The 288,358-nt window shown below is 42.9% G+C and overlaps 7 protein-coding genes across 19 annotated transcripts; 4 read left to right on the top strand and 3 right to left on the bottom strand.

Annotated features, from left to right (window-relative positions):
- Nucleotides 1-19,500: 19,500 nt before the first annotated feature.
- On the bottom strand, nt 19,501-58,499 carry RNASET2 (ribonuclease T2). Its single transcript, XM_048505267.1, has 8 exons — nt 58,181-58,499; nt 54,356-54,455; nt 52,877-52,943; nt 36,383-36,438; nt 26,268-26,381; nt 22,988-23,033; nt 22,707-22,781; nt 19,501-20,092 (listed from the first exon to the last, which is right to left on the bottom strand). Exons 1-8 carry the CDS (start codon nt 58,251-58,253, stop codon nt 19,904-19,906), a joined length of 720 nt encoding a protein of 239 aa, XP_048361224.1. The 5' UTR covers nt 58,254-58,499; the 3' UTR covers nt 19,501-19,903.
- Nucleotides 58,500-72,390: 13,891 nt separating this feature from the next.
- On the top strand, nt 72,391-99,722 carry CEP43 (centrosomal protein 43). 4 transcript variants are annotated; one of them, XM_048487483.1, is made up of 13 exons: nt 72,391-72,599; nt 73,853-73,906; nt 75,108-75,162; nt 77,120-77,208; nt 78,169-78,306; nt 79,165-79,248; nt 86,729-86,785; nt 93,557-93,774; nt 94,853-94,962; nt 95,931-95,993; nt 96,267-96,300; nt 97,160-97,253; nt 98,819-99,722. In XM_048487483.1, the coding sequence occupies exons 1-13, from the start codon at nt 72,513-72,515 to the stop codon at nt 98,891-98,893; spliced, it is 1,158 nt and encodes a 385-aa protein (XP_048343440.1). In that variant the 5' UTR covers nt 72,391-72,512; the 3' UTR covers nt 98,894-99,722. The 4 variants fall into 4 exon arrangements, with proteins under 4 accessions (XP_048343440.1, XP_048343433.1, XP_048343447.1 ...); XM_048487476.1 differs by having other exon boundaries at nt 94,853-94,974; XM_048487490.1 differs by lacking the exon at nt 86,729-86,785 and having other exon boundaries at nt 94,853-94,974.
- A 14,858-nt stretch (nt 99,723-114,580) lies between these two features.
- CCR6 (C-C motif chemokine receptor 6) lies at nt 114,581-118,450 on the top strand. The gene is made up of 2 exons (XM_048505252.1): nt 114,581-114,586; nt 115,705-118,450. The coding sequence occupies exons 1-2, from the start codon at nt 114,581-114,583 to the stop codon at nt 116,761-116,763; spliced, it is 1,065 nt and encodes a 354-aa protein (XP_048361209.1). The 3' UTR covers nt 116,764-118,450.
- A 3,876-nt stretch (nt 118,451-122,326) lies between these two features.
- On the top strand, nt 122,327-156,644 carry LOC125427884. 3 transcript variants are annotated; one of them, XM_048487449.1, is made up of 8 exons: nt 122,327-122,635; nt 125,461-125,592; nt 128,244-128,506; nt 133,590-133,805; nt 136,245-136,454; nt 146,547-146,750; nt 149,527-149,729; nt 155,155-156,644. In XM_048487449.1, exons 3-8 carry the CDS (start codon nt 128,260-128,262, stop codon nt 156,403-156,405), a joined length of 2,331 nt encoding a protein of 776 aa, XP_048343406.1. In that variant the 5' UTR covers nt 122,327-122,635; nt 125,461-125,592; nt 128,244-128,259; the 3' UTR covers nt 156,406-156,644. The 3 variants fall into 3 exon arrangements, with proteins under 3 accessions (XP_048343406.1, XP_048343414.1, XP_048343422.1); XM_048487457.1 differs by lacking the exons at nt 122,327-122,635; nt 136,245-136,454 and adding an exon at nt 122,648-122,841 and having other exon boundaries at nt 146,631-146,750; XM_048487465.1 differs by lacking the exons at nt 122,327-122,635; nt 125,461-125,592; nt 128,244-128,506; nt 133,590-133,805; nt 136,245-136,454 and adding exons at nt 140,505-140,602; nt 144,259-144,421.
- Nucleotides 156,645-166,602: 9,958 nt separating this feature from the next.
- On the top strand, nt 166,603-194,510 carry LOC125427863 (centromere protein J-like). 3 transcript variants are annotated; one of them, XM_048487424.1, is made up of 17 exons: nt 166,603-166,713; nt 168,200-168,770; nt 169,599-169,695; nt 170,092-170,337; nt 172,731-172,854; nt 173,325-173,424; nt 175,164-176,505; nt 178,169-178,295; nt 178,919-179,069; nt 180,169-180,384; nt 181,038-181,130; nt 181,471-181,608; nt 182,536-182,637; nt 187,373-187,513; nt 188,209-188,293; nt 190,262-190,382; nt 192,259-194,510. In XM_048487424.1, the coding sequence occupies exons 2-17, from the start codon at nt 168,342-168,344 to the stop codon at nt 192,446-192,448; spliced, it is 3,702 nt and encodes a 1,233-aa protein (XP_048343381.1). In that variant the 5' UTR covers nt 166,603-166,713; nt 168,200-168,341; the 3' UTR covers nt 192,449-194,510. The 3 variants fall into 3 exon arrangements, with proteins under 3 accessions (XP_048343381.1, XP_048343396.1, XP_048343389.1); XM_048487439.1 differs by having other exon boundaries at nt 188,209-188,265; nt 192,259-192,367; XM_048487432.1 differs by lacking the exon at nt 166,603-166,713 and adding an exon at nt 166,923-166,954.
- A 4,228-nt stretch (nt 194,511-198,738) lies between these two features.
- TTLL2 (tubulin tyrosine ligase like 2) lies at nt 198,739-205,900 on the bottom strand. 3 transcript variants are annotated; one of them, XM_048487374.1, is made up of 4 exons: nt 205,763-205,900; nt 202,994-203,120; nt 201,494-201,537; nt 198,739-200,437 (listed from the first exon to the last, which is right to left on the bottom strand). In XM_048487374.1, exons 2-4 carry the CDS (start codon nt 203,062-203,064, stop codon nt 198,804-198,806), a joined length of 1,749 nt encoding a protein of 582 aa, XP_048343331.1. In that variant the 5' UTR covers nt 203,065-203,120; nt 205,763-205,900; the 3' UTR covers nt 198,739-198,803. The 3 variants fall into 3 exon arrangements, with proteins under 3 accessions (XP_048343331.1, XP_048343325.1, XP_048343338.1); XM_048487368.1 differs by having other exon boundaries at nt 202,994-203,138; nt 205,763-205,874; XM_048487381.1 differs by lacking the exon at nt 202,994-203,120 and having other exon boundaries at nt 205,763-205,880.
- A 1-nt stretch (nt 205,901) lies between these two features.
- On the bottom strand, nt 205,902-256,543 carry UNC93A (unc-93 homolog A). Of its 4 annotated transcripts, none has more exons than XM_048487412.1 (9): nt 240,735-240,812; nt 240,448-240,645; nt 239,280-239,461; nt 234,405-234,634; nt 230,905-231,033; nt 228,714-228,925; nt 226,214-226,349; nt 222,960-223,091; nt 205,902-206,008 (listed from the first exon to the last, which is right to left on the bottom strand). In XM_048487412.1, exons 2-9 carry the CDS (start codon nt 240,532-240,534, stop codon nt 205,989-205,991), a joined length of 1,128 nt encoding a protein of 375 aa, XP_048343369.1. In that variant the 5' UTR covers nt 240,535-240,645; nt 240,735-240,812; the 3' UTR covers nt 205,902-205,988. The 4 variants fall into 4 exon arrangements, with proteins under 4 accessions (XP_048343369.1, XP_048343362.1, XP_048343356.1 ...); XM_048487405.1 differs by lacking the exons at nt 205,902-206,008; nt 240,735-240,812 and adding exons at nt 210,160-211,258; nt 256,493-256,543; XM_048487399.1 differs by lacking the exons at nt 205,902-206,008; nt 240,735-240,812 and adding exons at nt 210,160-211,258; nt 252,225-252,328.
- Between the last annotated feature and the right edge of the window lie 31,815 nt (nt 256,544-288,358).

Here is a 288,358-nt window from a genome sequence, read left to right as displayed (position 1 = left end):
GTATAGTTGTTAAGAGCAGTAGATTCTAATCTGGTGAACCAGGTTTGATTCCCCACTCCTCCACATGCAGCCAGATGGGTAACTTTGGACCAGTCACAGTTCTTTCAGAACTCTCTCAGCCTCACCTACCTTACAAGGTGTATGTTGTAGAGAGGGGAAGGGATTGTGATAAGCCACTCTGAGACTCCTGAAGGTTGAAAAAAAATCAGGGTACAAAAACCAACACTACTTTTTCTATAGGAAACCATATTTTTATGCACAGAAGACAGAAGTATTCAAATTAAATTAGATTTTCTAAAGAACTGAAGATAAAAGTGAAAGAGTATTTTTAACCAGTATACCACATAGGTTCTGCTTCCTCCTTACTGTTTGAAATTTGGGAGGAAGCATCTCTTGGGTGAAATGTGTAGTCCCTGAGAATTCCATTCAAATTAAATGCAGGGAGGAAATAGTTTCAGTTTGAAACATGTGCCTTTTTTGCTTCTAAGATTGCTCTATTATTTGAAATCTTGGAGGAAGCCTCCCTTTGGAGAGGGGGTATAATCCATGAAAAATGTAAAGAAGTGGGGAATTAAACCTGGTTGCCCAGATTAGGGTCCACAACTCTTAACCACTATACCACACAGGCTCTTACCTCACAGAATACCACTTGCTAATAGTTAATACTTATACCAGTATGATTGTAACTTACAGTTGAATTGCATGTGGATAATAATGCATTCCAAGCCTATGCATGTTTATTCAGAAATACGTCCCTCTCAGTTCAGTGGGACTGACTTCCTAATAGGTGTGTTTACAATCACAGCCCTAAGTTCATGTGTTAAAAATATGAATACATACAGAAAGCGAAATTAAAATAATCATTATCCTCCTTTTCTGTTAAACTGCATGCTTATTGAACATAAGAGCAGTGAGGAAAAGGGGTAAAAAACAACTTTTCTTTAAATCCACATAGATCTATCATTATTTCAGTTATCCAATAGAAGTTCAAATACTATAATATTGTATTGCAGGCATTCTGAGACAGAATTTTGTAATTACCAATACTGACTATGACTTATAGGTAGGGATGCCAGCTTCCAGGTGAGGCCTGGGGATCCCCTGCAATCACAGCTGATCTCCAAATTACAGAGATCAGTTCCCCTAGATGATTTGGAGGGTGGGCGCAGTTTGCGGCATTGTACCCCACTGAAGTCCCTGTCCTCCCAGGCTCCATCCTCAAATTTCCAAGTGTTTCTTAACCTGGATCTGCAAACCATACTCCCCTATACCCCACAAGGGCCACAGAAGACCTGACAATCTTACTTATAGGTCACCAGACCAGATGTGTGATTTCAAAAGATAAGAAAACATCCCATTATGCAGATTACTGAATAGTCATTTTATGATGCTACTAAATACACTGCACTTTTGACAGAGAGATAACACCCATTAATAGTCTTCAATCACATCTGGTCAAACCACTGGCATAAAAGAACTATCTCGGTTTCATGTTTGATGCAATCCATTCACTTAAGCAGAAATTAACATTGTATAGTCTGAATATTTACTGTAGAAGCTCAAATGAATGTATTTCTAAAGAATATGCCTGAAATTCTGCAAAGTTCTCAGGACACATCTGCAACATACACCATTGGATACTCCAGCACTTAACTACAGAAGTGGGGGGGGGGGGGAAGGATCAACCATCTTGCTATATCAATCATTACCAGCTTTCTGTGGTCCCATTTGTATACTATAGCAGAGGGAGTGCAAGAAAAGATTGGGGGGGGGGGGGGACAAGTACATTTCTCTGGGGAACAGTCCCATGCTAAGCATGAAAACCCAGCTTTGAGCAACACACAACTATTGATTCTATTGGGTAAGGATGGAAAGCCAACTTTATGGCATGCAGAAATGGTGTTGGCACTGGTTCCTGCTGTCTGCTGTGCAGACTGCTGGGGGACTATTTCAACCTAAACCTTCCTGCAGGTGTGGATGGTTAGGTCCAGAAACATATCCAATTCCTCAAATTTTAGCCATTTTCATGTACCTAAATAGTGCCAAATTAGAGCTCTCACCCCTTCATACTTTCCCATTTTTGAACATTGTCAACAAGTGAGTTCTTTTTACATAACAGCGCCAAAGGATGGGGACTTCCCAAAGCAAGCACATCAATGAAACATGCAAGGACCTTGGAAGCGCGGCAGGATGCTTTGGGCTGCTCACCTCTGTTTCCATCGGCTCCACTTCCACTTCTATCTTTTTCCATAGCTCCAGTAAATGGGCAATAGGCATTTTGAAATACTTTTTCCTCTTCCAGAGACTGCTTCGAAGCAAGCGGGAGCTCTCAAGAAAGTGTGCGAAGGAAACAGCAGCACAAGAGCTCGACACGCGCCGACAAGTCCGAAGACTCAGGGTTTGAGGGACTTAGAGAATGGCTCCCCTGGACGACCACCCGCCGCCCAGTGACAGAGCGCGAGCTCTCGCTTCTGCCCGCCGCTGCTTCATACACGTTTAGCGGACCGGAGGGAGGCAGAAAGGTGCGTTTTACGAAAAACTGACTTTGGTAGAGGAAAGCATTTTAAGTCGGTTGCCTTTCCTTTCTCTCCCACCCCCACCCCCTTCTTTTAAATAAAAAGCCCCCTTCACTGACAATAGGTGAAAGTTGAGTCTGAGGAGACAGCAGCGGCGGAGGCTGCTATAGCAACTGCATCCAGTCTGGGCTGCAGGGAAGCGTCTTCGAGTCCCTCCCTCCGCTCCAAGGGCTGCTTCAGCTTCAGACCAGGACTGAAAGCAGCCGAGCGGCGGCTCGGAAAGGCGCCCAGGAAGAAAGAGTCCCTAGTGTAAAGGAAGAAAGCAAACGCTTTAGTGCAGAAGCGTTCAGATAAAGCGGCAAACAGAGACAAACCTAAATAAACACAAGCAGCTGTGCTGCCTTCACGCCAAACATGTTTGTGGATGCATCCTTTTAAGAGGCGGTTGCTTGCATAGTATTCCCGTAGCTTACATCCGAACTCGGAAGGTAAACAGGGTTGGCCCTGGTTACTGTATTTGAATAAAAGACTACTAAGGAAGTTCAGAGTCTCTAGGCAGAGGAAAGTAATGGCAAAGCACCTCTGAAGGTTTCTTGTCTTGAAAACTCTATAGGATTGCTTCTAATTTGGCTGTCTGATGGCAGATTTCACCACCCCATCCTGCATCTATACTGGACTTTTTTTTAAGCTGCCACGTTTTACCTTCTTGTGTTTTGGCAAATGTTTCCCTTCATGTGCTTTTCAAAGCCTTTCCAGGATATTGAAATCCCTAGCATTTCCCTGTAATGCTACAAACTCTTGTTCTAGGGTACCAAAGTATCCCAGGCTCATTTAGCTAAGCAGAGAGTAGCCTGTATGCTGACAGTGGCTGTGTTTGTTTTCCACAGAGATGTCGGGCAAGAAGACATTCTAGCACTGAAAAGTGCCTGAAGATTCAAAGGACAGGTCTGCACACTCACATAGACATCTGAGTCAGGCATGTTTACTCCACTGGTGGAAAGCACCTTCAAGTCATAGCCAGTTTAGGTGACCCTGTAGGGTTTTCAAAGCAAAAGACTTTCAGAGGTAGCTGGTTGTTGTAGGTTTTCCAGGCTGTGTGGCCGTGGTCTGGTAGATCTTGTTCCTAATGTTTCGCCTGCACCTGTGGCTGGCATCTTCAGAGGTGTATCACAGAGGGAAGTCTGTGTCAGAATCCCAAAAACTAAAACAAACTCATGTATAAGAATAGTAGTTTATTGAGTATTGAGGATCTTCTGTGGTCATGCCAGAACTGAGGTTTGCCCGCGCAAACCCCAGTAGTTAAAGTAGCTTGCACTCCCCCATCCTGGGAAAGCGCGCCCAAAAGGAACTGTGAAAGATAACAGTAGAGATGGCCAGGCACTGACCTTAAACAGCACCTGGTACAGTATAACATCATACAGAAGACAGTTGAAAGTCAGTTAGAAATGCAATTAACCCATTCCACCACCCCCAGCATACAGAAAGCAGCAATAGCAAAATCCCCATAATAACAGGTCTCCTGACAGTCTGTTACAAACTGTGTCCAGTGAGAAGGGAATGTTTAGTGGAGTATATATTGTCCATGTCTCAGGGTGGGGAACCAATCAGTAAGTGTTTGGGTGGAATTTGCTATGCAAAGGTGTGGTTGACTGCATGGACGTAGGTAAGGGGGGGGGGGTTTCTCGGGTTTGAAACCCCCCCCCCCCATTCATGTCCGAAGCTCTGCCTCTCCGCTTGTGGGTTTTTAAAACATTTTAGTCCTTTTTCGGTTTTGGCCTGCAGGGGGCGCATTGTTTGGGCTAGCAGCATCAAACTTTCAGGGATTGTTTGGGGGACTCTCCTGATGATACTACCCAGGTTTGGTGAGGTTTGGTTCAGGGGGTCCAAATTTATGGACTCCCAAAGGGGGTGCCCCCATCCTCCATTGTTTCCAATGGGAGCTAATAGAAGATGGGGGCTACACCTTTGAGGGTCCATACCTTTGGACCCCCTGAACCAAACTTCACCAAACCTGGGATGTATTATCAGGAGAGTCTCTTACTGATACCACCCAGGTTTTGTGAAGTTTGGTCCAGGGGGTCCAAAGCTATGGACTCCCAAAAGGAGTGCCCCATCCTCCATTGTTTTCAATAGGAGCTAATAGGAGATGGGGGCTACACCTTTGAGGGTCCATAACTTTGGACCCCCTGAACCAAACTTCACCAAACATGGGTGGTATCATTAGGAGAGACTCCTAAAGATACCCTGAAAGTTTGGTGCTTCTAGCTTAACAACTGCACCCCTGACAGCAGGCATGGTCTAATGGTCAAATTTCCCCAGCTTCTGCTTTTAAATCCACCCCCTTCGGCAGGGATTTAAAGGGAGAATCTGAGGTCCTCAGTTTAGAAGAAGAAGAATAGTTTGGATTTATATCCCCCCTTTCTCTCCTGTAGGAGACTCAAAGGGGCTTAAAATCTCCTTGCCCTTGCTCCCTCACAACAAACACCCTGTGAGTTGGGTGGGGCTCAGAGAGCTCCGAAAAGCTGTGACTAGCCCAAGGTCACCCAGCTGGCGTGTGTGGGAGTGCACAGGCTAATCTGAATTCCCTAGATAAGCCTCTACAGCTCAAGTGGCAGAGCAGGGAATCAAACCCGGTTTTTCCAGATTAGAATGCACCTGCACTTAACCACTACGCCACATTGAAAGTGATGCTGTTTCAGGGTGGGGGATAATCCACCCCAAAACAGCATCACTTTCAATGTTGTTTAACTAGGGACCCCAGATTCTCCCTTTAAGGTGGATTTAAAAGGAGAATTTGGGCTCTCTAGTTTAAACACCATTGAAAGTGATGCTGTTTGGGGGTGAATTCCGGCATCACAGCGGCTGCCCGGGGGGTGGGGGTGGGGGGCAAAACTCAGATTTTGCACCGGGCTCCATTTTCCCTCTATGCCCCTGCCCAGAGGGGAGGGGCAGGAGAGTCTGCCATCCCCGACCTCGGAGTGCTGCTTTTATAAGCACTAGGCCAGGGGCGGAGCTTGGGGAGGCGTGGCCCTGCCCTAGGGACGGGTGGGGTGTGGCCCCCCCGAACCCCACCCCCATACAAAAATCTATACCTACGTTCCTGGTTGACTGCATTGTAATGTCGGTGGAAGTTTTCAGTCCAGGGAGTGATTCACATTTGCATTCCCTGCAGTAGCAACCGTCTTAGTGAATGCAAACCCTGTGTCTGGGTGGAGTCCATTGTCCATGAACCTAGCATGCCCTTGGCTTTTGATTCTGGTGTTTTTAATTACTGGTAGCCAAGTTTTGTTAATTCTCAGAGTCTCTTCCTTCTTGTTTTCTTGGTGTTTATGGATTTCAGTGGCCTCCCTACGTAGTCTGACATAGTAACCTTCCTAGTTGTCCAGAATTTCAGTGTTTTCAAATAGAATGTTATGTCCAGTTTTGTTTAGAACATGTTCTGCTACTGAAGATTTTTCAGGATGGTTAAGCAGACAGTGTATTTCGTGCTCATCAATATGAGTCTGGATGCCGTGTTTTGAAATGTAGCTGCAGGATATTCCCTCTCCACAGCTGCAGGATATTCCCTCTCCACAGCTGCAGCTGCGTTCCAATGTAGACCTCTCCATAGCTGCAGGGTATGCAATAGACTCCTGTAGATGTGAGAGGGTCTCTCTTGTCCTTTGCTGAGCGGAGCATCTGCTCTATTTTTCTGGTAGATTTGAAGATGGTTTGTAGGTTATGTTTTTTCATTAGTTTCCCTATTTGATCTGTGATTCCCTTGAGGTATGGTAGAAATATTTTTCCTGTGGGGGCTGTTTCTTCTCAGTCCTCTGGGTTTCTCTTGGTCTTAAAGCTGTTCTGATTTCTGTTAGGGAGTAGTCATTAGCCTGCAGAGCCCAGTCTTGATGACTGATTTCATCAGGGAGAAGGTGAGGTTCACAAATTTGTTTTGCATCATCTGTCAAAGTTTTCATTATACCCCTTTTTTGTTGTGGGTGATGGTTGGAGTTTTTATGTAGATACCGGTCTGTGTGTGTAGGTTTTCTGTATACTATGTGACCCAATTGATGGTGGCGTTTGCAAAAGACCAAGTCATCTAAAAAAGGCAGTTTTCCTTCTTTTTCAGTTTCCATTGTAAAGTTTTCAGTTTCTACTTTCAGAGGTAATTTGCCAATGCCTGCCTCTGTGTTTTCAGGATGCTGGTTTTCCTTGGTGGTCTCTCATCCATCTACTAACCAGAGAGCCAACCTTGTTTAACTTCCAAGATCTGACAACCTTGTTTAACTTCCAAGATCTGACAACCTTGTTTAATTTCCAAGATCTCTGGCCCATTCAGGACAGGATGTCTGTTTCATTATCTGTACTATATGAAGTCATTATAAAAACTACTTCCAGGACTGTTCCTTGTTCAGAAACAAAAGTAGCTCACCAGATTTGATTAGAAGCATCTGACAAAATAAAATCTAGATAATAATTGCTTGACTTCTAAGCCTTCTTCTTTCACACAGGAGGCACTTGAACGTGTGTGGTATTTCCATAAATTCCCCTTCGCATTGTAAACCCTCTCATTGATCACATTGCTCCTAAGCAGTGGTGGGAATTCAGCAGGTTCACACCACTTCAGCAGAACCAGTTGTTAAAATGGTGCTTGTAAGCAACCAGTTGTTAAATTATTTGAATCTCACCAGCAGAACCGGTTGTTAAATCATTTGAATTCCACCACTGCTCCTAAGGGTCAATTGACCAACACCCCCTCAGCTTAATTTTCCAGAGCAACTTCAGGCTGCCATGTGGGAGAGGGGCAAGAAAGTTCTGGTTCCATGAGCATAATTGTACTCAAGCTCCAACTCAGTGATTGAACATTTTTGATCTGTCTCCTGAGAGATCATCACTGCAAAACACTTCTGAGCATCTGCTATAATTTTTTTTAATGAACACAACAAAGATGATTACTAACATCTAAATTACTTATTAGGTGAAATGAAAACAATGTTTGCTGAGCTCATGGTAAAATGCTTTCCTCTGTGCCTCATAAACACTTGATATTTAGCACTGTATCTACACTTAAAGCTGTTCAGAGACGAGCATGAGGCCAGTGCAAGGCCATTAATTTTTACACTGTTCAGATATTCTACTGGAATAACAACACCATGATGGATTACCTGTAGTAGCCAAAAGTGCTAGTGCAATAATTGTTTTGTTCAATGATTATTTTTCTTATATGCCTAATGGAAATGTATCAATTTAAAAGCTGGACATATTTTATAGAAACAAAAGAATCTTCTCTGCAGCAGCTGGCTCAGAATCATAGTAAAGTGGATGGGGAAATCCAATTTCAAATGAACAGTTAACCAGGAAGGAAGAAAATAAGAACATAAGCAGAGCCTGCTGGATCAGACCAGTGGTCCATCTAGCCTAGCATCCTGTTTCACAGCAGCCAAGCAGTTGCCCTTAAGAGCCACATAAACAGGGGAAAGAGGACAAGATATTTCCCTAATGCTGCTTTGTCCCACTGATATTCCGAGGCTCCCTTTACTCACCATGCTATTAGCGATCAATGGATCTCTAATCTGTGCATTGGTCTAACCCCATTTAAGCTATGCTGTTTGGTCAACTCTACATCCATTGGCAATTAATTTCATAGTTTAATAACTCATTTTAAAAAGCAGTATTTATTTTTGTCTGTCCTGTATCTATTTCCAAATGATTTCATTGGGTACCCCAAGTTCTACAACTGTGAAAGAGAGAAATTCTCATCCACTTTTGTCCATTTGATGCATAATATTACAAACCTCAATCCTATCCCTACTCAAGCCGTCTTTTTTCAAGAATGAAAAGCCCCAGACTCTCCCACCTTCCCTCATAAGAAAAACTGTTCCAACCCCCTTGACCATTCTGATTGCCCTCTTTAGTACCCTTTCCAGCTGCACAGTAGCCTTTGTGAGATATAGCAACCAGAACTGTACATAGTATTTCAAATGCAGACATACTACAAGGGCTTTGAAATGTTGTTTGTTGTAGATTTGGTCCCTTTCCTAATAATCCTTATCACATAGTTTGCCTTGTTCCACCACTGTGTAGCCATCAAGATATCTACAGTAAGCCCTATTGTTCTTACAATCTATGCTTGTAATGTACAAATTAAATTGTAATGTTCAAATTAAATATGTATTTCTTAAAGTGGAATCCTGGGGCAGGGGCAAAACCCCTCAAGAAGTGTCATGCCCCAAGTGTTTCTATAAATGCCCCTTATTCCAGCATAAAGGGCATTTATACTGGTGCAGAAGCACTCAGGTTGGTATTGGGGGGGCACAAAGCAGTGTGACATCTGGGCATCAATGCAGACCCTAGTGCTTCTGCAGTGCAAGAGCTGGCATCAGCACTGAAGGGGGTGTACCTGAGGGCAGAGCTGGCTTTAGTTGGTTTTCCTTTTGGCTCAGGAATGCCCTCATTTGCCAGTTCAGACTTACGCTTTAGGTCACCTAGCCCCACGGTAAATCAGAGACAAGATTCCACCCCAACTGTGGGACAGTTTGATGATGGGAAACTTTGTTGATAGTTCAAAGAGCTTTACATCCAACTTCTTACCACAGCCTCAATAGAGCATGTATGTAGAATTCTAAAATCTTCAGAGCATTCTGGAATCTAGAAGGATCTTTGGCTGATTCCGCATGGGCCAAAAACAGCAGTGTGAAAACGGTGTGAAAATGGTGTAAAAGGGTGTAAAATGGTGTAAAATGGTTTATACTGTTTTCACACTGTTTTCACACCACTGTTTTTGGCCCATGCGGAATCAGCCTTTGAGTCTCTGCAGCCAAACCATTTTAACCAGGTCCCCTTTCTAGCAAGGTATCAGGGAAACTTTCATCCCTGGAACTTCATGAGTATCCAGAGAAAATGGATTACAGAAAATCCCAACATCTCTATGTAGGTCTCTTGGGACTCATTTCCTAGTTCTGAATCCCCCGCCCCCCACACCCACTCCCAGTACTGCTCTGTGAATATATTATCATTCTGGATGTCCATGAGGTTCCAAAGAAGCTCCACATGGAAATAATTGATCTGATCTGTGATGCCATACTCAAGAGTAAATATTCTGAAGTTGGCATTAACAAATTTTACCAATTTTGGAGTCCAAATTACCCCAGTTACGGCTTTTGCCACTGAAATTTTGTCTGTTTGCTCAACGTATGTGTGAATATCTCTTCTCTGTAATGAATGTTAATAAATCAAAAGTTTTAAAGGAGCTTCAGATGGCAATAATTGATTTGCAGTATGATGCTGTGTTCAAAAATAAACATTCTGAAGTTGGAATCGGCAAATTTTATCAGTTTTGGAGTTCAAATTACTGTCAAGAGAATGACTATGTAGTATATCCAGAGAGACTCCATCTTGAATATTGAAAGGCCTAATAAAAATCTTTCCCCCCCTTTTCTCAGCATTTCACGTAGCTCAAACTGCAAGTGTTGGGTGTTTGGAGACTGGCGTGTCCAAGAGCATCAGTCCAATTAGCTGGTCTGAGATCATCCTCATTGTTTTCTTCCAGATGCAACTGGTATTTTAATTGGAGATGTTTCGGTTTTGGAGGGCAGGAGGAAAGGTAAGTTTGTTTCCAGAAGGTTCAAACCAACACAAAACCTGATTGGTTTACTGATGGTCATCTGAAGTGGATAGCCAGAGGTATAAATTAGTTACTCAGTGTTACCAATTATTTCTTTGTTGTCTTTTCTTTGTCTCTGTTGATTCTCAGCCTCTAATTTTGCTTAATGAACTTTTCACATTTACTGAGGACTTTGAATGGACGTCAGGCAGGGAGATCAGCTGGCTGGGCGGGAACAATACACTTGGTCTGCCCCCGATTGGTGTTTTTATGTAATCTGCTGTGGGAATGGAAGACATTGATCTGTGTTTTTAATGGTTTAAAATAAGATTTTGCTGTCAGAGGCTAAGGTAAATATTGCATGGGGACACCAGAGCAGATCCTGTGCAGCTTCAGGAGCCATGCAGAATTCCTGGCTGCACAGGGATTCTTTCCATGCTCACACCAGGATATTTTGATTGTGTAAAAATGGCCCAAGACTTCAAAGAAGGACCACCTGCTCTGAGACTGTGCCTTAGTTTACAGAGTTGCAGGGGAATGTGTGTATTCATGCCATGTTCAGAGACTGATGCTGATGCTGGTCTAGCCATACTAGATTGGGGAGGAGACAGAGAAACATCTGGGGACAGAGTAGCAGAGACAGTAGGGCTAAAGTGATGGCCAGTGCCAAAATGTGCAGGCTGGCATCTGTGCAGTAGCTAGACCAGACACTTCGCCTTAGGAGCCACATTACATGTGCAATAGATTTCAATCTGAAATACATTTAAACAAAAATAACACCGGAACCACCAATGAGGAGAAAGGAAGGAAGGAAGGAAGGAAGGAAGGAAGGAAGGAAGGAAGGAAGGAAGGAAGGAAGGAAGGAAGGAAGGAAGGAAGGAAGGAAGGAAGGAAGGAAGGAAGGAAGGAAGGAAGGAAGGAAGGAAGGAAGGAAGGAAGGAAGGAAGGAAGGAAGGAAGGAAGGAAGAAAGAAAGAAAGAAAGAAAGAAAGAAAGAAAGAAAGAAAGAAAGAAAGAAAGAAAGAAAGAAAGAAAGAAAGAAAGAAAGAAAGAAAGAAAGAAAGAAAGAAAGAAAGAAAGAAAGAAGCTTTCCATTGTCTGGCAACTAGTCAAGAAAGAAATGGCTGGGTAACCAAACACAATATTAGATTTTGAAATATATGGGATACAAACAGATTACAGCCTGGTTATTATACAAGCACACTTAATATGCACTCCACTTACAAATCAATCACTCTCATATTTCAGTAATGAACCATAATAGCTTTTCATCACATTAAAGAAAATATGATGGTTAGTTGTGTCAAATCTTTTTATATAATATTTATATAAAAGGATTATACTATTCTATTAATCATGCAGAGGCATGCAGACTATAAAGGTACCAAGCAGCAGAATACCTCAGTGTGCTTTTTCTTGTCCTCAGTTTTAGAGGTGGAACATTTAACATAAACTCTGAATACAAATTGCAGTTGCAAGCAGGAAGTAAAATTGTCAAAATTAATAAATATATAAGATATTTGATAGTTAAACATATTATTTCCAGACTTCAGTCGACAATAATGGTAATGTTAGCACAAAAAACAGAATACAGTCTGAATCACAGGACACCATGCTACAGTTTAGTCAACAAATACAAAAGGGACAGCTGTCTTCTCTCCCAACCCCCACTGAAAAAGAGAGAAAAAGAGAGAGAGAAGTAATAATATCCCTGCAGATGGGTACAGTCATTTAAAGTGAATAAGAACATAGCAACCTGACTGTATATTGCCCATAATTTTGAATCCATGCTGATATCAAATAGCTTGTAGAACTGAATATTCAAAAGCAAAAGGCTGCATTACTTCTTTCCTTTTTGTAATATTATGAAGCCATTTTCTAGCTAATTATTATGAGCTACATGGCTGTAACTGACAGCAGGTTGGATCAAAATTATAGTGAAAATGAGGCCATTCTTTAAGATCATCCACTTGAGCCACTGAATTAGATCTAGGGCAGCAGTTCAGGGTTTGCCCAAGGGTTTTCAGAACCCTAACCCCACCCACTGTCCCACGCCTGCTTCACAGCAAGCCTAGTCATCTTATCTCTATTTGGGTAACTAAGGGCCTCTGTGGACAAGAAGCCATCACTGACCTGTGAGCTAAGTCGGCAGCACAGCCAGTGGCCATCTGCTCTTTTTTTCTCCCTCCTTGGAGGCAGGAGACAGCAGGCTGTGCACAGGAAAAGGTCACAACCAGATTTTCTGGAATTGAATTGAAAACTATAATTGGGTACTATTGTCTATGGATGCAAATGGTCTCCCTCCCTCATCTGTTATACTAAATCCTTAGTATTGGAAAACAGTTAAAACCAGTGCTGTTTCATACCTGAAGTACCCCTTGGTGCCATTTAACCAAGAATAGGTTGTTGTGGGCTTTCCGGATTGTGTGGCCATGGTCTGGTACAGGGGTCGGCAACCTTTACCACCCAAAGAGCCATTTGGACCCATTTTCCACAGCTCCGAAGATCTACTGAGCTGGAGAGGCAGCTCCGCGTGGAGCCGCCTCCAGTTCAGCCCTTCCACTCACCTTTCCTTCCAGCGCTGCTCTGTAGCGCCTGCCTGGTGCTGCCGCCTCTCGCGCTGCAGGAAGCAGCGGCGCTGGGCAAGGAAACCCCCTCTGCCTGACGGAGCAGGCAGCTGCCTGCTCTGTGGGGCAGAGGGGGGATGGCGGCTGTGGAGATGGGGGAGGAGGATGGCAGCTGCTCTGGAGGGACGCACCCACGCTACCCTCTGACCTCCAGGGGTCGGAGGGCAGTGTGGGCGTGTCCCTCCAGCCCTCCAGCACTGGAAGAAGAGGAGAGTGGAGGGGACATGAAAAGTAGCGCCCTCATGCATGGAGCTGCCTCTGGTTCGGCCCCTCCACTCACCTTTCCTTCCAGCGCTGCTCTGGAGGGCTGGAGGGACATGCCCATGCTACCCTTCGACCTCCAGGCCATGTGGAGCTGCAGTATAAGGCTGAAAGAGCCGCATGCGACTCCAGAACCGTGGGTTGCCTACCCCTGGTCTGGTAGATCTTGTTCCTAATAAGATCTGCCAACCACAGATGCAAGCGAAATATTAGTAACAAGATCTACCAAACCATGGCCATACAGCCTGGAAAGCCCAAAATAACCAGTTGAGTCCGGCCGTAAAAGCTTCGACAATACATTAACCAAGAATAGTTCTTAGGGCAGAGCTATTACAATTAAATTGGTGGTGGTTGTTGTTTTAAAATAAGGACTTTATGGTTATATAGGGCTATATAGTACAGCTAATCTGGTTAGTGCTTGATCTGGAAACTAGGTGACTGTAGGTAGTGTAGGTAGTGTCAACTCCAGGAGCTCCCATCCTTTGAGAGAGGATAACTTTGATTCTATACTTCACTTGTACAAACTGAGAGATGTCAAATTTAATATTAGCAAGACAGACACAAGAAGGACTTACCCTCTGTCTTCACAAAGGGCATGCCAATCTCTTGAAGTACTCAAGATTGAGAAATGCTGGTCTAGGACACTGTAACATACTGCAAAGGTAGGGACTTGAGGAATCTCTGGGATTACAGCTCATCTCCAGACTACAGAGATCAATTGCCCTGGAGAAAATGGATGCTTTGGAGGGTTGACTCCAGGGCATTATATCCTACTGAGGTCCTTTTCCTCTCCATGCTCTTTTCCCCAAATCTCCAGGAGTTCCCCAACCTGTATCTGGCATCTCTACCCCCATCCCCTGCTGGTGGCCAGGGAGGACTTGGCAACTCTATATAAAGGGTCCCTCACTATATCACCACTCCAGGGATGACTGCAGGAACTAACCAAGCTGAGTGTATGTTTGGTTCTGAAACATGCCAAGACTGACTGAAGCATGAGGTGAGATAAGGCCACCATACAGAGAAATGTTTGAAAGGACAAGGGGCTACTTTGTAAAATACATAACAGGAGAAACAATAACACTTCAAATTGAGAAAAGGGATTTGGTTTTATACATATGACCCAAACGTCTCGTGATTCTAGGGTGGAGAAAGCCAGGGTCCTTGCCCCAGGCACTACTTTACTGGGAGTGCCCTAGCCACACTTTTCCCCTGGGCTCTCCTTTTACTCTCAGCCACCACCACGCTTGCACACAAGGCAACTGGGTGCATGAGCATTGCAGCTTTCTGCTCCTGTTAACAAGGTATTAATTCAGCAAAAAACTACTGCCTGCATAGTGACAAGTTCACTGTGTCACACAGTTCCTTGCCTATTTAAGGAGATTAAATTTTAAAAAAATATTTACTAGTGATTATTCAGTTCTCTCATCCCATTCTAACCACTCTTATTTTCTGTTATTTTTCTAATGGACATTTTCTAACTGATTTTTTCATGGAGTTTTTTTAAAGAAGCCTGCTCTTCAGATAGTAATAGTAATAATATAGTAATACCATGTACTATATAGCCCTGTTTCTGACCATAAAGTCCTTATTTTAAAAACAACATCCACCAATTTTAATTATTTTATTTTCATCCCTCCATTCACATTCCAGAAGTATTAATCCCCATTGCTGGGTGAAGTCTCCAACCTCTGCTAGGGTTTCACAGTTTTAGTTTTCAAGGTAAAACTGGTGGCTTCAAGGGACCCAACACAATTTTTGAAAAACAAAACCATGAAGTCAAGAATACTCATCTTTCCCTGTTCCTATTCACTGCCACTTTCATCCTGACTGACTTCTCCAGTACCATATCCTCCTTCAGTTACAGCAGTGGTGACTGCCCATAGGGACATAGGGACTGCCCATAGGGTCTCATGGCCCTGAGCGCACACCTTTCAGTCATGTGGGGAGCATGATGGGCACTAGCCAGGTCCCCGTGCCTGGCCTCTCCTGCAGTGCAGCAACCCGACTGGCGCCCAGCAGCTCCCCCCAAGCCAGGGAGCTGCTTGCCAATGCCCAAGGTTGGGCCCAGCCACATGGCCGGAAGACCTCTCCCCCACTAGCGGATTATGCCAGCACCTGAGGCCAGGCCCAGCCCAATGACCGGGAGGCCTCTCCCCCACTGGATATCTGCCATGGTGCCCTGCCCCCTGCCGGCTGACTTCTGCCATCCCCAAGGCCTGGGGAGGACAGGAGGTGGCCTACAGGGAGGTGGGGGGACTCAGACGTGCGCCATAGCAGCAGGCCGGCCCAGGACCCAGCCTGTTGCTGTGGTGCCTGTTCAAGCCACCCTCAATCCCTGCCCCCAAGTGTGGCGGGGCATGGGGTAGGGGCACCTGGAGCAGGTGTTGTCCCTGGGAGCCATATCCCCCCAATACACCTCTGAGTTACAGAAACAGTTTCTTGGAACATTCAAGGCTCTCATAGCCTTTGAAGGAGCCAAAAAGGCCAGCTACATCCAGTATAAAAAAATCACAGAAAACCCTGCCTAGCATACTAGTAAAGTTATATTTCTTTGTATGTATCTCTCTTCATGAATACTCCTCTCAGTAAAGAATCTCTATTAAAAACTCAAAGCTTATATCCAATCAAGTCTGAATATTTCAGAAATCAGTTGGTCTATAAACTATTATTTTAATAGTTTATAATCTTGCTGGGAAGTCACTATTCAGATGCATTTGTGCACTTATATTGGCTAACTCTTGAATTATTTAATCTCTATTGAAATCACTTACATTAATTACACCATACTATTATCATGATCTAGAAGATTAAACTGAAGATGCAACTTAGAAGTACAAACAGGATGAATTAAATGAAGAAACATCCAGTCACTGTTCCCTCTTCTGTAGGGTTGTCAACAGGCCTGGAGAAAAATGTCCTATGTCTTTTTTCCCTAGTAAGTTGGCAGCCCCACCATCAAGGTTCTGCTGTTAGTCCCGTGCAAATTCTAAGGTTGCCAGGTCTAGGGCTGGCCAAGGTTTATGTGCCTGGATGGGCTACACAGAAAAAAAAATTCTACAAGGTGTGACTTTTTTTTTTACCACCTAAGGAATGCATGGGTGAAAAGTGCTCTGAAAAATTTGTTGGTTCCATTTGGAGTGGTATGAATCAGCGATGATGTGCCATGTTAACTTGCCTGGCCTTATATTATGAAGATATAATATTCACACATTAATTTGTAAGCCTGAGAAAGGCCAGAGAGACTCAACGATCAACGAGACTCAAACTATGGGACAGATGCTTCCTGGCTGAGGGATTAACGTTTTCTAGAGATATTGTGGCCCTGTGTTCAATTAAATAAAGCCTGAAATTATAATACAAAGAGAACAGAACAAAACTAGTTCTGTTTTCATGAATTCATATATGATTCAGTACTCAAACTGGAGTTAGTGTAGCGGGTGGAGCATTGGTTGTATATGGTCTCTCCATGGGATTTCTGCCACCACATTCTGGAGCAGTTGCAATTTCTGAAGTAGTCTCAAGAGTAGCCTTGTGTAGAGTGAGTTACAGTAGCCCCATCTAGAGGTGACCGCTGCATGGATCACTGTGGCTAGATTGGTACAAAGGTCAGCTGCTGAATGTGACAAAGATTTTAAAAAGTCATCTTGGCAGGATGTGTGACCTAGGCTTTCCAAGAAAGCTCGTGCAGAAGAGTGGGGGGAAAACTTCTAAACTCTTGATAAAGTTGGCTCCAGCTCAACCACATCAACCCACCCCCCTGGTCCAACCACAAGATTACCATCTTCAGACAGTTCTGCTTTATCCACTTCACCACAGCCTCCAAACACATTACCAGCTTCTCCGGGATGATATCCATTTATCAGCATTTGGGTGTCATCTGCATACCACTGACATCCCTGCTCTAAACTCCTGACTAGCTGGCCAAGAGGGCACACATAGATATTAAATAGCATTGAGGAGAGAATTGCCCCTTGTTGGACTCCACATACTATAGGGTAATGTGGTGAGATCTTCTCCCCAAGTGCCACCCTTTCTCCCTGGCATTAAATGAGATCAGCCCCTGAAGGACTGTCCCATGTAATCCAGTGCTGGCAAGGTGGTAGGTTAACAAAATCCAGTCAACCATTTTGAATGCTGCTGAGAGACTGAACAACAACTGTGCTGACCCACCCTGATCTAGCTGTCTATGATGATCTACAGTAGATGCTGCATCATTTATCTACACCAGGCCCTCCACTCAAGTTTGATCAATTAAAAAAAGATTCCAATTAGCAAAATATCCCACTTAAAAAAAGCTTAATACACAAATACTTATAAAATTGCATATGGCTGCAAACATCTTAGAAGTAGTATTTCTCCTTCCTTCATCTACTAAGACAGTGTCAGCCTACAATACAATACAAAGCAACATACCAAAGTAATTTTGTTCACAATCACTGTTTTATTCACATCATACAATTAATGGATTCTAGTTCAATTTAAATGACCACATCCCCGTGAGTTGGTGGCACTACAAACAAATGGCTCTAGAAAGTCTTGTCATTACATAAATTGGACATGTGCAGACATACACATTCTCCCTCTTTCATTACCATGTTAAGAACAGTTGGTTTTTATACCCTGCTTTTCTCTATCTTTAAGGATCTCAAATCATCTTACAATCACCTTCCTTTCCCCTCCCCTCAAAAGGCACGTTGTGAGGTAGATAGAGCAGAGAGAATTCTGAGACAACTGTGACTTACCCAAGGTCACCCACCAGGTTTCACGTGGAGAAATGGGGAAACAAACCTGGTTCTCCAGATTATAGTCCACCAGTCTTAACCACTACATTACTAGCCACTACAACATTATAAACATTTTTCATAATGTTAACTGGCTTTTCTGTCCAAACTGGTACCATGTCAGCAGATTAATTTCATTAGCAAAAACCAACATAGTACAAGGGACATGGATATGAAAGATTTGCCAAGGTCAAACCACAGTACACAACTTTGTCTGCTTTTTATTTTTGAAACTGCTGATTTGATAATGACTTTTCCAATAATAATACTTTTTGGTGAAATAGTCTAGGTTGGAATAATACTACATGATCAACAACTGAAGACCAGAAGCTTGAGGATTTATACTGGTTTAAACAGGAGTGGGCAATGTGGAAATTGAAAGGATGAATGAACATTTACTCTAAGTTGCTTAGATCCAATGGGTCAAATGCAATATACTAGGACTTCACTAGAAGAAAAGTTTGGATGTAACTAATTTTGATTGGACTGAAAATTAAATTTCCTGGAAGAAACCTTAAGAGTATATGATTATGTTTCAGACTTTAAGAATATATTATTATGTTTCAGACACATTTGATAATGCATTTTCAGTTCACTTTCAATGTACTTTGATGATCATTTGCAAATGGATCTTGCTGTTTCACACAGTAAAGTTCAGTTGTAAAAGTACATTGAAAGGGTCTTATCCAGTAGTGGGATTCAAATAATTTAACAACCAGTTCCGGTGGTGGGATTCAAATAATTTAACAACTGGTTGTATACAAGCTCTATTTTAACAACTGGTTCTGCCGAATCCCACCACTGGCAGTGTGTGTGAATGCTCCCTCAAACTACATGACTGGTGGAATTCGGCTGGGGGTAAGGGGGCTCTCCCTATTAACTTGGAAACAGGTTACATTGAAATCACTTGTAACTAACTTATTTTAAAACTGCTTACCGTATATACTCGTGTAAAAGTTAAATCACCTAATTTTACCACAAAAAACTGGGAAAACTTATTGACTCGTGTATAAGTTGAGGGTGGGAAATGCAGCAGCTACTGGTAAATTTCAAAAATAAAAATAGATACCAATAAAATTACATTAATTGAGGCATCAGTAGGTTAAATGTTTTTGAATATTTATTTCAAAGAAACAGTAAACTAGTTCTGTAAGCCCTGATTCTCCCTTTAAATCAACTCAAAAGGGGGAGGGGGTTATTTAAAGGGAGAATCTGGGGAAAATTTGAGGGTGCCTGTCAGGGGAGGAATGTTTATGTTAGCAGTACCAACATTTCAGAGTATCTTCAGAAGATCCTCCTGATGATACCAGCCAGGTTTGGTGAAGTTTGGTTCAGGGGGTCCAAAGTTATGGAACCTCAAAAGGGTAGCCCCATCTACTATTAGCTTCCATTGGAAACAATGGGGTATGGGAGCACCCATTTGGGGATCCATAACTTTGGATCCCCTGAGCCAAACATCACCAAACCTGGCTGGTATCAGCAAGAGATTATCCTGATGATACCACTCAGGTTTAGTGAAGTTTGGTTCAAGGGCTCCAAAGTTATGGACCCTCAAAATGTAGCCCCATCTCCTATTAGCTCCCATTGGAAACAATGGGGGATGGGGCACCCCCTTTGGGGGCCCATAACTTTGGACCCACTGAACCAAACTTTACCAAACCTGGCTGGTATCATCAGGAGTGTCACCTGATGATACCGTGAAATTTTGGTGCCGCTAGCCTAAAAACTGCGCCCCCTGGCAGCCAACAAAGTAAAAACCCTAAAATATTTTTAAAAATACACCTCACTCGCGTATAAGTCGAGGGAGGCTTTTTCAGCACAAATATGTGCTGAAAAATTTGACTTATATGCAAGTATGTACGGTAATTGAAAAGGAAGTTTTAAAGTTCTTGTTTGAAGTAAATATACAATGGCACCTCAACAGCCCAAAATGTAGTCACACCACAAACATCAATCCTCTGCTACTTGCAGTACTAATATTGTAAATTACTAATATTTTAAATCATGCATACAGACCCAAATCAATCCACTTACACATTTCAAACAAACAATGCCTTTGTAGAATAGAAGGATTAATCCTGACACCACTTTAAAATGCCAACAGTATGTGGGAAGATGCTTCTAATTCCTTGTTGTTTCACTTGTAAGGCTGAACATGTGAAGGGTAATTTATCAAGGTATCATTGCAGATAGACAGATCTTCCGTTCTAGAGAGCATATTTTCATGTGCAGAATAGGAATCAACGTTTGACTCAGTACAGTTTCTCAAGGTAAAATCCTTAGTGAAGCAGAATTTGATCTGGCCAATCGTCTGTACTTCTTCATCCTGAAGAGAAAAAAGAAAAAAAAATGAAGCAAAGCTGGCTCTTCAATTTCAAGAGTCCACTATGAGGGGAATATCAGGGCAATTTTCAAGATGATGCATACCAGTTAATTAGCTGTGAGGATTCAAATACACTGCACCAAGCTTGTAAGTTTATGCACTTAAATGCCCACAATTGATTAAATGATACCCCTCTTCTATTGCTTCTACTTAGACAGAAACAAATTGTTGATCGCACGGAGGATGAAATCAAATTAATCTTCATGTAGTAAATCATTTTTCCAGACTCTTTAAAGTAGAGGACTATCATCTTTGCTGTCATCTCAATGAGGACTATCATCTTGTTAGGTGTAAAAGAAATGGTGTAATAAAATGAATTCATAACCACTGTAAGGCTATAATTGACAAATTACTTCCTCTAAGATGATGCTACTAAACTTCTTAGATTTTTCTGTGACAGGAATAATTTGGTAGGGCCGGGATATTAACATTTGCTACAGTGCCTATTTTAGCATGTTTCATGAAGTTGAATCACAGCTGTTAATGTAGCGGTATCCCATGAACTTTGCACTAATGAAGAAAGTAGACTCCAGGACCTGATTTAATATGTAAATCTGACTCAAAGCCCTAAGATGGCAGGGTCACTTTCAACTTGGTAGCAACCTCCTCAATTATGATAATCTCTGATCAACTGCGAGAAACTCGTTAGCAAACTTATTATGAAAATAGGGAGGCTAAGTGTAGAGTCACAAAGACATCCTGTCTCTGACGACTGTTTAAAAAATAATGATTATTATCATCATCATCATCAAACCTTCATTGGAATAAGTTGGAATAAGTTACATAACATGCATAAGAAGCAGAATGTAAAAGACTGCATTAGATACAATGGTCTTGAAATAATATAAATCTTTTTGAAAGTTCATGAGACAATGTCTGAATTGAGACGTATGATTGTCCTTCATTTTATAACTGGGGCTAAAACCTTAGCTACATCTAAAATGACATCTGTGTTCCAATCAGACATCAGTAACTGGAAGAGTTTGACTTTTCTTAAGTTCTTCTTAGCAGCAGTAATATGTCTTATTAGTCTATTCCTTAGTTCATCATAAAGGTGACAGTCCATACAAATGTGCATCACTGAGTCAGAAATTCTGTCTTCGCAGGTACAATGTCTTTCTGAATAAGAGATTTATTGGAATCTACCAGACAAGACAGATGAGGGAAATGCACTAGTTCTAGCTTGCATGATAGCTTCATGAAGACAAGGTGTATCTAAAGATACTTGGAATTAGGTCTGTAACTCACAGAGATACCAAGGAACTACGGGGGAACAGATTTTGGTACAGCTGGAAACAATAGTTGTTCCTCATGTTGTTTTAGTTTTTGTTTAATTATCCTTGGGCAGTAAGTGCAATCTGAGACAGCCAAGGAATCAAGATCTATTCCTATGCATTCAATTTTGTGGCAGATCTTGGACCAGCTGCAAAGGTTGATATCTTCTGGCATGTATATTATTAGGCTGGGGTGGTGGCTTGAAAATGCATTTTCAACCGATATTTGATCTTAGTGATCCAAGCTCTTGTATCAGTTAGCCATTTTATCAACAAGCTTGTATCAACTAGCCATTGTCCAGTTTCCGCACAGACTGTCATATAGATAACACACTTAGGCAAGCCAACTAGTTGGCATAGAAACTGGGTTTGGATTCGCTCCACTTCATCAGAAAAGGCATGGATCCAGATTGAAATTGTGTAAAGTAGTTGTGGGATTATTTTAGAACTAAAATCATCACTGGAATCAGTTGGTTACTTTGATGAAAGTAGAAATTCAAGATAGCCAAATATGTGCATTTAACTAGGTTGATTGAGAGTGTTCTAGGGGTCATCCAAATAATGAATAGATATAAGTATTCAGCTAAGAAGAAATATACTTTTTCATCCCATAGGCATAATTCCCACTCCAGAATAGAGTCAAAAGAACCAAGGATATCTCAGTTGGTGCAGCTATTTATGCTGTTCATCTTTGATATTTGAATTTAATATTCAAAATGAGGCCCCGACAAAGGAATGAATGGTAAATAATTATTACAGATCAGATGATTGAAAAAACAAATAAGAACAGGAACACCCTTTTTCTTTCCAATCAATGATAACTCAATACGTTAATTATTATGAGGGTTTGAGCTCTTTCAAAGCATACATGAGAAGTTATTTCCCAGCTTGCTATTATAAAAAACAAACAAAAGCAAAAACATTTTTGTTCTTTCAAATCAGTGATACTCAGTTTATAACAGTTTTGAGCTCATTCAAAGCTTTCATGAGAGGTGATTTAATTTCCCAAGCCTATTATAGAAAACCAAGAATTAACAGATAGTATTATACAGAAAGAGAGAAAATATCATATAACTAGAAGAAAAATAAGACTTGGTTTTTATACTCTGCTTTTTTCTACCTTAAGGAGTTTCAAAGAAGCTTACAATCGCCTTTCTTTCCTCTCCCCACAAAATATTCAAAATATTACAATTATTTTTCTTCTTAAGTTCTAATGTTAAAATATCCTCCCCCAGAGCAGCAGAGACAAACTAGAGAATCAGTAATAATGAAAGACAGTATACCTGTTCTGGAGAAAGGCACTGGATTTTTGGTGTTACGTTATAAACACTTATAAGAGCTTCTTTGACGGCTCCCAGCTGAAGATTTAAAAATAACACTGTTGAAAGACTCAAAACATCACTTCAAAAATGAAATGGTTTCAGGATCAACAGAGAGTCATTATAAAGAAGAAATTATGGAAAGGGACAAGATGTACTCACAGGTCTCATTTTACTTTGCAGTTGTAACATCAACATATTATAGTTTTGCTACAATTATGGCATAACACAAGGCCTTTTCTTACCTGGTAGTAGGTGCTGCCTGGCTTTATTCCCAGTTTCAAGAGATAACTGCAGAGGAGAAAAATAATGATTGATTCACTTCTTTACACTAGCATTTAATATGTTACAGGCACTTGTGGTCATACCAATTAAAGCATATGTACAAGTTACCAAAACTGTGGGAAATCTCCCAGCTCATTACATCTTCCTGGCAGACATGAGAGATGAGGGATGAGATATGTGCTTAAACTATCCAGCAATTACAACTCATGCTCCAATTAAGTTCCATTTTTCTTCAGGACACTGCTGCACAACCATCAGGCTGAATGGTTAACAATGAGCAGCCTATGGATGCTCTTTGCAGTGTGGCAACCTGTTAATATCAAACCAGTTACTGAGGAGAAGCTCATCCATGTCTATCACACCCATTGTGCAGAGTCATAAAGGCCATACTGGGTGTGTAGGGCACACTCACATTTCTGGGGAAGTTGGAAGCTTGAATAGCACTCTCATAATGGAGTGTGCATCACACAATACTCAGAACCCACTACAGTAATTCTGTGATTAAAAAGAAGGCTTTTCAGGGAAGAGTCACCATGCAAGGGTTTTCTTGAAAGTAGAACATAGGCCTGAGCACCAATAACAACACTGGTAAATTTCAGGCTTGGATTTTTTTAACCCGAAAATTTTCAGTAAAGCTGAATAAAGCTGATAGCCAGCTCAGGACTTCAAGCAGGATCTGGCTGGCAGGAGAAGGGTCAGACAGCTAGCTCACTGCCACATGAAAAGAATCACGAGGGGAAAGGTCAGCCAGATCCTGCAAGCAGCAGGATCTGTCCCCTGCCAGTGGATGGGTCAGGGGAAGGGTCAGCAGGGGAAGGGTCAGCAAGCTAGCTCAGTGCTGCATGCCAGATCTATCCCCTACTGTTGATTGTCAAGCCCTGCAGGCCTTGAAAAGCATTTGGCAGGGGAAAAATCAGCCAGCTAGCTCAGCACCACATGGAGAATCTGCCCCGCACTGATGCTGTCCAAGCCCTGTAGGGCTTGAAAAGTGCCAGTGGCGGATAGATCCTGCAGGGTTTCAAAAACATCATCAGGGGAAGCATTGGTCATGGGAAGGGTCGGTCAGCTAGCTCATCGCCACATAGAGGACCTGGCAGACCTTCCCCCTCCACCCCAATGCTTTTCAAGGCCCGCAGAGCTTGGAAAATATTGGCAGGGAACAGGTTCTGCATGTATGGTTGAGCTAGCTGGCCGACCCTTCCTCTGTTGACCCTTCCCCCAGTGATGTTATTTAAGCTGCACTGAGATTGAAAAACACTGACAGAAATAGAGCCTGTTGCATGCAGAAGTCAGCAACCCCTTCCCATGCCTCAGGGCTTGAAAAGCACCAGTGGGAAATGTTATTTAGGTTTTCCAGTCCCAGGTGTATTTGGCATTTTGAATATACCTTGGTTTTTCATCAGTAAAAGACCCCCCCCCCCATAAAAAAAAAATCCGATATGGCTTTTTTCTGGGTTTTTTTGTGACTTGGGTTTACCAAATCACCAAGACAAGTAGAAAGTCAGAAGGTTCTTGGGCAGCCTATCTAGTATACCCCAAACACAGCACATTACAGCACATGTCCCTCCATAACTTTAAATGCTACATTTTCTTCTTCCTATGGGTTTATTCTTGAGTTGTTGACAACATTCAGATGCTTAAGGAACCAATTCTAATTAATCTTAAGGAACCAAATCTAATCAATCTGGTCTGGCTGCAGTGGCGTAACTAGGCAAACTGGAGCCCTGGGCAAAACCTGAGTTTGATGCCCCCCCACGAGCGTGCCCAATGCAACGCACACACCCCCAGTAGCTTCGCCCAGTGGCGTATCTAGGCAACCTGGAGTTTGGCGCCCCCCATGGGCAGCCACCCTCCCCCACTGTGACCAAGCAATGATTTTTTACACCAGGTTGTTTCAAAGTCATCATCCCATTATAGAACATCCCCCAACTCACACATCTGAGCACAGCAATAAGCCATGCCACACAGCAAAAATAATTTTTTGAAAACATTTTCAAAATGCTTTCAAAATGTTTTATTACTGCTATGAAAACATTTTATGGTGTTGTATCCAGTACCCCCAATTGGGGGAAACAGCATCACTTTCAATGTTTCAAAGGAGAATCTGGGCTCCCTAGTTTAAACAAGTGATGCTGGAATCCACCCCCAAACAGCATCACTTTCAATGGTGTTTAAACTAGGGAGCCCAGATTCTCCTTTTAAATCCACCTTAAAGGGAGAATCTGGGGCTCCCAGTTTAAACTTCCTTGGAAGTAATGCTATTTTGGGGTTGATTCTCCCCCACCCTGAAACAGCATCACTTGCAATGTTTAAACTGGGGACCTCAGATTCTCCCTTTAAATCCATGCCAAAGGAGCTGGATTTAAAAGGAAAATCTGGGGAAATTTGGGAGGTGCCTGCTGGCAGGGGTGCAATTGTTAAGCTAGCAGCACCAAACTTTCAGGGTATCTTTAGGAGACTCTCCTAATGATACCACCCAGGTTTGGTGAAGTTTGGTTCAGGGGGTCCAAAGTTATGGACCCTCAATGGTGTAGCCCCCATCTTCTGTTAGCTCCCATTGGAAACAATAGATGATGGGGCACCCCCTTTGGGAGTCCATAGCTTTGGACCCCCTGGACCAAACTTCACAAAATCTGGGTGGTATCAGTAAAAGATTCTCTTGATGATACATCCCAGGTTTGGTGAAGTTTGGTTCAGGGGGTCCAAAGTTATCAACCCTCAAAGGTGTAGCCTCATCTCCTGTTAGCTCCCATTGGAAACAATGGAGGATGGGGCACCCCCTTTGGGAGTCCATAACTTTGGACTCCCTGAACCAAACCTCACCAAACCTGGGTGATAGCATTAGGAGAGTCTCCCAAAACATCCCTGAAATTTTGGTGCTGCTAGCCTAAAAACTGCGCCCTCTGCAGGCCAAAAATGGAAAAACACTGAAAATACAAAAAATCCCACAAACAAACCTGCGCCCCCCACAGGGCTGCGCCCAGGGCAACTGCCCACTTTGCCCAATGGGAGGAACGCCTCTGTCTGGCTGGCACTGAACATTGAAGACTTGATACTGTAGATCTCCGTATAAACTTGTCTTCATTGTCAAAATAGCAATTCAAAAGAAATTAAAGGACAAGCATTTTATTCTCTCTGCTATGAACAAACTCAAGACAAGAATAAGGGAGGGAGCACAGTCAGAACTGAAAGATGAAGAAATTCTTAGCTGACAGTATTAAAAGAAATGCATTTAAACACCTGTTGAGGTCAAGTTTTTCATACAGTTCCAGTGCTTTACTAAAGTACTTCTTTTGGGAATTAAGAGATTCCAGCGTGGCTGCACAAGTACCATGTTTGTCCCACTCATGCTTCCTGCGGGAGAGAAACAAAGAGACCAGTTATGTGCAGCTACAAGAAAATTGTTAAACAAAAGTCTCATTCAAATTTCAGGACAAAAAACACCTGAAGCTACTTAAAAGTTAACACACACACAATGTTTCTGCCCTACAGAATTATTCTTCACTACAGAATATCCAGTAATTTAAAATGTTCAGGAACTGTGCCCATTTCCACAAGTGCATTTCCTAAAAAGGAAAGGGGAAAAAAAGGTTTTGAATAAACCATTTGAGATGGTAAACTGTGGAAAAGGAAATCCACAGTGAGAGGAGCAAGTTACAGAGGAAATGTAGCAATAGAACAAATTTTGGGGTACAGAGGAACCTCGGTTTTCATTGCCTTCAGTTTTCATTGGTTTCGGTTTTCATCGATTTTTTTCAGTGAAAAATTTGTCTCGGTTTTCATTGATTTGCCTCGGTTTTCATCGATTTGCAGTAAGGTGCAGGGGTTTGTGGAGAAAAATCACCCGGACAAAGCTGTTGCAGGCTGTGTCTGCAACTTATTTAATGACAATGTCTTGCCTCACTTCAGACAAATCTTAAAGAGGCATCGGAAAACAGACCTCTCTGGACAGCTTTCTGGTGCAACATTGGTCCACTGGCTCTGAAGCTGGTCCTCGTGTTATTGTTTGTTACTGTTTTCAGCATTAAACACTATGTTTATTCGCCCAAAAATGAGTTTTTGGTATGTTTTTTAGAGTGCCTAGAACAGATTAATTGGATTTACATTGATTCCTATGGAAAAGTTTGCCCCGGTTTTCATCGGTTTCAGTTTTCATCGATTCTTTTCAGACGGATTACCAACGAAAACCGAGGTTCCACTGTACTGTGTTAGGAAACAGAATACTGCTAGCGTGGTGCAGTGGTTGGAGTGTCAGACTACAATTTGGGAAGCCCATCTCAAATGCCCATTATGCCACTGAAACTTTCTGGGTGATCTTGGGTCAGTCACTCTCTTAGCCTAACCTATCTCACAGGAAGATTCTGAGTATAAAATAGAGGAGAAAAACATACCCCACCTTTATTCCCAACAGGACCCAAAATGGTTTACAAATTCAATAAATGAGCATCATAAACTGTCAAAACCAAGAAATATCTATCATGACACAATGACCCTTTTCAGACTATTATTGTTGATCTAATTCCGAACAAACCGATACAGCTGATTTCAGTCCATTAATGAGCCATCCTTAAAGCGTTCTGAAGCAATCTGGCCATTTCAAACGGTGCTGCACTTTTTCCACTGCCCTTTTTGTGGCACATTCTTTTTCGATATTTCTAAAGTTAGTATGGTAGTGCTTCAGCATCATAGCAATCCAATGCATCCAAATGTTTGTGACATAACACTGAATTGCTATAACACCAGCATTTTGGTGCTATAGCCCTAATCCTAGAACATTTTTTTAAAGTTAAAAAAGACTGCACTGTGAAAAAAGGTGGGGGGGAAGTGACCCTGTCAGAAGTGTACCAGTTTTAAAGAGCATACTGCAATGATTCAGAAGCTGAAGGAAGAACTGAAAACAAGAAAAAGACAATTTCCTTAAGAATGGCTGAGTTCAGGATGCCAATGAGACACAAGTGGCTTTGGAAAAGTTTTTTAAAAACCTGTTGACCGTCATAAGGCAAAATTGTTGTGTCTAAAATGACACAAACAAATCTGTTAGTAATCAGCAGCTCAAGTGGATCGTAAAGGCAGTTTCAAGGGGGCCAAAGACTGAGACTTTGGGAAAGTCTAAAATCCAATTACCTATAGCCAGAGGAGTATCTAGGCAAACTGGAGCCCAGGGACAAAACCTGAGTTTGGCGCCCCCCCAATATGGGTGACCACCCTCCACCACCACAACCAAACAATGATTTTTTGCACCAGCTCACAAAATACCTCCCACCCCCAGCAAAACATACATGGCTCTCTCCCCACCAACTCTTTCCTAATTTTGTCCTCACACCAACCCTATGAGGTAGGTTGTTAGCCTGAAAAACAGATCCAAGCCAGTGCAAGTGGGTATTAAGCATGTACATCTCTCACAAATCACCACCAGAAAAACATTTACCAAACAAATGTCAGCATCATCTCTCACAAGACACCTCCAGTGGAATCCACCCCCAATCAGCATCACTTTCAATGATGTTTAAACTAGAGAGCCCAGATTCTCCTTTTAAATCCACCTTAAAGGGAGAATCTGGGGTACCCAGTTAAAACAACATTGAAAGTGATGTTGTTTTGGGATGGATTCTCCCCCACCCTGAAACAGAATCACTTTCAATGTTTCAACTGGGGACATCAGATTCTCTCTTTAAGTACCGTATATACTCATGTATAAATCGAATTTTTCAGCACATTTTTAATGCTGAAAAAGCTCCCCTCGACTTATAAGCGGGTCATTAAACTTTTTTGTATGTTTTTACTTTGCCGGTCAGCAGGGGGCGCAGTTTTTATGCTAGAGGCACCAAACTTTCAGGGTACCCTCAGAAGACTCTCCTGATGATACCAGCCAAGTTTGGTAAAGTTTGGTTCAGGGGGTCCAAAGGAGGGGGTCCAAAGGAGGTGCCCACATTCCCCATTGTTTTCAATGGGAGCTATTAGTAGATGGGGCTACCCTTTTGAGGGTCCATAACTTTGGACCCTCTGAACCAAAATTCACCAAACCTGGCTGGTCTCATCAGGAGAGTCTCTTTATGATACCAGCCAGGTTTGGTGAAGTTTGGGTCAGGGAATCCAAAGTTATTCCCCCAAAGGGGATGCCCCATCCCCCATTGTTTACAATGGGAAAGCTAATAGTAGATTTCTTTTCATTTCTGATAATATCCCTCTTAAAATTCCTTAAGTTGGGTTACATTTGGACATACAGATGATGATGAGGAATCCAGTTTTGAAGCGATTTTAACTCTTGTAAAATTTTAGCTTGGTTGCTTGGTTGAGCTAAGGTTTTTGTACTTTTAAAGTTATTGTTGATACCATATTGTTCTTGTTGACCCTCTTTTCCACTTACAGAGCCAGTTTACTGTTTTTCTTTGAAATAAATATTCAAAAACATTTAACCTACTGATGCCTCAATTGATGCTGCATTTCCCACCCTCGACTTATAAGGGAAAATCAATAAGTTTTCCCAGTTTTTTATGATAAAATTAGGTGCCTCGACTTATATGCGGGTCGATTTATACACGAGTATATACAGTATATGCTGAGGGGGGGTGGATTTAAAAGGAGAAGCTGGGGAAATTTGGAGGGTGCCTGCTGTCAGGGGTGCAATTGTTAGGCTAGCAGCACCAAACTTTCAGGGTATCTTTAGGAGACTCTCCTGATGATACCACCCAAGTTTGGTGAAGTTTGGTTCTGGGGGTCCAAAGTTATGGACCCTCAATGGTGTAGCCCTCATCTCCTACTATCTCCAATTGGAAACAATGGGGGATGGGGGCACCCCTTTTGGGAGTCCATAACTTTGGACCCCCTAAACCAAACCACCCCAAACCTGGGTGGTATCATCAGGAGAGTGTCCAGAAAAATCCCTGAAATTTTGGTGCTGCTAGCCTGAATTTTTGTTTCCCCATGTTCCCATTGCAGATACACCACTGCCTATAGTTGATTAGATATAAAAATCTCCAGTCACCTTTGTTAATTATGTTTTTATCCTACCATTTCTCCAAGAAGCTTCAGGCAGCATACACAGTCCCCTCCCTACTGCTATCTTCTTGATAGCCCTATCTAGTAAACCAATATCTCACTCTTTGTTCTGAAGAGACTGGAGAGCCACTCAAAGTTCTCAAATTCAACCTCACAACCACCCACTGATCAAGCTTCACAGCAGAGCAGAGATCTACACTTGTATCCCTGCACAGTCATAGCCTGGCATCATGACCATTAACAGCACACTTGTACTGTTGTATACAGTCAGTACAGGATAATAATCTCATAGGCTATACAATAGAGCTATGCTTGTCTGGAATACTATTTAAGGCAGGAAAGAAAAAAGTAAGCATAAAATCAAGGGAATGTCTGCAGGCAGAGATTTACACTTCATCAAGTTAGTGGTGTTTAATCCCCCTCCAATATCCCACCTTGGGCTGCCAGGAGGCATTATAAAGCATTGTTTATTTAATGTCTCATCCATTAATTGTATTGACTCACTTTAGGTAATTGAGTAAGAGTGAGAACAGTGGACTATAAACAAACAAACAAACAAACAAATAAATAATAGTGCTTTTTCAATGTTTTGATTTTCATCTATTGCAGGCTCATGACAGCACTCCTGACAGATGGCCATCCAACCTCTCTTTAAAAACCTCTCAAGGAGACTCCACCACACTCCGAGCTAGTGCATTCCACTGTCGAACAGCCCTTACTGTCAGAAAGTTTTTTCTGATGTTTAGGTGGAATCTCTTTTCTTTTACCTTGAACCCCATTACTCCTGGTCCTAGACTCTGGAGCAGCAGAAAACAAGCTTGCTCCCTCACCAACGTGACATCCCTTCAATTATCTAAACATGGCTATCATGTCACCTCTTGACCTTCTCTTCACCAAACTAAACATAGCCAACTCCTTAAGTCTCTCCTCATAGGGAATGGATTTCAGACCTTTTACCATTTTGGTTGCCCTCCTCTGGACTCGTTCCAGCTTGTCAATATCAATATCTTGAATTGCAGTGCCCAGAACTGTACACAATATTCCTGGTGAGGTCTAACCAATGCAGAATAGAGAGGTACAATTACATCCCTTGATCTAGACCAGGGGTAGGGAACCTGCGGCTCTCCAGATGTTCAGGAACTACAATTCCCATCAGCCCCTACCAGCATGGCCAATTGGCCATGCTGACAGAGGCTGATGGGAATTGTAGTTCCTGAACCCCCCCCCCCCCCCACCCCCCCCCCCCCCCCCCCCTCCTCGCCCACCCCCCCCCCCCCCCCCCCCGCCCCCCCCCCGCCCCCCCCCCCCCCCCCCCCCCCCCGCACCCCCCCCCCCCCCCGCCCCCCTCCCGCCCCCCACCCCCCACTCCCGCCCCCCCCCACCACCCCCCCCCCCCACCCCCCCCCCCGTCCCCCCCCCCCCCCCCCCCCACCCCCCCCCCCCCCCACCCCCCCCCCCCCCCACCCCCCCCCCCCCACACCCCCCCCCCCCCCCACCCCCCCCCCCCCCCACCCCCCCCCCCCCCCACCCCCCCCCCCCCCCACCCCCCCCCCCCCCCACCCCCCCCCCCCCCCACCCCCCCCCCCCCCCACCCCCCCCCCCCCCCACCCCCCCCCCCCCCCACCCCCCCCCCCCCCCACCCCCCCCCCCCCCCACCCCCCCCCCCCCCCACCCCCCCCCCCCCCCACCCCCCCCCCCCCCCACCCCCCCCCCCCCCCACCCCCCCCCCCCCCCACCCCCCCCCCCCCCCACCCCCCCCCCCCCCCACCCCCCCCCCCCCCCACCCCCCCCCCCCCCCACCCCCCCCCCCCCCCACCCCCCCCCCCCCCCACCCCCCCCCCCCCCCACCCCCCCCCCCCCCCACCCCCCCCCCCCCCCACCCCCCCCCCCCCCCACCCCCCCCCCCCCCCACCCCCCCCCCCCCCCACCCCCCCCCCCCCCCACCCCCCCCCCCCCCCACCCCCCCCCCCCCCCACCCCCCCCCCCCCCCACCCCCCCCCCCCCCCACCCCCCCCCCCCCCCACCCCCCCCCCCCCCCACCCCCCCCCCCCCCCACCCCCCCCCCCCCCCACCCCCCCCCCCCCCCACCCCCCCCCCCCCCCACCCCCCCCCCCCCCCACCCCCCCCCCCCCCCACCCCCCCCCCCCCCCACCCCCCCCCCCCCCCACCCCCCCCCCCCCCCACCCCCCCCCCCCCCCACCCCCCCCCCCCCCCACCCCCCCCCCCCCCCACCCCCCCCCCCCCCCACCCCCCCCCCCCCCCACCCCCCCCCCCCCCCACCCCCCCCCCCCCCCACCCCCCCCCCCCCCCACCCCCCCCCCCCCCCACCCCCCCCCCCCCCCACCCCCCCCCCCCCCCACCCCCCCCCCCCCCCACCCCCCCCCCCCCCCACCCCCCCCCCCCCCCACCCCCCCCCCCCCCCACCCCCCCCCCCCCCCACCCCCCCCCCCCCCCACCCCCCCCCCCCCCCACCCCCCCCCCCCCCCACCCCCCCCCCCCCCCACCCCCCCCCCCCCCCACCCCCCCCCCCCCCCACCCCCCCCCCCCCCCACCCCCCCCCCCCCCCACCCCCCCCCCCCCCCACCCCCCCCCCCCCCCACCCCCCCCCCCCCCCACCCCCCCCCCCCCCCACCCCCCCCCCCCCCCACCCCCCCCCCCCCCCACCCCCCCCCCCCCCCACCCCCCCCCCCCCCCACCCCCCCCCCCCCCCACCCCCCCCCCCCCCCACCCCCCCCCCCCCCCACCCCCCCCCCCCCCCACCCCCCCCCCCCCCCACCCCCCCCCCCCCCCACCCCCCCCCCCCCCCACCCCCCCCCCCCCCCACCCCCCCCCCCCCCCACCCCCCCCCCCCCCCACCCCCCCCCCCCCCCACCCCCCCCCCCCCCCACCCCCCCCCCCCCCCACCCCCCCCCCCCCCCACCCCCCCCCCCCCCCACCCCCCCCCCCCCCCACCCCCCCCCCCCCCCACCCCCCCCCCCCCCCACCCCCCCCCCCCCCCACCCCCCCCCCCCCCCACCCCCCCCCCCCCCCACCCCCCCCCCCCCCCACCCCCCCCCCCCCCCACCCCCCCCCCCCCCCACCCCCCCCCCCCCCCACCCCCCCCCCCCCCCACCCCCCCCCCCCCCCACCCCCCCCCCCCCCCACCCCCCCCCCCCCCCACCCCCCCCCCCCCCCACCCCCCCCCCCCCCCACCCCCCCCCCCCCCCACCCCCCCCCCCCCCCACCCCCCCCCCCCCCCACCCCCCCCCCCCCCCACCCCCCCCCCCCCCCACCCCCCCCCCCCCCCACCCCCCCCCCCCCCCACCCCCCCCCCCCCCCACCCCCCCCCCCCCCCACCCCCCCCCCCCCCCACCCCCCCCCCCCCCCACCCCCCCCCCCCCCCACCCCCCCCCCCCCCCACCCCCCCCCCCCCCCACCCCCCCCCCCCCCCACCCCCCCCCCCCCCCACCCCCCCCCCCCCCCACCCCCCCCCCCCCCCACCCCCCCCCCCCCCCACCCCCCCCCCCCCCCACCCCCCCCCCCCCCCACCCCCCCCCCCCCCCACCCCCCCCCCCCCCCACCCCCCCCCCCCCCCACCCCCCCCCCCCCCCACCCCCCCCCCCCCCCACCCCCCCCCCCCCCCACCCCCCCCCCCCCCCACCCCCCCCCCCCCCCACCCCCCCCCCCCCCCACCCCCCCCCCCCCCCACCCCCCCCCCCCCCCACCCCCCCCCCCCCCCACCCCCCCCCCCCCCCACCCCCCCCCCCCCCCACCCCCCCCCCCCCCCACCCCCCCCCCCCCCCACCCCCCCCCCCCCCCACCCCCCCCCCCCCCCACCCCCCCCCCCCCCCACCCCCCCCCCCCCCCACCCCCCCCCCCCCCCACCCCCCCCCCCCCCCACCCCCCCCCCCCCCCACCCCCCCCCCCCCCCACCCCCCCCCCCCCCCACCCCCCCCCCCCCCCACCCCCCCCCCCCCCCACCCCCCCCCCCCCCCACCCCCCCCCCCCCCCACCCCCCCCCCCCCCCACCCCCCCCCCCCCCCACCCCCCCCCCCCCCCACCCCCCCCCCCCCCCACCCCCCCCCCCCCCCACCCCCCCCCCCCCCCACCCCCCCCCCCCCCCACCCCCCCCCCCCCCCACCCCCCCCCCCCCCCACCCCCCCCCCCCCCCACCCCCCCCCCCCCCCACCCCCCCCCCCCCCCACCCCCCCCCCCCCCCACCCCCCCCCCCCCCCACCCCCCCCCCCCCCCACCCCCCCCCCCCCCCACCCCCCCCCCCCCCCACCCCCCCCCCCCCCCACCCCCCCCCCCCCCCACCCCCCCCCCCCCCCACCCCCCCCCCCCCCCACCCCCCCCCCCCCCCACCCCCCCCCCCCCCCACCCCCCCCCCCCCCCACCCCCCCCCCCCCCCACCCCCCCCCCCCCCCACCCCCCCCCCCCCCCACCCCCCCCCCCCCCCACCCCCCCCCCCCCCCACCCCCCCCCCCCCCCACCCCCCCCCCCCCCCACCCCCCCCCCCCCCCACCCCCCCCCCCCCCCACCCCCCCCCCCCCCCACCCCCCCCCCCCCCCACCCCCCCCCCCCCCCACCCCCCCCCCCCCCCACCCCCCCCCCCCCCCACCCCCCCCCCCCCCCACCCCCCCCCCCCCCCACCCCCCCCCCCCCCCACCCCCCCCCCCCCCCACCCCCCCCCCCCCCCACCCCCCCCCCCCCCCACCCCCCCCCCCCCCCACCCCCCCCCCCCCCCACCCCCCCCCCCCCCCACCCCCCCCCCCCCCCACCCCCCCCCCCCCCCACCCCCCCCCCCCCCCACCCCCCCCCCCCCCCACCCCCCCCCCCCCCCACCCCCCCCCCCCCCCACCCCCCCCCCCCCCCACCCCCCCCCCCCCCCACCCCCCCCCCCCCCCACCCCCCCCCCCCCCCACCCCCCCCCCCCCCCACCCCCCCCCCCCCCCACCCCCCCCCCCCCCCACCCCCCCCCCCCCCCACCCCCCCCCCCCCCCACCCCCCCCCCCCCCCACCCCCCCCCCCCCCCACCCCCCCCCCCCCCCACCCCCCCCCCCCCCCACCCCCCCCCCCCCCCACCCCCCCCCCCCCCCACCCCCCCCCCCCCCCACCCCCCCCCCCCCCCACCCCCCCCCCCCCCCACCCCCCCCCCCCCCCACCCCCCCCCCCCCCCACCCCCCCCCCCCCCCACCCCCCCCCCCCCCCACCCCCCCCCCCCCCCACCCCCCCCCCCCCCCACCCCCCCCCCCCCCCACCCCCCCCCCCCCCCACCCCCCCCCCCCCCCACCCCCCCCCCCCCCCACCCCCCCCCCCCCCCACCCCCCCCCCCCCCCACCCCCCCCCCCCCCCACCCCCCCCCCCCCCCACCCCCCCCCCCCCCCACCCCCCCCCCCCCCCACCCCCCCCCCCCCCCACCCCCCCCCCCCCCCACCCCCCCCCCCCCCCACCCCCCCCCCCCCCCACCCCCCCCCCCCCCCACCCCCCCCCCCCCCCACCCCCCCCCCCCCCCACCCCCCCCCCCCCCCACCCCCCCCCCCCCCCACCCCCCCCCCCCCCCACCCCCCCCCCCCCCCACCCCCCCCCCCCCCCACCCCCCCCCCCCCCCACCCCCCCCCCCCCCCACCCCCCCCCCCCCCCACCCCCCCCCCCCCCCACCCCCCCCCCCCCCCACCCCCCCCCCCCCCCACCCCCCCCCCCCCCCACCCCCCCCCCCCCCCACCCCCCCCCCCCCCCACCCCCCCCCCCCCCCACCCCCCCCCCCCCCCACCCCCCCCCCCCCCCACCCCCCCCCCCCCCCACCCCCCCCCCCCCCCACCCCCCCCCCCCCCCACCCCCCCCCCCCCCCACCCCCCCCCCCCCCCACCCCCCCCCCCCCCCACCCCCCCCCCCCCCCACCCCCCCCCCCCCCCACCCCCCCCCCCCCCCACCCCCCCCCCCCCCCACCCCCCCCCCCCCCCACCCCCCCCCCCCCCCACCCCCCCCCCCCCCCACCCCCCCCCCCCCCCACCCCCCCCCCCCCCCACCCCCCCCCCCCCCCACCCCCCCCCCCCCCCACCCCCCCCCCCCCCCACCCCCCCCCCCCCCCACCCCCCCCCCCCCCCACCCCCCCCCCCCCCCACCCCCCCCCCCCCCCACCCCCCCCCCCCCCCACCCCCCCCCCCCCCCACCCCCCCCCCCCCCCACCCCCCCCCCCCCCCACCCCCCCCCCCCCCCACCCCCCCCCCCCCCCACCCCCCCCATCTGGAGAGCCGCAGGTTCCCTACCCCTGTTCTAGCATATCCTAACTTAGGATGGAAACTGGCCAAGCCACCCTACACAATTCCTTCAAATTCTGTGATTCTACAATATTCTTTTAATATTTAAAGCCTTACCAGAGGCCATGGATTGTCCAATACATGGGAGGACTGTCACAATCATTCTCACTCATCTAGAGAAAAAAAGGCCAACAGTATCACAAAAAGTCATAAGTAACACAAATGGTCAACATGCAAAGTCCCTTTCAGACTTTTTAGCCACAAGAATTTCAAGCAACCTCCATTTTTTAGTCTTCAATGGGGCAACCACAATTCAAGTAGGCAGGTAACTCGTGCTTTCCATTTAATACACTGAAATGACATTAAGATAACACCCCGAATGATAGAAACCCGGGAACGTCAGCAGCAATTTAATTTTTTTTCTTTGCAGAGTCTAAAGCTCTTGCTTTTCCCCTCACTGGTTCCTGTCATGCACCAAAAAGCCACCAAGAAGGCCTCCATCTAGTATCTTCAAAATAATACTGTAATTACATTTGCATTGCCTGTGGGTGTCCTACAAGGACAGATCAGATTCTAAAGGGTCACAAACCCAACTTCTAATCATAATGGCCCCTTAAGTGGAAAGGGCTTTGCATTAGAGGTAGCAAGACGTTTGTATATTGATTAACAACTTTGATCTAGGGGCCCTCTTAATAGGGGCATGAAGTGGCCTGGGAAAGTCAGAGTTGCTCATTAAAAAACCAGTAACAGACAAAAACTTCTGGTATTCTGTTGTTATTTATTTATAGTCTGCCTTTTCCACTGAGACTCAAGGCAAATTACACAATGTTAGTCAATGTAATCAATAAGATGTGGCATCTAATAACCAATGCAACTGAAGTAGTATTACAGAAATTTTAAACAAAACTAAAAGCAATATACATGATGTTACACATTGCAGAAAATTGTATTACAAAACTGCCACTGGATATTATTGTCTGTGGATGCAAAGTGGCCTCTTTCTCCCACAAAAACCTTTGCTTTGGAAATCTGAATGAAATTCAGACTATTTTGGGACAGAAGCCTCCTGGTATCATCCATTCTGAGTTTCTTAGGCCACAAACCAGCATTTTTTCTGGCATTTTTGCCCTGAGATGATCTGGAAGTTAAAGTGATTGCAAGTGATGCTGACTAATTGCTCTAGTAGTCCTTCCAAAAAGGGAATGCCAAATCCATCTTCTTCCCATGGTGTGAACAGCCCCTGAACCAAAAGGCTCATTTTTTATATTGGCCATATAAGGTCACAGTCTCAAAGACTGTGGGCCAAAGACTCAATGGCCCACTGGTATACCCTGCTCAGATCTCATTTTAGAAACATTATGTTGAAGTACTATGTGGCTCTATTAAGATTAGTGCCAGGAAAAAGAAACAAGGTAAACTGAAGAAAAAAAATCAAATACAAATGCAGAGTGCATCATGGGTAAACTAAGAAGGGCATTCCAAGCTCTACACTTGCTCACATCTCCCCATGGGGAGAACAGTTTTCCTCACCGAGTCACTGTTATGTTTTGTGAGTAGGCTTACATATACCGAAGTGGTTGCTAGTGCGACCCTGCCTTTTTTTTCTGTGAAGAACAGTTCTCCTGACAGCTGAACATTGGTGGCTTTTCAAATAACATTAAAAAAATGTGTAGCTTGATCCTCTCTTTAAAAACAGAGCCAAAAATAGTGAAAGATGTGATGGCCAAATGGGCACAAAACGTAAGGCACTCTATAAAACTTGAGGAGTGATCTAAATTGTGAAAGATTATAAATTTACTTTGAGTATGGATTTAAAGGAAAATTTCCAAAAATTATTCCACAGATGGTATATATCTCTAGTTGCTCTTTCTAAGATTTCTAAGGATTGTTCACCCATATGCTGGAAATGTAAAGGTAAACAAGGTACATTTTATCACATATGGTGGCAGTGTAAGATAGTGAACCAATACTGGAGAGCTGTATGCAAGAAGGTGCAAAAGATACTTAAGATTAGGGTGACCATCCGTCCCAATTTTGCGTAGAGTGTCCCGCGTCCCGCTGGGCTTATGCCATTGTCCCGATTACGGACAATGGCCCGCAGCAGCACACTGCCTTTTGCGGCGGCGCTCCCCAGTCAGGAAACAGGGAAGCGCCCCAGAAGACACTGCGGCAGCCGCAGTGCCTTCTGGGGCGCTTTCATCCGGATCGGGGAGCGCCCAAAACAAACTGCCTTTTGCTCCTGCTTGTTCGTCTTTGGCAAGGCTATTCTAGGCGGTTTCGTCAGCCATTTGTCAGCCTCTGTCACAGGCACGCACGCGCGCACGGCCGCTTCCCCGTCCCGGGCCGGAAAGGTGACCATCTGGTCACCTTACTTAAGATGAGATTTGAAATGAGACTAGAAGTCTATTTATTAGGAATAACAGAGGTACAAATGTTTCTGTATTTGATCACAACAGCAAGAATTGTTTGGGCCAGAAATTGAACATAAGAAAGAGCCTGCTGGATCAGACCAGAGTCCATCTAGTCCAGCACTCTGCTACTCACAGTGGCCCACCAGATACCTTTGGGAGCTCATATGTAGAATGTTAAAGCAATGGCTTGCTGCTGCTGCTGCTCCCGAGCACCTGGTCTGCTAAGGCATTTGCAATCTCAGATCAAGGAGGATCAAGATTGGTAGCCATAGATCAACTTCTCCTCCATAAATCTATCCAAGCCCCTTTTAAAGCTATCCAGGTTAGTGGCCATCACCACCTCCTGTGGCAGCATATTCCAAACACAAGTCCTGTGTTGCGTGAAGTAGTGTTTCCTTTTATTAGTCCTAATTCTTCCCCCCAGCATTTTCAATGGTTTTAGTATTGTGAGAAAGAGAGAAAAAATTATCTGTTAACATTTTCTAACCCATGCATAATTTAATAGACTTCAATCATATCCCCCCTCAGACGTCTTCTCCCCAAACTAAACAGTCCCAAACGCTGCAGCCTCTCCTCATAAGGAAGGTGCTCCAATCCTTCAATCATCCTTGTTGCCCTTCTCTGCACTTTTTCTATCTCTTCGATATCCTTTTTGAGATGTGGCGACCAGAACTGAACATAGTACTCCAAGGGCATGACAATCTTTCTTTCCTCCATTCCTCTGTTCTGCAGTTAACCATTTTCCAGGTTTATTTGCAAACTGAAATCTTTCTATCTCAAAAATTTTCACGATTATTTGTTCAGACCACTGCAGATCCAGTTGTTTTCTAAGCCTTGTTAACACTTGTTCTGTTTTTTAATTATTTAGATACTTTACCAACTCTTTTTCTCTCTTTAAGATCTCTTCTGTAATCGGTTTTACTTACATTTCTTTATTCTTCATATATTTTCCTTGCTGTAGGAAACTCCCCCCCTCCCATATATAGGCGTTATTAGCATTCCAGACAACATTTAGATCTTGTAATGAGTTGAACTTTTTCAAAAAATTCTTTAATACTTTCTTTACATTTATCTCTAATTTTCTCATTCTGCCGAAGCCAATTCTTTAGTCTCCAACTTGGCTGCTTCCTTCCAGTTTTTATTTCCCACTGAATGGGGATATGATCAGATATTAGCCTTGGCATTATCCTAATATCCTTGGGCCGTTTCCCAAGCTTGCGTTCCTTCGAGGGGCACTGCTTTAACGCCTCGGCAAGAATTCTGCCGGGGCGTGGGGGCGGAGGCCGCTCGCGACGCTAGATAAAAGTGCAGGCGCGGCGCCTCAGGGGAGGCTGGAGAAGGACAGGCAGCTCCAAGCGATGGGAGCCGCCTCTTCGCTCCTTCAGGGTCGAACTTCAGGCTCACCTTGTCCCCGTCGTCCGACGCCTTCTGAAGTCCTCGGCCATACGCTGCCCTCCCACCTCCAGGGGTCGGAGGACAGTGAGGGAGGCTTCAGAGGCCACAGCAGGCTGGACCGACGGGGACAAGGTCGAGATGCGGGAATCGGGGAGGGAAACATGCGTGTTCCCGGCGGTCGCAGGTTTGCCACCGGCTGGGCCGCAGGGAACACGCTGTTGCGGCAAAAACACCCCTTTAAAGGGTTGTTTTGTAGGGCGGCCTGACGCCGCCATGGGGGAGGGGGAGCGCAGTCAGGTCGGCGCTGCTGCGTTGCAGCAGCGCCGCCTGTGCGAATGGCTCCCTGGGGACGGCGTTTTTCCCGTCCCCAGGGCGCCATAAAAAGGCCGTGCGGAAAAGGCCTTGGTTTGTAAACATAGCCTCCCTGATGCCCATATCATATCTAATCTTAAAAGGCCATTATGTCTATTTGAGAAAAAGGTATATTCCTTAGCTGTTCCAACCCTTTCCCTCCACACATCTTTTATTTCTAATCGCAGGATCATTTACTCAAAAGCCTTAGGAGATTTGTTTGTCTTTTTTGTATTTTTCCTCTTTCCAATCTAATACAGGATTTACTGCCCCACTAAAGTCCCTCAAAAAATCCAATTGTCATATGTGTATTCTAATAGTAAATTTGTCAGCTTATCATAAAATTCTGATTTCTTAGTGTTGGGTGCATATATGCCTACTACCAACACTTTGGCTCCTTGTAGTTTTATTTCTACTCCTAAATACCTTGCAGACTCATCCTAAAATATCAGTTCAGATCTTAATTCTTGTAGCTACACCTCTCTTTTTCTTTGACATTGCAGCATGCATACATTTTCCCAACTGTCACATTTAAGACATTTTTCATCCTTTTTTCTAACATGGATTTCTTGAATACTTGTGATATCATTACACATCTGTTTTAAATAATGAAATACTTTCCTTCTCTTGTTGGCTAAATTTAACTCATTAACGTTGCACGTAAATTTTTTATAATTTATTTTTACACGACACATGTTAAATAAAAAGTTAAATAAAAATTAATAACAAAAATATGAAATGTATTACTTTTTAGCATCACTATGCAGTCACCATCATTAAGTTCTTATTGCTCCTCATGAGGAAATCTTGAGCTTTATGTACTGAGTCTCTATTATATTTCCTGGACTTGTAAGCGAACAGCAGTCTTTCTAGTTGCACCCATCTAAAGGTTATATCATTTTTTCAATACTTCTACCAAGAAATCATATTTCTTTAGTTTCTTCAGAATGTAAGCAGATATTATATCCTCCTCTACTTTCAATATTTTTGGATAAGTGTTTTTTAAGCATCTCATCTCTCATCATTTTCTTGGTGAAGCATCTGAGCATCTTTGTTTCTATAGCATACTTCAAATTAACTCTATATATTCTGTCTATTTCTTGTTCTGTGTCCTCCGTGTTTTGCCTCAGAAGTTCTGCCAGTGTTGGTACCATTCTTTTCCTTAAGTCTTCTGAGTCTTGTTCTTTAAGTTCCTTGAGTTTTAAGATAGTCTCCTTTTGTCTCAGTTCCACTACAGCCATTTATCTAAACTATTCAGTATATGCTTCTGGTTGGTTTCGTAACTTTCTTCTAGTTTTTCAACTTTTTCTGTAACTTCCTTTAAACCATCATTTATCCATTTTATGGCTATCTCTAATTTTTTTAATTTGGCCCAGTTCTTTTTGAACTTCCTGAAGCTTACTATCCAGCTTATTAAACCTCTCTGTATCCTGGAAGTTGACCATCAAATCTATTAGCTGTTCCAGTTTCTGATTAGGTTCATTCATCATTTTTTCTGGTGTCTTCACTTCATTCACACTCGTCGTTTTTGCAATGTCCCCCCCCCCCCGGAATTAGCCATTTATACATCATTTCTCAAAGTTTGTTTACTTTTGCTCCCCTTCTCATTCACTTCTTGCTTCTTTTGATGTGTGACACCCCACAGTTTGTTTATCTTTCTTCACCTTCCTCATCTTTTACTTCCTGCTTCCTCTATTCTAGAAGTTTTAGCTCATCAAACTCCATCACTCTTTCCTCCAGAGCCAGCCCCCCTCTGCCTCTCTATCTGGTCTTCATGTCCTTCATCTTTTATTCTTAAAGGTGGCTTGTCTCTTTATATCTTTAAGAACTTATTTTGTTAAGTTTCTATATCCTTATTTCAGAGAGTCCTTAATTTCAAAAGTCTTAAAGTTCTCTTTTTCTGCTCCCAAGGGGATTTACCTCTGTACTGCTTCATCATCATCATCATCATCAACCTTTTATTGGCATAAGTTTAAAATACAACAGGGAGGTTGAGGAGAATCAAGTTAAAATAAGTAGGTTCGAACATTTCCAGCGGTTAAAACAATAAATAAATAAATAAACTAAAATCTGTGACGAATCTGCTGTGCCAGCGCCAGAAATTTGGCAACGTCTAGGGATCTCTGAGGAGACTGATCACAAAGCAGAAAGAAGGATTTAACCTTGTCTGGTGAGTTGGCATAGTTCTCAGTGTATGGGTCTATATATTGTCTTCTAGATGAAGTATATAGTTCGCAATCTAGGAGGATGTGCTCGATTGTTTCGATGGCTTTTTGTGAGCAGGGACACGTTCTTTGTTGGTATGGGATCTGGAGAAATCTGCCGCTCAGGACTGCTGAAGGTAGGGCATTTAGTCGGGCTAGCATTAGGGTACGTCGGAGATATGGTGAAGATATATTGTAAAAGTACCTTGGTAGCCCTTTACTGAAGGGAAGAGGGTGGGAGCCCTCCGGTAAAATGCCCTTCATGTATTGAGTAGAAAGCAATTGATTTTCAATGTCAAGTAGCCTTAGCGACAGAAGTTTGACTATTTGCGCTTCGTCCATGTTCATGAAGAAGTCTAAAGCGAAGCCTAACAAATTAATTTTTTCCTTGATCAGAAGACTCCAAGTGGAGAGGTAGGAATCCGAAAGCATTCGCTTTGTTAGGCTGTCCTGTTCTGATCGGAAATGGAGGCGCAGCCAGTATCGAAGCGAGGAGAGCCATATACGTGTTTCGAGAAGATTTAGACCTAATTCCGAACATAAAGAGAGATGACACGCTGTTCGAAATTCCAAGTAGTTTGCGAAAGAAGCTAGATTGTATAGACTCAAGAGGCTTTAGATTATGATTTAGCCAGATTGGAGCGCCATACAAGGTTTTTGGGATCAGTTTGCCTTCAAAGGCTCTCACTGCTGCTGGGACGCATTGACCCCCTTGGGAGTAGAAGAACCGCCTAATTGCTGCCGCGCACTGATTGGTGGAGAGGGAGATGTGCTTGTACTGCTCGGTCCAATTCAGGTTATATTGGAAACGGATTCCCAAGTAGTTGAAACTTTTGACTTGGTCAATTCTGTTCCCACTGATAGACCATGCTGCTGGTTTCCACGCTTTTGAGAATGTCATGATTTTAGTCTTCTCATAGTTTATTTTAAGTTGATTACGTTCGCAGTAGTCTGCGAAGGCGTGGAGTAGACGCTTCAGGCCTATCTTGGTACGCGAGAGTAATACCGTGTCATCGGCATATAGAAGGGTGGTCAAGGGAGCGTTGCCAAGGATGGGAGGGTGAGCTCGAGCGGTTGGAAGGGAATTTGGAAGGTCCTGTAGAAACAGGTTGAAGAGTAGAGGGGCAAGGACACAGCCTTGCTTGACACCCTTATTAGAAATTATTTCGGGGGTGCATGGGCCGGTAGGATTGTAACGTATGCTGCAAGTGGTGGCAGTATAAAGTCTTTGGATGAGGAGAAGTAAGCGCTTCTCTATCCCCAGAGCACTTAGTTTGTTCCAGAGGAGTTGCCTGGGGATTGAGTCAAAGGCACTCCTCAGGTCGAGGAACGCAGCATATAGTCCAGAGTTCTTGGTTTTTCCATATTTCTCGGCGAGGTGCCTCAGTACCGCGACAGTGGTCGTGACGCGGAGTGGCCCTTGATGAAACCGATTTGCTCAGGACCAAGAACAGGAATGGCCCATTCCAGAAGTTTCTCGCTGGAGGTGATTCATGCATGCAGTTTCCCCTGGGATAGAAAGGAGGCTGATTGGCCTGTAATTGGAAGGTGTATCATAATTTCCTTTCTTAAAAATTGGAACAACAGTGGCCTTGGTCCAATCTTTGGGTAATTGGCCGCTATTATCAATTGATGAGAAAAGTTTCGCCAATATAGGAGCCCAGTTTCCGGCATAGTTGGTAAAGATTTCAGGGAATAGGCCATCTGGACCAGGGGCCTTTCCATGTTTGAGTTTTCTAATAAGGCGGAATACCTCGGTGGAAGTGACTCGAGGCCATCTGGGCAGGTCTTCAAGAGCAAGTGGCTCCACATCGGGTTGATTGGAATCTGGGTCAGAGAAGATTTTATTGTAGTGCTCCCACCATGTTGAAGGGGTGATAGAGGAGGCCGAGGTGTATGCGGTAGAGTTGCGAGAGCTGCCCTTGGAAACGAGGTTCCAAAATTGTTTGGTGTTCTTGGCATTGATTGTAGCAATCAGATCAGCCCAGTTTTTTTGCACCAATTGCCTCTTCTTTATAATCAGGGCTTTCTGGAACTGGGTTTTGAATTGTTGGTATTCGTCATACGATCTGGCAGTCGCATTTTCTAGGAAAGTGTGATGAAGGGCTCTGAGGTGTGCTTTCATTTGATAGCACTCTTCATCAAACCACCTGGATATTTTCTGTCCTGCAGCTGAGTATGGCACTTTGTTGGGAAGAGTGGCCTTTATCCAAGATGATAGGGATTCATACACCAACAGAGATCCTTCTAAGGAGGGGGTGTCAGACATTTTTTTGAGGGACTCTGACAGTAATCCTTCGAACCCTGCATTATCCAGAGCAAGTTTGCACCTAGAAGACCATTTGGTGCAAGGAGCCAGGATGGAAGGCATTGGCTTTGGTTGAGGATTTGCATAAGTTGTCATTGGGGGGGTAAAAGTCATGATTAGTTCCAGAGGTAAATGGTCACTTTCCGTTCTGTTTATCACCTGAAAGGAGGATATGGAATCAAGGAGATTGGGTGAGGCGATCATGTAGTCAATCACGCTCCTTCCTTTACGTGAGATATGCGTGAAGCTGCCTGGGTAATCCTGCTGAAATTTCTCATTGAGGATTATTTTATTTGTTGCTGAGCAGAAATTAATGAGTTCATGGCCGCTTTTGTTTGTTATGGGGTCTTGAGATACCCTCGGCAAAATGGGTGTTGTTTTGGGCGACAATGTCAGAGGCAGCTGAGAAGTGGGATCTGTTTGGCCAGTTCTGGCATTAAAGTCTCCGACTATAAGCAAATCCAGCTCTGGGTGTTGGCGCTCTAATTCCTCCAGATAGGATGAGACTCTTTCCCATTGAGCTGGGAGTGTTTTATGATCAACATTTGGCGGAACGTAGATATTAACTACTATTAGTTTGAATTGTGCCACTGTAAGTAGAACAGCTTGGGCCAGGGGCGGACATGTTGTTAGAGAGGTACACTTAAGGTCAGGATGGTTAGAGTAAAGGCAGCAGAGTCCAGCTTTCAAACGGCCCTTTTTTGAGGAGCGCATTCCCGGTAACACGTATGATTTGAAGCCGTTGTAAAGAATTGTTTCAGAGGACCATGTTTCTTGCAAAAAGATGATATCATAAGTGGTTAAAAAGTCTTTGAGGTCCTCGTCCCTGGAATTCTTTTGCCAGCCAGCAATATTCCATGAGAGGCAACGGAGAATCTGGGGTTCTGGTGTTCTGGATAGTCAGTCGAGGGGTGTGATTTTCTGTAGGTTATCTCCGATGTCATGGAAGATACACCCGTTTCCATCGGCAGGAGGGTTTTTGCAGGGCCTCGCCATTGATGGTTGATACTCCATTGGGGCTGCTTGTGTAGAAGGAGAGGGTATATATTGGAGCTCGGCAAGTTCTTGTGCCCACGATTTTCCTGCTTTTTTCCCAGCCTGGGCATTATTTAGAACTCGGCTTGACCATCTGTCTACTTCCAGCTCAAGGAAGGATGCTGCACATGCATCTTAGCCATCAAAGTCTGGGCTTGAAGGTTTCTTGTTTTTATCTGCTGGTAATGAGGTATCTAGTAAGAGGAGAGGATCAGAACCGTTGGCCGGGTCTCTTTGGAGATGGCACGGCTTTGCTGTAATCATACTGCTCCTTGAGGGGCTCAGGCATGTCAGATCTCGTCTGTTGAGGATGCCATTTTGCTCCTGCTGCTGCTCATGTTCCTGTTCCAGCCCTATCCCGTGAGAGTTTTGTGTATAGATCACATTTTCTTGCATTTCCTTCCTTACCCTGGGGCTGGGGGGCTTCATTGGGATCTTATAAGTGTCTGGGACCTTAACAAAATCCAAGGTGGTTTCATTCTTGGGTCTTAATTGGGTGTCTGAGCTCTTGTAGATTAGGGGTTGGACGATGGTATTTTTAAAAACCCGAGATAAAATCAAGCCTTTGGTTACCAGCCGAGCTCTGCTGCGGAGTAGCTTTGCAGGAATTCTAGATGAGTTGAAGGTTAGCAGGGCTCTTAGTTGATGGTTTTCATAGTCCATCATTTCTACTGAGCGTAGGTTGACACGGTATAAACTTTCTTTTAATAGTATACTGAGGTGGTGCTTGGCCAAGGAGGGTTCGCTCCAGTCAGGGACTATGCCTCTGTGTTTACCAATGGTTAAACATATTTTGTTGGGTAGGAGTGTTAGGTTACAAGTGTTCTTAATCTCTCTACTTTTTTGCTGAAAATTGGAGCTTGTGCCTTTAACAGGAGTGGTCTTTGAGACACTGAGCTGTAGCTCTCTTTGTGCTGTTGATTGAGCCTCTGTGCGTTCCTGGTTTTTGGAATCCATTACTGCATTCATTTTGCCATTTAGCAGCTTAAGCTCATTGTATATATATTCGACTGTCCCCACTAAGAGAGATAGTAGGCTGATTAATTCTTGTCGGTCTTCAGATACAGTGAGGTTACTGTCTGCACTCTCAGCTGTATTTATTTGTACATTCGGGACATTTGCTGTTTTGCTGGAAAGCATTTTTGTTTCAGTTCCTTCTGATAAACTTCTAAGGGAGCTCTCGTCTGCCGGCACTGACTCATTATCAGTTAGAGCCGTGTAGCGGTTTGCTACAGGAATTTGGAAGAAGTCCCGGATTTTTGGTTGTTTAGCAGTGGGGGGGAGTTTTCTTCCAGCTCTCTAGTCCGTTTTTTACTACCCATAGTGTAGTCAGAGCCTGAGAAAAACTCCCACAGAGGTTTAAGCTATTCTTCACAGAAGGAGTGGAAAATTATTGGAGGTTATGGGTAGTTAGTAAGAGGAAAATAGACAAGCCTTATCGGAGCAGATTTTCAGGCTGCCGTTCCTGGAGCACCGGAACCGGAAATCCCTCTGTACTGCTTTAGGAATATTTTCCTTAACTCTTACACTTAAAGCAAACAGTGGAGCTCAATGCCCCCCTCTCTTTTCTTTCCTTTGTTAGAGTAGGGAAAATTCTGCCAAAGTCTTACCTCATTCTTGAGAATCAAGAGAGCAATCCAGCCTCACCATATTTGAAGTTCTTCTCCTAGCAGAGTCAGTACTATTGAAGCTTTCCATTCCTCTGTTGTTACAAGTTGTTGTCTGTCCTTTCCTCAGCTGTCCTCCACTCACTTCGGTAGCAATTTCTTACGTCAAATAGTATACAGACTAGCCTCCAGCAGCAGTAGACTTGTTTAGCTCCACTCCCATTTAATCCTGGGAAGGTTAGCATAGTTTAGTCATTGCTAAACCATTTACTAACAGCAGAGTTTCTCTCCACGATGGAGAGACCTGCAGCTTCTTTGTCACCTGATCCAGAAGTCCAGTCACTGTTTTTTAGTTTGTTTTGCATTGATGCATGTGGTTTTATTACTGTTTTTCATATATTGATTTACAATTTTAATTCTTATATAATGTTATAAGCTACTTTGTAGGTCTACTGAGATAGAGAGTTGTGATATGTCTTGAGTTACATCTAGAAGAACCCCCCCCCCACCCTCAGGGAAGGATATTTTTTTCTGAGGGAATGGGGTATCAACTGCTTTAAATTTCCTGTATGGAGACAACCACTTGCCCAACTCCAAAGAGGGAACAAGATGGATAGCTAGTTGGATGACCCGAGTTGGGTCATAAAAGTTTGAAATGTGTACCTAGGATGCAGTATCTATGAAGGATTTCATTCACAAATTCACCCTGCTGTGACAATTTCAAGTAGGTAGTCATGTTGGTCTCCAGTAGTAGGACTAAACTGAAATTCTGCCAAGATTCCTAGGGTATACATTTTGAGAGTCAAAATGCCTTAGTCAGATACGAACCTAATGAAGTATCTAATGAAGGTACCTTTGATTCTCAAAACCTTATACCCTGGAAATCTTGAAGCCAGAATCTGGAACAAGAGAAGCGACAGAATGAAATCAGTCTTGGTCAGTCTCTGCTTTCATGTTCCAGTGGAAATTTATCCAGTCAAAGGAAAGGATGTCAAGGTAACACCAGTGACTATAAAGCTTAGATTAGCTTTAGACGTTTTATTTTCCTTTTTAAATTCTGCAATATCTTGTACTTCTGTGATATATTTGTGCTCTAGTAGCTAAAGTTTTATGTTGTAGAAAATAAAAGTTACATGCTTAGCTTACATTCAAGTACAGGTGAATAGCTGCACCTCAGGAGTACATAAAGGGAAAATGCCTATACTGATCAACAGAACACTACAGTTATGCCTGCTATCACAATGTATCTGACTGTGTTGTTCTCTGACAGGTCAATGCCTATGTGAAGTCTGAGATTCATGTTCAGGCATGTATGATATGTTTCTATTATCCTGCAATATTATCTGCCAAAGCCCTATATACCCCGTTTTAGTGTTCAAACATTTCTATGCTGCAGGTAGAAATTCAAGGTCAACCTTTTTGAAGACCTTGAAAAAAATCACACATTTTTGGCATCATAATCTTTATCAATAGTTCTTGTTTCACTACAAAAGTATACTTTCTGGAAAACTCTGCTAATTTCCACAAACAAGGCATACTTTTACTCATACAATAACCTTTTTGGCTCAGGCAAATGATATACTGTGAAACCTCGGTTTTCATTGCCTTTGGTTTTCATTGGTTTCGGTTTTCATCGATTTTTTCAGTGATAAATTTATCTCGGTTTTCATCGATTTGCCTCGGTTTTCATCGATTTGCAGTAAGGTGCAGGGGTTTGTGGAGAAAAATCACCCGGACAAAGCTGTTGCAGGCTGTGTCTGCAACTTGTTTAATGACAATGTCTTGCCCCATTTCAAACAAATCTTAAAGAGGCGTCAGAAACAGACCTCTTTGGACAGCTTTCTGGTGCAACATTGGTCCACTGGCTCTGAAGCTGGTCCTCGTGTTATTGTTTGTTACTGTTTTCAGCATTAAACACTATGTTTATTCACTAAAAATGTGTTTTTTGGGGTTTTTTTGAGTGCCTAGAATGGATTGACTGGATTTACATTGATTCCTATGGAAAAGTTTGCCTCAGTTTTCATCGGTTTCGGTTTTCATCGATTCTTTTTGGACGGATTACCAACGAAAACCGAGGTTCCACTGTACTGTAGTAACACAATATATCAAGCTTTGTTATAAATAGCTTTGTTTACAACAAGCTTTGTTTATAAAAAGTTTATAACAAACTTTGTTATAAATAGAGGAAAAATATGGCATTCATTAAAAAGAAACTTGTATTTCGAGTACAAGTTCAACAGGGAAATGTAAAGGGCCACAAGTGTTTTTGTCCAAAAGTTGCTGGCGTATTTGCTAAAGATTCCTGTTACACTTGATCTATTACAGATGTTTTATTCATTTATTGTCTGTCTCTTGTATCCTGTGCATTGACTTAACTGAAATCTTGTGCATTGACATTTAAATGAAATAGTTAAACCAGGGACACATTTAATTATGTTTCTGTATAAATGCACCTGCACCTGTATAAATGCACCTGTTGAGTTTTGGCTGGCTCCCTCCCAACATTCCTCTTCCATCAAGCCCTTTATGCTTAGCAAATAAAACTTAGTGCAAACACATTTAAGAGAAAGCAGAGGTTAAATAACCCAATCACACTTTTGGGGAACCTCTGCATTTCACACAATAATTAAATACACCAGCAACCAAAAAACAACAACAAATCTTGTGACAATACTGGAAAACAGACAGATGTGTGTATATTTATGCATATCCCTTTCTTACAGAACATGTGCTGCTAGATAGCACTCTTCTAGGATGGCTGACATCCCCAGGAATCACCTTAACTTCCATGAAGTCAGAAAGAATACTAGAAAGCCGTGAAGAGGCTGGCCACCAGCATCTCTTAGCCGTTCCAGCACCAAAAGATGAGACAGAATTCATGCTCTATTTGAAATCATTTTTTGAAAAAAATTCTATTGTAAACTGTCTTGGAGACCAATTACACAAAAGGAGAATTATACATACTATATAAAATGTGCATTACCCATATCTGATTACTCTTCCCCTGCTTCTTCCTACCAAGAAATCCAAACACTATTTTCTATATAGCAATATTACACATTGCTAGTTCTAAGAAAATCCCATTAATGTAATCATCTTCAAAGAGCAAACACAGGCCCCCTTCTGCACATGCAGAAAAATGCACTTTCAACCCACTTCTAATGCATTATTCAACTGTGCAGAATAGCAAAATCCACTTGGAAGCAATTGTAAAAGTGGATTGAAAGTGCATTATTTTGCATGTGCGGAAGGAGCCACAGAGACAAAAAAGTGATCAATTGGCTTGTCATGCCACCAGATTTAATTTGTACTAAGGAATACTACCCTGGATGAGCAGGGGAAAAATCAAATAGTTATGTTATATACATAAGAATTAACATGTCAAGGAGCAGATTCTAGCCTAGCCTTCTTCTAGCATAACCATTTTTCTATAGGAGAGCTACAAAATTAAAGACTGACATGCCATGACTAGCAACAGACAAATCTACAAACAGATGAAGTTTAAGACTTTGTGGTCTTGATAGTCCACAGCTTCCTCATAGCTAAAGTTACATCTAAGTATTTGCTTAGAAAGTGACAACCCCATAACTACCACAACTAGCAAATAGCACAACTGTGGATTAACAGCAAATTAGTTGGTAAACCTGTTTCTTCAAATTTCTGATAGACTTACGGGAACGAATGTTTCTCTATTTAAACAAAAAATATGTCACCCCCCCCCCCCCCCCAAGGGATCAGAAAGACTGGTCCAGCCTTTCTCACATGCTTGAGCTCTACATTTATGCATTATTTACATAGCAGAAACCTTCCATAATGCAAGCCCCTACCTACAGTCTGAATAATTTTGCAGTCTTGATATTTGCAAGCCCCAGCCTGCAGTCTAAATAGTTTTGCAGCCTTAAACTTTGACAAATTGATTGTTGTGGGTTTTTCGGGCTGTTTGGGCATGGTCCAGTAGGTCTTGTTCCATACGTTTCGCCTGCATCTGTGGCTGGCATCTTCAGAGGTGTATCACAGAGAGAAGTCTGTTTCACACTGTTACACACTGTAACAGATTTCTCTCTGTGATACACCTCTGAAGATGCCAGCCCACAGATGCAGGCGAAACATTAGGAACAAGATCTACTGGACCACGGCCACGCAGCCCGGAAAACCCACAACAACCAGTTGAATCCAGCTGTAAAATCCTTCGACAATACTTTGATAAATTGCTTCAGCAAGTGTAAATTGCCCAACAAGAATATGATCTGCAGCTGACAACTTTTCACTTATTTCTTTACATAAATAAAACAGACAGCTAACATTAAGTATTTTACATACAGCTCCAATAGCACCTTATAGACAGTTCTCAACCTTCCTAATGCCGTGACCCTTTAATACAGTTCCTCATGTTGTGGTGACCCCCAACCCTAACATTATTTTCGTTGCTACTTCATAATTTTAATTTTGCTACTGTTTTCTGATGGTCTTAGGTGCCTCCTATGAAAGAGTCGTTCAACCCCCAAAGGGGTCCCGACCCACAGGTTGAGAACTGCTGTTATAGACCAACAAGATTATTTAGAGGATGTTGTCAAGAGACAAAGTTCCCTTGGTCAGATCTAAGGTGCTCTGGACTTCAGGTGCTGCTAGACTGGAATCTAGATGTTCAACTGCAGACCAACATGACTACCTTCTGAAACTACTTTTATGCAACATTTCAGCCACAATGCATTTTAAATAGTTCATTTTTGTATTTCCCTCATTTTAATACCAAAAAAGCTTTGATGAAAAATTAAATGTTGGCAGGAGCCAACATCATGAGTCAATTTCCAAATTATTTAAAAAGCAGGGACTACCAACACATTTACCACTGGCATCTGGATCTTTTTAGTCCAACAAGAGATGAGTGAGGGCTCCCTTTGGATCTCTTGACTTGAAACACCCAGAAATCACTGGTGCTTCTGGGCATTTCTGACACACAGCCCATCCTTGTGAAAAGGAAAGGGTTGCCAGTGACCATGAATTGTGGCTACTCAGGTGCAAATCCAAATGGAAACTGCAGTTTAGGTTTTCCACAACCATATCCAAAATTCTAGTCAAGACGTCATTCTGATAATGCATAGATTACATAAGGTTAAATGTACAAGAAACTTGGCTGACTGCTAATGTAGTGTTGTGGCTACAGTAAGCATCAATAACACTCTCTGCTATTAATTCAGGGTGGAAAGTTACCCACACAAGATTGTGAAGGTAAGTCAGCTTCATTAATAGTTACTTTAACTTTTATTCCAACAATATCCCTTTAAAAGAAAGAGCCTTACCTTACATACAGTCACTGGCCAGTGATAAACAAAATACAATTTCTTCCAGTCATGGGAATAAGGTCTACTGAAACAGCAAAATAAAGATGTTATCTAATTACAATCAAAAGAGCTTTTGAGTAATGACACACAGTAAATAATAAAATAGGAGCTATACTTTTATGGAAATGGAAGTGGGCAGGATTACAATTCTCATGGCCAGCTCATGTTCAATTTGCTGCTGCTGTTTCTACTATTACCCCCTTTTTTAAGACACCCCCTCCCCGGATTCTCACAGCCTCCAGCACACCTCCCCGTCACTTACCAGCTCAGAGGGGGAGGGAGACAACGGGGACAAAGGTAGTTTGCACAGCAGTATTCAAACCTTTTTTTCTACTGAGAGTGATTTCTCTGGGCAGTCACTGGCTTGTATCTTAAGCTTCTTTTTCATATTACTACTACTACTACTACTACTACTACTACATTTGATAACCCGCTCACCCCCAAAGGGCTCTGAGCGGTGGTTCCTTAATTGTAGGAGCTAGGAACATTGACACGCTTTCTCAAAGTGATCTAGCATCATTCATTTCACAAAAGCTATTTCCCATTAAACTCTTAGGAATCACTCTATAAATCCTTACAACTGTTTTATCTAGAACCTAGATAACTGGTTATGGGTCATGTCCTGATCCAAAAACCCAAAATGTGTTTCTTTTCACTCCTGAGGAGAATCATCCAATCAGACAGATTACAGCTCACACAGCTGTTTCCAAGCTCTGCCTCTTAACTTCTCCATTCACTGTCAGTTCTCAGCTGTCTGAATTCTAACTACCATTTTTAGAATTCAATTCACACGAGGTTCTAGGGCAGGGAAAACTCTTCAGAATGCAGCTGTCCATTACAGCTGGCTTCAAAGTGAAAAGAGCCAGGAGTCAGGCAATCTGTGCCCACATTAGTCATGACACAATGTGGACGTTCCCACATGTTCTGGGGGCTTTCTACTGGCCATGTAGGGTAAAATCCACAAATAGATGCCGTTCAAGACTTTTTGAACTGTCTTACAGTCCACAGCTTCTACATAGTAAAGCTGCACCGAAGAATTTATTTATGATATTTATAGTCCATCTTTCTCATTGAGATTCAAAGCAGATTACATAATGAAAATCAGTGCAATCAATAGACAGATATCTGATAAATGAAGTAATAGGATCAGGACTACAGAAATATGAACGTGCTATTATTAGACATGATATGTTAATAATGCCAAAAGGTGGAATTGCATAGATAAATAACAATGCAATAAGAGCAAGATAACATTTTCATTGAATAAATGGAAAGGATGAGTACTTGAAACAAAAGCATAGAAATTAGCCCATTCCTGTCTACTTTTCCTCACAGAAAATTCAATTTAGTTTATAGTTTACCATACTACAGTTTATAGTTTACCATACTATAAAATTAGATGCCACAAACTTGGTAAATTCTGAACAGGTCACTTACCTATGAATGAACTTTCTTGGAGCAGACCCATAACAAATACTAAGCCAAAAGCACCAAACGATTAAGCAGGACTGAGTCACAGGCTTCATTTTCACACTATCTACAAAGGAAAACACCCCAAACTGTTAAACTAAGACTACAACTTGGAAACTGATAAATGAACAAATCAACTTTTAAAAAGCAGTAGGCAAAGTGGGGTGGGCGGGAATCTCAAGGTTGAGCATTAACAATTATCCTGTGATAACTCTTAAAAATGGTGTATAGGTTTCCAGTAAAAAAGTTTCAGTTTTAATAGATCTCTAAAAAGGTGGCATATATATATGCTAGTATTAGGTTGATGTAGATTCCCCCTCTATAGAGCATTTTGATTAATAGCCACTGAGGGTGAGATGGGGAAGTATATTCCTCATAGGTATCACCATACTTTAATCCAAGAGATTATAGTCACAAATAAAAGTCACAAGAGATTATAGTCACAAAGTCACAAGAGAATATAGTCACAAATAAAAAAGTCACAAGAGATTATAGTCACAAATAAAAGTCACATCTTTGCAACCTTTCAGAGTGGAACCCCAGAAAAAAAGGTCCCAACTCTTCTAGAGTTCAGTGTATTTAAATCCACAGAATTCAGCAGGCTACAGGTAGCTTAACTTTGTGCTAAATCACAGCCAGTAAATTCAGCTCTAGAATAAAGTTTTGCTTAGCTAACATAAGATTTTACAAAATTCAGACAACTAATGAAAACAGTATCTTTGAAAGGGGGGGGGATTAAAGCAGTATCCCTCAAAGCTCTGCATTTATCTCTCCATAATACCCTGTCCAATAGAGTAGCACATTAAACAGAAACAATCACCACTTCAAAGGAAGATAAATTCCATGCAGGGTTGACTGTTTACAACTCCTTTAAGAAACATCACTGGGTTAAGTCAAAGTACAATCAGCAGAGATCTGCAAATGGAGAAAACTTTCCTTACACTCCATGTCTGAAATACTGTGTTCCCAAAATTTTTATCCTTGACAACAGTGAGTACTGGCGAACAGGCAATGATATGCCTTATGCCTGTGGAAAACAACCATTGGCTCTAATTCTTTTTGGTTACAGTACCATAAAACTATCCAATCAGAGTTTCTCTTTCAGCTTCCTAGAATATCTAAACAGATCCCTACTACCACTTTCAGTTGCTGATGCTCACTGCTGCAATACTGAATTGGTCTTGTACTAACCCTGTATCACAGATGAAGTGCCCACCTGCAGAGGAATACCACCAGGGGGTATCACAGAGTACCACCCCATCTCTGCCCTAAGCTGCTTTTACAGTAAACTGGAAACCTGTGAACCTTTCCTACATCCTCATATAGCTCTCCCCCTCTGCTTGCACGCAAGTTCCTGTTCTTTAACCAAGCAGACAGATAACAGCTATGGAGATCAAGGAGGAACTTATATGCTTCCCAGACTCTATAAGAATATGCTTTGGGAGGAGGAAAAGAGGGCTGTACTGTACTTTTTGGGAGCCTTGGCACTGAATGAGTCTGAACCCTTTATGTTTCACTATGTGCAAAGCTGCTGCTTGGTCCTGCTCCTCTGGCATTTTAGAGAATAACATTTTTTCCCAGCATCAACTTCCATGAAGCAGACCTCACTTCAATGCACGAAGCACACATTTTAAGACTAATGCAGGGACATAAGTATAGATTTTTTTGTGGGGGGGTTCGGGGGTGGGGCCACACACCCCCACCCCTAGTGCATGGCCACCCCTCCCCAAGCCCCGCCTCCGGCTCTCCAAGGCTGAGGACAGCAGACTCCCCCGCCCTGACCTCCCCTGCCCCCCATCAGCTGGGCTCCCAGCCAGCAGCTGGCAGTTCCTTCTGCCCTCCCCTCTGGGCAGAGGCATAGAGGAAAAATGGAGCCCAGTGCAAAATCTGAGATTTGCCCCCCCCCCACCCCCCGGTAGCCGCTATGATGCTGGAATCCACCCCCAAACAGCATCACTTTCAATGGTGTTTAAAGTAGAGAGCCCAAATTCTCCTTTTAAATCCACCTTAAAGGGAGAATCTGGGGTCCCCAGTTAAACAACATTGAAAGTGATGCTGTTTTGGGGTGGATTATCCCCCACCCTGAAACAGCATCACTTTCAATGTAGCATAGGTGCATTCTAATCTGGAGGAACCGGGTTTGATTCCCTGCTCTGCCACTTGAGCTGTGGAGGCTTATCTGGGAAATTCAGATTAGCCTGTGCACTCCCACACAGGCCAGCTGGGTGACCTTGAGCTAGTCACAGCTGTTCGGAGCTCTCTCAGCCCCACCCACCTCACAGGGTGTTTGTTGTGAGGGGGGAAGGTCAAGGAGATTGTAAGCTCCTTTGAGTCTCCTACAGGAGAGAAAGGGAGGATATAAATCCAAACTATTCTTCTAAACTGAAGACCTCAGATTCTCCCTTTAAATCCATGCCGAAGGGGGTGGATTTAAAAGGAGAATCTGAGGAAATTTGGGGGGGTGCCTGCTGTCAGGGGTGCAATTGTTAAGCTAGCAGCACCAAACTTTTAGGGTATCTTTAGGAGACTCTCCTAATTATACCACCCACGTTTGGTGAAGTTTGGTTCAGGGGGTCCAAAGTTAGGGACCCTCAAAGGTGTAGCCCCCATCTCCTATTACCTTCCATTGGAAACAATGGGGGATGGGACACCTCCTTTGGAAGTCCATAGCTTTGGACCCCCTGTACCAAACTTCACAAAACCTGGGTGATATCAGTAAGAGACTCTCCTGATGATACCTCCTAGGTTTGGTGAAATTTAATTCAGGGTGTCCAGAGTTATGAGCCCTCAAAGGTGTAGCCCCCATCTTCTATTAGCTCCCATTGGAAACAATGGAGAATGGGTCACCCCCTTTGGGAGTCCATAGCTTTGGACCCCCTGGACCAAACTTCACAAAACCTGGGTGGTATCAATAAGAGACTCTCCTGACAATACCTCCCAGGTTTGGTGAAGTTTGGTTCAGGGGGGCCAAAGTTATGGATCCTCAAAATGTAGCCCCCATCTTCTATTAGCTCCCATTGGAAACAATGGAGGATGGGGGCACCCCCTTTGGGAGTCCATAACTTTGGACCCCCTGAACCAAACCTCACCAAACCTGGGTAGTATCATCAGGAGAGTCTCCCAAACAATCCCTGAAAGTTTGGTGCTGCTAGCCTAAACAATGTGCCTCCTGCAGGCCAAAAAACACTAAAAATGTTTTAAAAACCCACAAACGGGTGGGCAGAGCTTCAGACATGAATGGGGGGGTCTGAACCCGAGAACCCACCCCCCCTTACTTACGTCCTTGGACTAATGAATTTATATTTAACAGCAAACACTAAAAACACATATGCTTGTTACAAGACAGGTCAGTTTGGGATAGGACAATCAGATGAAACAGTAACTGTCCAAAGATTTGGGACTTTAAAAAATACTGCTTTCATTCTAACCAAATAATTGGTGGGGGGAGGTCTATTGAAACAGACTAGGCTAAGATACATTTGAAGAAATCTAGATCTAGATAAGACAGAATCATTGGAGTATAAAAATAAATATAACTGGGGAGAAACTGAAAGTCAGATAGACACACTGAGCAAGGATGAAAAGCCCAAGACACGAAAAAAGGAAAAAGAACTGGAAACGTGAAGAGGGCAGACAGCCTAGGCTAGGAACACCAAAAATCTGAGGCACAGGAAGAAACCAAAGGAGAGCTGGGAGGCCCACACGTAATACCGATCTGAGGCACTAAGGAAAGGAGTTTGAAGAGAACAAGTTTTCTCGAAAGTAAACCTTGCAGAGTTCATTACGACTTACTGCTATGCAGGATTTCAGGAAAGACTGAAGCCTCATCCACGCGGAAGCGAATACCCCCCTCCTCTCTCGGCATCAGCCTAGAGCAGCACGGTCTTTTTAACTTATTTCCACACGGAAGTAAAACGCAGTATTCATACAATCTACACCCAAATTAGACGGAAGCGTCCCCGAGGTGTAGGCAGCGCAGCTTCCTTTCAAGTGAACATACATCTCCTCTCTCATGCCGGATATAGCTCTAAGCCCAGTGCTTGAAAGTTTCATTATCAGCTAGATTTGCTACCGACTAAATAAGGTTGGAGGAATAAAGCATCTCCCTCCCCTTTCACCCCGCACAACTCAACCCCACGGCTTGTTGTGCTGATATTTTTGTTTAATTTTACCTTACCTGCGACAAAAGAAACGAAAAACCGGAATTCTCGTAGAAGCGACACTCTCCACAGCCAACGAGTACTTCCTCCCTGAGCGTTAAATCCCGCCCACACGTGGTTCAGTTGAGCTTATTCGCTATTGCTTCAGTTGTTTGCTCAATAGGGAGAAAACCCTCCTACAGTCCTGTACAAGTGCTGATCTATCTTGCATGGGGCATAGATTTTTAAATTAGCTTGATGTTTCCAATTACCTTTGTCACGCCAAAAGAGGGTATCGCCACAATACACAATTAACCGTAATTGAGGAAACTTGCAGAGAGTGGATTCTATGGCGTTATAACCTGCTGAGGTGTCTGTACTCTCCAAACCACCCCAGGCTCCCCCACCAAAACCTCCAGGTATTTTCCGAGGAGGGGTGTGTGGCATCCCTAAGCACAGCCTTGAGCATTTAAAATGTTCAGTGGCAGTCTTACTTCCACTAAAGACAATTACCGGTAACTGGAATCCTGGGGCAACACAATTTTATTTCAGCAAAAATTTATGCTGGAATAAAATTTTATTCAACAAATTTATCAAATTTATTTATCAAATTTATATTCCACCGTATCCCCACAGGGGTTAATCTTTAATTGTTAGTCTTTAAATTGCTTTAAGACTACAGTTTATTTTCACTGTACTCATACCGGTATGGAATTATTGCTACAAAATGAATTTCACAGAAATTCATAGGACTTGCTTTTGCATAGGATTTAGGATTAAATGTTTAGGGTTACATTGTTACCAGCGTCAGGCTAAAATTAGCATAGGATTTGCAGTCTGCTAATGTGTAAGGAATTGCATACCACAGAAAAATTCCGCATGAACAACCGTTCTTTGGCAAGCAGAAGCACTACAATTTTACTTTTGCTACAAATGCTGAATAGGGAGAGCCAATACCGCAGTTGGGAGACAAAATGGGCCAAAATTATTAAAATAATGTGACCTCTTAGACCTACTTAAAAGTGAGAATGTACTTACTTCCTGTTGATCAAAATCATGAAGCAGATCTCAAAATGGAGAGAGAAGAAAGAACAATGACTAATGTAGAAAATGTTGTAATACTGGATAACTGCAACTAACTTCACTGACTGAGCCAATGTATACTGAGTTAGTGCCATAGAAATAAGATTCCCAGATGTCACAAATGATTGTGCATTGAAACAGTAGATCACAGAGCCAACTAGAGGGGTGGTTGGAAACAGTGACCACAATGCCTAGCCCTAGAGTCTAGACAGAAGGAAGATAAAAAAGGAGAAATATCCCCAGGGATGCTGCAAACTATGTAAAGCCACACTGACTGAGGCCCAGTTACAATCCATACCTCAAGTTAGGAAACCAGTGTGGTAGTCTGTGAATGGACACTATTTTAAACAACCAAATGAAGATTAAAACCGCTTTGACTGAATTAAAGCACAGTACCAACTACTGAAGCACACTGTGGTGACTGAATGCTCCTTTGCAACATTCATTCTTTGTAGGACACAAACTCCGTCTGAAAGCAATATATTTGAGATACTTGATTTGTTTGTTCCAGGTTCAAAATGAAGCCCTGTATTTCCCAGTCAATAAACAATCAGTGTGTTCATTAAGATTTTTCTACTTTAAAATAATCTGGCCACTCTATCACTCTAGGTAAAGAAAACATTATTCAAGAGCTTCAGAGAACACTAGCATACCCATAGAAAGTAATCCTATACAAGCATAGAAGTCAATCTACCTAAGTAGACTTTAACAACAGTCCAGATAAGTGAGCTCCATAGCAGCTGGGGATGATACGGTGTGGTGAAGGCTTCCACTGAAACCAATTCTCCTTGCTTAGGCACAGAAGGGAAAGAGAAGACAGGCACTTTATCTTTACCCATCATTTTTTCTTTTCCATGACTAACAGCAGCAGAAGGGAAAGTCAGTTTCAACTGGCCAAACATTAGAAAAACCTTGTGGGAACAAACCCCTTCCCATTTCCCCTTCCTCAATACACCAGACCCTAGTACAGCAATGGCGAACCTTTTCAAGACCGAGTGCCCAAATTGCAACCCAAAAACCCACTTATTTATCGCAAAGTGCCGATACGGTAATTTAACCTGAATACTGAGGTTTTTGTTTAGAAAAAACGGTTGGCTCCAAGGTGTGCGTTACTCAGGAGTAAGCTTGGTGGTAGTAGATGGCTTTGCTTTGAAACAACCGTACAACTCTTCCAACGGGTGAATCACGACCCTAGGAGGGTTTACTCAGAAGCAAGCCCAATTTCCAGCAACCGAGCTTACTCCCAGGTAAAGAATCGTGCTTTAGTTTAACAACGCTTAACAGGGTTACCTACACTGCTTCCCCAAAACTAGGTCTCAGGTTTAATGCTAATAATCGAGCCCAGCGACGCAGGCCAGCCTAGATGTGTGTGTGGACACTCTGTTTGCGCGTGCCCACAGAGAGGGTTCTGAGTGCCACCTCTGGCACCCGTGCCATAGGTTCACCATCACTGCCCTAGTATGACATGCTCTGACAGACTATTGACAGCATTGTTTCCAGGTGCTTCTCCCTACTTCTCTGAGGATTCCTGTTCCCTGTTTCTTTTTTGGATGTAGAAACCTTGTGCCTAATCTGACAGCTAAAGGCTTCTGAAGTGGCAATGATAGCAGAAAACAATGCATAGCTTTCTGGTCCCACTGCACTATCTGAGTTATTTAGGGAAATGTTGATACTAGTGACTCCTAAAACTGAGCCACAGATAGAAATTTGGCTTTTAGGTGCGATTTTTTTCCACAAATTTTTGCTTGTAAAATCTCTAAGATGTGCTGCAAATTGGATGTCAGTTCAACAAATTTTCATGTGATATGGTATCTGCTGTGCCATCTGGCCCTATTTGTGTGTATTGTTTTAATGTGTTTTCTCCAAGAGATGTTGACAGGATCCTGAGTACTGTGAGGACTATTACCTAGAATTTGAACCCTTCTCCATCATGATCAATACAAGGAGTTACATGCAAACGTCATTAGGGTGGATTGTAAATTCCACACTAGTCTAGGGAATTTTCCCTAAAACATTAAAGATAGCTATTAGATCTCTGTTGAAACAATTAAGTACTATCCGACCAAAGGGTGGTTTCTATCTACTTTTTGGGGATAACGCTATTAAATGAGCAACTTCAGAGACTGACAGCTTCAGTCATCTGGTTAACACATTTGCCCTTGAACTTTTCTGTCTGTTTTTAGTATAGAGATGACTTTGGTAACTGGTGGAAATCTCCAGTTGCAACTGGACAGGAGAAGTGCCTCATTATTGGTTCTTTTGCAGCTCTTGGTTGCCTTTGGTATGGGTGATCACTTATTACTTCTAGGCATTTAAAAGCTGGTGCTGGAAGTAACAAATAAGCCTCTGCAAGCTGCTATCACTGTCCCAGGCCACTGCCTGACTGCTCTGGTCAGCTGGCTATTAAAATAAAAAGAATCTTGGCACGACAGAGATGCTGGTCAGGAAGTCATCTGCATTGGAAATGATTATGTTCCCTGTGCTGAATGGATTTCAGTTTTCCATGAAGACATATCAGCTGTAAATTCCAAACTTTTAAGGTAGGGCTTTAGGACCAGTACAGTATATTAAGCCTTTGGGGGCAGGAGGTGTAAATTGATATTATTTGTTTGCTGGTTGTTTTATATTTCTACATTCGGTGAGTTTCTATGGGTTTATTTCAGTTACCCACCTTGGATACCAGTTGCCTGGGAGAAAGGTAGGCATATCATTTTTTTCCTTTTTACCCCCCCCCCCCATACATTAATAAGCTAATGTGAATATTGTAGCTTTCAAAGTACAATAAAGCATAGCTTTTTAGTGCCACCTGCTGTATAACTACAGAAACTACACATCCCAAACAGTCCTATTAAAAATAATGGTCTTAAGGACTGGGCCATTTTTTTTGCATATTTATAGCCCAATCGTATATAATGTTTAAATTTTTATTTCCTCCAAAAAAACAGAAAAAAGAAAGGAAAAAAACTTAAGAAGATTATACATAAGGTAAAGACAAAAATATAACAGTGGTGGCAGCTAGGCTAGGCCGGCAGCTAGGCCGGTTTCAAGTCCGGATGCGAAAGGAGGAGGGTTAGGCGATGGGCCAGCACCCCATTCCTGGGAGAAACGCCATCAAAAGCACTTTGAAACCTTACTTGCTACGGAAACAACAAGCAAACTTCATTGAAATCACCAAATTAGGCATGAATGGGCCAGCTCATCTCTTATGACGGTGCTGGATGAAAGTTGAAAGGAAGTCCAGTGCCTGATGCAGAGCTCGATCCTAAGTGTCAAAATGTCTACAAGAATCAGAATGTGCAATGTATGGACATTGTATTAGTGTGGGAGACTAGTGCAACTGCTCAATGAGTTTGACAACTACCGAATAGATATCCTCGGCATCAGTGAAATGCACTGGACAGGTGGAAACTGATTGGTCAGCAAAGAAAAGACCATCTAATATTCTGGGCATGATGAACACATATGTGGTCCTGACTAGTACTGAGCAAAGAAGCAGCAAGGGCACTGACTGGTTGAAATTCCATCAACAAACGTATCATCACAGCGTGGGTTCAATCCTGACACATAAAGACCTCTGTTATCCAAGTGTATGCACCGAATGAAGATGCCAGTGATGCAGAAAAAGATGCATTCTATGATCAACTGCAGGACACCATCAATGATACTCCCAGTCACAATATAAAGCTGCTCATTGGTGACCTAAATACACAAATTTGGAAACAGCATACAGGGTTTGGAACATGTGATTGGCCCCCATGGAACAGCAGTTAAAACAAATGACAATAGAGAGCACCTACTTCCGTGAACTTTTTTGACAGGTAGGCAGAAGCATGGAGTCCCCCCCCCCCACTTAGGATGGTAAAAGCTTTTTTTAATTGATCAAAGGCTCTCTGGCAAACTTCATTCCAGACTAGTTTGGTCCCCAATCTGCCGCTCCCTTGTCCCTTCCCCTTGGTTTTTAGCAGATTCATTAGGAAAAGAGAAATTTTCGCAAACCTTGCTATAAAATCTCAGTAGAAGTTCGCAAAGCCAGAAATTATTGTAATTGTTTACGGGTTCTAGGGGCCTCCCAAGGCACTACGTCTTGCACTTTGTTGGGGTCCATTTCCAACCTCTCAGCTGATACTTGGTACCCCAAGAAATCTAATTTGTCTTGATGGAATTAACATTTTGATAGTTTAACATACAGCTGATAGCCCATAAATCATTTGAGTACCTCCCGTACCAATTTTATGTGGTCATCCATATTATCTATATATATATCAATACATTGTCCAAGTAAACCACCACCACCACCCTCACTTTTCCCCAAGGAATGTGAGTTAGTTTAGAGCCAAGGCGCCCCAAGGTCAGCGATAGACAGAGATAAATCCACCTGGCATCCTACCCCCACAGGCCAATGGAAATAACCGAAATTGATAATAAAACTGCAAAGATTGTCATGCCCTTATATAAAGCAGTGGTGCGACCGCACTTGGAGTACTGTGTTCAGTTCTGGTCGCCACATCTCAAAAAGGATATCGAAGAGATAGAAAAAGTGCAGAGAAGGGCAACGAGGATGATTGAGGGATTGGAGCCCCTTCCTTATGAAGAGAGGCTGCATTGTTTGGGACTCTTTAGTTTGGAGAGGAGACGCCTGAGGGGGGATATGATTGAAGTCTATAAAATTAAAATAACCTTCTTGCTTAAAAGTCTGTGCTGTCCAATTGGCCCCCATTTTCACCCAAATCTTCAACAAATCACTAGAGATGTGCTATGTTCCTTCCTGCTTCAAACACTCCACTATCGTCCCAGTGCCGAAGAAGCCTTCCATCAAGGAACTGAACGACTACAGACCAGTTGCTCTAACATCTGTAGTTATGAAAACTTTTGAAAGGCTAGTGATGTACCATTTGAAAACCATCACGGATCCACTGTTGGACCCCTTGCAATTTGCATACCGAGCAAACAGATCGACAGACGATGCTGTTAATATGGCTTTGCACTATATCCTACAGCATCTTGAATCGCCAAAGACCTATGCAAGGGTCCTCTTTGTTGACTTTAGTTCAACATTCAATACTATCAGACCGGACATTCTTCTAACCAAACTAAATCAGCTAGCAGTACCTGAGCATATTTGTAAGTGGATCACAAGCTTCCTAACAGATAGGAAACAGCAGGTGAAGCTAGGAAAAATTACATCAGACACCTGTAAAATGAGCACAGGGGCCCCCCAAGGCTGTGTACTTTCACCACTTCTCTTCTCTCTGTATACCAATGACTGCATCTCAAACGATCCATCTGTTAAAATACTGAAATTTGCAGATGATACAACAGTGATTGGTCTCATTCGAGACAACGATGAAACCGCATACAGACGGGAGGTTGAACAACTAGCCTCGTGGTGCCACTGGAACAATCTAGAACTGAACACACTTAAAACCGTAGAAATGGTAGTAGATTTCAGGAGAAACGCTCCCATCCTACCTCCTCTCACAATACTAGACAACACAGTATCAATAGTAGAGACCTTTAAATTTCTAGGCTCCATCATATCTCATGACCTAAAATGGTCACCTGATATCAAAAATGTCATCAAAAAAGCACAACAAAGAATGTTCTTTCTGCGCCAACTCAGGAAGCTCAAACTGCCCAAGGAGCTGCTGATACAGTTCTACAGAGGAATCATTGAGTCTGTCATCTGCACCTCTATAACTGTGTGGTTTGGTTCTGCAACCCAACAAGATCGACACAGACTTCAGAGAATAATCAGAACTGCAGAAAAAAACAATTGCTGCTAACCTGCCTTCCATTGAGGACCTGTATACTGCACGGGTCAAAAAAAGGGCTGTGAAAATATTTACTGACCCCTCGCATCCTGGACATAAACTGTTTTAACTCTTACCCTCTAAACGTCGCTACAGAGCACTGCACACCAAGACAACTAGACATAAGAACAGTTTTTTCCCGAATGCCATCACTCTGTTAAACAAATAATTCCCTCGATAATGTTAAACTATTTATTATATACTTATTATATAATTACTGCACTACTTTTTTCATCATTCCTATTACCCATCTCCTCCCACTTATGACTGTATGACTATAGCCTGTGCTGACATTTTATTTTACATTTTATTTTATTTTATTTTATGATTTTACATTTTATGTTTCCATTACTACTGATTGTTTCCTGATTGCTTACTAGACCTATATGACAATCATTAAGTGCTGTACCTTATGATTCTTGACAAATGTATTTTTCTTTTATGTACACTGAGAGCATATGCACCGGAGACAAATTCCTTGTGTGTCCAATCACACTTGGCCAATAAAGATTCTATTCTATTCTATTCTATTCTATTCTATTCTATTCTATTCTATTCTATTCTATTCTATTATGCATGGGGTAGAAAATGTTGACAGAGAGAAAATTTTCTCTCTTTCTCACAATACTAGAACCAGGGGGCATTCATTGAAAATGCTGGGGGGAAGAATAAGGACTAATATTTATAGAGGAGAAGTTGATCTATGGCTACCAATCTTGATCCTCCTTGATCTGAGATTGCAAATGCCTTAGCAGACCAGGTGCTCTGGAGCAGCAGCAGCAGCAGACCATTGCTTTCACATCCTGCAAGTGAGCTCCCAAAGGCACCTGGTGGGCCACTGCAAGTAGCAGAGTGCTGACTAGATGGACTCTGGTCTGATCCAGCAGGCTAGTTCTTATGTTCTAAAAGGAAACACTTCTTCACGCAACGCGTGATTGGTGTTTGGAATATGCTGCCACAGGAGGTGGTGATGGCCACTAACCTGGATAGCTTTAAAAAGGGCTTGGACAGATTTATGGAGGAGAAGTCAATCTATGGTTACCAATCTTGATCCTCCTTGATCTGAGATTGCAAATGCCTTAGCAGACCAGGTACTCAGGAGCAACAGCTGCAGAAGGCCATTGCTTTCACATCCTGCATGTGAGATCCCAAAGGCATCTGGTGGGTCACTGCGAGTAGCAGAGAGCTGGACTAGATGGACTCTAGTCTGATCCAGCTGGCTTGTTCTTATGTTCTTATGTACTTATAACCCATGAGACTAAAGTGTCAGGGGACAGACCAGTAATCTAAACGGCGTGCAAAGCCAAAAAGCAAAGATCAAGGAAAGAATGTCCCAGAATGGCAGTGATAACATTTAGCAGACTTTTCACATATATCTTGTAGCAAGTTGGTTACATATATCTTGTAGCAGTTACACTGAGTTAGGTATGAATCTCAATCACTAGATACAATCCCCCCTCAATCACTAGATACAATCTCAATCACTAGATACATTCCCTTCTAAGGACAGCAGATTCTTCTTTGCTCATGAGTACAATTGTACAGTCTCCTTGTGAAGAGTTGAGCAGTGGAAGCCTCCTTGGTGGTTGATGTAAGTTTTCTTGGCAATGTTGTCTGTCCTGATCAGGACGTGTTTTTGCTTCAGTTGCTGTTGGAAGACTCAAAGGGCCAGCGTCACTGCCTGTCAGGATCTGTTCACCCCAGCAATAACCAAACTCTTGGGTTCAGAAATCGGTTTATTGATAGGATATTATGAACAGCATACAAGCAAGCTTTGCTGAAACTTAGTTCTACTCTAACATCTCTTGGTTAATATCTCTTTCACAAACCTCTCCCCAAACCCCACCCTCAGGATCCCAGCAGGATGAAATCACCAGAAGCATTCTCAGGCAGTATGGAGTCTCCAAGGCCAAACCAGCAATAAGGCCAGATGCTGGCTGGTTAAAAGGTTGAGAAAGTTACTGTGCGCCCAAAGTAAAATCCACTGGCAAAACTAAACAGCAAAGGGATTCCCATGTTGCCATCTGCTTCCAGCCTGCCCCATAGTTTCATGGCAAGAGCCAGGAAAGAGATGGAATCTTAACAAGTCCTAACAAGGTCCTGACACCACCTTCAGCTCCTATCTCTGGATGGGAAAGGAGGATTCTGTGATTGACCACAAGCCCTGGGCAGGTATGCCATCAACCATTGTCCCTGATACAGACAGGTTGCCATCTGTGAAGATCTGGACATTATTCTGCATCCAACAGTGCTTCCCTTGAAGTACTTTTTTTTTACTTTGACCATCACGTGAGACTGCACTTGACCAGTGAATGACATGGATGGAGAGATTCTGCTTCCTTGGGATGTCCTCTTCAAGAGGTCTGAGCAGCTGTTGATGATTCCTGGCATGGAATCTGCCCCATTTGATAGCATCCATTGTTGAGACCAAGTGATCCATAATGATGATAGTGTGATTAGCTGAGAGTATCTACTGTGGATGACCATGGACGACATGTCCTTGATCAAGAATTCTTGGCCTTCTGTGGGGTGATGAAGAATTTGTTGACTGTAGTGGCTATTATCACCCCTAGATGTTCCAGTCTCTGTGTAGGGATGAGTGAGCTTTTTGTTATGCTTACTAATGATTCATATTTCTGTAAAAAGAAGAAGGCTTTGGATTTATACCCCACTTTCTCTACTTTAAGGAGATTCAAAGGGGCTTACAAACTCCTTTCCCTTCCTCTCCCCACAACAGACACCTTGTGAGGTAGGTGAGGCTGAGAGCTCCGAAGAACTGTGATGAGTCCAAGGTCATTCAACTGGAATGAAGAGTGGGGAAACAAATCTTGTTCACCAGATACGATTCTCTGCCGCTTATGTGGAGGCGTGCGGAACCAAACCCGGTTTTCCAGATTAGAATCCACCTGCTCTTAACCATAACACCATGCTGGATGTTTTCTTTAAGCAGGCAAGTATCTTCCTGGTGTGGATCTCAGCTTGTTGAAGAGAACTGGGCCTGATCAACAGTTTGTCCAGGTAGGGGTGCAGGTGAATGTAGTCCCATCTGAGCTTCACAATGTTTACCAGAAGTTTGGAAGAGTCTGGGAGCAGATGTGAACCCGAAAGGAAAGGCTTTGAACTGTAGGTGTGTGCCATTCACGCAGAATTGAAAGTATTTCCTGTATCCCTGGAAAATGAAAATGTGTAGGTATGCCCAGTAGTGGGATCCAAAAATTTTAGTAACAGGTTCCCATGGTGATGGGATTCAAACTGTGGCGTAGTGCCAATGGGGCTGGGCGGGGCACGACGGGGGCGTGGCTGGGCATTCCTGGGTGGGGCATTCCTGGGCGGGGCTGTGGCAAGGACGCAGCCACTGCGCCAGTCCTTGGGCGGAAACAAATGCACACAGGCGCAGGCTGCCACGCACGCCGGTGCACCTCCTGCTAGACTGCTTCAAGTTCTGCGCGCTACTGCTGAGAGGAGGGGCATAACTAAGGCAAAAATCACGTGGCAAAATCTCCAATTAGTAACCCCCTCTCGGCGCACACAAATAATTATTAATCTACTCTCGGGAACCTGTGAGAACCTGCTGGATACCTCTGGGTATGCCTCTGTTTCAATTTGTTCAGTCTTGGCAATTTAACCATAGCAGCCAGACAGCGATTTAGGACCTTTTCTGCATCACTAGATTTGGATTACAATATAAGTAGCTAGGTATCATCTGCATACTGATGACAGCTAATCTCAAAACTATGAATATATTAGGCCTAGCATGTGTATAAAGTGCCATCAAGTTGCAAGTGACTTATGGCAACCTAGGCACGAATTTCAAGGCATGAAGAAGAGTTTGGATTTATATCCCCCCCTTCTCTCTTGTAAGGAGACTCAAAGGGGACAATCTCCTTACTCCCCACCCACAACAAACACCATGTGAGGTGGGTGGGGCTGAGAGAGCTCCAAAGAACTGTGACTAACCCAAGATCACCCAGAGGGCATGTGTTGGAGTGCACAAGCTAATCTGGTTCACAAGATAAGCCACCACAGCTCAAGTGGCAAAGTGGGGAAATAAAACCCAGCAGGGATGGAGCGAGTAGCGACGTAGCCACCAGGGGACCGGGGTGTGTGTGTGTGCATGTTGCACCGGGCGCACGCCTGCAGGGGATACCAAAAATCAAAAATGTATTTTAAAAATATTTTACTGTTTTTATTTTGTCGGCCGGCAGGGGGCACAGTTTTTAAGCCAACGGCACCAAAATTTCAGGTTATCATCAGGTGACACTCCTGATGATATCAGCCAAGTTTGGTGAAGTTTGGTTCAGGGGGTCCAAAGTTATGCACCCCCAAATGGGGTGCCCCATCCCCCATTGTTTCCAATGGGAGCTAGTAGTAGATGGGGCTTCTCTTTGCGGGTCCATAACTTTGGACTCGCTGAACCAAACTTCACTAAACCTGGGTGGCATAATCAGGATGTCTTGCTGATGCCAGCCAAGTTTGGTGAATTTTGGTTTAGGGGGTCCAAGGTTATGGACCCCCAAAGGGAGTGCCCCATCCCCCATTGTTTCCTGAACCAAACTTCACTAATCCTGGGTGGTATCATCAGGATAGTCTCCTGAAAGTACCCTGAAATTTTGGTACTGCTAACTTAAACATTGCTCCCCTAACAGGCACTCTCAAATTGTCCCCAGATTCTGGTCCCTTCTGAGTGGATTTAAAGAGAGAATCTGGGCTCCCTAGATTAAAAAACATTGAAAGTCTTGTCGAAGGCTTTCACAGATGGATTCAACTGGTTGTTGTGGGTTTTCTGGCCATGTGGCCATGGTTTGGTAGATCTTGTTCCTAATGTTTTGCCTGCATCTGTGGCTGGCTGTGAGGTGTATCACAGAGAGAAGTCTGTAATAAGAGAAGTCTGGACACAGTGTATAACAGACTTCTCTCTGTTATACTCCTCTGAAGTTGCCAGCCACAGATGCAGGTGAAACATTAGGAACAAGATCCACCAGACCACAGTCACGCAGCCTGGAAAACACACAACAACCAACATTGAAAGTGATGCTGGTTTTTTTGGGGGGGGGTTCTACCCTGAAACAGCATCATTTTCAATGTTGTTTAGAAGAAGAAGAGTTTGGATTTATATCCCCCTTTCTCTCCTGCAGGAGACTCAAAGGGGCTTACGATCTCCTTGCCCTTTCCCCCTCACAACAAACACCCTATGAGGTAGGTGGGGCTGAGAGAGCTCCGAGAAGCTGTGACTAGCCCAAGGTCACCCAGCTGGCGTGTGTGGGAGTATACTGGCTAATCTGAATTCCCCAGATAAGCCTCCACAGCTCAGGCGGAAGAGCTGGGAATCAAACCCGGTTCCTCCAGATTAGATACACGAGCTCTTAACCTCCTACGCAACTGCTGCTCTTTAAGGTGGATTTAAAAGAATCTGGGCTCTCTAGTCTAAACAACATTAAAAGTGATGCTGTTTCAGGGCAGATTCCCCCACCCACCCCCCACCCCCAAACTGCATCACTTTCAATATTGTTTCAACTAGGGAACCCAGATTTGTGAGCTGGGGCATGTGTTCAGATTTGTGAGTTGGGGCATGTTCTATAATGTGATTGTGACTCTGAGATGACATGGTGCAAAAATTGCTCTTTCATCGTAGTAGGGGAGGGCAGCCTTTGGTTGTGGGGAGGCTGTCCATAGGGGGGCGCAAAACTCAGATTTTGCACCGGGTTCCATTTTCCCTAGCTATGCCTCTGGGAGCAGGGGGGAAAGCGCCCGGTGCACTGGTGCGTCCTCCGCCCCTGTCACGCCAACATCCGCCCCATCCCACCCTGGAATGCCCCTGCCACACCCTTACCACGCCTCCACGGGGGCGCATGACCGCTGCGTTGCTCCCTTGTTTCCTTGGAGCTACGCCTCTGAAATCTGGTTCTCTAGATTAGAGTGCACTAAAGAGGTGGTTTGCCTAAGGGCTTTCCATAAAGATTAAAGAGCATGACAGGTAGGATTGCATTCTGTGACACATCATGGGATAAATCCCATACTGGTGATAACTGGTCTCCAACAGCAATATTTTGGGTTCAGTCTTGTGAGGAATGATTTGAACCACTGCAATGCATAACTCCAGATGCCTGCTTCTGCCTCTAGGTATAACAACATGATGCCTGTGTCAAAGGCAGCAGATAAATCCAGTAGGAACAAGGAGGCCTGACCTTTGTGTGCCTTTACAAACATGGATGTTGTCAGCTAAAGCCATTGGAGCTGTCTATTTCCATCCTATTGCCTGGTTTGAAAGGGGTCTAGCATGATGTCAGCATTGTGTGGTGGTTAAGAGCAGCAGTCTCTTAGTCTGGCGGACTGGGTTTGATTCCCTGCTCCTCCACATGAGTGGCAGACTCTAATCTGGAGAACCGGGTTTGATCCCCCACTCCTCCACCTGAGTAGCTGAGGCTTATCTGGTGAACCAGATGTGTTTCCGCACTCCTACATTCCTGCTGGGTGACAATGGGCTAGCTAGACACAGTTCTCTCAGAACTCTCTCAGGCTCACCTACCTCACAAGGTGAGGGAAGGGAAAGATGATCATAAGACTCCTTAAAAGTAGGGGAAAGCAGGGTATAAAAAGCAAGTCTTTTCCTAGAAAAGAAAAAAACAGGCATTGGGACAATATAAAAAGAAAACAGCAATTGTAAAAACACAAAATATCACAATTTAGATTTTCATTTTTGTATGACCACACACTTATGCTCGTCCTCTCGCTGAAAAATGGTCGGAAACAGCAATCTGTCATTCCAGACAGGCCTGTTCAGTACTAAGAAAACGGCTAAGCTGCTGAAGTACACATCGCTTCCTTCCAAACCTCCCGCCTCTTGTTGGTGCCAGCCAATCGCGGAGCCCGATCGTTATTCGTCCGTTAGCATCCGCACATTCCGCCTGCCTCCAAGCGCGGGCCCTGGGGCGGCTTGTGTGGCCTTTGTTTCCAAGTTGGGGGTGAGTTGAGTAGTAAGACTCATGAGCTTTCGCTTTCCCAGGGAAAGGTCTTCCCCTGTTTCGTAGCGGCGAATCTGCAAGGCGCGACTCGTCGCCAGCTCAGTTTAGGCGGTTGTCAGGGAGAAATAAGATGGCGGCTGGGACAGAGGAAGACACTGAATTGCGGGACCTGCTCGTACAAACGCTGGAATCCAGCGGAGTGCTAAATAAAATCAAGGTGCGGAGGGGGCCAGGGGAGGAATTTGTGTCTATGAAGAAGCGGAGGTGGGTTCGCCAAGGCTGGGGCTGTGCGCTCAACTGACCGCGGGAGGGGCGCGTGGCTGTGGTGGAACGGCCCGAGGGGGAGAACCAGGAGACCCTTAACAGTCCTCCCAACTGTCATTCCTGGGTCGCGCGTGCGTGGAACTCTGTGGGACGGGGAGGTGGTGGGGCTACCTCAATATTAGAGCTGTTCTCGGCTCGCTGCTTCACAAAACTGTATTTCACTTTAATTGTCTGAAAGCGCTGAACTGGCCATTTTGCAATCATCAAGGAGTATAAATTCTATCCTCTGAAGCATCCCCAGTCGGTTCCATCTTACAGAGTTTACAAAAGTGGTGTCAGTTGGGCATTTTCGGAACTTGTTTGGTCAGCTGTGAAAATACTATGAATAATTAATGAAATCTTTTTTGGAAAAGACTATCATCTGAGTAACCTAGAAGGTTACTGAACCATTTTTGCCATAGGTTGGGTTGAACACCAAGAAAATGTACTTAACTACTTAACATAATTAAGTGATTCCATATAGTTCATTACACTGCAGCTGAATTGTTAGGAATTTTCTGATCCCTAACCATGTTCTGAGAATTGCCCACAGTGGTGTGGTATATAGATTATTTGATGGACATACTAATTTTGCATTTCCAGTTTTCTGTAAGAATTCTGCCTGTTTATCTGTTTTATAATTTGGCAGAATAAGATTCTCAATACAGACTTGAGATGACTCCCTGTTTAGTATAGCTGTGCAAATGCAATAACTTACCCCAGAAAGAGCAAATCAGTAAAAGAGGAAAATATCTGTATATAATTAGCTTTGATATCAGAGACATACAGGAAGGCTACCTGGAAGAGGCTCTTCCAGTGGAGGATGGACCCATTCAGACTGGCAGCTGCAATTCTGCAGGACTGGGCAGGAATGGTACAATGTGGCCAGGCAGCTGCTGTGAGACTCATCCGGCAGTAGCAGCCACCTTACCTGCCTGGCCAGCAGCAATGCCATAGCCAAACTGTTTTCCCATGAGCTGCTTATGCTTGGCCAGGCTGGCATTCACCTTGTTGGCTTTCTGGGAGGGGAGGGGAAGTCTGAACAAGCTAGGCCATTGGCTCACCAGGACTCTTCCCAGTGCCCATAATGGTCAGTCTATTCCAGCTTGGTATTTGTGCTGCTGTAGAATAGCATACCCTTGTGTAAATTCTGTGTCTCCATTACAGGCAGAATTGCGAGCAGCCGTATTTTTAGCATTAGAAGAGCAAGAAAAAGTAGAGGTAAGAGACTCAAATAATTACATTTTCATAATTATTTTATTTCATGTATTTTGACATTGCTTTTCTACCACATACAGCCTTCAGAGCAACTTACAAAATCCAGTAAATGTCTACAAATTGCTCAAAAACACAGAAATTGGTTTCAGAGTCTCCCCCCTTCTTCAAGGCCTTCTTTCTACAGCTAAGAAATTTTTTTTTTTCAAAAAATTGAGCTGGACCCAGGCATGATGGAGCTGCTTCTTGTCTTCATCTGATAATACAATATAAATTACACTTCTACCTTGGACTTGATACAGGTTTATGTTAGAACAGAAGTTCAAGACCTTATTCGTTTGACCATTCTGTGGTCTGACCAACTGTTGAAGTCTTCCCAAAGTAGGTGAGATATTTTGAGGTGTTTACTATCATCCCAAGTCTGGGGCTACTAAAATAAATTGAAAGGGAGATAACACTTTGGGGTTTTTTTCTGGATATGAGAGGGTTCTGAAGGAAGCAAAATGCAGAAAGAACAGTGTTAATTGTTATTATCTCAAAGTAGGAAGGGCATTCATCAACACTAAATGACAGGTAAAAATGATACAACTTATTTGATTTCTACCGTTGCTTGCTATCTAAGGAGTTGAGTTAAGCTTAGTGATAGATGATCTGTTTTGTTTACAGAAGGTCCCAGATGCAGCCCCCAACATTTTCTATTAAAAATTGATTGAGTAATACTGGATGTAGAAGATCTGAGACCCTGGAGAGCTGCTGCCAGTCAGAGGAGACAGTACTAATTTTGACTGACAGATGGTCTATCTTAGTATAAGTCAATTTCATGTGTTTCAGCAGCGGTGTACAGTAAGATAGAAAATAAAAGTATTGAAATTTCCTGTTAATCTTGCTACATTTTGGTAGTGTTTGTTGTAGGAGTGGCTTAAGGACAAATATATTTACATTAACAGCTATTGATATTAAGATGATAATCTATAGAGGGATTAGATGTGAGCAACATTCTCTGTAAGGGGCATGGACAAGGGTTCATTGTATTGGCGCTGATCAGATAAAGGACCGTCTGGCAGGGGGAGCTTTCCACTCAGTTCCACTCAGTGTCTGTGACAATTCATACAGTAATGTGGAACGATTAGAGGGACTATTGGACATGAGACAATTTTATTGCTTTCCAACAAAGGGAGATCTTAAAATTGTTTTTATCTTTTGGCAGAACAAAACTCCTCTGGTAAATGAAAGTTTGAAAAAGTTTTTAAGCACAAAAGATGGTAAGCTCTTTCATGGTCTTTGAAGATACATTTTCCAAATACTTGTGATAGCATGGTTATAGAAGTGTAACTGACTGATAACTTGGGAGAACTAATAAATTAAGAACTGAACTTGGACCTGGGAAATAGAGAACAAGTCTCACTTCTTCCAAAAATTTACTATGGGGAGTTCTTGAGAAAAAGTATGATTTGCCTATATGTAAAATAAAAATGGTAGTAATATACTTCACAGGATTATTGTAAGAAAGAGAGTAAGATTACAGGTTTGCCCTTATTCTGATTTTGTGTGACCTTGGCTGCATTCTAATAAACTTCCTTAGGAATAAGTTCAGTCAAATAAAATGAGATTTGTTTCTGAGTATACTATAGGACAGTGATGGCGAACCTTTTAGAGATCGAGTGCCAGGGATGGAGCAAGGGGAAACTGCGTCTGGGGCACGCATGCGCCCTGTGCCCCTGCCATGCCTCCGTCCGCCCCTGACCTGGAAGGCCCCGGAATGCCCTGAAACAGCCCTGCCATGCCCCCAGAACGTTCTCACCACGCCCCTGCAGGGGTGCGTGCCCAGTGCATTGCACACCCCTCATCCCCTTGGTGCTATGCCACTGCCGAGTGCCCAAACTGGGATGACGGCGCGTGTGCCCACAAAGAGGGCTCTGAGTTCCACCTCTGGCACGCATGACATAGGTTCGCTATCACTGCTTTAGGATCACTTCCCTAAACAGTCATCATCTAAAATGTTTTGAAGCTAGGTAGTTTACTTCCTCATTCCACATTAGACGATATAAAGGTCATTCTTGTTTTTCTTTACTCCTCTCTGCCTCTTCTACTTAAATTCCAGTTTTCTTCCCATTTTCCTGCCTTCAATTGTGATGTTGATACCCTTGGTGTCCCCATCTACAGAGACAATAATTTTGTATTTATGAATCAGATTCTTCACATGCCACTCTTTCAATGTTCTGCTCCCTTCACTGTCTGAACTCATTTTGCCTGACTCTTACAGGCTTTGATGTGGAGGATCATTTTGTTAGGTACTGTTTGCCAAGGAGTAAGGATACTTAATATTTCTGTAGTACTTTAATGTTCAGAATGCCTCATGTACTAAATCTTCTTGAAATACTTGTAACAGTCTCCATAATTGATTATTATTCCCACGTTACTGTTCAGTTGGGGGCGAAGGCTGAGGGAAGGGGGAAGGTTTTGCTGAAACCACTGGCTGTTAAAGATGCATGGGGTTAACACCTATCTGTAAAAGAGTCCAGTAGCATCTTAGAGACCAAGATTTTTAGGGTATAAGCTTTCAAGAGGCCAGAGTTCCCTTTGTAAGATATTTAGAAGAAGAAGAGTTTGGATTTATATCTCCCCTTTCTCTCCTGTAGGAGACTCAAAGGGGCTTACAATCTCCTTGCCCTTCCCCCCTCACAACAAACACCCTGTGAGGTGGGTGGGACTGAGAGAGCTCAGAAGAACTGTGACTAGCCCAAGATCACCCAGCTGGCTTGTGTGGGAGTGCACAGGCTAATCTGAATTCCCCAGATGAGCCTCCACATCTCAAGCAGCAGAGCTGGGAATCAAACCCGGTTCCTCCAGTTTAGAGGACACCTGCTCTTAACCACTCTTAACCACTAGAGGACACTGCTGCTCCTATTTATTTATTTATCTATAGATTTTCTATAGATAAATCTATATCTATAAATCTATTTATCTTAATTTATTTATTTATCTTAATCTATTTATCTTAATTTTCAATTAAGTTCATGAACGAGTCTTAAAATATTTTTTTTTCATATAAAAGAAACAAAATCCCTTGTGGGACCCAAAAGTTAAAGGCTTTTGTGTACACTCATAGTATAAATTGATCTTTTCATCAAAATTTGTCTAATTAGCTATATTTTGCTATCCACATTTGTATATAACATGCAATATAGGGATGTTTAACACTGTATTTCTTTTTTTCAGGCCGATTAGTGGCTGGTCTTGTCACGGAATTCCTTCAGTTTTTCAATCTTGATTTTACCTTGGCTGTCTTTCAGCCTGAATCAAGCACAGTACGTCTATGTCATTTTATTTTGAACATTATAATCAAATGTTGTATCACTTTAATAGAGCCTGTAGCAACTGAATAATTTGCTTTGGGTTTAGGGTATCTGTTTATATGTTTAGTCTAATTCTGGAGTACGTTTGCATTTATCTTCTACGGTGTTTTATTTAGATATATATTTACATAGATATAGTACATTTGCATGCACATCCACAGTGTACCATATACATACATGTGCACGCACATGTATGCACAAATTCAGTAGTGAAAACACTTTGTAACTGATACAGTTGTTAGTGTATTGTGTTGAGGACAGAGGCTTCTGTGGGACGTGTACAACTTGATCCAACAAGGGAAGGGAGAGCTTGAAAGTTTGTGAACAAAATTTAATCAAAATGGAAGTCCTCGATTGCTAAGGCTTGAGAACTTCTAGAATAGTGCTTATAATGAGTTCAAAAATAATTTAGTAGAAATTGACAAGGACTCAATCATAAAATACGAAGGCTGAAAGTAACTAATTTGAAGAAATATGTCACATAATTTAACGCATATGTGGTAGGGAACAGAAGTCTGTATATTTCCTGGCAATATCAGGAATGTCATGTCTGCTCTTTTGTCACATTGTTTTGCAATGTAACAGTCTCCATAAATGACTGATGGGGTGACATCACATTACATTTACTAGGCAGACTACGTTTATGGGGTGGTTTGCTAATACCTTCCCTAGCCATTTACGCTCACTGCCATCTAGCAGAGGCAACCTTGAGCCGGCTGCTTGAAACTGACTTCTGCCAGAATCAAACTCAGGCTATGAGCAGAGCTTTGACTGCAGTATTGCTGTTTACCATTCTATGCCAAGAGGCTTTAACAATTTGTTACTAAGCCTTTACAAAGAAATAAATGAAAGTCTGTGATGCAATGACGACTTGGAATGCTGCTGCTTTTTCTATTTCTTCTTTTTTTGTAGATAAATGGGCTTGAAGCTCGAGAAAATTTAGCTCGAGATTTGGGAATTATAGAAGCTGAAGGTATGGTAGATGGACCATTGCTATTGGAAGTAGTCAGAAGATGTCAGCAGAAGAAAGGAGTTTCTAATAGTGGAGAAGTAAGGAATATAAACTGCACCACCAATATATCTATATTTAAATATTAGTTATATTTAAATCTGCAGATTAGGGCCTTGTAGAGAGAAGAACTATATCAACAAACCTAGAATAACCCCAGATCTGCAGGAAAATCTGAAAAGCTAAAAAAAAAGGTGGGGGTACTTACTCAAAACAGATTAACACTGCCTGCTCAAGGGCACAGTGCCCCTCTGTTGGCCTGGTACAAATGGAAGACAGAAAGGGTGAGAGAGCTGCCTCTATATGGACCAGATAGGCAGAGGTAGTGGCACTTCAGGTACATGGAGAAGGAGATGGGAGAGTGGGAGTCATTGTCCTTTCCCCTCCCTGTAGAGCAACATGGAGAGAAGTGGGTAGGCAGGCGGGAAGCAGAGTGCTGGGGAGGAGGACAGATAGGCAGATAGAGTGGTTGGGGACAGACAGTGGGTACATGGGAGGACAAGTAAGTTTTGTCTGTCCGATGAATTTCTTCATGAGTTTCTATGAAGCTGCTGCCTATGTGTTTGTGGAAGCAGTAGCCCTAGCTGCCATTGCTGAGTAAGCCATGCCAACAGTAGCAGTAGCACTGCAGGGAAGCAAGTGGGGGGGGGGACGGGGGGGACTAGGATTCCATGGTTCCTTTGCTTGTATTATTTAATTTAGGATTTTACTCTGTATCTTAATGCAAGTACTTTGAATAGACTTTGCAATGCCAAATACATTATTAAGTAATATTGATAAAGCATTGGCTAAATACTGCATTTGAAGAGAAAGATCTAGTCTTAATTGTTTCATGTTCTAATGAAACAGATCAATTTTTGTTGTCTGATTTTTTTTCTTTTCCTGAAACTTTGACTTAGGTAATTCCCATAATATCTGGCCTTGTACACTCTCCTCCAAAATCATCAGATGGAAGGCTTAACCTACCCCCATTACCAAGTAAGGTGAGTCACAACTATTAAAAAAATTAAACATAATGTAATTAGTGACAAAACTAGATTTTCCAGTTTGTAACTCTCAGAATCTTTCCCTTGCTTGACTGACAGATCATTGGTATTGTGACGATGTAGGAAAAAATATACTTTAGTGACTTATAATAGCAGCAGTCACAAAGCAATACAGTAGAGGTCAGAACTGTGCACTTTGTCCAAGTTCTTGTTGAAATTTAGTGTGATTAGGTTGATTTGTTTAATGCAACTTGAACCTTTGTTTCAGTAGCCTTGCACACAGTAAATTTGAGTTTGGAAAATGGGTTGCTGTTTTAAAACCATTTCAGATTACTTATTCTAGGTAATTTACGTTGTGTCAATTTTATCAACAAAAGCATTTGTTCCACTGGTGATCTTGAGCTGTGTAATCGGGAGGATTTCACAGAATAGCCATAGTTCCTCTTTAAAAGTAAGTTATTTGTGGATAGGGTAATGAAACAAAATCATGATTAGAAGTTTCTGGTGAGCTGGATTGAATAAGACATTACAGTTTTAGAATAGTTCCAAGATACAAGCATTAATGTTTAATGATAAAGTAATTGTGCCACTTTTTAACTGTGACCCTTGTAAATATTAGGTGTGATTCAAGAGTGGTAATTTTAACTGGTGTGTGCGTTATTGTGAATTTTGAACTATTAGAGGGTGAAGCACTTTTTAAAAAATTACAGATCAAAGGCTGCAGTCTGGAAGACTTTCTTCATCCGTTATTACAGAATTTCTTATTGAAAGTTACCCCGAACTTCTTTTTTCTTATTAGAAGTTACCCTGAAGCTTTTTCAACTCCTGTGTTCAAAAAAGTAGACTGGTGTCTTGTTATGTGGGCTGTTTAAAAGCTATACCTGTTTACTTTGGGTATTCTTGTGACTCATCAAGTCAAAGCCATAGTTTGGAAGTGCTGCTGGACTCGGGTCTCCTGTTGGGTAATTAGGTGGCAGAAGTAAACAGAAGCTGCTTCAGCTGGTGAGCTAGCTGTGGCCCTTCCTGAGCAGGAAAAACTTACCACTCTGATGTAAGCTCTGGTAACATGGAAATTAGCTTGCTACTGCAGTGCACTGTATATGGGACTTCCTTTGAAAACTATTCAGAAACTGCAGCAGGTACAGGAATAGATTATAGGGACTGGAACAGATTATAGGGAGAATATCAGTCTAGTCTTGTTCCATCTACACTGGCTTCCAGTTTGCTTCTGGACAAGTTGTTTGACGCTGCTGCTGGTTGGTTGAGAGCGAGTCGGCTGAAGTTAAATCCTACAAAGACGGAATTCCTGTGGCTGGGTCAAGGGGAGTGTCCAGTGTCCTTTGGATTGTCCACGCTGCATGGTGAGCTTTACAGTTAGCCTCAGCCACCAAAAGCCTAGGGGTGATTCTGGTTCCAGCATTATCACTGGTGGCCCAGGTCACCCGAACGGCTCAGACAGCTCTTTACCATCTGTGGCAGGCCCTGTATCTCTCCCATCCTGATCTGTGATTCATGTAACGGTCACCTCCAGGTTAGACTATTGTAACTCGCTCTACGCGGGCTTGCCTTTAGCCATGATCCAGAATCTGAAACCCGTACAGAATGCGGCAGCCAGGCTTCTTACAGGAACATCTAGCAGGGACTGGATTACGCCGGTCCTATACCATCTGCACTGGCTGCTGATCAAGTATGTTTAAAGTATTGGTCTTGACCTTCAAAGCCATTCATGGCTCTGGACCTGCATACCCGAGGGACCGCCTCTCCCTATATCGCCCCGTTAGGCCCCTCCATTCTTCGGAGTAGGACCTATTGGTGATCCCTGGCCCTAAAGCAATCAGGCTGGCCTCCACAAGGGCCAGGGCTTTTACAGCCCTGCCCCCCACCTGATGGAACAGGCTTCCAAGGGAGATCAGGGCCCTGCGGGACCTATAGTGTTTCCGCAGGGCCTGTAAGATGGACCTGTTCCGCCAGGCATTTGGCCATCCTGGTTAAGAACATCGCTCCTGTTCCATCTGGCCTCCCGTGGGCCCAAAGGTGGGGAGGGATATGACGCATCTACTGCTATATGGTTCCTGGTTTTATTGAGTGATTTAATTTTATACTGTGTTTTAAAGTTGTATTTTAAATTATGGTTGTTTACCGCCCTGAGCCCCTTGGGGAAGTGCAGTCTATAAGCCCAATAAATAAACAAAAAAATAAATAAAATTCAAGATGCTTGTATTGAGCTTTGAAGTCCTATATGATTTGGGACCAGCATACCTAAAGGACCTCCTATTCCTGTATGAACCTGCTCTCTGGTCATTTTTGGAGTCCTTGTTTTGAGTTCCTTTCTCAGGCAGCAATTCACCTACTTTTGGGCCTTCTTGGTTGCAGAACCAAAATTTTCTAACAACCTTCCCAGGGAGATGTGCCTGTTGTAGTTCTTCCAACAGTAGGTGAAGAATTTTTAGTTACGTTTTGGTGTTCAGGTGTTGTTGGTTCTTCTTCATGGTTGTGTTGTATGTGTTTGTATCTATATGTTTTATTGAATTGTTTATTTAAACAGTCACAAGCACACACACACTTTATTTAAAGTGCTGTTTTAACATTTTGATGTTGGCTATTTTGGAAACCCTGTTTGGGTGGAAAGGCAGTACAGAAACATTTTAAATAAATAAATTCAGCAGCGTATCAAGCCTCTGACGAGCGGTGTTCTGTTTTGTGCATTTGCAGTTTTTGGCATGTTGGCAGTTACATGGTCAGTGAGCTCTATGTTGTAGGAGGTGATACTTGGAGATTTTCAGGCTTGATCCTGTCTTAAGCATCAGATTACAGTCATGTTTGGCTATGAGAAAGGCAATTTCTTCAGCAGCCAGTGTGATTTTGAATATGTAGATCAAGAATGTATTTCAACTCAAGCTTCTCCTCTTTAACTATGTGTGTGTGTGAGGGTGCATTTCTTTACTAATTATTTGTGATAGGTATTTATATGTACGTGTTGGTGGTTTTGTGTCTTTTGTTTCTTTATTTGCTGACTTGTGAGAGTAAGGCATATGTTGGCTTGGATCCCATAATAAATCACCACTAGCAGAAGGCATTTCCGTTGGAATGGGGCTTCCTTAGCTACTGAAGCCTGAGTTGCTCCTCCTAGAAGAGAAGAGTTTGGATTTATATCTTACTTTTCTCAACCATAAGGTGTCTCAAAGCAGCTTACAAACTCCTTTCTCTTCCTCTACCCACAACAGACACTTTGTGAGGTAGGTGGAGCAGAGAGAGTTCTGAGAGAACTATGATTAGCCCAAGATCACCCAGCAGGCTTCATGTGGAAAAGTGGGGAATCAAACCCAATTCTTCAGACAACAGTCCACCTGCTCTTAACCACTATACTGTTATGGCTCTGCCTGGTCTAGCTGGGGGCCCCTGGGAGGAAGACTCAGATGGAAAGGAGGGGACAGTTTTGGTTCTAGCTTCCCAGGCATTGCCTGTAAACACAGAGCCTGAGCAGTCAGTCGTTCCTGCAGAACCAGGTCCAGAGGCTCAGGCAGAGCATTCAGGCTGGGATCCACAGCCAGGTCCAAGCTCTGAGATTCCCCAGCCAGAGTTCAGTTCTGAGACTCTTCAGCCTCTTGATACTAAACCAGAGGGGACCCTGCCAGCTCGGTCAGCCCCCGCCCCCCCCCCCCAATCTCCAAAGCCCCAGGAGCAATGCAGGAGGAGACTGTGTGCTAGTTTACAGCAAAGGAGAGACTGCAGCAGGTTAGCAGCTATGGGGCGAACTGAATTGGATGCAAAGCTTTTGCAGGAGCCAAACTAAAGTATCCCAGATCCAAGAGGTTATCGCACTAGTGAATGGGAGGTTGGCTACAACAGAGAAATGTTTATCCAAATTCTGACTAACAGGGCTAGATTCCAAAGAGCTTGGGTTTGTGCTAGTTCTGTGCTAGTACCTGTGCTGTTCTGTGCTAGTACCTGAAGTGAGAGTAGTGGAAACAAAGGGGGATTGGTTATAACAAGCTGGAGGTCTGTGTAACCCAGCATTCTGTCCCAGCTGTAGTCAGCCAGATGCCTGCTGCTTGGATCTGCCAGGCAAGAAATCTTCGTACCCAGAGCACAGGGAGCCTAAAAAGGAATGTTGTAAAGATAGCATGCTAGCAATTGGTCTACATTGTAGAATCTATATTTTATAACATTGAAACAAAGCTACCATGAATTGGAAGGTATGCCTGGAAGCATTACCAGGGAGTGGGGAAGAGGCAAAGAAGAAAATCAAGAATCTGTTTTATATTTGCAGAAGAGATAGACAGCAGAGCACCTTTGTTTTAGTAGGAATACAGTATTTATGGGACAGGGAGAAGAGAAATTAAATGTAGGAACAGCACTTCTGAGAAGATTTGTACCTGTTGTTTCACCAAAGAGTTTGATCCCTGTGTGTATAAGATGTAACCGCATCCTGCTGCATGGAACAGAAATCCCTTCTTTCCTGGAAGTAAGTTCTATTATACGTGTTGCCAAGTAGAGTGTTTTTTTTATCATTCACATGCATATTTGGGGATTGTGGCTGATCCCAGCCCCCTTTCAGATCCATATTGTGTACCCATTCTTAAACATGCTTAGTTTGTACATTACATTTTAGTTTGTGCGTTACTTTTTTAATGTGTACAAGTTAGAAATGAATGACATCGTCCACAATCTTTTTTAATAAGGCTCTCATGATTTCAATCATAGCAATTGCCTATTAGATCTGAATTTCGGTTATTGGAATTGACGGTGTGTCATTCCACTACCTGAAGCACCATTACACAGAAAACGATGTGGAGAGGGGAACATCTGTGTGAGTTGGTCTTGTGATTCCTGAGCAGTCTTATGTGATCAAGATGAATGTGAAGATCTTGGTAATACGTACTATCAATAAGTTGTGAGATTGAGGGCAAGGATTACAAAATAAGGCTTAATTTTGTACAAGACCTAGGTATTTTAAGTACCTTATAACATATTTTCAAAATGAAATAAGCTCTTTGTTGTGGAATTGAATGCAAGGTGGCAGTACATTTGTTAATTTCAAAAGTCAAATTAAAGGGCTTCCCAATCCCTGCTTTGATGTTTTCATTTGAGGGTCCTGAATATTTTTGGCTAGTAATACAAAAGTAATTTCTACTACTCTGATACTCATTTGAGAATACAAGAATGATGAAACTTCCCAAAGTGCTGGTAATAATTTACCGAAGATAAAATGACAGTAGTTTTATGACCAAATTGTCATAGATACATTGAAAGAAGGTTTGATTTACAGAACAAAAGCTATATAGTCTCATCATTTGGTTGACAGAAGATAGTGTACTGTTGCAAAAAATGAAATGTTTGAACATTTAAAAAGTCCTTTAAAAGTCTTTAGATGAAAAATGGAGGAATAGTTAATGATATGACTCAGTTTTGTAAGAAACTGGAATATGATTTTGACACGAGCTTTTTTTTGCAAAACAAGAGAGTTTACTGTAACTAAAATCATCCATTATTAACATTCTAAAGTTTTTACAAGAACTATTTACCAATATTTGTTGTGACACATCATATCGCCTTTTTAAATTAGAATGATTAGGAGAAAGGTTGCCTTACATTTCAAGATCCACTCATCAACTGTGGTACCTCCAATAATGCACAAATATTAATCTAGCAGCTGTTGACCTGTGGGAAATTACATTATGCTTACCATTTGGAATTACAGCAGTATAGGTTAACATTATAACTTCATCGTAGGTTAACATTATCACTTCAGCTGAACAAGGGAAGTCTGTACCAAAACCTTTTTTCAAATAATCTGCAACAGAGACCCAATATATTTTTACTCTACCACCTGTGTAAGTAATCTGCATTAGTTGATCTACAGTGCCAATATATAGTGCACATTGCTTTAGTTTTTAGATAATTTATCTAATGTCACTGGTATAACATTTTTTCAGATTTTCTCTGAATCCAAGGGAAAAAGAAAAAGTTAAACCAAACATAAAAATATCCCCTTTGCTTTAGAGACTTTCATAACCTAGATCTGGCTCATGGTTTCTCACAGTGAATGAGGGGATTGTTTTGTTGAAATATTCTGCTTAACTGTGATCTGGCATAAGTTTTTTGTCTGGGTATTTTGGATCTAAATATCTGTGAACCAAATATCTGTGAGTTAACATGTGAAGAGGATTCCCTAAGTAAGTCTAGAAACTATATTACTAATTTCAAATCCTCCTGTACAAAATACACAGTGGTGGAATTCAAACAATTTAACAACCGGTTCTGGTGGTGGGATTCAAATAATTTAACAACTGGTTGTTTACGAGCACCATTTTAACAACCAGCTGAATCCCACCACTGAAAATACAGTTGAGAAATATTGAAATGTCTTATTAGGAAAGCAAGGTAAAATAGGGCAACAAACATGTTTACCTTGAACCATGATTATCAGTTGCCCCTTGTAACAATGGGGTTTAATTCCATGGTTGCTCAGCTGTGTAATTCTGACATGCCTGCTCATTTTTGAATTTGTACTGCCTTATGCAATTCAAAGCTATATCAACGAAATTCGTTATGTTAACGGAATAGCTATAGCTTTGCTGACTTCGGAATTTTCTCGTAGATACTTTTTTTAAGGTAACATTTCCCTTGGTAAGGGTCCAAAGAGATTTACAAAATATCTACTTTAAATACATAATAATTAAGAATCAAACAAAACAAAATCAAACTATTCACTGGCACTGAATCAAACTATTCACAGGTACTGAATCCAGTGGTGAGAGGTTCTTGCCCTTTGTCTCATTCCTCTGGCCACTGCCAGACTCTAATACTGCTTGAAAACAAAAAGAAGACAAAAATACTGCTGGAATGTTTAGCAGTTGGTAAGATGTCCCCTCAATAGTTCCCCTCCTTGTACTAATAAATCGTAATAACATTTTAAGATCAATGTGTCCACAGTGTCCACATCCTCCAGGGTTGTCACTGTTAATATAGCTTTACAATGATACCATCCTGGATAAATTCACAAATGTACCTGAGTAAAATTATTCAGATTGGAGACTACAGTATATGCAAGGTGTGTTGGAGACTATATGAAGATGGCCTTGCCACTGTCAAATATGAATACTGCATGTTAGAGAAACTAATATGCTGCAAGGTTGATTCAGTTGTAAAGTATAATACAATAGAACAGAAAAATCCTTTGACTCTGCAAGATAATTTTATAGATCAGATTTCCTGTGAAATTTTGTTCACCTGTCTCCCTATTTCTCATCTCTTTATGGATGCTCTTTGATTGAGCCAGTGATTTGATTGAGCCAGTTCCTTTAATTTAAGAAGACATTGTAACTTCTTCCATTGGTCAAGCAGAGAGTAAAAACTTCAACAATATGTCTACGCTGACTCCTTATATGATTTGTTTAAGAGTCTGCATTCATGCAATCCAAACCACGTATAATTTGTTTTCATTTTTGTGCCATTATTTTATTCTTGTGTTCAGATACCAAGGTATAAAGGACATCGTAAAAAGAAACAATGCTTGGACACGACTGAGCAGGTAAACTGCATGAGGAGAAGAAACTGGCAGATGCTTCTAGTTATACTTTTAAGAAAGAGCAGCTTGCACTAAAAATCAATGCAACTGACTCAATGCAATTCATTAAACCAATTACATACATGTATAGACTTAACATGGATTCCAAGGCACAAAATGTACAATTCTATGTAGATTACTAACCCCCGCAAAACCCCATCCTTATTAAATTAAATTTACAAATATTTATCAAGTGTGTTTCACTGTTTGCCTACTGTGTTCTATCCTGGATTTTGTGATAGAGCAATCAAACCGACTTTGCATTTCGATGCTTTGAATGAGAATGTAACTTCTTCAGGTTTTCATGACTAAATGAATAAGCTCAAATACTGTGAAAAAAAAGAGGAAATGAAACCTATACCAAACCAAAAAGCAGAGAAACAAAAAAATGTTGAGGAAGAATCAGAAAACCTTGCTAAAGTACAAGATATGAAAAGGACCAACTATCTGAAACAAATATACAGAACAATGTAGTTAAAATAAATGTAATGTAATTGATGTATATAAATCTCACACACTGTGATTGTGTGTAAAATAACCAAATACACAAACTTTGAACAGACACATTGTAACAACAAAGTCTTAATCAGTGATCAAATGTATGTTTGTAATAGTGTTGTAACATCAGACGGGGACTTGATTTTTCTTCAGGGACTTGAGGAGGGCATTACATTTCTTCTTCCCCCACTATTTTCTCTTTCCCTTCCCTGAAAGTCCCTAAAATGTCTTCCTCCTTCACCTCCCACCCACCAGTCAACCTACCTTTATCTGTCCCTCAGTTTTCAACTTTCCTTTCCTCCCCTCCCCTGGCAACCTCTGCCAGGTAAAACTATAGCTGAGTTGTGAGGTGATGGCTGTCAGACCAAATACAGTTGAGTAGTGGCAAACCTGCAAGGACTTCTGGGGGACACCTGACTTTCCCCTGAATCCATTAACACCACAGTTCAGTTGAGTTTATTTGTAATCACTTAACCAGCAGAGAATGTCCTCTTTTCCTTCCATTGATATATCCTCACTTTACTTGCTTCCTTTTTTCTTTGTCACCCACCCGCCAATCTTCCTTTTGTATGCTCCATTTTCAATTGTATGTATTTACATACTTCATTTCTACTCTGCCTTTCTCCGTACTGGAAACCTAAAGCAGCTTACATCAGTCTCCTGTCCTCCATTCCTCACAACAATATTGTGTGGGAGATTACGCTGAGATTGTGTAACTGACCCAAGGTTACCCAGTGAACTTCCAGTGCCAAGTAGGGATTTGAACCTGGGTCTCCCAGATCCTAGTCTGAAACTCTAACTGTGATATCACACTGGCGTTCATGAGGTGTCTACTGTTGAACTGTAGCAAGCAACTGGTCTGAGTGAATCATGTAAGTCAGGTGGATGCAAGTCACCCAATAGATGCTGGTCCTGGTTTAACAGAATTCTCCCTTAAAGGCCAAAGGAACCATTGAAAAGGCCTGTTCCCCACACCTGCCTTTTACTGACAGAAATCAAGGCTTGGGCTGGCAATATTGTTGTGGTTGCCTAGCAACAGCCAGTATGGGCATTTCTAAAAGCTATAGGTTCTGCTTCTTTTGGTTTGAGGTTTAGATCTCAGATTTTTCTGCAAACCTGAGGCATTTTTGACGTTTGTGGAAAGCCCTGTCTTGTCTGTTTATGACTTCAATCTCTGAATTTAAGTACCGGTATCTACAGATCTGTCTAGGTTGAGAATTAGATATATTGATTTTAAACTTCCGCTTAATCTGCAGTGATTTTTCAGAATATAGCACCTCTGTTGAAATATCTGCGCGACAGTTCAAAAATTAACATACAAAAATTATGAAAGACTCACTAAAGCCATGGCCATATACTGTTCCTTAAGAATCTTAGTTTCAGGGTATGTGTAGGTATGAGAGACTACTGCTATATGAGTTACCTTTATAATTTTCCCTCAGTCTTTTGTTTCTGTAAATAGATCAGCTTAGTTTATTCCAGTAACAGGCTACTTTGTGTCATTACCACTTTTTATTGGAGGATCATTTACTCATGGCACTAGAAAGAGCCCAAGGACTTTTCTCACCATGAAAACAGAGGTCTTAAACAGTTGGTAATTGGGACCAATTATCAGCATTTGAAGGTGACCAGTAGTCTTGGACTTTTTTAGCCCTTACAGTCAGGGAGAGAAGAACAAAACAACTGTGCAGCATCAAGCAGTACTATCCAGCCATGGCTAGCTGCTACTCAGGCAGCTTGCAAAGAGCTGGTGTTTGACATCAGCATTTTACATGGTATGTTCTAGTTAGGCTCATTGTCCACATGTGTTTCTGCACTGGAAGGGTAGGCAGGGTTCAGTAGGTGTTTTACTTTCATAAAACTGATAGCAGCATACATCTCTTTGAATAATAATAAAACCCCCTGGCAGTTGTAATAAATTTATTGTTTATTTTTGCTGTCCTAAAATATGAAAGCCCTATCTGGCTGATGCATATTCTCTTGGGTTCTGTTCCATTTTCAGCCTCCTGACATTTATTTGTGACTTAACAAAATCAATTGTATTTGACTTGATAGGACCTGTTAGTTTTGAATTGGTTAAATTTAATTTCAATTTCAGTTGATGATTGCTGCTGCTTTAGACAAGTGCTTGGCTATGTATGTGACAAGTTCAAGTTAAACCCACATGACTGTGCAAAATGCAGTTCGTGAGAATCTACTTCAGTGGCTGTAAGTGCCTTCTTAGGAAGGTGGTAAGATTATGAATCAATGGTAATTGGTCTCTTGTTCTTTATTTTTAATATTATAAGCCTGTTGTGCAGCGATTGTTAAACAAAACACTTTAAATGCTTTTAATTTTAATAAATTAATAACTAATTGAAAAATGAGTCAGAAAGAACCTGTTTGCTAAGAAAAAAAATGTTCCCTATATTGGGTACCAATTTTTAAAGTATTATATATGTAATAACAGGATGTAGAAAAATTGCAGGTAGCAAATTTCATTTTAGAAGAAGTATTCCATTCTGTATACAAGGTTAGGAAGATATGACTTTTCTGAGATGTTGCTGCAATCTTATATGGTTGTACCATCTATAAACAGTAAATACTTTTTTCCTTCAAAACTATTGTTTGGTTCATCCACATATAGGAATATTCTCTGGCAGCAAATTCCACATTTTAATCTCTCACTGAATACAGGACTATTTCCAGTTGTCTGTCCTGATTCTACTGCCCATCAGCTTCATTGGATGCCTTCAAGTTCTAGTATTTTTTGAGAGGGAGAAAAGGTTCTCTTTGGTGACTCTTTCAACTCTCTACACAATTTTATAAACCTCTGTCATGCTCCCTTTAGTCATCTCTTTTCTAAACTGAAAATTCCCAGTCCCTTTAACCTTTCTTCGTAGGGAAGGTGCTGCAAGCTCCTAATCATGTTGTTTTCTTCTGTACTTTTGTAATTCAGTGCTTTTTTCAACTCTGAGATACAGTGACTAGAACTACACATAGCATTCCAGATGAGGCTACCCCATAGATCTATAAAGGGACATTATATCATTGGCTGTTTGATTTTCAATTTCTTTCCTAATAATCTCCAACATAGAGTTTGCTCTTTTCATTGCTGCAGCTCACTTAGTTGACACTTTCACTGAACTATTTATTATGACCCAAGATCTTTCTTCTCCTCAGTATTGAAAATTTTGGACCCCATTAGTCTGTACAAAGTTGAATGTGTTTTTTTGATGTGCATCATCTTATAGTCTATATATATATATAAAGCTAACAGTGTTTTTGTTAATGGTAGTATAACTCAGTAACTGCTGGGCCAATTCCTCTGAAAATTCCCAGCCACTATAGTCAGCCAGGTGAGAGTGTTTTTAGATGTTCACATACCTGAAATTTCACACCTGGCCCAGGTAAAATGCCTTTTTCCTGGCGCTCCATGGTGAAGGACATTCAGCTGCCTGTGTGTAACTGTCACCCTTAGAATGTTCATGCAGCTTAGAATGTTCACTCAGATGGCCAGATATGAGCAGTGAAAACAGTACATAGGCAGTAACTCGAGTGGAAATGAAACACATACACATGAGGGAGAGGGAAGGGAGGGGGAGGGAGGGAGGGGTGGCATGCAAGGAAAGAGGGGGAGAGGAAAGGGACGGAGGGAGGCATGCAAGGGAAGAGAAGTGAGGGAGGGAAGACAGTGAGGAGCGACATGCAAGGGACGGGAGGGAGGGGCCCTAGATTCCCTGAATACTGCGGTTACAGTTAAGAAAACCAGGCACGCATTACTCAGGAGTAAGCTCGGTACAGCAACCGTGACATACTTTGAATGGCTGTCGCGCCCCTCAGAGGGTTTCCTCAGAAGCGACACCCATTGCCACCAACCAAACTTACTCCCAGGTAAAGGATCATGACCAGCCAGCCTAGATGTGTGGGAGGGATGCCTTTACATCCCCCCACCCCCAGGAATGCAGGCACACACATCACTGACATCACACAGTATCAGGCTGCGTGTTTGCATGAGCACGTACTGCTGGCCTCTGCAATTGATTTGGTGCTACTGTTCCTTTCCCATTTCACCACAATAAGCCACAGCAACACGTGGCCGGGCCCCGCTAGTTATTGAAATTGAACTACATTTGCTACATTGTTGCCACTCATCCAATTTGTGGAGATCCTCCTGGAGCTCCTCACAGTAATTTTTGATTTTCACCATTCTGAATAATTTTGTGCATCTGCAAACTTGACCACTACACTACACATATTTACTTCCAAATCATATATGAACAAATTAATAGTGGTCCCAATGCTGATCCTTTTGGGCCCCTACTGCTTATTTCTCTCCATTGTGAGAACACCTATTCTTTGCTTGATGTCATTTAATCATTGAAATGTATTCCGGCATAATTGATTAGCTGACTAACAGCACAATCGGAGGTGTGGGACTGTGCTTCAGTCATCTTGAGGTTAGCAGAGGAAAAAGTCAGTCCATGGACCTGGAACGGTGGCACAACAGTGCAAGTGTTGAGGGGACAGGGCAGGTGTTCTGACAGACAGTATGGCTACCATCTGGCAGTGGGGTGGAGGAATGGGAGAAAAGAGAGCCATTGAAGCCAGCCCAGGGGCAGGGAGGGACGAGAATAAACTGATGAGCTTCCAGTTGACAACTGCCCCTGAAAGGGATAAAGAGAAGTCTGGTGTTCAGTTCAAAACTCAAGGGGGGAAGGATACCCCAGACCAGGGGTCTGCAACCCACAGCTCCGGAGCCACATGCGGCTCTTTCAGCCTTATACTGCGGCTCTGCATGGCCTGGAGGTCGGAGGGTAGTGTGGGTGTGACCCTCCAGCCCTTCACAGCAGCACTGGAAGGAAAGGTGAGTGGAGGGGCCAAACTGGCACAGAGCCGCCTCTCCAGCTTGGTAGATCTTTGGGGTAGTGGAAAACGGGTCCAAATGGCTCTTTGGGTAGTAAAGGTTTCCGACCCCTGCCCCAGACAGAGGTGTTGAGATCCTCATGATAGCTACCGCCGCTGGAGGGACCTACTCCATTGCACAACAATCAGCAGGCCCAGAAACGAACTGCGTTGTACTCTTGGGGAAAGGGTCTGCCAGGCACTCATAGTGAGCCCCACTCTCCACCTCTGATATGTTGCAATACCTTACTCCCAGTGGTGTGGGTGAAATCATGCCAGGGCAACACAGAGTGTTCCAGGATTCACAAGTGATGGGGTTCCCTGACAAAGGGAGGGAGCAACAGAGCTTTTTGAGTTTTGAACTCCTGCTTCTCATAAGATCACTCCAGTTCATCATTCTATCTGCATAAGTCACTGGGTGCCAGCCTGACACACTAATCATAAACACTGCAAAGTCACCAGCCACCTGGGATGGTCCCAGGAGTTGCACATCTGATTAGATGGGGATTCCATCAACCATGTATTTGTGTGAACCCTTGACATGAGGGAGGAAATTGTGCAAAGTGGGTCCCTGGACAATTGGGCTGTGTAGTAGAGGTGAGGGCTTATGCCACATCAGTACTATGCTGTTTCTGTGTCATCCCAGTTGAATGGGGCCATGGGCTTGAGGCAGTTCTGATCTCAGGGCAGATTGTGGAATGTAGGCCAAGAATATTTTTCATCTGTCTGGTGAGAAAGATAAGATAAGTATTTTTGGATTCTAACTTAGTAAGCATCATTTGTCTTCGTATCCAGAAGTCTAGATATTAGTATAATTTTTATGGGATTGTTTTTAATAGTTGAAATTGAACCTCTGGAGTAAAATATGGTGGATTGATAGTTGGAAGAAAATTGTTTGGAACACAGTGTGATGTGTCTGGAAAGCATTTACAGAGGTTCTGTGTAGTCTGCTGGACACAATTCAGTCTAATGTTTTTGACTTATAAAGTCCCTTTGGACCCATCTGCTTCTGAATTGTTCAATATCCTGTACTCTGTACATTAAACCAGGTGCTCATGTAGTGGAAAGATGATTCATAGTCTACCAAGTAAATGTATTCACGTTTGAAATGTAAAATTGATTTTGGGACAAGTGTGAGTAATATAACCTTGAGTTGAGAAATATAAATGAGAAGCTTTTTGAAAAGTATCCAAGTTGCTTTCTTCACAAGATTCTGGAATTTTAACAAACTGTTTGGAAATACATAATGATTGTTCATTTTGGTTCTATACTTTTCAATGGATTACAGCTCAAGGGACCTGCTTAAGAGAAACCCTCTATGACATGCTTAAGGGAATATGTGTTTTCTTTAAGGTTACTGAAAACACTCAAAGTGATACAAGCATCTCATCTGGAGAAGCAAAGAGTAAAGGCATTATTCACTTCTTACCCAATGAAGCAAAACTAGTTTCTCAACTGAACAGAGACCTAGATACCAAAGAAAAGAATAGTCTAGCAGAAGAGGAAGATGATGTGGAAGATGATCCCTTCTTTGATGATCCCATACCAAAACCAGAACAAACATATGGCTGGTAAGTTAAATGTATGTTTTTTTTAATGTTTAGGCAGTGGATTTGTCAGGAATTATGCTGTTATTTCATAGCTTAGAATAAAAGATTGGTATTGGAGTCTCCTATATTGCATAGACAATATAGATGAATACATTGAAGGAATTCATTAGTAATTCAACAATTATCTTCCATTAATATGTTCCTCCACTTACATAGGTCAATGAAAATCAAGATTAAGACTTAGTTTTCTACTTAGAAGAAATGTTTTAGTTCAGAAGTATCTATTCCCATGTCTATACATGAAGATGAATTTGATCATCATGAAGTCTTAATGACTTCAAAGTGTTTGCACAGCTCCAGTAGCTAGCTAGTAAGCTCTATTCATGCAGCAGTTCATGTGCCCTCTTTTTCTAAACCCAGCCTTGTGTGCTTCAGAAGCTGATTCCAGCTCCAAGTGAGAAACTTCTGTGGGGAGTGAGAAGCTCCAGCGCACATGTGCAAGTCCTTATTCCCAGGGACTCGAGAGGGTACTTTGTGTGTGTGAGAGAGAAAAAATGTGTGCGTGCATGTGTAATATTCAGCTTTAAAGAAATGGAAAGTTGGAAACCCACATGGGTTTTGAGAGCATTTTTGTTGATAGAGAGCATTTTAAACTGGTTAAAGTTATATATTCCCTAGACCTTGTCCTCCCTCAAATTTGCTTGTTCAGTTGAGGGGAAAAAGTGAATTCAAAATTATACATTGGTTAATACAGTTTCATATTTGCATCTGAATTTCATCCTCTTGGCTGCTTCTCCCACTTACTGGATTTATAAAATCCTCTGATATTAATAGTGATGCTATGGAAGATGCCAAGGATATGCTTGTAACTAAAGGCAAGCAGAAATCATGGGGGAGGTAAGAATCCCGTGCAGAGCTTCAACCAACATAGCTGGAAGTAGGAGTTGTCATTTATTCTTCACTGGATGTTATTAGCACCTTTTTGTTGACTTAGTGTGCCAGCTGTGTAGCCTGCTTGCTGTTTTGTGAGATATTCTTATTAGTGAAAGAGAAATGGTTAGAACATTATTGCTTCATTACTCTTTTGTTTTAACTAAAGGAAAAATGACTCTAGCAAAGAAGGAAATACTGCATCCCTTTCTGATGCACCACCCATGGACGGTGGTCTTAATTCTTTGATTGGAGCCTCTCTGTTAAAGGAGCCTGACAGTAAGTATAACAGTAAGTTTAAAACTTTTGAATTTGAAGAGAAATGCAGGATTAAGAAATTGTACTGTCATGAATTAAATATCATAAACCTTACATTAGAACATCAAGCTTTATGTTCATGATCTAGAATCTAACATGTTGACTGTGTAGTAGGAGTGGGGGATTTTCAGTTCCTGTTATGAAAGAAATGTGATAAACCTGTTAAATGGGACAGGGAGTCTTGTGATTATGGATAATGTCAGGCTCTCAGAGTACAGGGGTTGTAGCTGACAGTGGGGATGGCTACTTGGAATAGACCATAGGTAGGGAACCTGCGGCTCTCCAGATGTTCAGGAACTACAATTCCCATCAGCCCCTACCAGCATGGCCAATTGGCCATGCTGGTAGGGGCTGATGGGAATTGTAGTTCCTGAACATCTGGAGAGCCGCAGGTTCCCTACCCCTGGAATAGACTGTCAAATGGACTCTGACTCTATGGGGCTTGTAATAACTAGTTTGTTTTGTTGTGTTAGTAATTGTATGTTTAATACTGACTTTATGGAATTCGCCTTACCTGCTTTAAGGACTGGTTAATAAAGTGGGATATAAAGAAATATAATTTGCATTAATTTCAGAAACTTTTGTGAAGACTAATTTTATTTAGTTTCTGTCCTGCCTTTCCCCATATAATGGATTCAAAATGGATTACAAATTGAATTTTAAAATGTCTGTCTGTTAAAGTAAAATAGAAGCCAAGTTTTGTTTGCATATTTTTAAATGTCAGGGCTGCTAATTTTGTTCAGTAAAGCAACTATGTAGTCTAATACTACCGTATATAAAGTAACTTAGCATGACTGCTCAAAATATAATATTAACTAAAAAGCCTGATTTTTAGTTTAGGATGTATAACTTATTTATTTCCACATCTAGTTAAGTATTCAGTAGGGTGTGCAAGAAGCATACTTTTTATCTTTATTTCTGATTTACAGATGCAAACTCAGTTTTGAAAGATGTAAAGATGGTGAATTCTAAACTTGGATCACTCGAACTAGGCAAGTAGCTCTTCAGAAGGACAGCATGCTGAGCTTTTCATTTTGGATTGACGTATGATTCCCAAGTGTTGTGTAACTGTTTGGGATAAAAGGTTTTAATTCAGTGCAAAGTTGAAACATGGCTCACAAGTTCTATAAGGTCCCTGAACATTTGATGCAGCTGTTTGTTCCATGCTACAAGCTCCTCTGTCACAAAAACATGTGAGCTCAGGTTGGTTTAATCCCTAGCCTTATGCTTGAATTTTAATAAAATGATCCTTTATTTACTAACAGGTGCTGAAGATGAATATGCTGATGACTTCAACAGGTAAGAGAGAACAATACGTGAATTCGTGAAATGTTGTATTTCCAAGTAATTTATCAGCCTTACATTAAGCTAGAATAACGTCTACTGTGTCTGAAGTGCTCTGATTTCCATACAGAAATATCAAATGGCTTTTTAAAGAACTCTTGAAAGATTTACCTGTTCATTTATGAATTTCTTGACATTCTGTGCTTCAGATAATTGTTATATACACAACTTGATAACACTTGTCAATTAAAATTTACTATTGCAGTTCTAGGCTGAAGTTCAATACAGCTTTTTATTTACTTTGAAATCATTAGTTACTGTTGCTTAAATGTTTACTTCAGCAATTCTCAATAAATTTACTATGGAGGCATACTTTGTAATCAGTGATGCTTCCAAGGTCGAGGATTTATTTATTTTTATTTATTTATTTTTCGAACTTATATACCGCCCAACCCCCCAAGGGATGCCATCTCATGCCCCGAATGTGATGCCATTGCACAAACTTTGTTTTATGTGGATCTTTTTAACTGGTTCAGTCAACAAGTAATTTAAATGTTGAGGCACATTAATTGTTAGTTGTTTCAGTATTTGTTAGTTGTTTCGAATTAATTTTTTAAAATGGGACTCGCTGTTTTTAAGGGAATTTTAAAGGGATTCAATGATTCCATTTTATAATTGTCGGAGCCTCTATGATGTGTAAACTATTTATTGGTATCTAGTCTTTGCTCCTTTTGTTTGCCTGTAATTATGATGGAATTTTATGTTGTACACCACCCAGAGCCCCTTGGGGATAGGGCGGTATAGAAAACTAAATAATAAATAAATAAATAAAATAATTGTTAATTGTTTCCATTATTTTATCTTGCCCTCTTAGTGCCAGCCAACGATCGGAGAAAAGTGAAGCTAGTATTGGTGAAGAAATAGAAGATATTTCTGTGGAATTAGACGAGTTCAATACTAGTGATAAAGTATGAATTTACTTTATGCAGGGGTGGACATTCCATTGTATCCATATACAGAACAATATAACCATTTGTTTCTACAATTCTGTTTGTTTGGTTCTCTTATATGCATCTTGCAAGAATATAATTATTGTGAGAAACTATATTGATCAAAACTGATTTTTTACCATCTTTCTGTAATTCTTTTTACAAAATGTCCTGCTAAATATAGTAAACCTTGTGCTTGCTATGTCTTCAAGACCTGCCAAATTCCTGCCAATAAACATCAGATCTTGAAAGAAGTGAAAATGATGGGCAGCCCCATCCAAGACTCGGGCACCCAGGCGCAAGTAACTTCCCAGCTGCACAGGAAGGCTAGTGAAGCAGAAAAGTTTCCCCTCCACTGAGACGGGCCCATTGGGCTGCATAGGCTTATTCCACTGTTTTTGGTGGTGTAAATCAGAGGCCCTGTCTGCCAGCATATGCAGCGAAAGGCCAGGGGAGGGGGTTGACTAACGTTGGCTCTTCCCCCAGCTGCCCCCCCCCCGCTACACCAACTGTGACTAGAATGCTGGGACAGTGTCCAACACCACATCCGAGCATTTAGGGGTGTGGGGGCCTGCGGCGGCCACACTGACAATATCACTCCTCCGCTGGGATCAGTGTTCCTTAGAGGGCAAATGTGTTAGTGCAGCCACGTGGCACTCCAACAGGCAGATTTGGGGGGCCCTTCTGGATGGGGCTCTAAAGCTGTTCTATAATTTCTAAGCCTTCAATAGTAACAAATTAATTAAAACAGCAACTCTCATGTTGCAAATAGGCATATAGTTTTCTTTATGGATATATCTCTGTTTCAGTTTGTTTATTTCCGGGGGAAATACCAATCCATAAGATCCCAACTGTGCAGAGAAAGTAATATGTGAAGTGAGTTCCTTAGTTCCTTCCATCCACTAATGTAAAGTTTGTATGGGGAGTTCAGAGGTTTAGGGAAATCCTTTGCATCACTAAGCACACTTCATGTTTTTTGGTGTGGTAAAGGGCTGTGCATGTGTGGAATACAAACACCAGAGACTCTTATGGTTGAGATTTGCTTCAGTGAAACAAAAAACGAATAGGGTCCTGCTCTGGCGATCAACATTCTTCTAATTTTCCTTGTTTTAGCCTCACTGAAAGTTAATGAATAATATGCTTGATTACAAGGGATTCTTTAAAAGGTTACCTACATCTGTTGAGTAATCTGACACTGATGGTGGTTTAAATAATGTTTTAGTCATGTATTGACCTGTATTGTACCACTCTACTAAGCAAACGTTGGAGTGTTCCTTCAACTTAGATGGTTGTTCTTCCAATGGAAGAGCCATTTAAGTTGAAGGAAGGCTGATTAGGCTGGAGGAACATGTCCTCTGGACTGTGGTAGATATTTTGAACTGTGTTCTCTTCTCTTATTTTGCTGGAAATTTAGGGGAATTGAGATATTTAGAGATAACTAATTGATAAGATTTCTTAAAAGGTGGAGGGAGTATAAAAAACAGTTTAGCTATACAAAATTTCAAAGTCAAATAATTGATAACAATTTCATTTTTGTCTCCTAGCTTGAAGACCTCACGCAAGATTTTACTGTTTCTCAGTTAAGTGGTGATGCAGATTATCTAGAAGATGTTGCTTGATAGAGATATTAATCTGTTGGATTGCGAATTTTTGTAGACGATGTAAGACAATCACTCTACTGTATTATCCCCCTCCCAAATTGTGCCTTGCGTTTCAAAGGAATAAAACAACGAAGCTGGAGATAGGAGAGGGGAGATTTTGAACTTGCAAGAAGTGAACAAATATTTAGTTTTGGAGTGTAGCATTGAAGATTGCTCTCTAGTTCTGTTAAACATTTCATGGAAGGTGATGGATGACCCGTTGCAGGCAGCGGATATACCAAGATAATTTCTTCTGCACAAATTCATAAGAGAAGATATCTGCAAAGCAGAACAGTGACAGATCTGGCATTGGTATAGTAAACATCTGACTTTGGCTGAAGAAATGAAGATAATTCGACTTGCTCATGTGGTGACTTTATTATAATTGTCAGTTTCGATTATAATTTTCTGTATTAGCTGTTGAGGTTAATTCAGCAGCCACTGAATATCAGCCAAGATTTTCAAGACTAGCCAGTTAAGATGCCTGACCTGAAGCATGTTAGACGATCTTGGTATCTGAACTGTGAATGCTCATAGTTTCTAGTAAGCTAGTCCCTTATTGCAACTTGGGTGCTTAGCTTTTGTGCATTAAGATCACTAGGTACTTCTAAAAATTGGAATATGAGCCTTAACTCTAAACCTATTTTTATATATTTAAATATTTGTCACTCTAAGCTAGGTGCCTGTTTGTTAATTTAATGAAATATCTAAATGGCTATTAGCATGGGGTTTTTGAAACACTGCTTAATACAGAATAAAATTGTTCCAGAATCATTGCTTAAAGTTTTGGAACATTCTGGGTTAAGAATTGTTCACTTGAATTATTTGTGTGTGTGTTTAAGCATGGATTTTCTTTAGTCTGCTTTTGGACTACTTTGAATGATGAATCATACTACTTGCATCCATTTAAATCTCTTCCCCACCACCCAATATCTTGGTTAATTTAAGGATGCCATATAAAAGTGTCAGTCCCCTGTACATTTGTATATAAAATCTTCATTTATAGCATGGTGTAGTGGTTAAGAGCAGGTAGACTCTAATCTGGAGAACCAGGTTTGATTCCCCACTCCTCCACCTGAGTGGCAGAGTGACTGCTAGTGCAGTCAGACAATTCCACTGCTGTCTATTACATCGTTAGGCAAAAAGGAATGGGGCTCAGGATCCTGTTTACAGAAACTTTTAGAACTTGGGAGGTTGCTCTACAGAACACAGTGGGCCTATGGACTATGCATAATGTGGAAACACAAAATACATGTGTGGACAAAATCACCAATGGGCAATCCAATAGAAGAATATCATGCCTATTTTCAGGATGTGAAGGTTCCCCCAAGTGGATCTCTGCCTCCAGAGAGTCCAGAAAGGTGACACTGTTTCACTCAATAGTGGGAGATGATCGATTATCCCTGGGGGACTCTATCCAGATCAAATGGGAACACTGCCTACTCTATGTGTTCCCCCTTCCTGCTCTTCCCCAGGGTGCTCAGGACGCTCAAGGAGGCCCATTGGATGCATCCTTATTACCCACATTTGCCCCGTCAGATATTATTGACAGAGATAACAGGGATGGTGGGGCAGCATTATGTTGCCTCCCTCTGGAAAAGGATTTCCTCAGGTGGGGAGATCTGCATCTCAACAGGAGCCATCTTTATCTAACTGCCTGATTGATATAGGGGCAGGGATAACTTTTTCAGGAAGGGTTAAGGAGGCACTTTTGGAAGCCAGAAAGCCTTGTACAACATATGCCTATGCAAGGAAATGGGAAAGGTTCAAAAGCTGGGTCATGCAAAAGAGCACTCCTTGTTCACAGCATATCTCATGGTGGTTTTGGACTGTCTCCTAACATTAGCCCAGGGAGGTTTAGCTGCTCCTCCTTTTATGTTGAGCCACCATTTTGGCTCAACATAAAAGGATAGAGGGAGAATCTCTGTTCAGGCACCCCTTGCATAAATGTATCCTCAAGAGATTGAGTAACTTGTTTCTTTTGTTGCCTAAAATGGTACCACAATGGTCCCTATCTTTAGTTCTTTCAAAGTTATTAGGCCCATCAATCAAGCCCACAGCAAGTTGTCCTCTGGGTATGCTCACCATGAAGGCGGCATTCCTGGTTGCCATAACCTCCATGAGATGTGTTAGTGAACTAGCTGATCTTAGGGTTGATCTGCCCTTCTAGAAAGTCTTTAATGGGAAGATAGTGTTACACTCCTGTCTCAAGTTCCTCCCGAAGGTTGTTTCTAAATTGATGCAGGAGGTAGCCCTATCTGCCTTTTTACAATGTCTATCCTACAGGGTTGAGTGGGCACTGTACTCCTTGGATGTGAGGAGAGCTCTGTTGTACACCTTAGACAGGACATAACCTTTTTTAGGCAGACCAAATATCTTTTTATTTATTGGGCCTGAAGAAGGGTAAGACTGCTTTAGCACAGTCAATAGTGAGATGGGTACAGCTTGCTACAGGTTGGCTGGAAAAAGTCTCCTCTGGATGTGAAAGCACATTCCATAAGAGTTCAAGGGTCATCAGCTGCATTCCATCAACAAGTCCCACTGACCAAAATCTGCAAGGCAGAAACATGGTCAACAGAAGACACCTTTATGTAACACTATCCCTGGACAGTTGCCCAGGTAGTTGGGGAAGGACAACAAGGTGGGGAGAGCTGTCCTATATGCAGTTTTCCAGTGAAAACTTCCAACTCATCATCTAATAAGTGAGCTTGCTCCAATCCCAATGTGGAGCTGCACTAGACAACTGATGTAACTGCTGTTCATTAAGGTCTTCTGTGCAGACACATTCTCTCCCTCATGCCCCACTGTGAGCTTTCTCTGTGTTCAAATGCTGAGGTCTCAGGGCTGCAAACAGGAACTGCGGGTGGAGGGGGCACCCCCATCTGGTACATGTGACTTTGAGCAGGAAAACGTCTGTATTTTCAGACCAAATGGGAGGGATGCCCTTTCCTTAGCTATTGAGCTAGGAAGATCTGCCGATTGGCAGGCCTGCGCACAGGCATAGCACAGAAGACCTCAATGGACAGCAATTACAGGTAAGTGCAGAAGTTTTTTTTGCTTCTTTGTTAATTTTCCAAATAATAGTTACAAATCTTTTATCTCCACCTTCATATTCCTTGTTTGGTTTAGGACAACATTTGACTTACAACACAACTTCCACAGTTTATGCAGTACTATTATTTGCCCAAACTAGATGAAGAGAAGCCCGCCTCTTCTAAACAAATCATCTGTCCCTGGATATGAATATACCATTTTGTCTTAATGAGTATTGGGGGGGGGGAAAGTTCTTTCTATAATACTTTCAGAGTTGTCGAACAGCAGGTGACCTATTTTCTCCATGTTATTTTCTCATAAGATATACTATCTGCAAGATGACTAGATTGTGAAAAAACTTACTGAAATCTGATGCTTGGCAGGGTTTCATAACCACATTAACCAAACTATGGAAATGAGTAACGTTATCTAGAGCTGTGTGCAAAGTTGAGTAAGATATGAACTAAGCGTCCTTGTAGTCTCTTCTGCACCAAATTATTTGAAGCAGAAAAGCAGCCCCTGGGGAAAGGGGTAAGCACGCTTTCTCACCACAATCTCTTCCTCCTGCAAGTGCTCTTTATTCAAACAACCCACTTTTGGAATGTTTACATTAGTCCATGTATTATGTAGTTTTTTTTTCCAAAATGGACATCAAATTATAGCTGATTTAGGCTTTCAAGGCAAAAAGATGTTCAGAGGTGATTTGCCATTGCCTGCCTCCGTGTAGCAACCTTGGACTTCCTTGGATATCTCTTTCAGGTACTAACTATGACCCTGCTTAAGTTTCTGAGATAAAATCAGGCTAGCCTAGGCCAGGGGTCTGCAAACTGTGGCTCTCCAGATATTCATGGACTACAATTCCCATCAGCCCCTGCCACCATGGCCAAGTGGCAGGACTGATGAGAATTGTAGTCCATGAACATCTGGAGAGCCACAGTTTGCAGACCCCTAGCCTAGGCTATCTAGGTCAGGAAACCATATAGTTAGGCCCCTCTAGTTTGAAGCTAAAGTGAGCATAGGGACCAATGTGTAGTTTACTCATCCCCCTCTTCAGTGCTATGCTAAATATTTGTACACCTTGGAAAGAAAATAATGTTGTCTGTAAAGCATAGCTGGCTGAGAAGTTCCCACCTGGGAAAGAGCAGGAAGCCCTGGTCCACTATGCATGAAGTACTTTCTGTGGGGCTCCTAGCACTGCAGTCCCTTCACAGTGGGACCTTCTTGTATTTCCCTGTTTAAACGGGAGGAGGAACCCAACTGTCTGCCATACAGCCGCACTTGTGGCTGCCTGCCTCCACTTAGAAGGCAAGTTAGTACCCTTTAAAGGTAATAGTGATATAGCTTATATCAATATATTAATATTGTTGAGTCTGCTTTTGGTTGCTTGTGCACTGTTAGAAAAGCTGGATGTGAATGCCTGTGCATCTCCCCCACCCCTCTCAAGGATCCACAGCCGGCTTTTCCCAAAAAATGCAAAAGCAGTGTAAAGCAGCTTCAACAATATCAATATACGCAATATTGATATTCTTTTTAAAGGGCTTTAAACAAACAAAACAGGCAACCTTCGTCTTGCCATTTGACTGCAGTGACCTGGAAAGAGGGAAACCATGCAGTGTGAGGGAAACCTTGCTGTTTCCCCACTCTTGCAAACTGTGGAGCACTGAGGATCTCCTGTGACACAACTCTAATGGCATCAGTACAAGAATCTCTGCTCCACAGGAACCATACGCTCAGTGTGGGACAGAACACCAGTGTATTATCAGCCTCTATCAGCAAAGAACTCAGCTTTTTCTGAACCCCTTTCCTGGAAGGATCATTTTTAGCCATAAGACCTGGGTGAAAAAAATAGTCACATAAGTGACAAAGTTGTACTGAGAGAAAGATAAAATTGTTCCTCTCTCACCAGCTGTTTTCATCTCCACTTTATTCTTACAGCAACCTTATGAGGTTGGTGAGGGTGGCAGCATGACTGGCATCAGCTCACTCATAGCTATAAGGTGATTTAAAGCTGGGTCTTCAAGGCCCTAGACTAGAGCAACAACTTAACTGCTACACTGCACTTAGGACTGCCAACCTCCAGATAGTGACTGGAGGTCTCCTGGGATTACAACTGATCTCCAGGTGACAGAGATCAGTTCCCCTGGAGGAAATTGTCATTTTAGAAGGTAGACTCTATGGAATTATTGCATGCTGAGGTCTCTCCCCTCCCCAAACTACATCCTCCTCAGGCTCTACCCCCCAAATCTCCAGGTATTACCAAACCCGTATCTGGCAACCCTATTTGCACTGCCTCCAAAACAAGAGTTTAACGTTGGTGATGAGCAAATAAAATCCCTTTGACAGGTGGCTGTTATTATTATTATATATCAGCTCAGAAGCTTGGGCTGATCACCAAAACAAGAAAACTAGGCCACCTACATAAAAGAGAAATGTTTCTGAATACCTGGGGGGAACTTCCAGCTATGCAAATATGACCTTTCTTCAGCTCTAAAAAGGCTAAAACCTTCCAAAACAGGCAAAGTGGGGACTTTTCCGTGCATCATTCTTTTGTGTTTCCATAGAACTCAGTAGCGTGAGGAGACACAGTAGCAGCAACAACCCCTTGCTCTGCTCCAAATAGAAGCAAGTAACTTGCCGGCTTCCATCCATGTAGTGTACATCCTAAAGAGTCACAGGAACTGTTATAAAGAACTGAGGTGAAGAGCAGAACAAGAACAAACTTCTTATGAATTCCTGCATCCCCAGAGTTACAAGTAAATTTCTTAAGCCTCCCCACCCCCCTTCCGGCAATCTTATGCAGAGTTGTTCCTGTTTAAGCCCATTGAAATCAATAGACCTACTGAAGAAGAAGTTTGCCCTTCTCTCCTGTGAAAAGTCTCAAGTCCGCTTACAAATTCCTTTTCCCTTCCTCTCCCCACAACAGTTCCCTGACACAGAGGTAGGTGAGGCTGAGAGATTTCCAAAGGACAGTGACTACCTCAAGGTCACCCAGCAGGCTTCATGTGTAGGGGCAGAGAAACAAATTCAGTTTACCAGATAAGAGTCTGCCACTCATGTGGAAGAGTGGGGAATCAAACCCTGTTCTCCACATTAGAATCCATCTGTTCATAACGACTACACCATAATGGCTTTCTGCAGTACTGCAGTAACTGCATGCAAGATTATACTGTTTATTTCCCAGATTTGGAATTTAAAGGGTCCAGTCACTATGCACTGACTATTAAAAGCCATGAAACTGGGGAAACTTAAGCCTTGTGGGTAAATGTGCCTATAGGCTGCTACGAGTGGTCCCTGAAGAGTCACCTCAAAATAACCCACAACATTTTGTATCCAGTTCCAACTTGCAGTATAGAGCTATTTTTCTACTGGGCTGCATTTCTGAGGTTTGGGACATAAAGAGCCAGAATGAGTCTTGAGTAAACAAAAGGTTGTACTGGAAGCTTTGCTATTTTTTAAGTTATTGTTTCTTAAAGGAGTAAATCCACAATATTTTGTTGTGAGTTTCCACACTTCTTGTTTTTTCTAGCTATCAGCTGGATGATAAAGTGCCTAGCACTGTTTATTAAGGGGACTCTCCAGTATGTGAAAGTCAGTGGTCTTAACTCTGCTTAGGATGGCACAGCAGATGAGGAGTTAACAAGTGCACTGGCCTCATGGAGACACAAAATGTTGGCACCTGTTAAAGCAGAAGAAAAAGGAACAGGAAGGAAAAGACCAGCTTTCTTGCAAGTTTCCAACTTTTACTATGTGAAATAGGGTTACCAGACCCAGGTAGGACTTGGCGATCTGCCCAAATTACAGCTGATCTCCAGATGACAATGATCAGCTTCCCTAGAGAAACTGACTGCTTGGAGGATGGACTGTATTGTGTTATACCCCACTTAGGTCCCTCCCCTACACAAACCCCAACCTCCCCATGTTCTAACCCAAAATCTCCAGGAGTTTCCCAACCCAGAACTGGCAACCCTGATATTATCAAATATTGAAATGGGTGGCTCATGCAAATCACAAAAGCCGCAAGATTAGGTTACGCACAGACAAGATAGAAGTTTCTATATATTCCATGGACTCCCTAGGTATGCAAAAAAACCAACAACCATGGCTTTGTTGTTTGTTAAAAAAAATTGCAGTCAAGTCACAGCTGACTTATGGTGACCCTGTATGTTTTCAAAGGCAGTGGACGTACAGAAGTGGTTTGTGATTGCCTCCCTCTGCATCATCAGAGCGCTCCACAGCTCCACCCTTTTGAAGACATCTAGGGCATGGAGCGACATTGCCGGCGCACCACCTGTGGCGCAGAGTAACATTGACGGGTGGCACCAGGAGTGGAAACAGCAACTCTGTGGTGGTGAGAGCACTGGGACTTGCAGCTCTGTTCTCTGCTCTGTGACTATTGGAGGTCTGGAACTGATGGCAGCAGTTCCTGTGCAGTGATTGAGTGCCCCTCCTTGTGATATTGCCATCAGAGCTGACACCCCCCTTTAGGATATCTCCATCTCAGACATTACTCCCTAAGCTACTACCATCCTAGATATTGCAGTTTGAGATTCTTGGTTGCTGGACACTTCAGTTTGAGACTCTTGGCTGCAGCCTCACATTGGTGAGAGCACTGGTGGACTGGCCTTGGAAGATCCTTCCCTCAGGTGAATCCTGCTATTTAAATTGTAATCCTTGGGGGCTCCGATACCCCCACATTACTATCTAAACTGATTCATCTCTGACTCTTAACCTGCACTGCAGAGTTAGAATAGTTAGGAGGGTAGGTTAGCTGCATATAAGATCTGTGGATCTGCTGTTTTGCACTTGATGTAATTTAGTTGAGTGGGTAGTTGATTTATATAATTGGTATTGTAGGTTAGATTATTAGCCTAATCTTTAGTTAGTTGTATGAGTTTGTATTAGTGGCTAGGTTGGGTAGATTATTATTATAGCTGTGGGTTTAGCTTCCAGGATTAGGTGTGTAGTTGTTTTAGTGGTTGGGTTGGGCAATTTACTAACTGTTAAGTTGGAGTTGTCCTGGGTTTTGTGATGGGAGGGGACTGTGAGGGCATAGGGGCAGAATTTTCAGGGCAGGGGATCCCAGTTCTGATGGGACGAGGTAGGTATGACGGTAGGCGGAGGTGATATGAGAGAAGATGGGCGAGAGGTAGTCATGCTCGCCCACTTTCTGACCTCTGAAATATCTCGAGGAATGAGGGCTGTGGGGTTCAGGCATTCCCTGCTTCATCCTTGGTATTAATCAATGCCAGGTCCATTAATAATAAGACCATGACGCTCTGGGATTATCTTGGAACTCAGCACATGGACCTGGCTTGTAGCACTGAAACCTGGGTGTGTGATGGCGAGATGGTTGCCTTGGGTGAAATCTCGTCCCCAGGTTTTGGGTGTATCCACCAATCTCAAACCCAGGGCTGGGGTGTGTGGCAATGTTCATCCAAGATTCGATCCCTTTCAGGTCTGTTCCCATCCCAAGGATCACCAGTATAGAGTGTGCTGGCCTAGAGTGGATGGCCTTGGAGAGGCTGGCGGTCTTCCTGGTGTACTGGTCACCTAGCGCACCGAGAGATGGCCTGTCGCAGCTGCTGGAGACTGTGGCTGACTGGGTGCTACAGTTTCCCAGACTTATTGTCTTGGGGGATTTCAACGCCCATGTCGATACCACCTCATGTTCAGCGGCTGTGGATCTAGTGTCATCCATGGCGACACCAGGCCTCTCCTTGATAAATTCTGGCCCCTCTCATGAGGCTGGTCACACTCTGGATTTGATATTTGAGTCCAGAGTTGATATGGTCATATCCGACCATTATATGCCCTGAAGGTTTGGGTGAACTTGCTGCGCCAACCCTATCTAGGCGATGGACTGATTTATGCCTGCCCATGGAGACTTATGGATCCTATTGGATTCCTGAATGCTCTGCGGGATCCTGAACCGGCTGGCACCTTCAATGAGCAGGTGGAGGACTGGAACTCCAGGGTCTCTGATGCCATCAAGGTGATTGCCCCCCCCCCCCCGACATCTTCTGCACCCCCGCCCTAGGCTGGCTCCTTGGTACACCGAGGAGCTACGCCAAATGAAGCGGGGGCTCATCTAGACGAGTGTGGAGGAGATCTTGTGACGAAGCTGCACGACTATCTTATAGGATATTTATGAAAGCCTATGAGATGGCAATGAAGATGGCAAAGAGGGATTACTTTTCATCCTCTCTCGCGTCTGCTAGCTTCCACCCAGCACAATTGTTTTGTATTATTCAGTCTCTTTCCTCATTAACTGAGGGTTCTCAAAACTCTCAGTTGGCTCTTAGCTGTGAGGCATTTATGAGCTTCTTTGTAGATAAAATCACATCACTCCACCATGACCTTCCTGCCACTTTTGCTACAATTAGCGAACTGAAGGTTCCACTGCTGTCTTCAGGTCCTTATTTGGACCAGTTTTCCCTGCTCGCTGAGGCTGATGTTGACAGGGCCCTAGCTGCTGTTAGACCTACTACCTGTCCTCTAGATCCATGCCCCTCCCAGTTAATCAAATGATGCCAGGAGGGGTTGCAATCCCACCTGCTGAATATCATCAACTGCTCCCTTGAGCAAGGAGTTTTTCCTGGTGTGTTGAAGGAGGCAACCCATCTTGAAAAGACCATCTTTAGATCCTAGTGATCTGGCCAATTACTGCCCCGTTTTCAAATATTTCGCTTCTGGGGAAGGTAATTGAGAGAGTGGTGTTGGAGCAGCTTCAGGGCTTCCTGGAGGACACATCGGCACTCGATCCTTTCCAGTCTGGCTTCCATGCTGGGCATGGGATGGAGACCGTCCTTGTCGCCATCACAGACATGTTCCGCATGTGGTTTGACTGGGGCGGATCAGCGCTCCTGGTATTGTTAGATCTTACCACAGCATTTGTTGTGGTCAATCATGACCGTTTGACACACCACCTGGCTGTTTCTGGGGTGGGGGCATTGTTCTTCAGTGGATTGCCTCGTTTTTCTGGGAACAGAGTCAGCAAGTGTGGTGTGGGGATCAAGCTTCCCAGAAGTGCCCACTTCATTGTGGTGTGCCTCAGGGGACATTGCTTTCCCCGCTGTTGTTTAACATCTATATGTGACCCCTTGCTCAGCTAGTGCGGAGTTTTGGGCTGATCTGTCATCAATATGCTGATAACACTCAGCTCATTCTGTTGATGGGGGAGGGGGGGGGTTGACGAATGCATTCAGCCTGCATTCAGGTTGCAGGGTGGACCCGCCCCTTTAAGAGTTAAGCCCTGGCCAGCCCTGATTGGCCAGAGGAAAATATGCAAAGGCTATAAATACTGTCAGCGCTAATGCTGAGAGGTTCTTGAACTTTGGTTCTTCTTTTTGGAGTCTTCGGACTTTGTGGCTCTGACTGAGCTTGAGTGCCCTAGGGTACCTTTTGGTGACAGAGTGAGGAGAATCGGACTAGTTCTCTCACTGCTGTGGTGTAGGAATAGCTGAGGAGGCTATTCAATCACCTACAACCCTGAGTTTGGAGGCGTGTGTCCGCCCTCAGGTATGGTGTTTTGTTTTGTTTTATTTTTGAGGGAAACCTCTGTAACAGTCAATAAGTCTGTCCTCCAGCATAGTGAACAACAGTCTTGGGAGGCCCAGCTCCTGTGGCAAAGAAGCCAAGTTTTGGGAGTGTGGGAGAGGGAGGCTGTTATGCCTGAATCCCACTGGGCGTAGGCTGAGTGTTTTGATTTTTGTGAGGAGAAACAGCGGATTGAAATCTTTTTATTTTTAAGAGAGAGTGTAAAACCTCAACAGTAACATCTTTCGAGAAACATTTTTAAAGTAAAATCTGGAGTGAAGGGACACCTGTGAGTGTCCATTGTGTATGAAGTAAAGTGCCTGAAACCGTTACGCTTAAAACAAAACTACTCTGCAACCGCTAAGCTTTAAGAACCAAACTTCCTCAGAAACCGTTAAGCTTAAGCGAACTTTCTCAGTAACCATCAAGCGTAAAACCTCTCTAGTTTATCTGAGAAGCCTCTGTGTTAAAGCCAGCAAATAAAAGTTTTAAGTTTTGTGTTCATCTTATACAAACCTCTCTAGTCTTTATTATTATTTTTGTCTGTGTGTCTCTGTGTTCCCCAGTCAAGGTGGTGTCTGTTTAGAATCAGTTTTTGTGGGCTTTATTATATTTTGGTGGCAGCAAAAAAAAAGCAGAACATAGAAGCTCCTTCTTCCACAGGCGGCCACTGCCCCTGCAGCTCTACAGTGCTGTTTGGAGACAGTTGCTGGTTGGTTGAAGCAGAGAAGGTTAAAACTTAATCCATCAAAGATGGAGATCCTCTGGCTGGGCCGCAGGGAGGGGATTGGGGATTTTCAGCCACCGGTGTTGGAAGGGGTCTTTTTGGCACCAACCTCTTAGGTTCGCAACCTGGGTGTCCACCTGGATTCATCTCTTTCAGTGGAGACCCAGGTGGCACATATTACCCGGGTTGCCTTTTTCCACCTTCACCAGGCCTGGCAGCTGGCCCCCTACTTTTCCCAGGCCACGGTGATCCATGCAACAGTCACCAAGTTAGACTATTGTAACTCACTCTATGCAGGCATTCCCTTGTGGCTGATCCAGAAATTGAAGCTGCAGCGGCTTGTCTCCTCATGGGTGGCTCTGTTAGAGATCACATCTCCCCTGTGTTGCACTGCCTGCACTGGCTCCTGGTGGAATTCCAGATAGTCTTCAAGGTGTTGCTGTTGACCTTTAAGGCCCTTTGTGACCTGGGGCCCTCATACCTTCGAGACCGTCTTACCCCATATGTCCCGACTCGGCCTCTGTATTCAGAGGCAAACTTACAGGTGGTTTCCCACCCCTCCATGATGTGGCTAGCCTCTACCCAGCCCAGGGCATTTACGTTCCTGGCCCCTGCCTGGTGGAATGCTCTTCTCCCAGCTGTTAAGACCCTGTGGGACCTTGGTGAGTTCTGCAAGGCCTACAAAACTAAGTTGTTCCACAGGGCCTTTGGAGAGGCTGGCCACAGATCATCCACCCTCTATTAATGCCCTCTTGTACCATCTAGCTGTCCCATCTCCAGCAATTTGTTGATCTCTTCCCGGATATCCAGATGCCATCCAAAAATATGGGCGGGCTTCCCAAATTGTGGTGGCAAGTTGAAGTTCTAGAGCAACTGGGAGAATAAAAAACAACAACTCTTTATGTCCTGATGGTGTACACCTGCAAGTTCTTAGGGGATTCAAATGTGAGATGGTTGATTTATTAAGCCAAATATGTAATTTGTCACTAAAATCAGCCACTGTATCAGAAGACTAGAGAGTAGCAAATATGACACTGATTTTTAAAAGGGGATTTAAAGGGGAACCTTTCATCGGGTGAATTATTGCTTTTCTGTCCTTCAAATTACCGTAATTTTGCAGTTATACAACTGTGTTGGATATTTGGCGGTGGGTGAAATTTCACTTCCTGCCTCAGGTACCGTTTTTTTCAGTTACAGCCCTGGGCATGCAGCAGTTCCTAACTTTTTATGTTAATTTGCCTTGGTTTGTGGTAGCAGTGAACTCACACATGGTGAGACTTGAAGAGCCTCACTAACCACATTAGCTAAGTATATGTTACTTTCCAAAGTGAAATACAAGAACAAACACAAGCTGAATTTGCACATTTGTCAAGGCTTCAGAAGATACTGCATGTATTTTCAAGATCTGGAAAATATCTCTGCAGGTTTTAATTTTCATAACTAGAATCCAAGGCATTATACTGAACAAGTAAGTTTAGCTAATTATGACAGGCTTGATAGAAATTAAAATAGTTATATCATTTAATGAAAATATATATTATCTTGTATTTTATGTAATGGATATACTATTATATACCATATGACAAATAATCACATTGAACAGCTGTCACTACTGCTTGCTGTTTCTAAAAACTCCAAATAAATAAATGGATCAAAAAAAGTCAGGGTTTCTAGATCCCAGAGAAGCAGAGCACTTGCAGAGTACTAGAAAATTATGGTAATATTGACAGTGAAATTCTAAGAACTCTTTACTTTGAGTAAGCCTCTCTGTTCAGTGAATAGAGCTGAGTAGGGTTTTTGGTTGGCTTGCTTAGGATGGCACTGTAAACAAAATCTTTGTGGGGGATGTTTACTGAATTGACATTCTTATTAGAATATTTGGACTGGGTACCATAAACGTGTTTGAGAAAAAAAATCTAGGGACCTTCAGCCTAATTTTTGCCCCAGGTATATTGTAGAAACAACAAATGTTATTAGAATGGTTAAACATGTTGCTAATCAGACTTGTTTAAGAATGTTTGATTATGCTTTGACTGCAGCCTTGTCTTGAACTGAATTTAAAAATGTTTCCATTGTGCTTTACAATTTTGCATAAGTAGATAAGGATCTTAAAATCACATAATAGTTTCCTCTTTTTGTAGGGGGTGGGGGCGGGATTCTTTGTTATTCACTAAATAGAAACTATGCTCTAGTCAGGTACTGAGAGAGATGTAGCATCTGAAATTCAAAAAGCACATGGAGCTAGTTGCATGATTTTTTGGGTACTGGCCGCAGATTTCTATAACATAATTGATTGGTTTTTCTTAGGCAGATTCCACATGGGCCAAAAACAGTGGTGTGAAAATGGTGTGAAATGGTTTAAAACTGTGTAAAAGGGTTTACAGTGTTTTCACACCGTTTTCACACCCAGCTATTCCCCATTAACCCTTGAGAATCCTATGAAATGACTTCCGACTGAAGTGACTACTTCTGTTTAATTTGGCAGCTATGCAAAAGTAGCTGTGCAAAATCGCATTCTAGGTAGTATGGGAATCTTCTCTGTATTCCATTAGCATCAGACACAACTAAATATGTTTTATTATATGCAGATTTTTTGGGTTAACTTCAGTTGTTCAAATACCATTGTAAAGTCACTCTAAGAGAGCTGCATTTTGAGCTTACATTTGGACTGTGTGTGTTTAATATTTTAAATCAGTAAACTAAAAATCTAATCATTGTATGTATTGGAAAAAATTAAATTCTTATTTTTATGACCGTCAGTCACAAGCAATTATTCCTGCATGATAAAATGCCCCATATGAATCAAAAAATATATCCAGCCATTTAATACATGCAGATCAGACTTTCCGGGTTGGAGATAAACTTATTCTTGATGCAAGAGGCAGGTATCTGTATTTTATACTGAGTAATCCACACTCATTACATAGAAGTAAATGACATTATGTCTTGATATTCTGAGATGAGACCAATGTATTGTCTAGGTAATCAGTCATAGCAAAACTAAAAAATATATTATTTTTGAAAAGTTTGTGAGGTTTATGATTAATTAGACTTCTATCAATTTATCTCAAAGGCTGCCATTTGTCCTATTTTGCTAACACAGTTCACTTCTATTCCTGGGAGACTCTCTGTAAATTGTCCAAACATTCACTGCCATTGGGATTGTGTACTGTGATCAGAAGGAAGACACAACACCAAAATGAGTCAGGTATGCACTTGAAAGATTAAGCTTACTTACTGGTAGATACTGAATATGCTTACTGCCATGGAGATTTATCACCATCTAAAGACCAGACTACATGATATGGAATATCAATTTCTCCTGAGCACAGCGCAAAGCTCTTGCTCCCTGCTATACCTGGGGATCATTCTCCAGAAAACAAGCCTAGCTGGAACAACTAGTTGATTACAAGAATAGATGGGTCATAACCAGAGCGAGATGCAACTCCTTTCCCTCAGTCTACCTCCAAGGGTGCTTTCTCAATATTCCACACAACAAAAATTCTGCCGGTACTGTCCCTGTACATCGGACTCAATCTTTCATATTTTGCTGTATTGTTCAAAGTATAATAACTTTAGAATTGACTTGTGGGCACTGTTACCAACGTTCAGTGGGCACTGTTACCAACATACGCTATTCTTCGATAAAAGAAAACTGATCAATTCCAATGTAGAAATTTCGGAGGCAGTTGCCATATTTTTAAGGCGTGTTTTACAATGTAACAGTGAGTGATTTTTTAATGTATCTGGAAATGTTTGACATTTTCTGGATTATATGCCTAATAAAGGTTCTGGATTGCATTACTGGTAGATAATGGAAGGAGAAGCAATATTGTTTGCCCAGACATCAATGCAGTAGGTCAAGTAGAGCTGTCCTTAACTACAGGGCCCATTATGTTTCTTCCTCTAGGAACAGAACTAACATACATAAGCCTTTATTGGCATAGTCAGAAAAAAGTTACATGAATCGGGAACAATTGCATGGATACATGATAGATAAAAGGCCCCACGGGAAGCACAACAAATACGTTCTACTGGGAACTGTCAACTATCTCTGCAATTAAATTAGTGATCTCTTCACAAAGACCGGGGTCCGAGTTGTTTAACAATAGAGATAACCTAGTCAGATCAGGCAGCCCAGATTGGAAGAAAAAATGTAGGTTGGTATATTTAGATCTGATGTTATCAAATCTAGTGCAGTGCAAGAGTTGGTGAGTCAGGGTTTCAACTACATTAAGTTTGCAACTGCATAACCTTGCGGATTTATCTAAATTGCTGAACCTACCCTTTAATAGGGCAGAGGGCATAACGTTAAAGCCTTGCAGCAATAGTAAGGGGCTCTCGCTTGCGTTATTGGAGTTCATTAAGGTATGGAGGTAACAGGCCATACGTCTCTGCTCAAATGGAATTAGGAGTTGTGTTGGAGAGCAGGTTCGTTTGGCTGCTAGATGCAAATTTGCAAATTCTAGATCTAAAAGCCAATCTCTCTGAGCCTACTGTACGCTTCTGAATAGGACATTAGGTAGAGTGATTCAATAGGCAGGCCGATGGAAATAATCTTTCTCTCGATTAGAGAAAACCAGGGGTTAGCCTGTGTGTCCTGTAGTGTCAATGAGACAAGGGAGCGTTCGGATGGCAGGTAGTGAAGACAAAATCTAAAGGCTCTAAGCCAAGCTTTATGTTCCAGAGTGTTTTGAACAGAACTCATTCACATACAAATGCCTCCAGTTGTTTTTGTCTGGAGATGTGAAGTCTTTGTTATGGCATCCCCTCATAGATGATGAGGGTTTGTTTAATTTTTTAGTCCTTCCTTAAAACAATAGTCCAATTTTTGTTTGTGTGCAAATTGGCATTTGCCCAACCTGCCGGCATAAGTGCCCTTACACTGGTGGGGAGGGTACAGAAAGGTTGGCTGCAGCACCCAACTCAGAAGCAGGCTTGGGCCTCAGAGCTGTGTTGCCCTAAACCTGGCCACTGGTGCAGCTAGGGGCAGGCCAGGGGTGTTCCTGGTGGGCAAGTTGACCTTAGTCGGCTTCAGCAGGGCTTTCCGCCCAGGAATGCACCTGGTGCAGAAGTCAGACTTTGCCACAATAAAGGCTTTTTAGGTGGCTGGGGTTTTCTTTCTGTTGCTTCTTTCTTTCTGTGCTGCCTGGAAGCCCTCTGGAGGCAGTGTGGAGGCATGACAGCAGCACTGTCCCTGGCCACCAGAGCCCTCTGGATTGGACTATTAGTCTTCTAGTTACCCATAATCAGAATTACAATAGAAATATTCATCCTAGCTGGCCTCAATACAACTTTCTGCATTTGGAAATGTTTCACAGAGGTGGCAAAATTTGTATCCTTCCAATTTTAAACATATAATAAACAAAGACTTGTTGATTCCAATAGAACTGACTCTATAATAATGCCAATGTAAGCGCTGCTCCACAAGTACGGTTTTCCTATATAAACCTGCTAAAATGTGAAATGTTAACTAACTCTATTATCCTTTCAGGAAGAACCTAACACCACATATTATACCTATGACCAAGATTTCTACGAGCACTTTACATCACCATGCAACAAGAACAAAGTCAGAAATTTTGCAAAGCTCTTCTTTCCTTTTGCATACTCGCTGATATGCGTCTTGGGTCTTGTGGGTAATATGTTTGTGGTGATGACATTTTCTTTATATAAGCGATCTGTATCTATGACTGACATATGTCTCTGCAATATCGCTATTGTAGACATACTTTTTGTTCTCACTCTCCCTTTCAGGGCAGTAGAATACGCTCTGGATGACTGGATCTTTGGTGATTTCATATGCAAGCTCACCAGAGGTATATACGCAATTAATTTCAATTGTGGGATGCTACTCTTGGCCTGCATCAGTGTGGACCGATACATTGCCATTGTGCAGGCAACAAAGTTGTTTAAGTTTAGAGCAAGAACTCTAGCATACAGTAGAGTGATCTGTTTGGTCATGTGGGGATCATCAACTTTAATCTCCAGTGCTACTTTCATATTAAGTCAAAGTTACATAATTTCACACGGTGTGTCAAAACATGTTTGTGAGCACAGATCCAGTCCAGAGACGGAAGTAACATTCAAATTGCTTACACTATATCTTCAGCTTTTTTTGGGATTTTTCATCCCACTTCTGGTCATGATTTTTTGCTATACCTTCATTGTTAAAACTTTATTGAAGACTCAGAATTCCAAACGAAACAAGGCCATACATGTTATAGTCTTAATTGTGATTGTTTTTCTGATATGTCAGGTTCCTTATAATGTGGTTCTTATTCTGAATGTATCATCAATGGGTGATCTGGATAAAGACTGTGAAAGTGAAAAGAAAATGGTTTATGCAAAACATTTAACAGAAACTCTAGCCTTTTTCCATTGCTGTATGAACCCTGTACTCTATGCATTTATTGGGGTAAAGTTTAGAAATTACTTTATGAAAATAATAACAGGGTTGTGCTGTATGAGATACAAGCATGGAACCACCCATGGTTCAAGAGGAAGTTCTGATATTGGCCATTCTAGACAAACAAGTGAAATTAATGAATGATTTACTAGAACTACTGTTATGTACAACATGATCAGAGAGTATCATACCACAAATAGAGATTTTGACCATACTCTTATACACCTAGTATGCACTTGCCCATACAAGCTTCTGCCATAATAAATCTGCTAATTGTGAAAATAGCATATCACACTTCAGGCTGTTTCATGCTTTAAAAAAAAGACAAATCCCTGTGTTATTAACAGTAGGACCAGACTCCCAGGTGTGTGTCCTTTCTTTGCACTGACACAGATCCTCTTAATGTTCCCAAAGGGTAAAAGGTCTTTTCCACACACTGCATTTACACCACTTGAAAGGGGGTTTCAGTCCCATCGTTTACCATGAAGTTTGTCTGCACTCCCCTCCTCCAAATGTCGTTTCTTGGCCACCATTATTTTTAAAACTTTTTTTCATGCATGTGCTGCAGCAATGAGTCATAGCATCACTGATTTGTTGAACCACAAAATAGAGTGGGGGAAAGAAAAAGGCAATTAAAATTGAAGAGGAGAGGAGTGAAGCAGTGAGGTGAGGAATGAAAAATGGCAGTGCAGGCACCAAAGGGGAGGTTTGGCAACTGCACAGGGGCATAGAAAATGGCTTGTCGTTTTGGTGGGAAAAAAATATCTCAGTATGATCACACTGTGAGGACAGCCAGCTCTGAAATGTTTCAGCAAAAACATCACTGTAAAAGTATATTTAGAAACAATGGACAAAAAGGTGGCTGGAAATGTTTTCATAATCAAACAGGGTGGGGGGAAGAAATAGTGTGGAACTCCATGGAGAAAATGTTTTGTCCCAGAAACAAATGATTTGTGCAGAAAAGGCCAAAGATTATCATGCTGTACAAATGCAGGTGCCAGTATTTATGCCCTATGATAACTCCACTTCAACTGATTATACCAGGGGTCCTTAATCTTTTTGAACCTGCAGGCATCTTTGGAACACTGACATGCCATAAGTGGGCAAAGCCACAAAATGGCTGCCACAAAAGTCAGATCAGGGCATTCGTGGGGGTGAACATACATTAGTTGGCTTCTACTGATGTTCCAGCCCAGGAACACAGGACCTTTGCATTTATGCCGCACAGGACCTTTGCATTTATGCTGCACAAAAGTGTGGCATAAGCCATTGGCAGTAATGGGACAATTCAGGTGGTGGGAGGGATTTCGAGTTTCCCTCCCTTCTGCATCACACAAAGCCCCTTTGGAGGTGGAACAGCACTGCCTTCACCGCATCACCTCCAGCTGCTGCAGACTCCCCTCTCCTATGAACTGGATTGCATTGCAAAAGATGAAATGCAGAATTAAAAATGCTGAGCTTTTAAAGCAATTTTGCAATTTGCAATAATGTAATTTTGCAATTATAAAGAACATTTTATAATTAAATCTATTTTTTTCTTCATGTAATCTTATGTTCTACAAACATTTATTGCAGAGTTGGGGCAGCAACCAGAAAAATGAAGGCACAAGAGATAATGGACAATTGATAATTACTTAAGGGTGAGGGGAAGGGACTCTGAGTTTTGCTTTATATGCTCATAAACGTTTATCATGAATAGGGGGAAGTCTTACAGAACCTTCTGCTTGAATTAAGCCTGCACATGCGCTGCTTCTGCTGCTGAGATTAAAAGCCCTCATGAACTGATCACCTACATGATTGACTGACAGACTAATTCTAAGTTTTTGTATATATGGAAATGGTTGTTATTTTGTGAACACCAGTTAATAAAAACTATACTAATTTGAGTTTTTGATCTCCTGTGTTTTCAGTACTCCTAGCATTGACTTTGTAAACCTCTTCGGAGAAAAAGCAAGATATCTGGAATACTAAGTAATAGCATTAGCAAGTAAGCACGTGCAATCTCTTCTTGGGAATATATTAAAACAAATGATAGAAAACAACCACTGAAATCTCAGGTTCCTTCTAAATAACCATTGAAATTCTGTCTGTTAAAACATATGCATGTGTGCCCCCTTTTGGAAATGCCACGGTGATGGACTGCACAATAAAATAGAAGTTTAAAAGTGCACGTCAGTCAGTGGAACAAGGTGGTATCACAGCAGAGTGGGGGAAGAACTCCCTAGGAACAGGAAAGAGCCATGACTGGGTAACATGACCTGCATTCTGATAGGTAGAGCGACCACATGACTCAGTATGTCTCTGAGAAGAAAAGTTTTGTGAGCTTTCAGATTTAGACTCCTGTGAGTTAACATCAACTACCTTAACTGTGTATGTTAAATATCTACTCTTAGGGAATTTCAGTCAGGGAGTGAATCTGACTTGAAATATACTGAGGCCCCTTCTGCACATACAGAATAATACACTTTCATTGCACTTGGCAGCTATGCAGAATAGCAAAATCGACTTGCAAACAGTTGTGAAAGTGGATTGAAAGTGCATTATTCTGCATGTGCAGAAGGGGCCTGAGTGTAAGCATGTGCTGAAAGCAGACAATACACGGACAGGAGAACTAGGAGTTTTATTTGTGGTCAAGACTGAAAGTGGAATAGTAATGACGCAAATTTACGCAAATAAATAAACAGGAAGGGAATATATATCCCTAAATCAGTGAAAATGGAAATTATACACTCAGATGATTCCCAGGGTGGCATGTTGGTGCTCTGCTAAAGTTACCGCAGTAAGGAAATTTATGAGAAGAAGGTAGGTAACAGCATCACAACAGTATGTGTATTGTGTGAAAGGGTACCAGCCTGTTAGAGGCCAAAGTTATTGTGAATGCATTAGCCATCTAACATCTAAATTTTATTTATTTATTTATTTATTTATTTATTTATTTATTAGTTTTTTATACCGCCCCATCCCCGAGGGGCTCTGGGTGGTTTACAACATAAGATCTAGCACCCTATTTAATGAGGAGCAAACAATAGGAACAGTTTACATGGCTCCAACAATTTAGATTACTAAAATAAGTAATAAAATCCCATTTAAAACAACAGTCATACAATAAAAGGCGCCCAATAAACCTAATATCAAATGAACAATCTTAAAAAACCTCTCATAACACCTAAGCAACTGAAGAAACTTATAAAGCTTGAATGAAGAACTGTGCCTTAGCAAAATATTGACATTTGTATATATAGTTATCTCTTGCCTGATTACCATCCATTTGAAATATATCCGGATCCCATCTAATTTGTTCGATAAATTTTACTTTTTGTTTGACGGACTTGCCTCAGTACAGTACTCTGATGCCTTGAAAAGGGGAATTTGCCGTAGGAGAAAGTCTCCCTTCACCTGGCAGAGTGGGACAGAATGTTTGGGAATATTTTTTAATTATATATAACATTAAAATAATAACTGTTGAGTATGTTGTTTATTTACATGATCACCACACCAGATCTGCTATCCAATCCGCTTGTGAACAAACAAGGAGTAATTTTGCCATACTTTTACGCAAAAAAATACACTGTATTGGTGCTTAGACATAATACAGTCAGTGGTGTGGTGATTAGAGTGCCTGACTGGAATCTGGGAGACCCAGGTTCAAATTCCCACTCTGCCATGGAAGTTTGGGCCAATCACACACTCTCAATCTAACCTACTTCACAGGGTTCTTATTTATTTATTTATTTATTTATTTATTTATTTATTTATTTATTTATTGTTAAATTTATATACCGCCCTTCCCCAAGGAAGACAAAGATATGAAGATAAACTGGAGATGGATGTAAGTCATTTTAGGTCATCATATGGGAGAAGGCAGAGTATTTATAAATTTTTAAATAAACAATCAATCCAACACATACTCTGGGATAGACTGGCTATTTATTTTACCAGGCAAAAACCTGAACAGCTGCATTGACAAGGTTGCCTGTTCTATAGGACCCTGCTATCTTCAGTGGGATGGAAAGGAAGGAAAATGGAATGACAGTCCTTCGCTTTGTGCTGATCCAGGTATGAGCATGATCAGAAAGGAGGAGCATAGACACCTGGCTCTACTATGTTGATCCAGGTATATACAGCCATGAAGATGCTTCCACACTGCAATGATCAACTTTGCTCCACCAGCCCATGCAGACCCAATGCAATTGGGGAGAAGAATGGGGCTTGGTGGAATACAACTTCACCCTGCCAGACTGCATGGTGTGGTCCATCAGGAGGAACATGACAATTTCCAGGTTCATGGTGTAGAAATGTGGGTCTGGTGCAACCAGGGAGGAGGAATATGCACACACTAGTGCTCAATTTTGCTCTGCTTGGTTGGGCACAGTGTAATTAGCAAGGAAGAGAACAGCAACTCCCAGTTGGTAAGGAGGAGCCCCAGCATGGTGGTACTTGGCTTCATCCAGTGACAGTATGGGAACAGTATGGCTCTTAAGGAATGCAGATGTTCTGCATGCTTATTCTGGTGTGGAGCCACCAAGGACAACACACACAGCAGCACTCAGCTTTGGCCCACCAGCATGAGTACATTATGGTCAGCAAGGAAGAGCAAAAAAAAGTGCCCAGACTTCTCCCTATGATGACCCAGGTGGAAAGCAGCCAGGGAGGGAAAGAAACTGACTGTACTGGGCCATAGGTAGCTAGGGAAGACGGGCATGACATCTGGCCTGAGCACTGAGTGACTGATAAGAAGCATGGTAGTGCCCAGATTTTTCCTGTACTGGCCCAGACACCACGTGAAGGGCACAAGGACATGAACTCCCAGCTTGCTTTTTTACCTGAGTACAGCTGGCAAGGAGAAATAAGTCGGTGATTACTTTGCCCTGTGCCACCTGAGGTGCAGTTGCTTTTTATACCCTGCTTTTCTCAGCTGCAAGGAGTCTCAAAGCAGCTTACAATGACCTTCCCTTCCCCTCCCCAGTATGAAGTAGATAAGGCTGAGAGTTGAGAGAACTTGACTAGCCCAAGGTCACCCAGCAGGCTTCATGTGTGGAAGTGGGAAAAACAAATGTGGTTCTACAGAGTAGAGTCTGCCACTCATGTGCAAGAGTGGGGAATCAAATCCAGTTCACCAGATTAGAGACTGCCACTCTTAATCGCGACACCACGCTGGCTTTCCAATGGACAGCAGTGCCATTTCAGTTTGTTAGTCTGGGCACTGCCCCTCCCCACTGGCTGCTCCAGACAATCAGGCAAAGCAGGGCTCCTCTTAACCACTCTTCCCTCAGCGACAGGCTGTTGCAAGGGCAACCCTTCAGTTCACTGAGATTTCACCCAGTAAATTAATTTGGCCAGTCCACCCCTGCCTTAGCTCGCTACTTTGACTTATGCCGAGTCTTCAAAATTGCTGCTAATCGATCACACGCTGTGAAGCGGTTCCTAATTCCTTTGTGGTTGCTGTTAGAACGATTCTGCTGCTACCAAAGTCCGGTTAGTTGCTGCTGCTGGAGGACTCTGACTCTTCATAAAGGCAGCGGCTTATACCAACCCACCCACTCTCCTCCACCCGCCTCCATCGCATTCCCGCCCTGCCGCCGCGCTCCGAAATGGAGGGGAGGGGGTAGATTTCGGAGCCCGCGCCATTTCTGCTCCAGCGCCTGCAGCTCATTCAGGGAACAGAAAACAGATCAGACAGACCTGGAGGGGCCTTTGCGCCAGGAGACGGCTCCGTCCTCCGCTCCAAATCCGGCCGGGAAAGCCTTCGACAACACATCGCTCCGCCTTTCTTTGCTTGAATTTCGGCGCGGAGGAAGGAGCCGTCTCCTTACGGGGGCGGAGCGGTTGGTGGAATATTAGCCATTAGAACACCGCTGCGATCTCACTGTTGTTGATGCTTGGCAGCACGCTTGGGGAGTTTATTTGTTGAAATTATCTTCTGAAGCTAAGAGGAGGCCCCAAATATAATTTTATTTACTTGTTTATTTACTTATCTATGTGTTCTGCCCCTTTTCCTATGACAACATGCCTGGAGGTGGGTCTTCCAACTGTCACTTCGACCGGGTGAAAACGGCATCCAGGAACCTCATGGCTTTGTAGGGATTTGAACTAGAGCTCTGCATACTCAGATCCAGAGCTCTTCTTTCTGCCTTGCTCTGGGCTCTGCTTTAATCCGCGGAAGAGAGTATGGTTTTCTGCTTATGAACTCATTAGTAATAACTACAGTTTGTTTACAATATGGTATTTCAAAACAAAGAGTTTTCTCTGCAAATGCTTTTTGCTGCTGGGTGTGTGTGTGTTAAGTAATGTCAATTGCCTAACGCCTTTGCCAATTGGAAACTTCTGTTTCACCATATTCTGTGCTAACAGTAGCCTCTTGTTCAGAGTACAGGTTGCGCATCAGAGCAATCAAATCCTGTGGCACATTTGTAGCTGAATAATTATCCCCATCATCATGATCTCAAATGTCCTAACAAATAAGGCTTAGGCTGATGTGAAATTCTGATAATGAAACATACTGCTTTTTATTTAAATGGTACCAAGGTCAAATTAGTGTCATCTTCTTGAGGACCAATATGGTAACTACTAGTTATAAAAGGTACTTCAAATCTAAGGCTAAGTCACATTTTCATCTTCCTATTGCTATTTGTACCCTTGTAACTCTACACAATGGCCAGCACTTGTTTCTCATTCATACTCTTTCCATCAGTTATTTTTGATTTGATTTGATTTGGTATACTTCAGTGGAAAAGAGTATAGCCGTAAAGCCCATTGTGCAAACAAATACAATGGGATCTAGAAAACTGTTGGGGAGGATGCTCATGAGCTTCTTGCTTGCTGGGATGGGCCACTGGCTTGGTAATGAGAGCCTCGCTGCTGACAGTGTCCTTCCTTCTTTCCTTTGTCCTCAATTCCTCTCTGGTAGTGGAGAGATCTGACCACACTCCCCATCTCTTCCCCTGTTTGCTGGCCCCAGGTGCTTTCCCCAGCTAAGGGGGCTTTTAGAAGGGCATGTGAGTGGGGCTGAGGCTTTGTTTATGAGAGCTGCATTTCTTGAAGGTGAGGAGGGAAGGTGTATCAGTGGCAACTGTGTTGTTAAAGCAAAGGACTGTGGGAGGTGTAGTCCAGTTGGCCACTCTTTGCTCAGGAAACAGCACCCTCTGAACTACATCTCCCAGAGTCTTTCGCTTTCAAGAGTTTTGGGGAACACAGCTTGCCTTTTATGTAGTAGGATACTGGTTTCGCAGTTGTAGATGGTAAAAAATATTAGAGAGTGTTGCAGGTTTTAACTTTAAATCTCTCAAATTTGGATTGTGATGAGGTTTCTGTCTTTTCTGAAAAGGCATGGTAAGAATTTTAGAAACGGTGTTTCAATTTTCATTACAGTCTAAGTAGAAGAAGGGATGACATGTATTTTTTTATTTATAATCTCATTTACACATTCTAGTGATTCTTGTTTATTTATTTTCAAAAATAACTAGAGTGATTCTTAAAGTTATTCAAAGACAATTTCGAGTGATCTTAGGCTAAGATACAAGGTTTTCACTAAGACTTGTAGTAAATTCACTTATGTCTTCTCTTCAGTGAGGAGATTGGGTACCTGAACAGAATTATAATTGAAGAGATTGATCATTCCTCTTACAGCCTTATGCTTTACTGGTAAATATATTCCTTTTAAGAGTTTGAAGAAGAGTTTGGATTTATATCCCCCCCTTTCTCTCCTGCAGGAGACTCAAAGGGGCTTACAATCTCCTTGCCCTTCCCCCCTCACAACAAACACCCTGTGAGGTGGGTGGGGCTGAGAGAGCTCAGAAGAGCTGTGACTAGCCCAAGGTCACCCAGCTGGCGTGTGTGGGAGTGTACAGGCTAATCTGAATTCCCCAGATAAGCCTCCACAGCTCAGGCGGCAGAGCTGGGAATCAAACCCGGTTCCTCCAGATTAGATACATGAGCTCTTAATCTCTTACGCCACTGCTTTTTGTTTCCATATGCATATTTTAAACAATATCACCCTACCCAAAAGTGGGATTAACTCCATTAACAGGAGATCTCGTTTTTCTGACTTTGTACTGCCTCTCTATAATTATCACTGAGTGCAGGTAATTGGCGGAGTACTAATCAGTTATTTTTTAAAAGATTGAAAAGTTTTATTTATTATAGTCCAGCAACATGGGCAACCCTTATGTGCTGTATGGTGTCTGGATAACATAAACTACAATCCCTTGCCTGATAATAAAGAACTGTGTTAAGAAACAAGAGGATTGAAAACAGTGGAGCTGAGCTTTGATGGATACTTCCATGCGGTCCAAGCCTATTTCCACCAGTTTGTTCAATTCAGCTTACTCCAAAGTGTGCGTAACACTGCAGACCTTGTCAAGATACAGTGCAGGGTGGGGGAAAACCCTTCAATTAAAGAGACATTTCAAGAAGAAAGATGATCTGATAACCAGAGGCGGCAGTTTTGTGATTTAATGGGTCAGAAAGGCAGAAAGAAGGAAAAGCCTCCTCCAGAAGATGCTCAGTGCAATCCTAAGAACACAGTAAATCCCCACTAAATACATTCAAGTCAGATTTTGGCTAGAACTGCTTAGAATTGCTCTCTTTGAAGACTACTACTACATGGCAATAGATTTTTTGCCTTCAGTGAAACTTCTTATCTTACTCTTGATAAAATGGTTATTTTAAGCAATACAATGCTGTTCTGATCATGAGAAACAAACAAGTCCTTTACACTGCAGTGTAAACAAGTATAAAAATAAATCATAGAGCTTTCTACACTGTAGGGAAGTAATTACTTTCAAAACTCTATATTTTAAAGCTACTTCCTAGTTAATCTTGTGTTATTTCATTCTCTTCCAGGTTAATAAAAATCAATTTATTATTTGGCATAAAAGCTCTATGGCATTATTTCATATATCTGCTTCTTTCCACATAACACTATTGCCCACATAATCAGAGTAAAATAATTTTTCTTCAGGCAAGTTATATTAGGTAAGTGGTTTGAAGTACTGGCACAAGATCTATATCTAACCTTTTGATCATATCTACATGCCATAACCTGAACAGATATAATGAACTGATATAATGATCATTAGAGTATTTGTGAAAAGAGTATTCTGAAAACAATTTTAAAAGCAGCAATGAATTAGATAACTTTAATAATTATATTCACTGTTTTAACAAAGATTGTTCCTGTTCTTTTGATTGTGGTTAATCAATAGGTTGAATTTAGAAGATTGTGCAGTTAGAATGTAGTTGCCACCTGTATCCTTCCAGTCTGCTCAGCAAAGTTGAAAGCTTCCCACCATCCTTCTTCCTATAATTTAAATGACTCTTCTTCTAGTGGAAGAGCATCTTGAGTTGGAAGAGGGCTGTAGCCGATGGCTTCCATCATTCCACTCTGTCATTAAAGTTAAAAGCTGTCCTCCAGTCTGAGGACAGCTTTTAACTTTAATGACAGAGTGGAATGATGGAGGCCATTGGCTTGAATCCTGTCCTACACACACTTAATCAAAATCAAGTCTCTCTGGGGCTTGTTCTGAGTGAATGCAGAGGACTACAGTACAAAAATGTCAACAGCCACCAAACAGATTAATTTGAAAGGATAATTATTTACATGAAAGGAAGACTCCTTTTTTCCTTAAGTTTGCACACAATTTACAATTATATGCAGTAAGAAAAAATCCTTTTGCATATAACTTTTCATTAGGGCAGTCACCTTACATTTGGGGTTATTGTCTTTTGGGGTAAACACAGTTAGAATCATAGAGTTGGAAGAGACTCCAAGGGCCATCAAGTCCAACCCCCTGCAATGCAGGAACACACAATTAAGGCACTCCTGACAGGTGGTCATCCAGCCTTTCTTTAAAAACCTCCCAAGAAGGAGACTCCACCCCACACCAAGGTAGTGCATTCCACTGTCGAACAGCCCTTATTGTCATGAAGTTTTTCCTGACGTTTAGGTGGAATTTCTTTTCCTTCACCTTGAACTCATTACTCTTGGTCCTAGTCTCTGCAGAAAACAAGCTTGTTCCCTCACCAACATGACATCCCTTCAAATATCTAAACATGGCTGTCGTGTCACCTCTTAACCTTCTCTTCACCAAACTAAACATACCCAGCTCCCTAAGACTCTCCTCATAGGGCATGGATTCCAGACCTTTTACCATTTTGGTTGCCCTCCTCTGGATTCATTCCAGCTTGTCAATATCCTTCTTGAATTGCGGTGCCCAGAACTGTGCATAGTATTCCAGGTGAGGTCTAACCAGTGACGTAGGTTTTTATATTTTTATGGGGTGGTTTTGGGGGTGGGGCTCAGGGACATGGCCACACCCACACCTGGGTGTGTGGCCATGCCTCCCCAAGCTCCACCCCCGGCCGGGGAAGGCAGTCTCTTCTGCCCCTCCCTCCGGCTGGGCTCCCAGCCAGCCGCCGTCCCAGCCTCGGAGAGCTGCTTTTATAAGCACTGAGGTGGGGCTTGGGGAGGTATGGCCATGCCCCCAATGGTGGGTGGGGGCATGCCCCACCCCTGAGCCCTGCCCCCCAGCCTCAGTGCTTATAAAAGCAGCTCCCGAGGCTGGGCCGGCTGCCGGCTGGGAGCCCAGCTGGAGGGGGAGCAGGGGCAGAAGAGACTGCCATCCCCGACCGGGAAGCAGGGCCCAGCCAGTGAGTGGGGGGGGGGGCGAGGCCACATCTCCAGGTGGGGGCAGGCAGGGGTGGAACGCTACCCCACCCACAGGTGGAGGGGGGATTTGGACATGTAATGGAGAATTTGAATCCGAGAACCCCCCCTTACCTACGTCCTTGGGTCTAACCAATGCAGAATAGAGAGGTACAATTACATCCCTCGATCTAGACACTATACTCCTATTAATACAGGCCATAATTGCATTGGCTTTCTTGACCACCGCATCAGACTGTTGACTCATGTTCAATTTGTGGTCTACTAAGACTTCCAGATCCCTTTCGCATGTAGTGTTGTCAAGCCAGGTGCCACCCATCCTATATCTGTGCATTTCATTTTTTCTGCCTGAGTATAGTATCTTACATATATCTCTGTTGAAATTCATTTTGTTTGTTTTGGCCCAGCTCTCTAATCTGTCCAGGTCATTTTAAATTCTGACTCTGTCCTCTGGAGTATTAACTACTACTCCTATTTTGATGTCCTCTGCAAACTTGATTACCATGCCCTCTATTTCATTATCCAAGTCACTAATAAAAATATTGTATAGCACTGGGCCCAGGGCAGAACCCTGTGGCACCCCGCTAGTCACTTCTCTCCAAGATGAAGATGAGCTATTGATGAGCACCCTTTGAGTTTGGTCAGTCAACCAATTACAAACCCATCTAATAGTAGCATTGTTTAGTTCAGTTGTTCAGTTTCAATATATTAATGATAATCAAAGACTCTGTATTTCTAAAAGATCCATGAACATTTATCACTTCACAGATTTTTTGGTACTCTGTTCATTCATTCTATTATGAGAAAATAAGAATGATGCCATTAGGAATTGTTCATGTTCTGTATTTTTAGTTATCTACTATTTATGTGACAATTTCAGTTTTGTTTTTGTTGTGTAACTGAGAGATAGATACTTTAATTCTTTTGTTTTAGAAACTAATAGTTACTCCTGTCTTTACAGGTCTCCATTCTTCGTCATGTTTAAACTAAGACGAGTTCGAACTATGCTGCGCATGACAAAACGCAGATTGCAGAGGAGGCTTGGTGTTGATGACATCAGCACAGATGTTTCTTTTTTATATCCCCCTCCAGACGGTGGCTGGGGCTGGGTTGTGGTGCTGGCAGCATTTGTTCATTCTATGTTGATCACTGGCTTCCACAATGCTTTTGGTGTCTACATGTTGACCCTTCTTGAGACTTTTCAGTCTAGCAACTCTCATATTGGTAGGCTATCATCACATTTTAATTAGGATGAGGCTAAGTATGGCTTTCACAGTGTTGTCCTCAGAAGAATTAATAAGAACATAAGAACATAAGAACAAGCCAGCTGGATCAGACCAAAGTCCATCTAGTCCAGCTCTCTGCTACTTGCAGTGGCCCACCAGGTGCCTTTGGGAGCTCACATGTAGGATGTGAACGCAATGGCCTTCTGCGGCTGTTGCTCCCGATCACCTGGTCTGTTAAGGCATTAGCAATCTCAGATCAAAGAAGATCAAGATTGGTAGCCATAAATCGACTTCTCCTCCATCAATCTGTCCAAGCCCCTTTTAAAGCTATCCAGGTTAGTGGCCATCACCACCTCCTGTGGCAGCATATTCCAAACACCAATCACACGTTGCGTGAAGAAGTATTTCCTTTTATTAGTCCTAATTCTTCCCCCCAGCATTTTCAATGAAATGCCCCCTGGTTCTAGTATTGTGAGAAATTGAGAAAAATTTCTCTCTGTCAGCATTTTTCTACCCCCATACATGAATTTTGTAGACTTCCAATCATATCCCCCCTCAGCCCGATCTCCTCTCCAAACTAAGAGGAGTCCCCAAACACTGCAGCCTCTCCCTCCATAGGGAAGGTGCTCCAGTCCCTCAATCATCCTTGTTGCCCTTCTCTGCACTTTTTCTATCTCCTCCAATATCGCTTTTTTTTGAGATCGCGGTGACCAGAACTGGACCACACAATTACTCCAAGTCGCGGTGTTCGCACCACTTGCTTTATATAAGGGGCATGACAATCTTTGCAGTTTTATTATCAATTCCTTTTCTAATGATCCCCAACGCATAGAGTTTGCCTTTTCACAGCTGCCATTGTACATTGAGTTAACATTCCCATGGAACTATCAACTAAGACACCTAAATCCCTTTCCTGGTCTGTGACATGATAGCACTGACCCCTGTAGCGATCGTATGTGAAGTTTGGATTTTTTTGCCCCCTATGTGCATCACTTTACATTTTGTTACATTGAACTGCATTTGCCATTTTCTGCGCCCACTCACCCTAATTTATCAAGGTCCGCTTGGAGCTCTTCGCCAATCCTTTGTGGTTTCCTCCACCCACCCCTACCATAATTTGGTATCATCCTGCCAAACTTGGCCCACCCACACTACCCACCCTACTTCCAGGTCATTTTATGAATGGGTTAAAGAGCACTGGTCCCAGAGCGGATCCTTGGGGACACCACTCCTACATCTCTCCATTGTGAGAACTTCCCATTTACACCCACTCTTTGTTTCCCTGTTTCTCTCAACCAGTTTTTTAATCCATAGGAGGACTTCCCCTCTTATTCCTTCATTGCTGAGTTTTCTCCAACAGTCTCTGGTGAGGAACTTTGTGTCAAAAGCCTTTTGGAAATCCAAGTAGACAATGTCCACCCGGTTCACCCTTGTCCACATGCCTGTTTACACCCCTCAAAGAACTCCTGAAGTATAGTTTGTAAAGACCAGGATTTGCCCCTCTTGCAAAAGCCATGCTGACTCTCTTTCTCAGCAGGTCTTGCTTTTCTACATGTTTTATAATTTTTATCTTTAATGATAGATTCTACTAATTTGCAACCAGGAACAGATGTCAAACTGACTGGCCTGTAATTTCGGGTCCCCTAGATCCTTTCTTAAAGATTGGTGTGACATTGGCCATCTTCAGTCTTCAGGGATGGAGCCTGATTTCAGGGATAGAGGATTGCATATTAAAGGAGTGAAAGGAAGATCAGCAATTTCAGTAGCTTGAGCTCTTTAAGAACTCTTGGGTGAATACGCAATCTGGGCCAGGGGATTTGGTAACATTTAGTTTATCAATGGCTGCTAAGAACTTCTTCCTTGTCTATCACTATCTTAAGCTAGTTCCATGGATTAGCCTCCTAAAAGCTTGGTTCAAGGTGCAGGAGTATGTTCCCTCACCTCCTCTTGGAGTGAAGACAGATGCAAAAAGAATTCATTCAGCTTCTCTGCAATCTCCTGCCATCTTTTAGCACACCCTTTGTTCCTTTATTGTCATCCTAACGGGCCTCACCGCTTCCCTTGCTATGGCTTCCTGCTTTTGATGTACTTGAAGAACTTTGTTTGTTGCTGAATGTCTTGATGATTTCACAGCCATGCGTTCCTCATAATCCTTTTTTGCCTCCCCACTTACAGCTAACTTGCGCTTCTCTTTTGCCACCATTTGTGATTTCCCTCTCATATTCTTCATCCCAATAGCCAAACTGGACTTCCATTTTTCTAAAGAGACATTTTTCTTTTTTTTCTGATGAATTTCCCCAACCTCTCATTACTTGTGTTAACCATGGTGGCTTTCTTTTGGACTGGGTGCTGCCTTTTCCTAACCTGTGGAACACATTTCCGAGCTGAGCTTTTATTACTGTGTTTTAAATAACCTCAAAGCATCCTGGACAGTTTTGACTCTCTTGATTTTCCCTTTCCAGCTTCCTGCGCTATCCCCTCATCTTTGAGAAATTTCCCTTTCTGAAGGCGAATGTCTTAACTTCTACATTAGTAGTTGCCACTTGTTAAGCATGCTGAGATATACTACTGAATCCTGACAACATTGTGGTGGCTGTTCCCTATTGGCTCAACAACACTGACTTCCTGCACCAGGTCCTGCTGGGTCCCACATAGGAATTAGATCTAGGATCACCTCTCCCTGGTTGGTTCACAACAGCCATCTGCTCCTAAACCACAGTCATTTAGCATATCCAGGAATGCACTCTCTCACTTACTATGACCCTGAACATGCATTTTTCCAGTTTATGGGGATAGTTAAAATCACCCATTACCACTACATTTTTGTTTTTGTTGGCCTCTCTAATTTCTTTTTCCATCTCAGAATCCTCTTGTGCACTTTGTGGTCTGGGGGGCGATAATATATTCCCTAATATTAAACTGTCCTTCACACCTGGTGATTGATATCCACGAGTGATTCTGTAGGGGAACCAGCTCCCCTTGCATTGTCTATTTTATGTGATACTATGCTCATAATAGCCTTTGATGTAAAAGGAGCAACTCCACCCCAATGCGCCCTGTCCTGTATCCTTCCTGTAGAGCCTGTAGCCTGAGTATAACAGCATCCCACTTCTGGTTCTCCTCATTCCCACCATGTCTCTGTAATGCCCACTATATCAAAGTCCTCCTTCAAAACTCTGTACTCCTAGCTCTCCCCATTTTTTAGGTCAGAATGCTTCTACTATTAGCATAGAGACACCTGTATACCCTGTCTCTGTATCCTTAACCTGGGATTGATGTGCTTTTACCCTCAAGTCTTTTGTAGACACTATCCCCTTGTCACATGCACATTGCTATGTTCACACCAACTTGTATGTGGTTGATTTAGAAAAACCTCCCTCTCTGTCTGCATCCCCATAGATACTGTATTCCCAAAACCCGGAAGTCACCTCAGCTCCTGTCGGCTTTCCCCAGTGATCCAGTTTAAAAGCTGTGTTCTGCCACCTTTTTTTTTTAATGTTGCTGCGCCAGCAGCCTGGTTCCTCTTTGGATTTAAGATAGAAGCCCGTCCCACAGTTTGTACAGACCTGGCCTTTGTCCCAAAAGGTTCCCCAGTTCCTGACAAATCTGAAACCCTCTGCCTTACACCCTCACCTTTCTCATCCACGCATTGAGACCCTGTATCTCCTCAGCTTGCCTAGTCTCGCCCTCTTGCAACGGGTAGCATTTCTGAGAATGTCACCACCTTGGAGGTCCTGGACTTCAACCTGTTTTCCTAGCAGCCGAGAATTTTAGCTTCCAGAACCTCCTGGGCTACATTTCGCCAATGTCAGTTTGGTGCACAATGTGGACCACAACTGCTGACTCCACCTCCCAGCACTGTCTAAAAGCCTATTTCTAGACGTAAGTGACATCCGCAACCTTTCGCACTCAGGCAGGCGGAAGTCACCATGCGGGTCATCACGCCTCTCACAAACCCAACTCTCTACATTTCTAATGATCCGAATCACCCACTACAAGTGAGCCTCCCCACCTCGGGGTATCCCTCAGTAGCGAGAGGATAGCTGATCCTGCCAGTTAAGGAAGGGATCCCATCTAAGGGGAGCATCTTCCCCACCTCAGACTGGCCCCCTCCTGTCCCCAAGACCTTCATTCTCCATGACATCTGAAGAGATGTCACCTTGGGAGTGGGACCCGGCTGTTAGGTCCCTGAAGCCTCTGTCTGTCACCCTCTCTGCCTCCTTTCAGCTTCTCCAGGTCTGCCACCTTTGGCTTCAAGAGAACGCAGACCACGTTCCTTTCGAGTGCCAGAGGAGCTCATTGCAGCGAGGGCACACTCCACGACTTTCTGTCCTAGTGGCAGATAGTCATACATGTGACACTCAGTGCAAAACACTGGAAAGCCCCCATCCCCCTGCTGGCTTTCTGCCTTCATATCTGATTTGTTAGATATTTAAATATTAAGCTTTTAGTCACTGCCCCCCTGGAGCTATCTGCATGTACTATCTGTCAAATATGTCCTTATTAATTTAAAACAAACAAAAAACAAAAAAAATTAAATTAAAATTGCACGCGCCGTTAGGCGCGCACCGCTGGTTCCAGAGACTGAACTAAAGCCCCACCTCACAGGACAAAAGCCCCACCTCTCAGGACAAAGAGGAACAAGAGATGAACTCTGTTAACCCCTGTTAAGCCCCACCTTCCAGATTCAGCAGCCTTACAAGGAGAAAAAGAGATAACCCCTGTTAAAATACACTGTTTTAAAAGCTGTGGCTTTGAGAAAAGCCCTCCAAAATGAACACCAGCAGGTCACTCTGCTCTTCCTGGCCAAGTCTCTTCTGCTGCTACTCCCTTTCTAAGTCCGTTGGAGTTAATGGGCTTAGAAGGGTATAATGGCTGAAGATTGTTCTATACTACTGAAACTTTATAAAAAGAATTTTACAGCTTAAAATTAATTAAAGCAATTTATGTATATCTGTTTTTTCATAGATATAGTAATTTGCTATAGTGTATTCTATAATAGTTAATTTGATTATATAATATGTGATTCTGGGCTGGAAAATACTTATACAAGTTTGTATTTTATTTTATTTTATTTTTAGCTTGGATTGGATCTGTCAGCTATGCTTTCATTATGATTTTTGGTCCAGTTTCTGGAATACTTCTGCAGAAATACGGAGCCATAAAAGTGGCAATCATTGGAGCTCTGGTTGTCATGTTTGGCCTAATTAGCTCCTCCTATACCTATGATTTACGTGTACTGTTTTTAACTCATGGGATCCTTGTTGGTGTAGGATCAAGCCTGGCTAGCACTCCAGGTAACATAATTTTATTTCTTTACCAGTCAATAGTTCACTAGCCTAAGATGGAGCAAATAAGTTAACCAATGTTCATATTGTCCATTTTTCTGCATGCCAGTTAGTGAAGTACAAAGCCATAATATGCAAATTTTCATTTTATTAGGCTGTTTAGCTCATAGAGGGGATTCACAGTAAAGTGCACCCTTTTATATGTTTGGTGCACGGGCAGATAACAGTAAAATTAAATAACTTTGTAAGACAGACCACTGAATCCTAATGTGATACCATTGAATGATGTTTGGAAAATAGTAGGATGTTGTAGTTTATAAATCCTAGTTTTTAACTTGTTGCAAAACAATTTGGGACTCAAGCATATTCTCTGAATCAGTGGATTCACAGGTGCAAGAATATCACAGTCCTGTAGTAGGAAACTGACTGTTTACATACTAAGGATCTAAAGCCAACCAAAACATTGTTAGATAGCTGGTCTCCTTTTAATTATGTGACAACCATATAATAATTTGTTTCCTGTCACTCTCATCAGCTAAGGTTGGCATGTTCTTATCAGTACAAGAGACTTCTCTACTGGCAGTATATGTATGCCACCTGTTCAAAACCTGCTCAAGGTGGCTTACAACTAAGATACTAAAATAAAACAAATTTATTACAATGGCAAGCCAGTACGCCTGGGCATAAAAAATTAATAAAACACCCAGAATAGTCTAAAATGATATTGGTAGAATAGTTCTTGGGCTTGGAACAGACCATAAAATATCCTTCTTCCTGAATGGTAAGTCCCCTTCACAATAGACCTTGCATAAGGTGACTCTCAAGGGGAAGGAGATAGGCAGATGTTCCAGAGGCAAAGTGCCACCGCTGTCTCTAATTGCCACCCTTAAACCCCAGTAGGCAATGGCACAGAAAGTAGGATTCGGGAGACAGGTTTTAAGTAATGGGCTAGACAGTCAACAGAACATGCTGCTTCTATCTGATTGGTTTGCAACCCAATAAGTAGTCTATATGACACATATAAGGCGGTATATGTGCTGTCTTTTACAATCGGAGCTTGTCACTATGACGTATGCTGTTGCTTTATAGATTTGCTTGTTGTGGCACTGAGTGGGGAAAGGATTGTTGAGAACTGTTTATATCTATTGTTTACTACACTAAAGCCTATAAAATTAAACTACAACTCCCCCTAAAGATGCATCTTAAATACTGCATTCTATTACTCAGGATTGAGAATATTAGGGAAGTAACTGTAACTTTTTCATTGCACAGAACAAACTGCACATGTAAATGCGCACTGAAAAATGGGACAGAGGATCATCCTTTTGCTTCTCTTGAAATATCTTGATTGTGTGTGTATTGTTTAGAATAATCTTTAACAAGTATTTTACTTTTCAGATTATTAGTAAAATAAAAAGTTGGAATGTGTTTAGTTTGCTGGTTTGTATGGCTCTTGGAGTAATTCTGATTTTTGGTGGTGTTGAGATCATAATGTTGACAGTGTGCTCTGATTACAATTGTATCATTATCAAAAAAGGGATTCATAGACTGATAACTTTGCTTTCTACCAGTCTCTTTGTTACAAGCTTCCAACTGGAAGAAAATAACACTGATGTCAAGGCAGGTTCATGAGTAATTTGGACTACTGCTAACAAAAACCATTTAACAAAGATTGATCACTTGTGGGCTTTCAGCCAATTCATAATCCTGTTAAGACAAAGTACTAGGAAAGTAACTTCTTGAGTGGTTCAAAGAGCACTTCTGAACATACGGGATGATTCTTTGAACTTCTTCTGAATGTAGCTATTTGTACTGGAAACCACTGCAAAGTTCTGACTTTTGAAGAGTTATGAAGGATCTTGGTAAGACTTGGCTAAAGACTTTATCTTGGTTAGGGAATCCTTAAATTTTGTTATGCTCTGTTCCCTAGATCCCTACCATTGTGAGGAAGTAAGGTCTTGTGGTTTTAGTGGATTTACTTTGATTTCAGTGTGTTCACACCTAGTTCCCAAGTATTAGTTTTAAATGATGACCCTTAGAATATGCCTCAGATTTGCTTAGTGTCTCTCAGAACCTTTACTGTGAACTTGAAAATGCCTACACGAGTAACCTGTCTTCTTCCACAGAATTGGATTCAGCAATGTATGACTGAAAGCACAAATGTGCTTAGTGCAGTCCCACTTGTGCAACTCAGTACATATACTGCAATATTTGTCAATGACTTTCCTCAAGTAATCACAACTGGAAATTCAAGTTAGGATACACAAAGTTTAACAGCAAAGTGCCAGTCAAATCTTTTTAGTATGTTTAGACTTTCACACAGGTTCCAATGCATGTATTACCTTCTGCTGGATACAAATCAGAATCTTCTTTTTCTATTGATCTTGAAAATAGTACTAGATGGATTTTGAAATGAAACCATTTTCAATTACTGTCTGTTCTTTATAGCACTGATAATGGTAAGCCTTTACTTTACTACAAAGCGCTCATTTGCAACTGGTATAGTGATGGCTGGAGGGGCAACTGGAACTCTTGTGCAGAATATATTGCATCAATACTTAATTCAGGCTCTTGGATGGAGAGTTAGTCTACGTGTGTACAGTGGAATTCTAATAATATGTATCCTTGCTGCATTTTCATACAAGCCTCTTCAAAAACGTATGTAATTTATTGTTTTTGTTATTATTCCCCTTTTGGGCTTGAAGTGATGTACAATAATTATAAAACAATAAAACATTTAAGACAGTTGAATATCTCCTTTACAAAATAGAATTATTTAGCAGCAACTAGTTCCAAATCATCAGAGTTCTGGAGCCTACACATCAGGGGACCATGGCCAGGACAATAATAGCACTGTTAACACAATGATGGCCAAGAACTAACTAAAAGTTGTTAAAAGCTGGAACAAGTCAACTTTTAAGCTAGGTTTTCTCTTGCATTTGTTGTTTTCCTATTGTAGATAAGAAAATCTACAATAGATTTTGTGAAGTTCAAGATGTCCAAATGTGAGAGAAGAGCTTTATGTTCTTGTATAGGAGGAGAGAATTTTGGAAGACTCACATTGTTGTAGAAGAGTAAGGAAAGCTTCACTTGGTCAAAATGTTTACTCTGCATTCATCACTCTTCCCTTATTTGGTCTTTCTATTTTTTAAATATCTTACCAAGACCCCTGTCATATTTCATATTAAGAATCTATAAGTAAGATTGCCTGAGAATTACCAATATAAATATTTGCTTTTTTTCAGGATGGAACTGCATATTACAAAGAACAGAGGGCCACCTCTGCAAAGAGCAGCCCTGTGCTGTTTCCTGTCCTGGGATGTTTTGTGATATCTAGTTCAACTTACACTGTGCCCTAGTGTCATTAAGTGTTTGTCTGCTAGTAACAGCCATGCTGTGAAGCAAGGCAAGAAAATTCATAAGGCATCAGGACTTTAGTTATGTAGAACTGAATTTCACAGTGTGGAATGGGAGGAGCTAATTACTTGGCTGTCATTTTTAGCAACAACCTCATGTTCTTTGTTATTTGAGAATTTCAGGCAGAGGTGTAGCTATAAGGGAGAGGGGGTGTACTTTGCACCCGGCGTGCGCAGGTGGGGGCAGAAAATTGCCCCCACCCCATTCTCACCTTGCTTCACCAGGCCTGGCCCTGCCCCATCAGCCTGGCCCGTTTTCAGTCAGCAGAAAGCTGTTTTCAGCCAGCAGAAGGCTGTTTTCAGTTGACAGAAAAAAGTAAGTGGGGGCTGGGGGCAGGGTTACAGGGGGGTCGGCACCTGGACACCATTTTGCCCTGGGTGCCATTGTCTCCCCCTATGCCCCTGATTTCAGGTGATAATGTGACATCTCAGAAAAGTGTTTTCTCTTGCTTATCAACTTTAAACTGTATTTTGGTGCTCATAATATTTAAGGTCACTCATGGGATTAAATTCTACATACTTAAGCAGCCATTTCTCAGTAAATCAGAATCAACGTGTCCTGGATTTTCTTGAGCACTTTGTTATGCTGGAATTATGTTAAATAGCTGAAATATATTTATAAGTCTGGTTTCTAATTCAGAAGGTGAATTAGAGTAATCACTGGTGTGATTACTTAACTCTCATTTTTGTGTGTGCAAATTTACGATATAAAGTACATAGAAAAATTAAAATATGTTGAAACAGGTGGAGATTCTCGAGAAACTTAGAGGGATTAGGGGGAATCCTGTTGGTAATGGTGCCCAGCTACTCCCGCATTTGATCACTTATTTGCTGGCCCCTCATGCCACTTCTCTTCCTGCCTAGCAAGCTGCTCCCCACTGCTGCTGTGCCTATTGGCTCAGCAGCTATGTGAGGTGGAGCAAACCTCTTGGCTGTCCTCATCTTCTCTCCACTTTATCTTCTTGCAGCATTGCCTTGCTAGTGGTGAAGAACCAGCGGTGGTTCCAGGAGGAATCTCATCCTTCCCCCATCCCTTCACTCTCTAGCCAATCCCTACCCACCTGTTGACATATACCAGCCAGCTGATAGGACTGTTTTGATTGTACAAGTGCAGACAATGCTTCTCTTTGGGGGACAATTTCACCCCTCGACTTTTTTTTAAAAAAAGTTTTCAGATTTTTCTGCAAACCTGAGAATTCTTAACTGTGTTTTCTCTATACAGGGCTTCATTCTATGGATGTAAATATCCATAGATGGGACATGTTAAGAATTATATACATTGATGCTGTAACTAATGGGTGGGATATACATTTACAGAAATAAAACAAATAAATAAACTGTAGATGTGAAATATAGCTGCCACCTCCCATTGCTTTTGGTTAATCTGAAGTGGTTGAATAGGCAACATGACAGCTCCTTATGTCTTGAAATTTCTGAACCTAGGTTGGTGAGAACATGCCAATCACATTAATCCATTCCTCCTCCACAGCCTCGTGGATCCCCACATTTATGTAACATGTTTTGGTATAAGCCTTGGGTAGGCCTCCTACCATCTAATGCCACTTCTCTGCATGAGTTGTGTGCAGGAATATAACTGAGACCACTGACACAGTGCTTAAGTGGATCATGCCAGGGTTCTGAGTTTTGTGCCAGGGTTCTGAGATTTTTTATTCATAGAAGACTCCAAGCGTACAGAGTCTACACTGAACAAGGGGTTTCAAAGATGGACTGGGATTGCACCTGTGATCAGTCTCCTCCTTTGTATGTACCTATCCAGCCTCTTGCTTCCTCATATTGGACAAGACGTGAAACATTCCCCAAAGAGCACTGAGATCAGGAAATAATGACTTACTGGTGGTTCCTACTCTGATTAAGGCTTGGCCTTGATCAGGGCCAGGACTTTTTCAACCCTGGCCCTAGCCTAGAGGAACATTTTGTCTAGTGAGACCAGGGCCCTGCTGGATTTCATGCAATTCCACAGTGTGGGAAAGACAGAGCTGTTCCACCGGGCTTATCATAAGGTTGAGGCAACTGTGGCACCAGCTGGCATCCCCCTCCTCCCTTTCCTTTTTTTGGTTCCCTTTCCCCCTCCTTTTTCTTTCTCGTTCCTTCTTTTTTCTGCCCCCCCACTTATTGGGATGTTGATGTGCTACACCCGAAGGATTGTAATAACTGCCTCTTGAATTTGCTGGAACTGTTGAATTGCTGGAATGTTTGAATGCTGATGTTTCAAAGTTGATTATTTTAATGCTGATAGATTTTTTAATTCATTCTATTTAAATCATGTTGTAAGCTGCCCTGAACCTGAAAGGGGAGGGGTGGCATATTATGACTAATATTTTTTTTTTAAAAAAAAGATATTTGCAGCTGTGTAGGTATGACCATTGTTTCCCTCAAAACTGTGGACTAGGAATCACATAAGTTAGTACTGTTGGAGCTTTTTGTTATCAGAGTTATAATGAGTTAGATCCAGACTAAATGAGCAATTTCCTTTCCATGTATTCCCCCTTCCCACTGCAGACTCCCCTTAAGTCGTTCCCCCAGGAGCAGCACTCTCCCAGACATCACTTGGCTACAGTGGGAGAGGCAGGAAAATTCCAGTTTGCTGATTCAAAATTTAGTCTGGATCTAAATTAGGGATTGCCAAAGTGTGTGGTACCATCTCTTGGGGGTGATAGAATTTTGGGGTGTGGTGGGCAGGCATTTCTGGGTTTGCTGGCTAGGGGAAGGGCTAGTCCTTCCTTCCATGTAGTGACTGGTGAGTTTTAAAGGAAAAACAGCAGCACTCTCTTCGCTGTGAAGTGGGGTTGGGGGGAGCCAAAGCTAAGACCCTCATCACTGCTGCTTTGCAAGACAAAATTCTTTTTGCAGCAGCTATCTCCTTACTGTTCAAACCACGGGCGGGCGGCGGGGGGGGGGGGGCAAGGCAAACAGCCCCTTCATCGTTGCATTGCAAGGCAAGGACTTTTAAAATGGAAAAGCAGCAGCACTCTCCTCACTGTTGTTTTGAATTTGCAGTAGACCTAATACCAGGAAAGAGGTATGTGTGAGGTGGGGGGCACCACGACCATAACCTGGGAGTCAAGGGGACGGAAGCCCAGAAAGTTTGGGAACCACTGATCTAAATTTATATCCCTTATCATGTCTATTGCTTTCTTATATTGAGACCTTATTGATGTTAGCTGTCACATAATGTAAAAATTAGCAGTAATTGTTTACTTTTATTTTTTTAAAGATAGAGCTCATCCTAGTGTTGTTGAGAAGTTTCAGACTTCCCCTTTAAGAGGTTTTATTATGGATTTAAATCTCTGGAAGGATCGTATCTTTGAGGTCTGGGTCTGTTCCCTCGGATTAGCTAAATTTGGATTCTTTATACCTTTTGTGCATATGGTAAGAATGTAGTTGCATGTCTTGATTATCAAAATGAATTCAGTTAGAATTATGGCTTGGTTATCAGTTTATTGTTTTTAGTTTGCTTTAGTAGTGGATGTAATTCTGAACACTTACGTTAAGCATAACAATTAAAAATGTATAAATTTGTCACAGTTTTCAACCAGCAGGTTAAGGTGTTTTCTGCACAGCATAATTACACCGGGATAGATCCGAGATCATACATAATGGGTTGATGTTATCCCGGTTTCTCACTTTGCATAGCTGTCCAGGAATCGAGTTCAAACAGGGATGAAGTACTCCACTTTCTTTTGCACAAGCCCGGTTTAATTGTATTTACAACTGTCGACAGGGTCCCCACTGGGTACTCCCTTCGCTGCTGCCTCCTGGCCATCTGTCTTGACTTCTTCCCCTGTGGCTTGGCTCCCCGCCTCCCCACGGCCTCCACTGATCCAAGCATAGGAGGGAAAGGAGAAGGAGGAAGGTGCTATCCTGCTCCTCTAGTGGGACGACGCCCAGCTCGCTATTCGCTGAGATGGAGAGGAATGGGGGTAGCAGTGGTAGTGGAGGAGGAGGGGGCTGATAGAAGAACTGAAACTACCCAATTCAGCAGAGAAAATGCAGCAGTTATATAAAAAGGAGTTTTAATAAAGTTCTAAATATAAAAACTCAGGCTACAAAAATATATTTACAAAAAAAGGAAGACAAAACAGTCCTGTGCTAAATATCACTGGCAAGCAAGCAAGCTTACACAATTTGTTTTATTGTATTGTTGTTTGTTGTGCACCGCCCTAAACCCTTTGGGGGTAGGGCAGTTCACCAAATCGAATGAATAAATAAAAAAATAAAAAAGCTAATAAGGAAAAAATTCAGCAACACAGCACAGCATACAATCATGCAGCATAAGGACAAGGGGAGACTAGGGAGGCGGGCACAGGGGCGGAGAGAGCAGGTGGTGAGGTGAAAAAAATAAACTGGCCAGCTCCCATGGTGTTTGCATGGCAGTGGGATCAGTGCGGGGTATTTGAAAAGAACCGCCAATCTGGTGATTTTTGAAAATCCCGGGATAAGGGAAATGCCGTGGGACAGCCCTGAATTAGGACCAGGAACCAAGCGAAAATCTTGTGCAAACTGGGATAAATCACTGCCCCATTCCAGGAAATTTGGACTGTGCGAAAAACGCCTAAGGCAATCTCTTGATCTTTTCTTATTTATGGTTAATAACATTTATCATATTGCTATTCAGTGTTTTGACCCAGTTTTCAAATATTTCCAAATGTTTCAAAACTGAATTTATAAGTGAGAGACACAGTTTGTTCAAGTATACCCTTTTATTGACTATTCTTTGTATCAAAGCAGTAATTTATGCAAGGTAAGTGTAGTTCTCACAGCATTTTACCTCTGATTCATATTAAGCTACATATAACTCACTGTTTTTATTTGTCAGGGTTTAAAGTTTCACAGGAAATTTGTGCGGGTCAGGATCGTGAAATAGTATTTTGCTTTACTGAGAAAAATGGAAATAGCAAATAACAATACTAACACTTGATTTTTATTATAAAATAGAATATATTTTCAAATCTCTACTTCTAAATAAATACATTTCCATGAAAAAGTGATAGATTTCATGTGCGTACAAACATCTAAACATTAACTATTAAGTTAAATGTGATATCTAATATTTGACATTAATGTTCCAAATTAAGACTGCATGACTAGATGTCTTTAGAAAATCCTCCACATACAATACACAGGCTTTTCTGTTTACAGCACAATCCTGAGTACTGCTGAGGCAGCTGGTTGCAAGTGCTGATCTGTTTCATGAAGGGAATTCATATAGGTTGGAGATTCAGCAAATGTTCCAGAAGCAGGGTCACATGAATTGCGACTGTTATGCTGTCACTAGCAAATGTATTGTCATGGTCACAATGTGGGGAGCCAACCAATCCCAGGGCAGCAGCAATGGACACCCAGCCCTGAGGGCATATGAGCAGAAGGCTTGGGAGGAATGGGGCCACAAGACCCATGGCACAGGTCCCCACCAAATTAACTGGATTACTGAGGGTCCTGCCTGTGGAGGGAAGAGAAGTGACAATAGTTTGGTCCCAGGAATAGGTGGCAAACAATTGACTACCCCACCCACTTACAGGGTCCTATGTTGTGTGGCAACCACATTTTCAATGTGACATTTCTGAGGGGCATGCCTGTGGAAACGAACTAGGGTGTGATCTTGTGGAGCAAGGGGTCAACCTCCATGTGGGGAACTAGGTCCCCAGAGGTCTGCTGCCCTTCTGTGGCTATTCCCCCCATCAGCCCTGTTGATGAGTGGTGCTCCCGTTGTGAAATATGTATGAACTGCCACTATGGTGTGAGATAATGTATAACTGGGCTGATTGATATAACCTTGTGCTGTGTGATTTGGCATCTGACCTGACTGAATGTGGTCCAGGATTTATATTGCCTGCCATGCCAGAGGGGAAGATCATCTGAGGCCAATGTGTGCTGGGCATTGTATTTGTTGGTCTCTTGTGGTTCCCAGGGCAACAAGGGCATGTTGGCTATTGGGGTGGGTTTGCTTTTTCTGGACTTCATGGGTGCCTACAGGCTGTGGCATGGGACTTGCTGGCATAACTCGACCATTTCTAGGGCATGTTCTTGGGTTGAAATGACTTAAGGAGCTAACTCATGCTATGCCTCTGGGCCCTTCCCTGCCAATACTGAGGGTTGTACTGGTGGTTCTCTGGATGTGGGAGGGCTGCAGAGGTAGCCACATCGGTATGCTGGCACTGAGAGTCTGCATTGGTATATCTCAAGTTGTGCCAGCATAGAGGCCAGTCTGTGTGCTTTTGCTCCTTCCTCTGGATTGCACTGTTAATTTAGCAAATGCCACTTGTGGACACTCAGCATCCTAATTCTATTGGAGCTGCCATATGTATGATCTGTGACTTTTTTTTTTTTACTGCTTCATGGCACATTGACATAAAAAAACCTGAGCCCATGGAAGCCAAAAAATCTGGCACTTGGAGAGATGTCTTTGGAGCCCTTTAAACCTTTACAGTAGCAGAGCGTGAGCTGCTATTATATGGATTGGGATCAGTTATACAAGTTTTTTCAGATTTAATTCTCTTCATCTGAATTTATGCCCATGTTTTAGAATTCTGATTTATCCTATCTTGTTTCCAAAACTGAACTGATGAATAGCTTTATGATCTTTCAAACCATCTCTAGCTGCCCATGCTGTGCTACTGATAAAATACATACTGATTGTATCTTATATTTTATCAAAATTATTTGTGTGTGTCATATTACTAATGTACAGGACTGCATGTACATTCAGTAAGCTGCTAGATAAAGAGAAGATTGATGCAGTCATACATATGATAACATAAAGGGTGCATTTTTGAAGTGTTTTATCAACATGCACATGGTAACAGAATTGCTGCAATCTTTAGCAATCCCGAAAAGGTCTGCTCAGCTGTATTCAGTGGGACTTACTTCCAGAAAAGAGTTCTCAGGATTGCACTATTAATGACCTTGTTAATTTAGTTGTAAATAGCGCACTTAACTGAAATATTAACTTCATACTTGAAAATACAGCCAGTTGTGTGAAAAACAGCAAAGTGTGAAAATAAAAATCACCAAACTTCATTTTACAGATGAAACTTGCAGGTGATTTGGGTATTTCACCACAGGACGCACCCTATATCATGGTAGGGACTGGATTAACCAGCATGATTAGTTGTATTTTATTTGGAAAAATATGCGATATGGAAGGAATCAACCGGCTCTATGTTAATCAAGCATCCATACTGTCTGTTGGTAAGAGTTGGAGCATTCAGAGTACACTTCTATGTCCCAGTCAATGTTTGTTTGTTAAAGCTTTAATATAATTGCAAGGGGCTAGTCAATGCTGCCAAGGCACCTCCTGTGAGTATTGGTTGTGTCAGCACAATTGCAGCCTAATACTATGTATACTATGACTAAAGTAGGATTAATCCAGCATGCTGAAGTAGTTAAAAGCATGTAGAATCTAATCTGGAGAACTGGGTTTTACTCCATTCCACCACATGAGCAGTGGACTCTTATCTGGTGAACTGGATTTGTTTCCCTTCTCCGACATGAAAAACCTGCTGGGTGACCTTGAGCTCATCACAGTTCTCTCAGAACTCTCTCATCCCCACCTATCTCACAAGGTCTCTGTTGTGGGGAGAGGGAAGAAACGGGAATTTCCCTATCCATATGGGGAAATGATATGCACAACAGAGTACTCCACTCACTCCGCAGTCAAGGCTGTTTGCTCAAACTCCTTTTTAAAAAAATACATGAATTCAGAAGGGGAATGTAAAGGAAAAGAGGATATTTCCTCTACTACACAGCTGATCTATGAGATTTCACCTTTAAAAGAAGGAGCTGCCTGCTCTCCATTACATTGGGACTCAGGCCCCTGCCCTTGTAAATTATTGGAATACAAGGAATCTGCCAAATTTAAAAGCCACCACTACAATAAATTTGATCTGCTACAGTACTCGAACAACCACTTTCTATAAAAGGAAGGCATTACAATTATTTTCATCAATAAGTTATTTAGAAGAGTTAGGATTTATACCCTGCCATTCTCTCCAGTAAGGATATTCAATCTTTACAAGCTCCTTTCTTTTCCTCTCCCCACAACAGACACCTTGTGAGGGAGTTGAAGCTGCGAGAGTTCCAAAGACCTGTGACTAACCCGAGGTTACCCCAGCAGGCTTCATGTGTAGGAGTGGGCAAACAAATCCAGTTGACCAGATAAGAGTCTGCCGCTTATGTAGAGGAGTGGGGAATCAAACCTGATTCTGCAAATCAGAGTCCATTGCTCTTAACCACGACACCATGATAACTTTATGGCTTTCTCAAACCTGCTCTCCAACACAACTCTTAATTCCATTTGAGCAGAGACGTACAGCCTACTACCTCCATACTTTAACGAACTCATGCGCAAGGAGAGCCCTTACCATTGCGCGATTTAACGTTACGCCCTCTGCCCTATTAAAGGGTAGGTTCAGCAATTTAGAAAAATCTGCAAGGCTATGCAGTTGCAAACAATGTGGTTGAAACCCTGACTCACCAACTCTTGCACTGCACCAGATTTGATAACATCAGATCTAAATATACCAACTTACATTTTTTCTTCCAATCTGGGCTGCCTGATCTGACTAGGTTATCTCTATTGTTAAACAACTCAGACCCTGGTCTTTGTGAAGAGATCGCCAATTTCATTGCGGAAATAGTTGAGAGTTCTCAGTAGAATGTACTTGTTGTGCGCCCCATGGGGCCTTTTTATCTATCATGTATTCATGCATTTGCTCCTGATTTATGTATTTCTTTCTGACTATGCCAATAAAGGCTTATGTATGTATGCACTTTATGGCTTTCTGAGAAAAGATTACCAACCCCAAATCCTAACCTAGTGGTGAAAAGTGTTGTTAAGACTTATGGTGACCTCATAGGTTTTGCCATTGTGTACCTTTGTGTAGGAACCCTGAACTTCTTGAGCATACCCTGATTAGTTTCTGAGATTTGTTAAGATGGAGTAACCTGTGCCATCTAGGTCATGGCAAATACTAACCAAGTAAAAGGAGTACAGAACAATAAATAAGAATGCATTATTCATGGACTAAACCAGTAATCAGAGGAGCTGGGCAAATACAGAGGCAGAGTTTAGATTTTTAAAGAATTTTTTGAGGAATATTCTAGGACTTTTTATTATAATACATCTACTTATCAAACTGGCTGGAGTTTCATTAGCACTATTGTTTGAGGAACAAATTTATGACTGGGCTAAACACACAGTTCTTATAATACCTTACTAGTTGAACTTTTATGACATACATGCCATTTCCATGGGGCAGTCATATATATGTGTATATATTCTATGTACATTTTAACTGTTTGTTTTGTTTTTCAGGAGTTGTATACTTTATCATTCCTTACTGCAAAACCTTTGCCTCTCTAGTTGCTATTTGCTCTCTTTGGGGTTTTTTTGATGCAGGAAACTATGTTCTCTTACCTGTTCTTACTTTTGATTTGATGGGGCCGGAAAAAATGACTATTGCGTGGGGATTTATGATGGCTGTCAATGCAATCAGTGCTTTTGGTCCACCCTTTGCAGGTAAATTAACCACTGCAGATATGTTATTCTTTTTGCAGCTGTTACAGCATTTTCAACACATGCAGCTGTTTCCTTCCAAGTTACTCAAAAGTTGGCCCCTTTGATTTCAGTCAGATATGGGGCTTCTATGGCTACAAAGGGGCTACATTCTGTAAAATACTAAAATCTCCTTCATTAACTTTGCCCTGCTCAGGCATATTTACGTGTTTCCTTTGGCAAAATTTCTGTGTGATTTTTCTCTCTCTAGTTTGAAGCAAATTGAATAGGGGCCCACAACTACCAGTTTTGACCTTAATTAAGGCATACTATGCATTCTTCAGGATCTATCTGTGCATCTCCACATTGTGACTTCCCTTCTCCAACAGGGGAAAGGGGGGTGAGGAGAACCTATTCCCCACCAACAGCCTCAGCTCTGGTGGGCAAGAGGACAGAATCAGGTCCCTCAAAAGCTGCAGTTCAAGATGCTTTGGAGCTTCCGGCTAAAACACAAAAGAGGAGACATTGGGCTACTGAGAGGTCCCCAGAAGGCCCCAGAAGGTGCAGCCTCAGCAAAACGGCCTCCACCCTCTGTGGAGCAGTGCCACAGATTGGCTTCTAAGTTTCCAGATCATTCATCCCATCAAGCTTCAAGAGAATTTAGCCTAACCTACAGACCACCCTGGAGTCTGAGCTTGACCCCTCCAGATTGTCTCGCTCAGCACCATATGCTCTTGCCACTAATGAGATGCCCTTAATCAACATTGTTGTTCTGGAGTTGAGCGGTATTCAGTCACTAAGGTGCTCTTTGGAATCAGTGCAACAATCTTCTTTGAGGTCGAGACACTGTCCTGACACCAACTTTGTCCATGGGAGGCATGGAGTCGAGGCTATCATTGTACAAAAATGATATTGTGGAAGTACCTTCTGCCCATCTACAGACAACATTGAAACATTAACTTTGGCCTCGGAGTACTCTTTGTTGGCGCCAATGTCTCCTCCAACCGTTTGTGATCTGCCTTCCTTGAGTTCCCAAAGGAAGTCCGACAAGGGCTTTCATGATCATCCTGAATGAGAATGCCACAGGTCTCCACCACCTGTGGTTACTTACCCCTCAACTTCTTACTACAATTCTGAGCTGTAGGAGGACAGATGGTCTGATTATTTCTATCAGTGTCATTGAGTCTGTATGGGACTCACTCAATCCCCTTCAGACTCCGTTCCAGACTGCAGCCATGACTGCATCAGGGGTGTACAGAGCCCCGTGACCTCAAACCTGGACCCCTCAAATGACAACAACCTAACAAAGGGGGTGAGGAGGAGGAGACAGTTGTCACAGTCACTACTGAAGTGGATTGTTCCACCCATGCCTTCTGCCACGAAGAAATGACCGAAACCCCATCATTGCTTGGTCTTTCACACGAATGAGAACAGGCCCAGCTTCTGTGTGGGGACTTGGGCCATATCCAACCCTTAAACATGGAGGGGGGCCAATCAGTCATGCAGCCAGTCAGCACCCTGGTAGACCTTGATGGATGCCCCGTGGCCAAATGGGAGATTGGAGGGCAGGGCTGGGGAGTGGGGAAGGAGGAGGGAGAGGAAATAAGAAGGGGAGAGACCAGACAGAGGGGAAAGGAGTTTGGAAGCAGGAGAATGGAGAGTGAGAGTGAGCCTCAGTGAGTGAGAGAGATGAACAAAGAGGGCAGAGGAGACCAAACAGAGGCATATGGCGAGAAAATGGCACCAGGAGACAGCCCAGAGGGGAGGGCAGAAGAAGCTGCTGGCTGCCAGCTGCGGGCTGGAGCCAGGGGGGGCAAGACTGGGGGGGTGTCCTCAGGTTTCCTTGGTCCTGCTCATATCAATAATGACATGGGCGGGGCCAGGGGCACCCGAAGACAATGAGGCAGCAGGACTTCCTGCTGTCTTGCCGTGTTCCTGGTCATGTTTTTTTGCGCTCCCCACATGACCAGACTAGTGGCGCCCTCTATGGAGCCTTGGGCTCAGAGGCATACAGTCCTAGGGACACGGGGTACCCTCTGTCCCTAGGGCAGTACGCCCCTGAGCCCAAGGCTCCAAAGAGGTAGGAGATCAAGGCAGGGGAAGGCAGAGGCAAAGGGCATGCAAAAGAATGGGTGAAGAGGGACCCAGGGCTAGGGCTAACCCCTTCCTCAGTGGCAGACCTGTGTCTGCTTCAGGCTGTTAGCCAGCCTTGTCAGCATCCCTGCCCTAGTGGGAAGATGCTGATTTACCTTGTGGCTTTGGAGGCTCTCTGGTACGAGCTGCTCCCAGGAGAGTGAGGGCTAGGATGAAAGGGATAGCACTCGTAGAGGGGTAGGAGGGATGGCACAAGCACCCCCTGGAGAGGGGGTGTAGGAGTTGCAGCACCACACTCTGTTTGCTGGGGCTGCTTCATGAAGCTTTGATCCTGCAGAGGAGTATTATTGGTGTTTGGTCAGCACTAGCACAGATTAGAATAGAGTGGTTAGTGGTCACTTCAGATTGCAGTTGTACTGTCCTCCACTTGCAGCTGATTCACTCTGTCCATAATCTATCCCTGATGTGGCTCTATTCTATGACATGGTAGCAGTTATATTAGGACAGATGTGGTGCTTGCCTGTGGCTCGTGTTCAAGATAACATTCTAAGCTCTTTCGGACCAGGTTTTAGAATACCAGAGATTTCCCAGCTATTGTAAATAAAAATTGAAAACTCATTTTAAATTTAAGAACTTTTTTGAGTTTATCATTATAATGTAAGATACCAAGGGACATGTGGAATAAAAGGTAATTTTTTTGTTTCAGGTGGAATGTATGACTTGTTTGGAAATTACAACGTTGGCTTTATAGTAACTGGAATATGCAATATTGCAGCTGCTAGTATTCTTGCTTTTATTCCTTGGCTGACAGATAGAGCGAAACAATCAAAGAAAAACTACCTTAATGCTTCTGTGTGTGAAGTAACAAAGACCATACTTCCTTGGCAATCACCAAGTTCTTCATTAGGGGTAAATAGCATATTTCTAATATGTGGATGTTCCTTGATGCTAATGTTCCTTGATGCCAATTTGATTATTTCTAGTACTCAGTAGAATGCTATAGAATTTAATAATAGTTGTAGTTCAGTGAATAAGTTCCAGCTCCAATTTGGAAAATATAGACCAGTGAATATTCTTTTGATGCAGGGATGTAACTGACTAAAATGGCACCCAGAGCAATAACAGTGTGTCACCCCACCTGCCATTTGGCCAGGTTGTGCAGAGGTGCATTGCTCCACCTGACTGGTGGTGGAGCTTGTGGGCACAGCTTAGGGGTAGAGCCAATAGTATAGAGCTGGAGCCAGTCAGCCTGGCTGCTCAGTTCGAGCTGCTCAGCATGGCATCGGCTTAGATTTAAACGGCAGGCTCGAAGCCTCTGTTTAAAGCTGGGGAGCCAAGCCCAGCATTGAATGGGCCTGCACTGCTCCAAACTCCATGTGGAATTCAGGGTGGGGCAAGCCCGCACTGGCCGCCTTAGCATTCTGTTGATTCCCTGCTTCCAAACTGCACATGGAGTTCAGGGCAGGGGCACAATGGGGGGGGGGCAGTTCAGAAACATGCCCCCATGTGACCTGGCCAGGTGGCTCCTGGGGCTCCAGTCCCCCATACCCCTCATGGTTATGCAACTGTTCTGATGTAATTTTAGTCATACATTTCTTGTAGGAGGGGCTTTTGCTGAGAAGGACCTGTGGATTTTGCTACCTAAAGAACAGAAATGTTTGTGTTTAGTTTAAGTTATTATTTTTGCAGATGGATAACTTCATGTATGTGTTTTTGTGCCCAGAGAAAATAGCTGTGGGAACTTTTAAGGGAAAGATATTATTAAGTTTGAAAAAAAATGGACAGACACCTGGACTTTGGGCCATTTAGCAGATAATGACATCATGTATTACACATTTATTTATTCACATTTATTTATTCAAAATATTTAAATCCCACCTTTTGTATTTAATCCACAGTAGTTTACAAACATGTCCTGAGGGGCAAAGCAACACAATTAAAACCATATAAAATCAACTTATAACAAATTCACTTTGGCGGATTCCGCATGGGCCAAAAACAGCGGTGTGAAAACAGTGTGAAAATGGTGTGAAAACGGTGTAAACCCTTTTACAACATTTTAAACCCTTTTACACCATTTTCACACCTCTGTTTTTGGCCCATGCGGAATCTGCCAGAGCTTCAAAAGAAATAACACCAAATGGATTGCCTACCAGAGAAAGTTATTACATTTATCTTAAAATCTGCCTCTCACAAGAAAGGCTACTGAAAAATAATGCTTTTACAGGCGTTACAGAAGGTTAGACCATTGGTTCCCACTAACATTGATAAACGGTTCCATAACTCAGGCACAGCAAGTGAAAAAATCTGGAGACAGAAATGGAGCATGCCATAAAAGGGTGGAGGCAAGGTTTATCTGAAGCACAGCACTGTGCTGAACAGGATTGTGGCTACATAGTTTATTTGCTATTTTAATATCCATGCAACTTTTAAAATGTGGACATTTTAATTACTGTATACGTTTTTGTTCTGGTCTTTGACTGTAATAAAATAATACTACTACATAGTAAATACTTGGCTACTGCAATTTGGGGCTTTTTCCCCACTGAGAAGGGTCAGTGTCCTCCAGGGCTATAGTTGTTTGAGTTATCCAATCATATGGGGAAAACTGAAAATTTGAAAATTAGACACACCTGAACAGTTTGCAGAATGATTGGCTCCAATGAGTAGGACATGAGCCAAACTGGTTGATGTTTGTGTATACTGAAACAATGATCAGCGTGGCTAGGTGAGTGGAGTCTATGCAGGTGGACAGTTTCTGAACCAGGTGTAGATGAAAGAAATCCTCCTACAACAGCTCCAATTTGTTTTTCTGTCAATAAGGTTGAGTCCAAAGGTGCTCCCTGATGCTATCTAACTTGGTAAGATTAACTTCATGACATATAGAGTTGGTAAATCAGTGCCTTTCTGCACATCTCCTTTCCCAACTAAATTCACCTCCATCTTGTTTAGATTTAGTTTCAGCTTATTTCCCTTCATGGACTTGACCCCAGTTTCAGGCTGCTTCATTACTGAGACACCTGCTTCTGGGGGATGGTGGGGTGGGTGTGATGAACAACATCAGGCTGGGTATGGAGATGGAGCTAAACTTTGACTTCAAAATGGCAGAGCTGAGCTGAGGTCTCCCCCCGCCCCACCAACCCTCTGGGGGAAAGCAAGATTCTTGTCACTGATGTGACAAAGGGTACTGAGTGGCAACAGCAGGAATCAGTGTGGGGATGGAGTGTGCAGATGGCATCCCTCAAAATTCTATCCCACTGCTGTGTCCCTTTTCCCATCCTCATTTAGAAGCAGTCATAGGCCGTTTCTGCACAGCAGCAGGAAACAGCTCTCCAGTGAATTATGCCAGTGGATGCATGAGACCGTTCGCACGGTCTTGTGCAGGCAGTGTTGAGGCTGCTGCGACCCGTAGAGGCAGCTCTGCATGGAGCCATCTGTGGGTCATCCCGTTTGCCTACCGCTCCTCCCTGTGCAGCTCTGGACGGCTGGAGGGACATGCCCACACTTCCCTCCAATCTCTGGGGGTTGGAAGGCAGCGTGGCCATATCCCTCCAGCCCTCCAGAGCTGTGCAGGGAGGAGAGGTAGGTAAACGGGATGACCCACAGATGGCTCCATGCAAAGCCGCCTCTACGGGTTGCAGCAGCCTCACTCCGGTGCACTTTGTACCGCGCAGGTGGGAAGATGCCGCTTTTGAAAAACCTCGCTCAGGGAGCAAATTTTAAAAGTGGTGAATTCGTGTCGTTTGGGGGGCGAGCACAGCACTGTGCAGCAGCACCAGCTGTGTGAACAGCACCCCAGGGACAGTGTTTTTACTGTCCCTAGGACTCTGTTTTCCGCCCTAGGTAGAAACTGCCTCAGTTTCATATATACTCTTAGCAGAAGTTAAATTGTGAACTAAGTTATTTGTTCTTACAAGGTCTGAACACTGCACTTTGGAAGGGCTACAAAGTAATTATTTCAATGATTGTGTTCATTATATATTTTTAACTGCAAACAATGTATATGAAATTTGTACTTTCTACCATCTTTAGTTATTTGTCATTTACGCCTTGTATAATGGCAGCATTAATGCCATGCTGATTCCTTGCAAGAGCCTGCTCTTTGGCATACAATGTACCTGTGAAGATCAGTTTTGTTCCCCTTTCCTCATTTTAAAATTTTATTTATCTATTCTAGACCTAACTTTCTACAAACACAGTTGGGACCCAAGGCAAGTGACATAACAACAGTAATTAATAATAATATTTAAAAACAAGATTAATATGAAGCAATAGACAGATTCCCAGCAAGGGATTTTAGCCAAAAAATGTAGTTTTAATGAAAAATGTATCTTTTAATCCCACAAATCTCTATAACTGGTTCCAGATTATGAAGGGCTTTAATACTAAGTGCATCTAGAAACAGATTGGCAGCCAGTGTAGGGACCTGAAGAATAGGTTTAATATGTCCGCAGTAGCTTCTATGTCCTTGGTAGCATTCATTGTTCTCACAATGATTCACTTGGGTCATGTATGTGCAAGATTATGCACTCCCCTCCCTCCCTCCCCTTCCCTTTCATGCCTCCCTCCCCCACGTATGTGCAAGAGTGAGGGGTGGCATGCAAGGGAGGGGAGGGAGGGGAAGGGGTGCCATGCTAGGGAAGGGGAGGGAGGAGAGGGAGGGAGGGGTGGCATGCAAGGGAGGGGAGGGAAAGGGCCTGGCATCTGGACATGGCCCACCCATCCTAACGGAGTGAGGGGAGGGAGGGGGAGGGGTGGCATGCAAGGGAAGGGGAGGGAGGGGTGGCATGCAAGGGAGGGGTGGGAAAGGGAGGGGCCCCAGCATCTGGACATGGCCCATCCACCCTACTGGAGGGAGGGGAGGGGTGGCATGCAAGGGAGGGGAGGGAGGGGGCCCGGCATCTGGACCTGGTCCACCTACCCAAGGGGAGGGAGGGGAGGGAGTGAGGGGTGCCATGCAAGGGAGGGGAGGGAGGGCCCCCGGCATCTGTACATGGCCCACCCACCATAGTGGAGGAAGGGGTGGCATGCAAGGGAAGGGGAGCGAGGGAGGGGAGGGGAGTGAGTGAGGGATGGCATGCAAGGGAAGGGGAGTGGGGGAGGGGAAGGGAGGGAGGGATGGCATGCAAGGGAGGGCAGGGAGGGGGACCTGGCATCTGGGCCTGGCCCACCCACCCTAGCGGAGGGAGGGTAGGGAGGGGTGGCATGCAAGGGACGGGAGGGAGCAAAGAGACTGCTGCATTTTGCACCAATAGAAATTCCTTGGTTGTTTTCAAGCAGCCTTGCATGTAGGGAGCCTTGGTTTACTGTAGCATGGATCAGTGTGACTGGACCAGGTGCCTGGAGAAAAGGAGAAGCCTTCTGAGTGATTTGACTTAAAGAAAATTAAAGAAAGTTTACTCTAATATGATTTTAAGTTGTGAAATGACATTATTCTTTTTTCAATAAGTACCTAACATGACTCGAATGGCTCAATAGATTTTAATTTAATACAAAACATAAAACATAGGAAATATGGGTGCAGACTCACTAGAACAGGGGTCTGCGACCTACGGCTCCGGAGCCTCATGCGGTTCTTTCAGCCTTATGCTGCGGCTCTGCGCAGCCTGGAGATGACAGAGTAGCGCGGCCGTGTCCATCCAGCCCTCCAGAGCAGCTCTGGAAGGAAAGGTGAGTGGAGGGGCCGAACTGGAGGCAGCTCCATGTTTAAGGGCACCACTTTTCATGTCCCCTCCACTCACCTCTCCTTCCAGCACTGCTCTGGAAGGCTGGAGGGACACGTCCAAGCTGCCCTCTGACCCCTGAAGGTCGGAGGGTAGCATGGGCATGTCCCTCCAGAGCAGCTCCTATCCCTCCTCTGCCCCACGGAGCAGGCGGCTTCCTGCTCCGTCGGGAGGAGGGGTTTTTCCTGCCCGGCGCCGCTGCCTCCCGCAACACCACAGCCGCCATCCCCCCTCTGCCCCACGGTGCAGGTGGCCCCATGGAGCAGGTGGAGGGGCCAAACTGGAGGCAACTCCATGCGGAGCCGCCTCTCCGGCTCAATACATCTTCAGGGCCGTGGAAAACAGGTCCAAATGGCTCTTTGGGTGGTAGAGGTTGTCGACCCCTGCACTAGAAGTTGCCACTAATGATGTCATTAAGTGTTAAATGTTTAGATAACCTAAATTCTTTAGAATCTTTCTTAGACACTGCAGAGGTTTTTCTGTGGGCATTGAATCAGGCTAAAGTAGCATGCATTATGTAAAAGAGATTTCCTAAGATCAGCCTTTAAAAAATTGCAATTTGCATTAGTATCTAATACTATCTTTCCCTTGTAATAATTTTATTTTTACAGAGTATAACTTCCTCATTCATGGAATCACAACATGTTTCTCTTGACGGTTCTAAACATAGTTTATCAGAATATTCAAAAAAACTGAGTGTAAAGTCATTGAAAAGTATACTCAAGTCAGAGGTAACATCTTCTAAAAGTACACCTTTTCCAGAGAATGGAACTTCTACACCCCACAGAAAAGAGGATGGCGTCATTTTTGCAAATGTTGAAAAATATGACAGTAATCTGTTTCAGACAATTGAGAGTACAGCTGATTTGACACCAATGAATGATGAGCCCCAATCAGAAACAGCATCTTTCAAAGCTGTGATTTCAGCATCTTTAAAAGAAACAGAGCCTGATGCTTCTTCGCCTGGCAGAAAAGATGGTGTCATTTTTGTAGATGGTGAAAAATATGATAGTGATCTATTTGAGCAAGCTGAGAGTACAGATGACTTGAGACCAATAGAAGGTGAGTCCAGATCAGAAACAGCATTTTTTAAAGGTGCGACTTCAGCATCTATAAAACAGACAGAACTGATTCCTCACAGAAAAGAAGATGGTGTAGCTTTTTTAGGAGTTGAAGACTATGACAAGGATCAAGAAGAGCAGTTTGAGAGAGCAACTGGTTTGTCACTATCGGAAGATTTCGATCTAGCCACATCAGAAGCTTTATCTTTTAAAAGAGAAACACCAGCATCTATAAAACAGGCAAAGGGCATTCCCCATAGAAAAGAAGATGGCGTAGCTTTCTTAGGTGTTGAAGACTCTGATAGTGATCCCAAAGATCACTTTGAAGATACAACTGATTTGCAGCTATTGGCAGACCTAACCAAACCAGAAACATCATTCTTTAAAAGAGGGACCACACGATCGGTGAAACAGGAAAAAGGCTTGCCCCATAGGAAAGAAGATGGTGTAGCTTTCTTCGACATTGAAGACTCTGATAGTGATCTCCAAGAGCACTTAGAAAGTATGAGTGATTTGCAGCAGTTGGCAGATCTAACCATTCCAGAAACATCATCCTTTAAAAGAGAAACTGTGCCATCTGTGAAAGAGGAAAAAGGCATGCCTCATAGAAAAGAAGATGGTGTAGCTTTCTTAGAAGACTGTGATGGGGATCTACAAGAGTTCCTTGAAAGTGCAACTGATTTGCAGCCAGAACATCTGACCACACCAGAGACAGAATCTTCAGGAAGTGAGACATCTGCATCTGTAAAACATACAGAACACACACATTCTACTCTACACAGAAAAGGGGATGTCATGTGACATTCCTTACCAATGAAGTCTATGATCCTGATCAGCAATAGTGAGTATACGTGCACTGAACTCAGTGGAAGATCTAGCCAAAAGAATCAACTTCCATAAAAAGTGAAACCCCGACATCTGTAAAAAAGGCAAGGCACATTCCCCACTGAACAAAAGATGGCATTTCCATTGCTTGTAATGAAGATGAAAAATGATCAGAACGAATCAGCAGTACTAATAAAAGTTGATTAAGTTATAAATCTGAATTCTTGTCCATAATAACCTTATCCTGTTACCCCATATACTTGCCTAATGGCTAAATGGCAGTCATAAACTTTTTTTCCCCTTCAGAGTTGTACAATATGAGATGGTGAGAATGCATGATTGGATCTCTGCCCTCTCCCTAGAATTAAAACAGCAGTGGCATTGGGAAGCTGAATTTAAACAGAGTAGTAGTGCCGTGGTAGGTCACCCTGGTCCCAGTCTAACTCACAACCTTAAATTTGTTATATTGCATCTGGGGTAAAACATACAGTTACCATGTAGTGTTTGTGTGGATTTTTTGGTTTGTTTGTTTTTTGCTATGTAAAAATTGTAACGAGAGATTAACAGTGCAATATTGATATTGTTACTTCAATGTTGATATTGTTACTCCAGTGTAGCTCCATTAATTTCAGTGGGTGTAGACAGAAGTAACTGAACAGGATCGCAGAACCAAAAATGATGTGTCTCTGGTTTGAGATTCTCTGTGGCTGATTAACTTTTTTAAAAGTGAGTTTTAATTACAAATCTGCTGTCTTACTAGTTGATCTCAATTTGAATTAGGCTTCACTTTTCTAACTCAATACAATTCAATACAATATAATAACCTTTATTAGACATAAATTAAAAGTTATTTACGATCTAACCAGAAACCTTTCATCAGAGGTGGCAGTAAATTAACAAAAGTAAAACAAATTATCAAAAGAAAATTAATGTTAAATCTTCTATAAAATATGATATACTAAAAATGGATAAAAGCCTAATTTTACAACGTTAAAAGTATAAATATGTGTTAGAAGGCCCATGGTTAGATCTCTTTTGAGGAATGTGCAAATACCTGTAAAAGAACTTCACAACTTCTTCAAGAATCTCAGCATCACTACTACTGAGAAAGAAAGACAAGTTAGATGCTACTATGACCCCAGGTTTGTCAGCGGATATACTGCAAAGCAGGGGACTTCTAACTTTTTTGTATTTGGGGCAATTGAATAAAATATGGCTGATTGATTCCAGCTGATTCAGGCAGAGATCACAGACTCTATCCTGGAGCGGTATTGACATAAAGTGACCAAGAGTGACGGCTGATGGAAAAACATTAAACCTTGCCCTAGTTAAGATCCATCTCTGTCTGGGCACAGTCAAAAGATCAAGGTACTTGGCGAAATGTCTATGAAGAAGAAGAAGAAGAAGAAGAAGAAGAAGAAGAGTTTGGATTTATATCCCCCCTTTCTCTCCTGCAGGAGACTCAAAGGGGCTTACAATCTCCTTGCCCTTTCCCCCTCACAACAAACGCCCTGTTTGAGAGCTCCGAAGAGCTGTGACTAGCCCAAGGTCACCCAGCTGGCATGTGTGGGAGTGTACAGGCTAATCTGAATTCCCCAGATAAGCCTCCACAGCTCAGGCGGCAGAGCTGGGAATCAAACCCGGTTCCTCCAGATTAGATACACGAGCTCTTAACCTCCTACGCCACTGCTGCTCAGGGGGGGATGTTATAGTATAATGGGGAGCATGACTTATTGGCTTGTGATAGTAGTAGCTAATATTTCTGATCTAGAAGCCTTGTTTCAGAGTGCAATATATTTCGTTGGATGGCAGCATGTACAGGGCATCGAGGGACAAGCCCAGCAATTGGATTTTTTGTGTTGATTAGTTGCCACATTCAGAAGATAGTAGTTCTGGTAGCACAGAGTATATTAAAGATTTCTCATTGGTATTAAAAGAGCCTGAGCCAAAATTTAAAAGTAATAAGCCACGCTCTGGTTTTTAAGAGGCTCACACTGGCTTCTAAACGGAGCACGGATCCAGAACTTCAACATTTGTTTAACATGATAATAGCAGGTCAAAAGGCTCCAGACACATGGAGGGAGACGAAGATAGTAACAATCCTGAAGCCAGGGAAAAATGCAACTCTAGTAGAATCTTATAGACCAATAAGTTTATTAAATCAAGACTATAAGATATTTGCAAAAATATTATCAAATAGAATTAGAAATATACTTCCAAAAATAATAGAACAAGATCAATATGGGTTTGTAAAAGGAAGAGATATATGTCATCCAATAAGAAACGTATTAAATGTGTTAGAGCATGGTAAGAAACATAAATATGCTATGATAAAATTAGATGTATATAAAGCATTCGATACAGTAAGTCATGAGTTTCTTTTTTTCCAAACACATTAAAGGATTTGGAGAAAGATTTATAGAAGTATTTAAAGCTAGGCAGAAATTCCGCTTAAGGCTAAGAGATAATAGTAAACTAAGGACTATCAGGAATCAGTAAATATCAGAAGAGGATTAAAACAGGGGCTGCTCCGCTGTCTCCGGCCTCTGTCTCAGTAATGGGCATAATGGGAGTTCCTAGCTAATAGGAACAATTAGAAAATAATGGAAGAATAAAAGGATATAAAATAAACATGGGGGAAGGAAGAAAATAATAGGAATAAAACATGTTTGCCTATATGATTTACGTATTATTAATAAACAATCCAATCACAGAGGGAAACTAATGAAAGAATTAAAAAATAATCTTTGGAAGATTTCAAGAAATATTCAGGGTTAACAGTAAAACATGGATAAAACAGAAAATGACTTTAGGAGTGAACATAGAAAAGAAACAGCTTAATAAAGAGATAATATTAAAGAAGAAAATTCAAATATTTAGGAATTATAATTTCTACCAGAAAAAAGATATAGGATGTATAAAATATAATTATGAAAACAGATGGGAAAAAAAAAATACAAAATCAGATAAAAAAGTTGGGAAAAGCCAAAAAAACCTATCTATATAACGGGAAAGTAAAAGAAGCAGGAAGATGTGTTTGTTACCCAAACTCTTCTTTATTTTATATTTGTAGAACATTACCAATGGAAATTAACAACAAAACAATTCCTGAGGAGTGGGATAGAAAAATAAAAGCATGGATACTCTAATAAAAAAAAAATGCTAGATGATGAATCAAAATAGCAGATATGCCAAAATGGCCTTCTAGGATGGGGAAATACCTAAAAAAACTCAGGAATATTTTGAGGTATCTCCAGATAAATAGTTTATTGTGGGATATTAATGTGAAGATAATAACCTCAAAAAATGTGGTTGTAAAGTTTGAAAAACGAAGCTAAATGGAAGTTGAGGTAGGGCAACTATGGAATTTATACTAATAATTATAAAAAACATGGAAACATAGAGTGCTAGGGCTCCAAGAAAAGGAATATGGATATATGGGAAAAATGGAGAAGTAAATGGATGCCTGGCATTCTGGATAGATCCCTCTAGTGGCAAGCGTGGACCGAATAGGAAGGCTGGAAAATCATAAAGAATTTTGAGAAAGAAAAAGGAATACATAAAGTATCTAGATTTAGTTTAAAAGTGAAGTTGAGAAATTATACCATTACAAAACTTAATAGAATTGGGAGGGAGAGAGAAAATTGGCCATGAGCTGTGATAAGATATGGAAAAACTAAGGAAATTATAGGAATAAAAGATGATTGTATAATAACTCAATGGTTAAAACTCCACCTAAATATCACAGCAAGGAAAATTATAGAGAAGGCAGTGGCTACAAGTATATGGTAGAGGATAAAGAATTTATGGTAAGAACTTTAAATCAGAAAATGTGGAGAAAGGAAAATATCTTAGATACTGAAAAAATAATAGAAAGAATCCATGGAGAGAATATGAAGAAGTTAAAGATTGAAAAATATGTGGAACGTAGGTTAAAAAGAAAGATTTTACTTAAATGGCTACAGAACCCCAATACAATCTAGCCTATATGATAAAAGGACATCAAGCCTAAAAAAATGTGTTGCAGGCTGTGGAGAAAGGGGAGCATATTATACTCATATGTGGATAGAATGTAAAATGGTGAAAAAGTTTTGGGAAAACATATTGAAATATGTAGAACAATTAGTAAAAGTAAAAATTGACATAAATAATGAATTATTAATTCGGTGGTGGATGGGCTTACAATGGACATCGATAAAAGAGTGAATAGCCAAGTGCCCTGGAAACTAATGTATAAAATAATTATTAGAGCAGCACACGCAGTGTTGGCGTTGGGCTGGAAAGATAATAAAAAATGGACAGTGTCAAAATGGATGGAATACATATGTGGAACAAACAATACAGTTAGAAAGATCTTTGAGATCAACTTTGACAAAAAATAAAATCTATGGGAAGAAAAGATGGAAGATATTAATGAAATTATGGATAACAGTGTGATGAAACACACATGGGATGGAAAGTTATTTCAGATTCCAACAAAGAACTATGGAATAAGAGAATAAGAAGAATGAATCTCCTGCTGCTTGCATAAAACAATCAATAGAAAAGGGGGGGAGGGGGGAAAATGGAAAAATGTATAGATGAAACGAAGATATTGAATGTAACAAATGTATAAATATTCTATACAATAAAAATCTATTAAAAAAAACGGAGCACGGCATAGGGAACACAATGCAGTACCCCAAAGATCTTATATAGAAAGCTAGCTTGGACTCTTTCAACTGCCTTGTTCCAGTGGCCAAGCCATAGAATCACACCATATAGGAGTGATTGGACCACCTGCATACTAAAAACATTTAGTACAACTGGGATGTATTTGTGGCCCTTTGAATTTTTTTTTTCAAAACTGCTGCTGATTTCAAATAGCTACTTTTTACCACTTTATCTCTATGAGTTACCCATTTGGTGCAATGGTGAAAATTGAGCCCAAGATATTTGAAGTATCTTCAGATGAATGCCTGACTTATTATGAATCACTTATGTCTCTGTTGGCTGATTTTATAACTAAGCAGGCAACTGCTCAAACACTCTCAGCCAAAAAAACCAATTGGGGGGGGGGCTCAATAGAAAGTGCTATATGATCAAAAATCAAATCGGGGGAATCTATGTGAGTAGTAGGGCACGTGGGGAGTCTAAAATCCCTGGTGAATATTTCTCCTTAAGAACCTGGTTGTTGGCTTTGATTAGAGAAAACAGAAGGAAAGACATTGAGTCTGTGTGGGATTCACTCATTCAGGCTGCCAGAAGGTGTGAGACCAGAACTTTCTGGTCAATCATATCCAGTGGTACACGCAACCTAACACACTCAATGTTCAATATTGACCCTCAGTCATGGCTAGTGTACTTCAAGGAGCTATTTAAAGAAGTCAGAAACAACCTCTTGTGTGATCTGAACCCCTCAAAATGTGTAAACAGCTGATCTAGAGTTTCTGATGCAGAAATTAACTCACTTATAAGCCAGCTAAAATCTTACAGATCTTGTTCCCCCCGAGTTCTACAAAGCCTTCTCTGATTGGTAGTCTCCTCTTCTGGCCTCCCTTTTTTCAGCAGTCAATCAGTTGGGCACAGTACCTCAAGCTTGAACCAATGCTATCATTCAGCCAATCTATAAAAGTGGTAACTATTTGCTCCCAGCCAACTACAGACCAGTTAGCCTTCTATCCATAGCTGGAAAATTTTAAGCACATTTTTCTAACTCAGATGTACAATAATCTGAAAATGTGCCATCTTTCCCCTACCTTGAGGTGATGTTTCATTTCAATCTGAAATGGTCACCTGAACTCAGCCACATTTACCACCTTTGCAAAATGCAGTACTTCCGTGATTAAACACTTTTTTTCACCAAAAGAGGTCCCACGTTATACGCATTCCTTCTGCAAAATCGGGAAAATCTTCAAAATCCAAATTACATCCCTAAAGATGCTATAATGAGTATCCTCCCATGGGTTAGGGCGGCCCAAATCAAACATAATATTCTCCATGCTATAGAAGGAATTCAGTCCAAGTTTTTTTTTTTGCAACCTTCTTGGACTACCCAACTGTGTGGCATATGCCAGCCAATGTCTAGAAATGGGTCTAAATCTTATGACTACGAGAGTCTGAATAGCAGCTTTGAAAATTTGGGTGTACCTCCATCATAGAGCAAGGCAAGGAAGGTTAACATGACACATGCTAGCTGATTCATACCGCTCCAAATGGAACCAACACAAATTATAAATTATATTATGACCTTAGGTTTTTCTGTGGAATTTTTTTCCAATTCGGATGAGATCAGTACCTTTCTCATCATTGAGCTATGGGCTTCCTTCACCTGATGGATCCCTTCTGGCCTACTTCAAAAATCTCTAATCCCCATTACTGAGATGCTTTTTTATGCAAGCCCGTCTTGCATAAAATGTACTCCTCTCTGCAGTTCTCTGTAGCAGATTTCTTCAGGTTCCGTTACAAGCAAGAACTTGTCAATATTTTCCCAACCAAGTGGAAACAACTGCTCATATACTCTTGTATTGTTCTTGCTATACAGAATTCAGGAGTCATTACACTGAACCCCATATTAATTCATGTCTTGCCACTTCTGACCAAGGCAAGATACGTCTGCTCCTGAATGATCGCTGTACTAAAAAAACTGCGGAGGTAGCAAAGTTTTTGGAGGATATTTTGTATTCAACAACCGCTCACTCCTGTTGATCACCTGTTAACCCTTTTTTTGTTAGTCCAATAGTTGTTTTATCTATGCCTAATAAAGGAAATAATAATAATAATATGAAAATAAAGGATTCTTAATGCAGATTAAATAAATTGACAAATATACGGTAAGTAAATAAGCACTAGAGTCTTTATTATTTTGTAGCAGGATTGATTAACATTTTGTGCTTGAACATAATATCGTTGTCTGGGATTTTTCACACCTGGAAACCTTAAAAATACATTAAAAATTTTTGTCATAGTTCTCATGTATGTAAGTTATTCATTCCTACATTGGGAATATCCAAGAAAGTATAATACTATACTAGTTTTATGAGTAGTATATTGACAGCAGTGATCAAATAGGAATCCAGAGTAGGTAATTTATAGAATTTTATTTTCAGAATTCAAGTCTGGAATAACAGCATCTTGCAGTCTGGTAATACACATGATGTTCAGAATAATGTACTACTTCTTTTCTGTGGGTAAGGGGAAAAGGATGCTGACTGCCCCCATATCTGCATTTATGCATCCAATTAAATAGTAAGTAGTCTGCAGTTTGGAAGCTGATGTGGATTGGGTGAAAGAAAACCAACTGAAACTGAATTCATCAAAGATGGAGGTTCTTTGGCTGTGGTGGCAGCAGGTGGGGCAGGCCAATTGGCTACCAGCTCTGGATGGAGCACCACTTAACTTCGTACAAACTGATGGAGCACCACTTAACTTTGTACAAACTGGATGGAGCACCACTTAACTTCGTACAAACTGGGTGTGCATCTGGATGCCTCCTTATCGATAGAGGCCCAGGTAACACATTCGCATGGCGAGCATGGCTTTCTATCGCCTGCACCTTGTAAAGCAGCTGGTGCCTTTCTTGTCTCAGGCCGACTTAGCCACAGTAATCCATGCAACAGTCATCCCTCGATTAGATTGTTGCAACTCACTCTATGCAGGGCTTCCCTTGGCCCTGATCTGGAAATTACAGCTGGTCCAAAATGCAGCAGTATGGGTCCTTACGGGGAGCCTCACGGCATGCACATATTCATCCTATGCTACACCAATTGCAATGGCTCCAGGTGGAATACTGGGTCAGGTTCAAGGTGTACAAAGCAAGAAAAGATGATGTGAAGAAAAATAGGATGTCAGATTGAAGTTGAAAAACAGGAAGCTAGCTAGCAAAACACCTAGGCAAGATATGTATGTCCCCTCAAGATAAGATAGCAACAAAAATCTCAAAATTTGCACATTGTTATAAATACGCATTACTTAGTTAATATACCCGGGATATTACATTAGCGGGCCTTAGAACCAATCAGGGAACAATACATCTGTACTGTTAGTACATATTGCAATAAAGACTATACTTTTCAATTGTTATTTGGCATTATTTTTCCAACAAAGGTTTTGGTGTTAACCTTCAAAGCCCTAAACGAACTGGGACCTGCATATCTACAGGACTTACACTTCCGTTCAGTCCCTTGAAGACTGCTCTGGTCAGTAAGTGAAAATCTGTTGGTGATCCCTGGCCCAAGGGAGGTCTGGTTTGCCTTAAAGAGGGCCTTTTGAGCCCTGCCCCCGCCTGGTGGAACACTCTGTCTGGAGAGACCAGGGCCCTGTGGGACGTAAAGCAATTCCACAGGGCCTGAAGGGCAGATGTGTTCCACCAGGTGTATGGTTGAGTCAACTATGATAATACATCAGTGGTCCCACTCTCCCTCCACCTTCCCCCCTCCTTCTCCAACAAAAAACGAGAAGGAGAATACACCTTTTCCCCTCCCCCCTTCCCGCCTCCCCTTTCTCTTCCTTCTCTGGTTTGTCTCAAAACAATCTCCTTTCCCCTTTCCTTCCCTTACTTGCTGATCCTGTGCTGGGAGCCAGATTTTTAGAGGAGTTTTAAGTATATGTTGGAATCTGTATTGTTTTTTACTGAGTTGATGTAACTATGTATATGCATGTATATGTATATAGATGTAATCATTACAGATGTCAAGTCATTAATAAAATGATACAAATAAGTAATTTAGCTCAGGGCAATTTACAATATCAAATTAAAACCTCAAGTTATGCATATACATAGTTACATCAAAACAGCTGCTCCATAGGGTGGACTCTTTGCATTATATCCGTCTGAGGCCTCTCCTGTCCTCCTCAATCACAAAATCTCCAGGAATTTCCCAACCTGAAAGTGGCAACCTGAGCCAAGGCCTCACCCCATCAAGTTCTTCCTCAAAGGCTAAAATGGGGCTGAAAAGGGCGCTACCACCCCTTCCTGCTTTTTACCAACAGAATCCAGCCTGGAATGCTGTGCTTGCTTAACAATAGCTGTTGAGGAAATCTGTTGCTTAAAAGCTACAAGCGTTCCTTTTATCATTTTCGGTTTTAACTTCTTTTTTTTAGATTTAACATTTTTCTCCAAACATGGGGTATATTTCAGGTCTGTTGGAAGATCTGCATTGCCCTCTCACTGCTCCAGTCTCTGGATTTAAGTATCTTCAGATTTGGCCGATATTAGTTTATAGATGATGACGACGATGACGATGAGGACAACGACGATGTACATAAAACAACAAAAGAAAAGCTTTGGTGCCTTAAACTACTGATCCAGCTAGTTGAGCAACCTGTTTTATGTAGCAACCAACCAGCTATCTGGAGGGCTAAGCAAACAGGACACAGAGCAGAGACCAGTCTTGACTCTTAGCATAGATTTCAGATTTTTTTTTACTGCCTCTGAATATGTAGGTTCTCTCTACTCACCATGGTTGGTAGCCATTGATGGACCCATCCTCCATGAAACAGCCCTTCCCCCTTTTACATTCATTTGTGCTCATGGCACTTCACTGCCACTGAGTCCTGCAATTTAATTACTGCTTAAATAAAGAAGTATTTTTTATCTGTCCATTATCTATTGCCCACTAAGTTCAGTGGGTGTCCTCGAGATCTACTATTATGGGATAATAATCTTTCCTCTCTCTCCACTTTCTTCACCTGCCACTATTTTATAAACCTCTACTACCATGCCTCCTACCAGTCCCCCCCCCCCCGCCACACACCAGTCCAGCCTTCTTTTTTTCTATACTGAAATGTCCCAGGATCCACAGCCTTTCTTAATAAGAAACTTGATCATCTTGGTAGCCCTGCTCTGTACGTTTTCCAGCTCAGTGTGTAGTAACTGTTTGGAACCACCCCTGCACAGTACGGGGCTGAAATCTTGCGTGCAGCTTCCTCTGTCTCTCCCTGCCAGGGCCACAGTCCTCAGGTCAGAAGACTGCTGTTTCCTTCACTCAGCGAGCGGGAATCGCCAGTGCCGTCGAAGCAGGTTTTGTTCTAGTGATTCCGTCGCTCGGGCGAGCCCACAGCCCAGTGGGAACTGAGAGCGTTGCTGCCCTGGGCCGCAAGTGTCTGGCCAAAGAGGCTGTAGCTTGACACCGAGGATGAGGCGGAGTCCCGCGGGGATCCTCCCAGCAGCTGCCCAGTCCCGTCCCGTGCTCCATCCAGCCCTGCTCGACTACGAAGCAGGAAGCCTTAGCACCCTTTTGGGGGGAGTCCACTCTAGACCCATATCCCCGAAGCGACCAGCACTCTCTCTTAGCAGAGGACGAAGTAAGTAGGGTCCCGTGGTGGCCTCTCTTCCCCTGGTGCAACACGAAGCGTCCCTTGCATTTGTTTACAGTTGCTGTAGCTACGAGAGCACCTCAACGGCGAGTGCTTTAATCTGCTGGAAGGATTTCTCCGTTTCCTTCAACTCCAGGCAGGTTTGAATAGACCCCAGCCCTCCCGAATCAAGCAAGTAATTTTGGGAAGCGCGGAAAGGAGGATCTCGCCTCTGCTTCCCAGTCTTTTGGTTAGTACGGGTATCTCCAAAAAACGCCACTACTCCATAATTGCGTGTTCACAAGTTGCATTTAACTGGTTTTCAGGGGAATCACATACGGTGAAGAAGGTATGAGCCCTGAGCTCTACAGTCTCTAATCACAAACTGAAATGCGACGTGTGAACGCCGCCTTTGGGTGGCCAAAAGGGCCGGAATGCCAGAACTGGATCCAAGTGCAGTGAATTCCAGGGATACGCCTCTGGCGCTCACAGGATTTCCCACCTGTCCGGCTATGCTGGGAGACAGTGTTGGGTATATTTACATATTAGCAGAGTAGAACAGAAGAGGCAGATTCTCAGTTGCTTTTTGTAAATGAATTTACCAACTATAAAGAGAGGGTTACATGGAGATAAAATAAATCCTTTCTTTCCTGTTACACATCTACGTTACTGTACGTTTGGTTACATCTTGGTACCTATCAGCTGTCTCGTGCTCGTGGGGATGGTAGTGGTGTGTGTCTGCTCAAAGAAACAGAGTTGTCTTTGTAACTTCAGATGTAGGTGCTCACTAACATGTAAGCAATAGCTATCTGATTGACCAATAGCTAATCAATAGATCAGGTCATAAACAGTGACTTCAGCAACTTGTTTGCATACCAACAATTAACCCTTTTATAACTGAGTTGTGACAGACACTTGCAAAATCCTAACAGGGAGGTGTGTGCCTAGAAGATGGGTGCAGCCTGAGGTGACAGCCTGGGCAACAGGAGAGGAAGCACGCACATTCCAGATTCACAACCGTGGGTATGTGTATGTGTGGGGGTGGGGTGTTGGGGGGGGGAGGAAGGCGGTGATTTCCAGAAGTGGGGCCTGCAAGGGTAGGGACTGGTGATGTGAACTTCCCATATCCTCTTAATTCAGTGACCCACAGGCAGCAGCACCGTTGGGAGTGGAAGAGGTGCCTGTCTCTCAGAGCCACACCCATTCTGCCTGGGCACTGTGGTGCAATGGCTCTCATTGAGGTCCAAGAGTTGACTGGATTTACAGGGTGGATTTTACTTCATCTTATGTCAGCACTTCTATTTAATTTCTTGTGGAAAGTTGCCATCCCTCAGCCTCAGTTTTCTATCTGTGATATTAGGAAATTTCTCAGAGCTGTTGTAAGGCTGATAAAGACTGTAAAGCACCCAAGTCAACAAAAATGGTGTACATGTGTGTAGGTTATCTAACATTTGCTGTTCTCTGACTGATAAAATGTTTCTGATTCTTCTGACAGAGAGAAGCTCATCCTTTGGCACAACAAAAATGCTTATCCCATTAGCCCAAAATGGAGGACCTTAATATCAGTTTTAAAGTTTCTTTCTTGTTGTCTGCTGCTCTCACTGCATATTCTTGACAAGGATTTTGAAAGGGGAGAAATGGAAGCAGATCCTTTGAGAAATAAAGACTGTGTGTCTCAGAGAGTTGCTGAAGATTCACCAGGGTGGGCTTTGCCCCCTCTTAGGAAAACTGACCACCAGGTGGGATCTTCTTTAGGTCTGGGCAGGGCAAATAGCATGAATGAATCCTTCTGTGAACAACCTATATCCTTGCACACTTCTTCAAATGGTATGCTGGGAGGAGACATTGCTTTACCAGGTGACACGGTCCATGCACAAACCTTTCAGGAAACAAAGTCACTCCATTACTTGGCTAGCCCTAGTCTTCTTCCCCACGTACTGCAACCAAACCACACTGAAATATTTCCTGCCTGTCCAAATCATGAATATTTGGGAATTCCATATGTTTCTACTACTGATTCTCCTTTGAAATCTCAGGAAGCCATATTCTGTCAAAACAGGGAACAGGTAAGTTTTTACTCCTCTTTAGATAAGTTATACTTATTGTAATCTAACACTTCTAGTGACTGTACAGCCCATTCATCATTGTTACAGTTGACAAGATATCATCTATATATGGCAAAGGGACTGTAAGGGTAAATACTACAGAACAAAGTATAATTCCTCTCTATATGATGTTGGAGCAGTGTTTGATGTATCAACTTCAGGGGATGGAGCGATATACTAAATTTAATTAATTAACAACAACAACAACAATAATAGTAATATGATCATGCTTTGAAACACATCAATGGTTTGATCATGTCTGTATTAGATTACTATAATGTTCTTCGTACAGGGATGTCTTTGAAAATGTCTGGAAAAATCAGCTAGTTTAAAGTGTGGTAGCCAGTGAAAAAGAAGCTCAGTGGTGAATATGAAAGGTCAAGATAATCAACCATTTACAGTGGTTTGGATCTTGTCTCATATTAGCTAAAGTTGGATTTAACTAATAAGAAATTGTTGTGCATTTCATTGGTCTAGGACATTTATTTCATTTATACTCTGCCATTCTCCGCAGTGGGGCACAAAACAATTTACATCATTCTCCTCTTCTCCATTTTATCCCCACAACACATTGAGACTATGTGTATGCATGTGTGTATGTGTATGACTGCCTCAAGGTCACCACACAGGCTTCCATGGCCTAGTTGAGATTTGAACCTGGGTGTCTCAGATCCTACTGTGACACTCAATCTAGTAAACCACACCAGCTGTTGTTAATTTCTGTCAGAATTAATATTGTTGAGGTTTTGTTGGATAAGACTTCCTAATATTGGTTGTTTCTGCGTTCAGAATCCAGGACAACAGGAACAGCTAATGATACATCAGATGGAGCACCTGCAGAGGCTGGTAACTGAACAGCAGAAAATTATTGCATTTTATAACCCAGGTAATACAGGAATTTTCTCTTTACAGTTTGATGTTTATATTTCTGACAATTGCTGGCATTGCTTCAGCAATGGGACGGACAAGTTGTTTGCCACTGGGAGCGAAATGGAAATTGCTACTGGTGAGCAGGTAGTTCCTCTTCCAATTTTATTTAAAGAGCTAGCTGTCTTTTAGCTGCTGTTTCATTTTAAGCACTTTGAACAGATATCAAGTGGAAACATCTCAGAAATATGTAGGTGTACGTACAGATGCCATGTGCTTGCTGCTCTGAATTACAGCCAGGATGGATGAGAGTACTTGGGTTTAGTTCACTGTCAGTGTAGCAGCTATTTTCTGGCAAAGTGTGGAATTGCTACATATTGCCACACTCATATTACTGGTTTGTTTGTTCTTGCAGGCTTTTCAGTCTCCCCATGTAATTCTACACATTTGTTTGCTACGATGCCGTCCCTTCCAAGAATCCCCACTGCTTTATTTCCTGCCCAGCTCCCTTTGGAGAACGTTTTACCAGTTCAGGATAGTGGATGCTCACCAGTCACCCCCTTACTCATGAAGCACACATTACAGCCATGTGCCACAGGCACCTCAGCAAATGGCAGCTGTTCAGAAGCATTAAGTGAACACCCTGAATCCCAGGCATCAGGTAAGAACCTTGGTATTGGTCATTTTGCAAAGTGGATTGGTTAATGGCATAGTCATAGTGCATCTGGTGATGACTATAATTTTTGTTTTAATCTAGTCAGAGTTTTAAATGAAGTTTAAATGGAGGTTATGGCATTTATTATTTTGACTGATTCTATGGAAAACAGACGGAGTGAAGCATGGAATAGGAAGTACACATATATTTCACTACACTTTCCTTAGTTTTGTGTAGCATCCAAAACAGAATTCTTAAGACTTGGATATATAGGCTTGAAGTTAACACAATCCATGTAATAAAAATAGTAACTTCTGTGGAACATTTTAAAGCATAGGATGCAACACTGAATATATGGATTTTCAGGAAAGGTGGACAAGATTCTTTTGTGAACTCATCTGATTTTCAGACTGACTGGGAAAATGCTTTGAAACTGTGGAAAATGCTGTGTGATAGTTATTCAGATTTTCAAGTAAGCTTTCTTTCTTTCTTTCTTTCTTTCTTTCTTTCTTTCTTTCTTTCTTTCTTTCTTTCTTTCTTTCTTTCTTTCTTTCTTTCTTTCTTTCTTTCTTTCTTTCTTTCTTTCTTTCTTTCTTTCTTTCTTTCTTTCTTTCTTTCTTTCTTGAGATGAACTACACATCCTGTCCTGTTTTTTAGTTTGTTTAAATGGAATAAAGGGAAAATCAGTCTGGCTTGAAAATGCAAAGCAAGTCTTAAGCATGATTACTTGGAGGCAAGCATCCAAAAACCTGATGCTTATGATGCTGTACATTTCTCTAATGATGAACTGTTATTATTTGTGCAAGTCACCTTTCTCCAAAAGGGCTTACATCATTGTCCTCTCCTCTATTTTATCCTCAATGTGAGGCAAGTTAGGCTGTGACTGGCTCAGAGTCACCCAGTGAACTTCCATGGCAGAAATGGGGATTCAAACCTGGGGCTATCAAATAATAGTTTGTCACACCAAACTGACTCTCTATATGGGATTGTAAGGTAGAATTACAGTTTAAGAGAAATGGAATTGGCATTGCCTTTGTGTTTTTTGCTTGCATCTCTGGTGAAGAAACATTGTGTAACCAAAAATGTGAAATGACAACACTGTATTTTGTTTCCTCACAGTGCTTTGTTTTCTTCTAGATTCCAGAAGATTCCAGTGGTCATTTTCAGCATAGGAATATCCTGGCTGATTCAGCAGATCATGCCTCCATTACATTAAACTGATTTTAACTGGCCAAAATACAATTGAGATATCATCATAAATTTTACTTAAATCCCCCTCCCCACAATCTGTTGTTGTTCCAATAGGAGCAAACATTATCTCAAACTCTTAAGTCTTTCACAAAAAATCTTACCAGATAAGAGGCTGAGGAACAGAAAATGCTGCAAAGGACGGTATTATGGGCTTAGTTCTGGGCAGTGTGTTTCTGTGACTATTAAACATATACATTCAAGAAAATAATGAAGTTATTATTATTATTATTTGACACCCCTGGAGGGCTCTGGGCAGTGTACAGCAAAACAACAACTAAAACAATGTGCACAATAAATAATTAATAAATAATTAAAATTCATAACTTGACTCAGTATAATAAAACAGCATTCTAAAACCCGGTAGAGATGATACTGATGATGGCGCCCGATCCCAAGGCTGAGAGGGGACAGATAATACCGAAAAGATGTCACATCGGTAATGCCAATGATGGTACAACATGCAACACAGGGGCATCCAATCCGCGGCTCCCCAAAAGCCCGGTGGAACAATTTGGTCTTACAGGCCCTGCAGAAGTCACTAAGATCCCTGCTGCTGATGGAAGTGGGTTCCACCAGGCAGGGGCCAGGGCCATAAAAGCCCTGGCCCGGGTAGAGGCCACTCGCATCACGGAGGGGCCAGGGATCATCCGTAAGTTGGCCTCAGCAGAATAAAGAGGCCTACCAGGGACATATGGGGTGAGACAGTCCCAAAGGTATGAGGGCCCCAAGCCATGAAGGGCCTTAAAGGTTAACACCAACACCTTGAAAACTATCTGGAATTCCACTGGAAGCCAGTGTAGGCAGCGCAACACGGGGGTGATATGTGCTCTGAAATCAGAAGTTGCGCCGCCGCATTCTGGACCAGTTTCAGTTTCCAGATCAGTCTCAAGGGAAGGCCCGCGTAGAGTGAGTTACAATAGTCCAGCCTGGAGGTGACAGTTGTATGGATCACAGTTATTTACAGAAACAAATGTTCTGTTTATCTCTTTTAATACATGGAAATGTTTCCCAGGACTGTATTTCCAGTTCTCCCCTCCACCAGCAGCTGAGGGAGAAAATGTCTTTGTTCTTGGCTTCTCTACTGATGTTTAGACGTGTCTGGATTATAGTTTCTACAGTTATTGATTGATTTTATACATTCTTTTAAGAGGCTTGCCTTGGAACTTTACCAAATATCAAAGAAGAGAAGGGAGAACAAGAAATTGATGAACACACACCCCTTTCTCACTTTGGAATACGGATAAACACAAGGACTACAAATGTGGATGACAGGTGAGAGTGAAGAAAATGTGATGTTTAGCTAAAGAATGAATGCAATAAGAAATTATACTTGATTGAAATTTTGGTGGAACATTTTGTATTCAGAAAAAAGAGCATACAATATATGTATTTATATTTTTTGTATTTCTGTATGTTTATCATTACCCTTCCCATAAGGAGACTAAGGCGTGTATAAAAGTGTTCCAGTTCATCCACAGCAAATGGTAGATTTGGCTAAAGGTCACCCAAGTGAGGTGATTGAGCCATGTTAACATCTCTTGTATGGAAATGTCTATGTAAGTGTCATGGCACAGTTAGGGAAATCAGAGCTAGTTGATAAAAGAAATGCAAGATGTCCATTATCAGTATTTTATCACCCTCTTCCTAGGAATTGATGGTAACTTCATAAGATTTAACTGTATTGAATTGTAAAAGTAAATGATTATCACATATTTTATTCAAATCTGCCTCCATTTGCTTAGACATATCGGACCTGGAATTGGTGCAAGGCAGATAACATTTGAAGATCTTACTAAGGAGCAACTTAAAGTACATTCTCAAAGAACAGAGAAGCAACAGGAGGTACTATACTATATACTGGGTTCAGAAAACAATCCATTGTATTGGTTGCTTGTGGGTTTTCCAGACTGTGTGGCCGTGGTCTGGTAGGTCTTGTTCCTAATGTTTCACCTGCATCTGTGGCTGGCATCTTCAGAGGTGCATCATAGAGAGAAGTCTGGCCACACAGCCCGGAAACCCCACAGCAACCAGTTGAATCTGGTCGTGAAAGCCTTCAACAATTCATAGTGTTGTTTGAGGGGACTTTGGCTAATAGATTTTAGAGATACATGAACCACTGTTCTTTGTGAAACTGACTGATCTTGCTTAGTTTACATTATCAGTGTGTGTCCATTTCCACCCTTATCTATCTTTTCTGTAGAAGTTACTACACAGATGTTTGGTTAATATAGCAGAGTTTGCCCAGTGACAGAATGATGATATTGAATGTGATAAATAAAATATTCCAATTATTATACTTCAAAAAGTAAAACTCACAGTTGTTCAAGTAGATTCAATTTACATTTGGGTCGCAGTCAAAAGGACAGAGAAAAGTCTACTCTAAAGTGTAGTTGCCCTGTCATAAGTGGTCAGCTTGTCCAGCATCATGTGTATAGAAGATGAGGCATTGTTTCTGCATGAGAGACCCGTAGTGACTTCTTGAAAAACCATGTGGGGAATGGGAAGAACAAATAGCAGAGAGAGAGAAGTCAAAGGATAGCTTCCAGGTTAAAACAAAGATGGAAACATCCCATTCAAAAAGATTACATTTATACACACTTAAAATGATATAGTGCCTCCTAATGTCCAGGCATGTTGTCACTCACTCCAACAGTTACAACTATGGATCAAACCAGTAGTAATTTCTCTGCTCCTTTTCTTTCTATGCTAAAATGTATTTTCAAATATTTTCCACCTCTGTTCCTGGAAAGTTTTGTTCAAGCATAACCCTTCAGACAGGAATGAGGTAATGGCTATCCTAAATTCTTTACTTTGGGAGACAAAATGATAAAGAAAATTGCTCATATGTCTTCTATGGTTGTCTCCATCCAAAGTGAGCAAGGAGCCAAAATAAATTAATGTTGGATGTCCTAACATCAGCTAATTCTTTCTTGAGGCTTATCACTGGGAAGAAGAGACTAAATTGATGGGAGAAGTTCCAGTGGTAACAGTACTGTACATGTTTTTAAATTCCAGCATAGTCATTATCTCCAAATAATATTAATAAACTCCTGAAAAGAAATAATGTTCTCTTTCGACAAACAGCAAATAAAAGGAAACTAATAAATACACTGTAGATTATTTTTTGTTTGTGAGACAGACCCTCAGCCCCACACCTAATGTTTAAAACAATTTTGGCTCTAGTTTTAATAGTCCATGAATGGTATAACCTGGCTGTGATTTCAATGGAACTTTCTTCTTTATACTAGTTGCCACTCAGTGTATGACTTGCACTGAAATGTGGAAGACATGGGGCCTGATGCAAAAATATGAACTGGAGTCTGTCCTTTTGTTAGAGGAGAAATATTGGATGATTGCAATGAGGAATCCCTATGTACACTTGAGACTTTGTTCTTTATCAAAGAGAATGGCAAGCCACTTGACATATCGGATTTTGGATTTAAAAATTGAATGTAGAAATGATACTTAAAGCACATAGGTGAAATGCCAGTTAAAATCAAAGGCGCTTTGGAGTCATAATTTCCCTGTTTAGAAAGTTCTGAAGTTTCTGCCTTGCTTATGTATAATTTCATCACTTTTAGAACTGTGAGACTGAAGTGGCTGCTCGGAAGTCATTCCCGAAAAGTGAGGAAAACACAACAAGGCTCGAAAAAGATAAGGAGAACACTGGCAAACAGCAAACCAACCTTCTCAGAAGAGTCAGCTTTGATTGCCAAAATCACTGTGCACAGTCTGCCCACTGTGACACTGCAAAATTGTTGGGAAAACACCTACAGCTAAAAAGACAGAGCAGTAGTCCTAGAACGTTGTTCATGGATGACAAAACTACAAATTGTATTACCTCCAAGGAAATAAAATGTCATCTTAATAGTCTGGAACAAAGATCAGAAGAAATCAAAGAAAGCAGTAACACCAGTGATCATGATGGTGAAGAAACGGTAACCAAAAAAGAATCTGATGTATGTTTTCAGATTAACTGCACTGAATGTCATGAACAAACAAATAAAATCAGGGCAAAAGTGACTGATGAAACTGACATACCATCTCCTGCTTTCCAAGACCATTCAGAAGGAGATAACAATAGATCCATAGACACTAACATTTCAGTGTGGCATAAGGAGAATTTGGAGGTTGGTGCATTACAGGTAACAGGTTGGTCCACAGATGCTTCAGTGAGTATCTTTGACACTCAGAACTTCAAAGAAAATCAAACAAATCCAGAAAATCAGAATTCCAGGCTCCAGATTACTCAAGTCGTGAATGACCAAAGATTGGAGGTCAAAGTGGAAAGTAGTCCTGAGTTTAAGAAGGTCAACGATCAAGTAGTAAAAGTTGTAGCTAGGTCAAATAGAAAACAGGCAGCCATGATAGCTGATTTACGGAGGAAGCAATACCACAGTGCAAATATTTCTGGCAGATGGAGAAGAAGACCCCCTTCAAGTGATTCAGTCTTCACATCTACTGATAGTGAAGATGAAAACAAGTTTCATTGCTTTCAGTGCCCTGTAAGGTCCAACACTCACAAAGCAACTAACACAGATCAAAACTTGGATCTTTCTGATGCTGACTATGCTAATGATGAGCCCAGTGGCCCTGAAGATGGAAAATACCCTGCCAAAAAGTTTGTCCAGGAGCTAGCAAGTCAACAGGAAGCCTCTCTCATTACAAGCAGCAGCAACGAATCTAGTGCTGAAATTGACAGCTTGAAAGATACAATGACTCACTATCCTCTTAAGAAGACTCCTTTCCATCCATCAAAAACTGCAGAGGATGGAAGAGAACCTGAGACATGGAGAGAAAGCAATGCCAGCACCAGTACAGAATGCAGTTTGCAGCCTCTTTCTTTGGCAAGGGACCTTGTGGCCAGCCTCTTCCCGGTTTTCAAGACTAAAGCAGGTATAGGAGATGAGAAAGCTGCACTAGGTGAGGCCTATTACAAAGTCAGTGGTGTTTTTCTTTTATATATTTCCACATTCTGCAAATGATCAATATTCTTGTTGCACGGTAATCTGCGGAGGAAGGATGGAACTCCTTGCAGCCCAACATTTGTCTCACTTCTCTTAGAAGCTAATTCCTTGTCCATTCGTCTCAGAATCTTTTGATAACACTTCTTGTCTGTTATTCCTAATCCTTTTTATTCAGTCAGTTCCAGCACCTTCTATTTTGGGCTGTCGTTAGCGACATTTTTGGTCAGTATAGAAGTATTTTGGGATACACAGTTTCAAGGCAGATGCATACAAATATCCTGTTTTTCAGTTTCTCCACTTACATTTGTATTGCTTACCATGAATCAGAAGTAGCTTAACCAGGGATGATTGTATATGAGCAGTTTATCAGCTTCTTTCAACAGTAGTCTCCGATTAGGAAAGAGCTGTGCTGTGTCAGGGTGGCTTAGCACATTATCCATTCAGCTTATTTGATCCCTACCATGGCAATATGGAAAGTTATGATTTTGTGCACAGTCTTACCAATATTGCTGAATTCTGCTTTGCAGACATATCACAAATAATGCAGATTATGTTTTTAATGCAAATAAACTTGAACTCTTTGAGACCTGTGTGTAACCAAGCCTGAATAAGATACTCACTACTTGATTCTTGCCAAAGTATTTGATTCCCAAGTGCAGCTTTCAGCACATTTGGCTCTTGCTCCCAAACGCACTAGAGATTTCATCTCAGGTTGATCCATATATTGTACATGGTGGTGATCTGGAGACCATCACAAGCTGTGCAGTCACCATATCTGTCTTTCTGGTGTACATTGGGGTGGAGTTCTCATTAGATGTTTCCTTGGCTTTTCATTCTGAGTTGTAGCGCCTGGGTGAGAATTCAGGCACCTACCTCCAAGTATATGCTAGGCAGCATGGATTCCCACCAATGCTCCTCTTATAAAGAAAAGAACTGTATTGTAGCATAATAAGGATTAACACATTTATTGTAAGAAAAGTTTATGTAAGACAGAATCCCTATTGTTCATGCATTATAAATGGGTTATAAACGGGTCCCTTAATATTTTTTCCTCTTACAGTGTTGTTCAACTTCAGAGCTCTTTGAATTCATATGTATAGTATTAGTACTATAAGTTTGTATATCAACAGCCCAATCCACAGCCCAAGGCAGCTGGGGGTGGTGCCACTGCCACCCTGCTGCCTCCAGAGGGCTTTCCAGCAGCACAAAGAGAGAGAGAGAAAACCTTCCCGGCCACCTGAAAGCCCTCCATAGGGGGAAATGGAATTATACCACCCAAAGGGTGGTGTAAGTCCGTCTTCCCTGCTGCTGGGGTTCCTGGGGCCAAAGCCTGGTAAGAGCTGACTAACACTGACTCTGCTTCCGGGGAACGCTTCCAGAATGCCCCCAGTTGCATTGGTCTCCATGTTAGGCATTAGTCCTCTACAGTTGTGTTTTGCACTAGTTGCCAGTCACAATTAGAGTTCTGTGAAACTGCTCAAAGATCCCAAGCAGTCATATCTGTTGACAGATGAGAAAGATCCAGATGATATACTTGTTACCTAATTTTAATCCCAATTTTATTCATACAGTGACTATGAAAACCAATCTCAATATATTAACATGAACATCTTTTTTAGAGAAGGTTAAAAAAAGGCCCACTGACAAGTTGGAGGAATGGGAAACAGATGTTGAAGTACAGCACCAAGAAACCTCTCTGCTAACTCAGATGAAGGAAGAACAAACAAAAGCAATGGCTTTTCTCAGGTAAATAGGAATCCCTACATCTATGAGATGAGTAACAATAACATATTTATGTTAAGCACTGGCATTGAGATTATGTTATTCAACCCAGTACTATAACTACTGTATGACTCTGTCAGCTATTCCCCACCACAGTTTCTCCAAACGTTTGATGTCCTCCACATGTAGCACTTGGGCAGCCCAATCCAGAGCTCTGGGTAGCCAGGGATAGCACCACTGAGGCACTGCCCTGCTTTCTGGTGGCACAAAGAGGGTGAGAAACCCAACTACCTCCCCCGCTTCCAGAAAGCCTTCCATAGGGTGGTGTAAGTCCATAGCCTGGGCCCCTGTGTACCTGGGGTGGAAGCCAACTAATGTTGCCTCCACCCCTGTCCATGCCTCTGGAATGCACCCAATATGCTGGCAGGGCCAGCAGCAGTGCTGAAGTGCTGTCTCAGCACTATATCTGGGCAACTTGGAGGGCTGCGGTGGCTGCCTGCTGGCAGATTTGTCCCTCTGCTGGGGTAAGTGCTCCAGGGAGTGCAAATCCACTGTAGTGGCCCCATGTTGCCTCCAGGAGTCACTTCAGCTCCCCCTCTAGATGGGGCTGTTACTCTTTATTCACTACTTATTTCCTGTTTCGATAGAAATCAAATAAATCAGCTAGAGGCCTTGCAGCCTCAAGTGTTGCATCATCTAGAAGAAGGCAAGAGTGAGGAGGTAGTGGAACTGCAAAAAGAAAATGAAGGGTTTAAGAAACACATAGTGAAAGAGGAGGAAGAATCAGCAGAAATAAAAGTGAGTTGTATTCTGTGCAGTGACAATGTCAAAGATTTTGATTTAATATTTCAAATGTGTGTGTATAGCTGGCAGCCAAATAAGAACCACTTATTTATTACTGTTCCTGTATCTTTAAAATCAAGTATAATTACCAGGAACTTGGGATTGGGGTATATATATATACAGAATACATTTTATGGTGTTTTATGATTGAACCCCACTCGGGGACATCAGTGATGGGTGGGAAATGAGTGCACAGATAAATAAATAAAATTATATTGTCAATTTTGTTGTGGCACCTTGGTGTTCATATGTATACATTTGCTGTGAATGGGTGGGACAAATAACCATTTCAAGCAAAATCTAGTTATGAAAAAAGAATCTTTTTACTCTGGGAGATCTAGGTAGAGGTATATTACATTTCAAGAGGCATAAGGATATTGACTGATGATTTAGTCCAGTTGTTATGTCTAGGGAAATTTACCTCTAGCAATCAGATTGGCACATGCTTCTCCTCTCTTTTCCTTCCTTGTCTTTCATTAGTCCTCTTCACCTCCACCTGCTGTAGAGAGGCGGGAGGCCGCTGACAGCCTTTAGTGCCAGGAGCAGTCCCCTTTAGAGCAGTGCTTGCTATTGTATTCCATTTCCCAATCTGTCAGTTCCGGGACCCAACTACCTTTTACTTCTGCTCTAATCTTGATTCTTTCAAGAATCCCCCCAATCCCAATGCTACTCATAGGTCAAGGAGTGCTGGGCACACAGTTCTCCCCCTCCCCTTTGCCATAGAGCCACCCTTTCTCTCAGCTTTTGTGCAGAGGCCCATCTTTGAAGACTGTTGATGGTAAAGAACAGAAGACGGTTGCATGTTCCTCCCTTTCAAGCAGGCATGATTCTCTTTCCCTGGAAATGCCTGCTTGAGTCAAGCCCTTGCCACATTCTTTATAAGACTCAGCATTGGCTTTTGGCTCATAGAAGTATAGCTGGAAATAGATTAGATTCCAGGGAGTTTCTTATAGGGGCTAACTGGGAAACAGAAGAGGGCCTCATATGATTTAACTCTGGTCTTTTGCAAATTCATTGTGTGTTTTTAATAGCATATCTGCCTTTTTAATAACAGATGCTAAGGCAGCAAATATCAGGGCTACAGGAGGAGATTAGGAGAAATGAGTCTTGCTGGCATGCTGCCCATGATGAGCTGAGAAGTCAGGTGGAAGCCCTGTTCAAGCAGAACCTGAAACTTCAAGATGAGCTCAGAGTTTCTGAGCATCAGAGGATGGAGGCCAAAAGAAGTCAAGGATCTATGGATTTTATTGAAAGAGGAGCTGAAGTGCCGGTACTTTAACCTGATCTCTTGCTTGCTTATGATTTTCCTTTGTGTCTCTCCTTCCTGGCATCTGTTTCAGATAGATTATAGCTTACCTTTGACACAGCCACCCTTCAGTCAAAAGATGGGAAGAATTACCATTCCAAACTGTTGCTTCCTAGATCAGGCATTGTGTATTGCTGCAGGTGGATGAGTGGAGGGTAGTTTAAGCCATTTGTGACCACCTTGCCTAAGATCCACCTGCAAGGAGTCACTGAAACCTGCTCTGAGGAAAAACAGGTTGGATTCCTTTATTAGTGATGTACTAACCTTTATTTGTTCCTCTTTGTCATGATTGATTGGAGTCAATCTCCCAAAAGTTCACCCAGTCTTTTCCCAGTCAGAGTTTGGCTGGTACATATGCCTTCTTAATTTTCTGGTTTAAAAATAAGATACACAGAATAACTGCTGGTTCTAGGGCAGGGGTAGGGAACCTGCGGCTCTCCAGATGTTCAGGAACTACAATTCCCATCAGCCCCTACCAGCATGGCCAATTGGCCATGCTGACAGAGGCTGATGGGAATTGTAGTTCCTGAACATCTGGAGAGCCGCAGGTTCCCTACCCCTGTTCTAGGGCATGTGAAACATTTTCAGCTGTTGATTAATTGTAATTTTCTCATCAGGTTTTGAAAGCTGTTTTGGGAGGGGCATCACCCCACAATACACTGGAAGAGAGACCATCACGAGGTAACCATAGGAGTTGCATCAGTATGCACGTAAGTAGGAAAATACCCCTGGATGAATTGGTCCCTAGGAATGAGAATATACAAGCATCACATGAGACCATGATGCACTAAAAAAGGTGTTGGCCCAGGGAGACCTAGGCTCTGATCTACAATGTGAAAATTAAACAGCATTTTATTTCCTGACAGTGGTCTCCAGGGCTCATTCCACACATGCAGAATAATGCACTTTCAAACTGCTTTCAGTGCTCTTTGAAGCTGTGTGGAATAGCAAAATCCACTTGCAAACAGTTGTGAAAGTGGTTTGAAAATGCATTATTTTGCGTGTGCGGAAGGGGCCCAGATGACAGCTCAAGTTTGGAATGTTTTCTAGGCAAGAAGTTCACCGGAAAGGACTGAGTCATTGAAATCTGCATCAGGAGCACACAGAGAGAAGAGCCCACCTAAAACTCTATGTAATCGAAATGTGACACTTACAGGTCGGAGAACATCTCATCAACCACCCTTTGAAGTAATGCAGAGTCTCTGAATAGCCTGGCTTATGCTTATGTAGTGTTTATTAACTTGTGTTTCTAAGGTTCCTATTTCATATATGTCCTGCATAATCGATTCCAGAGGTTTATGATCTTTGAAGAAAATATGGATAGCAAGGGTAGAAAGCAAGAGTCCTGCTAGCAATGCTGACCAAAACACAAGGGGTGCCTGAGAGCAGACTGAGATATTAAAGCAAGAGCAAGGCCAAGTGACTAATTGTTACTCTTTCATGTCTAAGAAGCTAACTCCATGATATGCTGTTCCTGGAATGCTAAAATGGATGGATTCCAATCAACACATGCAAATCACACTTGCTAATTGCACCCTTTACACTTGTTAACCAATGCAAATAGTTCTTTCTCCCACCCTGGACATTCCACAGGTATATATACGCCTCTTAGGGCCTTTCCCCACTTACCGTTTGGGGCGCGCTACTCTCAGCGCGAGTGATTTCTGTCACGGGATCGTGTTCCCCACTGCCAGAAGGTGCCATTTCTTCAGCGCCAGAAATGACGTGCGCTGAGGGGACGTTAGAGCATCAGAGTCGGGGTGGCTGCATTGTCGCCACCTGGACTCGTGGGGAGTGCCACTGGACCACACGCTATTTGGGGAGAGTAGCGTGCAACAAACGGTAAGTGGGGAAAGGCCCTTACTTTACTACTGTCAGATCCTCTGAAGATGCCAGTCACAGATGCAGACAAAATGTCAGGAGAAAATGCTGCTGGAACACGGTCATACAACCCGGAAACCCTACAACACCGCAGTGATTCTGGTCATGAAAGCCTTCGACAATACATTTCATTCTTCATCATTCATCATTCGTTTAGGTTTTGCAAGAGATACCACTTTTTGTAAAAAGCATATGCAAATAAATTAACCCTGGCTTGTTAATATATGTTTACAGAATTCCTCACCAAAGTCAATACTATCTAAAAGAGCACAGCTATACATGGAAAGTAAGAAGGATGAGGATGTGAAAGAAAAAATAGAATATCCAGATGGAAAGGTAAAATAATATAGACAAATATAGAAATGGAAAAGCAATACATTGGATTATGTAGATATAAAACTCTGAGAATCAAAACAGTCTGATTTCTTTGTTATGCTAAGGCAACTGTGGTTTTTTTTTAGCTTTTTTCCACTAATAAGCCATCTTTCTTGCCCCTATCTGGCAACCACTAGGGCAGACCTGGGCATTATACGGCCCATGGGCCACATCCGGCGGGCCGGATGACCCTGACTGGCCCCCCTGCCTTGCTGGGGAGCGAGGCGCCTTTGAAAGCCCCACAGAAGCCGGTTGCCTTGGCTGCCTGCTTCTGCAGGGCTTTCAAAAGCACCAGTCAATGAAAAAAGTAGGTCAAGGGACTTAAGTCTCCCCACTTGCTTGATTGTCACAGTGGACAACTATGCAGGTAGGTTAAGCCTGTGGTTCTTTGTGCCAAATAGTGTTGTATGCAGAACTGTTGCCACTGATTCCAAGTTGATCTGTGCACCTGTCTGTCACTTATCAGCCCCTATTATGCAGAATTGAGTCCAGCCTTTTGGCCCGGCCCTCCACAATATTTTCTGTTTCTTATGCGGCCCCATGGAGAAAATAATTGCCCACCCCTGCACTAGGGCTTGGTACATTTTTTTTAAAAAAACTGAGTCTCACAAAATCAAATTCTATGATTGGTACCTAGCTATAGAACAGCTCCAGTGACCCAAGACTTTTTGGCATTAGGAATAAAAGGTTATATTATTCTGTGAGCCAGAAACTGTATTTTATTTAGCCATCGTATAATTTGCATAACTTACTGCTTATAAGGAAATATGTAGTTTTTATCAAAAAGCTTTTTGAAACCACTGAACAAATTCATGTCAGTAGGGTGTCATTTAGAAATACAGGTTTTGCCCACATGGGTTTTATTTAATTGGTTCTGGCACCTTATGTGTGTGCTGTCAACTCACAGCTGACTTATGACGATTTTAGGATTTTCTGGCCCCACACTACATCAGTTTATCCCCTGATTTCTGCATGCATATTTGTGCCTTGAGTTTTCACTTCTTCTCCACTACCCAACCCACCCCAGTCCTCTTGAGACTACTTTTATCCTGATCTTTTTCTGGAAGTTGATTTTGAGTTGTCTTTTTCCTCAAGCATAATGTTTTGGTTTTCTTTGTCCTGCCTATTCCCACACATCTACAGCTCACTTTTGATGACTGAACTGTTGTCACCACTCCCTCTCCTCCCCACAAAGAGAAATAGTCTTTTTTTAAAAAAAGGCACTCAAATAATGATATATTGATTTACCATTGTAATTATAGGTTTTTTAATTCCCAGCTTTCATTTTTTTTTAAAAAAAGGCTCTAGGTAGAGATTTGTGTTTTTCTTACATGAAAGCTGGGAATTCAGAGGACCTGCTTAAACTATCATTACACTGTTGCAGCATTTTATTGATATTTTAAAATCTTTAAAAAATATAGCCGTGATGTTGATATGAGCATACAGAAAAAAATAAAAGCAGAGAGTATTGTTATGCCACTGATGACAACGGTACCCTCTCTTGAAAATATTGACTATTTAAGGAATGAGTGGAAGAAAATAAACTGACTCACAACTGAGAAATGCGGAGGGTGATCAGACCTGTGCGGAAGACCTGTGCCCCAATTGATTTCAGTGCTTGTAAATGGACTCCCCCTAAAATTAGGAGTAAGTTGAGCATGCAGAAAAACCCATGAGCAAGACAGCTAATACTGACAAATATTTATTTCCATGGCAGCTCTTCATGAGTTTTCATACAAATTGCTGCTTTGCTGTGAGCTTTGATGACTCAAGTCTTGGTTATACAACCAATGGATTGTGATATCAAAGCAACTAGTCCACTGGTAGTCATAAAGGTTATGACACCTCTGCTTTCCCAAGCCTATTCTCATATGACAAAATATTTGGCCGATCTGTCAGTTACATCAGGACTGACAATTTACTGTGATCTAGTTTTCAGACTTCAGAAGTAAGTCAGTAGGTACTGGTTATATGGAAGAACATGTTGACTGGCAGCTGATACTTTTAGGACCTAAGCACAAGTTATGTGAGAGATCCTGCTATGGAAGCTCCTTTTTTAAAGGTATTAGCCCTGGGATAATGATGATTCAACATGCCTAAAACTGCTGGCCAAACTGAGAGCTACCATTTGAACACTGTCTTAACTAGATAATGTGCTGGAGTGCTAGACAGTTGGTTTCCTGTGACACACTCATCAGCTGCAGAAAATGTTCACCAGAACATATTCCCCATCTGCTCGCTGAGAAGTCTTGGATGATTTCCCAGGAGCTCTCTGTGTGAAGTGAAGCTAACTTCTTTTGGAGCTGCCATGCATGCAATGGGGTCATGTTGTGCAAAAATAAAACTGCTTGCAAACATATGTCCCTGCCATATGGTAATTCATGAAAAGGGCAATTTGAAGTCTTCCACAAAGAATTGGCAGCTTCCAGGGGAGATACAGATTATGCTGATTTGTGGGATAGAATTTTTAATGTAATTTGTGCCAGTCACAGATTTTAAATCAGCATAAGTGAGGCAGCAGGTTGTCTCCTTGCTTGGTAGTTTTTAAAATACATCATGCAGCTGCTATTTGCACATCATTTCAAATCACGGATTTTTTCCAATAACTACGCTTTTTTTCCTATTGATCCCTGTCCTGAAAAATATAGTGGAAATGGACCATGTATAATTGTATACAAGCATAATCACTGTAGTGTTGAACAGTTTGGCTAACACTAAGAATAGAATTCCATTCCCCCTAGAAGGATCTGGAGTGCCTATCCTGCAAGCAATCTGCTTGCAAGTGGGCACTCTTTAAAATGGGGCAATCTTTAAAATGGGGCACCTACTTGCAATTGAATTAAGTCATCCTGTGCTGATCATTGCACGCTTGTATTGCAGATGTGCAAAGAGCAACATAGGAATGAATGAGGCCTGTACAGGCATAATGAGTAAGTTAAAAAGAAAAGAATGTGGTTCAAGTCATACTTACACAATTGTGGGGCTTTCCAGCCATGGCAGACCCTCAAAAGGCAAACCCTTTGGCTTTCATCCTGTTGGGTTCTCCAAATCTCTAAGATTATCCTCTGGGGTCTCCCTCATCACTGGCTTCCAGAACAAGTCCCAAAGGAAGGAGCAGTCTTCCACCCCTCTTCATATATTGCTTCACCCATGGTTCAGAATCTCATCCAGTGTTCTCTCATATCAGAATCTAGGTAGTGTACCCAATCCTGGAATGATTCCTTTTGAAAGGCATTGCCAGTTTCAAGGCCCAGTTTCAAGGCCCAAGAAGCTTCCTGGTCCTTCTTTACCAAGAGGCCTTAGTAGCCTATGTCCTCCAGACCCTTACCATTCTCCACTGACTGTGCCCACTCCCAAATGCTATTTATGTGTGCTGTAACTGCAACAATGTCTCTTCTGGTGTTGGAAGCCTCCTGGTTGTTACTTCCAGTTTGCCAGTAAGTGTTGATTATTGTCCTTCATGGCTAGTGGCCACCATTCATTGTAGTGTCCTTTCGCAATGACAAACCTATATTTGTTTTATGTTAACTGTTTAACAGTAATGATAGTAAAAAGAATTCTGGAAATTGTGATTTGGCAAGGGCACTGAGAATTATTTTTAGAGACCCCAAGCTCTCTTGTTTGCCCTTTGAGGAGAGCTGGCAGGAGGGCTCGCTGGAATATCAACACTTACACCACATGTTTGATGGTAAAAATTGCTGGCAGAGGCATACCAGGGGAAAATGGTGCCCCAAGACATCCATTCTCCGGGCGTCCCCACTATGCCTGGGGTGGGGCCCACCCCCTGCCTCACCCATGAGCCCCTTCCCAGTTGCCATGTCCCCGAGCTTATAAAGGCAAAGGCCCCAGCACGGAGCCTTCCAGTTGCTTGGGAGGGCAGAAGGGACTGCCAGCTGCTGCTTGGAGCCGGCAGCCAGGAGGGGGCAGGGCTTGGGGGGAGCCGACTTCCTGGTCACATGGGGGGGCCGATTTTGTGACCTCGCCCTCCCAGCCTCTGCCAAACAGCAACCTGCAGCTGCAGGTAAATCTGGGCAGTGTTTCTGGTCTTTCTTGTGGAGATGACACAACTGTAAAACTTGGTTATGGAGCAGAAATTTCCTTCTAGAGCTAACCTGAAACTGGTGTTCTTGGATTTAAGCTGATTTAAAGTCATCTTTTAAACTTTTGCAGTGTTTTCATCTATTTGTGGGAGCTGGATAAGAATTATTTTAGTGGAATATGATGCACTAGGGTTATTGCATTAAAGCCTCTCCTTACCTACTGAGCACTTAAGTCCAATATTCATTAGTTACTTTAGAACAGGGGTCTGCAACCCGCGGCTCCGGAGCCACATGCGGCTCTTTCAGCCTTATACCGCGGCTCCACATGGCCTGGAGGTCAGAGGGTAGCGTGGGCGTGTCCCTCTAGCCCTCTAGAGCAGCGCTGGAAGGAAAGGTGAGTGGAGGGGCCGAACCGGAGGCAGCTCTCTGCGGAGACGCCTCTCTGGCTCAGTAGATCTTCGTGGCCGTGGAAAACGGGTGCAAATGGCTCTTTGGGTGGTAAAGGTTGCCTACCCCTGCTTTAGAAGTAATGGAATTGGAATCTATTTCAATCTAATCACTCCAGTTTAGTTGGTTGGTAATTGTGGACTGGGCACACGCGTGTGAGTGAAAGTTGGAGAATATGTATTCTCACACATTTTGTCTTTATTTTAAAGACAGAACAGCTGTTTGTTGATGGACGCAGAGTTGTGACTTTCCGCAATGGCACAAAAAAGGAGATTAGTGCTGATAAAAGGACCACTGTTCTTACTTTTTTCAATGGAGACATTAAGAAGATCCTGCCAGATCAGAGAGTGGTATGTTCACATCTATTTCATTTTTGCTTTGTAGGGTGTTTTAAACAGCATGGGAACAGGAAGCACCTGTCACTTGTGTAGCAAAGACAAGTTGGCCTCATGTTACTGGAGAAGCAGGTCAGCATTTGGGCCTCTGTGGGGAATGTCACTGGTCAGCATTTGAACCTTTGTGGCTCATGGGCTTCGGTAGGTCCCTGACACTGGCCCTGCTTACATGTTTCCTTGTTTCTACATTAGTGGTGCAAACAGGTACTGACACTGAAAAGTACATTTAAGCCACAATAATATTATTTGTGCCATATATGCATGTTAAGTTGAGATAAAAAACAGACTAAAATGGATAAAGGAAGAACAGTGAATTACTTGCAGACAGGGCAGAATAATAATGTGATAGCTGACAAATCAAATTATGTTCTTGTCAATGCAGGTTTTAGAATGACAGTGTAAACTGATAAACACGTAACTATTTACCTCATGAATGAGAAGTCAACAGTTATGAAACACAACCACACCCTTCATACTCAATATTTTGATCCTGCACAGACATTTCAGAGGTTCTTTTTTTCCATGTGGCAAGCAAAGGGAAAATAAATGAAACGTTTATTTTTGTCTCAAATCTCATGGGAAATTTTTTATATAAGGTACTTAAAAAAAAAGATAAAAACTCAACAAATCTTTATTTTCTCTCTTTGCAGATTTACTATTATGCAGATGCCCAGACAACCCACATCACCTATCCAAATGGCATTGAGGTACTACAGTTTCCTAATCATCAGATTGGTATGTGATGTTACAATGAACTTTTAAAATCTGCCGCCTTCTGCTACATCTCATGGGTTTATATAGCCTAACAGATGCTTAATCTTATAAACTGTTCCCTCCTTATATGGGCAGGCTGGGCCATCCCATGCTTCTCCGCCCGAATGCCAACGGCTTCACCCTCCCTCCCTCCCTCCCTTGTGGGTCTGAGTTTTTTGTTGTTGGCATTCTGGTTACAGTGATTGTTGTTATTTGCATTTCATCTGTCACAACCTGGCGGGTTGCACATAGGGACTGATCCATTCAGGGGAAGAGGAGCCTGGGGGGTGGAGTGAATCTGTGAACCACATGCCCAGGCAGGGGCTGCTGGAGGGTCATGCCTTCTGGCAGCGGTGGGGGGGGGTTCATCCACAGGCCAGCACCCAGTTGGCTCCCATTATCTTGCTGCTCTGGGCATTGGTGTTTTCTCCCATGCATCGGGCAGGGGGAAAGTTATCTCTGGGGCACCACAGACATGCTGCCCAGTGGTCACTGCAGGACAGCAGATGTGCTGCCCAGTTCCGGATCCATCCCCTATGCTGTACCTCTGCTTTCTTTTACCAGCACACCAACAAAATGGCTACAGCCAAATTTTACCCACACAATGGGTTTTTTCTGTGTCTCCTTCTGCAAGTGGCATAGCATCTATGGGCCTCTGTGGGGTGTGAGGCCCCGGGTGGAGGTGCAGAGGCATGGCCGGGCTGTGGAGGGGATGTGGCAGGGCATTCCAGGGGCATTCCAGGGTGGGGATGAGCGGCGCTGAAGAAGGGGCGCAGGTTGCGCATGCGCCCTGGGCACAGTTTCCCCTTGCTCTGCCCCTGCCTTCTGCACCCATGGACTGCTTTCTCCCCTCCTCAGGTAGCAACATATTAACACAGTGTCACACAGTGGATTAATATACTCCTTTGTTCAAATTCCTTACTGCTAAGTTGAGTTATATTTCTGCTGAACTATACATTCTTTAAAAAAAAAAACCCGCTTGTTTAGTTTTTCAGTGATATTGTATTTGGGAAAGCATGTAATGGAAACATTGGACCCAGTGGTGGGATTCTAATTATTTAACTACTGGTTTGCCCCCTGACCCCCCCGCCGTGCCCACCCGCATGCCCTACATTGCCCCCCTGCTGCTCACCTACCTGGCTGCTGTGCCACCCCTTTTCGATGTTGGGCAGGGGGGAGGTGAGGGAAGGCAGTGGCTGCGGCTCGTGCCTCAGAGCAGCCATCCACTTTTAGCAACCAGTTGTCTGAACTGGTGCAAACCAGCTGACTGGACCTGAAACAGGGATTTTATTGCTGAATTCCAGAACATACTTATGGCTATTTTAGACATACCGAAATTCCTTCATGGGAGGTACTTGCAAATTGGAAATAGTATGTAATCTGATTTTAGATTGTTGGATGGAATGGGCTGTGCAGTATTGCTGAATGTAAGGCTTTGAAGGCTCAGGGGAGGACAGTACAGAGTTAGTATATGGGTAGATAGGATGCTCTCTATCCTTTCCTTTGTCCACTGTTCCTGCTTTCCCTTTGTTACCCAGAATAGTCATCTTATAGTTCCTTCCTTCCAGTCACTTCCCATCTCTCTCTTGTCCTCTGTCCACCATGACAGCTGAACATGGTTTCTACAGTCTTTCTCTGTCCTTAGATAGATATCTAAAAGCCTTTACTCTGCCCTTCTTACCTTAGTATGGAGTTATCTCACAATAAAGAATGTCTATTTCTTTCTATGTAACAAGCCTAAGGGTGAACTTATTCCTCAAGCACTCAGACTATAAAATTCTACTGTGCAAAGACTGGAAAAATTCTGCTGTGTAAAGACTGGAAAAGAAATAGTCATCCATATTTCTAAGGGTAAACTTTCTTTCTTTCTTTCTTTCTTTCTTTCTTTCTTTCTTTCTTTCTTTCTTTCTTTCTTTCTTTCTTTCTTTCTTTCTTTCTTTCTTTCTTCAGAAAAACACTATCCAGATGGTACTAAGGAAATTGTGTTTCCTGACAAGACTATTAAACGACTATATGATGGAGGTCTTGAAGAAACTATTTTTCCTGATGGAACATTTGTCAAAGTAGAAAAGTAAGTAATGAAAAGAATATGACTCAAGCATCAGGGAAGGATCACTATTTGACACAGCAGTTGGTTCTGGCATATCTTATCAGTCACTGACACTGATTTTCATGGCTCAGACTAGCCCAATCACATCAGATCTTGGAAACAAAGCATGGTCAACCCTGGTTTGTACTTGGATGAGAGCTCAGCAAGGTTAATCCAGGATTGCTATGCACAGGTCAGCAATGGCAAATAATCTTTGTTCATCTGTTTCCTGAAAACTCCATGGGGTGGTCATAAACCAGCTCCAATTTGATGGAGTGAGTCCCTGACCTTGGCTGTTTTCATACTAGCTATATAATCTGGAAAGGGCACAATCCATTAATTCTTTTTTATGAACAATATGCTGTGATTATTGCATTATATTCCATTTTTCTATGTACTATTTTTCTACATATGTCCTATGGTGACACTGACATGCCTTTCCTGGCTGGGAGATATCAGTGCAATACAGGAATTCATGGCTGGTTACCTACAAGGCATCTGCTGAGTGATGGAGGCAAATGTATATTGCTGCAAGATTTCTTGTACAGATGTATTTCCTCAAGCCCCACTTTCACTTTCTATTCTCCCTGCGGCAAGTGAGACTACTTCTAGCATAAATTTAACCTTGCTTCTCAGCCAAAGCAGGCAGAATTGGCAGTAAGCACAGCTTTGCCGTGGACCTCTTTCCTCCCCCCACAGCCAGCCCACCTAGTCTCATTCCCTGACCCTCATGCTGCTTTGTATGCTTCCCCCTCTACCTCTCTAAATGCTTGTATCAAAACATTAATAGGAACAACACAAACAAGATCTCTTTCTGGCTTCATCCCACCTCCCCTGCTCTGCTTCTGTCCTTTCCAAGGATCAGGAGGGCATTTTTAAAACGTTATTTCAAAGAACACTGCATTTTAAATCAATTTTCCTGGCTGCAGCAGGGGTAGTAAGAGAGAGAGAGAGACTGTGTGTGTATAGGGGAAGAGAGGGGGATCTAGCACAAGGTCCCCTTTTTCAGCAGTGTGTGGTCCAGGGAATGACTTTGTTTCTTTTTGGGAGAGGGATTATGTTGGGGAAGGGGCTACAATATTGATATACTTGCTATTACAGGTATATCAATATTAATGCAGTTTAAAGGGCTTTAACAAAGCCCTTGCAATTACAGGTGTTACTAGATCTGTGCCTTTAAGAGGAGTTGATGGGTGGAGTTAAGAGAACCAGGAAAAGCTGCAGAGTCCCATTAAGAACAGCAAGCTATTTCAGGACAGGCAGAGAATGGCTCCTTGTGTGTAAACAGAGGAATATGAGGAGACCCCTCTGTAAGCCCACTGTGCACTGAAGAGCCCCTGAAGAACCCCGAGGTAAGCATTCTATGCATAATGGCCCTATATGCTATGTTGATTGTTGGTGCTCAGAGACAACAGATGTTAAGCAGTCAAGTAGTGCCTAGTTTGGCATTTGTGGTGACAAATTGTGAAAAATTTAAGCAACAAATTCCTTTTTTTTCTAGAATGGCTCACGGATGAACCGTTCACTGCAACAGAGAAAAGCAGCTGCAAAACCTAGGCAGTAATCGATATTTGCCCTTACTATGACAATGTTTGTGAACACCTGCGATATGATATAAATTGCTCTTAACCTTATAGGTTCAAAAGGTCTTTTTCAAGCATTCGGATCCAGGCACTGCCAAAGGCAGCACAGTGTGCTGCATGAACATGTGATTGTTCTAATGTAATGGCTCATATGTAATTTATATGTAATTTACTGACTGCATGATGAAACTTTGTAATGTAACTTCATCAGCATGAATGAAGCTCCTGTGGGCATGAGTGCTTTGAAATTTCATGGTTTATTTATTGCTTTACAGGAATGGAGCTAAAACCATCTTGTTCAGTAATGGACAAAAGGATATTCAAACTGCAGAGTTTAAGAGACGGGAGTACCCTGATGGCACTATAAAGACAGTGTATGCTAATGGCCATCAGGAAACCAAGTCTTCTTCTGGACAGGTTCAATTCAAAGATGAGAAGGGGAGACTCATCTTTGATCAAAAGTAACCTGTTTCATCTTCTGGGAGTTGTTCTTTGTTCATGTGCATACATCATTTAAAGCAGTTTGTATCTGAGATGTACTGTTGTCATTATACTGTAGAGTTAGTTTTCTTTCTCTGATTTTCTGTTTCCCCTGCAACAAAATGGTGACTCAGATGTTTGCTATGAGAAGAAATACAGAAAAATGACTATACTATTTTCTGTTTACTCTGTGAAAAAGAAATGGACTGAAAAGGTTGATATAGAAAATCAAGAAAACCAATTCACATTGTAATATTTTTTCTGAAGTCTCGGAGTTCTGTTTGGAGGTGGGTATCCAAACCCTTTCAGCAAGGAGTGCATTAACTCAGTGCACATATATTATTTCTAGCAACAGAAGGGAATTTTATTTCTTTAGATGTATTAATTGACTTTGTGAAAGACTGGTTAAGCATATCAACTGATTATCAATTCAGTATTTATAACAGTTTACTTTTGTAATACTCATAACAACATGAACTCAAAATATGAACTCTCACACATATTCAGAAGGGAATTGTTTCATCTGAATGTACCTTCACTTCAAATTGGTTCTTTTGACCCATTTTAATTTTTTTAAACCAGTCCATTTTCAAATGCTCACTTGCTAGTGGGCAGCCTTGTCCAGTCAGCTTCCTTGTGACTTAGTCTCTCAGTTTCTGCTCTGAGTTCCAGTTCTTGACTGCCCCTGTCCAGGGTGTCTCTTACTCCTAACAAACTCCCCACCTGACCTGTTCCAAGCTCTTACTTACTGTCCAGCATTTACCTGTCTCCATAGCAACCAGAGCCCCTTAGCAGTTTATGTCATCCTCCTTTGGCCACTCATTATATAAAATTTACCACATCTTATTCTTTGTGTCATTTCTTGGATGGTTGATCTAAAGCTGCTACTAGGTCTGCCATTCATTGACATTATACAATCTCTGCCACTGCTTTAAGAGTTGAATGTAAACCTGTGGCAAGGTTTGTTTTACCTAGACATTCTTTTTTGTTGACACTGGATGAGGAAATTCATACTTTGTTTTGTTCAAATCTTACTATATAATTGAGCAGCATGTTCCCAACAACAAAGCAGAAAAAGCGAAAGTCTCTTGGAGATGTAGTTCAGAGAATGCCATTTCTCATGTACAGAGAGACTGATAGGACTACAACTTCCAGAATCCTCCTCACTCACTTTTTAAAGTTCTGGGGTCCTCACAGGGCTGTCCTATTCCTTGCCTGAGCCAATATGTAGTAGAGGTCCTCGCACAGCTGTTCAACTGCTTGCCTGAGCAAACTCTCAAATAAGTCAGCAGTTAGCCTGGTGCCAGCACACAGGACTGAACAGGCCACTCTGCCCCAGGCTGTTTGGGAAAGAGGGGCAGGGCTCTGGCTGAGGCAGTGTGAGCAGGGCTGTGGGGGAGAGGCCTCACCATGCCCACCCAGAACACTCCAGGCAAGCTGCCATGAATTGGGTTGAGGATGAAGAGAGAAAAAGAGAGTTGGAGTATGGAGAAGGAGAATGAGTGCTGGGGAGAGGCAGCAAGAGAGAGCAAGAGAGCTAGGGTAGGTGGCCAGAAAGAGAAGAAAAGCTGGGGTAGGGTGACAGAAACATAGAAAATAGGGAGTTGGGGTAGGAAGAGAGAGGTGGAATAAGTGGGCAGATAGAGTTGAGGTAGTGGGGGCAGAAAGTTAAAAGTATATGGGGTAGTGGGACAGAAACAGAGAGCTAGGATAGGAGGAGAGAAAGAGCAGGACAAAAATAGTGAAAATTAAGAGAAGGGGTGGCAAGAGTGAGAAGCAGAGAAGGGGAAAACAAAAAATTGGGTAATATCTCAAGTCCCCACTTGGGGGTTCCCACTTGCTAGAGGCCATTGTGTTTTTTTCATGCAATGGGCTCCCCATTTTCACAGCCACCCTCTTGTCTCCCTCTCCCTTGCAAAATCAAGATTCAGCTTTGCAAACAGGTGTGTGTGTGCCTTTGGAGATGTGGAGGACTCTCCCCACCTTCACAGGCACCCTGCTGACTCCTCCCACCCTTTGAAAAGCTGGGATCCAGTTTTGCAAATGGGGTGGGGGCAGTGGCATAGCATCCACAGGGCGGGGGGGGGGGCACAATGCCCTGGGCGGAGTTGTGGCAGAGGCATAGCCAGGCCATGGAGGGTGCGTGGCAGGGGTGTTCAGAAAGCATTTCAGGGTGAGGGCAGGTGGCCCTGCAACAGGGGCACAGGGCACAAGCACACCCTGGGCGCAGTTTCCCCTTGCTCTGACTCTGGGTGGGGGGTTGCCTAAAGAGATGGGGAGAACTCTCCCTGTCTTCACAGGTACCCTGCTGCCTCTTCTTGGCAAAGCTGAAATGTTTGGGTGAGGGCACAATTTCAGTGTTTGCACCAGAATCCATTTCCTTTAGATAAGCCCCATCTCTTGCCCTGGGAGAATTATTTTTTTAGAGCCCGTTGTACTTTTTTCACACAATGGGCTTTATTGCTAGTAGTCTTATAATTAGGAAAATTTCCCTAATGTTAAAATCAATTTCATGTGTTAACAATTTGAATCATTTGCTTTTTCTTTCTGGGCCTAATTATCTATTGCAAGGAAACATGTACAAGAGATTCCCAACACAGTTTAAAAAAAAAAAAACAAGAGGAGGGAATTTGGAGAGCAGAGGCAGAATGTTTCTGTATACTATTTTCTGCCTGCTGTTTCTCCATTTTCTGAATCCCAACCTTCGTGAAGCTTTTCTCCCTGCAGGGTTTCAAATGCATATTTATGAAGGCAAACATGCATTCTGAACTTTGAAGAAGTAACAGCTGCTGGGGGGAGGGTAGAATATGCAGTTTGGCATAAAAAAGGGTTGGGTGCAGTGAGGATTATTTTACAGTTGTAGTACTTTAATACTTAAGCCCATATTGTAGGAACATGTGGAGAATAGCTCTGTCTTTGGCTGTTAGCCATATAACATGTCCCCATTCAGAAGCAATACATTTCTGAATGCTTCATAGTAGAGAGGGATGATGGTTATGGTTATGCTCTGTTAATATTTATCCTTGTGAGTTCCCTGCAGGCATCTGGCCAACTACTGTTGATATTAGAAAGCTGTATTAGATGAACCTGTGCTCTGATCCCACAGGACTGTTTTCATGTTGGCTTCACATTTTGTTCATACAGTTTAGGATGATGTCATGCCTAATGAGTTTTAAAATAGTATCCTCCGTTCTATCTGGCAGCAGGGGGAAAACGTACCTCCCCCCAAACCCATCGCACTGGGTATGCCCAATCCTTTAGGTATATCTAGAGTAGCTCCTTAGATTCTGGTTAATGTGAAGGCTCTAGGAAAACAAATACCCAGTGTGTAGTCCATCCAGCCGCTAAGAAATTTGATGATATCACTTAAGAATTTGAAAACTTTGCAGAGTTGCTCACTCAGCAGTACTACTGGCTTTTAAAAATTTGAATCTGGTGCCTAAGTGTTTGAAATGTTGTTCCAGTTTTGACCAGGAGAGTTACTATAAAAAAAAATGGGTTTGGCAATTGTTCTCAGTTTTGTAAACTTCCCCTAGAAACCGAAGTGTCTTCTCCCCAGTTAGTGTCATGACTAAAAGGGCTTGTGAAATTCAGATCCATGTAGAGTTTGTACTACAATCCTAGGAAGGTTAGTGCATCCTTAAGCCTCACTAGCACAAGGCTGGAAGGGGCTGGGGATGAAGAATGCTCCCTTCTGTGATGTGCTCCTGATCAGGCTATTCAGTTTTCCATTTTCGTTCTTGTAATACATACGTTGTAAATGAAAAATAAATATATAAAACCAATCAGACTGTTTAGTACGGATATCAGACTGGACTTTGTATTCAAATGTAATTACCTGTATGTACATTAATTAAAGTGCATTAATTCAAATAGACTGATTTATGTCAGCTGATTTTCCAATAGACAAAGCATTATCTTTTGGAGCATGTGGTTTGAAATCATGGCAGTTTTTCAAACTCTTCTACACTATCGATGCCTCTTCAACACTATCAAGCAAGCAAGGGATATACTCAAGGGCCATTTCCTCCCCTCCTCCCAGATAATTTGATCTTAATTAACAACCCAGATCTCCAAAACAGTAAGCAACAGGAAAATTCCAGCCATTTCCCAGCTGTCTTTATGAATGGAAAGGAAGATCCCTGCCCTTCTCCAGTCATGGCAAGTACCTGGCCATAAATGCTTACTTATCTAACTTTCAGATCTCCCCAAGGGAACAAGACAAAAAGGGAAAGCCCCCCCTCCCCTACAGTACAAACAGCGGATTCCATTTCAGCCTCGCTCATTTTCAGAAGATTGATTTTTTATGCATGCATTCCATCGCCAACACCCCTTCCCCTCGCTCTTGTCCGATGGGTATAAAGAGTTATCCCTTTGCCCCACTTTTTGTAGGCAGTTTTAAACTGTTACCCCATCCCTTCATTGGCCTCTCTCCTCTCTGCTTCATGAGCCTTCCTGCCTGGTCATTTTCATTCTTCAAAGCTGCTTCATCACAACTGAGGATAGCCTCCCCCGCTTGTCCCCAAGAGCAGGGTGTTATGTCTTGTTTTCCTCCTTTTTAATGTTATTCTCCAAGTAGACAGTTTTTCAAGGTAAAAGAATTGTGTTCTACCTATCATTGTGCATTTTTCCTTTCTGTAATTCTTCTTTTGCTCTGCAAATTGATTGACTTTATTTGATCATTTTTATGTTTTTTTAATAAAAACCATTTCAGTTGAAGAAACTCCACACATGGGCATGCCTCTAGAATGCCCCAGCCATGTGGGCACACCATTCTGCACCAATGGGGCTGGGGCATAGCAGTCACTTCCAAGGCTGGGTGCCACAAAGCCACACAACTGCTGGGTGCTTCCGCTAATACATTTGCCCCTCGCACAAGGCTGTGCTGACTCCAGAGGTAAGCTATCCCCCTTCTGCATTGGGCTGTAAATTATGTAACATCCAGTGATCTTTCTGTAGAGGTCAACACCAGTCCTATTCTCAAGTCACCAAATGGTGTTCATGTGATGCTTAGTGTTCAACAAATGGTACCATTGATTCTCTTCCCACTGTTGTAATTACGTAAACAACTACTGGCAAACAAATTTTATGTATACTGATGGGAACTATATTTCCCAGGAGACCTTGTGAGCTCCAAGGTCTCCTGGGAACTGTAGTTCCTCAGGCCGTTTTTACTGCAAACAGGCCTTTTGCCGCCTGAAAAAAGTTCTGAAAAAGGAAAGGAACTAAGGTAAGTGTGGGAAGGGGGGCGCCATGGGGGGTGGGCGATTTTCCGTGCTCCCCCAGGTGTGCGCCTGGTGCATGGCGCACCCCCCGCCCCCTTGTAGCTCTGTGACTGCTGGGGGTAGACCCACCTTTGATTGGGTTCCATCGGACTTTTGAACTCAAAATGGCCCAGTGCAGGGCATGGACTTATGCCACCCAAAATGGTGGCATAACTCTTTTTAGCCCTATGGAGAGCTTTTAGTTGTCTGGGAATTTTACAATTTGTTCTGCCTCCCTGCACAGCCTGGGCTGTTTCTGCACAACCAAGGGAGAGAGCCTGCATCGGCATTAATCATGCCGATGCAGGCTCTGGGGCCGTTTGCACAAACAGTCCCATGGGCTGTGCAGCTGTTGGAGCAGGCTCCACACAGCCGCGCAGCCCCCTTGCCTCCTGCTGGCAGCCATCACTCTGCTGTCGCTCTGAGGAGGCCAGGGGACACGCCCCCATGGCCAGAGCGATGGCTGCAGCTACAGAGGCCAGGAGGCGTGTCCCCTGGGCTCTTCAGAGCGACGACAGCCAGCAGGAGGTAAGGAGGCATTTGGGGCTGGGGAGGGGAATACGCCGGCTTCCACCCACTGCTGTTCGGGGAGTGAGTTTTGAAAACACTGTTTTGGGGGGCACAGAGCACTGCTGCATCGATTTGGCAGTGGCGCCTGTGCGAAGGGTCCCCGCCAAAATGGTGTTTTACTGGGCTGAAGGCGTTGCTTTCTGCCTGTGCAGAAACAGCCCTGGAATCCCTCTGAAAACAGTGTGGCAACACAGCAGTGGAGCCATCCCCAGCTGCCACAGCCTCAAGATTGGGTTGCCTGTGATGTAAAACATCCCAGTTTTTAGAGACTCCTTTGGGAAGAGACAAAAATACAAAGTTTATGTGTCAAACTATAACCACATTAAAATTTCCCCTTAGTCAAGAAGCTTACTGGTTGACCCTGGGCCAGTCTGGGTCTCTCTCTTCCCTGTAGGACTGTGTTCAAGGAAATATGAAATGGCTATGACATGATGTTGCATGTGCTTGATACTCTTTCAAAAACTTTTAATACACTAAGTATCTACAGATTAAATAATCTTTAATTTCTAATCATTTAATTTCTGATGCTCTGGTAGCAATTCTTTGTTCATTAATTTGTGTATTTCTTGAATTATCCTTTTGACATTTATTTCATTCCTAGATGCTTCAAGTGCAGCCTCATTGAAAGGAAATATAAGGACAAAGTCTCCCACTCGTGGGAATGGTCTCCTTTCTTTATCTGAGAGAAAGTATGGAGGGATAGCTGGTCTAGGGTTATAGAACTCAGGTGAACTGAACCAGTGGGCAGACTGAACAGGTTCATACAGCGAATGACTAGTTCTTAATGTTTGTTTGCTTTTATATTGTGGTTTTGATTGCAGTGGCATTTTCGGCATGTTCATCCTTTCACGCAACTGAGAAGTTAAAGTTTTCTTGGGATAAGCACTGCCCGTTCTACCAAATATTTGGGATTTTTTGTTGACTTGCAAGAGAGATGAGCATGGGGAAGTAGTTGCAGATTTGCTTCCTTTTCCACTAGCTAGGAAATCTGAGGAGTCCTTTGCTTGTGTAGTCAACAAAGATTGTGATCGATTAAAACACGAAACTCTCCCACCAGCTCCTTTGTGTTTTCTCAACTGGTCATTCTCCTTGTAGTTCAGCAAGTCAATAATATCATGAAGTAAACTTCTCTTCACAATTGCATCAATGGCACAGTCCAAACGTAAGCTTGGGCTATGATTGACTTCCAGAAGCCAGGGCTTCATTTTTTCATCAACCAGGATGTCAAATCCAAAGAGTTCAAAGCAGTTAAATGTAAGAGGTACTGATGGAGTGATGGCAAGCAAGGTCAGTATGACGATGCGGTTTATCCTCTGCCATAGGCATACATCATCCACATTGCAGCTACGTAGGTAGGCTCGGAACCGGCTGAAAGTCCATTTGCATCCCGAGCCAATGACATCTTTATCCTTTCTGTATGAAGGCCCAAATTTATTGATACTAGTGTTGGTCAAGTGGGCATAAATGTTGTCCATGGACTCAAGGTCAAATTTCTCTGTTGCAAACCTCACCAAACCTTCTTCATAAGTATAAATAGTGAGGGGACAAAAACTTGTGACACAGACATAGAGACGGAGATCCCATTTATATCCAGAAATAAGCAAAGGATTACTGATGTACTTCTGCACAATTACCATGCAATCATAGACAAAATCTTTAATGTCCTGGAAAATGAGTATTCCTCTTCCACGAGATCTAGCAACAGGTTTACAGATCCAGTAGCTCAGCTTTTTGCCTGGTATCTGCCTCTCTTTGGTGTATTCTGTTATAAATTTAATGTAGTCATTTGGCATGATGAAGGCAACTGGACTGAACTCATAGAGACTTGTCCCATAAATTCCCTTCATGCGTTTCAGGTGCCGGGCCAAATAATCTTTTCGAGTGATCCTGATTGTTTCTGGGTGGTGGTTGAGTCGCTGCCATGGCTTAATACTTCTGTGGTCTGTCATCCGGAAAGGGTAATTTTGCCAGTACAGATTCCAGTCTTCTTTGTTTTGCTCATGCTCATCATACTCAATCCAACCGCGTTCCAATAGAACTTCACGGACTACTGCAGGAGCACCATTATGGAGCCGGAAAACTAGTGTTTTAGCATTCCCTCCTGCATTGACTGGTTTTGCTGTTGTAGAGCTTTTGCTTCCTGGAAAATCAGAAAGGGGGTAAATTGTAGGGGTGAAGCAATTAGTTGATTAAATGCCTTAAATAATTGATTTCAGCTTTTAAAAAACTGTTTACCTAAACTGTCACCTGCACAATGTTAGAAAGATCACTGGGGTGCTGTGTGGTTTCCGGGCTGTATGGTAGTGTTCTTACAGCATTCTCTCCTGTTTTGTAATTTGTTCTAGCAGAGAATGCTGCTAGAACACGGCCATACAGCCCGGAAACCACACAGCACCCCAGTGATTCTGGCCGTGAAAGCCTTCGACAAAAAAAAAAGATCATTGACGGCATTATATAATGAGCATGGGAGCACATTTCTTGATTCAGAGCAATAAAATTAAAAGGAAATTTTCTCCACAAGAATGGAAATTTGATTGAAGTCAAGTGACTGCATTGCTATTATTGGATCTGTACTGTACCTTGTCAGGATATTGCCAGGCACAGTCAAGATCCTTGTGCATGTGTGCATACACTCAGATTCTTTCAATTCCCAGCCAAAACTGAGGGTTTTGAATTGGAGCTGGGCCAGGCCCTGGAATGCAGGGGTTTGTTCACCTGACAAAGATAATACTTCATGCTCCTAATTATTGTACCTAGTCTGGTCCATTCAGAGGTTCATCCTGCATGTGAATCATAGTGGGTGATATTGTGCAAATACTCCTGAAAATGTGCAGCACAAATTCCATGTTGAGGCTTCATTTTCATGGAAGGAAATTCCAGGGCTTTCTTGCCTATTAGCCTCTTCACAGAAGAGGCACCACACGTTATCTTAGGTTCAAAATGGAACATTTCTCATGCTTGAAGTCCAAAGATAAGGTCAGTTGTTTTGCATAGTTTGCAGCAGGATGCCAAGCTAGACTATTCATAGGGAGCAATCCAGAACAGATCTATTCAGTAGTATATCCCATGTTCTTCAATGGGCTTACTCCCAGGAAAGTGTCCTTAGGATCGTAGTCATGTTCATATACTTATCTAGCAGCTTATGAAAACACAAGCCATTGAGTCTATGGAAGACTACAATTAAAAATTCAAATACCTTTTCTTGGAGTCCTCTGACCAGCCATAACTGCAGTACTGTGACTATACAGAAATTACAAAAATATATGAAATATTACTGTAATATACAGCAACATTTAAAATGTGCAAAATATCATACAAGATTTATTTCATTTGTTGTCATGGTGGCCCAGTGATTGCTGAGAGAGGGCTACTTGCCTTGTAATTGTTTTTTACTTGGAATTTCACTCTGAAGTATTCCATGTGCCACGCACAGCATACAATCTACGAAAACTTAGTAGCGATTGTTTTGCTGAAATCAAGAAGATTGGGGAGGAACTGGGGAAGTCCCTGCTAGTTAGCCACAGCTGAATAAATCTCACAAAGTTTGCTTTCTTCTCTGCACACATATATTTAAGACCAGGACATGCTCTTGTCCTTCAGCCTTCAACCTTATTATAGAGGTAGGCAGAAGTTCAGTTTGTGGAGAGAAAACTGTTTACCTAAACTGTCACCCCCTTAATAATTTGAAGCTTTCCTTCCCTTTTATTTGTGTTGCTTTTTTTCTCCATCTGTTTTTGTTAGCCACTTTGGGTCTTAATTGAAGAGAAAAGAGGATTACAAATATTCTAAATAAATAGATAGTAAATTAAAGTTATTCACAACCAAGACCCATTCCATTCCTTTCTATGCAACTGAGAGTGAAACAAGACAAGATCCTGGAAGGTCTGTAATAGAATCATTCCAGCATGTTTAAAGATTAATAAGGGTGTGAGCATGTAGGGGTATGTGTATGTCCTTTTAGATTTGTGAATCAGCACCAGGGAAGAGTTAAAACACCTCTTCCCCACACTTGTGTCACTTTGATCTAACTACCCTGCTTTGATTAGCATTTTTAAAACACTGGTCCAATAGCAAGACCATTGTCTTGTCTTTTGTGAAACTTGGGGCTAACTTTTCTGTTCTGAGCTCTTTGAGTTAATGTGAAGAAATAGGTGAGGGAATTTCAGATTCTGTTAAGAGTTGGATTTTGAATTTGAGTTTAATATTTGGAATCAATGTTGTCATGGAGAATAAGGATGCTAGAATAACAACCAAAATGGGACTGTGCTTCAGATAACAAACTGAAAACCTTTCAGAAGAAGAATATTTTTCAGTGTTGAGGACTGAGCTCTTGGAAACCCAATACTTAAGAGCATAGAGAGATGATGAACATTTTAACTGCACAATGACCTACCTATCTGCTGCCAAAGTTGATGATGTCATACATGTCTAAATAGACTAGTAGATGGAGCAAGGGACAAATTAGCTGTGATTCATGTTGACACCAGCAGCAACAATGGGGAATGTAGTTGTGCAGTCTTCCTTCTTACAATTCAGAAGTTTTAAATGGTGATGTTTTAATGATATCCAGCCAGATTAATTTTATTATAACAATCTTCCTTCCAGATTATTATCCCTAAGGAGATACTTAATCCCTAAACACCAAACTTTAAATTTAGAGACAAAGATTTTAAAAAAAGAAATAAAATTTGCAAACCTTATTTCTTCTGTTGCTGTGCAAAATAGGCTAATTTGGGGATTATGATCAACTTTTTGCCAGATTGACATCTTCTTCAGTGTCTTGTGTTAGTGTGGAGGTGCCTTTGTCCTTCCATTCTGAACTTCTGTCATTGGAAACAGAACTAAGAATGTATATTTCATGAGTTCTAGATCACCATAGGAACTTGGGAGTTGCTGCGTGCCACACACTACAGCATTCTGTTCCCTATTTCCTTCTTTCCTATTCAATCATTTTATGATTCAATCAATCATTTTATGATTGCAAAGAAGTATATCTGGTCATTGTAAAAATTAATGATGAAATATGTTTTTTTAAGTCACTCCTAACTCATCAGGATGCATCCCCAGGTGGTTCACCTGATTTGGAGTAGCGAAAACACTCCCCTGCAGGATTTTGCACTCGCTCATTTTACCTGTGGTAAGCAGTTTAGTCTTCGTGCACCAGAGGTCTGTAGTCCAGGCAGATGCTGTGTTAGCATGGTAATTATCTGCTTTGCATGTATAACTCAATTAAATGAAAAGCTATGCAAATGCAGGGTCACATAGGCAAGATTTTTTTTGCTTCTCAGCCTCATGTTTAAATATGGCCATAGGTGGTGGGGAGGAAAGAGGTGGAGAGGGAGAGCAGAGTGAAGCAAAATCTTCTTTTGCTCTGCTTCTCTCTTTCTCCCTTCAAGTAGGGTTGTCAACCTGGCTAGGGAGATTCCTACAGATCTGAGGATGGTATCTGGAGAAGGCAGAGCTTGGGGAGAAAAAAGCTCCGTGCCATTACCTCCAGGGGAACTGGTCTCTGTATTCTGGAATCAGCTGTAATAGCCGGAGAACTTCAGACCCTATCTAGAAGTTGGTAACTCAATCTCTCTGCGATTTTTCTTCTCCAGAGGCACACTTAACATTTGAAAACCAATTCTGAAAAATTTTAAATAATGTTTTTTTCACTTGAAATGTGGATCATTTGGCAACAACTACCCAGGGAAAGGATGTGAAACTGTAAGTCAGCTATAGTAATAGGCTCATTCTGCACATGCAGAATAATGGACTTTTAAACTGCTTTCAGTGCTCTTTGAAGCTGTGCGGAATGGCAAAATCCACTTGCAAACAGTTGTGAAAGTGGTTTGAAAACGCATTATTTTGCGCGTGTGGAAGGAGCCATAGTTATCATTCCCTAGAGGGATAAAAGTGTACTTTTCATTCTAAAGTTTTTATATTAATTTATATAAGAACACTTTATTCTGGACATAATCCTCAGCCCATTTGCTAGGAGGCTGTGCTTCTCTGGCCTATCTGATTTGATGGTTTCTGACATACTCTTTGAATAGAAACTGATCTTGTCATTTCCTGAAGCATTTCATAAGTACAAAAGTAATACAAAAAGCTGTGTTCTTTTTGTCACCATATGTTGAAAGCCTAGGTGATGAGAATGAAATCCCTTCCAAAACAAAGTTAATTGTTATCTATATTCTAAAGAACCAAGACAGTCAACTCTTGAGAATACTTAAATCCAGAAACTGTACCCATTAATGGACAAGACAGATATTTCTACAAACCTGAAAAATGTCCCATAAAAATCTGCAATCTAAAAAGAAAAAAAATACACATTGGGGGTTAAAACTCCCCAAATAATAAAAGGATTGTCTGTAGCTTCTAGAAACATTGCTAGACAACCACATCCTTAGTTTCTGTCAGTAAAAGGCAGGGAGAAGAGGACTGGGCCCTTTCTAGGGCCATTTTGCCTTTAAGGGAGTACTCACTGGGGAAAGGGCTGGCAGGAACCACTTGATGACTTGCTAACTTACCAAGTCTGTTTGCTAATGTTCAGCAGCAGCTATCCTATGAAAGCCAGTGTTGTATAGTGGTTAGAATTTCCAACTAGGACCCTGAATTTCTGTTTTGCCCTGGAAACTCACAGAGTGACCTTGGGCCAGTTACACACTCACAGGCATGGCCAAGAATGGCAATTAGGAGCATCTGGAAACCTCTGGTGAGCTGATGGTCTCCTGAAACACCCCATACAAGATGGGAGATGCAGTGCCCAGCCTCTCTGAGGCAAGGCAGGGGACACGTAGCCCCAGACGAGAGAAAGAGGATGGAGGAGATAACTGCACTTAACTCAGCTCATTCAAAGTGAGGCAAAAACTGATGCACAGCCCAGTCAACTACCATGTGAGGCAAGGCAGACATTGGTGCCCAGCCTATACAAGCCACACATAAAAGGTGAAGCAGATGGCTACACCTTAGCCAAACCTTGCACAAGATGGGAAAAAAGATAAATACAGGTGGCTTGGTGGATGGCAAGAAGAAAAAAAGAGGAAAAAGCTATGGGGGTTCTCAAAGAAGAGAAAGAGGAAACGGTGGAGGAGACGGAAGTTCATCCCACATGTCTTTGTAGTTCTCTCTTGTATTGTATATTACTTTAACTCTGACAAATAAGTATATTTATCAAAGGGCCATTTTGAAGACCAGAGGGTGGGTTTTGTCCATCTGCGCTGTTCACTGCTCTTTTCTGTAAGATTGGCCATAGTTGGCTTTGTGCCTCCCAGTTGATCCCAGGCTACCTTTCTGCCTTATAACAGGCTGGTGCTGAGACTGTGTCTTTAACTACCTAATAAATTCTGAACAGTCACGAGTTGACCCAACCCACCCCAAGCCTCTTCACTATGCGTGTTCTCTGTTTAGTTTTTCTGGTCTTCCCTCTTCCTTAAGGAAAGTAGGATCTGTATTCCTCAATGCAAAAATATTCACATACCTTTCCTTTGGGAGCTTCTCTGTTCTGGTACGGCTGCTTTGCCAGCATAGCAATGACTCTCGTGTTCACCAAGGCAATACATTCAGCAGCACTCGACCTCAGGGCAAGAGTATCAGTTAGCTTGTGCTTTTGCTTGAGTGTCCTTTTGAAAGTTCAGAAAGCCACAGTCAGCTCTGGCTTCTTCTTGCCTGGATGTCTCAAAGGGCAAGGGTTGAAGCAAGGTTGCCTAGCAGTACAAAACAAAATCTTGGGAACAAAGGCATATGTTTTATTGTCACAAGAGCTTCCTGCTTTCCTTTTCGTTTCCCTCTTTCTTGGAGTCATTTCTGACATTTAAAAAATTATTTGTCAGTCTATCTAATGTTCTGTAGGATCCATTTCCACTGTAGGGGAAATACATCTCTTTCCTGTGAACATGTTATTGCCTGAATAGCAGTGCTACTAGGAGCGTGTATTTCTGTTGTAGGTTTTTTGGGCTGTGTGACTATGGTCTATTAGTTTTAGGTTTTTGTTTTATTAAATGTAAACCTCGCCCTCCCCAACCAATGGCTGGGCTCAGGGCAGCATAAAACATGTTTTTAAAAAATCTCTTAATAATAATTCCTTATTCACCTCTTCTTTTTAAAAATTCAAAAAATTCAAGAAATATCATAGACCTATGGAAAACCACCCATTCCACCCCGAACATAGAATCCACATTTAAGGATTGTCCAAGCGTGGGAGAAACTAAGAGGAGGTGGTACAGAGTGACAACTATGTTGATTGCTGATTGTTGTTATAGGGGGGGTAGCAAATGGAGTCAGGACATATGAGTAGCCTCAGCCAAAGACCCAGTGGAACATCTATGTGTTACAGGCCCTGTGGAACTGTTTAAGGTCCCACACGACCCTGGTGTCAGCCGGCAGAGAATTCCAGCAGGCTGGAGCCAGGGCAGAAAAAGTCCTAACTCTAGTAGAGGCCAATCACACATCCTTGGGGTCAGGGACTACCAGAAAGTTTTATCAGAAGTCCAAAGTGTCCTCTGTGGGCAATATGGAGTGATACAGTTCCAGGGCCTTAAAGGTTAAAACTAAAACCTTAAACCTGATTTGGAATTCCCCCGGCAACCAATGCAGCTGCTGCAGCACAGGCGTTATGCGCTGTCTCACTGACACTCCAATGAGAAGTCTAGCTACTACATTCTGGACCAGTGTCAGTTTCCAAGTCAATCTCAGGAGCAGGCCCACGTAAATCAAGTTAGAGTAGTCTAGCCTGCATGGAGTAGTCTAGCCTGCATGGATCACTATGGGCAGCTTGGTGCGGGGAAGGTAAGGGGTGAACTTAGGCCTCCATGGACAAGGCTTTTTTGTGACTTAGGCCTCCATGGACAAGGCTTTTAACAGATGCATCTTGTACTGCACCACTAAATCATGGCAATTGGAAATCCTCAGATGACCCACCCCATTAGCTGACCCACCCCAGGGATGAGATGCATTTGCATGTGGCTCATCTCAGAAATCAGAGTGAGGTAATGCGGTGAGAGGAGGGGAGAAGGAAGGAGTTTGTTCAGGATATTATTTGATGACACAGAAGTTCTTAACAACTCCAATAGCTACCTTGTCACACTACATAGGGAAGTCACTGAAATCCAAAAACACCAAGACAGTTTCAACATAAAGGAAAAGAGTCTGAAAATCAACAAAACCACGTTACTGGTGCTAAAAACACACACACACAACCAAAAATCAGGGAGCTATTCAAATGCTATTCAACATTCCACCAGATGTTACTTTACCTTCCCACCCACCCACCCCCTCCCACACTTCACTTCATTTCTGCCTCACCTCACTTCATTTCTAAGATGAGTAACATACATTCAAATCACTAGGACATATGCATACACAGGTAACTGCAAATGAACTCCACCTAGACACATGCAAATGCACCTCATCCCCTCCTACCTCAGAGGTGGACAAACCAAATACCCAACTACACCAAATGCTCCACACTGTGCCACAGAGAGAAACACATCATGTCACTTCTCTGAAGATGCTGGCCATAGATGCAGGTGAAATGCTAAGAGCTAAAATTCCCAGACCATGGCCACACAGCTTGGAAAACCACAACAGCCAATTGATTCTGGCTGTGAAAGCTTTCTACAATACACTATCATATTCTGCTGAGGCCTGTATAGAAACTTCGGCAGCGATAAGGAGTGATCCACCCTACCAGGAATAACACCATTATAACAGTGCTGTTTACACCTGTGCTTGAGGCCCGGAGTCAGGCTCTTCCCTTCAGGCTTTGCTTCTTGTTCATAATCTATTTTTATTTTAGCAATTTAAGTTGCACCTATACACCAATATACTTCTTTGCCAGCTGCAATTACCAGGTTACAACAGCCTACTTGGTTCTTGAAAACAGTTTCAGAAGGGATGTTCCAGGAGACAGAATTGATCAATGCAGAGATCAGGTTTCCAGCTTAACAATGTGGTTCAGCCCAAGGTTTAGTATCAGAGTTTCAGCCAGAGGAGTGGCAGCCGTACTTATTGCGACCACACCCTACAGAATACTTTGGGAGCTTTTGGGAGCCTTGCTCCTAACGCTTCAGCCACAGTCCTGCAACAACACATCTTCTCTGTCATCAGGCAGTTGACACTGGGCCAGGAGACAAGAGCTGCACTACCTAACTTGCAGCTCCATTCCCAACCTCTTCCTACATCACTCCAAAGGTGTAGGTGATTTTGGAGAGTTGGGAGCATTCACCTGCCATTAATCTGCTGACTCAGGACTGGAGTGAGGGCATGATTCCATGTCCAGCTCTGGATGTACCTCACTGCCTTGCTAACTTCCTTCTGTTGGCTCTGGACTAACTTCCCAGGGTCCTTCCTTCTCTGAGGAATCCCCACTGCCTTCAAGTCCTGACTGACCCATGACTACTGAGGATTCTCCATTCTGCACTTATTGTCTCTAAGAACAAAGAGGCATGTGCATTGGAAACAGTTCTCCCCCATGGGAATTTTACTCTGCACATCACCCAAGGGTTTTAAAAAACTGATAATAACTGTAGTGCTACAGCAATCGCTAATGTTAACCAGTCCCCCTGCCAAAATAAGCTACTAGTAATGTGGCAGGGAAAATGGCAACTGTGTGGGTCTGAATGATGCAAAGATCATTTATTTATTTTTTGAAGCATTTCTACCCAAATAGGATCAACGAGACATTTGAACATTAAATGAGGCATGTATATGAAGTTAAATTTTATATATAATTATATATAAAGTTAAATGTGTGTGTGTATAACTTCACAAAAGCAATGAAAATATGTAAACATGACAAAGCTGACATAGATAGGACCTTTGAAAATGTGCGTTTTCCCTCTTGGACTGCGATTGGGAAAGGCAAATTGGGGAAAGACTATATCAAGGACAGAAAAAAGATGATTGAAACATTATCAGACCACTTCAAAAATGTTTTAAAGTTTGGTAGGAGGAAAACCTCCTTGTGGAAGCTGCCTAAATATTGTGCTGTTTGGCCTTGGGGGTAAATAGTGATTCTTATGTTACAGAAGCAGCTTGTGATCTAGTCAGGTACCGGTCTGGTAACGTTTGTAGTACATCCCCTAGTTAATTAGGCAAACCCTATGGAAACCCTATGTGCATAGCCCAATTCCAGGATGCATGAGTGCAGAATGCTAAGGAATCAAGCTGAGGCTGATTTGTTATTGTTACAAGAGCAGCATGGGATGAGGATGGAGTTAAAGCAGTTTTTGTGCTACTTTCCTAACATCACCTTGATTCCAGTGGCGTAGTGCCAAGGGGGGGTGCACAATGAACTGGGCACACACCGGTGCCATGCACATGCGTGGTGAGGGCAGGGATGGGCGTGGGTGGGCATGGGCAGGGCAGAGGCGCAGGGTGCACACATGCCCCGGTCGCAGTTCCCACTCACTGACTTATTATTACTAATTAAGTAGAATTCATACTTTTCTCCACTATATCAATTTTCCTATGCTCCTAGTCTTCAAATCTACAAATCATCAGTTTATTATTTTTTTTTGCATTAAGCAAAAAGTCTATTAGGGGTTTTTAGTTATCAATAAACTTAGATTTTTTTCTGATCAAAGAAATAAGCTTAGTCATCTCATCCAGTTCCAATATCTTCTTAAATTATTCTTCTATTATGGGTATAGATGAAGTCTTCCATTTTTGTGCATATAATATTATTGCTGCCAATATCATTTCAAAAACAAAATTCTACATCTTTTTTCAAACTGTCTCTTTGTAAGACTGAAAAGGTAAACTTTTGGTGTCATTTTTATATTAGTATTTACAATCTTCTGGATTATTAAATGTATTTGTATCAAAAATTTCTTAATTTTATTACAATCCACCATAAAATGGTAAAAAATCCTTTATTAGGTTCACATTTCCTACACACATTCAGAACATTTTAATACATTTTTGCCAGTTTCTCTGGTGACAAATACCAGTGATACATCATTTTATAGAAATTCTCAACAAGTAATTAAAATGCAGAATTTGCTGCCAGAGGATATAATGATGGCATCGATCACTTTGAAAGTCCATCAGTGACTACTAGCCATGGTGCCTGAAGGGAATCTCCACAGTCGGAGGCAGTAAACTTCTAAATACTAGAGATAAGATGCATGGCCTGAGGCTCTACAGTGTGTTGTTGACCCTTCACAATAACTGGATGGCCACTGTGTGAGACAGAAACGTTGACAAGGTAGACCACTGGTTTGATCCAGAAAGAATCTTATGTTCTGTTGTTCATAATTATTTGCACTAAATATCAAACATGTCTCACATCTTTAAAATGTGACATGTCACCCAGGAATCTTGTGTGTGAAAAAATAATCTTTGCTTCTACTAGTCTGGTAAGAGAAGTGGTATGCTTGTAAACTGTTTGCCACTCAGATGCAAGAAATAGTACAGAACAAGATTAATGATTTCCCCACTAAAGGTAAAACAAACTAAACACAAAATCTTCATGAGTAGCGAGAAGATTAACTCTGCATGGATAAAGTTTATAGTATTTTAAAGTTTTATGAGAAAAGCAGCTTTTGTTATTGCTTTCCATCCGTCCTTTCTTTCTATTCAGTTTTGAGCCTTTAGGAGAAGACTTCCTGGGGCCCTAGTTCTGTGGGGTGCTGCTTTTATTGACATCAGCCCTATCACTAGTATCCCAAGAAAATCCATGCATAAAATTGAAGTTAGTAGTGGGACAGCATTGCACCTTACATATTTGTTTGTGCCTGCTTGTTCGGCTCCTTATTGGTAGTGTTGGATATTCCAGAAGTCTTGGATTCCAGGTACTCAACTGTTCCATATAAAACAATGGCCACCACCAGTACAGCCAAGACAATATACAGTTTGATGTAGACTTGTAAGAAAGTGCTATAGCCAAAGGCGATGACAAATCCCAGTGATTCCCACAGGCGATAATTAGCAAATGCAGCTTCCTTGTGCTTTTCAAATAAAACACTATAAAGAGCTGTAAGACAACAAAAAAGGGCATAAAATATTTGAGGCCTACATTTGACATGTAGATGAAATTAAATTGTTTTCTGGCAACATCATGCTGACCAAGTGGTAGTTTACAATGCCTATGCTTAAATGTAATATGATCTATTTACAGTTTGACTGTCTTGATTATTTGAATGTACCTATCACCAGGCAACTAGTAGGAACTTGGAACAAAGTAATCTTGCTTGTTTGAAATCTCTTTTACATGCCTTTCAAACATTTCAGTTAGTGGAAGAGGTAGAAGAAAAGTGTTAGAACTATTTTAAATTACAGCTCAGAGGCAAAGAGCTGAGATTTGACCTGAGAGCTTAGTATTCTGACAGTCAGCTGAAGGTTCATGTTGTTATTTTGAGGTACTTGAAGGTGAAATGAGTAGTTGTATTCTCTGTTGTAGAAGTATGGTTTTGTTTTTGCTATGCTTCAATTGCACATTAAAAATGTTTTGCAAAGTTTCTATAAGTCTGAAGTGCTTTTTCATTCACAAGAATTTAAACCCTGCAGTGTTGTCTAGAGACTTCTCTTCACTCAGGGAAATGAGGTTTACCTAACAACAGATATACATCCTTTCTTCCAGAGTAACTCATAAGAAATGGAGCCGCTAGATCTTCATTTTTAAAGTATTAATGAATGTATTAAGCATTGCCATTTTCCACTTCAGGTTCAGGTTGCCTCATTCTATCATTCTATGGAGTGACTTAAACTGCAGAGAAACTATTTGTGCTGCAGCAGTCTAAATTTGTTGCTATTTCTGTCAATTGGAGCACAGCCTCGAAGGCAGTGGTGGGATTCAAATAATTTAACAACCGGTTCCGGTGGTGGAATTTAAACAATTTAACAATTGGTTGTTTACAAGCACCATTTTAACAACCAGTTCTGCCGATGTGGTGCAAACCTGATGATTTCCACCACTGCTCGAAGGTCTGTCTCTACTTGATAGGAAACTTCTGTTCCTTCAGTGCTGGATATCTCTGTGCTTTCCTTCCTAGTTTCTAGGAAGCCGTGGAGGTAGCTATCACACAACAAAGGTGATCCCCATGACTGGTTAGCCTATGAAAACATACACTGTTGACATAAAGTATGCTTTGAGCTGCAACAGTCAATGTACAAAGGCTGATTAGTTTCTCAGGATGATCCACAGACTATGTACCTGTGTTTTGATCTGGTACTATCATTTATGTTAATAGTTTGAAATGGCATATTTGTGAGGCTGCTGAAAAGATATCTTGCCTAGTTTTTAAATTGTTCAGGCTGCATTGATATCCCTTTAAAAGAAGAGTGCTAGAAAATGGAATCATGTTCTCTCCCGATTAATTTTATCGCATACTGGTAAATGATTCTGTTTATGCAACTGTGAGAATTATGTGAGAATTATAACTCAAAATTCATACATTGCTTGCATGGAAGCAACATCTAGATAGAACCCAAGGATATTAAACAGATTCAATACAATATATTTTGGAACACCAACATTCATTTGTATGCATAAACATTGGACAAATTTATCCTTTAAAAATTAAGAATATATTCTTTGTCCTCTAGAAGGAGCTCTTGCTCAATATTAGATTGCAAATCTCTAAAATAATTTTTGAACAGTGGTGCTTAATATTCAATGCCTTAAAGTCTCTTTGGAGGGAAAAGCACTTCAATTAAATGCTCAGTAAGATTTGAGTAAAGAAAGTAGTTCCTAAATAAAACTGTTCACACAAAACGGCTCAGTTCAGTTCCTCAAGCCTCACTGGTTGCACAATCCAAAAGCCCCAGAGTTTAATGTTAATTTAGGTCTGGAAACTGGTTTAATGGCAGGACTCTGTCCTAGGATGTGAAATAATCATAATACATTAGTATGCATATTTAGAAATTTACTACTACTACTACTACTACTACTACTACTACTACTACTACTACTACTACTAATAATAATAATAATAATAATAATAGTTGGATTTATATCCCCCCTTTCTCTCCTGTAGGAGACTCAAAGGGGCTTACAAACTCCTTTCCCTTCCCCCCTTCACAACAAACACCCTGTGAGGTAGGTGGGGCTGAGAGAGCTCTGAAGAACTGTGACTAGCCCACGGTCACCCAGCTGGCATGTGTTGGAGTGCACAGGCTAATCTGCATTTCCCAGGTAAGCCTCCACAGCTCAAGTGGAAGAGTGGGGAATCAAACTCAGTTCCTCCAGATTAGAGTACACCTGCTCTTAACCACTATACCACTGCTGCTCCCACAGAAACAGTAGTCATTCATGAAATAATGAAAATGTTCCAAATCCAAGCAATTAAAAAAAACACATCCAATTGGCCTGTTATTCTGTCACCTCACTGTCTGATTTCAGTTTTGTGGGTAGCAGTAAGGATAGGGATAGAAGAAGTAATGGTACGTGCAAACACATACATAGCAAAGGCATTGGGAAGAAGCCCTGCCAGACAGGCATTCTTATGCTCAGCATTTACACTTTGAATTCATCATCGCACCCCATTACACACATTGGGTGGACTTTCTGTTGAAAAGTGAGTCCAGTTCTCAAAGGAAAGAACTGTTATAGATCTCATTGACTTATTGGGAACTCAAGACCAAGGACCCTGGAGCTTTGTGGATATGACACCTTGAACAGAGAAGAAACACAAAAGAATTGAAAATTCTGTCTTGCATATCCCAATCACAAACTTTTTTACTACAAATGTTGAATTTTGACTAATTATAATCAGGATTGCTGGACATATTCCTAACAAACCCACAAGTGGGAAGTGGGAAGAAGACCCACAAGTGGCAGTGGGAAGAAGACTTGGCCAGGAAGAGCAGAGTGACCTGCTGGTGTTCATTTTGGAGGGCTTTTCTCAAAGCCACAGCTTTTAAAACAGTGTATTTTGACAGGGGTTATCTCTTTTTCTCCTTGTAAGGCTCCTGTGAGCTAAGGCTGCTGAATCTGGAAGGTGGGGCTTAACAGGGGTTAACAGAGTTCATCTCTTGTTCCTCTTTGTCCTAAGAGGTGCGGCTTTTGTCCTGAGAGGTGGGGCTTTAGTTCAGTCTCTGGAACCAGCGGCGCACGCCTAATGGCGCGCGCAATTTTAATTTAATTTTTTTGTTTTTTAAATTAATAAGGACATATTTGACAGATAGTACGTGCAGATAGCTCCAGGGGGGGCACTGACTAAAAGCTTAATATTTAAATATCTAAACAAATCAGATATGAAGGCAGAAAGCCAGCAGGGGGATGGGGGCTTTCCAGTGTTTTGCACTGAGTGTCACATGTATGACTATCTGCCACTAGGACAGAAGTCGTGGGTGTGCCCTCGCTGCAATGAGCTCCTGGCACTCAAGGAACGTGTGCGTTCTCTTGAAGCCAAGGTGGCAGACCTGGAGAAGCTGAAAGAGGCAGAGAGGGTGACAGACGAGGCTTTCAGGGACTTAACAGCCAGGTCCCACTCCCAAGGTGACATCTCTTCAGATGTCATGGAGAATGAAGTCTTGGGGACGTAGGGTTCCAGTCTGAGGTGGGGGAAGATGCTCCCTTAGATGGGATCCCTTACTTAACTGTCGATCAGCTATCCTCTCGAGACGAGGATACCCCCGGTGTAGGTGGGGGGCTCCTTGTAGTGGGTGATTCGATCATTAGAAATGTAGAGAGTTCGGTTTGTGAGAGGCGTGATGACCGCGATGGTGACTTGCCTGCCTGGTGCTGGCAAGGTTGCGGATGTCATGCTTCTCGCCTAGATAGGCTTTTAGACAGTGCTGGGGTGGAGTCAGCAGTTGTGGTCCATATTGGCACCAATGACATTGGAAAATGTAGCCGGAGGTTCTGGAAGCTAAATTTAGGCTGCTAGGAAACAGGTTGAAGTCCAGGACCTCCAAGGTGGTGCATTCTCAGAAATGCTACCCGCTGGGTAATCTATTGCAGGGCTTGAAGCTAAGTGTGCTGGAGATACAGGGTCTCAACTCGTGGATGAGAAGGTGGTGTAAGGCAGAGGGTTTCAGGTTTGTCAGGAACTGGGGAACCTTTTGGGACAAGGCAGGCCTGTACAAACGGGACAGGCTTCATCTTAACCAAATAGGAACCAGGCTGCTGGCGCCAACATTAAAAATAAGGCAGAACAGCTTTTAAACTGATCACTGGGGAAAGCCGACAGGAGCTGAGGTGACTTCGAGTTCTGAATACAGTATCTATGGGGATGCAGACAGAGAGGGAGGTTTTTCTAAATCAACCACATACAAGCGAGGACATAGCAATGTGCATGTGACAAGGGATAGTGTCTGCAAAAGACTTGAGGGTAAAGCACATAAATCCCAGGTTAAGGACAGAGACAGGGTATACAGGTGTCTCTATGCTAATAGTAGAAGCATTCGACCTAAAATGGGGGAGCTAGAGTACAGAGTTTTGAAGGAGGACTTTGATATAGTGGGCATTACAGAGACATGGTGGAATGAGGAGAACCAGTGGGATGCTGTTATACCAGGCTACAGGCTCTATAGGAAGGATAGGACAGGGCGAGCATAGTATCACATAAAATAGACAATGCAAGGGGAGCTGGTTCCCCTACAGAATCACTGTGGATATCAATACCAGGTGTGAAGGACAGTTTAATATTAGGAATATATTATCGTCCCCCAGACCAAAGTGCACAAGAGGATTCTGAGATGGAAAAAGAAATTAGAGAGGAGCCAACACAACAAAATGTAGTGGTAATGGGTGATTTTAACTATCCCCATATAAACTGGAAAAATGCATGTTCAGGTCATAGTAAGGAGAGAGCATTCCTGGATATGCTAAATGACTGTGGCTTAGAGCAGATGGTTGTGGAACCAACCAGGGGAGAGGTGATCCTAGATCTAATTCTATGTGGGACCCAGGACCTGGTGCAGGAAGTCAGTGTTGTTGAGCCAATAGGGAACAGCGACCACAATGCTGTCAGAGTCAGTATCTCAGCATGCGAACAAGTGGCAACTACTAATGTAGTTACATTCGCCTTCAGAAAGGGAAATTTCTCAAAGATGAGGGGGATAGTGCGCAGGAAGCTGAAAGGGAAAATCAAGAGAGTCAAAACTGTCCAGGATGCTTGGAGGTTATTTAAAAACACAGCAATAAAAGCTCAGCTGGAATGTGTTCCACAGGTTAGAAAAGGCAGCACCCAGTCCAAAAGAAAGCCACCATGGTTAACCAGAGAGGTTGAGGAAATTATCAGAAACAAGAAAATGTCTTTTAGAAAATGGAAGTCCAGTTTGACTGATGAAGAATATGAGAGGGAACACAAATGGTGGCAAAAGGGAAGCAAGTTAGCTGTAAGGGAGGCAAAAAAGGATTATGAGGAACGCATGGCTGTGAACATCAAGACCAGCAACAAACAGTTCTTCAAGTACATCAAAAGCAGGAAGCCAGCAAGGGAAGCGGTAGGCCCGTTAGATGACAAAGGAACAAAGGGTGTGCTAAAAGATGGCAGGGAGATTGCAGAGAAGCTGAATGAATTCTTTGCATCTGTCTTCACCCAAGAGGAGGTGAGGAACATTCCTGCACCTGAACCAAGCTTCTTAGGAGGCGAATCCAAGGAACTAGCGAAGATAGTGGTAGACAAGGAAGAAGTTCTGGCAGCCATTGATAAACTAAATGTTACCAAATCCCCTGGCCCAGATTGCATTCACCCAAGAGTTCTTAAAGAGCTCAAGCATGAAATTGCTGATCTTCTCACTTTAATATGCAACTTATCCCTGAAATCAGGCTCCATCCCTGAAGACTGGAAGATGGCCAATGTCACACCAATCTTTAAGAAAGGATCTAGGGGGGACCCTGGAAATTACAGGCCAGTCAGTTTGACATCTGTTCCTGGTAAATTAGTAGAATCTATCATTAAAGATAAAATTATTAAACATGTAGAAAAGCAAGACCTGCTGAGAAAGAGTCAGCATGGCTTTTGCAGAGGCAAATCCTGTCTTACAAACTTACTAGAGTTCTTTGAGGGTGTAAACAGGCATGTGGACAGGGGTGAACCGGTGGACATTGTCTACTTGGATTTCCAAAAGGCTTTTGACAAAGTTCCTCACCAGAGACTGTTGACTCTCTCTCTGTTGCTAACTCAGCAATGAAGGAATAAGAGGGGAAGTCCTCCTATGGATTAAAAACTGGTTGAGGAACAGGAAACAAAGGGTGGGTATAAATGCGAAGTTCTCACAATGGAGAGATGTAGGGAGTGGTGTCCCCCAAGGATCTGTATTGGGACCAGTGCTCTTTAACCTATTCATAAATGACCTGGAAGTAGGGTGGGTAGCGTGGTTGCCAAGTTTGCAGATGATACCAAATTATGTAGGGTGGTGAGAACCACAAAGGATTGCGAAGAGCTCCAAGCGGACCTTGATAAATTAGGTGAGTGGGCTAAGAAAGGGCAAATGCAGTTCAATGAAGATAAATGTAAAGTGATGCACATAGGAGCAAAAAAATCCAAACTTCACGTACATCGCTACAGGGTCAGTGCTATCAGTCACAGACCAGGGAAAGGGATTTAGGCTGCCTTAGTTGATAGTTCCATGGGAATGTCAACTCAATGCATGGCAGCTCTGAAAAAGGCAAACTCTATGCTGGGGATAATTAGGAAAGGAATTGAGAATAAAACTGCAAAGATTGTCATGCCCTTATATAAAGCAGTGGTGCGACCGCACTTGGAGTACTGTGTCCAGTTCTGGTCGCCGCATCTCAAAAAGGATATTGAGGAGATAGAAAAAGTGCAGAGAAGGGCAACAAGGATGATTGAGGGACTGGAGCACCTTCCCTATGAGGAGAGGCTGCAGTGTTTGGGACTCTTTAGTTTGGAGAGGAGGCGGCTGAGGGGGGATATGATTGAAGTCTACAAAATTATGCATGGGGTAGAAAATGTTGACAGAGAGAAATTTTTCTCTCTTTCTCACAATACTAGAACCAGGGGGCATTCATTGAAAATGCTGGGGGGAAGAATTAGGACTAATAAAAGGAAACACTTCTTCATGCAACATGTGATTGGTGTTTGGAATATGCTGCCACAGGAGGTGGTGATGGCCACTAACCTGGATAGCTTTAAAAGGGGCTTGGACAGATTTATGGAGGAGAAGTCGATTTATGGCTACCAATCTTGATCCTCTTTGATCTGAGATTGCAAATGCCTTAACAGTCCAGGTGCTCGGGAGCAACAGCCACAGAAGGCCATTGCTTTCACATCCTACATGTGAGCTCCCAAAGGCACCTGGTGGGCCACTGCGAGTAGCAGAGAGCTGGACTAGATGGACTTTGGTCTGATCCAGCTGGCTTGTTCTTATGTTCTTATGTTCTTAAAAGTTTTATCAATAACAGCAACAACAACAACAACAACAACAACAATAATTATGAAGAAACGTCAAAAATACATGTGTGCAGAGAATAGGGAAATTATAGCTTGCTACTACCCTGTTTCCCCGAAAATAAAACATCCCCTGAAAATAAGACGTAGTAGAGGTTTTGCTGAAGTGCTAAATATAAAGCATCCCCAGAAAGTAAGACATAGCAAAGTGTTTGTTTGGAAGCATGCCCGTCGACCAGAGCATGCAGCTGTGGAGCGGGAAAAAAAGACATCCCCTAAAAATAAGACATAGAGCATCTTTGGGAGCAAAAATTAATATAAGACACTGTCTTATTTTCGGGGAAACATGGTACTAATCAACCCCATTGAAAAGAGGATGCCTCAAATGAATGTACCAAGTTTGGAAAGAATTTTTTTTATTTTTTTTTAAAGTACATTCAAAACACAGACAGATAAACTGTATCTTGCATTGGACATTACTTAGAAAGTTCTGTCACTTGTAAAAGAATTTTTGCTATTTTTTCCAAGAGCACAAAATTCACCCAAACACAGAAATTACTGAGCAAAAATTTGCAGATCAAAGAAGATTTATTGAAAAGAACAAGGGTTTTAGTGCACTAGAGCTAGCAGAAATCCAGCAGAAAGCACATGTGTTGAAGACATACCAAGCAACACTCAAGGAAATTCAACAGAATTGGCAACAATTCAAGGGCTGCAAGGACTAGAGACAGAAGATGAAGAGGAGGAAGAAACAACAATACTCACGCCTCCAACCCAAACAATCTAAAGTTCCAAATTGACAGAAAAGCAAGAAGAACAATGCAATGCAAATGAACCATGCAAATGAGCATAGAAGATTGCCACTATTGAAGATTGTTCTAAGGAAGGATTTGCTCAATTCACTGAAGGATTCGAACAAGGTCATTGCTGGAATCCAGACAATATCACTGCATGAAACAAACCAGCTTATGTACAGCACTGCAGTAGCGATTACTAAACAGCTAGGGGCAAAGATTCATCACCCAGAAAGAAGGCTGAAAATGGGTATTCCAAAGTGGAAAATCAGACTGGAAAGAAAAATCAGCAAACTACGATAGGATGCCAGCAAACTGAAAACCATGAAGGAAAAGAAGCAGAAAAATGACAAAATCAAGGCAGACCTAGTTAAGAGGTACCCCCTTGACAAGAGGAAACTCAACGAAACAATGGAGGTAGTCAAACAATGACTAATGGCAGTTTCAAAGAAGATTGCAAGATTCAAAGCAAGGTTGCTCAATTCAAGCAGAATCAACTTTTCTGCTCCAACCAGAAATGATTCTACCAGAGTGTAAGTGGAGATGAGAAACAAAACACAGAAGAGCCAGACAGAGAGCAAATGATCAGGTTCTGGAGAAACATCTGGGACAACTGAAAGAACTACAATCAAAATGCAAATTGGGCCAAAGATATGGAGGCTGAACTGAGCAGCAACAGCATGGACAACCTGGTAATAACAACTAAAACAGTTGGAAAACGAGCAAAAAAAGTGAAGAACTGGACTGCCCCAGGCAGTGATGAACTACGTGGATTTTGGATGAAGAAACTGACCAACTTGCATGAAAGAATTGCCCAACAGTTGAACCAAGTGTTGCAAACAGGTCAAATTGAAGAATGGATGATAACAGGGAAAATGTTTCTGATAATGAAAGACCAAGAAAAGTGAGAAATCCCTAGCAATTACAGGCTAATCACTTGCCTACCAACAACCTCTAAGCTGCTTACTGGCATAATACAAGACCACCTAGAAGGAAAGGACTTGAGCCCCCTGTACAAAAAGGAAACAAACAAAACAGTAGGGGAACAAAAGACCATCTGCTCATAGATAAAATGATCCTTGAGAATTGAAAAAGAAAGAAAACCAACTTGCATGTAGCTTGGATTGATTACAAGAAAGCATTCAACCACACAGCTGGATAGTACATTTCCTAGAGATGATTGAAGTCAGTGAAAACATCAAGAAATGGGTCAAGAATGCAATGCACACTTGGAAAACAGAATTAATAGTCAATGGAGCAGGAATGGGGGAAGTCAACATCTGAAGAGGAATATTCCAAGGAGACTCCTGTCCTCACTACTCTTCATCATTGTAATGATTCTGCTCTCTGTAATTCTGAAGAAAACAGGTCAAGGATATCAGACAGCAAGAAATTCACCAAAAATGTCACACTTTATATACATGGATGACCAGAGGTGTATCTAGGCAAACTGGAACCCGGGGACATAACCTGAGTTTGGCACCCCCCCCCTCGGTATGGGTGGCCACCCTCCCCCACCACAACCAAACAATGATTTTTTGCACCAGCTCACAAAACACCTCCCACCCCAGCAAAACATACATGACTCTCTCCCCACCAATTCTCATTCCTAATTTTGTCCTCACGCCAACCCTATGAGGTAGGTTGTTAGCCGGAGAAACAGCTCCAAGCCACTGCAAGTGGCTATTAAGCATGTAAATCTCTCAAAAATCACCCCCAGCAAAACATTTACCAAACAAATGTCAGCATCATCTCTCACAAATCACCCCCCCTTCCAACAAAACATACATGGCTCTCTCCCAGAGGCATAGCTAGGGAAAATGGAGCCCGTGGCAAAATCTGAGTTCCCTCCCCATGGGCAGTCATCCCTCCACAAAAAAAGAGTGATTTTTTTGCACGAGGTCATCTCAAAGTCATAATCACATTATAGAACATGCCCCAACTCACAAATCTGCACACCCAGGGCTCCCTAGTTTAAACAAAATTGAAAGTGATGCTGTTGCGGGGGGGGGGGGGAATCCACCCCAAAACAGCATCATTTTCAATGTTGTTTAAATTAGGGAGCCCAGATTCATCTTTTAAATCCCCTATAAAGGAAGAATCCACTCCAAAACAGCATCACTTTCAATGTTGTTTAGACTAGAGAGCCCAGACTCTCCTTTTAAATCTATCTTTCAGGGAGAATCTGGGCTCTCTAGTATAAACAACATTGAAAATGATGCTATTTGGGGGGGGGGGGGATCCACCCAAAACAGCATCACTTTCAATATTGTTTAAACTAGGGAGCCCAGATTCACCTTACAGGGAGACATGCCCCTGTTGTGTCCATTATAATACCCTTACTGTCTTGCAGTCTGCTTTGAATTTCAAAGAGAAAGGTGGACTATGAATGAAGGAGAATGAAGAAACATACCTTGTGACAGTTCTGTTGTCATGTTGGGACCCAAAGGTTTTTTTCCACAGCATCAGTTATAAGGGGATCTCTCTAATATAAGTGGCCATAATGCCTTAGACTATTACTAAATAAACAACTCTGGCACTGGTGGCAACGTTACTAACATATAGTAAGTTAAAACTCCTAGTTAATTCCTCTGAATCTGTATTAAGTAGGAATAAAAAGCTGCTAGTACGGAATATTCATTTCTTTAAAGGCTTGATTTGAAAACAAAAACAAAACTGCAACAAAATGGAACACTAATGTCATTATAAAGCTTACTTTGCTATCTTTGGAAGTATTTTTTTCAAGTTTACATTACCACGCTGTTTAGGATTGCACAGGCAGGCTCTATTCAAATGTCGTGAACAAATTGTTCTCAGAGTGAACAAGCCTCAAATCTTTGGGTTTGTGTTGCCTCTCTTTTCTCCTCTTGTTTGTTGATTTTTTTTCTTATTTTGGGAAGTTGTTGAACAGCCCCAATCTGTTCTGTTGTCCTTATTCAGGCAGCTTAACAAACTAGGGTATCTTTCTTTCACAATAACTGGGGTTCTAAGCCAAGGTCTAGAATCCTTCTTCTTGGGAAAGAAACATACAATTTGATAACATACCCACTTTTGAACATCACAATAAATTTGATTTAGATTTCAATTAGATTGAAAACTTCCTAAAGCAGAATCTTCACTTGTGACTTTGCTTACAAGAAGAAGTAATGTGGGAGGGAACACTCAATTGATTTGAGGTCCATGGAAGTGTTATGGTATATGTAAGTATGTAGGTATCATGATGTGTTAATGCAACCCTTGCCCCAAGATTTGGCAGAATGAAAAGTGCAACTTTCCAAATCACAGTAACAAGTCAAAAGAGCATTTCCAGGTTACATTTTATACAATTCATGATGGAAGATATGCAAAAGCAAAAAGTTTTCCAAAGAAAACTTAATTGTACAATTCATTATTCTGTTCAAACTCAACCAGGTAAAAAGTTATGATTTAATTCCTCCCCTCCTCAAGGACTTTGTATCATACCTGTTTGAGGTTCCTTCTTCCTAAGTGTGGTGTCTGGGTACATTCTAAACATAACTTACATATCTTTTAAATGAGTTGTCCTTTTCCACTAAGACTGAATCTGTTGATAAGGACTTACCATTGGTTTGGGTCTGCCAGATAGCATCACTAATACCCCAGAGTGCAGGTATTATGAAGAATACAGCAAGATACTCTCTGTGAGGTTTCCAGAGTAGTAATGTTATTATACAGGCAAGATTGATAATTGCCGCTGTTGGAAAAGGGAAGATTGAGAAGAAACAATACAAGTTATATATGGAAATGGCCATTTTACAGAAGAAGAATTGTATTGTTGAATCAGACCAAGGTCCATATAGGCTATCATTCTGTTTCCAATAGTGGCCCCAGACCACTGGATGGCCATGTGGACCTTATCCTTATCCTGCTATTCCACTGAGCAATATTTGAAGCCTTCCTCCAGCCTAAGAGATTTTTAAATTGGACAAAGGCTCCTTAGGCTGAAGGAAGGCTTCTCAAAGGATGGCATGATCCATCCCAGGACCAGTCCAACCATGGGTTGCATGGCCATCTTGTTTTGTTTGTTCCCAGCTGTTGGTATTCTGAAATACATCCTCTGTCCATGGAAAGTTCCGTTATGGTGAAGAGCCACTGATTGACTTCTTCTTGAATTTTCCCTGTCCTATAAGGACTATTTCATACAGTCCCATTCAATCCCTGACATGAAAGTTATTTCCTAGGCATTTTTCTGCTGGAGTACATTTTAAATTTGGGATCCAAGTCAAGGTGTTGATTTAAACCCTTAAAGTCCTTAACTGTTTGGTACCCTCATACCTATGGAAATGCCTCTCTGGTTACAACCCCATCCCTCCTGCTCCCTTCAGTCATCCTCTAGGGGCACCTTGGAGGTGACAGGCCACAGGAAGGCTCAGTTAGTTGTCATGTGGAGAAGGACTTCTCAGTTGTGCCCCTACACTGTGGAACTCACTTTCAGGTGACACCTCGTTTAATTTCTATAGGGCACGCAAGGCTGAATGGTTTAGGTTGCACTTTGGAGCGTAATCCAGAAGTTTGGGGTGTTTTATAAGCAGCGTGGTACAAGCTACATATTTTAATAGTTTAATCTTTTAATGTTAATATTTGATATTTGTTAGCTGCTTTTATGTCTCAACTCACTTATACTGTTTTAAAGATGCAAGTTGCCATGAGACCCTTTGAGTGAGCAGCAATTTTAAAAAGCTAACAAATAAATAAAATAAACTGTTTTCATAGGCAAAGTGAAGTGTAAATATAACCAAGGAAGTACCTTTACGTCAAAATGTACCACAGTTTTGTTCTAATATTTCTACCTTACTTGACATATATGAAGTGCATGAGAAAGTAAGACCAATGGCCAAATCTGGTCTTTGGGTATGAGCCTGGTTTGTGTTCTCTCTTAGTTCCAAACCTGATTAATAGACCCATCAACCTAACCTGATGGGTTGTTTTTATGGTTGCAGTTATAAAAATCTATTTATTTCAGAACTGCCTCACTAGACAATTATAGAATAATAAACAGTTGCAGAACCACAACAAATATATCTATTGTTATGTTTAGACATGACGTGATCTTAAAAAGATTGAAAAAGATTGTAAAACCCTGGCTGATTTTAGCAAGACTGAATTTTCTTCAGAACATCAAGCTGGGAACATTTCTCATAAATCATATTAGATGTGAAGCTCAGAAGGTTCCATGAGAACAAAGGCCAGCAGAGCATTAGAAAAAAACCCAATAGATAGGATCTGACAAGTACTTCCCCACAGGTTGCCTTTCTTGCCTCCGTCTATGAAATTGGATAAATCAACAACTTAGCAAGCACACAGACTTATTAGCAGCCTTTGTTGAACCTTGCACTGAAAGGATGTAACAGAGGGACTTGTGGCGGAATAGGCACCCTGTAGTACAGAGTGGTAAATTGCAGTACTGCAGTCAAAACTCTGCTCACAATCTGAGTTTGATCCCAATGGAAGGCGATTTCAGGAAACCAGCTCAAAGGTGACTCAGCCTTCCATCTTTTCAAGGTTGGTAAAATGAGTACCCAGATTGCTGGGGGCAACTGACTGAGGAGGCAATGGCGAACCACCCCTTAAACATAGTCTGCCTAGTAAATGATGTAATGTCATCCCATGCTTGCACAGGGGGCTATCTTTACCAAATAGTTTTTTATTATAATGAGAAAACTCATTATTTATTTCAGATTCAAATATGTTTACAGTTGAGAACTTAGTCAAAGGCTAAAACAAGTTACAAGTGAGAGTAACCTTTTTCCCCCAAAAAGAATGGGAATGATCTTCCAGTTCTGTCCCACCCTTGTTTTGGTCTGAAGCAAAAGTTGCACCAGAAGCACTCTCACTTTCTGCAGGAAAAGTGAGAAGCACGGGGGGCAGGCGGGGGGGGGGGGGCAAGAGGAAGAGCATTGGGACAAAGAAATCTTGCCCTGATATAATTTCTCTCTTGGTGCACCACAGGGAAGAAACTTGTTGGGATGATATTTGTTCCATGATGTGCTTCCACTCCTGGCTCATGCCAAGGAGGAAGCATGTCAGGACAAAATTTCTTGCCCCGATGAGCTCCAGTTGCCAGTGTGCAGCAGCTGCCCCATGGTAATTGACCAATGTTTCTTTCCTTGTTCTTATTGTCGCAATTAAGTTGCTGAGTATTTTAAAAGCCAACTGTTGAATTCTGAAGCTCTAGAGGCCTAAGTATGAAACTGTGGAGGCCAAGTTAGAAAATGAGGTTAAATCTCACTGAAGGATATTGTTTCAGAAGAGATTTGTTCTCATTTGGCCATACACACTGTTCTACAGTCCAAGGTGGGCAGGTAAACATGTGCCTTATTGCTTGGCATATTGCCACTTAATTTCAGAAGCACTTCAATCACTCTTGGGTCTGTTCTGGAGATGCCAATGGATAGAGGGAGAGTGGGAAAGACTTGTTCTCCCCAAGAAAACTGGAGTGGAGCTCTCTTGGGACTGGAAGAAAATCAGGGATTTTTATTTGAGATGAGATGTCAAAATTAACATGGTGTACAACTTCTCAGGACTCTTGTAGGATCACATAAACAAGATTGTGAATAATATTTCCAAGTTGTGAACAACCATTATTTCCATTATGTTTGGACATCTGAGGCTCTGTTTGACATGAGTATATAATAGACCTGTGCCAATATTCTGAACAACCATAATTGTTTCCTTTACAGCTCCATAGTTTGACTTTCAGCTGATCTTCTTTTGCCAGCTATTTATAAAAACAGTGTCCCATGATACCCTAAATGATGGGCATATCTAATTTGTCAGACCAAAGGGAAGCTTAGTCCTCAGTTAGCCTTTACATACCCAGTACAAATAGAGCTTTTCTGCCTGTGAACTGGGAAATCTTCCCAAAGAGCATTGAGCAGAGTGAATTTGTGGCTGAGAAGCAGATCATCACATAGCCAACATAATTTATCCCAAGGGCACAGGTCACATAGGACTAGAGAAAGGAGAAAGAGACAGGAAAATATTGTTATTCATGACAGCAACTTTGATTTTCTTGTTTGAGGTTAAATACATTCTGATAAGTGAATGTTCAGATGAAGTTAATTGTGACCAATGAAGCACAGTTCTGTGTGTTGCTAGGGAGCTTCTGGGTTTAATATTTGCCTGCTGTGCGGAGATGGAACTGTGACAAAGGTCTAGATATTTGACATAGATGGTGTCTGATCCAAAAGCAGCTGAAGACCTGGGAAGTGTGGTATTGATCAGTAGCAGAAATCATTTACTTGATTTTAGTAGTGACAAGAGTGTGGTTAAGCATCACATGGTTTCTTTTCTAAGTTCACTGGTACCTGAGAATGATGCATTTCAAGTTTAAACAGAGACTAGAGAGGAAACATTAGTGCCAAATTGGGGCTCAGAAATGAACTGCATCACTAAGATGGAAATAACGGCACTAGAGTCAGCTAGGCCATAATTGCGACAGGGGGCAAAGCACATGGTGCGCTCCAGAGCAGTGAGCATGCATGCCCTGGGCCGGCCGGCTGAGAATGCATGCCCTGGGCTGGGCAGTTGAGCCACACTCGGCCTGATCATGTTGGGGCCCAAGCACAAGGGGTGCAGCATGCTCCCTATCTATTAGGCAGCATGCGGTTGCTCCGGCCTTTTTCGATGCCTGGAGCAAACTGAACCAGCGCTTGCTGTTTTTGGGGAGCTAGGCCATCTGAGAGGGCAAGTTGAGGCTTGCCAGTGGAGTTTTAGTATTTGTGGACTGGGAGTAATTTTCCCTCCCTCATTCCCTCTTACTGTCTTGTCAGGAGGTGGTTCGGTTAGCATATGGCATTGAAGAAATGCAGAGGGGGACGTGTAGTCGCCAAAACGGCGCAGGCTCCAGTGGGGGAAGGAGCAGCGAGTGGAGCTCTGGGCATTTAGTCTGGTGGTGTATCCAGGCCCTGTACTAGGCCGCTTATCCTATTGCATGTGTATTTGGGGTAGTAAGCAGGGGATATAGTAGTCTTGTGGCTCTTTACGTTGATGGTAATGGCAAATGTGGCTGGCTGTGAGTAGTGGAATGAGTACCACATGGTAAGATTTTACTATAGAGCACTATTAAATATGTATGTGTACAAGATGAAATATAACTACACAACAATACAAACAAAAGAACTACATAGGAACCTCATATCCAATATAAAAGATAATACCTTGCAGTTATGGTAACAAAAACCAAAACACACAACAACAAAAGAGAAAAGGGGGTGCTTCCCTCTAAGATGACTGAGGCTTCGCATGTTAATTTCTTTTTTAAACATCATCTGATATAACTATTCAAAATTTTCATGTAAGGACCTCCACCCATTAACGACATTTTTTAACAAGCTATGCTCTTCAAATTCCACAAAATAAATCATAAAACATTTTCTAGCAGTGGTTTGAATCCACGGGAGCATTTCTATGGACTGAAGGATTTCTGTCTGAAGATTGCAAGTTTTTCCATTTTGGTCTACGTCAGAAGAGGGCAACCAAGAAAGTTATGCTCCATGGGCAGAAGCCCTTCTATTCATGGAAATGTTCCAATGGAACCAAGTTAATACAGTGTATTCATGCATCTGATCCTGAGAATGTCCTGTGCCTTGTAAATGCATTGCTTGAAAGTTGACTTTAGGAAGCAGGGACTATCATGAGGATCTCATGGAAAAGGGAAATCTCATCCCTCCATTAGCCCCCATCATCCTCTTTCCCACATCCACCCATTTGACTCAATTTTCTTGTCTCTACTGAACATATTTTTCCTCCAAGTTCCACCACCTCTTTCCTTCTATACTTCCACTATTATAGCTGCATCTCCATTCTTCCCTCTCTACCTCCTGCCACTGCCTCTATCCTTCTTTTCCTCCTCCTGCTCCCATTTTCCAAAAGGTTGCCTCATATGAGAAAGTCTCACTAGTTTTCTGTAAAATGTCTGATCTTGGGTTTTCTGTAAGATATGATGTCTGTACAAGCAGAGACATAGTTTCAACAGCTGGGGGTTGTTCCGTCTTTATTTTCTGATTTTTCTGGAAAAGTGAGTGTTCCTGTCAGGTTGTAAACCTCTCCCCCATCCTTGAGTTGCCCCAACTTGTGGATTTTATTATCTGCATGAGGAAGCCATGTTCACAATTACATATATAAATGTAATTTGCTGGTGTATTCCCAGAATGTGGAAGAGGCCTATAGTCAATTCAAGATTAAAAAAAAATAGTATGGCAGATTTAGCAGAGAATATCCTGAGCCTGTAATGAACACACATGAATAATTCTAGTAGGTGAGATAACAGTGAAAAGGATGGAAGAAGCAACAGGAATTTCACTTGCATTTTTACCTTGGTATAATCACCAGCAAGAAATCCTTGTTCAAATCCACTGTACATGGTCAAAGGAATCAGGAGACACTGGCGCACATCTTTAAGATGTCGGAATGTTGCCAAGAAAGTGGAACGGAATGATGGTATTTTCTCTTTTTTGCCCTCTTCTTTGTTGGCTGAGATTTGATCCAGAAATACAGCAACCAGCGACACAGCAAGCACCCCACTACCTTCAGTTTCAATTACAATAACAATATGAAAATCAAAATGTGAGAGGAAATTGATTTAACAAAGTTCAGTAGTGGGCTCAGATCACTTGATAAACATGTGGCCCTGTAATGTGGTGATCTATTGATTGTCATTGGTTAATCAAAATATTGCTCAAGAGAAAGTCATAGTGGTGACTTTCCATCTTTGTTCTCAGTCAGTGTAGAAGCAGCATGTACCTTAGCTTAGAGAGGACTGTTCATTGTTTTTCTATCTATGTAACCCTTCCCTTCTGTTTTTAGTTGAGTGTATCTTAAATTCACCTGCAGCATCTGTGATTATTTTGCTCTGCTCTCTCTCTCTCTCTCTCTCTCTTTCTAAACAGTCCCTAATTTGAGTCTTAGATGCAAAGGTATTTAAACATAATCTTCAATATAGGCACTTGTCATACATGTTCCCTCTGTTCAGCTGTGGCCTTTGATTTATGACAACTGGAAAAACCAGCTGTGTATTTACATAAGGAAAACTTCTTGCCCTTTTGGGCGAGATCAGAGGTTGCACAGATGTCATTATGAAAGCCACACCTTTGCAACTGTTATCACTGGAAGAACATGAAACTGTGCTCCAAGTGTCTGTCTACATATTTAATTACAGTCTTCTATAAAATCTATGTAAAGAGGAAAATTACACTTTAGAACTAGAATGTTAAGCTTTACTACGGTACTGGAGAGCAGCTTCACATGCAAGCAGGTACCTCTGTATAATCTACAGGGTTCCCTTCTGTTTTTTTAATAGTCGAGTGTATCTTAAACTAACCTGCAGCATCTGTGATTATTTTGCTCTGCTATCTCTCTCTCTCTCTTTCTAAACAGTCCCTAATTTAAGCCGTAGATGCAAAGGTATTTAAATATAATCTTCAATATAAAGGCACTTGTCATACATGTTCCCTCTGTTCAGCTGTGGCCTTTGAGTTATGACAACTGGAAAAACCAGCTGTGTATTTACATAAGGAAAACTTTGTGCCCTTTTGGGTACGATCAGAGGTTGAACAGATGTCACTGGAGAGCAGCTTCACATGCAGGCAGGTACCTCTGTATAATCTACAGGGGAAACTAACATTCACAAGTGTTCAAGAGCCATTGAATTCTATTTTCACTGATCAAGTTGTCAGAAATTCTACATTGGAAACATATATTAACATTTCGAATATAATCTTCATTGCAAGATTTGACCCTGGAAGGTTTTAGATCCATACTGCCATGAAACTTGCAGGGTGACCCTAGGTTGACCCACGGGCTCAGTCTAACCTGACTGATGGATTGATGTGAAGAAAAAAATAAAAAGAAGATAAAGGAAGAATGATGTAGGTTACCCTGATCTCTTTGGATAGATAGTGAGAAGACAGACAAGTTAGCATGCCCTGATTGTTTTGATTCTGGAAAATTAAAATATGGAACTTCAAAGTTCAAGTATTATTGTGTGATATTTAACAAATACTGTTAAAAACAACATATGTCAAGTATAAAATTCTGTTAAATATAATTTCACAGGGTAGCTGTGTTGGTCTGTAGTAGAACATCTAGATTTGAGTCCAGTAGCTTCTTAAAAACCAACAAGACCAACAGCCTTCCTGGTCACACTGCATAGCCAACTGACACAGTCAGAATCAGACACTTCTTGCCAACTCTCTGGCAGATATTTTACATATGTCTCCTTCTGATATCCTTTGTCAATATTTATACATCATGCCCTATTTTAAAAATGTTCAAGTTTGTAAAATGAGAAAATAGGGTAGCTAAATCAATCCTGTAATGTTAAGGATAATTAAAATACATTTAAATCATGGGAATTTTGACAACTGTCCTGGTTTTTTACAGATTGCAAGAGTGTGGCTAAGCCAACTGAGCTTGTGAGATTAGTATAGCAAATCAAAGTTTATTCAATAAATTTCATTTATATACACTTTCCTGTATGTTTCATGAGAGATTCTGAGATCATTTACCTGTATAAATTCCAAGCAGAGTGTAGATTAAGGTATCACTTGGTTTGTTTGGACCCTTAGTGCCGTTTCTATCTAATTCCCCCAGGCAGTCATGTGCACCGCAGCATGTCAGATCTGCTTCTGAGATATCTGATAGTCAATTAAAAAAGGGAACTTTTTAGCAGTTAAAGTACAGGTCAAAATTAAGGCAATAAGAGACAACCAACTGAGATCATATAGTAGTGGTTTTTGAATGTATCCCAAATAATTCTGAGGGTCATTTCCTTCTAGACCAGGGGTAGGGAACCTGCAGCTCTCCAGATGTTCAGGAACTACAATTCCCATCAGCCCCTACCAGCATGGCCAATTGGCCATGCTGACAGAGGCTGATGGGAATGGTAGTTCCTGAACATCTGGAAAACTCCTGAGCCGCAGGGTCTCCTGCAATTCCTGGTCTTATTGTACCAAAGAACAGTAAACATCTTAGGCCATGACTAATCATGTTGAACCTGCCTTGAGGCAGTAATGTAATCAAGTTAACCTAGGTTTGGTTCCAGCCATTCCCCAACTAACATATACCATAAAGCAAAATAAGGCTTTATTAAAGAAATTTAAGAAAGGACATTTAAAAAAAGGCATATAGTTCAGTGTCAGTGAAATGCACAAACAAAGAAAGCTGACTAGCTATCTTTGTGGAGTCCTAGCACAGCACAGTTATTTTTAAGCCACAGGCCCTTTCCGCACAACAAATTTAGACCAGGTTGCAGCTGGGATAAACAAACCCAGCACAGCCCCAGGCTGTTCACATGGCTGGTTGTCCCATGAAAACCCACAACAACCTGCTCACAGAGTCCTCTCAGAACTCTCTCAACCCCCCCCCCCCAAATAGCAAAGTCCTAATGCCTACAGAATCTCCACCTCTTAAAATGGAGCCAATGTGGTAGAGATTTGAGGGGTCTCTTGTGTGGGTCTTATTCTGGATGGGGCACTTATTTCCTGCTGATGTGTCTCCTGAAAGGAACCAGCCAACTTAGCTGAAGTTTACATGAGAGGGGCAAATGCTGTGGGCATCCATTTGAAGGTGAACCTGATGCCCACAGAAATAATGCCCAGCCATGCAAACTTCAGCAAAGTTGGCTGGTTCCTTTCAGGAGACACATCAGCAGCCCTGCGGGAAATAAGTGCCCCCACCCAGAGCAAGACCCACCCCCAGAGCCCCCAATAAAATCTCCAGCACAGAGCCAGCTGGGTAAAACAGCAAGCCCCATTTAAGTCTATGGTGGGGAAAAACAATTTTTCCCACCATAGAACTTGCTGAAGAGAGCAGGGAGATTCTGTGCTCTGAAGTGGCTCCATTGCAGGCAATGGGGAATTTCTGGAGGAGTGCTGTGGGGTGCACATTTTTCAGGGTAGAGACACAAAACTTTCAGAGCATCTTCAGGAGACTCTCTTGATGACACCACCCAGGTTTGGTTAAATTTGCTTCAGGGGGTGGCAGGAAATGGGCCCTACCATTTTGGGGGCCCATAACATTGAACCCCCTGAAGCAAAGGTCACAAAACCTGGATGGTTTTATCAAGTGACTCTCTTGAAGATACCCTGAACGTTTTGTGGCATTACCTTGAAAAAGGTGCATCCCAGGGCTCTCACCCAAGAAATTCCCCATTGACAACAATGGAGTCAAAGCACTTCAAAGCACAGAATCTGAGGAATTTTGGGGGGGGGGGTGACTGTCAGGGGCGCATTTTAAAATCTACTGGCACCAACTTTTGGGGTCTCATACAGAGACTGATGATATCCCCCAAGTTTGGTGAAGTTTGGTTCGGAGGGGGCAAAGTTATAAACCCTCCAAAGGGTAGCCCCCATCTTCTGTTATCTCTCATTGGAAACAATGAGGGATGGGGTACCACTTTGGAGGTTCATAACTTTGCCCCCCCCCCCCGAATCAAACTTTACTATAGTCAGGAGGCATCATCAGGACAGTCTCTGGATCATACTCTGAAATGTTAATGCCTCTAGCTTTAAAAATGTGCCCCCTATAGGCCGCAATACAAAAACCCCCCCCCCCCCCCCAGCCCAAATACCTTGCATTCGGATTCGTTCATATTCGGGCAGGAGATATTCAGGCGATTTTTGCTTGAATATGCCCAAAATCGCCCAGATTCAGGCCAAATCTGGTATTTGTTGCATCCGAATCTCCACGCCTACATGCAAAGTCCCCCCACCCCAACCTGTGTATTATCCCACCCTTAACTTGTGTTTATTGGCCCATGCAGAAAGGGCCAAAGAGTTTCTAGAGTTCACTAAAACATCTTCTTTGCAGCAAGGAAGGGTAGGGAAAAAAAGGTTAAAGGGGTAATGAATGTTCTGTGTATCTGCACTTATAGAAAATGGCAAACCATAAACTCCTGACTTCAACCAATCATTGGGTAGTATCCAAGAACTTTCCAGGGTTACAGTGAGTTCCCTCTCCCCTACAAGATTTACAGATGAATGTGAGAGCTAATTAACAAGCCTAAGAAGATGTCCTTGACCAGTAGCCTCCAGTGTGAGGGTTGCTAACACCTGCAAAGAGTTAGGGAACAGTGAACTAAGCTGGAAAATTCCTTTCAGATGGATTTTCTCTTGACACCATGATATGTATGGTCACATTTTGGGTTACTACTGCATAAAAGAATGATAGCTCAACTTCCCAAACAGTTCCCTTTTGCAGGGTGAAACTCTGCCTTTGGGACCTGATCAAGCATGATGTTCACTTGAAGCTATCACTTCATAATAGCTACCAGAATCTTGGGCAAATTCTGCATGGGCCAAAAACAGCGGTGAGAAAACGGTGTGAAAATGGGGTAAAATGGTTTAAAATGGTGTAAAAGGGCTTGCACCATTTTCACACCGCTGTTTTTGGTCCATGTGGAATCTCCCTTGGACTTAGTTTCTTAAAGTATCTTTTAGTCTGGCCAAACAGTTGAGTTTTATCCATCATCAGTATGATATGGGTTATTAATTGGCTACTGTGACTCTTTCTCTCTCATATGAGCAAGTCACAGTTGATTTGCGATTACCAATAGGGTCGTTTGCCATTATTTGCCTCTGTGTAGTGATTCTGGACTTCCTTGATGGTCTCCCATCCAAATACTGACCAGGTCCAATCCAGATTCTAATATCTGACAAAATTGGCTTAGCCTGAGCTATCCAAATCAGAGCAAAATATGATGGTGGGAGAAAGTTCCAACAAGTCACAGCCAATTTATGGTGATCTTGTAGGGTTTTTGAGGCAAGAAATATTAACTGAGTGAGCAAAGATACCATCATCATATACTCCTGTGCGTTTTTTAAAAAATAAACTGCTTCTCATTTTTTCTTTGTTACTCCCTGTTATTTATTCTGAGCCATTCTACTTGACACTGGTTTCCAGTTTGCCAAGGTAGTAAGGGGGTGGGGGTGGGAATCTACTTTGCTGCAGCCTGCAGTATACTCAAGTCTTAAAGGGTAAAAAAAAAAGGGGGGGGAGATATCGTTACCTGTGTTAGGAGACTGGCCAAACACTAAAGAAGATATAAGATTTCCCCAGACTCCAGAAGATTGGAATATCAGAAAGAAGATTCCAAAATACTGGTTGATAATATCTTTTCCAATTTTTCCTGCTTTCTGTGCATATGAGTTACCAGCAATTGTGAGATAAGTGCATTTAGCAGACCAGAGAGGTGCTCCTCCTAGACCCAAGATCATAGACGTTGGAATCAGGGTATACCTGCCAAAACACGTTATTTAATTATGTCTTTTAAGCAGCAACTCACCTTAAAATACAAAAAGACAATTTATGAAAGTATTACATTGTTAATACTGAGTCATACAAACAATATGAAAGCCAACATAGTATAGTGGTTAGAATAAATCCAGGAGTCTCATATTTCCTAATCTGCCATGGAAGTTCATGGGCTGGCCGGCCAGCCAGCCAGCCAGCCAGCCAGCCAGCCAGCCTGCCTCTCTCTCTCTCTCTCTCTCTCTCTCTCTCTCTCTCTCTCTCTCTCTCTCTCTCTCTCCCCACCCCCCCAACAATGATGCAAGATACTTTGGCTCTCTGTTAGGGAGAGAAGCAAGGTACAAAGTAAAATTCTCACTGTGCCACAGATCAAAACGTATCTTGCCATGACATGTTTCTGAAGATGCCAGCCATAGATGTGGGTGAAACGTTGGAGCAAAAATAACCAGACCATGGCCACACAGTCTGGAAAACCATGGCAGCCAGAACATTCTCATACTTTATCATTATCCATTTTTCCCCAGTAATTCTGTGCTAAGACTGACAAGGAAGTAGACCATATGAAATATCCACCACCATCTCATTTTTATCATTCTTCCCAATTAGACAGGACATAATTTTTGATCATACTCATACTTAAATAAAGCAATATTTAAAGAAGTCCCCACAAACTATTCAAGATTTTTAAGCATGCATGAAGTTATGAGAGAAGGTTTAAATCCATTGTGAATTCTCAAGTATTATTAATGGGAAAAGTGAGTAAGAGTAGACAGAAATAATATGAAGTTCTAGAACACTGTTCTCCACACATTCATTAAGCGCAGACTATGAGCCCAGGCACCTTGGGAGTTTGGAAGAAATAAGCAGTTAACTTTCCTCACTGGTAAGGAAGAGATATTTAAATCCTATTGAAAGATGAATTTGCCTCACACAAATGAGAATAAATGACTGGTAAGAAAAGGCTTTGAGGAGGAAGAGGTTTAGTGGTTAGAATGTAAGAAGACTCAGGTTCAGATTCCTGCTTCGTCATGGAACTCACTAGGTGGGGGATCTGGGTCAGTCACTTGTAGATGGATTCTGCACAGGTCAAATATAACAGGAGTAGGACATTATATAAACCGTTTGGGGGGGGCACTTTGCACAGGTCCCATTTCTATGACTTTGGCCTGTTTTGTTCTCCTCAACCCATAATTTTTGAAAATCACTAAACTAGCGATTCTTTTGCATGATCCAAGGTTGGCGATGCTCCTGTGCAAACACAACAGGCAGGAGATGCTTTATTTCCCTCCCTTCCCCCGGTTCACTTTAGGTTCTGTGCCATCCACTGTCAGGAACAATCCGCCTGCTCACCATTCTGTGCAGATCATTCAGCATGTTGTAGGCAGATTCTCTGAGCACCTGACAATGTACTATGTCTCCCACAGGAACGTACCACCTATAGGAACATGGGGTAACCCATGTCTTGGGGCGCATGCTTTTCGGTCATGTGAGGGGGCACCAAGTGCTGTCCTTGCACCCAACCTCTCCCATGGTATGGCAACCTGACCGGTGCCCGGTGGCTCCCCCTGTGTTGGGGCGCCGCTCACCGGTACCCAAGGCCACTCCCAGCCATGCAGCTGGAAGGCCTCTCCCTTGCCGGGGGATCGTGCCGGCACCCAAGGCCAGGCCCAACTGCAAGGGGGGAAGGCCTCTCCCCCACTGGGGGATCATGCCAGTGCGCCAGTCTCTCCCCCACTGCAATGCCCATCCAAACTGCCTCCTTCCCTCCCCAGACCCTTGGGGTGGGGCTCGTAGGTGGGGGTGACTCAGATGGGCACCATGTTGGCAGGCCACCTCCTGTGCCACCCACTGCAGTGCCCTGCTCCTCTGCCTCCCTGCAGAGCCTGGGGAGGGCAGGAGGCAGCACACAGGAAGGCTGGGGGCAGCTCGGACAGGCGGCCTGCCACTGCAGTGCCCGTCCAAACCACTTCCAAGCCCCGCCCCGAGCCCCACCTCTGAGCATGGGGGTGGTGGCAGGGCACGGGCTGGGGAGGCACCTGGAGCAGGTGATGTCCCCAGGCACCATTTTCCCCAATACGCCTCTGGTTCTCCAAGCATGTTTTCTCCCTGTGGCAGCAAGTATGACCATCACATAGATCTAGAACACCATGTTCATTATTGCCCAGCCATTGCAGAGAGGTCCCTTTTTCTTTTTCTTTTATGTGTTGCACATGGGCAGATACGCAGGTGCAGCTGATAGGATTGTGGGACAATTGGCGTTGTGGGTGTTCCTTTCTGTATGCCTGCACAGCTACGCATGTGTTGCAGGAAATTAAAAAAGGTGAAGCATCTCCATACGAAGGTGCAAAGGCAACCCGATTTATTTCCACGGGCACCAATTGCTCCCTGAACAGGTGAAAGGCACACATGTGAATGGGAAAAAGGAAAACAGGTTCCTTGATAACAACTGCAATTCATTATACATATGCCATGCAGTATCCACCTTAGCCTGACATGCCTCATATACCATGAAATGCAGGACAGAAGAACTATGTATGGATGAAGGGTGGGATTTAAATGTACTATGTTGATGATGCTAACAAGGATCGATGATTTTTTTTCTATGTAGTTGTTGCATGTCTTCATTACATGAGTCCAAGTTATATTTTTTTTGTTCCTGTAGTGTACTTAGGCAGAAATGAAGGTGTCAGAATAACAGAACACTAGGTAAAGCTGTTTTTCTCCCTCACACCTCATTTTTTCAAGTATAAATATACTTAAACATCAGTTGTTAAATGCTGCATTTACTGGCTCCCACCTAGCTCAATGTGGCTCAGGGCTTTGTTTACTGAAGGAAGAGAAGCTAGTGATTACCTAGGCTACAAAAGTACTAGCTGTCCATAAGCCCAGCTTAAAGAATATTCTCTACAATACGTGTTTATTCTGCTTTTTCACTCTTGGCCAGACTGCTTACCAAAAAGTCTGGCTATGCTTAGCTGTTTTGTTCCAGTGAAGGCTCATGGAAGTGTAGTGGAGGGAGGGACACACAGAAGATAGCACAGATCAGAGAAGCAAGGGCAGCAGCTGACCTCAGTTACATGTCGTAATCTAACAGAATGGATGGAAAACTGAGATAGGAACACCTTCTAATTACTGGAACAATTCTAAACTAAAGCCAGTCTTCTATCTCTCATCACTTAACAAAGACCAAGTTAGAAGGCTGTCCTCCATTCCTTACTACCTCTTAATTTTTCATAATCAGGCAAGAAGATGATCAGTCTTGAATCTGTAGAAAGAAAAATGGAAGCCAGGCGAGAAGGGAAAAAAACACACACACACACAGTTCAGAATGCTTCTGCTCTCCTCTTACTTCAAGTCAAAGAAGGGAGCTGAACCAAGAGGTGATAGGAAGCATTCAAATGTGTTCTCTTCATGACACCAGAGTGACATGTTCTCTTCTCTTCTTCTCTGTCATTAAAATGTGTTCTGTCAAGATTGTGGATGGCAACAGGAGTAGAGTTCTAAGTCTTGGTGGCAGTGATGTAGGTATAGATTTTTAATGGGTGGGTTTGGGGAGCAAGGCTCAGGGGGTGGGAACATGCCCCCACCCACCCCTGGGGGCCACTCAAGCAAGCCAGACATGTAATGGGGGGGTTAAACCCGTGAATCCCTCCCCCTTACCTACATTTTTGCTTGGTGGGCTTGTGTTCTAGAGGGCCACTGACAGCCCAGAGCAAACTGTACTATGCCTGAGAATCACTGGCAGTGCTCCAAGGGCCACTCAGCTTAGACCTAAGAAGCAGCAATGATGGCCACAGGCTCATGTGATGACTACTCCTATTCCTTTTCCACCAGTGGCAACATAGGAGGAAAAAACAGGGGATCCTCCCCCATCTCTCCAACTGACCGGGTCCTAAATGAGCAGTTCCTGCATCATAGGGACTCCTTGGCTTGACTTTCCCCCAGGAGATTTTAACATCCTCGAACTGTCCCTCAGAAAAAGCATTAACTTAGGCTCTACCCATAAAAACAAGATATTAAAATTCTGGTCCTGCAAAATCATTAAAAAAATTGTGACGTTCAAATTCTGTGATGTTATAATCATTCAGTGAACAAGGACCTTCCGTTAAATATTTTCACCTTGGATTTTGCACGAGCATTAGGGTTGCTAACTTTTAACCTGATCCAACTAGCTGTATTTTAATGTTGATTTAATCAGTTGATCTGCAGCTGATACCGGTTCCATGCCACGAAATGGGCTTCAATGGCCCACTTCTATTTATGAAGTCTCTGTTAAAGGGACAGGACATTTTTTCCGGGCCAATTGGCAACTCAATGTGTTTCTATAAAGTTGCCTTGTACTGAACCAGACCACTGACCCATCAATGTCAGGACTGTCTACTCATATTGGCAGTGGCTGTCCAGGGCCTCAGAAAGAGATCTTTCACATCACCTGCCACCTGATCCTTTTAACTGTCGATGCTGGGGATTCAACAAGAGACGTTTTGCATGCAAAGCAGATGCTCTACCACTGAGCCATGGCCCCTTAGATGGTGATTTCTTTCTACATGTTCATTAGGTTGACAGTATTTTTCAACTACCCCCCTCCCAGCAAAGGCTACAGATTTCATAGGAAACAGACTGTCAGTAATACCAGCTGGCATAGAAGTTGCCCAAGGAGAAAGCAACGTAGCAGCACATGGAGCCTACAATGGTCCACTTGCATCCAAATTGCTTAATGAGCATTGGTGGGAGAAACATGGAAGACAGGATAAGAGCTCCATAGACAACACTCAGAGAGGCAACACCCAGGCCTTTTTCAGAGTGGAGACTGCTCTGTAGAGACAAAAATGCAACAGAAACAAACATTTAAAGCAAGCATTTGGAGACTTTGACAAGGGCTGGAATGAGGGGCAAGAAAGCGCTTTCATTTATTGACTGATTTTTATTTTACAAAATGTATACTACATCTTCCTGCTCTTGTTTACTACAGACATTAGAGAAAGAACCTGGCCTGGGCAAAAGAGGAATTAAGAAACTGGTCAAAACAGGAATTAAGCAGAGCCAGCCTGCTCATAGAACACCTAGAAGCCTAATGGAAATGCAGTGCTCCTGATAGGGTAGGGCTGTGCAATTCTAGAAACAAAGCATCTTGGACAATGGGGAAAGAAAGGCCCACTCCTTTCTTTTCTTCTCTACTTACTAGTGGAGGTATGGGACTCTGTGCTTTAGGAACATCTTTGCTATGAAAAAGGTGCTTTTTCCTTCAATCACTCAAGTATTTATGGGGAACTAGGGGCCTTTCCCCACTTACCTTCTGCTGCACGCTACTCAGGGGGCACTCCCCACTACAGGGGTGGTGACAACGCAGCCGCCCCGACCCTGACACTGTCGCGCCTCCTCAGCGTGCGTCATTCCTGGCGTTGGAGAAAACTGCACCTTTTGACGATGGGGAAGCCAGGGCGCGTGCCAGAAATGACGCGTGCAGTGAGTAGCGTGCAGCGATGGTGGTAGAGGGAAAAGTAGGGAAAGGCCCAGGGTGCCCACACTCTTTCTTACAAGACACAAGACACAAAAGGTGAGCTGACGAGCATTCCAAATTTTGCAAGTAACATGACATTTTTGTTTTCCTTCTTGGTGTACCTAAACTTTATGAGTTTCTTGGAGCTATATTAAGCTCATTTTAGTTTTTTGTAGTTCATCTTTCAATCTAAATTGTAACTCCACATGCCTACTTCAAAGCTACGGTTCATTTAAGATATCTTTCCTGTATAGTCTGCCATCTTCCTAGGAGAAGAAGTGCCATAATTAAATCCTCTCACCTGTAGGCTCTGGAGCCCTCCATAAGCAGTAAACAGAAGCAAGAATCCAAAAGAGACAACAAGAATATTCTTCAGATACTTTTCCATTTGGGATTGAGTCAAGATGAAAATACAGCAGTTTAAGGTCCTCAGAGAACCATTCCAGTTGAAGAGAGTTCAGGGAAGTTGGAGAAAATAGCAGCCAATCTCAAGTTTCACCTGTAAAGCAAAAATGTTGCATTAGCTATTCAGATAACTGTCAATGAACTTTAGCTTCTGTAATGCTGAAAAAAATAGACCCTTATTACTTGTTCACTGGCAGGACTCCAGAGACAAGATTTTTATCTGCATTAATATGTACGACTTATAGTCAGCTACAAAATAACTTCCAATGATGAAGCAAATTTTTATATTGCCCTTATATAGTATAGCATGGCTTTCATGTCAAAGTGCATGAAAGGAAGAATGTAACTCCAAGATATGGGTGGGATAAAGTTACAGATTAGTTTTAAAGGGTAAAGATCACAAGGTTGCTCAGAAGGTTCAGTACCAGGATTATTAACCAAGACTGCGTAGCACTTTAATAATCTAGAATCTTATTGGATAGGATAATGAGAGACAGCAACCACAGCAAATTTTCTGTGAACAAAAGTTCGGATAGATTATGTAATTTCGATCCCAGTTAGTTCTGGAGGAACTTTGCATGTTGACTTGTTTTAATGGCACAACTCAGAGTTAAGTCCTATTGATTTGCTGTTGATTGCTATGGGAGGGTTAAATGCACATGCTCAAAACTTTCCCACTGAAATGAAAGGGATTTTCAAGTGCATAACTCTTACTAGAACATGGCCTAATGTAATTCCTCTTTCATCTGTTTTCCATAAAGTCTGTTTTTATGTCAAACCACCCTCGTTTCAAGGTTGTTTTTAATGGCTACTGTGTTTGTTAATTCTTTGTCACAGCTCATTGCCAGGCAGTTTTATATCTCCCTTCCATTCTCCCTCACAGTGGTGGTGGGAGGCTGGGTTTTTTCCGGAGGCTCTCCGTGGAGCCATTTTTGCTAGTGGTGACCATTTTGTAGAGCCTTCTTTGTGTGCTCAACAGGACTCATGGTGGATGCCATTTTGAAAAGGTCTCGACAGCCATTTTAAGGAGCCTTTTAAAATAAGGGCTTGGGTGTGAAGCCAGCTTGTTCTCCCATCCACCACTTTGTTAAGTTTAAAAAAAGCTAGTTATTGCAGCTGATCAGCAGGAGTGTGTGTGTGTGTGGGGGGTGTCTTCTGCGAGGCATTCATTATATGGATATAGTTCAGAGTGACTTAGCTAATATACCCAATACTAACTAAGAGTTAAGAGTTATTGACAGTGAATAGGTGTCAGACCTTAGTCAGTACGGTTCCCCCTCACCTGGATGGCCCAGGCTAGCTGGCCTTAGTGAGATCTCAGAAGCTAAGCATAAAACAAACACTGAGCAGCCTCACCTGTCTCAGAGCCTGAATGGAAGCTGATACTAACAAAACTGTCTTCATGCTAGAACCAGACCTAAGTTAAAAGTCTGGGGAAAAGAAATGTTTAATTTGGCACTTAAACAGAAGTTTTGAGGGAATGCAGCATGGCATAGTCCAATTTTGTCAGATCTCAGAAGCTAAGCAGGGTCAACTCTGGTTAGTACTTGGATGGGAGATCACCAATGAAGTTTAGGGTTGCCAGGCAGAAGCAGGTGATGGCAAACCCCTCTGCTCACCTTAAAATGGGTAATAACTAAGGCTGTACCACCCCTGCCCCCAAATTGGGAGGGCAGGTGTGATACAATCCTTTGAAGGAGCAATGATTCACAGTAAACCCCGAAGTGATTTGATTCTGAAGAGAAACCAGGGTATACACGTTACCAAAAGCTACACACACACACACACCCCCCCCCCGAGAACAACATACCTGGGCACGTTGGTGATGCTGTCAAGAAACCAACAGGGCATTGGTCTTTTCTGTGCATACTTTAGCGAGCTGGGAGAAGGGAATTTGTTCTCAGCAATCAACCTAACAGCCCTACAGGGCATCCTCTGTTTTAGGATGTCCAGTATGGGGCCTTTGGGAAATCGCAAGGCAATTACATGAGTAGACCATGTAAAATACACCTAACTTCAAGATTTTGCTGATGATCCCTTGATGGACTCCTAAACGGTAGTTGAGATGGCAAAGGGATTGCCGCGACCCCATGGTGGATGGCGGCCTATCACCAGGTTGTATTAGCCTTACTGGGTCGTGTGCGTCCTATTTGGACATGGCATTTTTGCATAATTCCTACCTTGGCTTTCCCTTCCATTTCTGTTGTACTGAGAGGTAGTGCCTTTTAAGACATGTGAAGAACCACAGGCCATTCAGTTTGACGATGTGTCATTGGTGACAACTGTCTGTCGATCTGGCTAGGCAGTTCCAAACTGCCCAGCCTGAGAGAGGGACAACTTTTACCCACAACTTTTACACCACAGGGTCTTCATGCTCAGTCACTGAGACCACAGTGGTCCTAGCTCAGCAGCCAGCAATTTCAGGCACTTTTCTTGTTCACCGTGGATGGGTCTCCCCTGTTTAGCTGTCAGCTGTTCCGTGCTATGACTCTGAGTGGTGACTTGAGGTTTTACCACCAGGGATTCTGGTTCCTGCTGCATAAGGGCTGCTGTGACAGCGGCACAGGACAGTCGCCCCAGAGCTCCCACTTAGCTCAATGAGGCTCAAATTTTCTGAGAGTAGTAATGGATTCCCCCATTATCAAATTTGCTTGAAAGTAGTTCTTCAAATTGACATGAATTCTCCAGAGCCCTCTGCTGGAATGTTGTGATGTGATAAGGTTTGATGAACGACAGGGAACTAATGGCATATTACATTTTGGCTTACTATTTACTAAGGAATAGACTGTGAGGAACAATTCCCAGAACTATATCCTGGACAGGTTACATCTACAGCCTTTTGGGCTGATACCCATGGAGTGAATAATTTCATTCTCTAGAAAGTCTCATAAAACATGTCAATAAAATTCTTCAGTGTAACTTTAACTAGAGCCTCATGCTCTGAAGCATAAAAAAAACCACTGGCTACTCATGGAGGCATTTTTTAAAATGCTTTTGAGATCAGCATGGCCTGTTCTTTATCCCTGTGCAGGGAGTGTATTTTCTACTCTCCTCTAGTGAGTCCCTTCTAAGGAATGCACAGAATCTTCACCACAGAAATCTGATAAGGCTGTAGTGTTTTTTGTTTTGTACCAAGCTGTGAATGTGTCCCAAAGACCTGCAATACATCAGTCTTGACACTCCTACATTCTTTCTGTCAGGACATCTAAGATAAAGTTGTCTCCAAAGAGTCAGACAGGTCCTGTGCTTCACTGTCGTGCCTCACATATACAGAGAATTCCAAATGTTTCCAGTTAAAAGCTCTCATACAATTTGATCACAAAAAATGAGCAAAAGAGACTGTAGAGATTAATGACCCCCATTGCTCAAATCAAGGAAGTTCACATTTGCTTACACAAGTGCAATTAAACTCCAGTTACTTCAAACACCCAACTTGGGAAAGATCTTCAATTTCCTTCTTGTAATTTTGCAAATGTCCTTTCTGAAATGTTTTAAAATATTACTTTATGTCATTATGGAACTATTTCACTTCAAAAAAGTATAGGGTGGCATCGAATGCTACTGTACACAATAATGTAATGTATAGAAATCATTACCATGCCATGATGTCTAGAATAGTTTCCCAATGATAGGAATGAAAGAAAATGTGCCCTGTCATTACATGATTGTGGACATGGTGAATTTTGCATTTACATGCATTTTTCTGAGGAGGGGGTCCATAGCCAAGGATGTAGGTAAGGGGGGGGGGGTCCAGGGTTCAACCTCACCATTACATGTCTGAAGCTCTGCCCCCCGCTTGTGGTTTTTTGGTATTTTTAGTGCTTTTTTTCAGTTTTTGGCCTGCAGGGGATGCAATTTTTAGGCTAGCAGCACCAAAATTTCAGGGATTTGTTGGAAGATTCTCCTGATGATACCACCCAGGTTTGGTGAGGTTTGGTTCAGGGGGTCCAAAGTTATGGACTCCCAAAGTTCCCCATTGTTTCCAATGGTCCAAAGTGCCCCATCCCCCATTGTTTCCAATGGAAGCTAATAGAAGGGCTACACCTTTGAGGGCCCATAATGTTGGACCCCCGAACCAAACTTAATCAAACCTGGGTGGTATCATCAGGAGAGTCTTCTAAAGATACGCTGAAAGTTTGGTGCTGCTAGCTTAACAAATTGCACCCCTGACTAACAAACACCCCAAATTTCCCCAGATTCTCCTTTTAAATCCAACCCCTTCGGCATTGATTTAAAGGGAGAATCTGAGGTCCCCAGTTTAAACATTGAAAGTGATGCTGTTTCAGGGTGGGGGATAATCCACCCCAAAACAGCATCACTTTCAATTTTGTTTTAACTGGGGACCCCAGATTCTCCCTTTAAGGTGGATTTAAAAGGAGAATCTGGGCTCCCTAGTTTAAACACTATTGAAAGTGATGCTGTCTGGGGATGGATTCCAGCATCACAGCGACCGCCCATGGGGGGCCCTGCAAAACTCAGATTTTGCACCAGGCCCCATTTTCCCTAGCTGGGAGCCCAGCTGGTGACGGGGTGGGGCAAAGTGGAGCGGGGCAGGGCAGGGTGGGGCGGGGCAGGGAAGTCTGCTGTCCCTGGCCTCGGAGAGCTGCTTTTATAAGCACTGAGGACGGGTGGGGCTTGGGGAGGTGTGGTCATGCCCCCAGGGGTGAGTGGGGGCGTGGCCACACCCCCAAACCCACACCATAAAAATCTATACCTATGTCACTGTCCATAGCTTTCATTCTCAAAATGGTCTGTGACCCATAAAAAGGTTAAAAGCACTAGATTACTATAATGCACTTTACATGGGGCTGCCTTATTAAATGGTCCAGAAACTTCTTCAAAAGACAGCAGCCTGGCTGTTAATAGGGGAGTGATATTAGGATGTTATCACAGCAGCGCTGGAAGGTCTGCAGAGGCTGCTTCTTTGTTTCCAACCACAATTTAAAGTCCTAGTCTTACCTTTAAATCCCTAAGTGTCTGTGGGTCAGAGTATTTGAATGACAACTTCCTCCCATATTGTCCAGTCTGGTAGTTAAACTTTATATCACAAGTCCTCCAATCTGTACCCCTGCCTTCAGAGGTGAGGCAGGTGGCAACCAGATACAGGGTTTTGTCAGTAGGGGTATCTCATTTATGGAACACATGTGTTGCACATGTGTTGTTTTCTTTGAGGCACCAGACCAAAATTATGCCCGCTGAGTCTGATTCAGCATGTATATACATTATATACATGAATATAATATATACATATATTATTATTATTATTATTATTATTATTATTATTATTATTATTATTATTATTATTATTATTATTATTATTATTATTATTATTATTATTTATTAGTTTTCTTATACTGCCCAATCCCCGGCCAACAGGCAACACACAACAGGCAACACACAAAATACAGTAATAAAATAAATATATAAACATTAAAATTAGTTAAAATTAAACATTAACTATATATATATGTCCTGGATTTTCATTAATATATTCTTAGCAATCTGGGAACCTTTTCTTGATTTCTGTCAGCAAAAGTTGAATGTAAATTGAAATGTATTTAATTGGTATGCTTTGTTATGAATGTATTATGTGTTTATTTGTCTTCATGTTATTCATTTTGCCTATTTGTAAAATACAAATTTGTAAAATACAAATTTGTAAAATACATCTTAACAAAAGAACTGTTCTATGGGTAAATGGTAAAACAATGTTAATAAAACATTCCACAAAGTTATACAGAAACATTTAGCAATGTTCTTGAACACTGGATGGTATCAGTTTCAATAATGCCTACTCATTCTCTAAGTAATGTTTTGCTCCAGGAATTAGAAGCAGTAATTATCCTTTTAATATATCCAAACCAGGAACAGAACTTGAGCTGAACATGAAACCAACAGCCAAACTGCACTTTTTAGTCTACAAACATGCCACACTTTTTCATTGTGTTCACCTTGAATTTTCTCATTGTTCACAGTAAAAAGATGGGGAAGAATTGGTTGCCCATATTACTTGCACTATTCCCAATAAATATATTCACCATAATCTTTTGCAGAAGAGCCAGCTGAGTTAGTGTGAGACCAGGTGTCAAGAAAAACAACCTAAGCTTTTGCCACCCAGCTCACATGGGTTCTTGGAAGTAAGTGAACACACAGCAGGTCAAATAAAATTGTTTTAAGTTTTATTTAAAAAATAAAATAAAAAGTCAGCATAAAAAGTCTTTAGCATGAATAATTACATATGCATAAATAGCAGATTAGCTGAAACATAAAACAGGATGAAGCACTCACAAATATGCAAATATTACTTAGCACAGTCCTTAAAATCCATTTAGTATTGGCCTTAGCTTCTTCTAGCAAGCATAAGAAAAACAAAGTAAAAAAGTCACAGCATTTCAGGTAGGTTCAGAATAGAATAGCAACTCTAGCCCCATAGTATGTTTTTTAATAAGGATTGATCAATCACGGTCAGGTGACTCTAATTCAACCAATTAGAGCCAAACTTGGGTGGAACTTTCCAGAACCAAGCTTCTGGACATACTTACACATCAGCCAATTGGGCCAGCCTGGCACAGATAATAACAACATCTCTTTAATGTTTTGAGAAACTGAGACGGGTAGCTAATACTCCTTGCTCATTTTCACAACATCAGACAGGTGAAACACAATCTAATCAGGACAGGGCACTCCAATTAAAGGAGACAGAAAATTTTGACAGACCTGTTTTAAATGGTTCCCTTTATTAAATGGTTTCACAGCCTGAGCAACTTGACCAAAGTTCTGACAATGATTGAATTTCTGGACATCAGGTAAAAAAGACTTTCCAATAACTGTATCACCATCCAGGGAAAACATCTCATATCTATCACGACCTGTTTTGGAAACAAATCTCACATGAAACTTATGACATTTGCTGACCAACCTTTAAAAACTGACTGAGCAAATACCTGGAACAAAAGTCATCTGACAGTTGAATGTATTGGCTAAATGGAACCTAAATGTTCAGAGGCAGTCTGCCCCCAAATGTTCATTGGCAGGGGCAAATGGTGTGTGAGAGAAATTGACATTTCTACATATGCCATTTCAGGGGCGTACCTAGGCAAACTGGCGCCTGGGGACAAAACCTGAGTTTGGCGCCCCCCCCCCCCCCGCCTGGCGTATGGGCGGCCACCCTCCCCCACCATGACCAATTTGGGCTTTTGGGGGTATTTTTTGGGTTTTTTTGGCCTGCAGGGAGCGCATTTAAAGCTAGCGGCACCATGATTTCAGGGCATCATCCAGAGGCTGCCCTGATGATACCACCAAGTTTGGCGATGTTTGGTTCAAGGGGAGCAAAGTTATGGACGCCCAAATGGAATGCTCCCATCCCCATTGTTTTCAATGGGAGCTAACCTGAGATGGGGGCTACCCATTTGAGGGACAATAACTTTAATCCCCCTGAACATAACTTCACCAAACTTGGGTGGCATCATAAGAATAGTTAACAGATGATACCCTGAAATTTTGGTGTCACTAGCTGTAAAAATACACCCCTTAGAGGCACCCCAAGAAATTTGCCCAAGATTCTTTGTTTTGCAGTGACTTTGCTCCATTGTAGCTAATGAGGAATTTCTGAGGCAGGCTGCACATTTTTGAAGATAGAGGCACCAGACTTTCAAGGTGGCTCCAGGAAGCCCTCCTGGTAATAGCATCCAGGCTTAGAGACATTTGCTTCTGTCCAATTTTATGGGGCCCCCAAAGGCTTATTTTGTTTCCCTGCTCCTGCACATGAAGCCTGCTGGGTGAGTTCTCTCAGAACTTCTCAGTTCCCCCACCCACCCCCAGAAGCAAAGCTCACCAAGCTTGGATGCTATTACTCAAGGCCTCTTGGAGCCACCTTGAAAGTCTGGCACCTCTGTCTTCAAAAATGTGTGGTCACTGCTTACACACTCAGACATTCCCCAGAATTTGCCAGGCATCAAGCCTGCATGATGTGCATGTTCTGTGGTGGGAAAAATTATTTTTCCCACCATAGACTTCAATGTGGCTTTCTGTTATGCCCAGCTGGCTCTGTGGTAGAGGTTTCAACAGGAGGCACTGTGGTAGTGGTCTTTCTCTGGGCGGGGGCACTTATTTCCTGCAGGGCTGCTGGTGTGAATCTCCTGAAAGGAACCAGCCAACTTTGTTAAAGTTTGCCTGTGATGGCCGAATGCTGTGGGCATCAGGTTCACTTTCAACTCGGTGCCCACAGCATTTTCCTCTTCCACACACATTTTAGCAAATTTGGCTGGTTCCTTTCAGGAGACTCACACCAGCAGCCCTACAGGAAATGCCCCCACTCAGAGCAAGATCCCTACCACAGTGCCTCCTGTTGAAACCTCTACCACAGAGCCATCTGGGCATAACAGATAGCCCCATTGAAGTCTATGGTGGGGAAAGTAATTTTTCCCACCACAGAACTTGCTGAAGAGCCTGGCAGATTTATTTATTTATTTATTATGGGATTTATAAGCCGCCTCACCCCCGAAGGGAATTTCTGAGTGTGTAAGCGCTGGCTGCACATTTTTGAAGGTAGAGGCGCCAGACTTTCAAGGTGGCTCCAAGAGGCCTTGAGTAATAGCATCCAAGCTTGGTGAGCTTTGCTTCTGGAGTGGGGGGGGGGGTTGAGAGAACTCAGCCCACAGGCTTTCATGTGCAGGAGCGGGGAAACAAAATAAGCCTTTTGGGGGCCCATAAAATTGAACCCCCAGAAGCAAAAGTCTCCAAACCTGGATGCAATTACCAGGAGGCCCTCCTGGAGCCACCCTGAAAGTCTGGTGCCTCTATCTTCAAAAATGTGCAGCCTGCCTACACACTCAGAAATTCCCCATTGGCTACAATGTAGCAAAGTCACTGCAAAACAAAGAATCTTGGGAATTCTTGGGGTGCCTGGAAAGGGTGTATTTTTACAGCTAGTGACACCAAAATTTCAGGGTATCATCTGTTAACTATTCCTATGATGCCACCCAAGTTTGGTGAAGTTATGTTCAGGGGGATTAAAGTTATTGTCCCTCAAATGGGTAGCCCCCATCTCAGGTTAGCTCCCATTGAAAACAATGGGGATGGGAGCATTCCATTTGGGCATCCATAACTTTGCTTCCCCTGAACCAAACATCACCAAATTTGGTTGGTATCATCAGGGCAGTCTCTGGGTCGTACCCTGAAATTTTGGCGCCACTAGCCTTAAAAATGCGCCCCCTGCAGGCCGGAATGTGAAAAAACACTTTAAAAATTTAAAAATGCACAAATGACCCTGAAATGTTGCCCCCCCCACGTGACCAAATGGGGGGCGCCCGGGGACAAAGGGTACCCCCTGTCCCTAGGTAGGAATGCCACTGTGCCATTTGTTCCTTGGGTGCTGAGGACACAACTAGCAAATGTATAATAGAGTTGATGATATGGTTGTTGCTGGCCTTGTGGTGCTCTCAACCTTTTTTGCCCTTTTGTTTTCAGGCCTGATGAGTATGACACCTAATGTCAGGTATACAAACTGCATGTCATGCAGAGTTCTGAGATGAGCAGAGGATTGTTCTAGAGACTACTGAGATCATGAAGTCCCTGATGGCTTATTAAATCTGACAGAAGAAAGAAGTGGCATTTCCACAGGCAATTCCAAAGAGAAAAGTGGCATTTAGAGGCTCTGCAGCTCTCCAAATGCAATCTACTAGCTTCCCCCAACTTTCAAATTTCAAATGGAATTTCTTTTGCCTACATTGGCAAAGCAAGAGGAGAAGGCAGATTAGGTTATGATGAAAATCATTGTAAAAGATGCAGTTCTGGTGGATTCCACACAGCACAAATATAATGTTTTTAGGACATTATAAAAAGTGTTTTTGGGAAGGACTTTGCACAGCTCTTTCCCCCAAATTTAGTTTAGCCTTTCATATTCCTCTCAAGCTGGGTTTTTCAAAAATTGATGAACTAGTTATCCTTTCCCCCTAGCGTGGGTTGAAGATGAGTCCTTCCTGCTGAGTGAAACACTCTATTTCTCCTGCTCAAACTTCTCATTTTTGTTGTCACCGCTTGCACCAACCATTTCATGTGCTGCGTGAATATTCCCATGGAGATTTCCTCTACTTGTAGCTCATCCATTTGCTATGTCATTGTAAAAAGTAAATGGATATTGTTTGTTTTGCCTAGTGATCCTATGCACATGTCGTTTTTACTTTTTTTGTTTTGATGGACATCTGCAAATTAGAGAAGCTGTAATATGCTCATATTTATGTTGCCGTAGCTTTGCAGACATACTCCTCAAAACAAAAACGAAAAAGGACATGAGCACTGGATCACTAGGAAACCCAAATTGTCTTCATCTACTTTTTTCAGTAAAATAGCAAATGAATGAGCTGCAAGCAGAGGAGACCTCCATGGGGAATCTCCACAGAGAATCTGCTGCAACACACAAAATGGTGGGCACCACTATGAAACTACATCAATCAGGAAAAAAGATCAGCTTTGGCTGACAATGCTTGAGTTCTCCTATGCCCGTGGTGGCGAACCTTTGGCACTCCAGATGTTATGGACTACAATTCCCATCATGGACTACACTCCAATTGGCCATGCTGGCAGGGGCTGATGGGAATTGTAGTCCATAACATCTGGAGTGCCAAAGGTTCGCCACCACTGTCCTATGCTGTGGGAACACAAAATGCCGAAACAGATCTTTTTATAATGTCCTAAAGATATTTGTGCTGTGTGGAATCCACCTATGAGTAGGAATGAAGCAATGTGTTCTTCCTGTTGTGTGATATTGCTGATTTGATTTTATTATCCAATCCAACTGCTGCTGCTTTTCTCATTAGTCTCAAAAACTCCATTATTGCCTCTGAAGCTACCTGAGGTTAAGAATTATTTGGAAAGAACAGGTTTCTTGGAAAGAACAAGTACTGTAGCATCATTTTATTTTAAAAATCACATTCTTATCTTGCTGTAGTGATTTTCACTTCTCAAAGCAGAAAGACTCTGCTGTGGGGTTTTTTTTGCACCAATTATCTTTTCAAAAAGGACTTCTGAGAAAAGATTTCAGAGGAAAGAGTGCACTCCAGTTCAACATAAACCATTGAGGGACCCCTAAGTGTCTGATCCTTAATAAGACCATCATGACCGCAGATGAGAAAAAACGGAAGGGGCCATATATCGGCATGTTGAAATAATAATATTTGTTAAAAAGCTAATATGACCTGAGATTAACCTGACCCACAAAATCCGAGTCATCCTACGATCACTCTGAAAGATACTTCCTTATCGTTCCTCAGTTAATCTATTGCTTTTAAAAACTCACATTCACTTCCTTTCTGTTCCATTTGAATTGTTTTGCTCTACATTAGCAGTAGTCTTACAAAAGAAATATAGACCAGACCAGCAAGCATCTTCTTCAACATTGCTATCTAAGATTATTATTAACAGGAGATAGCAGAAACTGAAGCTGTAGCTTTCATGATGTCAAATGTGAGCCATTAATCTGTATGCCTCCATCACAGAGGGCAGAACTTTGTGGTAGATCACATACATAAGAACCCTAGCTTCCAATTGTCCAAAACTTTAAGATTTGTAATCTCCGGTAAATTCATGATAGCAAAAAGAACCCACTTGTTTTCCCTGCCCCTCAATTACACAGCGCATAGATCTTAGCCTGCTCCAGCTTGTTCAATGAGTTACCTTTGGAAATGTTCGTTGTTCAAAGCAGTTGCAGCAGTGATGGCAGGCCTCTCAAAAGTCTACCTTTTCAAAGCAGCCTGTGTCCTTCTGACACTCAGCTGTCCCTCCCTGTGCCTTTTGGAGACAGAGGGCAATCCTCTCTTGTCACTCACTTCAACAGACAAGGAAATGTTGCATCACACTCAGTTACAAAACATTGTTTTGTGTCTTCTCTTACTTAGAAACTCCCTGCTCCTGATAATGCCTTTAAGAGGTTGAGCAAGAATGCCTCATTTCACTTGCAAAGCTGCCTTCTTCTTTCTACATATGTGTCATAGAATGGTCTTCCACATGGAGGATCAAAGCATGGTAGTATTACCATGGTAGGGGCTGTCTGCATCTCTCTGCACACATGGTGTAAGATGGAGGGGTATGTGCAAGGATGATGGTGTGTGGAGGAGAAGCAGGAAGGAATGAAGTTCCCTGAGAGTAGCAAAGTTAATATTGCAGATCTTCTTAAGGGGAGTGCTAAACCTTGTGTGAAGATTGCATTTCTCAGGATAAAGCCAAGAACATTGTATGCAAAAAATGTTCCTGGCATAACACAGTCCTTATTTGGAGCATTACATCTCATTAATTAATTAATGTAAACATACTATGGCCATTTAGGCACTCGTGATCTCCTTCACATTGACCATACATACACTCCCTTCAAGTTTTCTTCTTGGTAACACAAATTTTCTCCTCTTTAGCAGTCATCCTGCTTCAAGTCAAAAAATCCTTGTGATGGAAAATAGTTAGGTAAACTATATATTAACTAGAAACATGTGATATTATGCAAACAGTATTATTAGGAAGCTGAAGTATGTGAACATGGAGTTTACAAACTTCATCTCTAAAAGGGGCGTGTCATGGAATGATGCTATCGCTACAGCTAAAGGAAATCACACATGACTGTGAAAAGCATCCTTGCCTTTTGATTTCCTGGAGGGCTATGCAAAAGTGCCAGGATGCAACTTCAAAAGGCTTAAATTACCTCGTGGCCTGAACAGAGTTTTCCTGAGAGGGGGAAAACAAAGGATTTTAGATTCCATCTTGAGTCGTGGTCAGAGAAGCATCTCTGGGCCATGGGTTCCCGGAATGGGGACAAAAGAACCAAAAGGAATGTATTCAGCTGAGCCATTTCTCTAATTGCATTTATGTTTTATTTCTTTGTTTTGAACTTTTACAATAAATCTTTGAGAAATCAGTTGATTGGAGTTATTGGAGAAAAGGACCCAGATTTTTACTGAAACAAGCGTGGCTCTCCCAGGCTTGGTTTCATTATAATCCTCATGGTTTCCCAAAGCTCTGAAAGTGCATGCATTTAGCTTTCTTCAAGTTTTCTTGTTCCTCCCTGTCTTCCTCCACCCACACCACAGTAGTTCTTCCCATTCTTTGGACCATAATTTCAGAAGAATCAGAAGGGCTTTTTTAATTTTATGGAGGTTTATGGAGGCTTTTTTAACCAAATGGAGGTTGCATGAAAACAAAGAGGAAGCTGAGGGTGGGCAAAATGGCAGCTCAGCTTGGCTAGGGGCACTTTGCAGGAGGAGAATCTCTGTGCAAACAAAAAACTGTGGGGAAACCCCACTGCAAAGCAAACAGCTGAAGGGTAAGTCGTGCATGCTTAAAAGGCTTATATATCTCAGCAACCAGCAGAACAAGTGAAGAAGTTCCAGGTTAATTTGTTCTCATGTCTGTCAACAGAAGCAGAAGAAAATATCCTGTTCTGTTTAGAGTGCCACCTATTGTTGAAATGACCAAAGATTGTGGGATAGAATGTTTAAATAAAAAGGACTGATTAGTCTCAGGAAAGTAATCCAAATTCCTTAAGCCAAAGAAACTTTGCACTGCAATCATTGGCATATATGGCAGTCTTTGGTGCTTTTATGAGCAAATTACTCAAGAGGCAAGTAGTTTATTTTATGGTACCAACCTATAAAGCTCTAAATGGTCTGGGACTCTTGTACTTATGAGACTGCCTCTCCCAGAAAGCTTTATGCTCCTCACCTGACAATCCTGTGATAGTCCCTGACCCAAAGTCTATTTGGATGTCTTAACCACAGTCAGAGCCTTCTTGACTGTAGCCTCTACCTGGTAGAACTCACTGTTTAAGGCCTTGCCCAATTTTGGAGGGCCTGCAAGACAGAGCTGTTCTACCAGGCCAACAGATGAGTACAATGATAGTTGTTCAACACAATGATTACATCTTCTAGTTGGCATTCTGAACCTCCCACCTGTTCCCCCTCCATCTAGTCCAGCACTCTGCTACTCACAGTGGCCCACCAGTGGCACAAGTGGTACTTATCAATTTTAGGTATTCAGCAAAACCCCTCATCCAATTCTCGAAATTCCGCTCCACCCACCTGATGGAGCATTTTCCCTTGGATGATCTGGGGCAAGCCATGCCCCTCTCACCCTTCTGTTTTACAAAGGTGAAAACATCAGTGTAATACCCATCCAGGGCCCTCTCCCATATCTTAAGCGGAAGATGGGACCCTGGAGAATCACCCGCATCTAGCCCCACCCGGCCCACTGTGTCCTTCCCAGGTAGATTGGTGGTCTGCTGACGGCAGCTGGATATACGTTGTCTGGCCAACCACAGCAGGAAAGGGGGAATTTGCTCACCAAGGGTCCAGTACTCTCCGGCGGCCTGCATTGCATCCTCATCTGATGACTCACCCAATGAGGAAGAACTCGGGGACTGGAGGGGAAACCAGTGGTGCCGCTTGGACCTTCATCTGCCTTGGGCGCCACCCCCACTGACTGCTGGCCTGACCCCTTCAGGTGCTACAACGGTCTCCCGCTCTGCACTTGGCCCTGCTAGAGACAACCTTGCTGCTGACTGGGCAGTCGCCGTTGGTGTGGACACAGGTTCTGGAAGACCTTGGTATGGAATGGGAAAGCTGCAGCAATGTCTTGGACAGCCTCTGCAAAAATAAATCATTGGACCCAGGCCCCGGCCCAGTTCCAGTTCCCGAAGCGGCAGCCATGACCAGATTACTGCACCAACTAGGGAATTGCCACCCCCAAGTCATGGGGGTGGTGCTCAAGGTGTAGTGGGCAAAGGCATTGTTCCCACCTCCACAGGAACCAGCGGTTGTTGAGGTGAGGGCTGGAACCCCCGTCCGCTGCCTATCCTCCTGCTACCCTCAGCATAATACTTATAATTCTTATAAATACATTTTAAAAAATTAAGCATGACCATTTCCTGGCCATTGGTCATGAGCATACTCTGGAACATAGCAGACACTTTGTTTCTAGCATCTGCTCCTCCACTAGCCCCCCATCTCCTCACCTGGCAAAACAATGAACAATAAAAGTGTGATGGAAAATAGTTAGCTGAACTGTGTATTAGCTAGAAACATGTGATATTATGCAAACAGTATTATTAGGAAGCTGAAGTTTGTGAACATGGAGTTTACAGACTTCATCTCAAAAAGGGGCGTGTCATGGAATGATGCTATCGCTACAGCAAAGGGAAGTCACATATGACTATGAAAAGCATCTTTGCCTTTTGATCTCCTACTGGGAGGGAGGACAAGGAAACTATGCAGAGTAAGTGCCAGGATAGAAACTTCAAAGGGCCTAAAATTCTCACTCCTCGTGGCTCCTTGAACACAGAGTTTTCCTGAGAAGGGAATTCCATCTTGAGACGTGGTCAGAGAAGCATCTCTGGGCCATGGCTTCCCGGAATGGGGACAAAGAACCAAAAGGAATGTAACCAGCTGAGCAATCTCTAAACGCATTTATGTTTTATTTCTTTGTTTTGAACTTTTACAATAAATCCTTAAACAATCAGCTGGTCTGGAGTCATTAGGAGGGAAAAGGACTGGAGACTGAGGTGGGATAAGAGTGGCTCTCCCAAGCTTAATCTTAGCCTCAGTCGTCATAAAAAGCAATCAATGAAGCACAAGAAAGTTGCATTACTAGAATGACTTTCTTAGTGGCTGAGATGCTGGAGTCTCTGGTATCCTGAAAGTTGCTGTCTTTACAAATTAGCTGCTTTATTGGCTGCATTCCCTACTCTGTGCCATGTCAGTCAATGTGGCTGACTGGAATTGCTGTCTGAGATCAAGAGCAGAACCAGCAAGGGTTCCCTCCACCCCCACCCCCACCCCATCCCAGTATTCTCTTTGTAGGTTTCAAAAAACTGTTATTTATTTAAAAACTGTTATTTATATTATACTTGTTCCTGACGTTTCAAGGCAAAAAAGGCATCAACATATCATACAAACAAAACTTACCACATTTTAACATCCATCGGCACCTTTCAAATTAGTTCTCACCACTAAGAGCTGCCTCAAAAGAAGAAGTCTTGCACAAGATTTCAAGTAACACCTGTACGTTGTATTTATTATCAGTCTGAAATGGCTCACACTTTCATGCACATTCCCAAGGAGCACTCAAAAATGTTCAGCTGGCATTTGTATTTAACCGAATGCAAGAGAGTATGCATACAGAGAGACAGGTCCCCAACCCTTCCTGGCAGCTCCTTTTCTCCACCTACTTCCAAAGCCACTTTTCAGTCATTTGTTAGTATGTAGAAAGAAGTTTATTAATGCAAGCTTAGAATGTTATAAATACATTGGAACTTAACCTTAATGCTTAGAATCAGACTGCCTTGATCTTTACATACAAGGCTAGAAAAAACATGTGTCTATAGAGTTTTTCTCTGCTTCTCTGGTTTGCTGTCCCATAATAATTTATTTCCAAATACAGCATAATGTATTTGCCTTTCTTTCATAACTGGGAATTCCTAAAGTCTGATAAAATCCACCCAGTAGTAACTGGGGAATATCCCTTCATCCCAGATGTTGCCACCGGCAAAACTACCTCACAGAGGCTTCAGAGCCAGTTTCAGGGTCTATTTAGAAATGTGGGGATTGAAAAAGTTGGAAAGCCAAGCACAGTCTTTTAAAAGGATTTTCTGTGGAAAGTCCAATATATTGGAGGTCTGTTCAAACAATATACATACACGCATTGGGCATTTTAAATGTTGTTGTTGAGGGGGCCAATGTGCATCTGTTAAGCAAAAATACACTAGTTTTCAGACCTGTTCAAGTTGTCCCTGCCACTTAGTGTAGCTAGTCAGAAGGGACACATAGTCCCAGGTAAGTTCTCAAGCATACAAGAATCAATGGCCTATTACACCCAAGGTGTTTGCTGCATGGTGGAGGCGAATATCCACAATGGCAAGATTTCTTCTACAGACATATTTCCTCTAGCCCTGTTTTCACTTTCCGCTCTCTCTGCAGCAAGCAAATTCACTTATAGCATGATTTTAATTTTGCTTTACTGCCTAAGTGGGACAGATTTACCAGTGGACACAACTTTCACCTGGACCTCTTCCCTCCACCCTCAGCTAGCCCGCCTAGTCTTAACTCCCCCCACTCCTTCATGCTTCACTCTCAACCTCTTCCCAACTTCCCACTTCTTGTCTTGTCATATCCTATTGCCCATGGCCTCCCCTCCAGGCTCCATTTTACCTAGCTACGCCACTGGTCTTGATGCTTGGGTTTACAGAACATTGTACGATTTGTGAACCTGGGGAGCTTAGTAAATGACAGCTCACATTGACCTTTTGCAGTTTGCATGCCACCATTACTGCCCCCTCATTTTCCATCATAAAAGACAACGTGTACAGATGCCGTATGCAAGACTTTTCTTTAATAATTTGCCTTTTCTATGTTGATATATTATGGCCATGGTAGTGAACCTATGGCACTCCAGATGTTCATGGACTGCAATTCCCATCAGCCCCTGCCAGCATGGCAGGGGTTGATGGGAATTGTAGTCTATTAACATCTGGAGTGCCATAGGTTCGCCACCACTGTATTATGGCATCTTAGTGCATGCTGCTCTAAGTTTAATTTTACACTCCACTTCTTCCTAGGGGAAAATAATTTCTTAGCAGAAGCACTCTCTCAGTTGCCCCATGTCCTCGATTACCAAGAGGCCACCCACTCTACCATCTTCACTCCAATCCAACTGAGTCTGGTAATAACAACCCGGAGTCAGACATGGGGGCTGAGATGAGTGCAGACCATAAAATCAGGTAGCCCTCTCCAGAAAGACATGGAGCAAAATGATCCAGAAATCAAGGAACTGTGGGGGGCAGATCTGAAGCAGGAAGGAGGGCTATGGTGGCGAGGGGGGGCTGTATGGTCCTTCTGCATTGTGTGCCAAAGTGTTAAAGGGATGTCATGATGTAAAATTCCCGTTTCAGAACAAAACCGACCTTTGTTCCAGCCATTCAGAATCCCGTAATTACTACCTTTGAAAAACTTATCCTCAATGATATTGAAAGGATGGAGAAATCTAGATACCAAAATATCTATGTTGAGAATAACTTTTCATATAAGGATAGACTTATTACGTCTAATTTGGCCCAAGATCAATCTATTATCATTAAGGAAGCAGACGAGGGGCAATTGTCCTACAGGACTCCTCTGATTACTTGGATGAGTACAACTCTGAGACCCGGCCATTTTGAGTAGTTGTAATAAGAGGCCTTCCCAATCTCCTCACACACAGCATCATAAAATTAAAACATGCACAAAAAACACCCCATGCATACCGCCCTCCCCCTAAGGGCATGATGGCATGCACGGGAAGGGAGCGAGGGAGGGGAGAAAGGTAGGGGTGGCATGCAAGGGAGGGGAAAGAGGGCCCCCGGCATCTGGACATGGCCCACCCACCCTAGGAGAGGGAGGGGGAGGGGTGGCATGCAAGGGGAGTGGGGATGGGGAGGGAATGAGGGGTGGCATGCAAGGGAATGAGGGGTGGCATGCAAGGGAGGGGAAAGAGGGGGAGAGACAACTCAATGATGATACTTATTACAAAAAAATTCAGCTGGACCCCACCAAACATATAACCTATATAATTAAGATAGCTATGCAGGAGGCTAAATCTATGGGGTGGATGACTGAAAAGGTTGCAGATTACCTTATTAAAAAATACCTCAGAGTACCGTTTTTTTACACCCTTCCTAAAATACATAAACTGGGAAAGCCAGGCAGACCTATTGTTTCAGCATCTTCTTCTATATTGGAACCTTTGTCTATATATATTGACAACTTTCTACAGCCATTTGTAAGAAATATGGCATCATATATCAAAGATACCTCTGAGAATTTATCATTTGTTTGGCCATTCTACTGCCCCTTGCAACTCGGCTGCGTACTTTGGATAATAATCTGAACAATAAGAAACATTTAACAGATTATTTACTATCACGAACGATTTTAAAAAATTATTTGTAGTTACTTTATGTTTATGCTGTCATTATGTATTTATTGTTGTAGTATTGTTTGCACTAAGGGTGTTAGATTATAGGCTTAATATGTATGGTTGAGTATATATACTACACATAAAATTACTACACAGCAGCCTTCATATGCAACGTGTTTTTTGTTGTTCATTTTTGCTGTTGATTCTTGATGCATAGTACATTGCTCTTGCTTATGATGTAAAGTCTGCCAGACACTTCGAGTTTGTGAAAGCACTGCTTCTAGTCCAAAGACAGTTCTGGTGGCGCACCCTCCACAAGGATGTGGGGGCTTATGTAAAAGGCTACCCAGTGTACACCATGGCCAAATAGTGCCTGGAAGGCAACCAAGTTTATTGCAGCCATTACTGGCCCTGGCCACCCCCTGGAAAGTAATATCAAAACCCTCCTGCCCTCCACCCTTCTCGGATGGCAGAGTAACAATGCCTTGGTGCATACTGCTCCACCAGCCATCAAAAATCTTCCCACCCCCTACCCCAATAGCCCTTCCCCTGACATGTAGCACCATGAACTCCCTCTAAGGATGGGATAAAACTAAAATCTCTTTGCTTACTGAGATTCTGAGTATTGGGGGAGGAGTTATCAGCAAATGCTATAATGTTATTGTTATCTTTCTTGTTTGTCAAAGTCCTCTGAACATGACTCACTTAATTTAACCAACATCAGTTGAGCAGAAGCCAATTGCATATGCAGTTCAAAACACACAGTCCCCTTGGTGTTAATGATGAATTAGTTTGGCATGCTTACAGAGTTATTATTTCTGTTTCCATGACACTTGTCCACAGTGACTGGGGAAACCAGGTGTTGAATCATGCCAAGCTATGATGCATAGGCTTAGGAGAACAAAGCTGCTAAGAAGGGTATTTTTGTTTTTGACCTACTGAAAAGCATTAGTCAGTAAAACGGCTACTGCCAGTCAAATGCTTGTGAAGTACTTGAGTGAGTTACATTGAGAAATGAAATTCCACAAGCAAATGTTTCCACATCAACAAATAATCTGTCAAGTTGACCACTAGATGTCATTGAAACATAAAGTAACAAGGCAGGGGTGGAAGACTCCTGTTCTTTGACAGCTTAATTACCATAGATTTTTTAAAAAGTAAAAGCAGTAGAGACAAGCCAGAGTTTTACATTCTTAGGAGCACAACAAATGGATGTCAACTGCATTTACTGGGTCCAGGCCAAACTGCAAATGATTTCTTTCCTGGTCTTTTCCTTCCAACCGAGACAAGTTGATTGTCCAAGGCTGACTGAGCAGCGTTTGGAGCTGGCTAGCAGCGCTTGTGATTCAGCCACAAAATGCAAGCACTGGAAAATGAGATTGCAGAGCAGTACAGAAAGCTTGGGATGGGCCACAGAAGGAAAATGAAGCTCTGATAGCACTTCCCAAACCTGTTTTTCTTTGTCTCGTGGGAAGTCAGCTAGAGTTATAATAATAAAACTGAGAATTTGCATACCATATTTAAATGCTCAAAACTCATCACATACATTACCTGAGGATGGAGCAGACAACCTTCTTTAGAGTGTGAGAGGTGGTATGAAAGAGGCATTCTTAACCATATGCTAATCGCATTATCACCTTTTATAAACAGGTTTTGCAAGTTTTGCACAATTGCAAAAACCTGTAAAACCCATTTGACCAAAGATGACAAAAGAAATGTGTGAGTGTATGCCAGGGTTGCCAATCTCCAAGTGGTGTCTGGAAATCTCCTGCTATTAAAACTATTCTCAAAATCAGTCTGTTTTGGCTGTTTGGAAGGTGAACTCTATATAATTACACCCCACTGAAGACCCTTCCCTTCCCTCCCCAAGCCCCACTTTCCTCTGGCTCCACCCCCCAAAATCTCCAGCTATTTCCCAACCCAGAGACGGCAACTCTAGTGTGCACCAAAGGCCCAATGCTTTACTGTAATGTACCTCATATCTCAAAGGTTCTTATACAGTCTTGGTATAATTATTTCCATACTGTGAATTAGGTTTGGGGATGGAAAGTAGTTGAATCATGCTTTGCTTGAGAGCACTGAGTGAATTTGGGGCTAAGACAAGGTTTCTGGGAGACTCTGGCTCATTGATTGCATGAACACATGATGTCCCTTACATTGAATTGGCCAGTCAGGGTTAATATTGTAGACTCTGACTGGCAATTTCTCTCCAGGTCTCATGGAGTCATCTTTATGTCACCTACTACCCAATTCTTGTAATTGGAGATTCTTGGGATTGAACCTATTACCTTCTGTATGCCAAGGAGATGCTCTATCATTAATCCCATATTACTCCCTGCACAATCCTAGCTCTTGATCAAATGCAATATATTGGTTCTATGTATATGCTGTGATTGTAACTCTAATGTCATCCTAGGTTGTAGTTATGTGCATATTTACCAGCGAACAAGTCTGAGTGGAGTGGGACTTACATTTAAGTAAACATACTTAGGATTGTGCTGTTCAGTGCCATAATTTTTTTTTCATATTCTTTCTCAGCACACCTCCATGGTTAAATGTTCAGTGCCCACTGCTGCCCCTTTAAATGCAAGAAGTAATTTCAGGAGGTGGAGCAGCCAGTCCTAAAATATACTGACCAGCTGGACAATCATCTGCTTCCCTGGAACAGCTGAACCTTCCACAGAAAATCATCCATCTGTTATTTCCAAGTGGTCCTTATCTTGCACTTTTGTTGAACCTCTGGAACTCTGACATTGTAATCCTCAACAGAGTTGTGCTCTTATATGTCCATAGAAATTGATAGGCTTAGAAATGTGTAACTCTGCTTAAGATAACACCAGCCTGGTGTAGTGGTTAAGAGCAGGTGCACTCTAATCTGGAGAACTGGGTTTGATTCTCTGCTCTGAACAGGCCTGCCCCACTTCCAAACTCCACATGCTGACCACTTGGAGTTCAGGGCCAGAATGCAGTTGCAAGAGAGGGCGGTGGTCCACTCAAGTGGTCCCTGGGGGTCCAGCCCTGTCACACCCTTCCCTCATTGCACCACTGCCAGCATGATGTAGTGATTAAGAGCAGCACCTTGTAATCTGGAGAGTTGGTTTGATTCTCCCCTCCTCCACATGAAGCCTGCTGGGTGACCTTGTGCCAGTCCTAGTTTTCTCAGAACTCTCTCAGCCTGCACAGTAGCTGGCAATGGCAAACCACCTCTGAATATCTCTTGCTTTGAAAACCCTATGGGGATGCTATAAGTCAGCTGTGACTTAATAGCACACACACAAACACACAGGGATGAGGCCTGGAGGCTGGCAATCCTATGCACATCACAGACAATACTAGACACACTCATCAAGAGCAAGAAGGGTAAAGAGGTAAAATTTATATTTGTTTTACTGTTTAAGAACTTTCCATGTGCAGCTGATGGAGGATCAAAGTTCATAATCCATTTGGGAGGAGATGATAAGGAGTGTTTGACCTTCTATGCAGTAGTGTGTCATATCTGCTGCCTACTATAGATGAGACACCATAGAAATTCCACAAAATAACAAATCATATTTCATGATTGATTAAAAAATCTTATACATCTAAGAAAACTAGGTATCCCCCCTCAAAAAAGCAGCTCTTAGTTACAAGTACACTGTGAAAAGGTGGGGCGGGTTACCCAGGTCTGTCTACAGAAAAATAACTTAGGTCAGCTTTAGATAACTTGTTCAGAGTGAGCAGTGCATTAAAATTAAGAGGCCAAATCTGTAATCCCTTTTTGGCTCATACTAAATATTTTTTTCATTCCCCTAAATTCATATCAAAGCAGACTTTTAAAACAACCTACAATTCTGTAGTAAATAGATAAGAGAATAATCATATCTTTTATATAAGATGATTCTCTGCCAACTAGGTAGGACAAACAGGGTCAGCGAAAGAAACAGTAGATTCCAGCGGGGTGGTCACATTAGCCTGTTGCAGAAAAAAATAAACAGGGCATCCTGTTTGAAATGCAGAGACTAACAACAATTTATCCCAACATAAATATTAATGGATGAGAGCCTGCTACTCCTTATGCAATGAGTGGATCCCCATGATGCAGGTATTTTATGTAGAAGATTTGAGTAAAGACTATTAGAAAACAGGACCAGTGCAAGGAGTTCATGCGTTAAGAATAGCTCCGGAAGGAGGGAATAGAAAGTCATTATAGTTTATGCTCATTTATTTACTGCATGTATTGTCACATCTGGATATGTTTAAGAGCAGTTACGAAATACAGAATGAGAAAAGTCCATGCAAAATAAAGCAGTGGACCATTTAGCAGACTGATAAACTCTCTTATCTACTACTGAAATGAATTGTCCTCATTAACTTTTTACTTTTGCATGGGATTGTGAAAGCTGGGTATAGCCCAAATAAATCATGAGAATGCATGGAAGAAGACTGTGCACCTAGTTGGAACATTCTTTGAAGATTTTTGCTGCAGTGGCTCAGACAGCTGAAGAAACAAGCAGATTTTTAAACTTCATAGTGGCTTGAGTTTTCACTTATTTGAGCTACAGCAGAAAAGAATCCCAAGTATGCTCTGCCTGTGTGTGCCTCATTCCCTACCAGGTGCGTGTTTATAAGTAGCTTACTGCCACAGTCAATAAACCTTTTTCTGGCTTAATCCCCAGGTCTCAACATGTGAATCGAACAGAAAACAATGCATTGTTGAAGGCTTTCATGGCCAGAATCAACTAGCAGTTGCGGGTTTCTGGGTTGTGTGGCTGTGGTCTGGTAGTTTTAGCTCTAACATTTCATTCGCATCTATCGCTGGCATCTTCAGAGGCATATCACTGTATCATGCCTCTGAAGATGACATTCATGCTTCCCTCTCCCCTCTCTCCAGAAATTAGAACTCCAGTTTAGGCAGTTGGCTGTTATCATTATTCTTTTGTTGGTGGCCCTTTGTAAAAGCTACTTTTGTAAAAGCTACTTTTAGATAGTTTGGTTCACAATGTTAGAACTCCCTTCATTTTGGGCACTGTAACTTCCATTCTCATTCTAGAGTAGATGGCCAATTTTAAAATATGTAGAAATATTTTCTGATGAATTATGCCTGCCACAAAAACAGGCTCTTCACTTCTGTTATAAATAGCACAGTGGGGTTGTTGTCTTACCTGAGCCAGGGTATCCCCATGCCTTTCAGTATTGGCCCACAATCATTCTGGTGGCCTTTATAACTACTACTACTACTACTACTACTACTACTACTACTACTACTACTACTACTACTACTACTACTACACTATCTTTTTTGCAAACATTTTATTATAATAGATAAAGAAAAAAGTTACAGAAGTCTTACAACTATTCTTCCAAGAGAACCGATATAATAAATGTTTTCCATTAATACTTAATTATATAATCTCTTGAACTTAGTAATTACATTTACTTGTATATTAAAAATAGAGCATATGCAAATTCATAGAGTGAAGGAAGCAGAAAGAGAAGGGTATTAAAGGATTGCAGTGCACGGAGAATAAAGAAAAGAAAAAAGGATGAAGAAGAGAAAAACTAAGTACTAGAAGGCAAAAGGATATGAAGTTATCACAAATGACTTCCTCTTAGTTTGGAATTTGAACAAATACATCTTATCTTTGTTTCTCAATTTTATTTATCTATCTTTTAACATTGCAGATATGAAAACAATTTCTTATATTTGTCTTTTACTTGTAAACATTTAATTATTGGTTGCCATATATCTAAACATTTCTCTAACATATTACATTTCAGTAGATTTGATAACTTATCATAAACAGCAAATTCTATTAGTTGAGATAGCCAATCTTCCACAGAAGGTGTTGAGGGCGTCTTCCATTTTTTGGCAGATTGGATCCTTGCCTCCACTATCATATATAGAAGTAGAATTTCAGCATTCTTTTCTATCTTAAATTCTATTATGTTTAGTATTATGTTTCAAATTTGAATTCTATACCCAGAATTTCTTTTATGTTCTCATATATATCAGTCCAGATTTTTTTGCTGATTTTACATTGCCACCATAAATAAATAAATAAATGTTCCTGAGTTTGGCATTTCCAGCATCTGTCTGAGTCACTATCACCTTTACTGTTTATCATTGCCTCAATCCCACTAACAGTAATTTTAAAGAAAACAAAGTTGGGCTAAAATGGCCAAAGACTTGGAAAAAATCTCACATTTGCTGTACATGGATGATTTGAAGCTGTATGGGAAATCAGACACAGAAATCCAGTCACTAGTGAACACAGTCCAAATATTCAGCGCAGATATTTTGATGGAGTTTGGCCTGTAAAAGTGTGCTACTATGGCTATAAAGAAGGGGAAGATCACCAAGAGTGATGGGATTGAAATACCTGATGGCCAGCTCATCAAGTGCAACCAGAAGGCAGCTTATAAATACTTGGGCATTTTGCAGCTAGATAACATCAAACATGGGCAAGTGAAGATTGTCGTCAGCAAGGAATACACCCAGAGGGTCAGGAAAATTTTGAAATCTAAATTAAATGGTGGAAATACCATCAAGGCCATCAATACCTGGGCCAAACCCATCATCAGGTACACTGCAGGAATCATCAACTGGACACAGGCTGAGTTGGATGCATTGGATAGAAAAACTTGAAAGCCTATGACAATTACCATGCCTTACACTCACGCAGTGATACTGATAGATTATACCTTCCCCGCAGATCTGGTGGCAGAGGTTTACTGCAAGTACAGCAAACAGTGGAAGAGGAGAAGCATGTGCTGGCTGATTATGTGAATGAAAGTCAAGGACAGGCATTGATTGAAGTCAAGAACAGATATTTGCTGAAGACCCAAAAAACCAAACAAGAATACAGAAAAAATGTGATTAAAATGAGGACTGAAAGCTGACACAACAAAGCTCTGCACGACCAATTTCTGGAGAAGTGCAAGGCAGATAATGAAAAGACCTGGCTGTGGTTTACAACTGCAACTCTGAAAAAGGAAACTGAATCCCTGATTTTAGCTGCTCAAGAGAAAGCCATTAGAACAAATTCAATCAAGGCCAGATTTGAAAAATCCTCAGATGATGCAAAGTGCAGATTGTGCAAAAAAGCTGATGAAACTGTAGATCATGTTCTCAGCTGCTGCAAAAAGATTGCCCAGACTGAGTACAAACAGAGGCACAACTCAGTGGCCAAGATGATCCACTGGAATTTATGCAAGAATTACAACATAAGAACAGCTAAGAACTGGTGGGAACATTGTCCAGAGAAAGTAACGGAAAATGAGAAGGTCAAGATCCTGTGGGACTTTCAAATCCAAATAGTGGTGAAACACAATACACAATACACAATACACAATACACAATACACAATACACCAGACATCACCATGATCGAGGACAAGAAAGTGACCATCGTCGACATAGCAGTCCCCAGTGACAGCAGGATCATTGAAAAAGAACAGGAGAAGGTCACTAGATACAACGATCTGAAAATCGAGCTTCAGCGTCTATGGCACAAACCAGCTGAGGTCATCCTAGTGGTAATCAGCATGCTGGGCGCCATTTCGAAAACACTAGGGCAGCACTTGAAACGTCTTTGAATTGACAAAATTAACATCTGTCAAATTCAGAAGGCAGTCCTGCTGGGATCAGCATGAATACTATGCCAATACATTACAACTTCCTAGGCCACTGGATGAGGCTCAAATTGTAATGAAAGGTGAACAACCAGCTGAAGATCTGGCAGCTGTGAAATTTACAACAACAACAACAACAACAACAACAACAACAACAACAACAACAACAACAACAACAACAACAACAACAACAACAACAACAATAATAATAATAATAATAATAATAATAATAATAATAATAATAATGGAAGCAAATAACATCCTAAGTATGTGCACTAAACACACCAACTAATTTCCCCCTCCCCATTTGAAATCACCAGTAAATCAATTAAAGTTTGATTAAATTTCATTGATTTACTGATTAAACCAATTAATAACTTTCCAACTTTGAGTTATGCAGTTGTATGCTACGGTTTGTCTTCCTTTAAATGAGGACAAATATGTTTCACAGGGTTCAGAGGCATTTTCCCCACAGGCAATATACCCTGGAATAAGGAGGTGAAACATGCCGGTTTGACCATGACTTCCACATGGCTTCCAGGTCTAACTCGGGCCCACCCCACGAGATTTCCCTTATCCCGCACCTTTCAAAAAACTATAAAATTGCCCCATCCCCATTGTTTCCAATGGGAGCTAATAGTAGATGGGGTTACCCTTTTGAGGGTCAATAACTTTGGACCCCCGGACCAAATTTCACTAAACCTAGGTGGTATCATCAGAATAGTCTCCTGCTGATACCACCCAGGTTTGGTGAAGTTTGGTTCAGTGGGCTGCTGTGCGGAGGGACAAACCAAGATAGAAACAAGGACGTTGGTAAGGGGGGGTTCCCTCTGGTTCAACCCCCCATTACATGTCCAAAGCGCCACCCACCCATTTGTGGTTATTTTGTATTTTTTTTACCTACAGGGGTGCTAGTTTTTAGGCCAGCAGCACCAAAATTTCAGGGATTTTCAGGGTGCCCCATCCCCATTGTTTCCAATGGGAGCTAATAGTAGATGGTGCTACCCTTTTGAGGGTCCATAACTGAACCAAACTTCACCAAACCTGGGTGGTATCATCAGGAGAGTCTCCTGAAGATACCCTAAAAGTTTGGAGCTGCTAGCTTAACAATTGCACCCCTGACAGCAGGCACCCCCCCCCCAAATTTCCCCAGATTCTCATTTTAAATTCAACCTCTTCGGCATGGATTTAAAGGGAGAATATGAGGTCCCCAGTTTAAACATTGAAAGTGATGCTGTTTCCGGGTGGGGGAGAATCCACCTCAAAACAGCATCACTTTCAATGTTGTTTTAACTGGGGACCCCAGATTCTTCCTTTAAGGTGGATTTAAAAGGAGAATCTGAGCTCCCTACTTTAAAAACCATTGAATGTGATGCTGTTTGGGGGTGGATTCCAGCATCACAGCGGCCACCCATTGGGATGTGTGTGCAAAACTCCAAACTCCATTTTGCACCAGGCTCCATTTTCCCTAGCCCAGAGGGGAGGGCAGAAGGGGGTGCTGGCTGTGGGGGCGGGCGCGGGCAGGGCAGAGCAGAGCAGAGCAGGGGAGTCTGCCATCCCTGGCCTCAGAAAGCTACCTTTATAAGCACTGAGGCAGGGGGCGGGGCTTGGGGAGGTGTGGCCACTTATGTCACTGGATAGAAACATCCCGGTATGTATGATCATGGTTTCCCTCCAGGATATTTTGTTCATCCGGAAACTAAAGGTGATGGGCAAGGATCCAGTGTGTTCATGTGTGTATCCAAATCTAAAGCAGAGGTTTGCATTTCGACAATGCAAGCAGTAACCTTTGACCCCTTTCCTGAATTCCTTGCTCTCAGCACTTCTTTTCCAGCCTGGCTGTCTTTAGTGTTGTAACTGGGCTGAGAAAAGGCCCCTTAAGGCAGCAGAAGACCTGACCTAAGGATTGTCTGGCTGGGTGGAATACTCTGCCAAGTGAGATCCGGGCCCTATGGAATCTTACAGGGCCTGTAAGACAGAACTGTTCTGCCAAACTTGTGGCTTAGGGTAGGAATGGGTCTTAAGTAAACTGCCCCCCCTTCATCTTCCATTTTCCTTTTCCCTTTTGTCTTCCTTTTCCTTCCTTCCTTTCCCTTTTTTTCCTTCCCCTTCTGAAGGTATGAGTGATAGATCTGGGGGTAGGAAGGGCACTTTTATCTGAATATTTTATCTCCCAGAGGAATATATGGTGCCAGAGGTCATATTGTATGCTATCGTTGTTTTAATATTGTTTAATGTAAATCTGGCCTGCTTCCATTGGGGAAGGTGGCCTAAAACTCAAGTTAACCAAGCAATCAGAATGTCATGCGATCAGATGAGGGAGATGGCATGGTTTAGCTCCCTTTGCCTGCCTGCTTTGCTTTTGTAAAAAAAAATATACTGCCCCTCCTCCTGTTACAAGTTCAAAGCATGTACAAGGAGAGCTAATTTTGTAATCAGGATGCAGGTGGTTGGAATTGGTAAAATTTTACATCAGTTCAACACAACAGTTCAATACAACAGTTCAGATGTGAAGACTGCAAATAAGCAGTTTTGTTTGAGGGTTGGAGATAAGACACAGATTCATCCCTTGCCTGTTCAGCCTTCCCTTGTGTGGGAGAGCACCATTTGGCTCAATGTGATTACCAGAACAATGAGGAATTACTAAACAAATCTACTAAGACTTAACATATGTTGTCTCAAAGAAATTAAAATGGAGCAATGAGTGTGAAAAAAATGTATTTGACCTTCAAAGGATTAACTCCAAGCTCATCAGTTCAAGGACAAAGGAAATCTAAGTGGAAAGAGAGAGGTTGAAAGTCCCTGAACCATCCCTGGAGAGTCCTGAGTGACATTGTGCAGACTTATAGATTACAGACACTGTATGCTAGAGGACTATTTATTGACAATAACACCTTAGTCCAAAGAGAGATTTCATTTCAGACTTGATTTCACCAGCCAGATCCTTTGAAACTTGCTTCTGTCAATATTAACAGTCTTTTAAACTGTTGATCTTTCCTTATTGGAAACCCTTTAAGGGAATTCTGATTTTCAAAGGAAAATAATCAGTGGAAACATTTCTGTTATTTTAGCTGACGATATGCCCCTTAGAATTCATTGCTTTTTTTAAAAAAAACCTGAAGACATTGTGTTGGAGTGGGAGAACTGTACCACAAAATAGCACAGCCAGTGTTTTAAAAACAAAGAAAATTTGTAGGATCTCTGGGGGAGATATGTCTCTTAGGCTGTTTCTGCACAGCACAATTATACCGGGTTACAATCCGTATCTTACAAAACAGGTCTATTTTATCCCGGTTTTTCCCTTAGTATGGCTGCCCATTTCTGTGAAGGAATCGAGTGAAGACCAGGAGGAAATACTCCAATTTGTTTCGCACGAGCCTAGATCTTTTGTATTTTCACCACAAGCTTATCTGTGAATGTGCAAACATCCCCAGTGTCCCATGTTCTAATTACCTGTTGTTTTTGGGTGGCAGCTTGAATGAACGTCTCCACACTGCTTTTTGAATTGCTGGCATGAGTGGGGGAAAACGAAGCCCCCCTTTTTCCAATTCTGGATAGGGCACGGCACAGGCCTCAACGCAGCAAGTGGCAGCAAAAAGCAATGGGGCACAGCATCCCATCACATTCCCACATACGTTCTCATATTTTTGTGGAAAACAAGAGACTCCCCTGAAAATGGGGGCAATCTGGGACGCAACTCCTGATTAACCCAGGCGAAATGGCATCCAGTTGATACCATGAGCAGAAAACGTGCTTGAGGGAATGTTTTGGAAAGGGTGAACTGCAATGGTTGGCAGCCCAGCAGAGTTGGAAACTGACATGATGTAAGGTGAGGAGATCAGGGGGGCAGCTGGTGGGGGAGAGAAATCAGGCAGCTGGACGGGAAAAATAAACTGGTTCCACAAGGTAGTGGGTTCAACACAGAATTTTTGAAAAGAATCACCAAATTGGCGATTTTTGGAAATCCCGGGATGAGGGAAATATCGTGGGACAAACTCACTTTAGGACCAGGAACCATGTGAACTTCTTTGCCAAACTGGGATATTTCCCTAGCTCAACCTGGGATATTTGGACTGTGCAGAAATGACCTTAGACAAAGGAAAGATATTTTCAATGTTGGGTTTAACACAATAGTTCAATATATTGTATTGTTATTATATGTATTTTAATGTTTTAATTTTTTTTACTTGTTATATTGTTGGAAGTTGTGTTGTGACACGCCCTGAGCCCTATGGGATAAAAATCGAAAAATAATTAAAAATAAATAAATAAAGTACTGGAAATGTTAGAAATTAAAGTGAGTTTATTAAAAGAAATTAAAAGCTGGAAAAGTACAAAGGAGTCTGTGCAATTCACAAGCAATTATTCCTTCCTAAGCCAATTGATCTCCATATGCTTGATCACTTGCTTAGATCCTCCCATGCTAAGTAGCATATTGGGCAACAAATGTTCTCCAGCAGTTCCAGTCTTGGGTGAATGTTTCAGCCTCTTCCCATGCAATATTCAATGCTTTCAGGTGTTGCTCGAATGTTCTCCAGGTGTTTCGGGGGCATCCTCACTGTCATTTGGCATCACAAGGTATCCACCTCATTGCCATCTTTGGGATCCGGCCGTTCTCCATTTGAAGGACATGGCCAGCCAGTCGAAGTCTTCTGTGTGCAACAATAGTATGGAGTTTGGACATGCTGCTCCTTCAGAGCACCTCTTCGTTAGTGATGTGGTCCTATATTGGATCTTCAGGATTTGGCGGACACACTTCTGTTGGAAGACATCGACCCTGCTGTTGATACTTGTTGATGGCTTCCAGGTCTCACTAGCTCCATGTGCTTAGAAAGGTGGAATTGTAATATGGCCACTTAGGGTAGAATAGTGACCCTCCTAGTGACACCTGTAGCTCTTTTTGGAAGAAAGGACATGAAGAGGGAGAGAGGAAATCAGAATCAGGCAGTAGTCCCCACCTCCCAAAATGAAGATTTCAATGGACTGGAATGGATCACATAATTATTTGCCCAGCATGTTAGTGTAACCTCAGCTTGTGGGTTCTGTGGGGCAGTACTTGGAAGGAGTTGCAAAGAACCAAATTTAAACAAAACAGTTTACTTCTCTTTACAAATAACATTAAACATCAACATTTAACATTACAATTCAAGGTCCTGTCCAGGTTGCATTTCAAGTCCTTCTAGTTACAGTCTACTGATACTGCCAAGTCCAATTCTTCTTTGCAAGTGGGTTGGCTCCTGAAGACTCCAAGGGCTTGATGAACAGGATGCAACATGATGAAGGTTTCCAGGAGAACTCTCACCCATTACAACCACAAAAAGAAACCCTGAAACAATAAACTCCAACATTTACAACATAGTAAAAATAAACTACCTTCCCAGTAGTTCCCAATATATTGCAGTTTACCTTAACAAGTTGTTAAGGGCTTATAGAAATCAAGGTCCGAGTCTGGTAGCCTTGTCTTCTCCAAAGAGCTCTGCAGCCTTTCTGCTGCTCTGAGTCTCCACCCCCTTACTGGTTCAACCCATTCTGGGCATGGGGGTTACATTAGCACAGTTGGTAACCCTGAAAAACAAATGAATACATATAGAATACATATCTGAATACACAGTTTCAACTCAATCATGTGCATTCACTCTGCTGATGTCAATTATACAAATGACCACACCCACAGTTATGATATCTCCCACATTTATGTGTTTGATTTTACTGTTACACTGTATGATTGTATCATAAATTATGATGTGACCCGCCCTGAGCCCTTCGATGATAGGGCAGGATAAAAATCAAATAAATAAATAAATAAAATATTCTATAAACAACGTGGGGGATGCTCATTTAGGTCTCACAGTTGAAGACCCAGTGATGGCAGATCCTGTTGTGCACATGTGTGTATGAGTCTGTTGTCGAGTCTTATGGTGACCCCATACGGTTTTCAAGGCAAGAGCCGTTCAGAGGTAGTTTGCCATTGCCTGCCTACATATCATGCTTACATTATTATATGGAGGTCACCCATCCAAATTCTAACCAGGACAACCTTTATTACCTTCTGAGATTTGACAGGATCAGGCTAGCCCAGGGGTCTGCAACGTGCGGCTCTCCAGATGTTCATGGAATACAAATTCCATCAGCCCCTGCCAGCATGACCAATTGGCCGTGCTGGTAGGGGCTGATGGGAATTGTAGTCCATGAATATCTGGAGAGCCGCACGTTGCAGACCCCTGGGCTAGCCTATGTCTACCCAGGCCAGGCAACATGGAAATACTGAAATCTGTCATGCTGATTTTAGTGACTATAGTGCAGGAAGTTTTCCCTGTTATCATGACAACAATGAACACTATATATGTTGTTGGCACCAGACTTCTCAAGGTATTTTAATCCTTTTGCACCAGCCAACTGAATCTCAATAATCCAGTGCTGGCTGGCTACATCACATATATAATCTCAGCTTCAACACACTGATGTTACATCACATTTACTTTATGCAAAGCCTTTGCTTCTGCTATGCCTGACAAATGCTTGAGGCTTCCTGACCTAGATTTCTGCACTCCGATCCCTTAACTCTATAACAACAGCACAATTGTAAGTTAGTTCTGTCCTTTAGTACCATATAAAAAGTAAAGATGAAAAACACCAGAGATTTAGATATGGAGTTAACAACAGAATAAAATCCAGACTAAAATGAAAGTTTTTATTGGATTTATGATAGTTGTGTTTTATTCATTTGTTTGTTTTTTCTTAAACTTATAACCTGTCTACTCAGTTTCTGCCCAAGGTGGCTCATAATATGCCACCATCTTCTCTATAAAAAAGGCAAGACGTATTGGTGACAATTCAGTTTTTGAAGAGCTGTGCATGTATGCAAGCAGAGTGAGTAGGATGTGTTGATACAAGCATGTTGTATAATATAAAAGGGAAAGGACCCACTGACTGTTTACAATTAAGGCAAGGCACATTGGTGACAATTTACTTTTTAAAGAGCTGCACGAGTGGAAGGGGGTTCATGTCTATTGCCCTGGGAGGATTAGCATCCTGCAAACGTTTCTACATGTTGAATTTTAATGTTTCATGAACAATGAAATAAATGACAATGATAGAAATGACCACAATGGACTTTATTGCTATATCTTGTATCAATGAAAGACAGAAGCTCAATAGTGATCAAATGCCCCTCTCCTTCCTGTGGAATGCTCCACTTGCTGGTCTGCTCTGTGAGAGCCATGCCCACAGGAAGCATTCCACAGGAAGAAGAGGGGCATTTGGTCACAAGTGAGCTCCTGTCTTTTGGTGCGACAAGATATAGTTTAAAATAATCCAATATAAAAATCACAACAATTTAAAAAATGAATTACAACCCTCCTCTCCAATATAAACTCACTGTCTCAATCAAATAAAACATAAAGAAAACATCAGTCTTTAGCAAATATTCTCAGAAATAGGACTGAGGTTCTCATAAACATCATTAAGGAAAGAGCTTTGTGGATATGTGGAATATGCTCCACAGAAAAGGAATACCAATGGACAAAGCTCAACTCCTTGTCTCCACAGGGTTTCCAGGCGATGCGGGAAAGTAGCAAACTCCGGGAAATCCTGCCTATCCAAAAGCCCTTTATAGGGCAAAATAGAAAGGGTGGCATAAGTCTGAGGCCTGCACCAGGGGCGTTCCTGACTGGGAGGAGATTGGGGGCAGGGACAAACCAGGGAAAGTGCTCTTTCCTGGCCTTATCCCTGTTCCCAGCCTCCTCCCAGCTGCTGCTTGCCTGGAAGTAAGTCAGTCTTAATTTCAAAGCAACTATAGTTTTTTTTCAGCAGAGGTGGCAGCAGGGGGTGCTTCTCCCCTTCCAACATAAAAGTCTATGGTTGCTTTAAGCCCAAGGTAACACATAGAGCAGCCACTTTGATAGTTAATTTGGGTCTGATCAGTGCCTGAATAGATAGATATACCATGTATGCAACCTTGAATGCCAAAATTGAAGAAATGTGTAACAAACAACCCCTTTGCCCCCAGCTTTCATTTGCAAAACTGTTTCCAATTGTTATCTTTGAAATTATTTAATATTTCTTCTTCTCAACTTTTAGCAAAACCCCAGAATATGAACTTGAGCTTCTTTACAAATTTATGTAAAGAACTTCAGATGCTACTTGTGATGAAATCTGATACTAACATTTGGAAGACAAAGTTCCTGTTTACGGTATTAAACATGCACTCCTAACCAGTTACACACTTCTAAACCCATTGGTTTAAGTGGGCTAAATGGATCAACTCTATTTAGAATTGGGCTTTAAATTTTGTCTTAAATAACAGCAGGAGAAAGATTTTAATTTTTTTTTAACTAGGACCACTGGAAATTTCCCAAAAGCTAAGAAGGCAGGGTAGTTTAAAGTCCTGGCATTGTATAAGCATGTAGGCAAATCATTTGCTACTCCTTCCCAAACTGTTCCTGATCTTTCATGCAATGACTCAGAGCACTCAGGAATACTAGCTAGGATTACTGAATGGGTTCATCATGATTGCTCCACAGTGGGTCTTATAGTCCGACCTTAAAAATGCTTGCTTGGGGACAAGCCCCATTGAAAAGACCTGAGCAGCACTCTGAATAGACTGCCTTAGTATGGCACTGTTAGTCTGTTACAGCTATTTATGTCTATTGAAGAGAATACTTTTTCCCATAAACATTGGATGCAACTTTATTTTCTTTAGAGAATGAAATGCTCTGCCTTTTTGAGCTGGGGAAGCGTCACATACTGTCGTCACAAGCTGCAAACACCATGAAACTGATAAATAGAGATGGGAACAGACTGTGTTTATTGATGGATATAGTTTTGCTGCCAAGTAATCAGAAAAGAGGAAATGTTACATCATTCTCTGGAACCTGAGCACAAGGGAAAGAGCAGTTTAACACTGCAGAAAAGCCAGTTAGAGTGATGGGAATAATAACAAGGTTAGCTATAGTCTAAGTTTTAGTCTAAGTTGCCTCTTTATATAATAGAATTATTCTACATTGCTACACTTGCACAAAATACTTTATCTGTCATGTTCGTATGAAAAAAAAGTGTTTTCACCTGCAGATTTTAAGTCAAAATGATTTGTAAACAAATATGATTTTACTTGACTTCTTTAACTGATGGAGGGAAGGGAAAGGAAGTACAAAGTAGAAGAAATTATCAAATCTGTTTTTGCATGTTACATTCAACTCCCACCCCCACACATACACCTTTACAAAATTGACAGTACAAATTGGTTGTTGTGGGTTTTCCGGGCTGTGTCCCATGTGTAACAGACTTCCCTCTGTGATACACCTCTGAAGTTGCCAGCCACTGATGCAGCTGTGAAAGCCTTCAACAATACATTGACAGTACAAAGATTCCTACTGGGATTGTAATTTGTAACTTGTGGCTAGTTAGGAAGTAGAGCGGATGGTACAAAACTTTAGTTTAGTCATAACAACAATGGGGTGGATTTTCCTTCCATAGTATTGCCATTTAGAGGGAAAGTGCTTCTCAAGTTCGGTGGCAAAGGGGGATAAAGCAGAGAAGGCCATTTTAGCAGAAAGCCTTTTCACTTCAGGCCTGGAAATTCCTGAAGATTTAAGTGCAATGCTTGACAAGGGAGATCAGCATGGATGTGATGTAGGATTGAGCAAATCATGGAGATTTGCAGGTAGAACCTGGGGACATCAGGGCTCTGGGAGGGGCCTCGGTGGGGTATAATGCCATAAAGTCCACATTCCAAAGCAGTACCCCCCCCCCCCCGAAAACTGTTCTTTGTATTCAGGAGATAATTTGAAATTCCAAGAGAATTATAGGCCACACCTGGAGATTGTCAGCCCTAGCTCCAAGAGGTACACAGATGAGATATGGATGATGGATCCTCTATTTGGGAGACTCCTGCAGAAAAGCAGAGTTCATGTTAAGAATGTACAGAATTGCAAAGGTATAGTGACCCAGTGAGCGGAGAGCTGCCACTTTAAGATGGTTTAGAGGAGCTAGTGTACAGTAGTTAAAGTGCTGAACTAGGAAGAACTGAGTTCAAATGCTGACTTGATGCAGCACACTGGGTAATCTTGAGCCAGTCATCCTCTGTCTTGATTTACTATGTAGTGTTGCTATGAGAGTAAAACAGAGGAGAGAAGAATCCTGTGTGCTAGCCTGAGTTCTTTGGAGGAAAGGTAGGATTTTTTAAAAAATGCAATAAATAATACTTCATGTACAAGCAGATAGGGCTAGCCTCCATTGAACAAGGGCTCAGACCTATTACACATTGGAGTGAAAGGGTGTAAAACGTTTGGCTTTAACATTTGTTACAACACCATGTCATCACCTATGTGAGATAAGCATGTCTCCAATAGGCATCTTACAATTTAAATACTTTGATTGATTGATTTTACTTTTGGTAAAAGGGAGGGGTTGTAAATTCTGCTTCAGATTAAGGGGGATAGAGCCTGAATTGTAGGAAGGGGTGTGTGCACAGGCTTGGTAAAAGTGCATTTCAGCAAGCCCATAGCCTCTAGTAGGGAGTGAGAATGAAAAGCCAGCTGGATTTGGGAAGCAGTTGGCAGTAGGTAAATATATTGCTCAGTTTCAGAGTCAATTCTCCCCTGCCATGGGACAATTATTATTTATACATCAGCTGTAAAGTGTGAAGTCATCTGATAAAAGAGGTCTGGGTCACACACTAATCAGTGAATGATTCACTCAACCATCTGTTGACAACCCCAGGTATTTTAAGCAAATGCCAGTTAATACTAATGCTCTGGTAACACATCAGGCAAAAAACCTAGCAGTAATTCAGCATATATTGTCGAAGGCTTTCACGGCCGGAATCACTTGGGTGCTGTGTGGTTTCCGGGCTGTATGGCCGTGTTCTAGCAGCATTCTCTCCTGACGTTTCGCCTGCATCTGTGGCTGGCATCTTCAGAGGATCTTCAGAGTAATTCAGCAGTTGGCAAGTGGTTCTTGAGAGGCTTCTCCTCTGCCTACTGGTGGCAATTATTGCTTATGAGGTGCTAATCATTTCCTTCTTTGATTCTTGGCCAGCCATTGAGCTCTTTGCTCTATCCAGCTAAGGCCATCAGAGCTTATATCACAAACTACTTATATCAAACTATTTGAATTCAAACTAGTTCCATTGTATTCCATGAGACTAACAAGTAAGGTCCTCCCAAATCAGTAGGATTTAAATTCCACATTATTATATGTTTATTATCAGACTGTTGATCACTTTTATCACTTAAAATGAAGTATGGATGACATTGTAAATAAACCAGTCTACAGATCAAAATAAATTCTGCATACTGTCCTGATTTTAAAATTTGCACCATTCAGTTTGGATTATGTCTGTTTCTTCTGCCAGTACATGCACAAAATTCTGAATTTTTTATTAGAATGGTGTTGATGATTACAAAGAAAAAATGAGTGGAAACAACTAGAACTATGGAAAAGGACACAGAATAGAACCACTGCCAAGTTATTTTTATTCTTTTCTAAACAGTAATGATGGTTACAGTTTTTAAGCAAAACACAAAAACAAGAACCCACTCAACATGATACCTTTTATTAAGACCAACCAAAATGGCATGAAAGAGCATGCAGGCTTTTGTTCATCAGAATGCTTCAAAAAGCTGTATGTTACAATTTTTTAAAAAAAGGTTCAGTGAGGAGGAGTCAGGCTATGATTTTAAGACCTGTTCTTGGCAACATTCCTGTGTTTAGTGCTGGAACGCATGTAGATTTAAAGTGGCACTAGTGTCAGATTGCACCCTGGTTTCTGTGAGCAAGAAAAAACAAATTAGGATCTCTGCTCTGAAATTACAAAGGCCAACTATTCTCTATGTAGCTTTGTAGCTCTTTACATGACATAGATCTCTTGTAGGATGAGAGTGAGGGAATCACTTGGTAGTCACTGTGCTAATAAATCTGGCGATTTTGGACTTTTAAACTACCCAGTTTGACTTCAATTGATTTGCTGCCTTGTGCATCACTTGAAGTCAGTCGCCACAATATTTTGTGCCAGGATTATTTTCTTGGGTTTGGATTTTGCTTTCGGACAAGCACAGCTGCAGGCAACTTTTTAAAAAAGGACATAAGAGGTTGTGACAATGTGAATTCTTTTACAGTTCATTTCAGATTCCAGTCCTTAAAGGATGTTTAGAGGATGACCAGATGTGCATTATTTTCATATGCCATCAATATGTTGCCACAAGTTATGACAATTCAATGGAGGAAGCATTTCCATATTTGAGAATATTGCATATGGGAACCAATTGTTTCCAAGGTGGGGAATACGGTGTACATTGTGGAGTTCTCACACAAAAAACACTGCCAAATCATGATGAGAGTGTGGTTAATTCATGTTCAAACAAAGCATAGCCCTATTTACATTTTTATTCTGAAACCAGCCAGTAGCTAAGATTTTTTAATGGTTTATTTTATTTACTTAAGAAAGAAAAATGATACATGAATCAACTAACCAAATCCACAGAAGGAAAATATTAGCCATCCACACTTTCCCCCTTCTGCAATCTCAAATCAGCTCTTAAAATAATGAGCCAAAGGCATAATGCATGGTTACTTTGGTTCAGACATAATTGAGCTGGTGTAAAATATGTAGAAGATTATTTTCTATTTTGAGAGCCAGCGTGACATGGTGAATAGAGTGCATGGCCGCAGCTCAAGTGCGGCCGGCTGTTGTGGGGCGGAAGCCAGTGAAAGCCACATCTTTGCCCTGGCAAGGGCAAGGATGTGGCTTCAGGACCTGGTCCATGCATGCGTAGAAACTGGGTCCTGATTGGCACCTGGATCTCGCGGCATCACCTGGCTGGGAGGTGCCTGTACTTAAACGGCATCCATGTAGGGCAAGCTCAGCCTCTCCCTGGACGCCAAGGATTGACCCACCTACCCATCCCTGTTTTATTGTTCTACTACGGTTTTCTGTTTTGTTTGCTGTTGTTCTGTCATAGCCAGCTGGCGGGCTGTGCATGGAGCGATCTGTTGAGAAGGGGAGCTGAGGGAGCTCTCTTGTTATAACACCTCCTTAAGAGGTAGGGGTGGAGTAAGCCGACAATTGGGACACCCAGCAGGGACTACCTAGGCTTGCACCCTAGCTGCAGATTGGAACAGTCATCAGACAGGGTTCCATTTCCCAACTGGCATGCCCCACTACAATCTTGTTCTTTGCAGTTAATTCCTCCAGCAGGCAGGCTCAAGGAATTTGGTTGGCTCTGGGGGACATCACTCGTGCTGCCCAGATGCTTGGCTCATCCCCTTATGCTGAGCCATTCTGTTTCCGGTTAACTCCTTGTCAATAAATACCTCTAGGCTATGACCAAAATTTTACCCACCAACAAGTTGTTGCATGTTTATTGGGTCTAGGGGTTGTTTTAAGGTTAGCTGGAGCCAACAGGATTCCTTCTTGGCCTGCAATGCTGAAGTAGGATACTGGGAGGCCTGGCTTCAGATCCTCATTCTTGAAGGAAACCTACTGAATAATCATGGGACAGGACCAGTCACACATTGTAAGTCTAACCTACTTCATAGGGTGGCTAGAAAATATGAGAAAATGCACAATGGGGAAATGATGTTCTAAGGCAAGCTGCTTTGGGTTCCTGTTGGGGAGAAAAGCAGGATACAAAGAAATCAGTAGATAACAAGTGGCTTACAAACTCTTAAGATGTTCACAGATTTAACCTATGATTATTTTCTCCATTACTAGCATATGCTCCATGACAACTGCTCTGTAAAGACATCTGCTTTCAAGCGTCTAGTAATTACGACCTTGGCTGCTTTAATAGATCCTAAAACAAAGCTCTCAAAATAGCACATTCAAGAGTTTTGACCTGTTACCCTCAACACATAAAACTCAAAATATGTAGCAATTTGAGCTCTTATAATTATGCTACTTTACATAAAAGAATAAATAAATAAAATTCTTGACAATTGTATCTCACCCTGAAACATAATTTATTTTCTTTCCGAATTTCAAGTTTATGCTACTTGATATTTCTCTCTTATCTTCTATTGTTAAATGGAAAATTTCAATATGGGGTAACAAAAAGAGAGTTTCTTGATGCCCCACACACATATGAAGTTCAAATAACTTCTTCTTCATGTAATAATCACCTTCTGTTGTATCTATCAAGCATGGTCACCTTCAGTAGAACAGTACATTTAATTCTGAGCAGATTTTTTCCCTCAGAAATATTGTGCAGAAAGCAGGCAATTTCTGGTTTTACACATTTAGCTGCCTGGGGTTCATTATGTTTTGGTTGTGCACAAACAGACAGCATACCAATGCTCTCTCTTGTTTTCAATTTGTATCTCATTATACCCCCTTCAGTTTCTGTTTTGTTTGTAGTTGCCTAGATGCCAGCACATTAATGCTTGTTAACTTTTCACTTTCTCTTCCCATCTTTCAAGGAGAACCATGGTCACCTCTGTAGCTTCAATGGAATAAATCTTAGTCAATTCAGGCGATGTTGCCGCAGGAAATTCACTCACATGTAGTTTAGCATTAATGAACAGATTGTGAGGAATAATGTTCAAAGCTGTGCTTGAAGAACGCATACAGAAGGTGAGAAAAGGTACATTTGGGTTATAAGAAGAAATTGTATTAAATATGGGGGATAGAGTAGAAAGGGAAATACAGTGGCAAGTTTTCTCTTCTCAACAGTTTTATGGAAATTAAGGAAGTGTTGAACACATTGCTACAACAGATCACACAGAGATATTGTCCAATCCTTGGCCAAAGGCAAGTTATCTTTTATCTCAAACATACCTGAGAGATACTTTTTTTTTAAAATAATTTTTTATTGTATCATTTGAATATTACATTTATATTCATGCTTTTCTTCATTTGTTTTCAAACAATACATTTTCCCCTTTTTTCCCCTCCCCCCCTGTATTTTTCATATTTTTGTTAAACAAACAGCAGTAAGTTCATTCTTTGTAATCTTTTCTCCCATTTCTCCTCATTGACTCCAGCTTCTTTCATCCAGTCCTCATATATGGTCCATATCTTCAAGATTTCGCTCTGTTTATCTTGCCACAGTTTATTCTTCGTTATTATATAGAAAATGTCCAGTGTCACTTGTTCCCAGATGTAATCCAACCATTTCTGGATTGTCCATTTTTTCTTTTCTTTCCAGCCTAAAGCTATTGTTGCATGTGCTGCTCTGATCATTATTTTGTACATATAGCTATATTTTTGATCTACCCTTCTATCCTCCATTACACCCATGAACATTAAGTCGTTATTTATCCCAATATTAATCTTCACTAGTTTCTCGATATATAACATTACAGTTGTCCAAAAATTTTTCACTTCTATACATTCCATCCACATATGGCTATAATATGCCTCCTGATCTCCACAATGCCAGCATTTAGGGCTGAGTCCTTTAATCATATATGCTAGTTGTTTTGGTGTTCTATACCACTTCAATATAACTTTTCTTTCCACCTGAGAGATACTTATACAATTCTTTCTTACAAAATTCCTTTGTGAAACAGGCTTTTCTCTCTGATACATCTCTGAAGATGCCAGCCACAGATGCAAGTGAAACGTTAGGAACAAGATCCACCAGACCATGGCCCGGAAAACCCACCAGAACCAACTTCCCTAGATATTTCTAGCTACATTAATAACTGAATATTAGTAACTGAATACATTAGTAACTGAATTTTGTATTAATCGCTGTTTTTAAAAGGGATTTAGTAGTATATTTGTATTGAGATTTATTTGTTTAGTTTTGATTTTGTTTTTTAGCTGTATTATGATTTAATTTTGTTGTACACCGCCCAGAGCCCTTCGGGGATAGGGCGGTATAGAAAACCAAACAATAAATAAATATTATTAATATTGAATTAAATATAGTAGCTCAATGGAATTTAAAATTTGTAATCCACATTTTGACTCCAGCTTTGAGGTTCTGCTATCATTTATGTTTTAAGTTTCTTTCAGCTGTGGTGTATATCACTAATGTTCCATTTTCTTTTCACATGGATGCTTACATTACAATTTGTTTTTTCCTTCTTATCTGAAGGCCTAATTGGAAGCAGACCATGAACTGATCTCTCACCTTTAAAAAAATGTGAAGAATGAACTGTAACATTGGTTGTAGAGAGATAATCAGATCAGGGCCATGTGACATGCAGAAAGGAGGTAACACCACCAAGAAATTTCTCAAATACAAATCACACACACAACAAAACTACTGTTTGGAGTAATTATACTATATTTCTGGGATGCACTTATTTGCATTGGGTAAATAGTATACTCCTTTGCATTTTTGGGGCAGGGTCATGGTGCAGACTTGTGGTCATGTTCCCCTTGGCCCTTGTATTCATGAGGTCTCGCTCATCCTTCAGCAGAGAACCCTGACACACACTAAATCTCTATTTGAAAGGACCATCAACCTCTCCGCTTAACTGAGTGGAGCATCAATTCTGAACTGTAGTTTGAAGTAGAAGCTCAAATTCTTGACTGGCTCCTAAGTGTGAAGAGAGCAAAGATGAATTGGTTTCAACAACAGCAGAGGTGGTGGCTGAAATGATGCTGAGACAAGATTTGGGGGCAGTGCACTGATCTCACATGGTTTGTTAGAAGACCCGATTCTGCTGTTTGGAACAGTGCCTCATGTCTAACTTCCCCTCTGTAATGTTTTTTAAAAAAACTTTAAAATCATATTTTTGCTTTTCTTTATGAAGATGACACCAGACAACTGCCATTAACTTATACACAGGAAACCACATTTTCCCTGCTACATATTTTGCAACTGTCCGGGCCATGCGGGACCTTAATGAATTCCGCAGGGCCTGTAAGACTGAGTTATTCCGCCGGGCTTTTGGAGAGTCCAGCCGCTGATAGGGGTGCCCGGAAACAGCTACAACCCGCTGTTCCTTTTGTAGGAGTTTTAATAGCGGGACGCCATCTTTGTTTTAATTGATACAGAAATTGGATGCTGCTTTTAAATTGTTTTAATATTTATTGTCTTATCACTGTTGTAAACCGCCCTGAGCCCTTCGGGGGAGGGCGGTATAAAAGTAGAATAATAAATAAATAAATAAAATAAGCTACACAGACACAATACAACCTGTATCAGAAAGGACTGGGGTGGGGAAAACAATCTGTGTTTATGGAAAGCCTGCTCTACCAATGACATATTTAATCCTGCTACACAATACACATCAATGACATTGCCAGTTAAAAATCTTGCGTATGGAGAAGGAAGGTCTGAATAATTTTTCAAGATTAATTGATCACAATTAATTTCTATTTTATCCAATTTGGAGCTTTTCAAATTTGCTTTTCAGCTCTTGCTTTCTGATCTTTTTCTTTCTGTTTCCATTTAACAAGCTGCTGGATACCAACAGCAGATTTATGTTGAAAATCTACTTTTGCTCAGTTCATCACATTAGACAGTTATCTCCTTAATATGAATGCTTCAGATCTAACACACCACTTCTCTCACCTTTTTGTCCATTTGTGTAGAATCATGTGTATTGTCTAAGAATGGATTATAAATTCTTGACCTCTTTGGCACTCTATGCAAGAAACAAAGAAAATATTTATTTATTTTATTAGGCTTTTATACCGCCCCATCGCCGAAGGGCTCTGGGCGGTGTACAGCATATAAAAATAACAGTATAAAATAGTTAAACATTTAAAAGCAGCGATAAAAACTAGAAATTTAATTTATGCAATAGATTCGGTAAATAGAGATATAATTGGCATCCAGTGTTCCAGATTTAAAATTCCCTCTCCCCCGAAAAAGGGAGGCGTGGTGAGTCTCGTTAGGTGGTAGGTGACCTAGATGACAGGGCCACAAGAGGGGGGGGCACCATTAGCGGCCGGTTCTTCCAAAGGCCCGGTGGAACAGCTCCGTCTTACAGGCCCTGCGGAACTCACCAAGGTCCCACAGGGCCCAGACAGCTGGAGGCAAAGCATTCCACCAGGCTGGGGCCAGGGCAGTAAAGGCCTTGGCCCGTGTGGAGGCCAGCCGCATCACTGAAGGGCCAGGGACCACTAGTAGGTTGGCCTCCACTGGCCGGAGAGGCTGTGCAGAGACATATGGGGTGATGCGGTCTCGAAGATACGATGGTCCCAGGCTGCGTAGGGCCTTAAAGGTCAACACCAACACCTTGAAGGTGATCCGGAACTCTACTGGAAGCCAGTGCAGCTGACGCAATACAGGCTGGATATGCTCCCAGGTGGCGCTGCCTGTAAGCAAGCGCGCTGCTGCATGCTGGACCAGTTTTAATCTCCGGATCAGACACAAGGGAAGGCCCGCGTAGAGCGAGTTACAATAGTCTAATCTGGAGATGACCGTTGCATGGAACACAGTGACTAGGTCCACTCGGGAGAGGAAGGGGGCCAGCTGCTGGGCCTGGCGAAGATGGAAAAAGGCAGCCCGGGTTGTATGGGCCACCTGGGTCTCCATTGAAAGAGACAAATCCAGGTGGACCCCCAGGCTGCGAACAGAGGGGGTCGGCGCCAATGTGACCCCCTCCCACACTGGCGGCTGGAAAGTCCCGCCCCCCCTCGTGGCCAAGCCAGAGGATCTTCGTCTTCAATGGATTCAGTTTTAACCTGCTCTGTCGCAACCAACCAGCGACCGCCTCCAAACAGCGCTGTAGAGCTGCAGGGGCGGCGGTTGCTCCCCCCTCCATCAACAGAATGAGCTGCGTGTCATCGGCATACTGATGACAAAGCAGCCCCAAACTCTGTACCAGCTGAGCAAGGGGTCGCATGTAGATGTTAAATAACAGCGGGGATAGTAACGCCCCCTGGGGTACACCGCATTGAAGCGGGCACTTCTGGGAGGCCTGATCCCCGCACCTCACTTGCTGGTTCCGGTCCCGGAGAAACGAGACTATCCATTGAAGGACAGTGCCCTGTACTCCAGAGGCGGCCAGGCGGTGGGTCAAAAGGTCATGGTTGACCACATCAAACGCTGCGGTGAGATCTAACAACACCAGCAGCGCCAATCCGCCTCGTACTGTATCCACTGTCTTTCATATGCTCCTCCTTTCACTTTCTCTGGGAGAAATAAAGATTAGAGGATTCCTCAGCAATTACAAACAGAAGGAATAATATTGTATTTTCATAACCCCCAGCTCTGGAGGCTCCATATGGGTTATCTCAGTCAGGCATCTGTAAAATTTTGGATTCCATTCAAGAAGTCAAGGAGTCCAGCTGTTGTCTATGTATGTATCCAAACATCCAATCTTCCTATCTCTTCTTTACCCCCATGTCCTACTCTGAGGGACAGCTCTGACATAACATTTTGCATAGCAGGGTTACTCTGGGTCTGATTCTGTTTGATAGTCCAACAAACCTAGTACTAAAACTCACCACAAAGAACAAAAGCTAGCTGAAGAGCTATCTGGCTGCTCCAATTCAGGTTTATATAACTCTAGATGTTCAGACTCATTATGGGAAGTAGTGAAAGAGATTTCAGCGTTCCACTGGAAATACAAAAAGCAGAAGCATACCTTATCATTTCCTGTGTGGTAGATGGGTCAGACTTCCTTTCAAGAATAAAGAAGTGGCAAGGTTTATATATGAGAACACTGCAGAGAAAGACAGGAGCTGGTATCACAGAGTTGCTGTAGTGAATTCTGGTGGAGGTCTCATCTCGGTCCTTCAGAACAACATGGAATAACTTATTTATTGAAAATATTTATATACCTCCCTTTCTCCTGAAACATTTAAAGACCCGAGGTAAGTAATAAAAGTATAATAATAACTTGATAAAACAGTACACACAACATATATAAAATATATTTAAAAAACAATCTGAAGATAACTCATAAGTTCACCTAGTACTAGAGAGAATTGGCTGAAGGTTATAGAAAGAACTGAGTGATTAGTTCAAAAACCCAGCAGTGAGGGGATAAAACCTTAACTAAGCACCCAAGGGGCATGAAACAAAGCCTTAGATGTCTCTACACTAATGCACAAAACATGGGTAATAAACAGGATGAATTGGAACTCTTAACAAGGCATAATAAATATAATAAATATAAATATAAATAAATATAAATAAATATAATAAGAGCCCACCAGTCTGTGGAGTACAAGATAGATAAGGCTAGAGAAGAAAGACTCTTGTTACCATGCCTGAAGCAAAGTTTTATCCACTATTTAAAAGTTATACTCCAAGTCCATCCCAGAGTATTAAAAGAACTGGCAGAAGTAATCTCAGAACCGCTTGCTATAATCTTTGAGAACTCCTTGAGAACAGAAGTACTCCCAGTGACTGGAGGAGAGCTAATGTTGTCCCCATCTTCAAAAAGGGGAAAAAAGAGGACCCAGACAACTACCACCCAGTCAGCCTGACATCAATACCAGGAAAGATTCTAGAGCAGATCATTAAGGAGACAGTCAGTAAGCACTTGGAAGGGAATAATGTGATCACTGAAAATCAACATGGGTTTCTCAAAAACATGCCAGACTACGCAGTGGCGTAGGAGGTTAAGAGCTCGTGTATCTAATCTGGAGGAACCAGGTTTGATTCTCTGCTCTGCCGCCTGAGCTGTGGAAGCTTATCTGGGGAATTCAGATTAGCCTGTACACTCCCACACATGCCAGCTGGGTGACCTTGGGCTAGTAACAGCTTCTCGGAGCTCTCTCAGCCCCACCTACCTCACAGGGTGTTTGTTGTGAGGGGGGAAGGGCAAGAAGATTGTAAGTCCCTTTGAGTCTCCTACAGGAGAGAAAGGGGGGATATAAATCCAAACTCTTCTTCTTCTCTCTTCTTTTTCTGATACACTGCAAACTTGGTAGATGAGGGGAATGCTGTGGACGTAGCATACCTTGATTTTAGTAAGGCCTTTGACAAGGTGCCCCATGATATTCTTGTGAGTAACCTGGAAAGATGTGGACTAGACAATGCAACTGTTAAATGGATTTGTAATTGGTTGAAAAAATACCCAACTTTGTCCCTGGCATAAGCAAAGCATGTTAGTATATTATTCCTCTCAAACTTCTGCACACAGAGAATGAACTTGAAATCTTTTAATCAAAACAAATTCTTCATAACAGTGCCAAATACCAAAGCATGGCAACATGACAATTTTTGGTTCACTGTCATTTGGACAGAATACAAACTTTATGAAGCTATTCTGATTAATTACAGGCAGCATATATAAGTCTGGAAAAACCGCAAGTATTTTCCAAGGAACTGGACCAATGAGAAAGAATCTTGTCTTTGTATTTCTATAATAGCCCATTAAAAAAAGAGATGAATATGTGAAACAGAGTCAAATCTT

This window comes from Sphaerodactylus townsendi, linkage group LG01 (genome assembly GCF_021028975.2).
Source record: "Sphaerodactylus townsendi isolate TG3544 linkage group LG01, MPM_Stown_v2.3, whole genome shotgun sequence".
Lineage (NCBI taxonomy): Eukaryota > Metazoa > Chordata > Lepidosauria > Squamata > Sphaerodactylidae > Sphaerodactylus > Sphaerodactylus townsendi.
The sequence above is the reverse complement of the archived record's forward strand: the minus strand, read 5'-3'. Positions and strand labels throughout refer to the sequence as shown.

What these genes read in the sequence shown, in the direction of transcription:
- UNC93A (XM_048487405.1), bottom strand. Translation starts at nt 240,534, where the DNA reads ATGGAAAAGTATCTGAAGAATATTCTTGTTGTCTCTTTTGGATTCTTG. An exon ending in GAGGGCTCCAGAGCCTACAG is followed by an intron (nt 239,462 to 240,447) that starts GTGAGAGGATTT and finishes TTGTCTCTACAG; the next exon opens with AGCAGTCTCCACTCTGAAAA. An exon ending in TTGCTGGTGATTATACCAAG is followed by an intron (nt 226,350 to 228,713) that starts GTAAAAATGCAA and finishes TCCTTTCTCTAG; the next exon opens with TCCTATGTGACCTGTGCCCT.
- TTLL2 (XM_048487374.1), bottom strand. Translation starts at nt 203,064, where the DNA reads ATGTCAATCTGGCAAAAAGTTGATCATAATCCCCAAATTAGCCTATTT. An exon ending in ACAGCAACAGAAGAAATAAG is followed by an intron (nt 201,538 to 202,993) that starts GTTTGCAAATTT and finishes ATTTCTGTATAG; the next exon opens with TCACAGTACTGCAGTTATGG. An exon ending in TCAGAGGACTCCAAGAAAAG is followed by an intron (nt 200,438 to 201,493) that starts GTATTTGAATTT and finishes CTGATTTTCCAG; the next exon opens with GAAGCAAAAGCTCTACAACA.
- LOC125427863 (XM_048487424.1), top strand. Translation starts at nt 168,342, where the DNA reads ATGGAAGCAGATCCTTTGAGAAATAAAGACTGTGTGTCTCAGAGAGTT. An exon ending in GAACAGAGAAGCAACAGGAG is followed by an intron (nt 173,425 to 175,163) that starts GTACTATACTAT and finishes CATCACTTTTAG; the next exon opens with AACTGTGAGACTGAAGTGGC. An exon ending in AAAGAGGAGCTGAAGTGCCG is followed by an intron (nt 180,385 to 181,037) that starts GTACTTTAACCT and finishes TTTTCTCATCAG; the next exon opens with GTTTTGAAAGCTGTTTTGGG.
- RNASET2 (XM_048505267.1), bottom strand. Translation starts at nt 58,253, where the DNA reads ATGCCGAGAGAGGAGGGGGGTATTCGCTTCCGCGTGGATGAGGCTTCA. An exon ending in CCAAGAAAGTTCATTCATAG is followed by an intron (nt 52,944 to 54,355) that starts GTAAGTGACCTG and finishes TTGCTGTTTCAG; the next exon opens with TAGACCTTATTCCCATGACT. An exon ending in GGCCAGTGACTGTATGTAAG is followed by an intron (nt 36,439 to 52,876) that starts GTAAGGCTCTTT and finishes TTTTTTCTCTAG; the next exon opens with ATGAGTGAGAATGATTGTGA.
- CEP43 (XM_048487476.1), top strand. Translation starts at nt 72,513, where the DNA reads ATGGCGGCTGGGACAGAGGAAGACACTGAATTGCGGGACCTGCTCGTA. An exon ending in TACCCCCATTACCAAGTAAG is followed by an intron (nt 79,249 to 86,728) that starts GTGAGTCACAAC and finishes TCTTGTGTTCAG; the next exon opens with ATACCAAGGTATAAAGGACA. An exon ending in CCAGAACAAACATATGGCTG is followed by an intron (nt 93,775 to 94,852) that starts GTAAGTTAAATG and finishes TTTTAACTAAAG; the next exon opens with GAAAAATGACTCTAGCAAAG.
- LOC125427884 (XM_048487449.1), top strand. Translation starts at nt 128,260, where the DNA reads ATGTTTAAACTAAGACGAGTTCGAACTATGCTGCGCATGACAAAACGC. An exon ending in ATACAAGCCTCTTCAAAAAC is followed by an intron (nt 136,455 to 146,546) that starts GTATGTAATTTA and finishes TTTGTTTTTCAG; the next exon opens with GAGTTGTATACTTTATCATT. An exon ending in TTTTGGTCCACCCTTTGCAG is followed by an intron (nt 146,751 to 149,526) that starts GTAAATTAACCA and finishes TTTTTGTTTCAG; the next exon opens with GTGGAATGTATGACTTGTTT.